This window comes from Nesoenas mayeri, assembly GCF_963082525.1.
Source record: "Nesoenas mayeri genome assembly, chromosome: 10".
NCBI lineage: Eukaryota > Metazoa > Chordata > Aves > Columbiformes > Columbidae > Nesoenas > Nesoenas mayeri.
Window position 1 is genome coordinate 6,659,733 of NC_137560.1, and position 243,639 is coordinate 6,903,371.

At 52.4% G+C, this 243,639-nt stretch overlaps 16 protein-coding genes across 33 annotated transcripts; 5 read left to right on the forward strand and 11 right to left on the reverse strand.

The window, feature by feature from the left end:
- Positions 1–8,513: 8,513 nt before the first annotated feature.
- RNF123 (ring finger protein 123) lies at positions 8,514–57,336 on the forward strand (the record flags this gene model as incomplete). Of its 2 annotated transcripts, none has more annotated exons than XM_080350608.1 (38): positions 8,514–8,595; positions 9,645–9,729; positions 12,290–12,369; positions 13,170–13,267; positions 14,388–14,442; positions 14,768–14,853; positions 15,577–15,663; positions 16,188–16,255; positions 17,122–17,258; positions 17,928–18,034; positions 18,868–18,972; positions 19,105–19,230; positions 20,397–20,489; positions 20,664–20,737; positions 21,210–21,327; positions 21,791–21,890; positions 22,339–22,403; positions 22,495–22,563; positions 23,258–23,378; positions 24,161–24,262; positions 25,464–25,570; positions 26,113–26,311; positions 26,932–27,077; positions 27,258–27,341; positions 27,955–28,062; positions 30,781–30,958; positions 31,988–32,062; positions 32,534–32,621; positions 32,879–32,966; positions 33,097–33,181; positions 41,068–41,207; positions 41,394–41,582; positions 43,128–43,203; positions 44,062–44,146; positions 56,170–56,312; positions 56,837–56,931; positions 57,045–57,130; positions 57,237–57,336. In XM_080350608.1, the coding sequence occupies 38 exons, from the start codon at positions 8,514–8,516 to the stop codon at positions 57,334–57,336; spliced, it is 3,930 nt and encodes a 1,309-aa protein (XP_080206734.1). The 2 variants fall into 2 exon arrangements, with proteins under 2 accessions (XP_080206734.1, XP_080206735.1); XM_080350609.1 differs by having other exon boundaries at positions 26,119–26,311.
- Positions 52,761–54,376, reverse strand: AMIGO3 (adhesion molecule with Ig like domain 3; the record flags this gene model as incomplete). Its single annotated transcript, XM_080350526.1, has 1 exon — positions 52,761–54,376. The coding sequence occupies exon 1, from the start codon at positions 54,285–54,287 to the stop codon at positions 52,761–52,763; it is 1,527 nt and encodes a 508-aa protein (XP_080206652.1). The 5' UTR covers positions 54,288–54,376.
- Positions 57,337–57,856: 520 nt separating the features above from the next.
- On the reverse strand, positions 57,857–59,974 carry GMPPB (GDP-mannose pyrophosphorylase B; the record flags this gene model as incomplete). The annotated part of the gene is made up of 8 exons (XM_080350635.1): positions 57,857–57,988; positions 58,151–58,333; positions 58,505–58,632; positions 58,728–58,806; positions 58,882–59,183; positions 59,574–59,622; positions 59,697–59,777; positions 59,846–59,974. The coding sequence occupies 8 exons, from the start codon at positions 59,972–59,974 to the stop codon at positions 57,857–57,859; spliced, it is 1,083 nt and encodes a 360-aa protein (XP_080206761.1).
- Positions 59,975–60,707: 733 nt separating this feature from the next.
- On the reverse strand, positions 60,708–98,417 carry IP6K1 (inositol hexakisphosphate kinase 1). Of its 14 annotated transcripts, none has more exons than XM_080350207.1 (9): positions 98,326–98,417; positions 97,805–97,859; positions 93,287–93,386; positions 72,182–72,334; positions 69,880–70,225; positions 67,266–67,476; positions 66,475–66,659; positions 64,120–64,295; positions 60,708–63,264 (listed from the first exon to the last, which is right to left on the reverse strand). In XM_080350207.1, the coding sequence occupies exons 5-9, from the start codon at positions 70,100–70,102 to the stop codon at positions 62,755–62,757; spliced, it is 1,305 nt and encodes a 434-aa protein (XP_080206333.1). In that variant the 5' UTR covers positions 70,103–70,225; positions 72,182–72,334; positions 93,287–93,386; positions 97,805–97,859; positions 98,326–98,417; the 3' UTR covers positions 60,708–62,754. The 14 variants fall into 14 exon arrangements, with proteins under 14 accessions (XP_080206333.1, XP_080206332.1, XP_080206334.1 ...); XM_080350206.1 differs by lacking the exon at positions 72,182–72,334 and adding an exon at positions 86,313–86,458; XM_080350208.1 differs by lacking the exon at positions 72,182–72,334 and adding an exon at positions 90,137–90,164.
- A 1,509-nt stretch (positions 98,418–99,926) lies between these two features.
- Positions 99,927–106,887, reverse strand: CDHR4 (cadherin related family member 4; the record flags this gene model as incomplete). The annotated part of the gene is made up of 20 exons (XM_080350574.1): positions 99,927–99,982; positions 100,128–100,158; positions 100,257–100,344; positions 101,411–101,446; positions 101,541–101,680; positions 101,768–101,970; positions 102,045–102,189; positions 102,271–102,410; positions 102,489–102,701; positions 102,926–103,028; positions 103,272–103,413; positions 103,506–103,671; positions 103,751–103,887; positions 103,960–104,063; positions 104,567–104,662; positions 104,791–104,876; positions 104,949–105,111; positions 105,183–105,379; positions 105,528–105,548; positions 106,479–106,887. 20 exons carry the CDS (start codon positions 106,885–106,887, stop codon positions 99,927–99,929), a joined length of 2,676 nt encoding a protein of 891 aa, XP_080206700.1.
- INKA1 (inka box actin regulator 1) lies at positions 106,886–109,166 on the forward strand (the record flags this gene model as incomplete). Its single annotated transcript, XM_080350429.1, has 2 exons — positions 106,886–106,936; positions 108,288–109,166. 2 exons carry the CDS (start codon positions 106,886–106,888, stop codon positions 109,164–109,166), a joined length of 930 nt encoding a protein of 309 aa, XP_080206555.1.
- Positions 109,167–109,320: 154 nt separating this feature from the next.
- UBA7 (ubiquitin like modifier activating enzyme 7) lies at positions 109,321–117,446 on the reverse strand. Its single transcript, XM_080350457.1, has 24 exons — positions 117,397–117,446; positions 117,139–117,304; positions 116,366–116,500; positions 116,191–116,297; positions 115,921–116,011; positions 115,673–115,814; positions 115,485–115,582; positions 115,226–115,372; positions 114,986–115,144; positions 114,689–114,796; positions 114,527–114,607; positions 114,283–114,438; positions 114,028–114,193; positions 113,755–113,951; positions 113,434–113,498; positions 113,092–113,275; positions 112,902–112,976; positions 112,399–112,585; positions 112,123–112,232; positions 111,923–112,009; positions 111,656–111,847; positions 109,960–110,061; positions 109,780–109,880; positions 109,321–109,494 (listed from the first exon to the last, which is right to left on the reverse strand). The coding sequence occupies exons 1-24, from the start codon at positions 117,435–117,437 to the stop codon at positions 109,368–109,370; spliced, it is 3,024 nt and encodes a 1,007-aa protein (XP_080206583.1). The 5' UTR covers positions 117,438–117,446; the 3' UTR covers positions 109,321–109,367.
- A 77-nt stretch (positions 117,447–117,523) lies between these two features.
- Positions 117,524–118,460, forward strand: TCTA (T cell leukemia translocation altered). The gene is made up of 2 exons (XM_080350483.1): positions 117,524–117,903; positions 118,365–118,460. Exons 1-2 carry the CDS (start codon positions 117,551–117,553, stop codon positions 118,405–118,407), a joined length of 396 nt encoding a protein of 131 aa, XP_080206609.1. The 5' UTR covers positions 117,524–117,550; the 3' UTR covers positions 118,408–118,460.
- A 63-nt stretch (positions 118,461–118,523) lies between these two features.
- AMT (aminomethyltransferase) lies at positions 118,524–120,582 on the reverse strand. 2 transcript variants are annotated; one of them, XM_080350506.1, is made up of 8 exons: positions 120,308–120,582; positions 120,153–120,233; positions 119,905–120,036; positions 119,661–119,739; positions 119,392–119,537; positions 119,127–119,307; positions 118,852–119,007; positions 118,524–118,746 (listed from the first exon to the last, which is right to left on the reverse strand). In XM_080350506.1, exons 1-8 carry the CDS (start codon positions 120,554–120,556, stop codon positions 118,568–118,570), a joined length of 1,203 nt encoding a protein of 400 aa, XP_080206632.1. In that variant the 5' UTR covers positions 120,557–120,582; the 3' UTR covers positions 118,524–118,567. The 2 variants fall into 2 exon arrangements, with proteins under 2 accessions (XP_080206632.1, XP_080206633.1); XM_080350507.1 differs by having other exon boundaries at positions 118,607–118,746; positions 119,123–119,307.
- A 105-nt stretch (positions 120,583–120,687) lies between these two features.
- NICN1 (nicolin 1, tubulin polyglutamylase complex subunit) lies at positions 120,688–124,692 on the reverse strand. 2 transcript variants are annotated; one of them, XM_080350528.1, is made up of 6 exons: positions 124,506–124,692; positions 123,879–124,052; positions 123,491–123,604; positions 122,960–123,031; positions 121,389–121,493; positions 120,688–121,227 (listed from the first exon to the last, which is right to left on the reverse strand). In XM_080350528.1, the coding sequence occupies exons 1-6, from the start codon at positions 124,659–124,661 to the stop codon at positions 121,186–121,188; spliced, it is 663 nt and encodes a 220-aa protein (XP_080206654.1). In that variant the 5' UTR covers positions 124,662–124,692; the 3' UTR covers positions 120,688–121,185. The 2 variants fall into 2 exon arrangements, with proteins under 2 accessions (XP_080206654.1, XP_080206653.1); XM_080350527.1 differs by having other exon boundaries at positions 123,708–124,052.
- A 1,517-nt stretch (positions 124,693–126,209) lies between these two features.
- DAG1 (dystroglycan 1) lies at positions 126,210–141,362 on the reverse strand (the record flags this gene model as incomplete). The annotated part of the gene is made up of 2 exons (XM_080350686.1): positions 126,210–128,832; positions 141,081–141,362. The coding sequence occupies 2 exons, from the start codon at positions 141,360–141,362 to the stop codon at positions 126,424–126,426; spliced, it is 2,691 nt and encodes an 896-aa protein (XP_080206812.1). The 3' UTR covers positions 126,210–126,423.
- A 34,683-nt stretch (positions 141,363–176,045) lies between these two features.
- MST1 (macrophage stimulating 1) lies at positions 176,046–180,432 on the forward strand (the record flags this gene model as incomplete). The annotated part of the gene is made up of 18 exons (XM_080350214.1): positions 176,046–176,097; positions 176,295–176,454; positions 176,600–176,712; positions 176,842–176,956; positions 177,164–177,300; positions 177,379–177,499; positions 177,600–177,718; positions 177,798–177,963; positions 178,061–178,191; positions 178,262–178,364; positions 178,454–178,590; positions 178,711–178,746; positions 178,829–178,940; positions 179,013–179,090; positions 179,156–179,302; positions 179,384–179,490; positions 180,048–180,187; positions 180,271–180,432. The coding sequence occupies 18 exons, from the start codon at positions 176,046–176,048 to the stop codon at positions 180,430–180,432; spliced, it is 2,136 nt and encodes a 711-aa protein (XP_080206340.1).
- A 135-nt stretch (positions 180,433–180,567) lies between these two features.
- Positions 180,568–186,015, reverse strand: APEH (acylaminoacyl-peptide hydrolase; the record flags this gene model as incomplete). The annotated part of the gene is given in 23 exon segments (XM_080350575.1): positions 180,568–180,686; positions 180,689–180,792; positions 180,870–180,976; positions 181,050–181,152; positions 181,222–181,412; positions 181,504–181,592; positions 181,672–181,752; positions 181,825–181,902; positions 182,032–182,173; positions 183,209–183,297; positions 183,368–183,419; positions 183,503–183,597; positions 183,694–183,760; positions 183,911–184,065; positions 184,130–184,170; positions 184,279–184,370; positions 184,444–184,581; positions 184,744–184,886; positions 185,008–185,083; positions 185,202–185,283; positions 185,394–185,517; positions 185,603–185,711; positions 185,890–186,015. Coding segments are annotated over 23 exon segments (2,403 nt in total).
- A 4,008-nt stretch (positions 186,016–190,023) lies between these two features.
- Positions 190,024–191,026, reverse strand: BRK1 (BRICK1 subunit of SCAR/WAVE actin nucleating complex). Its single transcript, XM_080350430.1, has 3 exons — positions 190,886–191,026; positions 190,724–190,806; positions 190,024–190,644 (listed from the first exon to the last, which is right to left on the reverse strand). Exons 1-3 carry the CDS (start codon positions 191,001–191,003, stop codon positions 190,618–190,620), a joined length of 228 nt encoding a protein of 75 aa, XP_080206556.1. The 5' UTR covers positions 191,004–191,026; the 3' UTR covers positions 190,024–190,617.
- Positions 191,027–191,103: 77 nt separating this feature from the next.
- FANCD2 (FA complementation group D2) lies at positions 191,104–235,633 on the reverse strand (the record flags this gene model as incomplete). The annotated part of the gene is made up of 44 exons (XM_080350458.1): positions 235,535–235,633; positions 234,993–235,082; positions 234,346–234,480; positions 233,658–233,725; positions 232,711–232,814; positions 232,035–232,098; positions 230,877–230,929; positions 228,510–228,588; positions 228,154–228,278; positions 226,261–226,381; positions 225,191–225,295; positions 223,966–224,066; positions 223,361–223,469; positions 222,593–222,628; positions 222,055–222,198; positions 220,800–220,934; positions 219,280–219,411; positions 217,187–217,294; positions 214,645–214,754; positions 213,738–213,795; positions 212,907–213,032; positions 211,353–211,426; positions 211,130–211,270; positions 209,878–209,978; positions 209,455–209,570; positions 208,129–208,237; positions 206,178–206,276; positions 204,965–205,074; positions 203,936–204,082; positions 202,705–202,821; positions 201,799–201,931; positions 201,501–201,615; positions 199,869–199,982; positions 199,195–199,322; positions 198,303–198,402; positions 197,121–197,243; positions 196,267–196,360; positions 195,657–195,728; positions 194,601–194,639; positions 193,924–193,998; positions 193,137–193,211; positions 191,842–191,988; positions 191,284–191,355; positions 191,104–191,181 (listed from the first exon to the last, which is right to left on the reverse strand). Exons 2-44 carry the CDS (start codon positions 235,057–235,059, stop codon positions 191,104–191,106), a joined length of 4,359 nt encoding a protein of 1,452 aa, XP_080206584.1. The 5' UTR covers positions 235,060–235,082; positions 235,535–235,633.
- A 62-nt stretch (positions 235,634–235,695) lies between these two features.
- On the forward strand, positions 235,696–241,223 carry EMC3 (ER membrane protein complex subunit 3). 2 transcript variants are annotated; one of them, XM_080350459.1, is made up of 8 exons: positions 235,696–235,910; positions 236,530–236,587; positions 237,389–237,482; positions 238,150–238,254; positions 238,761–238,842; positions 238,995–239,074; positions 239,693–239,775; positions 240,769–241,223. In XM_080350459.1, exons 1-8 carry the CDS (start codon positions 235,756–235,758, stop codon positions 240,895–240,897), a joined length of 786 nt encoding a protein of 261 aa, XP_080206585.1. In that variant the 5' UTR covers positions 235,696–235,755; the 3' UTR covers positions 240,898–241,223. The 2 variants fall into 2 exon arrangements, with proteins under 2 accessions (XP_080206585.1, XP_080206586.1); XM_080350460.1 differs by lacking the exon at positions 240,769–241,223 and adding an exon at positions 240,017–240,297.
- Positions 241,224–243,639: the final 2,416 nt, after the last annotated feature.

Genomic DNA, 243,639 nt, shown 5'->3' on the forward strand with positions numbered 1-243,639 from the left:
CAACTTATATTAATACATCTAACTCTATAATTTTAAAATTGGGATATTCATAAACAACTTTATCATTTTTCTGTACTTGCACGATATGATTCAACAAGCCCAAGTCCATTTATTGTTTCCGTAGTTTAACTTTCAGAGGGTCGTCTGTGGGCTCTGCAGTCCAGGCATTAGTCTTGACTGGACCTTTAACTTGGCTGGTGTGTGTCCACCCCTTTTTGGCAGTTCGGATGGCTGTTTCTGTAGTGAGTAACCACAGGGCCTGGACCTCCGGGGATGGCCCACCAAGTGCGGGAGCTCCCACCAACACTGTCTGTTGGAAAACACAAGTTTTGTCCAGTCTGTCTCTTTCCTCTTCTCATCTCCATCTTCCCTCAATGTCTTTTATTTCTGCCTTGCCGGCTTCTGTGCTTCCTTGGCCTGACATCTGACTCTCTTTGGACTCTGGTTTTACAAAGAAGCTGCGGATTTTGCCATCTAACATTCCTTGGAAAAAGCAAAGGACAAGTCTGGCAGCCAACTCGCCTATTGCTCTATTCTGCACCCCTGAGCGGGAAACACAGGCAGAAGCACACAACTCTGAATGTCATGGAGGAAGGCACCTTTTGGGACCATTTATTCCAAGGGCCTGCTCAAGAAGGTTGCCCTGGATTACGTTGCCGAGTTGGATTTTTTTTTCTCCAAGGCAGAGTGGGTGGCAGGTGCACTTGCCGCAGGAGCAGCCACCCCGGTTATGTGGGTGCCAAGGGCTCGGGCCCGTCTCGGCCCTTCACACCCCCTCTGTGAGGCGGTGGCCGTCTCAGAGTGGGTGACATGTGGCCAAGGGCGACCCCGCCCGTATTCGTGTGCAGGCAGGGCAGCGGTGCTGGTGTCACAGTGGCCACTGTGACCCACGGGCCCCAGCCCATAAAAAGGAGCGCTGGGCTCAGGCCGCGTGTCAGTGCGAACTGGCGAGGTGAGGAGAGGGCAGGGCAGGGACGGGGCTGCCGAGGCAGGAGGGGGCCCCACACCTCGGGGCTCTGGGCTGTGCTCAAGCCCACCCGCGCCTGGCTTCTCCCGCAGAGGTAGCAGAGGAGCATTTGGAGGAGACAGCTCAGCGCTGCTGGGACAGAGACTCTCCAAACACTCACTGTTGCCATAGTGGCTTATCAGCAAGGAAGAAGAAACTTCCCTGACGCGATGGAGCGGGGTGAGAGCAAAGCATCCCTCCCGCAGCCTGGCACAGGGGCTTTTGGGGCGGCCGGTGCGGGGCCGAGAGCGGTGGCAGGGGAGGCGGGAGCTCTGAGCAGACCCCTGGGGACAACCCCTCAGGGACGCTTCCCCCACCCCGCAGAGATGCCCATGCCTGTGGCATTTGCTCTCTCCCCTGCAGCCTGCCTGCTGTGTCGCCGGGCAGACGCTGACCCGGAGCTCTGTGGGCTCCTGCTGGAGGCACAAGGGCTCTGTGCCCATCAGTATTGCCTGGTGAGTTATTCTGGGGCTCCCTCCAGCCGCTCCCTCCGGACAGTCCCGGACACACTCTCCTCATCAGCCCCTCGTCTTTTCTCTTCTGCAGTTTTTTGCCAACGAGCTTTTTCAGCGTCGGCCCAACAATAATGGACTCATGGGATTTCTCCCTGAGGACGTTTTTCATATAGTGGAGCGGGCAGCGCAGAAGGTGAGGACCTGACAGGAACAGGGAGATTTGTGCCCGGAGAGGTTTGCAGGAGCCTGCCCCACACCCTGAGAAAGAAATCCCAGCCCTTCTGCCATGGAGGCACCCCAAAAAATTATTTAGATAGGTGATCAGCTCCAAACAGTCTATATTCCAACCAGAACTGTTTAGCAGAAAGCAACGAGAAACAAGGTTTACCGAAAAATATTCAGGACTCTGACAGAGTTATGCGAATCTTTCCACTCCTATGAGAGAACTGTCCAGAGAGCCCAGAAGATCCCTTGCCAGTGAGGGGTCTCAGTCCTCAAGAAATCTACCTTAGGTGGTGTCCCAGTCCAAGGAGGAGAGTCTTGTACTGCAGACCTGCTGCTCTGAGAACACCAACTGAAAGGGGGTAGCCAGGGGGTTCCCTAAGCTGAATCTGAGTTGTGGTCATTTATGGCAGAGGTCCAGAAACTTCTCTCAACCAAAGCATTTTTCCTGGGTCAAGGGGGCTGTCTCTCGATCAAAGGGTGTGTGCATGACCATAGTCATCCATCGGTCCACAAGTTCCTGGTGCTTTTCGGGAGCGGTGGGGAACCTCTGCCACACCTTCCCACCAGCTCTGGGACAAGAAGTCCCAGCAGCTCCGCAGGGGCTCCAGCACAGGAGCCACGTCTGCCAGGCAGGGCTGCGGGGTGTGACAAGCAGTGGCCACGTCCTGCGTCCTGTTGGGAGCTGCGGGGCTGGCGGTGGCGCCCTGAGGCTGCAGCTGACAGGGGCTGCTCTGCCCTTTCAGGACTGCTTCGTCTGCAGCGAGAGCGGGGCCACCATCACCTGCCAGGAGACAGGCTGCAACCGCAGCTTCCATTTCCCCTGCGCCTTGGAGGTTGGATGCGTCACCCAGTTCCTTCCTCATTACAGGTACCTCCTGTGCCCTCCTCACCAGCCCTGGGGAAGGACCCAGCACTTCTCACCTCACCCATCCTTTTCCTCCTGCCCCCAGGTCCTACTGCTGGGAGCACCGTCCCCAGCAGGAGCTTCAGGCGGCTCCGGACAACACCGTCTGCCTCATCTGCCTGGAGCCTGTGGAGGACAGAACGTCCTACGGCACCATGGTGTGCCCGGCGTGCCAGCACGCCTGGTTCCACAGGGGCTGCATCCAGGTGGGAGCCGTTCCCCAGGCCCCGGGGCACCGCAGGGCTCAGCAGCATCAGGGCCTCACTCACGCCCCTTGTGTTTCTCCTGCAGGGACAGGCCACGGGCGCTGGCATTTATTGTTTCCAGTGCCCTCTCTGTCGAGATAAGGATCAGTTTGTCTCAGCAATGCTCATCCTGGGGATCCGAGTCCCTGTCAGGTCGGTGTCCTTCTGCCTGGCTCACAGGACAGGAGGGTGCAAGCTGTGCCACGGAGGGACTGCGCCAGCAGTCCTGGCCCTCCGCTGTCCCGTGAGTCTGGCCTTCAGCCTCATGGAGGAACTGGGAACAGGACAGGGGGGAAAGAAGAGCAGGGACGTCCTGCACCTGCCATATGCCGCGGCAGCAGGAGCTCATCCATTTTCCTTTCTCCATCAGAATGCCATTGTGGGAGAACAACAATGCATATGCCGACCTCGGTAACAGGCACAGCCGCTGCGATGCCACGGAGTGCCTTTGTCCCCAAGGCAGGGAGCACAGAGAGGAACGGGGGTAAGTTGGCCAAGCTGCACCCTGGGGCTCTGCCTGGGATCTCTGTCTCCCCAAGGGCTCAAAGCAGCAGGACTGCGAACGAGAGCTCTGTCGGACAAGCCTGTGCTGCGGTCGCTTTGTCCGCAGAGCCATGAACCCCCTTGCTTCCCCAGGCCCTGGACACTGTTCCTGTGCCGCTCCTGCGCCGCCGAGGGCACCCACAGACGCTGCCTCGGCTTGAGGACCAGCGGGGCCCTCTGGGAGTGTGACAGCTGTGCTGGCCTGGGCACTGGTGAGAGGCAAAGGGTGCCCCGGGACTGGGGCCGCGCAGGGCCCGGCAGCGGGACATCGGCTGGGCTCGGCAGAGCCTCTCTGCTCCAGGAGGGCTGGGGCCCTGATCTGGCCGATCCTGCCCCAGGCCTGGGGGGCCGTGCCCTTGACCTTCCTGCTTCCCCTTACAGCCTCCAGTGCCAGCTCGGAGCTCGCTGGCCCCAGCACCGCCAGCCAGGCAGCATCAGGGCCGTCTCTTGGATCTCCAGCACCAGAGATCAGCAGCCCCAGCACCACCAGCCAGGCAGGATCGGGGCCATCCCACAGCTCCCTGGCACCAGAGACCAGGAGCCCCAGCACAGCCAGCCAGGAGGCATCGGAACCCTCCTCTGGGTCCCCAGCACTGGAGACTGGCAGCCCCAGCACAGGCAGCCAGGCAGCATCGGAGCCATCTGATGGCTCCCTGGGACTAGACACCGGCAGCCCCACCGTGGACAGTCAGGGGGCACTGGGGCAGTCTCTCGGCTCTCTGGAACCAAATACCAGCAGCCCCAGCACAGCCAACCCAGTGGCACTGGGGCCATCCTACAGCTCCCCAGTGCAGGAGGGCAGCTGCTCCAGTCACCCTGGGCCTGATCGCATGCGAAACCGCTCCAGGTTACAACGTCGGGCCCAAAATCCCTACAACCGGCCCAGAAGACACAGTGAGAGGAGCGGCACACCAGCACCAAGTGCTGAGAGCAGCACCCAGGGACAGGATGTACTGGGGCCATCGCAGCTCTCCCCAATACCTGAGTCGAGCAGCCCCAGCCCTGCCAGCCTGGAGGCATTGGAGCCATCCCACAGCTCCCTGGTAGTGGAAACCAGCAGCCCCAGCACCACCAGCCAGCTGCCATCGGGGTCTTCCGGCACCTCTCCAGAGCCTGAGAGCAGCGGACGCTCCAGCCCCCCTGGGCCTGTGCGAACACGAGGCCGCTCCCGATTGCAACGTCGGGCCCAAAATCCTTACAGCCGGCCCCGACAACGCCGTGGGACCAGCCGTGGGCCATCCCCGCGTGCTGAGAGCAGCCCCCCCAGCCAGGAGGTGCAGGGGCCATCCGTCTCCCGGCTACCTGAGACCAGCAGCCCCAGCACCGCCCGCCAGGAGGCATCAGGGCCGTCCCACCGCTCTGTGGAAGTGGAAACCAGCAGCCCCAGCACCGCCAGCCAGGAGGCATCGGGGTCTTCCAGTAGCTCCACAGAGCAGGAGAGTGGCCAACGCTCCCGGTCCCCTGGGCCTGTGCGAACACGAGGCCGCTCCCGCTTGCAGCGTCGGGCCCAAAATCCCTACAGCCGGCCCAGACGTCGCTGTGGAGCCAGCCGTGCACGGTCCCGGAGTGCTGGCCGTGATCCCCCTGCCCCGGCACAATAAAGTTGCCATTAATGTCTGTTCTTCAGGCACATCACAGCTGTTCTTCTGGAGTGTGCGTTAAGTGCCTTCCTGACAGGCCTTACTGCAGCCTGAATGTTGGTTTAGCGAAGTGGGGAGCAGCCATCCTCTCGGAGGGAGGCAGGGGAACCTGGTAGACCAGATGGGCTCTTCTGCCAGTGAAGAGGCCATAAGGAAGGAAAGGACCTATAGAGGGTCCAAAGGAGAAGTCAGTGGCAGCTCTTTGTCCTTTTGTTCTTGACTGCTGTGCCTGGGAAGACATGAGCTGTAGGTGTGGCCAGAACGGGTCATGCTCTTCATGGGGATTGCGCTGGCTGCTCCGAGGAGTCCCCGAGCAATGGAGCTCAAAGGGAGCTGGGCAAAGAGCTGTGGTCGTGCACAGCCGTGCTGTGAACTGCAGTGCTCATTCCCTGGCACCAGATCCAGTCACAACCAGGGCTGTGCTATGGCTGCCAGGCACTGGAAACCAGTAACCGCTGCCCTGCGGCACCAGGGCCGTTAAACGGCTCCCCAGCACTTCAGGGCAGCAGCCTGTCCAGCCCCCTGGAGCTGATCACTTATGAAGCTGCTCACGGCTGCAATGCCAGGGCCCAAAATCCCTACTGCCGGCCTGGACGACGCCGTGGCACGAGCCATGCACTGTCCCGGAGTGCTGGCCCTGATCCCCCCGCACAGGCACAATAAAGTTGCCGTTAATTTCTGCCCTGGGAGATTCCACGCTTGCTTGTTGGCTTCCTCCTCTTCTTCTCCCTTTCTCGAGGGGCAGCGTTAGGGGCCGGGCTGAGAGGTTTGTCCTGCCCCGGAGGGTCGGCAGCACCTTCCCCAGACCCCCCTCCTTGCGGGCTGCCCCTGGCCGGCTGCCCAGCGCCATGGCCGTGCGCTTCGGGCCTCGCTGGCCCCGCAGGCTGGTCAGTTTCCCGGGGGAAGTTCACAGCCAGCCCCAGGGCCGGGGCTCTCTGCCCCTGTCCCGGCACGGACCGTTCGCGGAGCAGGTTCCGCTGAGAGGCCCGTCCAGCGCCGCCGCCCGTCTCCCGGCAACGCGGGCCGCGCCCGCCCGCCCGGTATGGCCCTCGCGGCTCGCCGTAGCGCGGCGGCGGCGCGGCCCGGCCGGTGGTGAGTGCGGGGGCCACCGGGCCTGGGTGCTCCGCGTTCCCCTGTGTCCGGCCCCGGTGGCGCGGGTCCCCCGCTGGGCTTGGCCCCGGGCTGCCGCTGACGCCGCGGGGCTGGGGGGTCTCTGGGGTGCGGCTGGTTCGGGTGGTGTCGTCCGTTTTTCGGGTGGAGGCGCCGGACTAGGGTGCGCCCCCGCGCCCGGCCGGGGTCTCTGTGCTCCGGGGTTGTGGGCAGGTGCAGGGGCTCCCTCGAGTTTGGGGCTGTTTGTGGGCATGGAGAGGGCCGCCGGGTTTGGGGGTGTCTGTGGCTGCAGGGGGTGCTGCCCGGAGTTGGGGGTGTCTGTAGGTTCGCGGTGTCGCTGAGCTGGGGCCGCTGCCAGCCCGGGGGTGCTGCCGCTGAGCCGTGTGCCCGGCGTTCGGGGCACGTACCGGCGCTGGGTGTCTCAGCTCTGGGGGTGCCACAGGGACCCATGCTGACCGCTATCGCAGAGCAGGTGTCCGGGCAGTGCGGGGCCTGTGCCCCCCACTGTCCTCGGGGCTCCATCCCCGCTGCCCCGGGGAGCGGCCGCGCTCGGTCCGCAGCTGCCAGACAAAGCCGTGTTTGCTGGCCCGGCCCCGGCCGCCTCTGCTTGGCTCAGTCCAAGATCTGGCTTCTCCGTGTTGTTTGTTCTGCCTTTCTGCTGGAAGCTGCCTGCCGTGCCCAGGGAGGGGAGTTTAACCCGTGGCCAGGCTCAGAGCTGAGGCCAGATTTGTCAGCCGCACACGGGAGCAGCAAAGGAGCAGGCGTATGTCCCCCTGCTCTGCCCTTTCTCTGACCCGTTGAAAGCAGCATCTGCTCCAACGAAGAAAAACCCAACACTGGCACTGCAGCAATGCCAGCAGTGCAGCTCGTGCAGTGCCGCTGTGTTGGTGCTGTTCTCTCTGTTTGGGCTGTCAGGCTGTTCCAGCAGCGTGGGTACCAAGCTGGCTGCCCTTGTGAAGAGCCAGGACACTCCCCACCATCCTCAGGTGTTTTTAATTTGTCTGGACAGAGGTGAACTCATGTCTCACACATTTCAGAGTACTTTTAGGGTAGTACACGCTGTGCTGTCTGTTCTCTTTGGTTGTAAATGATGTGTTTCTGTTTATGGTTGAATTGTTTTATTCCTGGTTTTGAATCTCTGGTGCAGATTGTTCGTTGATCCAAGCTGGTTTTTGCTTTGTTCCTGCGGTTTCACTCGGCAGTACTGCAGGAGGGACACCGGGCAGGGCCGCTCCACTGCGGGATGCTGTGGTGGCCCCGAGGAAAGGGGTTTTGGGAAATCGTGTCCTGAGTCTACCTGGAGCTCAGGTGGTCTTCTGCCAGTGGAGCAGCTGTGGCACTTGCGTCACTTGGCAAGTTCACTAACTTTTCATGGGTTCACCTTAGTTTCTGCTTTGAATGAGATCACCAGCAAGCACTTAATTCCCTCAGCCTTTGCTCCTGTTGCATCTTCCTGCTGCTCCATGTGTCACTAAGTGGTTTGTCAGACAGCTGTCTAGTGAACAAGAGAGGCTTCGTTGATGGTCGGCTATCAGTGCGATCAGAAATGGGAGAGGAGTGTAACATAACATTTTGAAGCTGGATGGAACTAGTAATTTGAATTTATTCTTTTTGTCCTGATGCATGTCAGACCAGCTCTGATAGGATCCTTTGCATTCTAGTGATGCCAGGAAGGGTAATGAATCTTTAGTCTTGTGATAGGTTTTCACCTGTATACACCTCTGTGTATTTGTATCTGCATCTGCTTTTGTCCCTATAAAACTGACAGCTGATCTCTAGGTCTCTTGCTTTGCAGTCAATGATATTCTTTTGTAGTATAGTTCACCTGCATTTCTCTTTCTCCTGCTTTCTCTACTTTGGATAGCAGAATAATCTGATAACCTGTTAAACAGAAGTTTAACCGGATACATATTTCTGTCTTAAAGACTACAGTGTGGGAAAGAAGGGCAGAAGTGTCTCATACAGACATGAATGGCAGTGTGATGCGGTTGCCAGTTTTGATGGTGTTTAGTGGCAGTTGTGGCCCCGTGCTGGCTCAGACTTGGTGCAAAGGTTGCTGGTGTTTCTGGCTTTGTTCTGCCTGTGCCTTTGGTTGGAGTGGGGTCTGTGTGGTTCTCTAGAGTGAGGCTTAATGCCTTGTCTGCTTTGGGAAGATTTTGGGACAGGTGGGACTGAGAGCAGGGTTGGCAGTTAGTTGGCTTTGGGCTCTTGTATGATGTGGTTAGTGCAAGGACTCTGGCTACTTTGTGGTTTACCCCTGTTGTTCAACCCAGGTACATCAGTCTCCGAGAAAGGGAGAAGTCTAAAGGCAGCATCCTCCCCTACAAGTGTTGTTCTAGGCGTCTGTCCGTCTTATGTCCACTCTGGAAGTGGTGCCTGTGAAGAATGACGTCGAGAGGTGCTGGGACTGCTTTCTCCAGGAAGAACTACAGGTTGAGCACCGAGCCGGAGAAGTCCAAGGTCACAGGTATGGGCCTGTACGTGTAAAAGCAGGACTGCTGTGGATCGGGTGAGCACTCCTTGCCTCACTTGACATCAGCTGCCTCCCAGTTGCAGTTACCTTGCTGGTCTGAGGTGTGGTGGGGCTGAAACTGAGTAAATGACTGAGGTGAGATTTTGGAACGGACGTTCCTGTACTATGAAGGACTCCAGAAGCTCATGTCTCAGTGCCCTTTCTTTGGCACCCAGCCCTGCCTCGTGAGGATGGGGAATCTCATGTTGCCTGCCTTTGTCCCATCTGATTCAGGGAGTTCCCCTTCCAGTGTGAACAGCTCATCAAGTTCTCAGATTAATTATTTTCTGGGAAATTTTGGTGCCTCCTAGGCAGTCTGTTTTTTCTTGGACTCACCATTCCAGCAGAAGAGTGCTTTCGATACCACAGATCTGGCATTTGAGGGTACTTTTGCATCCAGAAATAAAGCATGATGCATCAATGTGACACTAGAGATTGTTTTGCACAACAAAAGCTGAAGTGAGGCATACATCATTAAAGAGGGTGCTGGGTTAGATGAGAAGAGCTGCATCTGCAAACCTTTCTGTCTCAGCATCTTCTAGCACAGTTAAGAGATGCAGGTGCTTAAAATGTCCCAGGTATGAATAGGACATCAGGAACTGCAGTAGTGATATGATTTTTATTTTTATTTTTTGGAAATGAAATTGGATTCCCACTTCCAGCTTTTGAAGTTACTTTATCTGGAAGTTAGTACAGCAGGACTCCTGAGGATGTAGTTCCGCCTGTGGGGACCAATTTGTAGTCTCCCATTCTCTATCGTAGAGCAGCTCAAATTGGAAAGAACCCTTGTTGTGGAGATGCACCCCATAATGCTGGTTTCTAGGGCTGCTAGTGAAGACAGTGAGATGATTAATGACTTCTTGAGGCTGTGTTTTCCACTGTGTTGATCTGCAAACTTGAACATCGTTTTCCCATGGTTACCAGCTTCTTGCTTGTACAGGAAAAGTGATGTTTGAGTTTGCCTCCTGACTCCCTAAGCTTATTTCCTTTCTGTTTTTCACAAGGGATCGTGAACAGCAGGCTGCTGAATGATTATCTGCATCGCGTCTTTACCAATGCTGATGGGAACCAGCCTGCTGCTGCTTACAGGTATTGGACTTCTTCTCATTCACTAGATGGCAAGCGATGCTGTGTCAGTCCCCAGATATACAGCACTGTGGTGAAAGGAAAGATCTTTTAGTGCCACACAGTGATCTTTTTTAAAAGCACAGCAGCACCGTGTTATAGAAATGAATCTCAGGTCTTAGCCTTATAACGGCTTTTTCAAATTGCAGGCCTTGCTAGGAAGGATTCTTCAGAATTCTTTGCATTAAAAACCCCATAAATGAAATCATTGGGCAATATTTCTGAAATAAAAAGGCAATAGGCATTCACCTTTTTTTATTGTTCCTTCTTGTAAGAAAGGGAAAAATGCACAGGTTTTAGCTACAGGAATGAAAGACAGGTTGTCAGTGCCTCGTAAACTAAAGACAAGGCTATTACCGATGTACAGAATACCATACATTTCTCTGGCTGTAGAGCCGTGGTAGTTTTATTACTAGGAGTCACCAAAGGAAAAGAAACACAAAATTCCTGTTTAATGTCTGTTTTCTTCTATTTCTTTTTATTTCTCCTTCACCTTGTCGCCCAGAAACTTGTAGCTTTGGATAAGAAGAATTTCCCTTGCATTTAGCTCTTTTGCCAGAGGCAAGTCAGACAGGTTCAGGACAGGTACGAGTGTGGTGGAGCGAGGCAGGCGTGTAGCTCCTGCTGGCTGGCGGTGCAGAGTGGCTGGGGTCACATTCCATGGGCTATACTTAGTCCTGCCAGCTCAAATGTGAGCTCAGAGCTGCTAAAAATAGCTCTTGGCCCTCTCTGCTCTTGGTGAGCGAGGGTTATGGCAGGGGGGAGGCAAAGTGGGTCATGTTACTTTGCCACGAGCTCTTCTGCCAGCATGCTTCGGAATATTCCATCTGCCCGAGCATTTCATGTTTCAGTATTTCTAATTTCTTTGCTTGGTGATTAATGACTTGAAAGCACAGAACTGATAGTTTGTTGGACTGGTCTTTCTGTTTTTTCCTGCCTTCCACCCTTTTGCCTGAACTTGGCTATTTGGTAGAAAGCCCAGTAGCAGTCAAATATGTCTTGAACATAACATTTGCCATATGAGAACAACTTTTATGGTATGATGTCTTGTCTTTGGAAGCCTGAATTCCTCATAGAGGAGCTCACTGCAGACATTTCTCCGGCTGTCCAGTTCTCTTCTAACCTCCTCCCAGAACTCCTCCTCCATGCTAGCTGCTGCCTAAGCTGCTTTGCTGAAGCCACCATCTCTCATGCCAAGCAAAATGGATTCTTTGACTCCACTTTTGTGCATCTTCACATCCGCCAGGCTTTCAAAGGGTCTGTTGCTGCAGTCTTAGGGAAACCCCTAGTCCTGGAGAAGTGGGAACCTGTTCCACAGATGACTTTGGAAATGGGAGGCAGCGGCAGGAGCACCTAGCGACTCTTACAGTATAAGGAATTCCTGCTGGGGTCCCTCAAAGACCTGTAACATCACCTCTGTTATTGCATACATACTTGGGAGATTTGGAAGGGAGGGAGCACGAAGTGGGAAAGTTTGTTGCTGTTACAAAGCTATTTAGAGCAAAGTAAATGTCAGGTGGCTGTGATATGGTGACCATGTAGTTAAATGGTCTGTGGAACTCAGTGAAGGGAAATGCAAAGGGATGTATTATTGAAAGGGGAACAGCTTCAACGCTCTGCATAAAATGATGGGCTCTGAGCTGATGTTTACTGTGTAGGAGTAAGGTTGGGGTGGGAATACTAAGTCTTAAGTGTGTCAGAAAAAGAAAGCAGGAAGTTAGGAAAAGGATGTAGGATAAGGAATATCATGCTACTGAATAAATTTGTGGTTTACCCTCACCTTGAGTAACATGTAGTTCTGGCCTCTCCAACTCCAAAAGAGTATTTTATTGCTTCAGAGGTTTTGAGAAAGGGTAGGAGCAAATCAGATGCCTGGAACAGCTCTTGTACGAGGAACAGCTAAGTAAACTGGCCTTGAAAAGAGAGAACTAGGGGAGGGCAGTATAAGAAAGGTTTCTAAAACAGTGTCCAGAGGGAGTGCCCGAGAGACTTCTCCTCAGTATGAAAACACAATGTTTTTGGTGGTTGTCAGAGAGGATGCCGGGCTAACGTGACCTTTGTCTGAACTGCCACAGCTGCTGGTGTGGTCTTCTCTCTTCTTTTATATTACGAAATACTTGGGGAAAAAAAAACGAATTCTGACTGATGCCATGTTTGTGTGATGCTGACTGCAGCAAAGTCGTGGTGCACAGTTGTTGGTGGTACAGCTGGTTTCTTACTGCCACTGTCCTGCAGTGCAGGTTTCTTACTGCCACAAAATACACCCGAGCAGACTGAAGACTTTAAGATCCTTTGTTAACTACTTTGCTTGTTCACACTGTATTTGGTCCTTGGTTCATTCATTGTCCCAACATGCTGGGCAGCAAATTCCTCAGATTCATGGCAAGAAACACAGATCCACAGAACTTCCTGGCTCATGTCTGACAGCGCAGGACTGTGCAGGCACGTGTGTTTGGGCTGAAACTCTTTAAAACTTGGAGACAAGAGTTTTCTGAAGAGCTGCCTGTGCATGTTTATTTCCTAGAAAGCATCTGACGTTCCAGAACCTGCAGGAGCACCTTGACCGGTTGCTAGCAGAGGAGGATGGCTCCGAAGACAGTCGAGGTAGGAGACACTGAGTGTCTGTCCAATTCGTGCTTGTGCTCATGCTGCCTGATTGGAAGGACAGGCTGTATCACGAAAGGCAGTTCCCTGAGTGTTGTTCTGCCCTCCTGTGCTCTAATTTATTGGACCTTTAAATCCTGCCTATGAGGGGCTTGTGGAGGGAGGAGGCATGTTTCCAGGTGAAAATGCCTGAAAAGCAGTTCGGGGCTAATTGTTGGAGATATTTCACTAACAATGAAATGCAGAGCCATTGCTGCGACCAGCAGCATGCAGTGCTGTCCTCAGTGAGAAATGCAGAGGTTTGTTGACAATTTTTACATGCTGATCTCCACTGTAGATATTCACTTTGGGTCTCAGGCTGTTGCCTGTACTCTTGCTAGCATCCATTTCCCTCAATGAGTTGGGACGTGGCAGGATACAACCTGGCTCCTCTCCTAAAAAGAAGAATTCTTCCTGGTGACTGCAATCAAAGTGTGATATGTTGGCCAAACGTTTGGCTCAGAGTTTAGTTTGGTCTTTGAATTTTGCCAAAGTAAAATTTTCAGGCGATGTAGAAAACTTAACACGTGACCCGAATACTGCACAGCTAAGACCTTGTGTGTTGCTGTGAAAACTTCTTTTTAAATCTCAATTGTGTCTCCTTTCCTGAGGTTCTCCTTTCCTGAGGTTACACTATTTTAGTCTTCCTCCAATGTGACAGAATCCAGCTGCTATTGTAATATAGCTGGAGGCACTCATCAGGTTTACTGTTAAATCCTGTATAGCTTTCCCTAACAGGTTTTCTGCAACTCTTGTTTCAGATCAGGTAGCAGAGGGCCGGCTTGGTCCCTCTACTGTGGTGCTGGACCACACAAGCGGTTTTGAGGGGCTGCTGCTGGTTGATGATGACTTACTTGGGGTGAGTGTGATGCTCGGTGCAGCAGAAAATGGTCTTGTGGGGCTAAAAGCACTTGGGGCTTCTTGGTTTGTTCTCTGTAATAGATCCTTGTCACTGGCTTTGTAGCATGTTGTAAATGGAATCCACCCAGAAAATTGCAGGATCCTGGAGGAAATGAGCTCTCCTGGGGAAAGGTCTGGCAGTACCCCTAAGTCTCAGCAAGCTCTGAATGGAGCTGTGAGGAAGTGGAAGGATCACCCTGGCCCAGGGCTCACTGAAGAGCTTGGCTAAGCAGAGGGAAGGCCAGCAGCCAGCGTTCCTGTCCCTCCCTCCCCCAGACTGCCTCTTCCTTCCTTCCTTCTGCTCTTCTCTAATGGTGGTGAGAGGCTGAAGATGAGGCTTTCTTTTCTCCTTGCTCACTCCTTAGCTGTTCCTCATGCAGAAAATCAACTGAAAGAATCCTTTGGAATTTAATCCTTACCTACTTCAGTAATTTCTGCGCTTCTCACTGAGAATGCACATCCTGTGCTCATTGCCTCCTTAATCTATGTGTCCTTTCTTACCTCTAGCAGAGGGGGCTGCCCCGTTCTCCCCTTTCCTGTTAACCACCCGCTGTAGCTCACCTCGGCTGTACATAGAACTTACCCCTGTATCGGATCAGACTGGCTTGCCTGTGATTTCTGATCTTCTTCATGATCTGTCCTGAGATTGAGCGAGGCAGGAGTTAACAGGGCTCAGTTTCTGGGCAGCACATTGCCTGCCAATACTGGGCAGAATTTGTTCCAAATTCTCCAGGATTCAGACATCTTTCCAATATAGTTGTCACTTTTGTGTACCTGTTACAATTCACTAGGAAGCTGCCTGCCACCACGTTGCCCTTGTGCTGCTGCCGTGCTGCATGCTTCACTGGGGTCTGTCAAGCACAGATGATTGTGAGGAGGACCTGGATGGTTCCCCAGGACCTATCAGCTCTGAGTACAGCTGCTGGGATGGGGAAGATGCCCCGTCTCTTCCCTGCACTGTGCTCGTGAATAGCTCTGCGTCTCACTTTTGGCTTGAGGGCTAGGATGGAGGGAATGGGTAGAACTGAGCAAAACTTGTCATTTTTCTATTTTAAAATGTCTTTTGTTTGTTGGTTTAGGTGATTGGCCACAGTAACTTCGGGTCCATCAGGGCCACGACGTGCGTGTATAAAGGTAAGGAGGTAAACCAGTGATGCTTTGAGAAAAGACCCTGGGAAGAGTGTCCAGCGAGTTACACAACTAGATAGCTTGGGAAATCTTGAGTATGTTCCAGATTTGAGCCCCCTGTTCCCCAGTTCATCCATTGGCTCTTCCAGGAAGTCAGAAGGATGGGGGATTGTGTGATGCTGGAGTGAAGAGATGGGAGGGGAATTTTGGAGATGTCCCAGAGGTCCTATGTGTGCCACATTTATTTCTATGGGAGTAGTGTCAGTCTCTGCTTCTCCAACAATGAGCCAGGCAGCAGGGATTTACTGTGTGGCATCTCTCTTTCTTTCAGGGAAATGGATTTATGAGGTGCTCATCTCCTCCCAGGGACTCATGCAGATTGGCTGGTGTACTCTCAACTGCAGATTTAATCAGGAGGTAGTGTAACTGCTGCACATGGTGCGGGGCTGCTCTGTGCCTCCACTACTATTTAGGTCAGTGTGGAGCATCACATTGGTGCTGCACTCCTGCCCTGCTGGTGTTTTGTACCCAGTGCACACACTAGAAATACCAGGTCTGCTACTTTAAAGATCTTTACCAGCCCCTGGTCTGTGCTCACAGAATGGTGCACGGTATGAAAGCCTCGCACACTGGGTGCGTTGCTGTGCTCTTGCTGCACATAGCCACTGATGTGTGTCGACTTTCAGCTGGTGTCTTCTCTGGAGAATATGGCCCTCAGCACCTGGTGCTATTTGGCTTTTTCGGCCAAGAGAGTCAGGCCCAGGCCAGCTCTTTTGAGGCACTGAGTGGGATGTTTGATGCTGGGAAGGAATGTCAGCTGCAGAGTTTCACTAACTTGCCATGCCGCAACACGTGAGAGGGGAGGTGATGGGCATCCTTGGGGGCTGCTTTGGCAGACGTTGGTAGTGTAGGATGGCAGTACTCTTCTTCTGACCCAAAAATGAGTAGGGGGCGGTGTATTTCTCTGAACCAAAGATCACAGGCCACTGGATTCGCTCCTAGAGCTTTTCCCAGGCAGAGCATGTGTGCTGTCAGCCACTCTCCCTGTCTGCTGGTCTCCCCCTTAAAGCCCCTCTTGCAATGGGAGGGATCCTCTGTGCTTGGTCTGGTCTGAGTCTCCTCTTTCATACTTGGGTACAGGAAGGAGTAGGAGATACACCAGATTCATATGCATATGATGGAAACAGAGTGCGCAAGTGGAACGTGACTACTACCAACTATGGCAAAGTGAGTAGCTGTCCTGGGAACGGGATGTGGAGTGAGGAGAAAAAAGCAGGCGGCTCCTTCTTGCTTCATTCTGCCAGGCCTTGTGAAATGCCCCCAAGCTGTCCTCCCTGCTTCAGTCCGCTCTTGGGGAGGCTGTGTGCCAGCAATTGTACTTTTGGGGTGGTGGATGTGCTATGTGGGTGCTTTGTTTAGCAACCCCAGCAGACTGATTCCCAGCGTGGTGCTGCTGTTGGTCTCTGGAAGACTCTGGTTGTCTATAGCACGTCAGAGGATGATGCGGTGTTGGGATGAATACGTGTTTGATCCTGTGCGTGTTCCTAGTGCTGGATGGAGGGAAAAAAGATTCCAATCAGTGGCTTATATGCAGCTTCCAGAAGTGTCTGAAAATGCTGTGTGAGCTGCTCTGAGAAGGAACTCTCTCTTCTTCAACCCTGAATTACAAGGGATTGGTTGGGTTGCAGTCTTTCTTCTGATGTGGGAATACCCTGAATATATGTTTAATCTTTTTTCTCTCTTTACTGCAGTCCTGGGCAGCAGGAGACATCGTCAGCTGTCTGATAGACCTTGATGAGGGCACCATTGCTTTCTGCTTGTAAGCATCTTTGCCCAGTTGCCTGCTTTGTTGATGTCTGTGTGTAACATAAAGGTTTCCTCACTGCTCAGGAAGTTGCTGAGCCCTATTTCTGCCCTCTCCCCTTTAAATTCCTTGGTAGTTCCAGCCCTTGTATTCTCCTTTGTGTTCAGAAACCATCTAAAGGGCCTGTTTAGTCTGCTGAGTTCAGGTGAGAGCATTTGGCAGAAAGATGTTCAAGCTACAAAGTCTGTGTCAAGTTTACTAGGATTTTGGAGGGGAGGACATCCCTTGTGATACTTAATACTACAGTGGGCTGAGCTACACTAATTGCTTGGTCAGCATAGATTCACAGGGAACTGTGGAAAGGCAGATAAACCCCCAGCCTCCCACTTCTGCACACAATGAGCAGAGGCCAGCCTGAATAAGAATTGTTCCTTAGCCCTAAACTACAGTCTGTGACAAGTCAGCTGGGATTAGAAACTGTTAAATGCTCTGTGTCATGTTTTAGAGAAAAGTCGATAGAGAGCATCATCCTATTTCCACCAGCCTCAAATGGATGAGGCCAAAAATGTCACCTGCCTTTAAAATGTCCTGCTGGTTAGTTATCTCGTGAGGATTTGAGTTGCCCTTGAAGTGAGTGCAGACTCCAGTGCCTTCCTGTGCCGTCGTATGAAAACAGGAGTGCAGCTGTGCTTCCCGTGGCTGTAACTCGGCAAAGCTGTGACATTTACATGTGTGCCAGGTTAAGAGTGACAGGAGGCATGACTGACTGATATGTCTGTGTTGGCAGGTTGCCGGGAAGGGAATGCAGCTACCCAGATTGCCCAGTTGACCTCAAAACCCTCCTACTGTGACCAAAATCTTGTGGGTTTTCCTTCTTTCAGGAACGGCATATCTCTGGGAACTGCTTTTGATAACATCACGCGAGGCGTTGGAATGGCTTACTTCCCTGCCATCAGCCTCTCCTTCAAAGAGTCCGTTGCTTTTAACTTTGGAAGCCGTCCACTCCGATATCCTTTAGGTGTGGGAAGAGGAGGAGAAGAACCTGTCCTGAAACCATCTTTGGAGGCTGTAGAATACACATACGTGACTGCAGATTGCTTTCTTTTGTTTGTGCTTGGGCGCAGAGCAGGGTCAAGGAGAGAACCACCAGGGCAGAACCACTGGGCACACAAACATCAGTGCTGGTCCCTGGGGGTTTCTGAAATGAGACGCGCTTCAGCTCTGAAGCAGCAGCTACTGCTGCAGCGGGGGCTGCCTGTTCCCAGGCACTCAGGTCCTGCAAAGATCTCACCCTCTGGTTTTGGAAACCCTAATGCTGCTGTGCTGCTCTTGGCCACTGATCTCTTCTGCCTCCCAGCCATATGGGACCTCTGACGTGGTATCAGCATTGCCCGCAGCTCGGGTCAGAGCCGTCCTGGCTGTGCCTGGTGATAGCTGGAGTAGAGTCTTCTGTCCATCCTTCTGGTGAGATAAGAAGTGTGGTGTGAAATACCTACTGCTTGCAATATTGAGGAAGTGGGAATAAGAGCTTGTGGCTTATCATCCATTTAGAAGTCACTGCGGTTTGAACTGTGACTGAGGCATGCATGAGTATAAAGCAAAATGGAGAGTCTTTTTCGTGCACAAACAAAAGAGGTCCTGAAAGGATCAGATTGCATTTTACCTTAACACTTGCCTACTTATCCAGTGGAAGGTTACCGCCCTTTGCAAGATCCTCCTGTCGCAGACCTGGTGAAGGCTCACAAGCTGTTAGGCTACCTGAAGAACGTGATCCATATTGGAATAGATGTCACGGTAGGCTAATGTCACTGCGTGGATCTGCGGGGCACTGTGCTGGGAAGTGTGGTTCCGCACTTCTCTGCAGATGCTAGCAGCTCAGATATTTTGTACACCTGAGAGTCTAAACACTTGTGTGCTTTTGCATGGGGCATGCACATCCCTGGAGCCCTTTGGCTTGCAAAATGGGATTCCTGATAGTTCCAGGACTTACGTTAAATCACACTGGGCTTTGTTATTCTCAATCCTATGAAGTTTCAGTCCCAGTATGCAAAAGGTGATGTTTGTTGGGCTCAGAACTGCTGGATTTGATTTTGCAGACTCGAAAGAAGCTTGTTCATGTCGTAAACTTTTTACAGATGTCCTGGTGCAGTGATGTGCTGAAATTCTGGCAGGTCTGCCTTGACAGCTGTTTTTGGCTGTGACACTGCTTGCTAGAATCCATTTTTTTTGTTGCTAGTGTCTGAGATGATCTGTTTATGCCCAAAGCATAGGGAATGCCATCTGCTATTGTCTTGGCTTCAGTAGAGGCCTGCTTTACTAGTTGACCTCCTCTGTAGGGATTCCCATTTACAAATTATCATGTACACTTGAACTCTTTTGGAAAAACAGGTTATCAAGGTGTGTGCATGTGGTTGATAGTATCTGACATCTGGATTGCACTGCAGCTCTCCAGGGGCAAGGGCCTGGCTGCTTTGCCATCCTTAATTCCCGTATTCAAGGTTTTTAGTGCAATCAGGCGTGGGACAGCAAACAGCGACTGCTTCAGGCCTCCGGTTCATTCGGGCGCTGGTGTCTGAGTGGACTGGGCTGAATCCAAGCTGTGTGTTTTTCTGGGTTTGTTGTTGCAGGAGGGGAAGCTGGTGGAGAAGGACATGTCCATGTGGCAGCTGCAGGGAGAGCCCACAGTGTTGATTACACTAGCCCACATCTTCAATTATTTCTCTCCTCTTATGGTGAGTTTTGCCTGCCCATTGCAAGCTTCTGTAGGTGCCTGTTATTGTGCTTTGCAAGGGGAGGTAAACCTCAGCCTTTGCTGGGAAGTGACTGTGCCTTGGAGGACTGTTGACCTGGCTCTCTGTCTGCAGTGCAAGGTGTACCTGGTGGAAGATGTGCTCATGACCTTCCTGTTGAGCATCCTTGAGCGAGGAGGGGCAGTGGAGGCCCATCCCCTTATACAGCAGCTGCTGGATCTCATGTGGCTTCTAATGGAGGTGAGTTGTCAGGGTGCTGGTTCCTCCCCAGGGATCACAGGGAGGTCTGGGAGGTGCTGAGGAGAGGAGCCTTTTATAGAAAATGCTAGCAGTGGTCAGCTTCTTTCCCTTCTGTTTTTTGTAGTAGACCACCCTCTCACATAGCTCATCTGGCTGCTGCTTCACACCCAGAGGATGAGGGTTGAATGCAGAGTAATTGGGAGTGGTGACACTGGCAAGGAGCTAACAAGGCATTACTAAGCTTCTCCTACTGCCAAAGGAACTGGTGATGTTGAATAACTTCCTGCTGCTGGGAACATCAAATTCATCAATAAGATATGAGTTGTTGGATGTTGTTAATGATTATGTGACTGTGGAGGTTTAAATGCTGCCTTGTGCTCCAAGAGATTGATCAGAGTGTGCAGGACTGGGGTGGAAATGGGCCCTGCAGTCTCACCACCTCCAGCAAGCACCACTGGGGAAGAATCTCCTCCAGCTTCCCGTGCCCCTTCCTGTCCAAGCTGGATGAGATTGCTCCTTCCTGGGACACTTGTTTGAGGCAGCATTTGTCAGCCACAGGGATCTGCTGCTGCTGGGGTGCTTACACAGAGCCAATCACTGCCAGAGATCTGCTTGGAGGCAGCAGATCCTTTGGGGTAAAAAATGACAGATATGGGCACTGGGCCAGCCAGCTGTCATGAAAAGTTTAATAGAAAAATTTCATGACCCCCTCAGGCCCATCATTTTAGAAGTAGGTAGGGCTCTGTGTTTGTGGAAGAGTTGTCACTCATCCTGTTGGTTAGCTGGGAGTTGGACTCAAAAAACCAGCTCTTCTATCACCATGTTCACACAGAAGTAACTTTTTTCCTTTCTGGGTTGGTTCTGCCAACACCATGTGTTGGATGGGTTCAGGAGGTACAGGGATGGGTGACTCGGCCCAGATAAACAGAACCTGGGACTTAGGCTTTTTGCACATGACTTTTCAGTTGGTTTTACTAGTGCAGAAGCTTGTTTCCCATAGCAAAGCAATGGCACCAACTTCTGCTCGGACTCTCTCCTGTGGAGTCAGATGGGCATACGCTGTGGATTCAGAGCACCTCCTTTTTCCTTCAAAGGCCACACTCTGGGAACTGTAGCTGTTCCTGACTCCATGCTGTTGCTGTTCAATGTATTTCTTATTTTCTCAGGAATATGAAGTACACGAGTGCCTCAAGCAGCTACTGATGTCTCTGCTGCGGGCTTACAGGTTCTCACCCATCGTCCCAGACCTGGGATTACAAGTGAGTTGCACTTCTGATTAGTCAGCTTCTGTTATGTCCCCTTGTCCAAAGGTACAGGATGTTTTGGATTTTGCAGTTGTTTGATCCAGCAATATCAGTTCTGTAACACTCTACTTATTAGAGTCATATCGTCTTCTGTAAATTGAGTCACTTTTGCTTCTCCTGTTTCGCTAGATTCACTACCTCCGGCTCACCATTGCGGTCTTGAAGCATGAGAAATCCAGGAAATATCTACTCAGCAATGTTCTGTATCCTTTGTGCCTGCTCTAGTCTCAGTTCTCCCCACCCTCAACAGTGCAGCCAAGGAGGCTGCATGGATCTGCAGGTCCTGGCAGGCAGAAGCCACCTTGGCTTTGAGAGGTCACTTCTAATTTCTCGGGTCTCCTGTCTGCCTGACACCGTTCACTACAAAGTTCTGGTTTGAGGAGGGGGAGTGGTGCCATATAGGTCACGTCCTACTAACACACAGGACTTAATTTCTGCCTGTGTGACCTCTCTAATGTCCCTAGAGCAAAAAGACTTTCAGAGCAGTCCAGCTGCCATGCTAGTCTTTGGGCAGCTGCTGTGACAACTTCATGGGGCTTCTCCCAGGAGAAGGGGGTTCTGGATCTTGCAGAGATTGGAGTGGTTGTTGGAAAGAGGTCTCTCACTGCAGCTCTGGAAACGTGCCCTGTACCATCTCCCAACATAGCTTCTGTGCTTGCTTTAACTTGGCCACAGCTTTGATGTGCTCCGTTCGGTTGTGTTCTTCTACATTAAGAGCCCGCTGCGTGTGGAGGAGGCGGGTTTGCAGGAGCTCATTCCCACCACGTGGTGGCCAAACCGCTTCACCAAGGAGGTGAGTAAGGGCACCTCTGCTATGGAGGTGTAAGAAATGTTATGACTTGCCGTCCCCATCGTATTCTGGCGGAGGAAGCTGGATGGTCCGTATTTCCAGCTGCACTAGCACTGGTGGAGCCTGCAGAGCTATGTGAGAGCTGTAGCTTCTCCATTGCCCTGTTATCTTAATTAGTCCTTAGAGGGGACGTTTGGGGTGTGTCTCTCAGGACAGGGGAGGGGGACACTTTTCTGTGGCAACAGATTTGAAAGGGAACCTCACAGTGTCTAAGGAACTACAGCTTGACTTGTGTGTCCTCAAAATATCTCCTGTCCTTACTGGTTACAAGGCCGAGGAAGGCCTATTTAGGTGTGCCGCCAGCTGCACTCATGCACATTGTTTCAGGCAGTTTCCACTCTCTATTTGGCAAGACATTTTCCCCGTGCAGTGATCTCTGACTAACCAGTGTCTGTACCCCAACCAGGGCAAGGAGAGTAAGGAGGTGAAGGAGGAGAGTGCTGAGGAGAGACTGAGGCGGCGGGCGTATGAAAGAGGCTGCCAGCGGCTCAAAAAACGAATCGAAGGTCTGTGAGGAAGGAGGGAAATTGCCAAGATCTCATAGCTTGTGCGCAGCCAGGGGGACCGACCGTTTTGCTGCTCCCAAATCCCCTTCACGACCTGAACTCTGCTGTGCTCCTGCCAGGACAGGCTGAGCAGCAGAGACGGTGGCCAGCCGTGCCATTATTTGGTGGAGTGGTATGAGTGCTGGGACCCCCACCATGGAACACGAGCAAAACAAAATTTCCCTCTAGGGGCATTGCTTGTCAGCTGTAGATAAGTTTATTGCTATGTGGTGGAGGAGAAAATTCTTATGGTGATGGGATTAGCATTCTGCGGGTACTGGTTGTCCCTGAGCCTCCCTCTGCTGAGGAGGTGGCCGTTCTCCTGGGGACAGGGTCCTGCAGTTGGGGTTAATATGAGTAGTTGCTCTCCAGTGCTTGTTTTCTGATGGCATACGTGTCACCATTTTAGTGGTTGAAGGTCTCCAAGTTCAGATTCTGAAGCTGCTGCTGAACAACAAGGACAGAGGAGGAGGGGTAAGCGCCTGTGGATCTTTTGCTGCACGATCTCCACGTCACAGGACTTAAAAGGTATAGTTTTACCACTTGCTTTTCCTCCTACCAGGTGGAAGCCTCCAGATACATCTTCTTAAACAAATTCCGCAAGTTTCTTCAGGAGAACGCGAGCAACAGAGGGGTGAGTCAGAGAGCCAGCCTTCCCTTGAGCCTCACCCGGAGAGCTTGCTGGCACCTTCAGGCTGGGAGCTCTGCCCTTTTGGTGGGGCTGCTTCCAGCAGTTGATTAACCAAGATCTAGATATGGCAGGGAGTGGGGAGGAGGGAGAAGATGTGAGGCTAGAAACCAGGCAGCTTATCCGAGTCCTATGTAGTGATTTATGGGAAGGTGGTCCTTGGGAAACTCGTCGGGTAGGAGCTGAACATCCTCCTAAAACCTCTCAGGGAGCACGGCTGTGGAGTGCTCTGCCACAACTGGCCTGCTGGCTTTGGCATCCTCTTCACTGCTTGGGTGGGAACTGTTCTTCTGGCCCTGGATCAGGCTGTTGGCCTGCAGCTTTGGAAGGTAGGCATCCACTGTTGCAGGAAACCCTTTCTTCACCTGCATCTCTTGTGTTCATGATCAGCCCCATCTCTCATGGTGGAGCACATAGTATCCATCTTTTCTGTCAGACCAGCTTGTTGTTTCAGTGCTCAGGACTTTCTAGAGGTGGAAACTCTTGCCTGCCATCAGGGGCTGGGCTCTCTCCCAGTGCTGGAACCTAGAGATGATAGCAAGGCTGAGAACACAAAGTTTTTCCCTGCCCTATGTAGCCACTGGGACAAAGATGCACTTTCACACCTGCCCTGATGGCTGAACTCTCATTCTTGCCCTAGAACTTGACTGTGTTGTGCCCGCCAGAGTACATGGTGTGCTTCCTGCACCGGCTGATCGCTGCCTTGCGCTTCTTCTGGGATGACCACAAGGCAAAGACCCCTGCTGCACTGAGCAGTGAAGGTAAGGCCTGGAGGAGAAGCTTTGAAGGCATTTCTGTGGCTGGGAGAAGGGTTACCTCTTGGCAGTGCTCTCTGGGATGCTGGAAATTTTGTGTTTCTCATGGATGCTTGAGCCTTCTGTTATCCTGTGTCTGTAGTTTTGTGGGAAATTCCTGTCCACAGATCTGTTCCAGTTAACATGCAGACATGAGACTTGTAAAGCAGCGCCTCTACTGTTTGTGAGTTCCTGCTGTATGCGCTGGAGCAGAGTCCAATATTGATGATGGATCTGTAGGAGGGCAGCTCAGGGATCCCATAGTCAAAGTTTAGGGGAAGATATTTGTTTTTGTGGTTGCCAGATTCTGGGATTCAGGGGAAACCAAGTCAGTGCCAGTTGTTTTCCCACCCTCAAACCCCACCTTGCTTCTCCTGCCATGATCTACTTGTCACTCCCCTTTCTTGCTCTAGGCTGACCTTTTCTCTGGACTCAGTAAGTGCCTTATGATTGTGACTGAGCTGGAGTAGCCAGCTGGAAAGCAGCTGAGTTTTCTGACAATCCAGTTTCCCCCAGTGACTGGGGAGGCTTGTCGATGGCTGTGGGTTGCTCCTGTATCTGCATGAATCTAATTCTTGCTTCATTGTGAAAATCACTTCTGCCTTAATGGCTTGGGCTGTTATGGCAACAAGAATTGTCACCCAGTAAAGGTCCATGCTGGTCTCTGGGGTCTGCCTGAGGAGGACTTACTTGTCTGTGTGGGTTCTGTGCATGGGACTCATGGAAAAAACAAATCTTCTCTGCTTTAGAGGCGTATGTCCCTCCTCAACTCTTCTATAATGGGAAGGTGGATTATTTTGACCTTCAGCGACTTGGAGGTCTCCTGTCTCATCTTAAGAAAACTCTGAAAGGTAAGTGCTCTCATTTCCAATACCTGCATCCAGGTCCTGACTGGAGTTCACCCAAGAGACATCCCAGGGAGGGAGCTGTGGGTAGTGAATTGTGATTAAATTTAAGGAGAGACTTGGCTTTTTATGAGATGAAAGTCACGCTGAAGAAGACGCTATCCCTTGTGGGTGGAAAATCCTTTAAGTTAACAGTTTACTCTTTATATCCCTGAATGGGGCCTGTGGTTGGTGGAGGGAAGGGGATATTTTGGGAATACCCTCTGGTGTGTTGTTCTTGCTGCATCACAGCCAAGGGCTGTCAAAGCTCTGTCAAAGCGCTGCCGATCAGCCTGGCTCTGCTGGATATGAAGGATGTCTGGGATTTACGGGCTGTACCACACCAGGAAAGCAGTAGCAGCCTTGTGCATGTATGACAGCTGTGTGTGTTTTGGCAGCACGCTGCTTAAACAAGAAACTTTTAAAACCTCCTTTTTGGAAGGGTTAGAAACCTCTTGCCATTAGGTCAGACTAGGTTTGTGTCTGGTTTCTGGCTAATGTGGCACTTCCTTTGGCTCAGATCACTCTTCTCCCCTGTGTGCTTGCAAGATTAGGACCATTTTCTCTGTCTCAAGTTGAACCCTGGCTGTTCAGAATTAGATTACTGAACTTGAGAAGCATGTAATCTTCTCTGGTCTCTTACCAAGGTCTTCCTGGCCAGCTTTAAAGACAGGGCTATGACTAGAGGACACGTTCAGGCTTTGTACAGCATAGCTGCCATCACAGCCTTCCTCTGGGCTGAGAATGATTTCTGGTCTGTGTCTCAGTTCTGGTGACTTGGGGGCATCTCATGGGACAGCATTGCAGAGCTGGAGGCTTAACAAATGGTCTCAGGCCCTGAGTTTCCTTCCCTACACTAATCCAGTTTGGCCCTGGCAGTTGTCTTGTGATTCCTTGGTTATTCTATTTGTTGCTGGTAGGAACAGGAACAGAAATGGGTCCTGGGTGAGCAGCACCCATCACTGCTTGGTCTCTGCTGTGTTAGCAAGGGCAAACCTATTTCACATAGGAAGCTGGAGGGAAGGTGAGCTTGTTCTGATGCCACATCCAGCTTTGCTGGCTGCTCCTCAGCTGCTGAGAAGCAGGAAGAAGGATGAACCTGGGGCTGCCTCGTGGGAAGCAAAGAGTGATTCCTGTGTTCACAGCAGCTTTGGTGTGCTCTGTGCAGATGACCTGGCTGCAAATGCCAATGTCCTGATCGACCCTGCGGAGCTGCAGGCAGTGACTATGGACGATCTCGATGAAGATGAGGAATCGGCAACATCAGCAGCACAGGTGAGCCATGGGCTCAGGTTCACTTGTGGGGTCCCATGTGCCAAGGCAGCAAGGGCTGAGCCTCTGTCTAGAAAAGCTTTCCTTTAGAGGAAGGCAACGTTTGGACCAGGGCTCTAACCCGTCCACGGGCAAACAGATAAACAGCTGCACTTGCATGAGGGTCACTGGAAGTCAGCAAGGTCCCAGATGCACCAAGTTTGAGCAGCAAAATTTTCTTTGCTCTACTCTCTCACTGCCCAGAGATCTGAATGTGCCCCCTGCCCTCCATGACAGCTCTTGATGCCTGCAGTTGGAGGGGTACAAGGCAACTGCAGAGAGAGCAGCTTCTTGCTGTGCAGATCTGCTGCTTGTACCTGGCATGTACTCTTGGAGGAATGAATGTCCACTTGCTCACCTGGCACTGCAGGCCCAGCTGTGATAGGAGGGGTATCTGCTCACCTTCCAGTGGCCACTGTGCATCTGTACCAACATTTTTGCAGGGGCGAGGGAGGGATAGCGGGCAGCCAAACAACTAGAACTGTTTCTCCCTTCATTTCTTTCAGTCTCAGCGTCCCTCTGCCGCCCTGGCCATCGGTGGAGCTCTTGCCAGACCCGGCTGGCTCAGCTCCCCGACCCTGGGCCGTGCCAACCGCTTTCTCAGCACGGCGGCTGTCAGCCTGATGAACCCGCGGAGGCCTCTGGGCACCCTGGAGAAGATCAAAGTGCGCACGCTCAGCGTGGAGCAGCGGACAGAGGAGGACAGTGAGTACTTCTGCTGCATGCTAGTGTGGTCCAGGTGGTCCCTGGGAGAATGGTGACTTCTAGCTCCCAGTACTCTCAAGTGGAGAACAATCCATTTATGACCAGCATTGCTACTTCCCATTCTCAGGACATGCTGACACCCACAAGTCCACATTAACTACATTGTTGTTATGAACATGACACTGGTGATGCTGTCACTCTCTGTGTAAGGAGATGCTGCCCTGGTCCCTGCAAAGGCAGTGACACATTGCAGGGAGGTAGTTCGAAGGCAGCTGTAGCCACATTTGCTCTGAACACAGGCCAGCTGAAGGATGAGGTGTGCAGTAGCAGCCCCATTGCTGTTGGTTGGGCCAGGCAGCCTCTGAAGCACATACAGGGCTTGAGGAGGTGGGATTGGCATGGCCTGGGTCTGTTTGAACGGATCTGGCAGGGCAACCTGATGCAGGCAGTGGGTTGGGGATGGTGTGTTTGTCTATCTAGTGAATCTCATGGGCTGGGAAGGAGTGCTGTATTACAGAGACACAGTAGGGCTTTGGCTTCAGAGGGGTGCAGGCAGAAGCAGAGGTGCCAAAATGCCTTGCTGAGAACTTCTCCCCTCCTGTCTGGGGGGCCCATTGCAGTTGAAGGCAGCCATGGAAATGAGGGTCTCTTACTGGGCAGACCTCCAGAGGAGCCAGACCAGCCCATCACAGAGAACTCCCTCCTGGAAGTCCTGGATGGGATAGTGATGATGTACAACCTCAGTGTCCACCAGCAGCTTGGGAAGGTAAGCAGGAATCCGTTCCCCCAACCTCCACGCTTCTACACTGACTTTCTCTTTTCTGCTTATTAAGTGACTCTGTGTGCTGTTTCCTTCTCCTCCTAACCCTGTGGGAGGTCTGGTTGCGTGCTCATATGTCTAGGGAAAAAATACCCTTGTTTATTTTTGGAGTTTGCTGTTTTTCAGATGGTTGGTGTGTCAGATGATGTAAATGAATATGCCATGGCACTGAAAGACACAGAGGAAAAAATCAGCCGCTGCCCAAAGAGGGTAAGTGTCTCTCCCAGTTTTCTCTTCTGGTAGAGCCTGAGTATCTGGCAAACAGGATGAAGCACAGTGGGTGATTTCCAGCCTTGGAGTAACCAATGTCTTGGATGGGGTAATAACCCATGCCTGGAGCTGGCAGCGGCATTTCATACTGTGCCAGCCCATTGTACCACTGCCTCAAGGAACAGAGGGACCAGCTGCATCGGCTCCTCCCAGAAAAGCCATAGCAGTTCGCAGACCTCCATGGGCTGCAGACACCTTGGACCTTGTCTCCTGGGGTGGGGACCCCCAGTGCTGGGCTGGGGACACATCTGTCCTATTCCAGCTGCCAGAGACTGAGCATATCTGATAATCCATTAAAGAAGTATCAGAAAGTAGCTGACCCTAGAGCTACTGCCCTCACTGGCCTTGTGGGCTGCAGCCGAGGCCGCTAAGTGCTCTTCATAGCACTGACTCCCACTCCCTCCCCAGAAAGGCTACTGACCCCCTTCCTTCCTGCCAGTACTCCTTAGCTATCCCCAGGGTGGTATTTTCTTTTGCATTGTTTGTCCAGCTCCGGAAAAGGATGCTATAAATGGCAGTGACATCTGCCCTCACATCTCTGCACTCTTTTCAGAGGAGGGATATCCACGAGGAGCTGCTGAAGAGCCAAAAAGTCTTCTCTGAGAAGCTCAATCACCTGAGCCGACGCCTTGCCTGGATAAATGTCACCATTTACTCAAAGGTGGGCAAGAGCATAACGTGAGCAGCTTGGAAGAGACCGAGCAAACGTGCCTCTGTGTCTGTGCTGCTCGGCTCACGTGTCACAGATGTTGTTTTTCCTGGTGTTGGAGCAATGTCCATGGTTTGTGTGGCTTGTTTTTCCTTTCTTGCACATCATACACTCCATCCTAGGCCTGGACCCTCTCCTGAGCCAGGCTTGGTCCCACAGTGTTTGTTAGGACAGAGCCTAACCCACTCTGAGCTGTGTGTGGTGCTGCAGGCTGTCCCTTGGGGCATTGTACCTCTGGAGTGCAGGCAGGAGGGTGTGGGTCAGAGGGAGATTCACTTCTCAGGGCATATCTGGAGCACAGACGCTGCTGTGAAGCATTTCCCTGAGCTGTGCTGTGTGTCACAGGGGTATCTCAGTAATGCTGCTCTTCCTGAAATCTGTAGGATCCAAGCCTATGTCTTTTTTGTTCAGGTGTTCTCCCCTTCTTCCCTTGGTTCCTACACAGAGAGGGTGCATTCTGCATTTAGTAATGCAGTGACTCTTTGCACAGGCTATCCTTTCTTCCCTGCATCCACCGTTTTCCATAATAAAGTCTCTGGTCAGTTTTCTCACGAGCAGTTTATGCTCTTACACTCTGCAGATCTTGTCCTGTTGTACCCCAAACGTTGCCTTGCCCCATCTCTGTAGTTTTTTTGTGCGGGGGAAGATGCATTTCCCTAAACCTACAGTGGCAGCAGGGTCTCTGCTGTGTCCCAGGATGTGAAGAGGAAGGGGAGGAGTGGTAGTTTCTATGATCACACCTGGCAGAACTGCGGTGGCAGATCCTGATTGAGGAGCTCTTTGTTCATCCCCTGTTTCACTCTCCGAGCGGGACCGCAGGGCACAGCGCTGCTGCAGCTCTCTGTGCATTAGTGTAGCCCATGCTTGCCAGAAAATAAACCTTTCTTCCCAGACTGCCCTGGCAAGGCTGCGGGGCATTAGCAGTGTGTGCATCGCAGGGATCGCTGCCATGGCCCATGCAGAAACACTCTTCGTGTCTCTAGATGATCTATTGTCATATTAAATGCAGGTACCGCCTCCCATTAGGAGTGCGGTGTCACCTTTCCGGATGAATCAGCAGCATCTGGTGGTGAAGGTCACAGCCTTCCCCACTTGTGCTCCCTCCATGGTCTGCGTGGCCGGCTGTGACATGTGCTCTGGACACGAGCGTAGCTGCACAAGGAGCTTGTCCACACTGCCTGGACCTTCAGGGCTCCATCTTGGCCCTGAAGGCCAGTGTGTTACTGCTGTTTCCCAACTGGGACATCCAGCCAGCAGACTGCTGCATCCCCGGGGCTTGTGTGAAATGTAGGGACACGTCTGTATGAGTTTTGGAGGCACTGCTGGTGCTGATGGAAAGAGAGTGATTCTATGTGGAGGCGAAGTCCTGCTCTGTGCTGGGGTGTCAGAGCTCGGGAGAGGCTGCTCCTTCTTCAGGGGAATTAGTCATTAGTCTATCCTGAGCTGAGGGATCAAGGTTAGATAAGAGGTAACGCTACATCTTAAAAACACTCTGAGATTTAAAGCAGATAATCCCGCCTTCAAAACATTCCTGTGGGAAGACCATTTCAGCTTATTTTATTACAATGCTGTATTTACCCATCACACTGTAGACAGTCACATCTTTGTACCCTCTTGGTGTAGGCTTTCTTCTGGATTGACAATAACTGAGATGATGTTTTGAGGTTATCAGTTCTTAATAAACCCAAATGCAGCTTTCTTCACCTTAACGTCTGCACAATTGCCTTTTATCCTGTAAGCAACAGTTGCGTTGTGTGTCAGTGTCAAGATGAAGATGTCTTTTAGTCAGTTTACTTGATGTATACTAGGTCAGTCTAATTTTCAGAACAAACCCATGTAAATCTCCCGAAGATGGTAGCTAGATACTTTAGAGAAGCCACTAAGCAAATGAAGTCACTTATCTGCACCTCTGATTTTATTTTTTTTAATTGGAAGTGTAACCCTCCTCCATCTATTTTTATGCAAATTGCTATTGCTTATGATATTTCTAGGCATTGCAGGATATGAAACAATTTTTCCTCTTTTTATGGCTTTATTGGTGCTGATTTTTATAGCTTAAAATCACGTAGATGCCCTTAAATTTCCTTGTTTTAATTTAGAACCCCCTGAGTTTTGCTTAGAGAAGCAAGAGGCTGATGTTCCTCAGAACACTAAATCTGGCTGAATGGCTGGCACAGAGTCCAAGGGCTGTGGCCGCCTATTGGTATGAGCTTTCTGCCTGTTCCCATTTAATTCCCACAAAGGACCATCTTTCTTTCCAGCAGATCTATGCCTGCCTTCCTCCAGCCAGCGTACTTGGAAAAAAACTAGCATGGCCCTTTGCAGTCAGGCGCACGTGGTCAGATGTGCCCTACCCAGGAGCAGTTCTTGCAGGGTTGTGAGGCTCAGTGAGACAAAGCCACAGCCGATCTGATGCCACATTGGTGATGGTCGTGCTCTGATCTTGATGTTGATGTAGAAATCTCAGATTGCTTCTTCCACCTGACGCTTCTGTAACTCTGTGGAAAGACCGAATGGCACAGATCTGGTTAATGAATTGAGAGCAGTGGCCTGAGGAACATCTCAGACATGGGGAAGTTTGTGAGGTCTAAGCGTGGTGCTGACTGTTGTGTTTCTCCAAAGAGGAGCTGAACAAAACTGAATGGGGATTGTTGTGTTCTCTCTGGCCAGGAGAAGATGCAGGACATATATTGGCTGCTGCGGGTTTGCATCCGCACCATTGAGCACGGCGACAGGACGGGCTCACTTTTCGCTTTCATGCCGGAGTTCTACCTCAGCGTGGCTATGAACAGCTACAGCGCACTCAAGAACTACTTCAGCCCTGTAAACAGCATGGAGGAACTTCCAGGTAAGGGGACGGGGAGGCCTTGCTAATTCTGACATGATGAGGTCTACATAAAGCCACATCCTTATGGTGAAGTAGTGGTAGCTGGGCATTGTCCCTTCTGTATCTTTTCCCGGCTGTGATGTGCTGCACTGGGATATTGTCTGTGTGCTGTGGGGCAGGTGTTGAGTGCCGTTTCTCGAGTAGATGCCACTGGTGAGCTGTGGCCATTGCTGAGCTCAGGCAGGGAGCCCAGGCCTTGCCCAGAGCTGGCACAGTGTTGGCTGCGGTGAAAATCACTGGCAGCTGTGGAGTTTGTTTCTAAGGAGGCACCAGGAATGGGCTGGGATGCTGGGAGATGTGCTTGCCCCAGCAATGCCTGCCACTGCCTGCTGATTTCTGTGTGGGAGATGTGCCACGAGTGCAGGAGCTGGGACTGCTTTTGGGTCCCCCTGGCACTGGGAAACGTTCCTGTGGAGATGACCACCCTCTTGATGCCAAGAGTCTGTGTTTAGGTGTATTCCCTCTGTGCACATTCTGTGCTATTCCTGACTAAGTGATCCCAGCAAGCTCTTAGCAAACTGTTCTGTGTTCTCCAGAGCCTGTGAAGGTAAGAAGAGCTTCTGTTCCCACCAGCAGGACATAGGACATTCACATCCTTTAAGTGGGAACTGTGCCTGCTGTTCAGGGAGCAGCAGAATTAAGCGGCAGCAGATTCCTTCAGCGCATGCAGGCTGCACAGGGCTTTTCCATGTAGATCTAGGGTGTTATTTGTGTTTCTCAGCCTCTTCTACACTAGACATCTTGTCTGACTCAGCTGCATGGTCTTATCTTTCTCCAAGTAACTGACTTAAACTCTGCAGACTGAGGTGAGCGGCTCTGTTGGAGATGAATGTGCTTTCCCAGCTGTCTGTTTTGACAACTAGATGAAACTCCAGTTAGCTGCATTAGGAATGAGTGCCATGGCCTGTGCTGTGTCCACAGGAAAGCTGGGACCAGAGGGCTGCCCATCGGGCCATTGGCATGACCCCTGCTCCCTCCTCCCCTTTGCAGGCTACGAAGAGACTCTGATGCGCCTCGCTGCCATCCTGGCCAAGCACTTTGCTGACTCGAGGATTGTGGGCACAGGTAAAACTGCTCTCCTCGCTTTGGGGTGATATATTGGTTAATGGTTAGATTCGATGATCTTAAAGGTCTTTTCCAACCAAAATGATTCTATTATTCTATTGGACTTCTGGCCAGTCCTGTTGCCAGTGTCTCACCAGACTTCGGTTGGGATGCATTTGCTGAATCCACTGAGTGCTTTACGCCTCCATGTACCAAGAGAGGCTGAGCACTGCCCTTTTCTGGTGTGTCTTGCTTGTTCCAGGGTTAGATACATGACCTAAGGTAGCCTTTTTAGAGGTGTTCCAGCTACTTGTATGTCAAATCTGGAGTTACTTCTTAGCTGCCTGGGCACAGGCACGCTCTCTGCATCAGCTGGGATGGCAAACCTCTGTGAATAAGGACCTGTCCCTCCCAGCCTCCAGCGTTCAGGTGCTCCCCAGCATGCTGCGTGTCCTCAAGCATCCGTCCCAGCCCATTCTTGTTCCTCCGCAGACATCCGGGACTCCTTGATGCAGGCCTTGGCTAGCTACGTGTGCTACCCACACTCACTGCGTGCGGTGGAGAGGATCCCAGAAGAGCAGTAAGTGCTGCGCTGCCTGTCCCGGGGGGCAGGGGCAGGGCTGGGGGGTGGCAAGGCTGGGTGGGGGAGCAGGTGGGTTGCCAAGCACTGCCAAAGGTCCAGGAGCTGCAGCAGGGTGCTGGAGTTGGTTTGAGGACCTCCCTTCACCCTTATACCAGTGGCTTTGCTCTGTCCCAGTTCTGTGGGTCCTACCATGGGTCCTATTTAATCCCCTGTCGCCAAACGCTTTGTGGCTAAGCCATGTCCTTGTCTGGCAGGCGGATCTCCATGATGAAGAACCTCCTGGCTCCCTATGAGCAGCGACCCTGGGCACAGACCAACTGGATTCTCGTCAGGCTGTGGCGGGTGAGCATCCTGCATTCCCTGCTTCTCTCACCATCTGGGGCTGGGTGGACACTGAGCATTTCAGTTTCCAGTACCACCAAAACCCAGCTGGCTTCCAGCCTCCGAGATCTTTCCTTATCTCTTTTACCAGGGCTGTGGCTTTGGGTACAGATACACACGGCTCCCACACCTGCTGAAAACCAAGCCTGAGGACGCAAGCCTGCCCAGCCTGCAGAGTGAGTGGGGCCGGGCACTGGCACTTGGGATTGTGATGGGTGGTGGGGGAGGACCAGCCTCTTCCCTAGCAGCCGTCCCTACTACGGACCAGGCCTGCTGGGCAGATGGCTGCTGAAGTAGGGGCATCCTGGCCAAATATCCAGACCTGACCATTGCAGGCAGCATTTCCTCTCCTGGACATCCCCAGTCTCTCTGCACTGGCTGGTGATATTTTGCCTGCTGAGTGCTGGATTAGATCTATCATGAGGAGGGGTTCTGCCCTTCAAAGGAAACGTGAGAGGTCCTCGACAGAACTTTACCCCAAAATGTGAGCCTGAGAGAAGACTCTCTGACATCTGCAGTGAGCAGCCGCGGTGGGGAAGTGTTGGTGAGCATACCAGCAGGTACCCTGTGAGAGGGAGTGAGTGCCCAAGGAGACAGGGCACTGGACAAATTTGCAAGCAGGGAGTCTTTTGATCAGGCATCTGAGAGCCTGGCAGAGTCTCTCCTGCCTTTGGCACGGCAATTTGATTCTCTGAGCTGTCACCAAGCTGAGGGGATTCTTGGCTCTGTTGCAGCTGAGAAGGGCACAGGGAGGAGAAGGTACGTTACCTGAGCTGAAGACCATGTCTCCAGCTTCAGCCTTGCAGGGTCTAGGCCCATTTGGTTACATTCCTGACTCCGCTCTAGAGTGGAGAAGGCTTTGTGCCAGACCTTGCTCCTGGGGAGCTGCCCGGGGTTGGGGGACAGAGGATACTGCAGCCTGACACGGGCAGGCCGCATGTGGACGTGTGTGCTGATCCCCATCAGTGGGTAGGGCTGCCTGTCTCTGTTTTAACAGCACTCTTGTTCTCTTTCTCTCTCCTGCCCATGGGTGCCCAGGAGATCTCTCTGTTGCTAGTTTCCAGAGTAAGTTTGTTGTGTGACCCCCTCTTGCCTGGTGAAGTAGCTGTAGAGAGCTCCCTCTTTCCCTTCTTCTGCCTAGACAGACCCTGCTTTGGGGGGCAGAGGGCCTCACGCTATGGTCCCTTTTCTCAGTTACATCCCTTGTTGATGCCAGAGGGACTGATGCCCATGTGGCAGCCTCTGAGGCTGCATCACGGGCCCACTCTTGCTCCTGTATTATCAGGGTTCCCTCTGGGGTCAGAGCCCTGCTGCAGGCTGTGCCAGCTTTGGGTTCCTCTTGTCCATGGAGGATGATGGGGAAGCCCTGACACACACGCCGGAGGGACCTCGTGACTGTCCTCTGACCCTGCTACCACACAAGCAAGCCCTATTGGGTGGCTGCCACTAGTCCCGTGGGGTGGTGACTGAGCTCCCCCTGCCTCAGGGAACTCTGGGGCTGGACCAAAGCTCCTCAGCTTTTGAGGCCTCTCCATCCATCTCCGGATGGCTCCGCACAGTCTGAGCCTGGAGTGGGCTGGGCTGGCTACTGGGGACTTGCTCCTGGGATTGCTATTTTAAAGCGCAACCAAATCAATAATGAATGCCGATTTAATTGAAGAGGGACATGGGACTCGGAGGTGTCCTTGAGATGCTGCCTGGGGAAGGAGGAGGAGACAACCCCCCCATCTTCCCACCCGTCATCTTCACCTTGTTGCAATTTGAGCATTGGCAGGGACAAGGGGACAAACTGCTGAGCTGAACGAAATCCCTGTTTGTCTGGATCTGCTTCTGCAGGCCAGTCTGAAGGGAGCTTGGGCAAATGCCTCTTGGTGCTCCAGCCTTGTCCTGCTTTGCGGACACTTCCTTGGAGGACTCTGCACAGGTGGCAAAGTTGTGCTGGTGCTGCCTCGCAATATGATAGGATAATAGAATGGTTTGGATTGAAGGGACCTTCAAAGCTCATCCAGCTCCCCCCCTGCCATGAGCTTCACCAGCTCAGGTTGCTCAGAGCCCCGTCCAGCCTGGCCTGGGATGTCTCCAGGGATGGTTCATCCACCACCTCTCTGGGCAGCCTGGGCCAGGCTCTCACCGCCCTCAGTGTAAATAACTTCTTCCTCATGTCTTTGCCCTCCTACAGTTTAAAACCATTACCCCTTGTCCTATTGTAACACACCCTTCTAAAAGGTCTGTTCCCATCTTTCTTATAGGCCCCTTTTAAATATAGAAAGGCCGCAATAGGGTCTCCCTGGAGCCTTCTCCAGGCTGAACAACCCCTACTCTCTGTCCTCATAGGAAGTAACTATATATAGTATATATAAGTGAAGTAACTCCACCTAGGTACTTGTGCTTGCTACTGTGTTTATTAGCAATGCTGGCTGCCTCCTTACCTCCTGCACAATGCATGCAGCCCCATTAGAGAAAGGAGAGGAAAGGCTGTCATGGCAAGGCCTGCAGTCACTGCTTTGTCTCACTACAGCCAGGTTGCGGTGGCACAGATGGCCTATCAGTGGCATAAGGGAAGGATCGATGCCTGGTTTCTGAGCAAGCATGAGTTATCCATGAAACACTCAAAGCACAGACCACCGGGCTCCTGCGCTGCCTTAGCCCATGCTCACCAATGGTGGGCAATGAGATACTGTCTGGCTTAGCCCAGTGTGGGGGAGATGCTCAGAAAGGCTGTGTGTGTCCCTGCCTGCTCCCCAGGTTGTCCCTTAGCCCCGCCAGCACCAAGCAGCTCTTGTGCAGACAAGGCTCTGCCTCCTGTTTGGCTCCCGAGAGCAGACGGGGTCTCTGTTCAGAGGCGGGGGCAGTTCTGTTTGGCGGCTGCTGTAGGAACTTGTGCTGCTCCCATCGTGGCTCGCAGGCAAGGCTGGGTGCTGCCACTGCACCCACGCAGGGAGCAGCAGCGGTGGCCCCGTGCCAGGCCCAGCCGCTCTTGTTTGCGTCGAGCTGCAGTGTGGCTTCAGGTTGCAGACAGGGCTCCTCCGCCCCAGGCCTTCTGCCTGTGCATCCATCAGGCGGTGAAGGGAAGGTGGATGGGACTGTGAGATCATGTAGCTGAGCTGTTGTGCGATGTGGCCCAGAGAATTCACCCACGTCCCCTTCCCAAGTCCAGCAAGTTGCCCAAGCTACAGAGGTCTTTTAGGAAGAAATCCTGTCTCGATCTGACAACACCAAAAGCGTCAGCTGGTGTCAGTTGGACTGTGCACACCCTTCTGGTGGTGGTTCCTCACCCTCAGAAATCAATCCATCACTTTCTCCTGATGGGAATGCGCTTAACCCCATCTTCTGTCTTGTCTTCCACTGCTTCTGCTCTGCCTTTCTCTGCTGGGCTAAACTGTGCATTACATTTCAAAAGTGCTTGTGTACCAAGGTAAACTCGCTTCTTAATCCTTTTTAATGGTGAAGAGAAAGTGCAGCCTCTGTGTTTTATTCAGGAGGGGTTTTGTTCCTCTGTGAGGCCCTATGTTCACTCTTCCCATGTTTTTAGCAGCCCCAGACCTGCCAGTGTTGTACTGGCTAGAACACCTGCCTGATCTGCTGGTCACAGAGCCAAAACTCGCATTAGCTTGTTTGCCAGTGCGTTGCTCTGGAGGCCTCTGCAAGTCCCAGGTGCTCACTGATGCATCCTGATGCCTTGCGCTCCACCTCATTGAGATCTCCTCTCTGAACACAGCTTGCTTTCCTGCTGCCTCACCCCGCAACATTCTCTGTTTTTCTCTAAACACATCTCTGGACGGGCGCAGTTCACCTGTGGGGTGGATCGCTGCATCCCCAGCTTTCCTCTTCCACTGCTCATCCACTGGTCCGACAGCCGCAGCTGCTGAGCGGTGGCTGTTTCACATTTACATCTGGATCCTTTTGAGAACTCAGATTAATGTTGGGTGGAACTGCTTTGCCTTTGAATCCGGTCCATTTTGGGTTTTCCTCCTCTGTGCTCCCAGCTCTGTTATAAATGCTGCAGCATCCAGAGCCTCCCTTGGGCTGTTGAACAAGAAGTCTCACAAATGGCCATGTTATAAATTTTCCTGGGTCATTAGCAAACTAGAAAGCACATAATTATCTTCCTGTGATGAAAGCACATGACCCTGCTTCTTTACAATTATCTAGTAGGAGCACTTATTGAAGGCTTCCACTTTGTTTGCTTTATTAATTTTTAACTCTATCTATTACTTGGCCTCTGCTATGATTAGACTCTCTCCCATTACTGCTTTTAAAAATAATTCTGCTAGAATTTTTTCCTGCAGTTGAAGAAAGTTTGCATGTAGCATGAGTAGTTGTGGATGTTTCTTTCATGTCTTCTCCTATCACCCCTTTTCTCCTTGTTTTCATCAACCACTGCCTATGTTAATGTACTCTTTACCTTCTGCATTTTAACTTATCTTATCCTGGTCTCCATGAACCTTTTAAACCAAGTGCTTGCTGTAGCGCTGGGGTTTTCTGGCTGCCTAATAATCTTCTTAAAGACCTCTGTTTTTATTCACCATTCCACCCCCACCTAGATTTTTTTTTCCCTTTGACTATTTTGCTTATATTTTTGCAAGGAAGTTTCTGTTGTGGAAACATCGCATATATCTATAACCGCTTGGGGCCACACTCTGTTGCCCACATTAGATGTATTGAGGTCATAATTTCTGGCCTTGGAAACCACCGATTTCTGTTCCAATGACTGGTCTTCATTTGTCATAATGAAGCCTAAGCCAAGATTGAGCGGCTTTTGTGTTAAGGAGTTACAAGTTCTAGAAACACTAATGACATGCTACTGCCAAAATCAAGAAAGTAACCACAAACTCTCTGTGAAATGATGTCCCTGTCTGAAACGGCACACGTAAGGGCTGTGGCGTTACCTGGAGGGCAGCGGTGACTGAGATGTACATGGAAACACCTCAGCAAAAGGTGAACTTCCTGCAGACGAAGGTGAACACAGGACCAGGGTCTAACACTGAGGCTGGGTTTCTACATACCACTAATGATTGCCCCATGGAGAACCTGATCTGGGAGCTCATCCAAGGGGTGAAGCTGCTCTTGCTGGTTCCTTACGTTGCTTTCAAAGAGAGAAGCAATCACTGTATCTTTAGCTTCAGAATCCTCTTGGGAGTGGCAAAAGCCAAAGAAGCCCACTGCTCCTTGGTGTTAGCTTAAAACCTAAAAAAAACCCTACAGAACTGTGGAGAAGTTTGACAGGAGGCATCGCTTCTTAATGCCTTTATAGACTGGCACGGTCTTTGCCAGCAGCAGGGAGAGCATTAAAGAACATAGAACTGGAGGTTTGGAGCAAATTCACACCACTTATTGGAAAAAGACCATGAGGAAATAGTCATTGGCTAAAAATCAGGATAAAGCAAGTTATTACAAGCACAGGGACATCCTTCAAAAAGCCAGAGCTGCCTTCAAACGAGAGAGGCTTTGGCTGGGCGATTCATGTTGAGATCCGTCCTGACTTGAACTGTTGGTAAAAGAGGCTTTGGCGATGGACCAGCAGGACAACCCACAGAGCTCGTCCTCAGGGAGTGGTGATCCTCGCCCAGAACTGCTTCAGTGCTCGAATGCTGGAAGGGGCTAATATGTCAGCAGTTTTAATAAAAAGCACTTTTTACACGTTGAGGGGAGGCTGGGAAATAGAAGACACAAAAAGCTTAACACTACAAAAGGACCTTCCAATTCTGAATGAGGGGAGAGAAAATGTAAGTGGAATTCAGCATCACTGGATGTAGGATGGTGAACATAACGGGAAAATGTAATTAAAAATGAGTGGGCTGCGAGCTGAGCATAACCCTTAGAGACAAGATTCCAGGGTAGGCTCCCTGGGTACTTTCTGAGAAAGAGCCACCCTATTTCAGGTGTGACCTCCCCAGGGCCAAGCAGAGCAGTGGCACCTTCCCTTGATCTGTTGAGCACATCATCCTGCCACCACCTACCTTTTAGTTTTAGCATATACCCTCACCTGTGCCCTGTTCAAGCTGGTACCCTACAAAACCCCTTTATGGGATGGTGCCCAGACCGTTGTTTCCCAGCCAGGACTGATATTTGGGGCCATTCTTCCCCAGATGCAAAATTTTCTTGCTGAATACAATCAGGTTTTTTGTCCCAGTCCTCAAGTTTCTCAGGGTGCCTCTAGCACACCAGACAAAGCCCCTTGTTTAGTGTCATCTGCAAATGTAGAATGGCCTTGCTGTTTCCCATTGTCCATCAGGGATGGAGAAGACAACAAGATGGGCTCCAGCATTGACTCCTGAGCTTCTCTACTTGCGTGTTGTGACCAGCAAGTTCCTGAGGATCTTGAACTGTAATTCTAACTAAAGGGTTATCCTTGAATTGTCTTCCTACTGTAATCTTTTGGAAAATATCAGCTCTGTACCCAAAGGAACAACTTACACAACAGCAATTATGAGGAAAGGAGAACAGAACAAAAACAAAACCACATTATGGCTTTACGCGAATCTGCCACGTGCTTGTGGTTTGGATGCTGCGTGCACTTCTGATTCCACCTCTCCTAAGAAATTCTGAGACAACCAGCAGCGCTCAGGGAGGGATGGTGAAAGGGACAAAGACCTGGCAGTTTCTGCATGAGAAACTGCACAGGCTGGGGCTGTTCTCATTCAGAAGACAATTATAAAGGTCTGAAATCATGGCTAGCTGGAGGAAGTGACTGCAGAGCAGCATCCTTCTGCCTCTCCCACCAGAAGGAGCGGGCTGCAAAGAATAAATATTATCAAATAAAGCAAGTGGGAGCCAAGCCCAAGTCTGAATTCCTCCCGCCACACATAGCTGGGCTGTGAAATGTTGCTCCAGGTCACGTTCAGTGCTGAAGGCTCACGCAGTTGCAGGGGACCCAGGGCAAGAAATCCACTGAAGATCACTTAATAAATAAAAAGGACATCTGGCTTGTAACAGTCCCTGCACCATGTGTAGCCAAGGGCTGGGACAGTGTTTGTGGGTGGGAAGAGGACATCAAAGACGTTTTTCATTATGAAATCCTGCCCGAAGATGTGCTTTTAGCCAGCATCAAAGCCAGTGTGTGCTGGCCTGCCTGGGGGGATTATGCACTGTTAGACATCACTGTGTGTCCTCGTTAACAACAGAACCTTATTGTGCTTATTAGTTGGCATATACCAAATAATTTATCCTGTTCCTGAGCTGACGATCTCCTGCCATCCCTCTCTGACTTTGCTAATCCCAGCTAGCAATCTGCCTGTAGTTACACCTCGCTTTTCCATCCCTGGGGATGTGATGGAGGTTGTCCATGATCCCCTTGCCCGTGCTGCAGAGACCTGCAGTCACAGCGTGGCTGGGCTGGGACCACCAGAGTTTCCACCTGCTCTCACTTACAAATAGCTTCTAGTAGAGAGAAAAGTAGTCGGATTTTTTATTTTTTTGTATACTTGGTAAATCTGTTGAAGTTTTTCTCCAAGCCCTGAATTTTAGTCTATGGTTTGAACTCTGATACCCTTCCTGATGAGAAGCATCCATCCCATTTGTGCTCCCCTCCTTTCCATGCCCATCCACGGGGACCCCGGTGCCCCACACATCCCAGACTCTCTGTTTCCCGGCTGCTGGGTCTGACCCTGTCTGTGCTCGTGATAGTGAAGAAGCCCAGAGGCAAGATGCCACATGCCATGGACATGAGTCTGTGCTGGAGCTCAGCCTATGTGGGGAGCATGGGCAGCCCCAGCCAGCCCCTCAGCAGTGGGGTTTGCTCGGTGCCTCGCTGCTTGGATGTGGGCAGGCACAGCCACGTGAGGCCAGGGGTAGCCGTGTTGGCTCCGGGCAGCTGCTGCCACGCTGGTATCAGGAGCGATTGATGCTGAGCTGAGTGGGAGAGGTGCTGAGCTGCAGGGCAGTGCTCCTGTGTATGTGGGCAGCAGCCAGCACACAGCACTATTCCAGGCTTAATTCAGGCTGGCATTGCAAAAAAGTGCTCGGAGGCCCGACAAGCCAGATCTCTGCTCCGAACAGTCCTTGCACCCGTGCACAGCCGCGCCGGGGCCAGGCCACCGACACTGTCACTGTCTGGTTTCAGAGCCGTGTCCCTCCACCTTGCTGCAGCGGCACATGGCAGACCTGCTCCGCAGTGACCGCGACCTGGCCCCCAGCTTCCTCAACAGCGTCCTCAACCAGCTGAACTGGGCTTTCTCCGAGTTCATCGGTATGATTCAGGAGGTGAGCGCGCTGCCCGAGGTCCAGCACTCGATGGGCGCCCGTGTCCTGCACAGAGCGAGGTTCAACACACGACTCTTGGGGAGTGCAGCAATTCCCTGGCACGTGTGGGAGCTGGGCTGGGCTGGGGGTCACAGCCCTCCTTTTGGGAAGGGGCACCTTGCTAAGCTGCTCTGCATTGCTTGGCAGATCCAGCAGGCAGCAGAGCGCTTGGAGAGGAACTTTGTGGACAGCCGCCAGCTGAAGGTGTGTGCCACCTGCTTTGACTTGTCGGTGAGCTTGCTCAGGGTGCTGGAGATGACTGTCACGCTGGCGCCGGAGATCTTTCTCGACTGGAATCGCCCATCATCTGAGCTGCTGCTTCGGAGGCTTGCCCAGGTACCATCCATTAGAGGGGTGTGAAGAAGCATCCTCTGAAGGGGCATGGGGACCCCTCTGCCCTCTCTCCAGATGTGCTGTGAAGTAGGGGCTCCTACTATAAATGTTGTAGTTAAAGCTGCTACAGCAAACCCAGCTGCTGCAGAACAAGGGGTGCTCCCTAAATTTGCTGCATGTCACCTGCTCCCCTCCTTTGCAACTAGTCTGGGCACAGCTGATTTCTACCTCTACTGGGAGGCAGGATGACAGCTTCTTAAATATACCTTCAGAGTGGCTGTGGCCTGTTTCTTACACCCAGTAAATGCTGAATGCACCTGTGACAAGTGGAGGTGTGGTACATCTGAGCAAAAATCTGTGGAGAGTACAGCTGGCTTCACATGGAACATGCCCTAGGATTTGGATGGGCATCCCAGTCCTAGACTTCCCTGCTGGGGTGACCAGAACAGCCCCATGCCAACCTGCAACACCCCTTAGGCTCCAGTAAATTAGTTTCTATTCTGAAGAATGGGTGACCCTGGAAAGCCCTGAGGACAGGCTGCCCTTGTACAGCCGGCCTGGTGGGGAACAATCTATACTTTATCTGTACCTCAGGGCTTGGGTTGCTCCAAGGGTTGAGCCTCATGGCTCTGAGCAGATGAGGCAAAGCAAGACAATGGGATCTAGTACAGCAATCTTGAGGTGAGCGCTCAACCTGGGGTCCTAGGATTTTCCCTGTGTGAGGAGGAAAGCGAAGGGCCCTTGGCAGGTGTTTTGGGCAAGCTGGGAGACAGTTAGCAGAGAGCAGGGTGCCGCAGCATCCCCCTCACGTGCTGGTGCTGCTGTGAAGCTGTGCCCCACGTTCTGCTCTTCATGCATGAGGGCAACAGGAAGAGGGATGCTGTATCAGAGGTGATGCTGAGCTCACAGCGGTTGTGTCAAGCCTGGAGCAGTCCCCTGTTCATCGCACTGCGGGTTTGGGTGAGAGTTAATGGTGGCTAATTAAGTGTCTTCACAGTGATTCCTTCTGTGCTGGTCACAGGCAGAAATCTCTGCTCTGTCAAGCAGAGAAGCAGATCACCCTCTGCCTTCATCCCGTGCTTCAGGGCTGGTAGGTCCGTCCTGCTGCCAGCTCCGAGCAGGGCAGGACCTGGACCGTGCTTCACCCTGCTGACACTGTGCCCAGCAGCAGCTGCCACCTCGCTCTTCACGGGCTGTGGCCGTCCTAGGGACTGCAGCTGCTGCTTGCCAAGAGCTTTTATCCACAGAAGTCGCTTGGCATCTGTAGGTGAGGTTCAGATTCAGGAGGAAGATGCTGTGTTTCAGGTGCTTACCTCAGACTGGCTGTTCCCTGGGAGGTTTGAATCTGCCACTGTGGTTTGGTGCCACCTCCCCCTGTGCCAGGGTCAAGCTGGGTCTCTGCTGTGAGCCTCCTTTTGTGCATCCACCAGCTTCCAGGCACTGAGCCTGAGCTGTAGGGACGTGCTGCCCCAAAGCCTGCTTTTTGGGTGCTGCTCACAGGGACGCTCATCCAGAAAACACAAACGCTCTCTGCTTTTCTCTACACAGCTCTTGAACCAGGTGCTGAACCGTGTGACAGCTGAAAGGAACTTGTTTGACAGAGTGGTCAACCTCCGTCTGCCAGGTGAGTCCATGCACTAACACTGTCCCTCTCTGTTCACAACATGCTGGGGACGTGCCCTTGGGAAGCGAGGGGTGGCTGATGCTGAAGGGCTGCAACATCCCTGGCTGGAAAGCCGGTCTGGTCCCACAGACTGCCACAGAAGCGCTGCCTTCAGAAGACGTGTAAATTGTCCGGATGGACATGAGCATTGCTGCTCTTCCTGGACCCTCAGCCTCTGTCCGCCCAACAGCTCCAGTTCCCGCCAGGATCTCTTCCACACAAGGCAGCTGATGCCTGGGTCTGGCTATCCCTGGTGGAAGTGGGAGCTGAGCTGTGCTTGGATGGGGAGATGCCTTGTTAGGCACCGACCTGACACAGGTTGGGGGGAGCTGTTTGAAAGGCTCAACGCCCTGGGCAGATTTCAGTTAAGTAGCAGGCTCGGTTGCTGTGGTCTGCATCGAGTAAAGGGTGCGCTGAGCTGCTGGGGAACCTGTTCTCACCAGCGTCAGCCCTCGCCCTTGGGGAGGTGACTGCAGGCAGCTGAGTTGGGCTGGGCAGCGGAGCCTGGCCCCACATGGGCATCTGTTATTTCCCATACAACAGCTGAATTTTCCTGCCTGTTTAGGAGGGGACAGACCTCCTTCTCCTCTTGAGGCTTGGAAGAGGCAGGGATGCTCCGTCATGAGAGCTGTGTGTGAGTCTGGGGTTTGCATTAGCAGGGAAGATTTCTCTGTTCTCAATGAAACCCTTGGTCCCACTGGAGCCCAAGTCACAATCCCCGCCTGCTGCACTGCTCCACCACCAAGTCTGGGAGTCACGGTGCAGCCCTGCTCTGCTTGTTGTGTGGTGGCAGTGACTCTTCCTCTTTTGCTTCTGCAGGGCTGGAGAGCGTGGACCATTACCCAATCCTTGTGGCTGTGACGGGGATACTGGTCCGGCTGCTTGTGGACACTGATGCTCAGGGGTGAGTGGCTTTTGACTTCCAAAGCCTGGAGTCGCTGCATGTGGCATTGCTTTGGGTGCTGCCATGTTCAGTGCCACGGGAGGTGTTGCAGGAGCTATGTGGGTGCGTCGAAACTGAATTGAGGTGAGGCAGATGTGCATGGAGCAGGCAGACGCCACAGACCTGTGTGCCCCTGCAGCAGCTGCATCCCAGTGCTACTGCTGGGTGCAAAACTCCTTCCCCTGGTGCAGGAAAGCCCTTGTGCTCATGAGAGGTAGCCATGAGGTGCTGTACCACAGCACGTGTGCAACAGGACAGCTGCCATCGGAGGCTGTGAGCGCCACACGTGGAAGAGCTGTGCTGATGTGATGATGCAAAGTGCTGCAGCACACAGCGATGGGTGGGAGTTTGTTAAAGCTCCTTTGCTCTAGACACACCTCAGGGAGGCATCAAAATGTGTGCGGAGCTCTCTGGCTGCCCAGACTTGTGGCACAAGGGTGGGAGAAATCCTGTCTGGACACTTAGGTGATGCTGATTTTCAGACGAAGCGACTCTTCTTGTCTTTATGATAACCAGCTCTTCAGAGACATGGCACGGGGGGAATGATGTGGCTGGTCAAAGCCACAGCTGACGTGGTGGTTTATGTGTGTCTGTGCCTGCTTGCACCAAGTCCTGAAAACACAGGCTTGTGCTGATCTCTGCAGCTCTGCCGTTGTGCTGTCCCAGTGTTGCTTGTAGGTGTATTGCCTGGCCACCGTGCCCTGTAGGATGCCGTGGGAGATGGGACTCTTCTGCCCGCGCTGCCCATCCTGCTTGTTTTTGCTTTTGGAGAACACGGTAGTCTCTGGCTTTGTGGAGAGCGGAGCCCCATCTGGCCGAGCAGCTCAGCCCTGCAGCCAGTCTTTCAGTTTCTTCTCTCAAGGACTCAAAGATGTACACAAATATATCTAATTATATCCTGCCTCCTGTGGTTGCTGTACCAGTGTCACAGCCCCAAGTGTGACAGTGCCAAGAGCTTAGCACAAGGTCACTGATCACTGGCCTTTCTGATCTGTGAACGGGGGTGGATTTTGCTCACCCTCAGTATCTTACTTCATGGAAAGGGCAAACATCATGAATTTGACATCACAATTAGACACTTCTTCCCAGAGGGATGCGGGGTGGTCATAAAGCAGTGCCCTGCATGCCAGGCCAGACGAGAAGTCCTTCCCTGGCTCCCTGGCCCTTGAACATCTGTCCCAGAGCAGGTCACTTTTAGAGTCAGAGAGGGGAAGGGATAAAGCTCTTTCTCTGGCCCTCAGAAGAGCGCTGGGAGAATGGTGGTGTGATGAAACGCATCCTTCCCAGCCTGCAGGCAGTTCTGGGGAGACAGAAAGCTTCCAGACCCTGTCTCCTTTACCTGAAAAGTCAGCCGTGCTTTGAGTTAGGGAAACCCGGGCAGGCAGTGTGACAGGGGCTGTAGGTGGCCACCAGCACTGACGCCTGCCTGCCAGCAGCATCCTCCATGCCTGGGGCAGCGGCCAGCTGCGCGGTCGCAAACCAGAGGTGCCGTATCCCAGGGTGTGCAGCTGGGATGTGGCAAGTCTCTGGCTGATCATCAAGGTCTTTGTGGTCACCTCCTTCTGTGCTGGAAAGCAGAAATAAATACGAAATTGGGGATTGATGCTAAAAAAGCATCATGTCCTCGTGGTGGACCTAGCCAGAGAAACACAAGGTGAAACAGAAGGAAGCCTAGGGAAATGTTGTCTATAAAACAAAATGCTTCTGTGTGATTTTGCAAAGCCCTGCAGTAAATCTGAGGTTGGATACGTCACTGATCTATAAAAGGCAGGCAAACGTTGCATGGGAACCACTGAGGTCAATCAAGACAAAGGAGCCAAGGCTGAGTGGCCTGGAGACCCCCTGCCTGCGCAGAGCTGTGTGCACCCTGATGGCAGCGATCAGCCTGGCCGCCGGCAGGGAACCTCACATTGAGGGGCACACTGAGCCTCCCGCCCTCTTTGCAGCACTCTGAACTGGGGAGCGGGGTGTGGGTGTTGTACCCTGCTTATGGGGTGGTTCTGCCTCATGCAGTCACAATCAAAAACAGCAAACAGGGACAGGGTGGAGAAAAACAGCAGGTATGAGAAGTTTTCTGTTGCCTTTGCATTCCTCAAGGGTTCAGTTCTGGTTTGATCCTGTGTGCAAGTCTCTTGGCACCAGCACCACAGGGTGCTGAGGGCTGAGAGGTGCAGCTGGGGTGAGCAGAGTCCTGCAGGGGTCTCCTCCCCATAGTCACCCCAAAACCAGGGAGATGGTATGGGTGGCCTGGAGCAGGGTGACGGGAAGAGTCTGTCTCTGAGCCAGTGAGTAAGAAGATAGTCTGTTGAATGGAAAAGGAGAATGTAAACCTTCCTTGAGTCTGTAGGCTCCCATGGGAGATGATTTCCATGGGTCATGTTGCTGCAGAAAGTAACTGAAGATGTCAAAGAACGCCATATGTAACCAGGCTCTCCAGAGCAGACCTTTTTTATATGAACTCTAGAGGAGACAACTTTCCTTTTTCCTTTTTCCCTTCCTCTCAGTGCAGTGAGCAGTTTAACAGGACGGGTTTTTTCCCTTCCTTGGAAGCACTCTGCCTGGGCAGTGCTGGGAGCAGGTAGAATTCTCTTCCAGGTCTCATTTGGTAACTTCCAGGTTACCAGAAATCATTAACAGAGCAGGATTATACAGCCCACATCTGCTTGTAGAAACTTCTCTGTGGGAATTGCCTCGGACACTTGCTGTTACCCTGACTGGTTCCCTGCAAGGAGGCTCTGCCCCAGGGTACAAGGACAGGGGACAGGACCTCGAGTGACTTTGTTGGCTTGGCTGTGGTTTTTCTGGTTGCCTCTAACCCAGCGAGCTGATGCTGTGCTGGAAGGTGCTGCAAGCTTTGCCCTGGGACAGAGAGGACAGGTTTGTCGGGAGATAGAGGAGTGAGGTCCCATTTGTACAGCCAAAGTGTTCCAGCGGGGAAGGGTGGGAGCGAGGAGAGCTGCAGCCCTGCCGGCTCATCCAGCCGCGTTATCAGGATGCAGTCGGATGCTTCGGCTGCTCCTTGCCCAGCACAGGATGCTCAGCCAGGCATCAAGTCCTCTTGCTACGGACTTCTGGCACCAAACAGGGCCATTAGGCATGGGGGAACGTTGCCCAGGCTGGGATGTGATAAGGCAGCTGATACATAATACGCTGTAGCCTCTGGATGGAGCGGGCTGTGCTGCTGAGAGAGGAGAAATGCATTTCCTCTCCGGGTCCGGCAGGACAGCTGGTCTGCTTGTGGTGAACCAAAGCCACAGAGCCCACCCCGTCCAGGTTTACTGGTCTTTGTAAAGCCTCCATAGGTCACTCACCACAACTCCAAAATGCTTGCTGGGGGCCGAAGGGTGGGGAGGAAAACCTTGTGCTGATAACTGGGGAGGCTCAGCTGCCTTGCAGGGTGCAACGAGCCTTGCAAACAGGCAAGGAGCTTTAGTGCAGGGCACAGGTGGGGAGGCTGCTGGCTCAAACTGGGGTCCCTCAGCAGAGCGTCTTCATGTTCCCAAAGAGCAGCTGTGTCTCCTGGCAGTGGCTGCCTGTCCCTCAAGGGCTTGCAGAGAGGGACGTAAACCTGGGACTGGGGGCTGGCCTGTCCCACTAACCCGCAACAGCTCCTTGGTTTGAAACCCCTTTGGCCTCTGCAGTGTTGTTTTGGGACTGCTCAGGCCTCCTGATGTGCTGCCCCCTCCCAGCCCTTGGGTCTGACAAGTATAGTTGGGCAGCACCTTTGTTGCTGGGCTAAGGAGGCAGGGATGGTGCAGGAGGCAGGGGTGGCGGAGGAGGCAGGGATGGCAGAGGAGGCAGAGGTGGCGGAGGAGGCAGGGGTGGCGGAGGAGCAGGGATGGCGGAGGAGGCAGGGATGGCAGAGGAGGCAGAGGTGGCGGAGGAGGCAGGGATGGCGGAGGAGCAGGGATGGCGGAGGAGGCAGGGATGGCGGAGGAGGCAGGGATGCCCGTGTGCTGCCTGTTTGCCAGGCCTTAATGTCTGAGCCTGGGTTTTGCGGGGAGGAAAGGGGAGGCAGGATCTGGCAGGCTGAGCCAGGAGTTGGGCTGAATTGTTGGGTCCATGCCAGAGACCCTGGCTGCCTTCAGCCGGTATCATTCCCCCGTTTGCCTGCTAAATAATTGAGCAGATTTTCTATTAAGCCTCCTTTGGAGTGCGCTAATGGAGCAGCGTTGGCCAGGGCTTGTGTAAGAATCCTGGCAAGATTGAGCAGCAGAGGAAGGATGGTGAGGCTGCTGGTTCCCTGCATGAGAGGGCACGTTGTAGTTATTACTGGGCACATCAGTTGGAACAGGCTTTGTGGAAAGCAAGTGACCATCCCAGAGCAGACATGAGCCGTGTTGTACCAAGGCTCGGCTGCCACTCTGCTCCTAGTGTCAGTCTGAAGGGTTGGGGCACATGCAAGGAGCCGGTGAACTTGTCTGTGGCACAACTTTATAAGAAAAGACCCAAGCAGCCTTCAGGGTGGGTCTCCCAGGGACTTCTGCCCGAAAGATGGAGAGGACAGAGGGAAGAGCAGTGTGGTCACCAAGAACATGGTGGTACCAACCAACAGAGCACAGGGTGGGGATCCATGCTGTGCCAGTGGGGTGCTGAGCATGAGCCATGGGACCTGCCAGGAGGAGCAGCACTGGGCTGACATGATGTTGGGGTAATTCTGGCTGGATCTCCACACTCCATTGCACAGTACAGAGGTGCAGAGGGGTGGACTGGCAGGAGGGAGGAGACAGAGGTTCCCTGGGCAGAAGCAGCACACTGGTGAGCAGGAAGGTGAGGAGGCACGAGGGCAAGTGGGGAAGGCAGGCTAAGCAGACTGTTCAATTGCTAGATGGTTTTGGGGTCACCTCCACTGGAAAAGTCACAGCAGATCCCAGTCTGCAGGTTACTGACCTCAGTCTGGCCAACTGCCTGTGTGCTCAAGCCCTGCTGGGATGCTGGGGACTTGGCTGGTCCCCCCAGACGTGGTAGTTCTCTGCAGTCCTGTAGGACACTGATTACTGATCGCTCAAACACTGATGCTCCTTCAACAGATGTTGATGAGTGAGCTGTGGTGGAAAGAGATGCAGGAATAGACATTTCATGGATCACTCAGTTTAAAGGGGTCATTGCTGCCTTGCCTTACAAACTTAGAAAATGAGTGGTACTTGAGTTTTGCAGAGATCAGCGTGAGTGTGAGCCAGAGCACAGAGGAATTACTAGCTCAGACGAAGGTTTTGCAGTTAAAAAAGGAGTCTGGCCTTACTGATCTGTTTTTACGAGCTGCCAGCTCCAAATGCTGTGTTGTGGGAAGTGGGACTGCAAGGCTGGGGCCTCTGGGCCCCTCCCAGCTGTCGGGCACACGCTGGGTGACAAGAGCGGGTGTTGTGTTGGCCAGCACCAGGCTTCGCTGCTTCGAGCTCTTGGGAAAACTGCGATCATAAGGAAAGGATCCAGGTCCAACCATGTACCTTGTGTGTCCAGCCCTGGTGGCAGGAGGACAGGGAGGGACTGGCAGTCAGCGTGTCCCGGCTGAGATGAGAAGTGCCAGGGCAGACAGGAGTCAGCGTTGGAGGCTGGTCCCCAGAGCCGGTGCTTCATTCCCGTGTGGGTCTCCCCGCGTGCCGGGGACACCGTGCTTCATGCTGAGCTGTTACTTTACCCTGCGGAGGCACGGAGCGGGAGGCTGGTTTGGCAGCAAGCAGGGGCTGTAATGGCGCGGATGGCTGCCGGGAGAGGACAGTGTATTCCTCCGGGACCATCCAGTACATTCCCCAGCTCCTGCCTGTCAGGGAGGCTGTGCTCATGGCTGTTCATCCTTACTGAGATATTTGCCTTCCAGGCTGCTCAATGAACTGCTTCAGCAGTTTGAACTGCCTCGCCTTGCTCGTTGGAGCAGCAATGTGGTGCGGGGTCCTTTCTGAGCATCAGAAAGGTGTGAAATGCAGCAGCAGGAGGATTTTCCCAGGTAAAGACAGTGAGGAGCCCTTGGGAGCAGCACTGATACAACCCTTGAGTGTGCCTTCACCTGCAGGGATAAGAGAGCTGCAGCCAAGCTGGAAGTGCTCTCCTTGTCTTCAGGCTGGTGTGTCTCTGGAAAAGCCTTTGGGAGCTTTTCTTATGCTGCAGTTGGCCTGATCTTTCGCTGAGCTTCAGTCACTAGCCTCAGCTGAAGATGCGGGTTTGCAGGAGCACTAATGCCCAGGAAGCTGGTGTTGGCGTCAGGGAAGGAAGGAGGTTGTGAGGAGCCCTACAAGGACAGTGACAGAAGAGCAGTGGGTGGGTAACATGTCACCTTTCCTCTCAGAGCAGGACGCGGTGCTGAGATGCAGCATGTGCTCCATCGTGGGCTCAGCACCACCTAGGCAGGCGTGTGCCACACTCGGGGCAGTGTCCTCACTGAGTTTGGACCTGGGCCCTCTTGGCTGGGTCTCTTTTCTTTCCCAGCTGTTCCCAGGGCAAATTCAAACCATCCTGCCTGTGAGATCCCTGCCCGGGTGCAGGGGCAGGGGATGGCATTGCCTCAGCTCCATCCTCAAGGGGCAGGGTGCTGCTCACCACCCATCCGTTCGACACCAAAGCCCCTCATCACCCCTGGCAGCACCCCAGCGTGGCTGGCTCGGCATCCTGGGCTTGTCAGGAGCTCTGTGATAACATGGGGTGACAGGGACGGCAGCGGTGGGCACGTGGGGAGCGAGGGCACAGGCTGGCGGGGCTGTCACTCCACATCCCATCGCCTTCGCCAGCCGCTGAGCAGCAGCCGCGGGGCAGCGGGACACGGATCGCATGGAGCTGCAGCAAGGTCGGTGTCAGGTCAGCACTGAGTGGCTGCATCTGGCTCAGGAGAGTGGCTCTCCCGAATTCTCTGCCCTCCTTGGATCGGTGAGGGGTTTCTGACAGGCGCTTTGGGCATGGTTGACTTCTTGCTGGGAAAAATGCTGCTTGTTCCCTAGCTGAAAAAGTTGAAGGGCGAGTGCTGGCAGTGTCCCAGAGCTGCAGGGACCTTCCCCTCCCAGCGACAGGTCTTGGGGCCGGGACACATGGCTGTGGGTCCTGGTGCCCATTTTTGGGTGGTGTCTGAGCTGTACTCCTGCCTGTGAGATGGCCCTGGCAGCTGTGTGCTCCTGCTCTGCTGTGTTGGGGGCCAGCAGATATGGGGGACACCCTTACCCCTCTGTGGGATCGGGCAGGTGTTTTGGGGGGGCAGAGCCGCCCCCTGCACCAGGGTGATGCATGGCTGGGTGCTGGGGAGAGCGGTGCAGGTGTGCGGTGAGGTGGGTGGGCTCCAGCTGCGAAGGGTGTGGGGGCTCAGCCAAAAACAGGACCAGTCCAACCCCCGTGGGTCTCCCCAGGGTGCCTCTCCCCACAGATAAATCCTGCTTGTCCCTGTCAAGGGCTGGATGTGCCCGTGTGTTGGTGGGTGCTGCTCCCTCCCCTGCTCCAGCCATCACTGGAGACCTGCCCTCCCAGGGACAAGCCACCCGTCACTCCTCTCGCACCATCCCTGGACTCCAGCTCCATCTCAGCACATTTAACCCCCTCACCAAGGCCGACCTGACACTGTTTGATGGGAACAGAGGCTGTGAGCCCAGTGCAAATCCCCTGGCTCCGTGTGCCGCGCCAGCAGGAATCTGGGGCTCCCTCAGACCCCCAAACTCCTGCTGCTGTGCTGTGGGACGCGAGGCAGCTCTGCACCACTGCCCTGCGAGGACAAGGAGACACTCAGCCCAGCGTGAGCTTAAAAAAATAGGCATTTTTATTCCAATGTAACTAAAGAATTACGACCCAAGAGAGGAGAGGATTACTCACATTTATCAATAGGCTTATTAGATTACTGCCCAAATAGCTGTGCTGTAGCAGTGCGTTTGTCCGCCTCAAGGAGAAGCAGTGGAGGAGGGTGGTGCATTCGAGACCTCATCGTCCTTGGCGGCACGGGGAGCTCTGAGCAATGCGGGCGCTGTATCACGTCACCTAATCCTGCCTTGACTATTTACAGCTTCTCGGGAGGCAAAAGCTTGTAACATTTGCTTGGCTGCGTGGCTGGTTGGGCACCGAGCTCCATCGCTCCTGCATGGCCATGTTTGGGGAGGGGGCGACAGGGTCACGATTCCCCCCCTCCCAGCTACAGTATTGGAGACCCACACAGGCTGGGAGAGGACAGTGGCACTGCCGTCCCCAGGGGCCCTGGCATGAGTGAGGACAGCGTCCCACTCACCACGGCTGTTGCCTGGCTGGGGGTCCATGGTGGTGGCACCAGGTTGGGTGTCACATGCGTGGGGCCATTTCAGACTGCCGGCCCAGGTGCCACCGTTATGGAGTTTGTCTGGCCAAAGCAGGGGCTCCTCAGGTGTGCTGGGTTCAGCCGCCTTGCCCTTGTGCTAACGAGGCCATTGCCAGTGGCTTATGCGAGGAGCTCTTGCTGGGTACCAAGAGGCCCCTGGCCCAAAACCCCGCAGGAGCTGATGGCTGAAGCAGGTATGGGTGATGCCGGTCACCCTCACGGGTTGCAGTCAAGCCTGGAGTTCGGGGTGCCTGATAATCCTGCAATAGAGGAAAACAGCTCTCAGGAGGCCCCGGCTCTCCTCCCAGCTCTGCCCCACTAGGACACGATGGGGGTGTCTGAAAAGATAGAGCTGATGGACTCCGAGTCCGACTTGAGCTGCAGGACCTTGGGGTGCTTGGCGTCAGGGAAGTCCTCGCCGAGGGCCAGGCGGATCTTGCCGTTCTGCGTCTCCCTGAGGGGCTCAAGGAAGACGACGTGCTTGTTGGCGCTGACCTTGCGGTTGGGCGCGTCGGTGGCGGGGGGAGTGGTGCTGAGGATGGAGGACTGTGCGCTGCACTCCTGCGGGGGGCTGGGCGAAGCCGGCTTCTTGCAGCAGCTCAGGCAGCGGCAAGGCGTGAGGTACAGGTACACCAGGATGAGCACCAGGCTCACGATGCACCCCAGCAGGGTCGTGAGGCCGGTGCTGAAGGTCTCCCCATCCGGCTTGGGGTAGTGGACCGTCACGTTGATCTCGCACAGCCTGCTGAAGTTGTGGGTGCTGTTGATGGCCAAGCCCACGTAGACCCCTGAGTGCCAGGGCTTGGCAGCTGCGATCTTCAGGCTGCCATTGTGGTAGAGTTCCAAGGAGCGGTTGCTGTTTCCTGGGTGTTTGATGGGCTCGTGGTGAGGGGAGATCCACATGTAGGTGGTGGCTGTGGCTGGCAGGCTGGTGTTGCAGGCGAGCAGGAGGGTCTGGCCCACCATCACAGGGTAGGGCACGGGGTGCACGTCTTCAGGGCCCGCCGAGCAGTTCTCGAACATGTGGCTGTATTTGAGGAACTTGATCAGGGACCGAGGCACATTGTCGGACAACTTGCAGGTGTGTTCCTCAAAGAAATCTTTCACAGAGCTGAAACCTTGCTGCTTCCAGCGCTGGAGCATCAGGTAGAGTGGGCAGCTGCACCTGACGGGGTTGTTGTGCAGGTACAAGCCGTTCCTGATGTTTTCGGGCAGAGCGGCCAGCTCCTCCACAGGAATGCTGCTCAGGCTGTTGGAGGAGAGGTCCAGCGTGCGGAGGCTGTAGCTGCCCAGCCCTTGCACGGAGCGGAAGGGGAAGGTGGTCAGGTTGTTCCAGCTCAGATAGACTTTCCGCAGGACACTCAGTTTGGCAAAGGCATTCTCATCCACTCGTTTGATGCGGTTGTTGTAGAGCAGCAGCTCCTCCAGGCTCACCAGCGCGTTGAAGTAGTGCGTCTCGACAGCGTGCAGGTGGTTGGAGGACATGTCCAGGTGCCGCAGGTAGGAGGCATTGTGGAAAGCCTGCGGAGAAAGATCCTTAATCTGGTTGTGGCTGATGTGGAGGGCCTCGAGGTGCGGGAGGGCGGCCAGCCAGCGGTCCTGGAGCTGGGTGAGGGCGTTGTGGCTGAGGTCCAGCGTGGCAGTGGTGGGCGGCAGCGCCGAGGGCACGTCGTGCAGCGTCAGCTGGCTGCAGCTCAGCAGGTCGGAGGTGCAGATGCAGCCACGGGGGCAGCCATGGGGCGGCGGGGAGGTGCGGGCAGCGCGGCCCTGGGCGCACAGCTGGAGCAGCACCAGCAGCTTCACCACCCGTGGCCACAGCGGGTCTGTGGGCACCCGCGGGGACATTGTGCTGCGCAGGAGCCTCTGTGCAGCCTGGTGGCACAGCCACGCTCAACCAGATGCAAGAGAAAACGTGCCACGGTCCTCCCCGCTCTCCCCCGTGCTGTCTCTTACCAAGCGCCCACAGACGCCCCTTTGCCCCTCGCGAAGGAGGATCCTGATTCCAGACGCAGGGTTTGAAAAGAGTTAAAGGGTGGCATCGCCCTGCCCGGCTCTGCTGCGCCTCACGCCAGGCTGCCGCGTCCCTGAGCTCCGGCCGGCCGCACGCTGCCCGGCGCCCGGGTGCGGGGGGGCGGCTGGGAGCCGGTGTCTGGCATCAGAGGGCTGAGACGCTCCGGTGTTTCAGCGCCGCATTTCGGGCTGGGCGAACGCCTCGCTGCCTTCCAGAGCCACACATCCCTGGAGCGCAAAGTTTCTTACAGCTTGGCGCCACCGTGGCGCATCCCTCAGGTACATCCCTTGCTCTGGCCCCCGCTGACCCTCATCTGGTGCCCGGCTCCCTCACAGCCAGCGTCTCCCGGAGAGCTGGGCTGGCTGTGGGCGCGCGGTCCCGCTCCTGCCCCTATTTACGCTCCGGGGTGTGCGGCGTGTGGGCTGGGCAGGATCCCATTGGTCCCCGTGGTGGCCGTGGCCGTGGCCCTCCCTTACCGCCCTATGAGTGGGCAGGGCGATGCGCAGCCGGTGCTGGTCCTGTGTGGTCCCTTGTCCCCAGGGATGCTCAGGGCCACTTTGCCGACCTTCCGGCCTCACGGATGTGCAGCCACCGTCCCTCCCGCTGGAGAGCGGCACGCTCGGCTGGCTGTGATCCGTAAGGCAGCTGCACTGGCTGCTCTGTGACCGCCCAGCGTCTGGGAGGATGCTGGAATAAACCCGCCCCGGCAGCAGCTCTGGGAGCCCCTCGTGTCCAGCCCTGCGCCCAGGCTGGAGCGGGAATGGCGGTCGTCCCCGGGCACCCGCTGCTCAGCGCCCAGTGGTGGGTCCTTCCCGCTGCTCTCGTCCCCACCACCCCCTGCACGAGCCAGCAGGGACTCCCCAGCAACCCCGGCCGTGGGGCGAGCAGGGCGGGATGAGCCTTGTGGGGTCCGCAGGGCAGCGGGGCTGCGGGCAGGGAGGGAGTGGCCGCAGGGTGAAGGACATGCAGGAATGTCATTACCCAGCGCCCGGGTGTGTTAGTGGGAAGCCAGGCTGGGGAATTCGTTTCCATTAGGGCAGCAAAAAGCTAATTTGGCTGCTGCGGCTGCTGCGCACCAGGGGCTGTTAACCCCCTGCGCCCCGACCCCGGCTCTGCCCGGGCTTGTCCCTCACCCTGCTCGCCTTCTGCCCAAGGGCCAGCATGGAACCAGTGCTGCTCCCTGCCGAGGGGCAGCCCGTGGCACTGGTGCCTGATGGAGACGCTCCTCACGATGCCCTTCAGCTGTCCTCGCTGTCCCTGCTGATGCTTGAAGCCAGGGAGAGCCACAGCTTCTCCCTCCTGGCTTGTGGGGGCACCCGCTTGCCCTGGGGGCACCTTGAGCCATACCCAGGGTGCAGGGGCCACAGCCCCACATGAGGCTGGTGCCCAGCACCGCTTTTGTTACCCTTGCGGTGCTGTGAAATGGGGTGCTGACTCCTTCACCCCTCAGCTCCCTGTGCTCCCATGTGCAAGGGCTGCAGCCTCAGCAAGTGCTAATGCACCATATTGATCCCCAGAGCCTGCGAGTGGGGGTGTGGAGAAGGAGGAGGAGGAGAAGGAGGAAGGTTGCTGCCCTTCGGCTGCATTTGAGCATGTTTCCCCCGCTCAGTGCTGCCAGGAGCGGAGGGGGTCACCGGCTGGGGATGCAGCCAGGTGGCGTGGTGACCACAGGGTGTGCTGTACATAGGGCTGAGGCTTGACTGTGTCCTTTCGCAGGGCTGAGCGTGCGACGGCGGTGCTGCTGGCAGACCCCTGCTTCCAGCTGCGCTCCATCCAGTACCTGCTGGGCCACGCCGAGCCCTTGGCCCTGGCGGCTGCTCCCCCAGTCACGGACAAGCGCCATTTCTCCCTGCACACCTGTAAGTGTTGGCACCGCGCTGGGAGCTGGGCTGTGCTCACCCCCTACCAGTCCCCGGCCATGGCTGGGATGGGGCTGCTGGTGTCTGCAGCCCCTGCAATGTATCCCAGCCCCTTTAGTCCTGGGGATGGAGGTCCATGTCTCCCCTGCTGTCCCCCAGTGGTGGCACTTGGGATGGGGCTGCGTCCAGTGCTTCTTTTGGCAGCTGTTTTTGTCCCAGTGCAGTACCCGATGGCGAGCTTGCCGTCCCCAGCGTGAGGATTCCTGTCCCCCAGCACCAGGCTTCCTGTCCTGCTGGTCCACGAATCTTGGACAGATTTAATAGATTACATTGCAACTAAATCTATATCAATGTTAATTTTTTTCCCAGACTCTAGGTGCTAGGCACTCTGAAATGGTGTTTCTGCCCAGCAGAATGGGTTACAAAGAGGGGATGACTTGCTGTGTAGAGGGCCAAAAGAGACTAAGCCCTCCCGAGCAGCCTTGGGGCAGCCCAAGGGTCACATTTCCCCTCTGTTCCCACAGACACAGACTACATCAGTGCCGAGGAACTGGCGAAGGTGGACAAGATGCTGAGCCACCTGAGCGAGGAGTCCAAGCAGGCGGCTGCCACCACACTGGTGAGTCCCCCAGCCTGGTCCCAGTGCTCAGCAGCAGCCCCGGCTCCTGGCACAGCTGCCCTGGGACACAGGGTCTTTGCTGCCGCCACTAACTGCCTGGTGCCCCCCCACAGCCCACCAGCGAGGAAGATCTGTGCCCCATCTGCTATGCACACCCCATCTCGGCCATCTTCCGACCCTGCTCCCACAAGTCGTGCAAGTGAGTAGCTCACGTGTACCCCTGCACCCGCCCAGGGTAGCTGCCAGCCCCTGGCCCCCCCATACTGTGCGGGGAGGAGCTCACGATCTTTCCTCCTCTGTCCCAGAGCCTGCATCAACCAGCACCTGATGAACAACAAGGACTGCTTCTTCTGCAAGGCCACCATCACAGGGGTGGACGACTTCACCAAACCAGCCAGCTCGTAGCACCCAGCCCCGCGCCACGGGCTTCCCATCTGAGCGGGTGGCCCCCCACCACACACCCCCCCAGCTCCTCTCCTCCTGCAGAGTCAGGACCCAGCATGGTGTGGGGTGGGGGCTGCAGGGAGGGGGAGGCCCAATGCCAGGCTGTGGGCACAGTGTCCCCTCGCCCAGTGCCACGGCAGCCTCTGCCCCACGGGCCTTTCTCAGGGAGGGGAGCCCGAGGCCTGGGCTCTGGGGCAGCGCTGGGGACACACGGCGGCCCCGGGGCAGGGGGACCGGGCTGGGGGTTCGGGTTGTTAACTTGCCCCTGGCTGGGGGCTGATTTCATGAAATGCAGCATTAAATTATTCTTCCTTATGTGGCCTGTGATGTGGGGAGCGGCTGCCAGGCCAGCGCTGGCGAGTGACCCAGCGCTGGCGAGTGACCCAGCGCTCAGGCTGTGCTCGGATCACACTCAGCAGTGGATGGAAATATAAATATTTAATCCAAGCAGAGCTGGGAGTGCAGCGCCCACCGGGGGCTGCTACATGATGATGCGCGGCTCCGGCACGGACTCGGCAATGGACTTGTGGGGCAGCACATTGGCCCCGTTGAGGTAGAGTTCGTCGTTGACGATGACGTCCTCGCCCAGAACCGTCACGTTCTCCATGCGCACCTGCCGCAGAGAGGCCCCGTCACACCTGCCCCGGCTTGGGGCTCAGTGCCACACTCCTGCCCGCAGGCACCAGCACGTCCCTCCACGCCTTCAGCCGCAGCCCGAGGAGGCAGGAGGGCAAGAACTGAGCCCTGATCCCCATGGAGACACCCGTGTCCTCACCCACTGCCCCACGGAGCAGCTCCAGCCCACGATGCAGGACTCCAGCCAGGAGTGGGAGCGGATGCGGGCCCCCTGCAGCACGGTGCAGCGCTTGATGCGCACCCCGTCCTCCACCACCACACCAGCCCCTATTGTCACATTGGGGCCTATGACGCAGTTTGCCCCAATCTTGGCGCTGGGATCCTGGAAGGAAGAGGGGCCGCACTGGGGCTGGGAGGGCAGCCAGAGCTCTCGGCACAGCCTGTGCCACTGGCCCAGCGTGTGACGTAGAGCACAGCTCGAGGACAGCGGTGGGAGGACAGCAAGAGCCCATGACACATGCCTGGGGCCACTGTGCTGGGGGCTGGCACTTACCACCAGCACGTTCCCCACAACACCCGGCCCCGAGTGCAGCTTCTCAGGGTGCTGAGCCCGCAGCGCCTGCAGGTACATGCACATGCCCGTGAGGAAGTCTTTCGGCTGCCCAATGTCCATCCAGAAGCCTGCAGGGACATGGCCATGGTGACAGCCCCCACTGCTGGGGCAGCAGCACAGGCGAGACCCCTCCGTGCTGCCCGCACCTTGCGCAGGGCCTTACCCTGCAGCTCCATGGCGTAGAGCTGCCCCTCCTGCGCCATGGCCGGGAAGATCTCCTTCTCGATGGAGGTGGGGCGCAGCTGCGGGGACAGGGCACAGGGCTGAGCGGGGACCCAGCTCCCCCGCCTCACTCGGCCCGGCGACCCGGCCCCTACCTGGATGCGTTTCAGGATGCCGGGGCTGAAGATGTAGAGCCCAGCATTGATCTTGTTGGACACGAAGACACGCGGCTTCTCCACAAAGCGACAGATGCGCCCGGTGTCGGGCTCGATCACCACCACACCGTACTTGGCCGGCTCCTCCACGCGGGTCACCACCAGCGAGCCCTCACCGCCGTGCTGCCGGTGGAATTGGGCCAGTGCCGCGAAGGGGAACTCGCAGATCACGTCGCTGTTGAGGACAAAGAAGGGCTCCTCGCCCTCGGCCAGCAGGTCCCGCGCCAGCGCCAGCGGCCCCGCTGCCCGGCCACGAGTGGTGCCGCAGGGATGGGGTGAGCCCAGTGCCCAGGTCTTCCTGGTGTCTCTGTCCCACCAGCCCTCCCAGGTCACCAGTGCCCCTGGATCCTCACCCACCTGTGCCATCCCTGGTCCCTCCCAGGGCTGTCCTGATGTCCTTGGTGCCCCTCCTGCTGTCCTCGGCCCTCCCAGTCCTACCCAATCCCACCCATCCTGCTGCCCACGGTGTCCCCTCCCAGTGTCCCCAGCCCTACCCATACGCGCACTGCTGTCCATGGTGTCCCCTTCCCAGCGTCCCCAGCCCTACCCGTACCCATCCCGGTGTGTCCCCCCCGCCCAGCCCGCCCTGCTGTCCCCAGGCGCCCTCGGTCCCGCCCCTGCCCGTCCCCTACCTGTGCCCAGCGGCTCCTTCTCGTGGGACAGGGAGATGCGGATGCCGAGCTGCGGGCACAGGGTGAGCGGCGTGTGCAGGGCGGGTCGTGGGGGGAGGCTGGGGGAGGTGGCGGAGCCCTTACCCGCTGCTCCTGCTCCCGCATGGCGGCCTCCAGCGTCTCCGACATGTAGCTGACCGCCAGCACCACATGGCTGACCCCGGCCTGCGGGAGCGCGGGTCAGCCGGCGGCGGGGCGGCCCCCGCGCTCCCCGCTGCCCCCGCCGCGCCCACCTGCCGCAGGGCCTCCAGCTGGTGCAGCAGCACCGCTTTGTTGCAGAACTCCACCAGCGGCTTCGGCCGGCTCAGGGTCAGCGGCCGCAGCCGCGTCCCGAAGCCGCCGACCAGGATCAGCGCCCGCATCCCCCCGCGCCGCGCCCGCACCGACACGTCAGCGCCGCGCGCGCCGTGCGCGTCACCGCCGCCAGACACGCCCCTCGCCCGCCCCGGGTCCAGCCGCCCGCCCCGGGTCCTATCGCCCGTCCCGGGTCCTATCGCCCGCCCCGGGTCCTGCCGCCCGCCCCGGGCCCTATCGCCCGCCCCGGGTCCTATCGCCCGCCCCGGGTCCTGCCGCCCGTCCCGGGTCCTATCGCCCGCCCCGGGTCCTGCCGCCCGTCCCGGGTCCTATCGCCCGCCCCGGGTCCTGCCGCCCGTCCCGGGTCCTATCGCCCGCCCTGGGTCCTGCCGCCCGCCCCGGGTCCTATCGCCCGCCCTGGGTCCTGCCGCCCGCCCCGGGTCCTATCGCCCGCCTCGGATCCTGCCGCCCGCCCCGGGTCCTAGCACCTCCCGCGCGCATTACTACCCGCCCTGGGCCCTCGCCGCCCGCCGCCATCGGCCCGAGGCCAGACGCCCAGGAAAAGCAGCAGCACCGTGGTCGGGTCAGCGCCACAGCCCGGTGGCGGCTCGGGGGCTGCAGCCTGCATGGGGCCGGTGCTCTGCCCCGCGCCGGCAACAGTAAGGAAGGGGCACGGGGCAGCGAAGTTCAAGGCACTCGCACATAGGTCCTGCCCGAGGCTCCCCAGTCCGGCTCTGCCTCCCCCCCACCCCCCCGAACGCGGGCTCGGCGGGCAGGGAAGGCAGGCACGGCACACCACGGACAAAAACAGATCCTTTAATGGTTTTTGGTTCTCTGTGAAGCACAAACAGGGTGATTATTCATGTAAAAACAAACGGGGATCGAGGCTATGTACAAGCTGTGGAGTCCCACCGCCGTGGTCCGAAGGGAGGGGAGAGGGGCAGCTCTGGCACCGCGCAGCCCGGCCGAGCCGGGCAGGGGAGCGGCGGGAGCCGGAGCTGCTCCCAGGAGGAACGGCCCCGCAGCCTGCACCTGCCCCAGCCCGCCGGGGACAAGGACACGCACAGCCCGGGCTGCTCCGGGTTCCTGGGGCAGACGCTGCCCCGCCCAGCCTCCCTCCCTCCCGCAAACCTGTTCCCTGAACATCCCGGGAGCCCGGCAGAAGCAATGAAAGTAATAACCCAGCACAGGGGAGGGGTGCAAATGAAGGTCCTCGTCCGGAGAGCGGGAGAGGAGCAGTGGCGTGGGTAAGCTTTGAAATGAGAGAGAGGCAGAGGTACGATTCGAGACCAACGCCGGCACTGTCCCTGCCCGCTGCCGCAACTACAGCCGGGCACCAACACTTCCCAACAGACCGTGCACACACAGAGTCAGCACACATGCTACATGCGAGTATTCCCCAAACAAGCTTTCCTGAAGTAAAAAACAAAACAAAACAAAAAACCAACACACCCAAAACAAAACCCACAACCCAACCCTGGCCTTGCAGGTCACCAGGCAGTTTCACAGCCAGTCAGGGTAATGGTAACACCATGGAACAAGTCAGTGACACCAGGGGGGGAGCATGTGGGGGGCCCAGCACAGAAACACAGAGGGGGTGATGCAGAGCAGCGTGGGGTTCAGTACCACCAGGCCGCAGTATCAAACATTAATGCCCTCATCAAGGGAAGCTGCAGGTAAAGCACCAGCCCAGGCAGCAGAGCATGTCCCAGCTGGCTGTTTCACCCACAAACAGATCATTTATTTTGGGAAAGACTGACTCTGTGAAGCAAAGCCAAACAGGTGATGGCAGTCACTGTTCAGCCAGGTCTCCCCATGCCCCTGAAATCCCCAGGCTGAAGAGCAGGTAGCCCTAATCCTTGGCCTCCCACCACCCCTGTGCAGGGACCTGCCCAAAGAGCAGGGGCTGCAGGGCAGAGGGCCCCATGTGGGGGCACAAGCAGCCCCACACTGCAGCCTCGAGGCCCAACAGCATCAGGGAGACACTCGCATAGAACCCTGTGGGACCAACATCACACAACAGGAAGGGTTGAAATGGTCCGAAACGCCCACTGCAGGGCTGGGGTCGCGTTAACTGCTACAGATACTATTGCTAGCCCACAATTTGAGTTCTTGCTTGGTCAGTGGTCCAAGGTAGAGTTTTACTCTCACACAGCCCCCGTGCCTGCCCGGAAGCAGGCCCCGGGCTCGAGCACAGCTCCAGGCGTGCTGCGTTCCCTCCCGGCCACAGCTCTGCCAGGGGTTGCATTTGGTCATTTTATTTCTGTGTTTGGGTTGGTTATTCACAGTGCCCAAACAGCAGAAAAAAGGCAGCATCAAAAGCAAAGCCCCATCAGTAAAACCCAGGGCAGAGCTAGTGTCAGCGAACACACAGACCAGCACCTGTGCTGCTCACCATCAGCGCCATAGACGCTGCCGATCGCCCTTTCCAAACACCCCAGGAGAATTCCGAAGGGAAGGCTCTCCTGGAGGCTCCTGAGGCAGGAGGCTCCTCACGCCACAGCTCCAGCCCCGTGAAGAGCCCCGTGCTCTCCTGCCTTCTCTTCCCTACATCCAGGTCCTCCCTCCAGAATGCACATGCGATGAGAGAAGAACCAGGACACCCAAAACCCAGCAGGCACCTAGTGAGCCTCCTCCAGAAGGCAGAGCTGGTGCAGTCAGAACCACCCGGGCAGCATGAGGAGCTCTTCCATCCTGCCTCCCCTCAGCTCTTCTATCCAAGTACATTTAAAAACAACAGAGCAATACAATTGTTTAAAACTGAAGTTGTCTGCTTTTTTTCCTGTGGTAGTAGGTGGTCTTGTCTGCTCCTGCCACCAGGACAAGAATAAGAGGCCGTAGCCCAGGGCTACTGGTTCTCCTCACGCATCTGTTCCATGATGTTGATGAGGCTTTCCAGCCCGAATACATAACCCACATCGGGTCCGTCGTGCACAGTGGGGTCATCGCGAAAGCCTTTGAACGTGCTGTGTGCAAAGTCAATCATACGCACGTCCACCTTGGGCTGGGCCGAGGAGCCGGGCTCCGTGCCGCCGCCATCCTGAAGGCTCTCGGGGAGAGAGCTCTCCACCCGTTTCAGGCGCATCTCCGGCCGGCGCTCCACAAACATCCCTGCCCTGCTGTCCTTCCCGTCGTAAATGATGAGGAGGGAGCTGGAGTAGAAGCGGTAGGAGGCCTGTCTCTCCAAAACCGCCTTCAGGCTTCGCAGTTTGGCAAGGATAGGCTCAAAGAGGTCCTTGCGCAGCTCAATGCCATTGTGGAGATACTGGTAGAGGGCATTGCGGAAGCCCTCAATGGAAAGACCACGTCCATAGTATTTATTCCTGCATAAGTAATGCCCTGTGTTCAGCTGATAGACCTAGAAAGCCAAAGGAAAAACACATCAAGTGGGAGGAGAAGGTTAAGGTCACACAGAGCCCTGAGCCACCCTGTGCTGACAGGGCAGAGGGAACTTGTGTGACCACCATGTCCCAGAAGGAGGGGTTAACAGCCCTGCCTGTTCCCTATATCCCACAGCAGCTCACAGGTACATCCCACAGGCACAGGCAAGGTACCCAGGCACTCTCCCAGGATACCCAAAGAGCAGTTTGTCAGTCTGAGCGTCCCCAAGAGGCACAACACAACAGACCCTGACACTGACACTTGAAAAAAGTCTTACAGCAACTCGGGCAGTCTGCTGGCAGCAGAAGCTGCTGGCATGTATTGCTGTTATTATATGGCATGTGATTAATGAAGGGCCCTCGTTGCTTCAGAGCTTGTGTGCAGAGATCTGGATTACAGGATCCTTCTGTGGGTGAGGAAAAGAGCAACTATTGCACAACCACAGCAGCAAATCCCTGTGTGCCAGGCCTGGCCACAAGAGAAGAGTAACTTCCTAACCCCGACACAGCACTGTCAACTGATGCTGGTACAGAGGGACAACCCCTCCCCGGCATCATGATTTTAGCTGAATACTAAGCCACAAAAATGATTAGAAAATCCTCTAATTGTCTGTAAACAAAACAGCTTTGGATAAAGCACGCCAACTTGGGGGAAGCACGTTCCTTTGTTCTATGCATAGAAATGAAGACAAAAATGCAAGTATCACGAACACTGGTGTACCTGCTGAATAGGAAGACTCTGCACCTCAGTGCTCAGCAGCAAACATCAACTGGGATGTCTAACAGGGCTGTGAAAAGGAACATGCAGCACCTGCAGCCTCAGGGATCCTTACCTGCATTCCACACACACGCACACCCAAGGTGGCGGACGTGCTCTGCTCACACTTCTTCATCTGCCGAGCAGCCTTCTCCTCAGATGCATCATCTCCGTGCTGCCTGGTCCCCATCTTCAGATCAAGTACACAGGGAAGCATGAAGTGGTGCACCACGTTCTCCAGCAAAAGGAACTCTGGGAGGCACGTCAAGGGGAGAAACACCACTTCCCCGGCAACCAGACAGTGCCGTGGGCCAGCAAGAGACAGGGTCAGGCAACAAGCAAACAGGAACCAAAGAACAGACAGAACAAACTGCTTGGTGAGGTGAAGAAAAGGACAAAACCCCCAAACATGGGGGTGTAGTTGGCCAACAGTAGCAAGGAGATCACAGGCAGGTGTGCTGGAGACTCAGCAGGGGGAACCACAGAGCAGAACACCAGTGTTAGGAAAGACAGGGCATGCCAGCAAGAATTGCTGATACAGTGAGGGAGAGCTTAAAGCCTAATCAAATCAGCAATTTAACCATATGGATAAACAATACAATCCCCATGGACCAAAAACTCAAGGCTCAAGTAATAGCAGAGAACTGTTGCTATTGGCCTGCCCAGAACAGCACCGCTGCCCGACACATGGGGGAAACCGGAGAGGCAACAAAGGCAGGAAACCCAACAGTAACGGGAACCTTCAATCATCAGCATGTACAAAGGGCACAGCACTGGGGACAAACCTGGGACAATCAGTGCAGCAGCTTGTCCCAAATGGGAAAAAAATAACCCCGAAGTTAGCCCTAAGTAGCCTCGCATGGCACAGCTGAGCATGTTACGCTGAAATGGCAGCCAGAGCACAGCTAGATTAAACCTGCAAGGAAGGAACATTCAGAAGAAACTTATATCAACTATGTTTGATTTTGAAAGAGGAACTTCATAAAAATAAGGAAATGTGGATTAAAAAAAAATAAGACAGCCATAAATAATTACTTCTCTGCAACTGATGCAGGCTATTTAAAAATAAAAGTTGAAGGTTCAAAGCACACGTTTGAGAATAGGAAAAAGACACCCACACAGTTAAATTATGAAGAATACAGCTATTAAAAGTAAGGTCGTTTTCGTGTCAGGAAAACAGAATCAAGTTCCAGCAAGTGAAACAAAAGAACACCCCATAAGCTGGCAAGTTCAAGACAATAGCATGAAGGGCCATTGGGAAGGCACAGACTATAACAAATCCATCCTCACCCACCTGAAGGCACAGCAGGGCTGCCTGCAGGGTTTAAAGTACAAATGGAGCTACAGGGGAGTGGGGTGGGATGGGGGTGTGTGAAGAGACCACTTAAAAATAGAAATAAGATTTAAAAAATTTTGCTGCTTTGTTTACTGAGGAAGAGCTGAGGGGATTCCCAAGCCAGAACTCTCTCAGTTCAGAGGATTCTCAAACTGAAATGCCAAGAGAAGAGGTTGCATGTTGAACAGAGAATAAGAGATGTGTAACTAACTCATTTAACAGGAGACTGAAGGGAGCTACCACACCGTTACTGGGGAACTACAAACCAGCCAGACTGGTCTTACAGCCAAAATCACCGGCAGAGTCTTTGTGTGGAGATCCATGTCATTCAACAAGTGATCCAGAAAAGTGGGTGAACTGCGAGATGACAAATTTGCTTGCAGTACTAAGTTACTCAGTGTTGCAAACATGAGGAACAGTTGTGAAAAACTCCACAGGGATCTTATGAGACTGACTTGCCCATTAAGTGGGCAGGCATAATTCTTTAGAGGTAACAGGCAAGATAAAAATATTTTTTTAATGCATAAAGCAGTGTGTTTTGAGACAACTATTACCAGTCAGGAGTGCAACCTTGGAGTAATGAAACGGCACTTAGAGCAAGAGCATGTTAGGAATCATGAGGGAGAGGAAAGACAACAGCATTAAACAGCAGTGGAAATCTCTGTTTTGCCTGCATCTTCCATATTTGTGTTCTATTCTGGTCATGCTCTCCAGAATAAAGTAAAACTGGAAGAAACTCAAGAAAGGTGCTAAGGGTGAACACAGCTCCCTCCCAAGGGATTACTGAATGAGGTAAACCTGCATCTGCTGCTGGGTAAAGCCCAACAAAAAACTACCGTTCAAAGCACAAGCCAATGAAGGTCCCGAAGAGAAAGAAAACATGCAACCTAGCCAGAAACATGGCTTCCCTGATCATCAGTGTCAAACCTTAGTGTCACTGTATGGGAAGCAGAATGGAAATGCAAAAAGAAACACGTCATACAGCTTTGCTTGTGTGAACGACAGGAAAGCCAAAGCAAAGAAGCTGCCTCAGGCACAAACGTGTCGGCCAGAGCAGCAGCCACCTCCTGGCACCGTTCTGCTTCCAAAGGATACTGTAGAGTTTTCGGTCCTTGGACTCTGATCGCATGCGGCTCAGCTGCTGCTTGTGACAGCGCAGGCTCCAGGGGTTATAGCTGATCTTTTCAGAGCTCAGACCGCTGTTCCCATCCAACATCTGAAATGGAACATCCGAATGGATGTGCAAGTCCACTCTGGGACTCTTCGTTTCCTGGATGCTGCTGGTATAAAGACAGAACAAACCTGCCTGTTAGAATCTACACGCTCTTCGGGTACTTACAACAGTTACACCCTCCCCTTGCACACAACTGTCTCCTGTTCCTGCTGCACACTTCACACCACACAAACCTTCTTAACAGCAAATCCTCACTAATGCCCTGGGCTGTGGACCCATGCTTGAGGATCTGGTTTAACATCTCTGCCAGATTGTTCTGTAATTGACAGAGTAAGCAGGAACATTTGCTTCTCAGGGACCTCCAGCTGGTGTGAGAAAGCAGAGACCTGTATTCAAACACCCTTGGAAGAAACCTCTGGCTTAGTAACTAACTGGAACAAAGAGCATTTGAATCTGCTCCACACACTTTGGTTCCACAACCAACAAACTGCAAGGGTTATCCTGTGTCAGAAACACTTCACAGAGATGACTTCATCCCGAATGCAAAACTCCTGACACAGTTTGCAGTGCCCCAGTGTGCTGGGCTAGCAAGTGCACGACAGCCTGGCCACTATGTGGAAGTGCAAAATGCCCTCAACAAAAAGAGCAGCACAGCTGAAAGGGGACAAGAGATTTCTTGTTCATCACGTTGCTGGGCTCTCAAAGCTTTTACCTTTCAGAGCCGTCGCTGGCCAGGCCAGGCTTCTCCTCCTTGTGCTCAGTGCCGCTGCTTGATCTGTGAAGGCTCCGACGCGAGTGCTTGCGTCGTGGCTGGTCCCTCTCTGGCATGTCATCCTGCTCCAGAGCCTCGTTCTCCACGTAGGGATAGGCCACCAGGTTAATGTAACCGTCGCTGTCTCCCTCAAAACAGACGGACACCACCCCTGTCAGAAAGAAGAGACATGTCAGTTCTGTTTTATGGGGAGGGAATACAAAACCACTAGCACCCAAATGTTCAACAGGAGAGAGGAAAACAGCTCACAGCGCAGCAGAACAAAATCCAGAGCAATGAAAGGAGGTTTAAGACTACAAGAGCCCAAATATTGTTAAAAGAGCACAGAGGAGAAATCCCCCAAATAGTGCTCTGTGTCACTACCTGAGCAAGCAGCTGGCAGCAGCTGGGGAAGCTCTGCCACCCACAGGAAACTAAGCACAAAAGGGCAGCTGGTATGCTGAGGGGGGTGATTATTTCCTTCCATTCAGTCTCGCAGCACATGTTTTCAACCTGGAGAAGGTCAAACAGTCTACCAAGATGCTGAGGGGAGCAAGGAATATGAAATATATACCTAGTTCATTTGGTTAAGTACCTGTGTCCTGCAGAATCATTCCTGCTGTTGACAAAGACACTGCTGGCCAAGGAGGAATGTGCTTTCTCTGGTAAAGGAGCTCTCTAGCACCCGAGCTATGAAGAACAGAGCTCTGAGGCTGAGGTGACACCTGCCACCCTTATCACAAGTCAGCCAGTCTCACAGAAGAGGGATGTGCAAGGTCCCAAGGCTTCCTAGTGATCAAAACAGGAGGCCCTGGAAGTAAAACTACCTCAGGTGGGGCTTTTTTAGTTTTGTTTTGTTTTTTTAGTTTGTGGGGGTTAGCTTGTTCTTAGTCAGGTGCAGGCAAGCAGGACTGTTTGTGTCCTGTCCAGTTTTACCTTCTGAAAGCTCTTGGAAAGCACCACAGTCCAAGGGAAGGTACAGATCTTTCATAGCACAGACTGAATCTATCTAGCTGGCCGGCCACAGAGCAGGACAGCTGGTACTTTCAGTCAGGGCTGACATCTTCATCTTCAGGACTCCTCCAGCTCTGAAAATGAGGCTGTCTGCCCAACTTGCACTGACAAGAATCTTTTATTACGTTGTCACCAGTATTGAATAGCTGCCAGTAGCACCAGATGCTAGATGCACTGAACAAAATCATTTGTCACAAACATGAGGAAACCTTGCACTGCTCAGCTGATGCAGCCCATCATGTTACTGTCCTTCCTTTTTCCTCATCTGCACGTGACTATGCTGACAAGGTTCAGGCAGCTCAACACAGCTTCAGAGCGGTTCAGAACTCCAGTGTGTCACTAAATGCCACCCCGAGCGCTCTGGCTGCCTGGATGTGCTCCTCAAGACATGTCTGTGAAAGGGCAACCTTACATCTGAGTGCTCAGACAGAAAATACCATCCCAAATATTCTCCTCCCCCAGGAGAGTAGGAACAATTTCTGGAACTATCAGGAAACTGCATGGAACTCTCAGATGACATAGCACACAGGGGTGGAGGTGTGTGTCCTGTGCCTTTAGGTTACCAGGAAGTATCTGACTTTGAGAAGACATGTCTCCATCTGGACTATCAGCTTCATCAGTTTTAAACACATCTCTCAAGGAAAGCCTGACACCGTATCAATTCCAGTAACCATACAGGCTTCAGCTGGGATTTCTAATGGGTCACTAGAGCACCATGTGGCCTCAGAGTGGCTTGAGGCTACACGAGGACCTGTCTGTTGGAGAGCGTATCTTTCATTCACAGCCTGCACGCAGACACAGGCAGGTAAGCCGACACTGCTCCGAGACCTTCAGGCTGCAGCCAGATCAAATGGCAAGATCCTGAACAGCTGGTGGTCCCAGCTGTCTGCAGAGCACCGTCCTCCTAGTGCCAGGTGGTGACAAAGAAGCAGGGGCAATAGGAATGCTGAGTCCCCCAGAATGCTACCTGCCACTGTTACCATCCTGAATAAAACACATGGCCAAAGGCATATGGAGCTTCTGAAAGGTACAGATGAGGTGACAACCTCCTACAATGATACAGACACTGGAAAATTCCATTCCTTCAAAGCGGCTGGGGACAAGGCTTTACCTCAGGACTGGGAAAGCAATACTTCCTGCTTCAGCAGCTTTCTGGGACAGGCCCATAAAAGAGATGGGATGAGGAAGCAATAAATTATGGGACTGGAATGTGCAAATGCTCAGTATATGACCCACCTTCATTTGCTCAAGGTCAAGGCTGTAATTGGCAATAACCTGGTAGTAAAATTATTTCAGTTAGACATTCATAACCTTAAGCTTCAGACTGCAACTGTCACACTGCAAATTCTCTGTCTAAAAGACAAGCACATTAAACTCTGCATGCAAAAAAAACCCCAAACTTCCTCCTTTCCAAGTATTCCTGTCCAATTGCTAGCCTACAAAAGAGGAAGAAATAAAAACCACAACTAACATGACACCAGAAGACATGAGCAGCTGCTGGAACATGAGAGGGTTAGCTCTTGAAGCACATAACTGCATTGTGGAATGAAACAGGCCTCACCTTTGTACTCAGGCGTGAACTCCTTCATTTCTGGGGGCAGAGACTCATAGAAGCGCTGCTCCCTGGTGATGAGGGGCTTGCAGACAGTGTGGTCGTCGTAGCGCATCATGCTGCTGTGGCCGCCCACCTGGTGAATGAAAGGCTCCAGCAGGACCCCCCGGTCTCCAGATCGAGTGGCATTCTTGCCATACTTGCCCACTTCCATGGTTTGACAAACACACATTGCGTTGGGCACCAGGTGCACTCTTGGAGCATGGGGAGAGCCACATGGGCTGGGAGGGGCAGCTCAGCAGCGGTCAGGCAGCCACAGGGGGGAAATCCTGGCAATCTGCTTCCTTACAACAATCTGTAAAAGCAAAGGAGATTCCTGTGAAGGGAGGACCGCTTGCATTCACTATTTCTTAGGAAAAGGTTTTGGTGCTTATTTATATCCATAACTGCTCCTCTTGTGTCCTCTGTTTACATCCCACTTGTTCCAGCACATGCCTCACCACCTCTTCAATCTTTGAGGTAAACACACTGAATCAGAGGCACCTAGAGCTTCTCCAGTGGGGCTGACAGGAGACAGGGAAAGGAGGAGATATTAATATTTTGAGCCTCCCTATTTCCTTCCTTTAGTTCATTTTATCAGCAAGGCAATGCAACAGTGGAGCACAAACTGCGAGCTACAGCACAATTAAAACCAAACCCACACCTGCCTGTCAGCAAGTGACAGAACTAACATAAGCAGAACAAACATTTCAAGAATCTGCATTCCACTCCTTGTGCCTCTGCATTTTTAACATCTAAACAACTAAATAATTCCTGTTCACCTCCTACCCTGACACTGTTTCCTCCTTTACCGACTCACATGTCACAGCTTGAAAAGAAGCAAGACTCTCAGAATAAGACAATTTGTTCTGTCGCTGTGTGCATGCTGTAACTGAACAGATTCCACTCTGATTCTCTCCTTTATTACTCTGAGCCCTTCAGGACAACAACTATTTCCTGATGCTTTTACAGCACCCACATGTACAACAGGCCCCTGATCTCCAGAAGTAGGCAAGAGATTGCTAAATCCAAGGGAGATTAGAAATGTTTTGGAGAAGACAGATGCTCTTTTAATGTTTGCAGAGTGCCCGGCACAGCCACAGGAAGATGGAAAAGTAAAGCCATCCAAATTCTCTCCAGATGCTTTGCCCTTTCCAGCTTAGATCATAGCTGCTCCTAAGGCTGCTGGGGAAACACAACAGGATCTCCTCACAACGATGAGTTATTTGGTCTTTGGTGCAAGAACCATATGGTGACTACAGTTTATGTATTCATCAAATCTCCAGTTTCTTCACACGGCCACAGCTGAGGGCAATAATTTAAGAACAGAGGGATCTTGGAGGCCTGAACGAGGGACATGGTTCGGGCTGTTCCTCATCTGGCCACAGGATGTCTCTGCAGCCACACGACACTGCCAGGCTGGGGAGCCTGAGTGGAGTTGGGCTCTTCTCCCTCCCCTCCCATTTCAACATGGAAGAGATGCTGCTCAAGAGATTCAAAAAGAGGGGCGATACTTCATAACATGTTTAACCCAATCTAACCCAAAAGCTCCCCACGACATGACAACATTCCCCTCTACCTGCCCACACGTTCCCACTTGCTCCCTCGCCCTGGATTTCAGCATTGTATGAGTGTATGCACATTTGGGTTGAATCATCTCACTGATCCCATGAAAAACATTTCCTTTTGTGGTTACATGACCACACAGCTACATACAGTGTAAGGGGAACAATGTGCATATTCAGCTGGCTTTTAAGGTGTGGGGCAGGGAATAGGAAGGGAAAAAAAATGCAATGAAGTCAACAAACCACCACCACAGATGGTCTCTTTCTGTAGTAACTCATACCAAAGTCTCTTGAAGGTATCCTTCCAAGTCTGTCCCCTAAACTCACTCAGAACCTAAGTCTTATCACAACAACAAAAAACACACCATGGATTTATCTCCTCCCTCTTATTTGCTTTATCACCAAGAAGAAATTTAAGCAGCAGAGGCTTGCTTACATCACATACAGTTTAGTTTGGTTTAACGGTAGTTAATGCCCAAGAACAAGCAAGATGCCAGCATCTGCAACAGATCAGCACATCACAGGTTTCAGACTAATGCTTTACGGGACTTAAATCTCCCCTTGCTGACGTAGGTTTGTCTTGGATTCGGTTTCTTTTATCTTGCCAATGGCTAATGCAGAGTTTCGAGTTATTCCAAACAACACACGAGAAGTTTAACTTCACACCTCCCTGTAGTTTAAACTTCACGGGACAAGAGAAACAAGACCTTCATCTGTGTGATAACAGTAGCTGCCATACTCAGGAGACAGGCACGTGATGCTCAAGTCTGGTACTAGTCCCAGTTTTCACTGAAAGGTGGTCACAAAGTGTCCTGGGGTCTCAGTTTTGCCAGCAACAGAAGGAAGCACTAGTACCTGTACTGCAGAGAAAGAGGATAATCAATGCAGACTCAATAGCTTCAGACACTTTGACTGTCCTACAGAAAAGAGCAATATATCCAGTATTTTCCCAGGTACAAGTGAACCCAATAAAAAATACTTTGTAGCAAGTGAGGGTCTCTTCCAACTGAAATGATTCCATGATTCTAAGCAGCATTTCAGAGACAACATTTCTAAAGAGGAAGCTGTCTGCAGGGCTTGAAAAACAAGATGCTTTATAGCTCAGATACAGCTTAGTGTTTTTCAGACTAACGGTAACAGGTCATTACTAAACATGGACACTATCCACAAATAAAGGCAGAAGAATCTCAGCAGTTTCAAGCACGTATAACAGAAAACTATTTGAAGGCCTAAATATTACTCTCACCCTTCATCTGTTCAAAAAAAGGCATGAGTTCAACTATTTTAGCTGGCTTATAAAATTCAGAGTCCTTCCAATTATCCTGTGAAATGCACAATCCACATGACAGCTTGAGGGAGACCAGTTCACCACGGCAGACCCTTTGGTACCGGCGAACGCCACCGCTATAGCTCAAACGGCAGTACGGCATTTAGGCCAGCTTAGCATCTCCCTTCCAACAGACTGATCTATAGTTAGCAAGACAGACCACCCATCAAGCCAGACCTGGGAAAGACAGGGGGTGAGGGTCAAGAGCAGTTTTTGGCAGCTACAGAAGTACATACCACATCCCACACTCCATTACCAACTCCAGTAAAAAGCTCTTGTATTGCAAGAGAATTTACTCTATATTTAAGTTTAGATGCCTGTCAGTATACCTGCTCCAAAAGTGAACTGCATACCTCACTGTTCAAACACTTATTAGCAGGATGTATGTAAAGAAGAGCAATAAGCTGCATTTTCTTGTAGTAATGCACAAAATATGTCCAAGAAAAGCCAGGAAGGCACACACGGTAACTCTGCTCTTCCCAGCCATCAAGTAGAGCAAACCCTGCCCCAAAACCAACATTACTCTCCAGAAGGGAATGTGTCCCTCCACAGGAACAGTGCTGTGCTCTGAATGATCAGTCAGAGTACCCTGGCTGAAGACTATCAATGTCTCACCAAACCACCACCAGACCCAGGCCATTCCTGCTCCTGCCAGTTCACAGGGCCAGAGAACCACCACCCACGGATGCCACCACGGGAATCGCACAGTGGGAAGAACAGGGATGTCCTCCTTGAGAATTCAGTTGACAGGGAATGTCCTCAGAGGTGGGGATGGAGAGCGGCACTGCAACAGGTGTGAGAATTACCGTGCACCGCACCACGATGCTGACGTTCCCACTCTTTATGAGCCGTCTTGTGCAGAAAAACTGCTTCACGACTCACTAGTAAAGCTATTCTCCAAAACAAAAAGAACAACATTTTAAATTGTGATGTATAACACAGCAAGAAAGCTCACTGCCTCAAGCACCTTCGCTGTAAGCAGCCTGCACGTCTGTCTTCCCAGCATCACCTTGCTGCGGCTCCTCCAGCCATGGCCAGCCCGCAGGACCTGCGGTGACGCAGACCAAGGCAGATGGTCATGGACAATTCTGGAGCTGGACCTCAGGCGAGGGATAAATACTGACCTCAAGGTCATGCTGACAAAAGTTGGACTTTGCTTCAACAACCCCAGAGCAGTCAGGAGCAAAGCACAAGAACATAGAATACCAGTATATGAGGCAAGAGGACTACAGCATCTGGCTGATGGGTGCCTGGTGACTGCTTGTTGTGACCCAGTCTTGTTGGCAAAGAGCAGAAGCAGCCAACATCCATGCTGAAAAGCATGGTGTTTTCTAGTCATGTTGGATTGGGTGTCTCACCATTTACAGAAGAAAATCCAGTCTAAGGAAAAAAAAAAACAACTAAACAAAACACCACAAAAACACACATACCGAAAAACCCACTGTGCTTATAAGATCAGCTTCCCAGTGCAAAAGCTGACCCACAAACCTGAGACATGTCTGTCTAGTCAGCAGAAAATGGAGATGAGCCCTGGGCAGAGAGCACAGCTCTGCAAGAACCTGCAGCATGTAGGACGTAACCAGAAACATTTGGCCAGCCTGGTATCCAGGAAGCTACAACCCTTCCTAGCCTGCCTGAGCACACGGCTTTGAATTCTGAGCCCTCTCCTGCACCTTGTCCAGCGCTTCAACTATTGCCCTATATGGCCCTTTTTGGACATGGTGCCCTCACCAAGGCAAGCGTGGCTCTTCAGATCGAAGCCAGAGAGTGGAATATGATCCTTATGCATCATTTTAGGGAAAGCTGCTGAAGAATGCCAGCTGGGGAGCAGAATGCCAAGAGTGAGGGTGGTGGAGGAACTACACTAAACAAAGGCCAGGGAGAGGACAACCACCACTAACTGGTGTGCTGCACCCTGTGCCAGCAGCTGAACAAAACCGTGTTTCCTTCACCAATACTCTTCCTGCCTCAACAACAGGACACAATGCACCAACTGCTGAAGTGCACACATGGGAAGAGCCTAATCTAAGACAGATCTTGACTGAGCTTACAGAAAGGAGCGCAAAATTAGGCTCGTAATATGAGTCCTTAGGCAGACCCCATGTTTCTGCCTCCTAGAGATCTGAAGGAAGATTATTTGTGCCATATATATATATGTGTGTGTGTGTATATATATGTGTGTGTGTATATATATATATATATATATCTCAATCACACTAGTCACAAAGCTTCAGCACTTCTGCCAGCAGCCTGTGAGACCAAGAATTTTCTCCTCTTCATAAGAAAGGAGCAGAAGCCAAATCTTTTCAGTTCTTTCTGCAGAAAGAGAGGCTGAGCTATGCACTTGTAACTATGGCTGGAATGCCTAAACCACTTGTTAAAACCACTACCTAGATCTGAGGTTAAAGAAGGCTTTTTTCTTAGAGGCCAGATTAGCAGGAATTACAAAAGGCCCTTCTGCTGTCACCTACCCATAAAGCACAGCGTGCTTGCATAGAGGGGTGAGGTACCTGAATTCCTTGCTCTGATCCAGACCCAGGGCACAGACAACACTGTTTCCTCATGCTGGCACACTACAGTGGTAACTTTTTTTTAATGCTAAGCCTCAGTACACAACAGTGCATAGGGAATGTCTGTCATGTTTGGCAACATGTAGGAGCAAGTGTTCTGCAATGCTTTGCGAACATCTGCCATGCAGCTGTCTGCAAGTGAGGGTTACTAAAGCCAGGGCTCAAACAGCCTCTTCCAGCTTGTATTCCCGTTCTGCCTGGTGCTGGAAAAGCCAGCACGACTGCGATAACGTCAGGCTGGGGAGCAGGAGAGGACCGCACGTAACAGGGATGATATAAGCTCATTTAATTCCCTTGCTGCTCTTCTCTCCAGGCTTCCCCTACTTCAGTGGAGAAATGCAGCGCGTTGGCAGGAGGGCACAGGCTGCCTGGGGACCTGCCAGTCCTTGTCAGCGCTATCAGTGTCACTGCAAAGGGGACACTGGAGGAAGGTCCAGCCCTGGTCAGGTCATCACCACTCTTTCCTCTCCAGTAGGCAGGAAGGATGAGCACCGAATCCTGCTGCACCTCACCGCAAACATACCCTACCTCAATAGTACTTCTCCATTCAGAAGCACTGGCTTCAGCCCAAGCCCAAGAGTTTCCATAGCAGCAAGACCTGACGGAATACGTACATGAAGAAAAGGTCACTTTATCAGTACCAGACCAGAAGATTTTCTTCCAAGCTTGTGCCCAGGAGAGCAGGGTCATCCAATATCAGCTTTGCATTTTATTGGCAAGATAAGAATAAGACACGTGTTTTCTAGAGAAGAGCTTAAGGAAGATCAGTGCTTGCGAGGCCTCATTGCTCAGCTTCCTATGTGCCAATTTTTGGCTTCTCTTCATCTTGCAAAGAAGAAAAAGGTCTCTGCTGGACACAGGTTATTTTTAACACAAATGCTGCTGTTCAGCACAGCTCTCAGATCCAACAGTCAAAGACAGAAAGGAACATACTTTCAACAGTCATGAACCATAAGGAATCAACCTAATACACCAAGAAAAGACATTTCTTGAATTCACACTAGCGAAGGGGCTCATAGCAGAAAACTCAATGGCAGAAAACAATGGTCCTTGTGTTCATTGAGGGGGAAAAGGGGAAAGAAAGAAAGAAAAAAAAAAAAAAAATCACATCAATCCCATGGAAGAGATTTGGCTCAAAGACTAACTTGGAAAGAATTTGTAACTCTACTTCTAGACTGAATTCAGTGTAGAGAACAACTTCACCTCCTGCTTCAAAAAATCCTATGTTTACAGTTTTCATTAATGCTGGTAATAAAGCGTACCTGCTCTTTAGTCACAGACCTTGGCCTTCTCCCCAGGAGCGGCTTAAATAAACCAGACACATCCCTGTAACTCCACCCAAATGCCTCCTCAGTAGAAAGACAATGGAACAACTACGCTGAGCTCAGCACGACGAGGAGTATGTTCAGAAACACTGCATTTCCATGGCAGCTGTGGGTACCAAATTCTACAACCTCAACAGCATCAGAAGGTGAGACAGATGCACCACACAAATCTGCTGACGCTGAATGAGTCAGAGCTGGTGGTGGTTGTGTGGAACCAGCACACAAACATATCACCCAGCAAGCCTCCGCTGGAAGAAAAGGAAGGTGTGATTTTGTGGTAATACGCACAGAGCTTAGCCAGATGGATGGCACTGGGGAAGACTGCAATCAGGTGAGCGGCAGTCTCAGGTTTGTGACACAACAGGGGGGAAAAGAACAACTGGCACCTCCAAAGTTCTTACCTCATCTTCTCCTGGTTAAAAATGCCCCAGAAGTCCTTGGAGGTGTCAAGGCCACAGCCAAGGAGTCAGTCTGGCCTGACCACCTCCGGAGTACCTGCTGGCCCGAGCTGGAGAGATGCTGTCATCACACACTTGTGCAAGCACTGCTGGAGCTCCCACTCACACCTCCACACAGACTCAATAAACACAAATGTTTTGCACCTCAGGCTGGTGTCCCTCAGGCTCCTGGCCAGCACAGACATCTGGAAGGCTGGTGGCAAGATGGGACAAGATCCTCCCAGCTTGAGTAAGAACAAGAGGACTGAAAGCACCAAAATCCCAGAAAAGCAAAGTACTTGTGCAGTGATAAAATCAGTTTTGAGGCTTCAGAGGGCAGTTGACAGGAATTGAAAGGAACAGTCAATGTGCTGCATTTTATACCTGCCACACACAAAGCACAGAGACCAAAGTGAGGATTCTGCAGCAGGAAAAACAGTCAACTCCCAACTCAAGGGCAAATGCACACATATACTCCACTTTCAGACCATATGTGGGCTGCCAAAGAAGGGAAAGAAGTGGAGTTTTCTGGCTCTTTGCCCTCCATCATCTTATAAGGAACCCTCAGAGGATAAGGGAAAAACCAAGACCTACCTGAAAAGAACAAAAGAAAAAGTCAAGCGATCTACCTGCACTTTGTAAATTTTCTTCTGTTTTCAGAATGTGTAAAAACATTGAATTAAAGAAAACCTGGGTGAAGAGCTCAGTCTCCAGAAGCATCATAGGGAAGCAGAGACAAATACAACCAAATACCAAAAGCTTGGTCTGCACAAGGAAAAAGTGCATGCTAATACTTTATTCATCCACCTCATTCTCTCTAGCTTGGTAAAACAGATATTTGGGGAGGAGTCAACTGGTTGCTCTTTAAAGTGATTCTCCACAATGAGCCCAACTCCATCCAAATGCCTGGCCTAAACAAATAAACAAAAAAATCTAGTATTATGTTCAAATTTCTTTTGGCACTGATCAAGCCAAATCAGTTTCTAACTCCTCCTTCAGTTATTTCTTCAGACCATGGTTACACAGGCAATCCTTTGACAGCTGCACTCGTGTGAGCAGCACCCTCCCACTCAGCCCTGCTGCACTGGTACAACTGTTTGCAGTCTCACCATGAATCAAATTGGGGAACTGATCGCAGTTAAAAATAAACCAGCACTTTGTTTTGTTTTTTTAAGGATTACTTTTCAGCCCAGGTCAGATCCCCAATCTATTGTGCAGCTGTACAAACAGTTGTATCAGCACGAAGTGCCTGAATTGCTGATGGTTATCCCTGTACCTAAAGCCAACGTTTGCATTCCCAGCTCACCTCTTATTTCACAGCTGCTGTAGAACAGGATTACTTGCTAAACTGAACACGTAGGGTACTTGATTGCTGCAGCTCGCAACCACGTGGAGGGTCTCTTTAATGAGACAAAATGAGGTCATGCTGACGAGTACCCTACAAGTAAGGCATGACTACTGAGCTCCCTTGAGCTGTTGCTTGTCCTAAATTGTATGTCATTTTTGCAGTCCGCATGCTGAAATAAATATAAAAACATGACTAACAAAGTCACTGATGCGAAAGAACAGCTTTGGGCCAAGTTCTGAAACAAAACTCTACTAGAAGTTGCATAACCATGAACTATCTTGGTGATCTTCCATTCAAAAAACCTGAAGTCTAAGATGATGTGCAGATTCACACCGATTTGAAGACTGTGACATTCAAGGAGCGATGAGTCTATCTACAGTTGTGGGAACTCTTCAATTGCAGTTGAATTTTAACATGAAAATACAAAAAGAAAGATAGAAAACCAAAATAAACACTAAGCAATGATGAAATGCTGGAACGCTTTAGAAATTACCATGAGAAACAGACCGAAGGTTCTGGCTTGAATACTATTTGAAATGAAACCAGGTGAAAATGCTTCCTATTTGACAGCTGCCCAGCAACCTACTCACCCAAAGGACCAGGTTTTCAGTTCCCTGCTTCCAGCTAGTGACAGGTACCTACATCAGCCACACACTGACGTAAGGCCTTCCCATTGAAAACAAGGCACAAAAGACTGAATAACCACTAAGATCTGACTTTAGGAACAGGGCAGGAGGCAAGTTAATGAAACAGCTTCAGGAAACGTGATTTCTACAATTTCTGTTTCGCCTGCTCTAGTGGGCAAGAATTACAGTCTCTAAGCTGTTCAGCAGCCTGGTTTTGTATATGTCAACAAATCCATGAGGACACATAAAACTAAGAAAATAGGTATTTGGCAAATTTTACCCTTCACTCCTTAACATGCATCTCAAGTTATAGTTCCATGACAGCTAAACAAATCTAAGCCAGCACTCTTCAAACCCGCTCTCTCTCCTGAGTCAGCACTGGCACTCACCTGGTCCTGCTCAGAAACCGGCTTGGCAAAAATGTACACCCGGGGATAAAGAAGTTGTTTTTGCCAATGTGGCTTCCTGAACTGGTTTAGTGCCAGGGCCTAACAAAACTAAAAGGGAAGAATCATCCAGCGGGACAAGGGCAGGCAGAAAAGTAGCAATGCCAATTTAATTCAGCTTCAGCTGTCCTGCAGCCACACCAGAGCACAGACTCACCCTGACTTGAAAGAGACATGAGTTGCTCTTCCAGCAGAGAGTTCATTCAATCTTTTTACCTCTCTCCGGATGTCTTCTGTACATCAGCACTCTTGCAGACAGTTAGATTAAGTACCTGATCTGATAGGAAACTAAAACAGCAACTTATAAAACAAAACATCCTTTATTTTCAGCTAGATCAGGTTCCTAACAGATCTGACCATGGGGTTCAACAATGCCCCTGGCATCAAAAGAAGTGAGAAGGTGAGAACCTGTGACTAAAAGCAAGGGAAGGTTAAAGCTGCACTCTTAATCAACATAGACAAAATATCACATCACTATGTAACACTCATATGAAAACACTTTTGTACAAAAGATTTAAATTGTACATGAAAAAATTAGCAGATCTAGTTCTTAATGTTTTCATTTTCTACAACATAGCATTAATATTTAAAATGTCCTATTTCCTCAAAAATACATCTTTAATTTATTTGTTAGTAGCATAATTTTCAAAGCAAGAGAGCTCCTAAAAATATATAAGGGAGAGTGATAAACAGCCTGTTGTGATTAACTAGAGCATGACAAACAGTAGCAGCATGTGCAAGCAGTACTGGGGAGCAAAGCCAGGAGGAACAGTGACAACAACATTATACAAACAACATTGATTCATGAATAAAAAAGAATTCTTAGAAACTGCTGCCTGGGTTATACCCAAGGGTCTCTTTACCTTGGTTAAACTATTAAGAAAGTCACTGCGGAAAGCTGACTGCTTCTGAACAAGTACACTTTTTTGGAAGCAAGAGCTGCTCCATCTAAAGGGCTTTATGGAGGAAACCAGTGCAGCAGTTGCTGTGAAATGAGCTGTAATCAAACCAGTTTCAGCAGCAACGCACACAGCTTCAGCGCAGGTACCACTCAGGGTAGTTGTCCATCAGTCCAGAGCTCCCCAGGTGCTGTCATACTCAAAGGTGAAAGCCTCACCAGACACGTTGCAGTGACACTAAAGATGACATGAAGCAGGAACTAGTAATTTGTCTCCTGCCTCGCCATGAGAGGGCTCTTGGGCCACCATAGCTCCAAAAGATGCACGTATGTACCCTTCACCTGCTGGAGACCCAGCACCTCACCATTCCCTGTGCTCTGCAATACCTTAATGCTGGTGATAATAGAGGGCCTTCTCAGAAGAACTCCACTTATTCATTAGATACAACTCATGACTTTAGCCTGACACCCATCTCCTCATGATCAATACATTAGTGAGCTCCTGTTGCTGCTTGTGACACCTAACTCTGGACACAGCACTGATCAAACGGGATTCCTGGAAGCCCTAGTTTTGCCTCAGAGATGCAACAAATTCAATTCCTGCTTGTTATCTTGCTGTCACTTAGAGAACAGCATGCTCAAACAGCAGTCTAGGCTACCTCCATGAACAGTTCACTCCTCCAAAATTCAGAGTTCAAGCTCTGGCCACCCCTTGAATAAGCAACAAGTTTCCAGTACTACTGTATTTGGACAATCTTGCAAAAAAAGGTCTTTTCAAAGAGAACCATGTGTTCATAAGCAAATGGTACAACATCTCTGTTGCAACAAGCCACTAGAATATCATAACTCAGAAGCAAGAAGTTTATCTCAGATTCTCAACTGCTAACAGTTACTGACACTGGAAGTATTAATCTTTAAATATCAAATACACATATTAAGGGGTTTTAAAGCATTAAGGAAATTTAGTAAAGCCATCATTTAGGACTGCATTTAGACACCTAATTTCTCACAATTCTCCAATACAAGTAAAATATAGATGTGACAAAAATAAGGCAAAGGTAAAACTGGTGAAGCTGCAGAGTGCTAAGCAGAAGCACGTGGTCCCATTGAGATCAAAGCACGTTCTCAGTGTCTCCTGAGTAATAGACCAGTACTTGTAGAGAGTAAGACATCACAACCCTGTCACATTAGATCATCAACCCATATACATACAGCTGTCTTCCGGCAGGTACTCTCTGCTTGTGCAAACCTGAGGCAGTAGGAGTTTTACAGCGGTCAAGACTCTTGCAGGATTCATCTAGATATATTTTCTGCTGCTGTGAGATGAAATATAGGAGATGAAAAAGGGAGAGCAACTGATCACAAGGAGGCAGAGCTTCAATGAAGAATTGTTTCTCACCCCACAAAAGGTGACCTCTCAAAGCCTCTTTGACTCTCCTTTCCTTTAAGAGGATTATGAATCCTACCCTTGGGAGACCTCTGCTCAGCTACTGGCTCCCCTGATATTACACATTAATACTATGTCTTGTCTCTTCATTCTTATCAGCAGAGAGATATTAAAGGAATTTATGAGGACACCGCTCAAAGATCAGGACTTTAAATGGAACCTCTAACGCAAGCAGGGAAAGCCACGGGCAGTAGCATTACTGCAATAACGCACGCATTTCAAATGGAACACCAAGGAGTAGACTGCAGCAAATTCAATTACATAAATCTTTGTTTTCCACAGACACCAGGAGCCAAGAATTTGAGGACAACTTCTCCCCCATTCTTTTGGTTTTTGCACCTTCCCACAAGACACCATTTGGGCACTTCTGAATGGAGTCTATGAAGCAAGTCCTGACTAATCCCTAGACAACAGTAATCAGGAATCATTTTCCTTGCCAGGGCACACATGTGAAGCAATCTGTGCTGCCATGCAGGTGAACATATGCACTTTCTCCTTCATAAAGTAATCAAAGTTTAAACGAATTATGAATTCCATAGTTACAAAAACTGCAAAGACTATACATGAAGAGAAACCTTAACACATAGGAATACATTGCAAGCAAGGATGCAGAATCTCTGTGGATGGATATTTAGCATGAGATTAGACACACATACAAGCTAATTCCAATAGATACAGTCAGCTCCAACTTGGAAGAAATGGTAAAATAGTTCTCAGAAGGGGGGGAAAAAAAAAGTGTGGCTAACACAACAGAAGATCTTTTCAGATTCAGCTGTAAGAACACTCCACATTTTTGGATGTTTCGGACTACATAAAGCAATAGCCAAGTGAAGCCAAGAGTTAAAAGTTTTAACCAGTAACGTACACAGAAGCTACAGGGTTAACCACAGAAGCACAGAAGCCACAAGGACCTGAACCCATGAAGAATTATTACAAAAGCTGTAAGTGCAGAGAGGAGCTCAAATTACATTCCATAAGTAATTCTGATAAAATAATGATCTACAGCTTAGCAAGAGACCACTAACTGAAAGACAAACATAAGCAGCCTGCAGTGAACTTGCATTTTTAGTATCTGTTCTCTACTTTTGAATCATGGCACTTTTAAAACAAAAAAACCCAGCTTTGATTAAAAAAAAAAAAAAAGTCAGTTGCTGCAGATAATTGATTTTCACAGAAAAAAAAATCACAACCAGGGCAAAACAGAACTTCTAATTGCTATTTTTAATTCTGCAGTTACAAAAAACCTCAAGACAAACATTATGTAAGACCATTAACCTCTTTGCTCATAACTGGCACCTTAATTTAGCACACTTCCTCACTAGACAGCTTAAACTGAATTCTTAATGCCAAAGCCACTGGCTGCAGCAAGGCAGCAATAGCAATAACAGAAAGGAAAAAATTCAAAACCAAGTATCATATACTGAATTTTGCATTTATAGTTCCTTGGGCACAGGCAGATATACCTGAGTCTGCCCAGTATTCTTTCCAGATTAGTAATCCCCAAAAGATTATCAGATGCTCTTTAGTATTTTAAGAACACTGAAGAGAAATCAAGGTACCCGGTAGACTTGGACTGGTGGAAAACCTCCAGCTCACCTTTGCTACTAGAAAGTGGGTCAAACCCAAAGAGGATGTAACCTGCTGAAAAGGAAATTACATTTTGAGTGATTGTTTTTCTTCTTTACAAACCAACCTCTCAGCATTCCACCCACATCCTCCACGGCAGGTTAAGTCAGGTATGACTAAAATCTCTAACACTGACATGTACTGTACTTAACTGTAGTTCAGTGGCTATCACATACACACATAGGACTGAAGGAAAAACAAAACAAGGCAACCTTGAAGAAGGTCACGTCAATCCCTGTCCTCCCTCCCAAGAAAAAACAGATTAATCTTCTACACTGATAACAAGCAAGCCTGATGAATTTCAACCAGCCACCCTCTTAAATACTGTCTTCCATCCATTCTTATCATATTGTGGCAAAGAATGATGTTCAGGAGGAAAACAAAGACTGATTAAGAACCTACTTTCAGAAGCCATTGTCCTGCTGTGTGGAAACAGCTCTCTGTGAATCACCAGTTCATCCTCCTCTCTTGACAGTTCTCCGATGCGCTTGAATTCATACTCCACTCACCCAGACCGCAATGTCCCAACTTGGATACAGGAGTATCGTGAGAAACAGCACCAAAACACCCAGTAAAATTAACGGCATCTAGAGCTCTTCCTCTTCCGCAAATTTTATCACAGAAGACAACAATGTGGGTCAGACACAACTTACCTTGGGTAAATCCATCCCAATTTTTCCCAATCACATTCCTACGTGCCCAGACAGGTGTACACCAAAAGGACCTGACCCACAACTGTCCCCGGGACTGAAGGGAATATGACCAGCTAGTAGGTCCCCAGATTATCCTTTAGGTCTGTTTTGAAGACAAATGCAACACGTGCCTTTGTGACGTGATCAGAGACATCACAACACCTCTGCAGCAACATTAGGACACAGCCAGCTCAGCACCTTTGGGTGCAGCCCATCAGGTCCCACAGACTCACATGGCTCAAATTCTCTCAGTCTCTCATTCTCTTTTCACTTGCTTCCGATTGCTGTTTCCTCTTTGAATACTGTCTTGAACAGAGGGGCCCAGGAGACCTCATGGCTGAAGAGTGAGGCATAAAAAAAAGCACTGAATACCTCACACAAGCCTGTGCCAACCATCACTCATTCAGCCACACCATTCAGCACAGCCTTTGTTTAGCCTTTTACTGCTGATGTGGAAATAGAAGCTACCTCATAATTATCAGGGATGTTGTAATAAGCACACTATCCTGAGAGAAAGAAGCTGTTTCCACAATTCAAAGACAGAAATGCAAACTAACATAGCTGAGTTTGTTCTGTCCGTCTTCCAGGTTGTCAAAGAAACCACAGGCCTCTTGCAGGATGTAAAACCAGCTTGCTGGAGAGTTGCGTGACCCCATTTCTAAAACATTTGGCAAAAAATCCTCCCTCTCACTGTCAGCCAGGCTGAGTGAATTTAGCAAAGGGAAGTCAGCTCTCTAAAGAGCAGACCTGGGCCTCTCCCGAAAAATCCCAAAAAAAGTTTCATGGAGAAGCTTCTTTTCAGCTTTAATTAAGAAGAAAAATCCAGATAATGGAATAAGGAGCTAAGATTTTTACCCAGTTAGATGCCAACTAGCCAGACTCCATATTCTCATGGTTTTTATATGTGTAATATCTCGGCATATCAGGTGAGGGGGCATGGCAGAAGAAAACTCAAAGAAAAAGAAGCAAAGGACAAAATGCTCAGAGCCTGTGTCATCGCTGCAGACTTCTGGCATGGAGGAGGGACCTCATTGTGCCACACTCACACTGCCAAAGCGACGGCAGTGCCTGCTGCATCCGAAAGCAAGCACAGAAGGGGAACAGAAGCAAACAAAAGTCTGTTTTATCAGACTCCAGAACTCGCAAGTCTCCCCTGCCCCCTTCTGGGAACAAGGTGGATTTGAAAACTTAAGTATTTATTTCCAATGATAAAATTGTTTACTTGGGCAAACAACCAAAAGAAAACCAGAAAGAGCTTTTGCCTCAAGCAAGAGTCCCTTCAGTAAAGACATGGATATTACTAAGTAGAGAGACAGACTCAAACTGCCTTTTTTTTACCCGTACACTGAAACCTCATGCCTGCCAGAAAATACCCTGACAATTCACTACAGCTCAGCTGTTAAGACTAAGCTGATCCATTTCTCAGGTCATGATGCACATGCACAATGCAGACTCCCTGTCCTTTACCCCAGTATCTCCAATACTTAACTCCTCAAAATAAATTATATAAAAAAACTGCAGCAGCTAGAGCAAAACTTGCATGATATGCATTAACTGCTCATAAACCTTCTCCACGAGTTCTGGAAACCACATTCTATTAAGCTGCTGACTGAGACCTGACTTAAGCAAAAATCCTTTTGCAGTGACTCGCCACCCCACATATTTACCCAGAGATCTTAAATGCAAAAGATAAACAGACCTCATTAGGGCCAGAGAAGAAAAATTCTCTCACTTGCCTCTTCCTCCCACTGCTAACAAGGAAAACATTGTGCTACTCTTGGAGCATTTTTGCATTTCGCAGCATTTAAAAAAAAAAAAAAAAACACGACAAAAAAGAGTTGCACTTTCCTCTTCACCTCCAGAGCGCAGTCCTGCAACACTCTGCTGCTCACAAAACTTCAGTAGATATTCAAACACTTTTCCTTTGTCTCTGCTTTTCCTGTGGGCCACTGAGGAGGAAAGCCAAGCAAAGAGCCCACGTACCACTCCCAGCTGTGACAGGGGAAGAGAATTTCCAAAGGAACAGAGCATGGCTACTGTTGAGCAGCCATTTAGGATCTGTGAAGCGAACTGTTTCTCATTTTAAAGAGACTGACCTTGCAGCAGAGGCCCAGGAACTCTATCCAAAGAGCACATTGTGAGCAACGTCATGTTCCACGCTCCCCCGTTCCTTTGCAGAGTCAGCTGGTGAGGAGCAGAAGCTGGCTCCAGCACTCAGGAAGCAGCACAAATGTTTTGTTTCCTAGGAATTAGGACAACATCTAGATTTAAACCTATCAAGTCTGAGAGCTATGCAAAGGCGAACACAAACTTGCCACAAAGAACCATCACAGCAAGCTAATCGCACCCTTAGAGCCTTTCAAAACCATCATTTAATTTGGTCTGCTTCAAGCTCACTGTAAAGCAACTTTACAATTATTATGATACGCTGTAGGCTGTGACACCACTCTGATCCATCTTGTCCTCAGATCTATACATTGCCCTTTTTCTGAGCTGTCCAAGAATTAATGACATGGAACAGTGTTAGATAAAGGGATTCCAAAGTAACTGGCTCCCTTAAAAGGAAATGAGGACTATAGAATTTCTGCCTTCAAGAAATCCGTAACAATGTCCATTCAGTACAACTTGTGCTGGTAGAAAGAACAAGCCCAAGATTGAAACAAGCAAACATCAGTACTACACACATCTTCTCACTTGTAGCCAGAAGCAAACGTGTGCTTAGCCATGGCGTGGGTCCTGCCTCCACCTTGTCACCACCAGACCCCATCAGAGCAGCACCCTGACCTGAGGAAGTTCTGCCCAAACTGCAGGGGCTACACAAACAGTGGTTTGCAACAAAAAAAGACTTAATACTGTGACTTTAATGCATTGTCCACACGAGCTCCACCTACCCCTCCATGTAAAACAAGCCAGTAGAAGTAACCCTCACAGTCACACGCCATCTGGAATTTCACTGCTCAAGGGGACTTTAATCTCACATATGTGGGCAGAGATACACCAGGGCACTTCAGCAGCCTGAAGTGACTTTGAGAGTGAATGGATGGGCACCTGCATTAGAATTTTCTGCTCCTCTGTCTTACTGTGAAGATAAAGCTGAACGAACATTTTGCTTTAGCTACACTTGGCTTTTTCTACATGAAGAAACTGACACCACTTACATTTGGCAGGTCCCAAATGGCATCATGTGGTTTTACCGGACAGCGCAGCTTTTGTCTGAACGCTGCTAAAACACTTAAAGCTAGAAGAAATACAGCAATTCTTACATCTCTCCACTGAAATTTAACAGGTCAGCAAAGTGCTCAGCTGGTTTGGTTAAGAGAGTATTTAGATAATCATAATCTGAGGTCATCCAAATGGAAAAGAACTAGGAATAGGCTCCTGTTTTTGGTGCTTCCACTGAACATTTCAGTGATCTTGGACAAACCATTCAGTCCTGGTGTACTTGAGCCATTGGTAAATTGGTTTTGAAAACCAATTTGCCATTTGATGATCATTTCCTTTTCCATGATCCCACTACACTCCATTCCAACCTAGTTTTACCTGATAATTAAATTCTCAAGATTTTAAGAATTTGTGTCCTCGTCTATCAACAATTGAATTGAGTTTGTCAATACAGACTTGAATTAGGGCATCCCTTGCAAGTGAATGCAGTGCTGTGTTTGGCTGAAGAACCAAACCCTTTAGCAACTTTTCTGCTCAAATGGCAGAAATAGAAAAGCACAATCTAGGAGCACATCGGTTCCAAGGAAAGACTTCAGAGCATAAAAGCAAGATTATCCAAACAAATTCACTTCACCCTGGTAAACAAATTCTTCTGCCAAAAGCACAAGGAACAGCTGTTATCTAGTGGTTTCTTCTGCTAACAGAGTTCTGAGATACTGACATTAAACAAAGTTTGGGGCTTTGTTAAGCTTCTGAAAAAGGTCAGAGAGGAAAAGAAATGTAAGGCAATTAGACATATTCTGAATTGTATCAACACTCAGGACACAATTTATTGCATGAGAAAGGTTGCCCTGCAATGCTGAATGGCCACACATTCTGAAATAAGTCTAGCAAGATTTGTAAGGATAGGTAAAAGTCTTTTACCAGGCCAACTGATAGAAGGTGCCCTCTACTGCTGCTGCAGCCCCTTCTATTTTTACACTACTGATGAAAAAAATTAATTCAGCTGGAAAAAGACACATTTTGGGGCCCTACTTTTCTACTTAATCCTTCTTTCCTTAGAAGAAGTGCCGATAGCTCACATGCTAGTCACAATGACAAAAAAAGCACTCACATCACTGTCTACCTTCTCAATACCCCAAGCAAAACAAGCTGTATTTTAAAAGTGCGGTTTTACCACTGTAACTGTATCTACATTGAGGGATTCCACTGGCAGAGCTGCAGTAGGCAAGGGTGAACATGCTGATTAACGCAGCTGTCCCAAGCATTTGTAGCAGAAATGACCTTATAAGCACGTCCACAGGGAGCTAAAGCCACATAATCACATTGCAAATCCATGTCCCCTGCTTGATATCAGTTTAATTTTCCTAAGCAGATGACCCTCAAGGGTCACAGGCAAGAAAACACGAGCTCTAACTTCCCAACTTGACACTTCTTCATTGTGATTTCTTTTCAATGAGAAAGTACCAAACAAAGGTACATTCTCATATACAGTACATTATCTTGTATGGTCAAGCCACTAAAAATTAAAAAAAAAAAAAAGAAAATTAAAAAAACACAGAGCAGAAGAGAAAAATCTGAGCTCCGTATTAGAGAAAAAAGCCTCAATGCAGGTGCTGCAATAAAGTAAACAATGACATGGAAATACAGGTATAAAGTGCAACATTTTTGTTCTGAGGTTTTGAATAAGAAACAACTTAAAGTTTCTGTCATAACAAACCTATTTTAGACACAGATAGTGCATTAAAGCTAGTACATAATTTAAGTAAAACATATGACACAGTATGTGATGGCCCCTCAAAGCTAAGGAGCAGATTTTGTTTGAAACTAGCTACAACTCTAAAGAGAATTTCATACAAGGATACTCTCACATCCTTTGTGACATTAAAAAAATCCAACAGGGCAAAACACACAGGACAAACAGCTCAGCGTCATGGAAGGGATTTTGATCTGGGCCTTTTGTTATCCTGTTACTCTTCTGGGATCAGCATAATCTGTCAGACTCTCAATCACTCATACTGAAAAATCTTAAAGCTGTTAAAATACCTCAGGGGTTGTTTTGTGGCTTGCAGCACGCTCTGGGAGGTAAAGGGCAAAGAATTAACAGGCGCCCCCAGCCACCTGAGTGAAAACGAAAGGGCATCAGAACCTGAGGCTGTCTTCTCAGAAGGCACACGAACTGGATGGCTGGTCATAGCTTTGAGCTTGGCAAGGTGCTATGCATTTTGAAGGGCAAAAAGACAAAACTCGGCATTTTAAAATGTCTGCAAGATCATTTTACCAGATCAGGAGCCAGCACTGGCATCCTCTGGTACCTTCTTCTAACAAACCTCACACTTCCAAGGGATTCAATGTAACTCTACCTTTGCAAAAAGAAATATTCAAGGAGATTGGAGCTCTGAGATGCCAAAGCTGCAGTTCCTGAACACAATTCACCCTACTATATTTCTTCAGCTCCTTCCAAAGGAAAGGGACCTTTAATACTCCAAAACTTCACTATTACTCCCCTTACACACTGACACAGGGCAGCTGGCTTCTTGGAACACTCATTCTGTTCTGAAGGTTTGAAACAAGAAACTCTTTTTCAAGTGAACAATCAGACAGACTAAGCCTATATTTAACTATTCACTGCAGCAGTTGCAAACAAGTTCTTGTAAACACTCTACAGGTCACAAATTTCCAATATCTTATCTAAATGTTAAGCTGCTGAAGTAGAGCTCAAAGCTCTTTCCAACAGGCTTTCCTGAGTGCCACTTACAACTGAGGCCGCTGGCTGAGTAACAGAGCTGTAAAGCCAAAGCAAAAAGAAAATAATGTGTTAAACCTCATTTAATGTCAAATTTGCTTGCATCTAATTATTAAGTGCAGCATCTCATTTATATATAAATAAGCTACTTTTGCCTCATATGTTAAAAAAGCACAGCACACATTCACTTGGAAGACGCACAGACTGTGGCAAGTTCGCTTTTAATAGCAGGTCTGTCTTAAGTGCATAAAAGCTACCTCGATTTTTCAGACCTTAAAATCATCTTGAGATACTGGAAAAGTGTGTTGCAGGTTCTACAAAACATCAGATTGCTAAATCAGATGAATGTTCACAGCCATCTAGGTTACAATACATGACAGGCCATATATAGCAAGGGAAAGTAAATTTACTTTTTTTCTTCTCCAGTCCAATACAGTATAGTAAGAGGTGCCAGAAGTGAACCCTCCCAGACCGAAAGACACAAACTAGCAAGCAGTAAGGGTAGAAAATAACATACAGTTCTCCTCTTTGAAGGTCATAAGAAAACTGCAAATGATAACAAACCTGAAAGAATAGAAGCTGCTTTGCGCTCACAGAGGAGTCAACCTGCCCAGCTCACTGCCACAAGACACTGACCTTACCAGAACTTTTTAAAGGTTTTGAATTTTCTTCTAGTTGTCACGTCACAATAGGATGAAATACAAAAGCCACAAAGTCTGGAAACTCTTCGCAATCTAAGTTGTAACCTTTAACTGCCAGGTTTAAGGAAGATATTTTAACTCTAGGGAATAAAGAGCTTCGTTTACATTTGGCTGGTGAATGATACAATACCCTTAACTATTTTAACTAAGAATACTTGAGTCTAGCTACATTTGCAAATCAGACTTAATTTTTAAGACAACTGGGTTTTGTTACTAGGTGGACCAACTTGTCAGTAGGTCCACTGTATTCTCAACTGCTGAAATACATATGGAACTGTCAGTCCTAAGGATGCTACATGAATCATGAATAGACCACAGGAACAGAAATACCTGTCATCTTACTTAACTAAAGCTAAAAATTGTTCAGGGGAAAACCAGAAACCCTTAGTGCTGTATGGGAAAAAGAAATATCAGAGTGCATAGCACCTGAACAAGAAAAAGTGAAAACTATTCAGATTCTGCATAGTGCAAACCAGTGGTACCAACTCAGTTTGGCTAACAGAGTTAGAGGTTTTCTCTCCGTTCTGTAAAACCAGATGATGTATAAAACATGCCTGATAATGCTTATTGGTTCAGATTTAGCTTAACTTCAAATTTTAATAATTGTATTCAGGTCAACACTTGTGGTTAAGAACTGCAGAAAATTTAAGACCTCAATTAGATGAAGAAGATTTGTACCCAGCCAAAGAAAATGGCACTTGCATAGCACAAGGAAAAAAAACAAAACCAAAAAATATTTGGTACAAATGGGAAATAAAGCAAACCATTCCAATATTTGCAAAAGTAAGGTTATCCACAATATCCATTTAATTTAAGCAAAATCCACATACTCAAGATTAACCTGATGTGGGATTTATTGTGGGAGGTGTGGAGGTGTTTCAACACAAAGTGAGCTTCAGACTGTTTTAACAATATTTTTGAGATAGATTCAAAAGACTGATATCTGTGGGGTAAGAGTCAACTCCATGATCTAACAGGTACACCTTCTTCAGATCTGCCATGTAGCTTCACACACTGACTATGGTTTGGAAAACTGAAATACACTCCACTAGGCAGCAAGTGTTCCGAGTGCCTTCCCAAGCTCCAGAATTTTACCAGTGTTACTTAATCTACAACAGTACCCAAACCAACACAAGAGCACAATTAAACCTCATCTTCCGCAACAGCGCCAACATTTTCATCTAAGTTATTCTTTGGTTTGATTCAGCTACTGACTAAGACATGGGACTACACAGCCCTTAGGCTTCTCTCCCCAATCCTTCCTGCTTTAAATAACTCACTGACATCTGCATTCACTGGTGCACTGATTTTGGTGCTCAAAGCTGCTTATCGCCTATAGTTAGCTGTAATGAGATCATGACTGTCTCCCCACACGTTCTTAAGCTGCTCAGACAGTACTGTCAAAGGACACAGAACAAACAGCCAGTCCTATCTTCTTCTGCCTTTCTAAGATTTCTAAACCCACTTTTTTAAATGCTTGGCAATACTTTTGATATCAACAGTGGACAATACTAATACCAATTAAACATTACATTATATTTCACATAAACCCCCTCTGGCAGTTTAAGAAACGGGGAAAATGCAGCTCAGCATAGAATTAAAGGGAGGGGGGGAAGAGAAATGTCAAAGCAGAATGAGCACTATACAATATTTGACCTTTAGATCAGCACTTAAGTCAGCTGTGACAAAGACATGGCAGCATCCCCTGTAGAGAAGGCACCACTCCTGGAAGGCAGCTGTGGAGCTTGGCATCTTTTGTCATTACCTGTTGCACTTCAACCAAGCAAAGACAGTCAGTCACACAGGTCAGGGGCCTTTCCACCGGAAAGTGAACTATGTGACACAGCCACTATTTAAACCCACAGTCTCTCAAAAATGATATCATTTGAGTCTGCTGGCAAACAGCTGCTTTTACCACAGGTACTACTACTGAGTCATATCTCTGTTGATAAAGAACTGGGGAAAAAAACAGGTATGCTAGACTTTCTTCCAAATTTAGAACAGCACAAAGTAATCCCCTTCAGCCCGGAAGACTGTCGAACCAGCCTGTCATGTTGCAGCTAACTCATCTCAGAAAAGAAAAAAATAAAAATCAGACGATGCTAAAGCTCCAAAATCATCATAAGACAATTCAGCTGCAATTCAGCCACCTAAATGGCCAGAGCTCCTAGAGAATAAGAGTTAGCCTCCAAATCTTGGAAGCTTAGCTCTTCTAACAAAGAAATTACACCAACTTGCTTAAAAGTTAACAAATATAAAATAGGACTAGTGAACTTACCTGGGCATGCCTGTAGTATCCTCTAAGGATGAAAGCATACCTCCCACAAACCATATCTACATATACTTACTTGAAGAGTGAAATTACAAAGCGAGAGGTAAAAAGCAAGCAGCTTCTTTCTCTCTGCGTGGTATTTAATGTGGCTGCAGCATATGTATTCTGGGCAAAGCAGAAAAAAGTTACCTTAGAGATGTCACCCAAGCTCTCTCTGTTGAGCAGTCACTGGAATATGGAGCCAACCTCTCACAATCAAGAGGGAGCAGGATGCCAGAAGCAAGTCAGCCTGGAAGATGTTGTATGGAAATGAGTTAGCAAGCGCTAAATTAGCTTCTGTTTAGATCTTTACTTGCTCATCAATTCAGAACGTTTGAGAGCACACTCTCCCTCGAGTCTGGACCAGAATTCACAGTGAGCTCCTTTCAGGATGCAAATGCTCTCACTCATTTCTCTGGACTCTGACAGATGCTCTTTACCACACATACCACTGGGGGCTGAGGGAACCTCTGTCCCCCACTGCTGCCTCCATCCCTCAGCTGAAGATGACCAAGCAGCAGGTGAAACCGAACAGGATGCGTGCCTGTTCTTCACAAGACACCGATGGGTATTAATGAAAAAGGGCTCAAGTATATTAAACTGTGGCAGCCGAACAGGCACTGCTGAAGGCCCTAATGTAATACACGGGAGGTAGCGTTTGGCAAAGAAGCAGGACAGCTGGTAGAGCAGATAATCTAACTACAAAAGCTAAATCAGAGACAGCTTATCTATTGGAGCTCTCAACCACATGTAGTAACATCTTACCAGGATAGACACATTACATCTCATAACCTTTTTTACTGCTTTTATCAGATTTGGTTGCCACAGATCTTCTACTAATATAATTATGGCAGCTACGCCCATGCTATTTATGAACAGGAACAATTGCACCAATGTTAACTACCATCGATATCGTTATACAGATAGAGAGGCACCCTGTAATAGCAAAGCTTACTCCTTCACTCCCAGAGAACGGGATAAAATCATTTGTTGCGAATGAAACTAAGCACATACTGACAAGGGTTATGCAAAATAAAAGAAACCTTAAAGAAGCTTGTTTTTTTATACACAGTTAATGCCACTCAAAATGCCTATAGACAAGCCTACAGAAATAAATGAAGGCAAATGACTTGCACCTTAGTACTATCTGCAGAGCAGAGTTCACATCGAGGGGGACTACAGAGGAAGCGCAAGCACCCCAACATGCCAATTAAGAGAACTGCATCCATCAGAAAGTACATCTACCCGAATGGCACGCTGGGAAAGCCAAAAATAACAGCTGCTGCCACATCAGAACAGCACAAGCACTGCGTACAGGCAATGCGTGCAAAACAGAAACTAAGCAGCCATGCACAAATGCTTCCTCTTCCGCCCTCACCACCCCTGCAACAGCAGCAACAAACCTGAGATTAAACACTCACCAGCATCCTGCTCTGCATTCCTGTCACATCAGGAATGTAAAAGGGGGAGACTGCTAGCTGCTTCTCCATACATCTGAAGGGTTCCTTCAGTTTGCAGCAAGTAATACAAACACTTGACACGATTCTTGCAGAGGTTTCTGTCGCATTTTCTTCTTTCCTTTCACTCCTTTTCTCTAGCTCACCCATGTCAGAGCTTACTAGGGACATCTTGTATTTTCTAGCTTTGGTTTTGATACATTCCTTCTCAAAAAACTGAGAAGTCAGAAATAAAAGCAGTTGTTCTGAGGCAAGTCACATTATATAAACAACCACAGAGCCACAGCGCTACTGACCTGCCTGCCACAGACAAACTCTGCAACTCAAGTTCAAATCTAAACCCTGCCCGGCACCAGGATTAATGGTGTGACACTGTCAAATGTAAGAGTCAACAAATCAGGCTGCAGTTTTCTCTCAATACTATCTTCTGAGACTATAAATCCCAGTGTCAACACTCAACTGTGATGCACACGTCTCAAACACGTTATAAGCTGATTCCCAGTGAGCAGACTGGGGGAACCCGACAGCAGCAAGTGAAGTGCCTGGGTTACAATGCGATGCCCCGGCAATGGCCCAAACAAGGCTTCTGACAGATTTTCTGTAGCTTCAGTATCTGCATTTCAAACACAGATGGAAGAAACATACCTCCTATCAAACACAGACTGCGAATATTCAACTTCAAACTTACCACCTACGTTTCTTATTCCAATGGAAACAAGACAGTGCCACCCCACACCCCAGTGCGCCAGTCAAAACTCACCAAATCTGTGACAGCCTTTAGACACAGAGAAATCCACTAAAAAAACTAAAAAGACAAGCGATTAAACCTTTTTACAAACATTTGGTGATCCACTGAACCAAAGACAGTGTGTCCTGTGAGCAGGTAGCCAAGAAACAGCTCTACACTTGTACAGGGCTCATCATCGTGCACAAGTCAAGCTCAACAAGGTCACATTTTCAGAGTTTGATAATTCTACCCAAAATGAATAAGCTCAATATGTGGGGGCGGAAAGGAGAAAAAAAAACACACTAGGCACCTCGGATGGGATGAGAATAGCATCCAACTGCATGATTAAGAAGAAATAATGCTTGTTCAGAAGGCTAATTAACTGATTAAGGGTGCAAGTACTATGTCAGCCTGGGCATTTTCTAGCCTCGGAGTGCTTGTGATTCTAACCTTGACTTCTCACTCTGTGCAATGTCACACAGAATAACTTGCAAGTCAGTTGACTTGCACAACCTATCAGGAGATGGGATCCCAAAGCGCATCTAATTTTGCCTTCCAGAATATTTTTACAAGAAGGACGTGCCTAGTACTGGCATCCTGATGACGAAGCACAGGATGACACTAGTCACAACAGAGGCAGGAAAGAAGCATGTGCACCACTGTTTCATTTAATTTTTAAATATATGTAAATTTTTTAAATTATATTTTTATATAACACAATAAATATATAAAAGCACATTGTTGCACTGTTTCACAGACACAGTGCAGGTCACCCTGAACAAGAAAAAGACTCCAATCCACCACCACTATGTTCCCACCATTGCCCTTGCACCAGCAAAATGCCTAAAATGGTGGGGAGATTGAAAAAATGCTGCTGGTCTTCAGTTTGATCAGTTCGTGAGTCAGGGAACTCTCATTCCCGTATGTACAAACACCCCAGTTGGCACCAGTGACAGGGTAAGAATCTCCAGCTGGTTGTAGTCTATACTTCCATGAGCTTAAAGGGACTCTGAAGCTACACATGGGAGGTGGCACAACCAAAACTCATGGTGACTGGAAGCTGATCCTAGAAACTGTCCCCTTTTCCAACAGCAAATCATCCTCACTTTCTCTTTTTCTATATAAGAAACACAAAAAACTGCTACAAGGGACCTACCAGATAACCAGATTAGAAACTAATCTAGGAATGACGTAAGTCCTGTTCGCTAGAATCCTACCAGCATATCCTACCCTTTCCAGCCCTGTGGTACATCAGCTTCCCCCTCAAGGAGCCAAGGATCACTGCCCCTGCTTTCCCAAAAGTCCTTATTAGACAGGAAACAAAAGGCCACCAGATCTGCCTGTCAGGCTCTAACCAGGATGGCACACGCTGATCATCCACACACCTGGAAGCAGTTGTGCTGAAAATGCTGGGGAGGGTCAGAAACACTCTCTAATGCTATCAGAAGAAAAATGAGCATTAGGACAATTCAAAACATCGAGAAAACAGGTTTTACACAGTTGAAACAGCAACTGGATGTAATCTTGCTACATAGAGAGTTCACACCTAATCTTTTCGAAACATACCACTTTCCTTCCAGCTCCAAAACAAAGCACTTACCTTAGGTCAGTACTAAACTAACCCAGCCACAGAAAAATATTTCTCAATCACAAGAAACTGTTACATGGAATTAGGACATCCCTAATAGGCCTATTTAGAATCACAGTGACAACATCTAAAACATTTCCAAGCTCCTGACAAACTTTCTACACAGAAGAAATCAAAGTCTTAGTTCAGTGATACGTAACGAGTATTCTTCTCCACTGAAAATCTGACCATATGCACATAGGTCAGTATATTTGCCACAGATGACAGACAGTTCAGTGCAAAGAAACTTGCACAAGACATTAAAGCATATTATTTCATGAGACAAGCTACCAACTAAGTTTACACAAACAGGCCCACTAACTATAGAAATATTACATTAACAATGAAAAGAGACCCAAGCCCACACCGTTTTGGCACCATTCACTGCTTCGTTAGCAAAGCCAGCCCTTGGAATACAGCTCTGGAATACAGCTCTGGAAGCTCTGAACACCAAGTTAAGCCAGGTGAACCTGAAGGGAGGAAAAGCAGATGAAGCAGAAACACAGGCTGAAATGAGAAAGGCAGCAGGTACTAAAGCACATCGCTGGAAGGAAAAATGGGGGCCTTGCTGATTCAGAGCTTTAAGATGGAAGGACACTTAGCCTGGCACCAGTTTCAATTCAGGGTAGCTGAAAACTGAACGGGAGCCATTACCACCTCTCTTAAACCAAGTCCTTTTTGGAACCACCAGGGAGGGTTGTTGGTGACGGTCCAGCTCTGCAGACTCATGAGCACATCTGTCCCCAGGGACCGCCAGGCATCCTCCAGCGCCCCAGCTGAGCAGCGCCCGCCCACACCCTCCTCTGCGGGGCTGGTCGGGACGCGGGAAGGGCCCCCAGCCCCACCAGCTTCCTCACCATGTCGGACTCATGGTCCCGCCGCGATTCCCGATCTCCGTCCTGCGCGCAGCCCCTGCAGAGGGAAGGGCACAAAGGGAAGGGATGCTCGATCTGCCGGGCAGAGGCCGCGGCTCCCAGCGCCCCCCTCTCGCCGGGGAAGCCCTCTCCCGCCGCAGCGGCGCCCCGCACGGCTCTGGCGCGGGAAGGCGCCAAGGCCTCACACGCACCCGCGAACACGGGGCCGCGCCGGGCGCCTCCTCACGGCCCCACGGCTGCACTCCCCGACAGGTCTGTCTCTGGCTCCCTCCCCAGGGCACGGCGTTGGGTCCCTGACTCACCCCGGCTCTTCACGGAGCTCTCCCGCTCCTCAGTCAGACCGCGCCGGGCTCTCCTCTCTCCCAACCCCCCTCACGGGGCCGCGCCCGGTTATCCCCTCACGGCAGCGCGCCCGGTTCTCGCTTCCTCCCCTCACGGCAGCGCACCTGCCACAGCCCTCCCGCCCCTCGGCCCGCCCCAGGCCCCCGCCTGCTGTGGCTCACCGGGGCCGGCCCTGCCTGCTCAGCCAGGAGCTGGCGACACCGAGCCCCAGCGCCGCCGCTCCCCGCCGTTCGAATCAACAACAAGATGGCGGAGACCGAGGGGGCGGAGCCCCGTACTGGCCGTCATAGCAACCGCGCCGTCCAAAACCCGCCCCGACGCCCCTTGCGACAATCCAAAGCCGAGCTCCGCCCTCCGGAAGCTCTCTGGAAACACTGATAGGCCAAAACAGCCGCCACTCCGGTGCAGAGCCGCCCCGCCCCTTTCCGTGAGCAGCCGTGCAGAGGCAGTCCGCGCACGTTGGGCACACGTGATGCCCTCTAGTGCCCCGCCTCCCCGCGGGCTGCGCCGTCTCATTGGCTACCCGCGGGTGAGGGGGGCGCTCAGCCAATGGGCGCGGGCCGCGGGCGCTGCCCGGCAGACGCGGAGCCGCCTGGCGGGGTGTGGGGACAGAGAGCGGGACCGGGCTCACGCCTCCGCCGCGCCGCCTGTCCCCGGGGCCTTGGGCGCCTTCGTGCAGCGGCGATGCATCGCGCCGGGCTAACCCAGCTCCCCGCGTCCTGGCTCCGAGCAGCTCCTGGCGCTTGGCTTCCCCCGCCAGCCGTGCGCGCTCACACACCGACCCGGTGCAATAAAGGTTTAACTCCCAACAGTCACAGTTCTGTGGGCTCGGGGCAAGCGGGCCCCCAAGCGCAGTCACATGGGTGACTCCTCTGTGGAATTTCACAGCCGTTTGCTGCCCTCCCGTCTGCCCTCGTAGCCACCTAATCCCAAAATCCGCCTCCATCCTCTGACCTGCCAGCACTTCGTTCCCCGGAGCTGCCGGGAGCTCTCCCTGGCGCGCTTCTTTTAAATTCAAATTACCGGTTTGCCACCTTCCCGCGCTCACTGACTTCTTCAAAGCGCTCCCGCCCGTTCGCCGGCCCCTGCTAACTCGCCCGTGCGCGCTAATTCACTTTTCCTCCTAATTAAGAAACCCATCCCCCGCGCTGAACAGCTGCTCATCCCGCCTGGTTGCACCTGGGAGCGCTCGAGCAAGGGAGAGCTTGAGAAGGACATGGGACATGGGGCAAAAGTTTCCCAAAACTGTCTATTATGAAGTTTTCTTGCCCCAGCTCAGGTCTCTGCAGAGCGCTGCCCTGGCTGGGTGACATCCAGAGGCTACGGAGACACTGCTGCGACTGGAGCAGACCCCACCAAAGCCCTCAGCACATTTTTTGCAGTGCCAACCCCAGCCCGGGGCCAATGCTGCCGTAACAACCATCCTGGTCCTAGGTTATGCCACCCACGTCCCTGACTGGAGCCGACACTAATGACAGTGACAGCAGGACAGCCACCGGCGGGACTGTCTGCCCACAGCACTCCCTGTGGCAATCACAGCAGTGGGTGCAGTCTCTGCCATCATTTATTTGGGCTGCGCTGGCCGGAGTGGTTCAGGGGGTGGCTGCACCCCGTGGGCAGTGAGTTCAGCCACAGGGGAGGGATCCCCTCCCGCTCCCAGGCCCAAGGGCTGTGCTGGGTGTCTGCCGGTGCCCGGTGCTCTGCCCGGCATGGCCCACGGGGAGCTGCAGCTCACCAGGAGTCCTTCGCTGGGTCAAGCCACTCAGATCCAGCGCCGTGACCCGGTCACGCTGTTGAAGAGATAGTCCCTTCCAGTGCCTGAGATGGGAGGCAACACTCAGCCCTTGTCCTGTGGGAGCTGCCCAGGCATTGCTGCCCTGTGCCCATTCCTCCCATCCCCCAGACCCCTCTGCCCCGAGGGACACAGCCCAAGGCTGCAGGGGCTGTGGGACAGGGCACTCACGTGGGTCCTGGGCACGGCCATCGAACTGCCCCTGTGCGGAGGAGAGATGAGTACAGGTGCTGAGTGCCCTGGGGTGCCCACCCATGTCTTGGCAGGGCACCCACCCTCTCTGTTGTGACATACACTCACCGGGCTGCTGGCCTGGGGGTGGTCCTGCTCCTCCTCACTGCCCCTCTGCGCCTCCTCACTGCCCCTCTGCTCCTCCACATCCCAGGAGCTGTGGAGGTGGCGGGGGGGAACACATTGTCAGTGAAAGCCTCCCGGCCTTGACTCCGAGTGATGCTGCCAGGAGCGGGTCACCAGCAGGGTTTTGCACTGCTGGCTGTGCCACATCAAGCCCATCACCCCAAGTGACTTCCACCTACCTGATCATCCCCTTACCCAGTCTGGGTGGCCCTGGGTGCTGAAGGGGATCGCAGTCAGGGCTGTGCTCCCCAAGCACCACTGCCTTTCAGCAATGCTCAAGAGTGGAAGCCAGTCCAACAGCACACCTGCGTGTGTCCCCACGTGCCCGTGCACACCGCTGTTGTGCTCGGAGGACAGTGTGCTGGGGGAAATGCAGCACCAGAGCCCCCCTGCTGCCAGTACTGCCCATGGTGGCTGAGCCCAAGTTTTGTCTGCTTCATGGTCACTACAGCCCTGATGCCACCAAGCAATATGTCCCCAGTCTCACCAATGAACATGGATCCAGCTGTGCATCGCCCTGAGGTGGTTACGCTGCTGCAGGCAGCTGTCATCCTGCCCACAGGCTTGCGTGCCTCCTCCTCACCATGCAGACGCCTGGCACAGGCTGGGCCATCTCCAGTGCTTCCTCAGGCTCTCCCCTCTGCTACCTCTCACCCCTGGTTCATCCTCTCCAGGGGTGTGCAGCCTGCTCACCTCCTCCCGGGGCACCTTCCCCAGCAAATCGGGGCTCCCCCTGTGAGCAACCCCCAGCCCTGGCACCAGGACCCAGCCCTGTGACAGGTGGCAGCACTCACGCTGCGCCATCCCACCCTGCCCACCGCAGAGCTCCTGCCCTAGCCTGGCCACCGACATGGCTGTCCCTCAGCCAAATCACTGTCTCTGCACCCATGGCTCCCATCAGTGCTGCACCCTCACCCTGGGGCAGAGACCATGCCGCAGTGCAGCAACCCACAGACCACAGTCAAACACAGGGTACGTTAAACACTCTCCACGTGCTGTGTCTCCCAGATGCCTGCAAGGACACCACAGGAGCCTGTGGCAACATGCATGGCTGCCCCTTGCTGCCGATATGACCATCCCAGCCATCCAGCACCCACCTCTTGCCCAGGAGCAGCTTGCCAGGGTCTCGGTTGCTGCAGGAGGAGCAGAAGGCAGCCGTGAGCCCTTGGCCTTGCTCACTGTGCCATGCCATGCCATGCCGTGCCGTGCCATGGGGCCAGGGCTCACCTGCACAGCAGGTTCCGGGCTGCGCAGCCCAGGGTGGCCAGCAGCAGTGCACCAGAGATGGTCAGCACGGCCACAAACCAGACCGGTGGGTGCCACGCCGTCTCTGTCTGTGTGATGATCAGTGGCTCCTTCCGCAACATCTGCAGAGGTGCGGCGTTGAGGAGACACGCCAGGGTCAGGGGATCTGAGGGACTGGGAGCACTGCCTGGCCAGTGGGCTCTACTCACCGTGTGCCGGGGGGTGGTGCTGGGTGGCACTGTGGTGCTCTGGGGGGTGACGTGCACCACCAGTGCCACCACAGTGCTGCACCGGGGGGCACTGGGGCCACCCCACACCTCCACCAGCAGCACGAAGGTGCGGGGCTCAGCCAGGTCACCAGGGAGGTAGAACAGGGTGTTCCCCTCCAGCCGAAAGTGCCCGTCCTCATTGCCTGGACAAGAAGGTCTGCTCAGAGCCACACAGCAGTGATGGGTTGGGCTGGGCTGTGGCTGGACCGCTGCTCACCTCCAGTGATGGCGTACGCCAGTGTGGCACCACTGGGGCTGGCCTGGCACACTATGCGGGTGACAGGTTGGTGGCCACCCAACCCAGCCGTGATCCGCAGCTCCTGCACCTCAGGGGTGCACACCGGCGCCTGGTCTGGCATAGCCTGCCGAGAGGAGGGGGAGGTGGTATGGCACCCCCGGTGCTCGCACCCACCGTGGTTCACCTGACGGGCTTGCACTTGCACCTGCAGGCGCACGGTCACATCACACAAGCAGCTCCGCCGGTTTGCCGGGTCCAGGTCGTTGTGGGTGTCCGTCAGCCGCACCGTCAGCCTGTAGCTCTTGTGCTGCTGGGAGTCCAGGGGTCCTACCACACGGATCTCACCTGTGGCGGTATGAGCTGCTGGGCACCTGTGGGTGTCACAGAGAGCAGCGGGGGCTGGGGAAGGGGCTTTGCTCTCACCATGTGTGTCAATGGAGAAGGGCTGCGCGGGGCCGGGGCCCCCCTCCAGGCTGTACTCGAGGCTGTCCCGTGGGTAGTCACGATCGGTGCCAGTCAAGCGCCCCACAGTGCTGCCGAAAGCTGCCGTCTCCATCACGGTGAAGGTGGCACCGTTTGGGCATACCGGTGTGAATTCATTGACAGGTGTCACTGTCACGAGCATGGGCACGCAGGCTGTGTGGCACACAGCGGCTCAGCTGTAGTGGCACCACACACTGGGTGGGGTGTGCTCCCCTAGACGGGCTGGGGAACATGGGGACAGTGGCAATACCCTTGGGGTGGGCATCTCAGCATCAGCAGCAATGTTTCCTTTACAACCTGCTGGTTTTGGGGTCGAGAAGGGACTTTTCCCACCTCTCCCGTGACCTGCCCTGTCACACCCCTCTGGGGACACTCACTGCTCTGTGGGGGCTGCCCTCCCGCCATCACCACAATGGTGGCTGTGAACTGGAAGCCCATGGTGTCTGCAGCCTCTGAGTCATAGTCCAGGGTGGTGTTGACCTGCAAAGCCAGGACGGGAGTTGTCAGGCAGAGCTGGGCTGTCCCACACAGTCGGGGTGTCCCACAAAGCTGTGCTGGCAGGGGAGCAGGAGGAAGCGAGGCAGAGGAACGGGCAGGCTGAGCAGGGCAGAGAGCCCCGGGGAGCCCTAGCTGAGGACCCAGTGTGACAGCACATGTCAGAGGGTCCCCACCGTCCTGCTGCCTCCCTGCTGGGTCCTGGCTGCTGCCCGCAGACCCACTCACCTGCAGCTGTGGCCCGTCCATGCGGAAGCGGGAGCGGGAGGCAGGAGGTCCCTTGAGGGCATAACGCAAGTCCCCCTCAACTCCAGTGCACCTCAGTGTCACCAGAGTGCTGCCAGGGGACATCGTCTCAGGCACCTGGGACCTGCGGTGGGGTGGCCATCTGCTCAGCTTCTGCCCCATTGTCCTGGGCACGGTGGAGCACTCCCACACCCTGCTCCCCACCCCAGACCGTACACGACGATGGCTGGGACGCAGCGGGGTGCCCGCTGGTCCGTCCCCTGTACAGTGATGTTCAGTGTGGCAGTGGCATGGTCAGTGGGGTGCAAGGCGTTGTAAGCCCGGACAATGAGGTGTGTGTGGGCCACCTCCAGCCGGCGAGTGCTGCGGATCTCGCCTGTCACTGTGGGAGATGGCACAGCTTCACACCGGGCACAGGGTGGGGACGGGGTGGCCCTGGGGACCCCCACTCCCCCACTCACTCTCATCGATGGTGAAGAGCACAGGTGCTGTGGGAGCCAGGATAGCGTAGCGGACATTGTCACCACTGGCGCGGACTTGCGTGACCAGCTCCAAGGGGCCGGTGCCCTCCGGCACTGTCACAGCCTGCTGCAGCTCACTGTGGCACAGACAGGCAGGGTGGCATGGCCTGGTGCCACCAGCACTCCCAGCCCAGCCCAGCCCCACTCACAGGAATGTGACACGGGGCCGGCGCGATGGCAGCACCTCCACTCTCACAGCCCCACTACAGTTGTGCCCACGGTGGTCCATCACCTCAATCTCCAGCCTGAACGTCTGTGAAGCAGCACCAGGGTGGCCGTGGGACAGCCCCGAGTGGCACCAGGGACAGGGTTTGGGATGGAGGTAGAGGTACGGATTGGCATCAGGATGGGGACAGGGATGAGAGAGACAGGTAGGGATGGGGAGGAGGATAATAATAGGGACAAGTACAGGAACAGGGATGGGATGGGGACAGGTGCACAGACAGGAAAGGCAATGGGGACAGGGACAAGTATGTGGCTTGGAGCAGGGACAGGGATGGAGATGGGGATGAGGACGAGCTGGAGATAGGACTGGGAATCGGAATAGAAACAGGGCTGAGGATTGAGACAGGACTCAAGATGCAGAAGGAGGTGGAGCCGGGGACAGAGACGGGGCTGGAGCGCTCCCAGGGCTGGAACAAGCCAGGAGCCGGGCAGGAGGAGCAGGATGGGAATTGCTGTGGGCAGTGCCAGTGAGGTGCTGAGCCCAGTCAGGCTGAGAGGCGGTTGTGAGAACCTGGGGATGCTGTTGCCCACCTGGATGTCCTTGCTAGGGTCAAAGCCGCTGGCAGGCGCCAGCACCAGGCCCCGGCGGGTGAGCATGAGTGGCGTGTCATGGTTTCGGAGCCTGAACTGCAGTGAGATGGGCAGTGAGAGGAGAGTGGGAACCCCTGAGCCCTCCTACACATCCAGGGACCTGCTGTCCCCAAGGCTGCTCTTGGTTGTGGGGGCTTTGGGCCACTGGGGCAGCCATCACTCACCGTCAGTCCACCAAGTGGCTGGGGCAGCACCGCGTACAGAGGTGTCCAGGGCGCCACGTCCGCCAGCACCCGTACCACATCTCCCTCTGTGGCACAGAAAAGCCATGAGAGACCAGTGCCAGCTGGCACCCGTGGCCCCGCTGCTCCCTGGCTCCTACCTACACTGGCGAAAGGGGTGTCACAGCGCAGTGCCTGGTCTGCTGTCACCCGGACAAAGAGCTGCTTTTCCACCTCCTCCTCACCGGGACAGGCAGCCCACAGAGTCAGGGCGTACTGGTTCACCTGGCGGGCATCAAGCTCTGCACCAGCACGCAGTGTAACCTGCCACAGGGACACAGAGCTCAGCGGGATGCTGGCAGGCTCCTGCCCTGCTCCCCATTCCCCAGCCGCACCTCTGCCCAAAATGTGGTGGTGGCTACAGGGTCAGCACTGATAGCGATGGGGTTGAAGGGGTGGCCAGGGTCAATGCCATGCAGGGTGACGTTGGGGCTGTTGCTCGTGTTGCTGCAGGACACGTTCACCTTGGCCACAAGGGTGCCCGGTGCCACATCCTCGCTCAGAGCCACCACACGTGGCAGGTCAGGCAGGTCTGGCAGGAGACCCCAGGGACCGGCCTCACATCCAGCTAGTGCCACTGGTGGCTTGCCTGGCTGTGCTTAGGGAGTCCTGCTCCTGCACCTCTGCAAGCACAGGTCTCCCTGCCAGGTGCAGTGGGGCCCAGGGCACCCCGCTCTTACCTGTTGCTCTGACAAAAGTCCCTGGAAAGAGAAGAGAGTCACCCCAGGCTGCCAGGTCCCAGCAATACCCTGGGGAGGCCTCAGAGATGCCCCTGTGAAGCTCCAGAGATGCTCCATTAATGCCTGGATATGCCCCTAAGATGGCCCACTAATGCCCTGGTGGTGCCCCAAGGATGCCACAGCGATGCCCTGAGGACACCAGCAATGCCCTGGCCATAACCCAGCGATGTCCCTTCCCCGCCTGAACCCAGCCAGGCAGCTGTCAGCCCCTCTGCCCACCCCAGGCTCAGCCTCAGGCACAGGAGGGCAACCGGGGGGAGCCCATCCCCTCTCCCCCTTCCTCAGTCCCCCACTCAGGGTCTGGCAAAGAGTGCCCCCGACCCTGAAGTACCTACCTGGGGCATAGAGAAGAAGGAGAAGGAGAAGGAAGAGGAGGAGAAGTAAGATGAGGCGTCTGTGCATGCCCATGGCTTGCTGGCTGTTTGGGACAAGCTGGTGCGCGTTGCCAGGGGTGCTGGGCACCACCCCGACCCAGCGTCACACCGGCCATCTGTGGCTGCCAGCCCAGCCCTAAGGCAGGGACCGGGCATGGCCCCGGTGTCCCCAGCTCCTGCACACATCCACTCACAGCCCCTCACCACCCCCTCAGTGCCAGCTCCAGCCGGTGCAGGGCAGGCGGGCAGTGATGCTCCGTGGGGTTTTGCTGCCTCACCACGCTCAGGAACCGGGAGAATTAGCTGGGAGGTAATTTTTGGCCGTGTTTTCCTTCATTTGCAAACCAGAGCCTTTTGTCCTGGAATTCCTATTAATTGCTATTAGCTCCCAATTAGTAGGCGCTGTCAGAGCGCGGCCCCTGTGGCCGGGGTCACCTTTCCCTCCTACAGCACCCAAACTCGTTTTGGCAGCGCGGTGCCCGCGGGTGCCTCCACCGGGGCCTTTTAACGGGGTTACCTCCTGCGCGCCCAGGGACCCTCGGTGTTCGCGGGTGCTGCCAACCGGGGCACCGGGTGCTGCCCTCCCCGACCGCTGCCCCGGGTCCCGCCCCGCCCGGCGGTGCCCGGTTCCGTGGTGCCCGGCGGTGCCCGTGGCCCGGCGGTGCCCGGCGCGGGGCCCCGGGGCGGCGGGGCGGGGTGGGGCGGGGCCCCGGGGCGGCGGTGCCGGTGCCGGTGCGGGCCGGGCTCACGTTACGGCGGCCCCATTGGCTGCGGCGGGGCGGGGCGGTGCCGCCCAGGCAGCGCCGGGAGGCGGCGGGCACGGCCGGGCGCTGCGCCGCGCTCCGCTGCTGCTGCTCCGCCACCGGCACCGGCACCGGCGGGACCGGGAGCGGGGTCGGGGCCGGGCGCGGGGCCGGGCCGGGCATGCACAGCGCCCGCCCGGACGCCGTCCTGGGCCAGCTCGGCGCCGAACGGGTGAGTGTCGCCGCGGGCACCGAGAGGGGACGGGGCCACCCTGCCTGCGCCCCGCCGCACCGCCCGGGCTTCGCTGTGATGTCAGGGCGCTGCCAATGACATCAGCACAGTGACATCACGCACACGGCCAAGGCGGCACGGGGGACGTGGGCGTCCGGTGGGACACGAGTGGCAGTGGGGACACGGGTGATGGTGGAGATGTGAGTGGCCATAGGACACGGGTGTCCAGCCATCAGGGTGCCAGCAGCACCACCACCCCGGAGCTGCCATCCTGCCGCCCGCCTGGACTGCCCCAAGGGGACCAGAGGTGACAGGGTGGCCCAGCCGGCTCCCCTGGCCCTGCCACACGCCTACTCAGCTCCCCGCAGCCGGGTGTGCCGGCATCCCCGGCCAGAGCCGGGACAAGGCAGCTTGGAGCCGTGGCACATCGCCAGCAGGGCTGGCTGAGAGGGTCCTGGCTGGCGGGAAGGGGGACGGAGTCTGGGATGGGGACAGGAACAGGACAGGGACAGGGTGCTGCCTGGCCAGCAGCTCTGTTGGGGCCAGCTGGAGGGGGCTGCTGTAAGAGGCCGGGGGAGCAAACCCTCCTGCTCGTTCATCTTCCCGTGGCTCCAGCACGGAAAGGAAAGCGGACGTAACTCCCTGCTTTTGGGTTCAGACAATAGGAATTCAAGAGCAAGGAGCGGCCCAGCTGTGGGAGCCAGCCGCCCCTTCCAGCGCCCGCCTGGCCGCGTTCCCTTCAGCCCCGTCTCCCCCACCCCCCTGCGCTCCCTGGTGTTTTGGGGGGCCCCCAGCCCTGGGTGCAGGCCTGGCTGCACCCTGACGTCACCTAGGGTGTCCCCAGCTGGAGGGCGCAGGGTGGGTGCAGTGGCCCTGCCAAGGCGTGGGGGGAGCGCCCCACCCCAGCACTTGTGGGTGCCCTGGGGTTGCAGCCAGCGCTGTGCCACCAAGCAGGGTCCTGCTGACAGGGTGTCCCGGCTGCCATCCCACTAGGGCAAGGGGGAAATGAGGGGCCAGCGCGGGGGGGCAGCGGGATGCCCAGCTCCTACGTGCCGTGGCCCTGTGTCATTTCCCGCAGGCACAGCCAGGGCTGGGTGCCTGCTTGCTCACCCGACATGCTGCTGCACGCCGGCCGGCTCCACGCAGGAGCCGCGGGAAAGCGGGGCCCGGGGCTGCGGGCAAGCTGGGACCTGCACCCCGCTCCCTGCACCCTGCTGCACACCCGGCCCCGTGAGCCAAGCCCCCCCAAGCCGGGACTGGGAGGTGCAGGGTGCCAGGGGGGTGGGATTGGGATCTGGTGTGCTGGCTGAGGGAGCAGGGACGGCTGCACTGACTTGTCCTTTCTCCCCAGCGGTGCCGGCAGGAGGCGGGGGCGGCACTGCGGGCGCACATGCCCGGCACGCGGCAGGCGGCACACCAGCCGGGAGGGGCTCCGGGGCCGGCCCCCCGCCCCCCGTGCCCCCCACGCCCCAGTTCAGCGGCGGACTCAGCCTGCAGCCTGGAGCCGGGGGGCGAGGAGGAGGAGAGGGGCTGCCCGGCTGCCCGCTCTCCCCCAGCCAGCGAGCGCAGTCTGGAGTTTGACTCAGGGTACTCGGAGGCATCGGGGGGCACATGGCGGGAGGAGGAGGTGCCCGTGCGGCGCCGGCACCCGCCGCCCTGCCAGCGGGCACACCGGCTCTCCGCTGGCCCCGCCGCCCCACCACCTGCACCCACCCGCCGTGCCCGCCCCAAATCCACGTCGGACGCCTGCCTGGAGCAGTGGCGGTCGCTGGAGCCGGCTGACACACAGGACTGGACTGTGGCACTGCTGTCGCAGAGCCGGAACCGGCAGCCCCTGGTGCTGGGTGACAACTGCTTCGCTGACTTGGTGGAGAACTGGATGGACCTGCCTGAGGTGGGTGCTGAACCCCGGCGCCGAACCCCCGCCGAGCCCTCCCGCCGCCTGGCCAAGCCTCCCGCCTTCCTGCTCAGCCTCTCAGGCAACGTACGCCGTAAGCTGGCCAACATGGCCCGGCCCCGGGGTGCTGAGGGTGCCCGGCCGGCGGGCCGTGAAGCCACCAAGCGTTTCTCCTGCCCGCTGGGGCTTGGGGGGCAGCCCAAGGGCGCCTGCTTCCACCAGTCCCACAGCAACATTGCCCAGCTGGCCACAGACTTCCACCGCTTCACTGCCCTCATGAACAGCCGCAGCCGCCAGCCCATCATCTGTAACGACGTTATCGGCTACATTTAGCCCTTCCCACCGCTGCCTGCACCCTCGTCCGCTGTAAATAAACCCCAGTTTTTTACGGTACGGGCAGAGCAATGGTTACTGGGGTGGTGGGATCTGCCTGCACCCTGACTCCAGGCAGGGGTTTTTTGTGATGAGAGCCAATGCACCAGAGCTCATCCTGCAGCTTTTATTACACAGGTTTGGGGGGTGCTGGCCCCCCACTCAGGGTAGGAAGCAGAGGAGAGGGGGACGGGCATCTTCAGCCTCAGCATCCTCTCCCTCACACACATAGTACAGCTCCAGCTCCCGCCGCGGTGGCTGCCCAGCATCCTCCAGGTTCTCTAATAACCTGTAGCAAGGAAAAGGGGTTTTGAAGATGCTGATTTGTCCCCCCAGCCTGGCCGGGAGCCCCGTGGGGGCCTAAGGCCCCCACGGGGCTCCCGGCCAGGCTGGGGGGACGCAGGGCTCGGCAGCAAGGGGCCGGGCAGGGGTCCCGCCACGGGAAATGCTGCCGGCAGGATGTTTATCCAGCAGCCGGCTGGGAGCTGTGCTGCAGCTGGAATGGCTCAGGATGGAGCGAAAGGGGTCTGGCAGCCCCCCAGGGCAGGATTAGGCCCCAGAGCCATGGACCTACCTCTGCGCCCGCTGTTGGGCCCGTGTCTCCTCGTCCTCCTCCCTGTCATAGAGCACGGTGTGGCCGCGCAGTAGCGTGGTCACGGTCCAGCCGTGTGTCCTCTGCAAGTGGTGGGTGTCAGGCTCTGGCCCCGCACCCCCTCAGAGTGACCCGTCTGGGTGCTGCTGGTGCTGGTCTCACCTGCAGCCAGTCCAGCACCTCCTGCACCGTCATCTCCTGCCCGTCTGTGCCGACCGCCTGCATCTCCAGCCGGTCCCAGCAGCTCCACTCCCGCCCACCATACTGCAAGGGAAGGCGTAGGGTAGCAGCCGGCACTGGCACCCCATACCCTGGCTGCCTGGCCCCATGGGGCAGGGACTGGCAAGGCACAAGGGCTGGGGTACAGCAGGGCAGGCAAAGGGACCAGCCTGGAGCAAGGGGGACTGCAAGCACAATGGGGAGCACAGCCATCCCCCCAGCACGGCAGGGGCCAGGGTTGGCGTGGGGCCGGCGCTGCCCCCAGCCCCGGGCCAGGAAGGGCACACAAAGGACCATTGAAGCGCTGCCCAGTCCCGCACAATCGCCTCTTCTCACACCGGTGGGCCCCGACCTCAGCTCCGGCCCGAGGGGGCCAGCAAGGCGCCGACCTCGGGGCTGAGTGCTGGATGCGGCCCCGCGCCGTCTGGCACGGCCGCCCGGCCATCTGCCCTCGCCGCAGGCAGCGCCAGCCCCGCGCAGGAAGGGGCATTCGCACCTGGCCACGCTCCCCTCCTGCCTTCTGCTGCCTTCTCACCTCCTGCCTCCTGCTGCCTGCACTGATCCCACTGGGTGGAAAGGGCTTAACCCCATCCTCACCGGGGCAGCTACAGAGGGAACGCCACTGCCCGTCCCAGCGCCGTGGAAAGCGCATCCCTCAGGGAGCCTGCCTTGGTGGCAGCCTCAGCCTAGCCCCCCATGGGACCACAGGTCACGCCAAGTGAGCCTGGGGGACATGTGCTCCCACCGCGGCCGAGCGGCTGGGCACGAAACATCGCACCAGGCATCCTCACCGTGGAACACAGAGGTGCCAGGCGCTGCTGCGGGGACCCGAGGGCACGGCCAGCCCCAGCAGCACCCTCCACCCAAGGATGGTGCCAACATGGGGGCACCATGGCCAGGACAGCGCAGGGCTGGGGAGCTTGTGGGGTGTGAGGGGCTGTGGGGTGGCCGGGCAGCCCGAAGCGGTGCCGGAGCCCGGCCAGGCGGTGGAGGCTCTTCCCTCCCCCTCTTCCTGCCCCTGGCCCTGGGCCCCTCAGGCCAATCTGGTTCCAATCGGCGTTTCCTGCCACGCCGGAAGGGCTGCCTCGCCTCGCACGCCATAAACCCCCAGACAAAGGGGCCTCTATCGCCCAGACAGTCCCAATCTGGACCTGCCCCCACCCGCTCTCCCTCCCCAGCAGTGCGGCTGCAGCCTGGCCCCCCGCCACTGGGACCCCCGGCCCCGCTCCCCCCAGGGCGGCCCTTCCCGGCCTGGTGCCAGCTGCTCTCCGGCTGCTGCAGCTGGTTTCCATAAGCCAGATGTGCGCGGCTGCTGCGGCCCTGTCCCGTGGCCATGGGGCTCGCTGTGGGGCCCGCCATGGGGTGGTAGGGCTGCCTCAGCCCCACAGACACCCCAGAGCACCCCAGTTGGGCCCAAAGCTGGGGCCAGTGGGACAGCGGCAGCTGCTCGGTGCCAGGGGGCGGCTGCAGGAAGGAGCCGGTTCCTGGCTGCCCGGTGGCATGCCCAGCCCACTGCAGCACACTTCCCTGCTCCTTAGTCCCCCGGACATCACCCCACAGCAGCTGCCACTGGGGGCTGGAGCACCCTGAGACCCCTGGGCACCCCCCACCTGCCCTGCCCTGGGTGAGAGCGTCCTACCCGGTAGGTGGGGGGTGGCAGGGGCTGGATGCGGAGCAGCAGGCAGTCAGACAGGCTCAAGTTGCTGTTGCGGTAGCAGCTGAGGTCCCGGCATGCCCACACCAGCTTGTAGATCTCCAGGCACGCCAGTCCTGCCACGGCCGCTGTGGTGGTGATGATGGCAGGCACGATCCGCCCGGCGATGCGCTTGCTCTGAGGACAGGAGGGATGTCACCGGCTGCCCCACATGGAGTGAGGACCCGTGACCCCCCAGGCTGCCCCTCTCACCGTCAGCCAGTCGGCGGGGGTGATGCCGTAGTTCTCTGCACGCAGGTTGGATGCTGCCATAATAAAGTTCACATGGATGTCGTTGTCCTACAGAGAAAAGTGTGGGGACATTAGTGTCGCACTGGGACATTGGTGTCCCACGTGGACTGGCAGCCACCAATCCCTGGAGCTGACTGGGCCCACCTGCCTGGCCCTGATACCTTCTCAAAGTGGATGGGCTCCATCAGGGGCACTTGCGCCTCCTCACCCCCTACCAGCTCCTGTCTCTGCTGTGCCAGGTCCTGGGTGAGCTCCGCCAGCCGCTCACAGTCTGGGGGCACAGGGATGGTACCCCTGCATTGTGGGGAGCACGGCCCCAGAGAGCACACTGCCCCCACTCTGGGTCCAGGTCCTCCTGGGTGCCGGGGCAGGACCAGCACCACAGCCCCACTGCCACCGGGCTGGACCTGGGGACCCAGGGACATGAGAAGCCTTACCTGCAGGCTCCTTCGCCTCCTCCTGCTCCTCTGCAAGGGGGATCTGGAGCCCCTCCTGGGGTGCGAAGGGTGGCAGGACCACACTGCGGAGGATGCTCTGGGCAGCTGCCAAGTCGCTGCATGGTGGCACTTTGTACACTTGGGCAAAGAGGTGGGCAGCAGCCAGGATGTACTCCAGGTGGGTGTCCTGTGGGGCAGAGCGGGGGCCATGGGGCACAGGGCCAGAAGCTCACGTGAGCAAAGGCTGCCTGTACTGACACGAGTGCGCAGAGCAGCCTGGCTTTGCCCCGAGGTGGGGACGGAGTTGCCTCTTCTCCTTCAGGCACAAGAGCACATGTGTGCTGTTCCCAGCAGTGCCCTTGTTGACCAGGGGACATGGACAGACTGGCAGCCCTAGACAGGCTGTGACGATCTAGCATCCCCTGTACCCTGGCACAGGCTCAGCTCGCCCCCTGCCTGCACTGTCCCTGCTGGGGGACTCCACAGCTCTCCTCTGCACTCACATTTTCAGGGTTAAATGTCAGTGGATGGGGACAGCTCCTGTCCCCTGCCCAGAAGGGGACACCCGGGCTGGTTTCCTGGCACAGGAAAGAGCAGAGTCAGGCACACGTATGTGTCCCCATGGCTGAGGCGGGTCAGCCACCGTAGGGGACGAGGTGCAGGGGGTACTAGCCCCATGGGTGCTGGGCTCACGTGCTCCGGGGGAAAGCTGTGCAGCAGCTGAGCGATGGCATCGTGGTAGCGGCTCTGCCAGCGCCGGCGCGCCCAGCGCACGCAGTCCCGCCAGTCCCGTGGCCGCTCCCGCAGGCTGCTCTGCACTTGCTCCAGGACCTCCAGGGCCTTCCCTGCTGGCAGCTGCTCCAGGAAAGTTGGGTCTCTGCAAAACCAGGCACTGCCGCTGCTGCTCACCTGAGCCATCCCATGGATGCCCTGGGTGGGATGCAGTGGTCTGTCCCTCTCTCCCCAGCCCGGGCAGGCAGCACCCCAACAGGGCTGGCAGCTCTTTCCCAGCGCTGCTTCCCCAAGCCCACTCACTCCATGAATCGGTTGACGTGCTCCGCTGGCAGCTGGAAGAGCCCCTCAAACTCATCCCGGGCCCACTGCAGAGAAGGAGCAGGGGTTGAGCACTGGGACCTCCCCCCCTTGTGTGCCCTGGGACCTCTAGCCCAAGCACAGGGGGAGGGAAAAGCTGTGCTGGGGCCAGGACCAGCAGCAGAGCTTGGGCTGCCAGCAGGAAGCAGCTGGGGCCATATCCTGCCCGTGGTTGACTGCCTGGACACGGCCGGAGGGGGAAATGGGAAAGGAAGACAGAGGTGCCGGGGCTTCCTCGCTGGGTGCTGGCGCAGCACAGCCTACCTGCAGTGTGTGCTGGATGGTGCGGGGGAAGTACCGCAGGGTGCAGAGGGGGAAGGTGCCACCCCTGGCGGTGCCAGCTGGCTCCAGCGGCTTGGTCAGGGGGGGCACCATGACCAGCACATTCCCCCGTGGCCCCTCTGTGCCTGAGTCCAGCAGCGGTGTGCGGCAGCGGAGGCAGCGGCTCTCCAAATAGGCACCTGCAGGGAGCCAGAGGTGCTGGGGGGCTGGGGTCACATCCTGGGGCTCGGCCCAATTCCTCTACCAAGCACTCACGGGCCTCCAGTGTGTCCAGAGCACTGGCAACTCCATCCAGGTGCTGGAAGAAGTCATCCCCGTAAAGCAGCTCGGTGGCAGGTCCCACCTGGTTCTGGTGAGCTGTCACCCTGACGTCGGGGTTCATGCGCCGCATGGCTGCAGCAGCCACTGCTGACTTCGGCTTCTGCCAGGGCAAAGGGGATGGTCAGGTCTCCCCCACCCCACAGCCCCGGGGAGCCCCCAGGACAGCCAAGGTGCCTTGCGGCATCTCACCGATATATCTGCTGAACGGTAGAGGAGCTGCCGATGGAGGTTGGAAAGGGCGACGGTGTCCATGTCGGTGATGGTGAGGTTGCCCCCCGGCCCTGCTGCCATCCCCATCATGGCAAAGTTTTTCAGCAGCTCGCAGCCGATGGCACCGGCTCCCACCTGCCCGGGCAGAGCCGCTGCAGCTCCCTGCGCGCTGGCCAGCCACTCTGCAGCCCCTCCCAGCACCACAGCACCCAGCCCAGCTCACCACTAAGTACTTCTGGTGGCCCAGCTGCTCCTGGAAGGCGGCCCCAAAGACAGCGATCTGGCCATCATAGCGAGAGCCCCTCTGCCAGGACAGAGGAACCACATAATTGTGGGTGCCCGCAGCACCCCTGGCACCCAGGAGGGGCTCGGCCCGTGCTCTCACCGGGGCGCAGTCCTCCTCCGTCACCCGCGCAGCCCCCTCCAGCGCCAGGCACTCCAGGGCGTCGAAGTACAACCACTGGTCCAGTGGCAGGAACTTCCCGGTGATGGCCTGGAGCAAACGGGATCTGTCGGCTCTGAGGCCAGCGGGGTCCCCCTGTTCTCCAGCCCAGCGCTGCTGCCCGGCCCGGCGTCCCCAGGCAGGCAGCAAGTGCCCTCTCGTGGTCACCAAACGCCACTGGACAGCCGAGCAGAGTGTGACCAGCGGGACCTCAGAGCCCGGCACTCCCATCCCGCTCACCTTCAGCACCTCCTGGGCTGCCATGGCCCCGACCACGGCGGCCACGGGGCACAGGTCCCCCGCGCTCACGCTGGCAAAGGCTCGCACGACGTCCTCGTCCAGGGGACCCTGCTGTGCCCCCAGGCTCCGCGCCAGCTCCAGCACCCGCTCAGCGTCCGCCTGTGGGCAGAGGTGTGAGGGCAGCCACGGGCAGGGTGGCAAGGGGCTGGAGGGGCCACGCAGGGCAGGATGGGGACTCACTGGTGCCCTGGGCTGGGGCAGGTGTCCTTGCTCCCTGCGGAAAGCATGCAGGGCCCGGAAGGCAGCGTGCAGGCTGCGGCTTCGCAGCAGCTCCTCAGGATTTGCCACCTGGATCTTGGGCTCTTCTAGCGCCTGGCGCAGGGGCTCCTGCCGGCACAGCGCCAGGGCTTGGGTGAGTATTCACCTGGGGCCAGGGCATGGCACAGCACAGCAGTGCCGCAGCCTGGGCAGCAGCACCGTGGGGCTATGGGGGACTTACGTAGGAGTGCATCTCAGGCAGCCGAACCTGTGAGACCAAGCCACCGCAGCGGTAGGGTGAGAAGGAGCTGGTGTCACCGATCTCCAGCCTGAAGCCATCTGGGGACGAGAGAGAGACAGATGTCACGGTCACTGCTAAGGACCCAACAAGTTCTCTGACCTTGGGCCAGGGCAGCCAGGGCAGCTCACCCAGCACACGCACGGAGATGGGGTCCTGGCCATTCAGCTCCGTCATCCCCTCCACACCAGAAAATGTCACGAGGTCACCATCACAGAAGAGGTGGGTGTGGTTGTCCTCTGTCCCCATACACGTTACCACACCTGGGTTGCCCTGAGGAGGGGAAGGGACATGAGGGCAGGGGACTGGACCTGGGTGGCATGAAGGCACCAGAGGAAAGAGCGGCATTTCAAGGAGCCTGCTGAGGCTGTTCTCCTACCTGGGAGATGTGCTGCACGGCAGCACGCTCTGGGTCCCCTTCTGCTGGGTCGTTAACGATGAAGTGCTCCCCAAAGTCACAGAACAGCTGCCTGCAGAGGACCGATGGCGGTTTCCTGGAGGAGCTGCTTCGCCAAGCTGGCAGAGCTCTGCCAGGTCCTGTCCCAGCCCCACCAGCGGGATGGGGACACGGGCTGCAGAGCAGGGCTGGGGGCTCTGGGGACAAAGTGAGCCAGAGCCACAGGAGAACCCGGCGGCAGAGACCCCTTACCCTGCTAGCCCCTTGGTGTCAGCCACAATGAAGTAGATGCCCTGGGCATGGCAGAAGTCCCCAACCTGTAGCTGCTCCTCCAGCGGGGACTCAGTCAGCACCACCACCTGCATCAGGGTTGTCAGCAAGGTACCACCATCCTGGGGGACCCTGGGGTGTGGGGGCACAGGCTCACCTGGAAGGAGGCGAGGAAAGCCTCCGACAGCTCGCCCGTGTGAGCTGCCACTGTCACACGGGGGTTCAGCTCGGCCAGGGCCCGCTGGGATGCCTCTGCACGGTTCTGGCCAACATCACTCTCTCCCAGAAGGAACTGTAGGGTGGGCACATAGCAGGGCACATTGTGGATTTGCAGTGCTGCTCACCACAGTGGGGTGCTCCACGGGGCCCTGCCTGCACTGGTGGGGGACCCTCTGCTGAGGACCATACCCATGACATAGGATACTCCATAGGCTCTATCTGGGACAATGAGGGGCATGATGGGTGACACCCATGACAGGGACCTCACATTCCACACTCACACACTTCCAGGACCCCCAAGCTGCACCCATTACTGGGAGCCCCCCACCCCGTACCCATACCTGCAACAGGGATCTCCCAGCTGCACCCACACATATTACTGTGACCTCCACTCACACCCATACCTGGTACTGGGACCCCCACCTGTACCTGTACCCATCAGTGAGTCCCCTACCTGTACCCATTATGGTGACCCCCACCCATACCTGTACCCCTTACTAGGACCACCACCCACACCTGTACCCATTAGTGGGAGCTCTGCCTGTACCCATACCCATCACCAGGACCCCTGTCTGCATCCCCACCCGTAGTTGCACCCACTACTGGCATCCTCACTCACACTTGTTACCGAGATCCTCACCTGTACCTGTTATGGGGACCCCCGCCCGCCCCCGTGCCTATAGCCAGGACCCTGCCCGCCCCCGCCGGTACCTGCTGGCCGCGGTCTGCGGTGCAGGCGACGCCACGATCGTGCAGGACGACGCGCCCGGTCCCCGCCAGTACCAGCGCCGCCGCCACCTGCGCTCCCGTCCCGCGCAGCCCCGACACCAGCACGGCCGCCCCGGCCAGCCGCCGCGCCCCGCCGCCCAGCACGTACCTGCGGGGCAGGCGCCGTCAGTGGGGTCCGCCCCACTCCGTCCCGGTCCCGGTCCCGGTATCAGCCCCGGTCCCGGCCCAGCCCCCACTCACAGCTGCCGCGAGTACAGCCCCTCCTCGCTGCTGCCCGCCATGGCGGCCCCGCCCACCGCGCAGGCCCCGCCCCCAGCCCGCACCGGGAAGCGCTCACGGCTCAGGCCCCGCCCCCGCCCGCCCTCGCCCCCGCAGGCCCCGCCGCCGGGCAGCCATGGCGACGCTAGTGGGCTGGCAGGCACCGTGGCGGGCGCTGGCCGCGCTGGGCCGGGAGCTGGCGGCCGAGTGGGCGGCGCAGGACGTGCGGGCCGCGCTGTGCCAGCTGCTGCTGCTCTGGCTGGGCCTCAGCCTGCTGGGCGTCCGCCTGGCCTGGCGCGCCTACGGCGGCGCGGTGGCCGCGCTCTGCTACCGGACGGGCCCCGCCGCCCGCCGATCCCCCGACACCGGCCTGGGCCCCGGCACCGCCTCCGGGCCCGGCCCCGCGCCCGCCCGGCCCCGCGCACACTCCCTGTCCCCCGCCGGCCCGGCCGGACGCAACGGCGCCGCCGAGCGGCACTGCCCGCCCCGGTGAGTCCCGACCGCGACCGCAACCGCCGCGGCCCCGCCTGCCCCGCTGTGGCCCCCCCGCGCCCCCCGGCTGCACCCCTGCACCGCCACACCCGGCAGATGCCGTCCCCGCTGCACCCCCAGACCGGCGCAGCCCAGAGAGCGCCCTGCCATCTGCCCCCACCCCAGAACAGCCCAGCGAAACCCTCCCAACTGCACACCCAAACCAGTGCACCCCAGTGAGTGCCCCCCTGACCAGTATGCCCCAGCGAGCATCCTCCTGGTTACACCCCCAGACCAGTACAGCCCAGTGAGTGCCCTCCCGTCCGTGCCCCCAGACCAGTACGCCCCAGTAAGTGCTGCCCCAGTGCTGCCTAGCCCACATAGGCAGGCAGGTCCCCCCCCCCCGTGTCGGGGTGCCATACCGGGGTGCCATGCCAGCATGCTGCCCCAGCACCACTTATGCTGCCCCTTTCTTGCAGGGAGGGCTCGACAGTGGAGCCGGCGAAGACGCACCGGGAGTGATAAGTGCTGGGACCCACTGGGCACTGCCTGCTCCATTAAAGCTTTGTGCCCCACCTGCTGCCCCTTGCTTTGGCGCCTGCCATCACCAGAGAGGAGGCCAAGAGAGGGGGCAGGGATGTTTATTTGGGGCGGGGTACCGTGCTCGCGGTGGGCACTGGCCTCACTTGGCCGTGTAGTACTGCGTGGGCACGAAGGGCATCTTGGTGACGAGGGCCGGGTGCTGCTTCTTCCGCACCTCGACGGTGAGCGTGGTGCCGGCCCGGCTGTGTGCCACCTCCACGTAGCCCATGGCGATGTTCTTGCCCAGGGAGGGCGAGGGGCAGCCGCTCGTCACTGTGCCTGGGAAAATGGGGAGGTGAGCGGGGGTTGGCAGCCCCAACCCCCTCCCCTGCCATGGGCACAGCTCCGAGCCATGTCTGTGCCATCCCTGCTGCCCCCACCTACCCACAGGTGTGCCCTCAGGGCCTAGGATAGCCGTGTGGGGACGGATGGGGGGTCCCTCCGATGTCAGCCCCACGCGTTTGCGCTTCGGCTTCTCTTTCACTTGCGCCATGATGACAGCTGCGCCAGGGAAGTCCATGGCCACGCGCCGGCGCTTCCCTGCGAGGCAGAGATGGACGAGGGTCAGCGATGACCTGGTTCCCTCAAACCCTTTGGGGACATGAGGCTGCTCTGCCCACCCCAAGGAGGAGGTGGGGACAGACAGGGCCCTGACCTACCCAAGGTCCACAGCAGCCCGGCCTCGACAGGCGTGATGGTCTCGTCGATGTCGTTGCCGTAGAGGCAGAGCCCAGCCTCCAGACGCAGGCTGTCCCTGGCCGCCAGCCCCGCCGGCCACACATCAGGGACACCCAGCAGCCGCTCGGCCAGCTCCACCGCCCGCCCTGCGGGCACCGAGATCTGTGTGGAGACAGGGGCAGGGTCAGGGGACACAGCATAACCCTCAGGATCGCAGCGGGGGTGCTGTTGCAGCTCCTGGGGTACCTCCACGCCATCCTCGCCGGTGTAGCCGCAGCGTGTGACCTGGCAGCCTGGCACGCCAAAGACCGTTGTGGTGATGCTGTTCATGAAGGAGAGCTTGGCCAGGTCATCTGACAGCCCTGCCTGCAGCACCCGTGCCATGGAGGGACCTGTGGAGACAGGTGGCTTTGGGGGACGGCAGTGTCCAGGGAAGGGAGGTGAAACGGGGAGGACACTGACATCCATGGGACAAGGACCTGGAGGAGGGCAGGCCCGTGTGAGGCCCCTGCTACCTTGCAGAGCCAGCAGCGCGTTGTCTGACACCTCCAGGTGGACGTCACTGCCGGTGGCCTGCAGCTCTGCCGCTCTGCCCTGCCAGGGTGACAGCGGGCTGTCGGCGTGGGGGCCGGACTGGTGCCAGGCCCCCACGTGGCTGCGGCCGCCTCACCCTGCGCAGCCACGGACGTCACCGAAGAGTGGGAGGACTCATTCCCACCGTGCGTCCCCACCTCCCGTGGGGCTCAGGCAACGCCATACCCTCATGATGGCCAAGTCCTTGTCAGCGCAGCCGGCATTGGACACCACGTAGAGGTGATCTTCTGATGTGTTGGTGACAATGAGGTCATCCACGATGCCACCCCTCTCGTTGGTGAGCAGAGTCAGGGTGCCCTGCGGATGTGACCCTTGGGAGCATGGGCAGGTTGCCTGTCCCCCCTGCCCACCTGGGGTGTCCCTGGGGACCTCTGGCCCTGCCAGATGCCTGGTTCCCCCCCAGCACCCCATACCTGTCCTGGCTTCAGCTCAGCGATGTCCCCCACCACCAGACTCTCCATGAACCTGACGCGGTCCCGGCCGTACACCCGGGTCTGGGAAGGGCCAGGGGGGCGTGAGGCACTGTGGGTGCCTCCCCATCCCCAACCCCCCATCCCATCCCGGTTACCTGCGGCATGTGGGAGACGTCGAAGAGGGAGCAGCGGCGGCGGGTGTGCAGGTGGGACTGGAGGTGGCCCTGCCCGTAGTGCAGCGGCAGGCTCCAGCCGGCGAACGGCACCATCCGCCCGCCGCGGGACCGGTGCAGCGCGTCCAGCGGCGTCCGCTTCAGCCCCGCCTCGGTCCCCCCGGCCCCGCTCAGCGGCGCCGAGCCCGGGGGCCGGCGGGGCAGCGCGGCGCGGCAGCCCGCCCGCAGCATCCTCCGTGCCCGGTACGGCCCGGCCTGGCCCCGGGGCCCCTGGGACATGGAGTCCGGCCGGCCCCCGCTCCGCCCCGCACACCGGCACCGCCTCCCCCGCCGCCGGCCCGGGGGGATGCTGGGTGCGGGTCCTGCCCGGCCACGGCCATCCCGCCCCCACCCCCGCCCCAAAACAGACAGGCAGGCACAGGCTGGACAATGTAGCAGCTTTTAGTGGTGACCGAGGCTTTTCCGCCGCCCCCCCGGCGCCTCCTCGGTCCACCGAGCATGGCGGACGCCAGGCCCAGCAGCCCCTTGTCTGCGGAGCGTCGTCCCGCAGGCAGCGCCAGTGGCCGCTCCAGCGCAGAGGCGGGGTGGGGGCTCCGGGCTCTGCCCCAGCAGCACAGGACAGGCCAGGAGCAGAGCCACAGCGGCTGGAGGCACCGGGCTGGAAGAGGGTCACGGGGACTCCGGGGCAGCAGCACTGTCGCCGCTGCCAGCCAGCGCAGGAATAGTTGGGGCAGAGGCATGGGGAGGGCCTGGAACCCCCCCCGGGCCACAGGGACAAAGGCTGATGCAGGAACAGAGGAGCCTGTTTGGTCCCTGGGAGCACAGAGGGACCAAGTTCCTCCAGCCAGTGCCGGCAGAGCTCATGTGTAGGAGAGCAGGTTGATATCGTAGCAGCCGTCCACCTGGAACAGAGAGAAGCCGTCGGTCCCTGCACAGCACCATCGCTTTGCCGGGGCACACCCCCCAAACCCCCATCCCATCTGGTCAGGAGCAGCCCCTCCAAGAGGGCTCCCCCAGCCATGCGGTGAGGCCGGAGCCCTGCAGGTGGGGCGGCAGAACTCACGTCGAAGCGCCCGATGCGGGCAGCTGCCTGGCGAGCCCGGATCACCTCTGTCAGCACCCACATCTGCTGGACCTCGGTTGACACCTTCTCTGGGTCTGGGAGCTCCTGGAAAAAATGGGGCATAGTGCTGTAGAGCAGGGATGGCCCAGATGGCTTGGTCGCCCTGTGCTCAGGCAGCGGTGTGGCTGGATGGCTGTGCTCCCCAGAGAGCTGGGCACTGTCGTGATAATGCCCACACTCACAACCTGCTGGTGGTTTCTCAACATGGGGTGAGCAGGACATCACACTAGGAACACAGGCAGCTGGGGAAACGGGTGACCCTGAGCCTTGGGGGCCGTGGCGCTGACGCAGCCCGTGTCTGCTGGCAGGTGTCCAGGGCGAGGACGGAAAGCACACCTCTGGCTAATGATTAAAAACCTAATCGCGCCGTCCAGAGTTTCTCAAAAGCCTCCCTGCGCAGCACTCCTCGGGCTTGGTGGCAGAAACCTCCCTGCAGGGGCTGGTTCCCCCGGGGACCCACAAGCTCAGCAGTAGCTCCCCAGGCTGGGGCAAGCCGCACCGAGCTGCTGGTGGGTGCCTTGTGGGGATGCTGGGAATGGCTGAGCCTGGAGCATCTCCCGGCATCTACCCTAGACCACTCCTTGCAAAGGGGGACATGATCCAAGTGGTCAGCGAGGGACTGGGTGTCCTCCCCCACCTGCCAGACAACTGGACAGGGACTAGAACCCCCGGACCTGCCGGGGTGGCAGAAGCTTTTCTACCGCCTCGGTGCAAGATCTGTAGCCCCAAAACCCGGTGCCAGAACTGTCCCGGAGGCACTGACAGTGTGGCACCACTCGCGGCACAGCCTGTTCCTACAGGCACCACTCCCGGCACTGCCTGCTCCTACAGGCACCATTCGCGGCACTGCCTGCTCCTACAGGCACCATTCCCCGCACAGCCTGCTCCTACAGGCACCACTCCCGGCACTGCCTGCTCCTACAGGCACCACTCCCGGCACTGCCTGCTCCTACAGGCAACGCCAGTGGCTGATCCCGCAGGTTTCTGTGGCCAAGCCAGCTGCACGCTCTGCCCTGCTCCTGCTGGACTTTGCTCACCAAAGGCTGCCGGCCAGACAGATGTGGCTCGCAAGCTGTGAACATGCACCATGGCTGTGAGCTCCCTCTGCCTGCACGCCGCCCTGGCTGGGCAACATGCTCCCCAGGACGTATGGTCTGCAAAGCACTGGGGACCAGCCAGGCCACCCTGTCCCCACACATCTGACCTGCCAGCCGAGCAATGCTGCGCGCCCACCGCTCCCACGGGGACACTCCTGTCCCCAGACTAGAGGCAGGTAGACTTAAGTGTCACCTCAAATCACACATCACTATGGAGACAGTTTTCTTCTCAACGCTGCAAACTACTCCCCGCCCAAGGCAGGGCATTTCAGGGATCCACAGCTGCTCCTGGTCAGGGTCTGGAGCTGACAGGGCAGGGATGGGTCCAGCAGCCTCGAAGGGACACTCACCCGCACAGCTGGCACCCCACACAGGTCCCTCCTTCCCCACAACACCTTGGCAGGGACCACTCACCCCGTGCAGGCTGGCTGGCTGCTCCGGAGGGGTCAGCTGGGAGAGCCAGGAGGGGAAATCCTTCTGGGGGCTCTGAAATAGAGGCAGGGGGTCACAGAAGCGGTGTTCCCGAGCCCACCCTCATCCCTCACACCATGGAGCATACTGCAGTTTGGAGGCCATATTTATATTGGTATAGGTACAAGTACTGCTTTACAATTATTAAAGGAAATTTTGTGTTTAGGGTGGATGTTTGCAAACCATAATTTGTTGCAGGAACATCCAGCTCCATCTCGCTGCTCAGACACACACCCACCTCCAAAATGGGCAGGGCTGGGGCTGCTCCAGCCAGCCCCAGCCCCTCACTCGAAGGGGACCCCACGTGCCCCAGTGAAGGACAAGGAGTTGGACCCACAGCCCTGTGTCCTCTAGAGGGTGCCTGAAGCCCCTAGAGCTGCAGGGAGCAATGCCAGGCGCAGGGCTGGGGATGGTGGCGTGTCCTGGAGCTGCTGGCCGCGCGTGGCAGGGAGGGCAGCACCGGCACCCGCTCACCTTCTGTCCGGGGGGAAAAATCTGCAGCTCCTCGATGGTGAAGTGGAGCCAGACTGGGGAGGGCTGCCGCAGGATGAACCGCACCGCTGTCACCTGGTCCATGTCACACAGCATCTGTCGGGACGAGGATGGGGGAAACTGTCGCTGCCAGGGGGGCCAGGCTGGTGCTACTCTGGGGCAGCTTTTGGGATTTGCTCCCAAAACAACCCAAACCCACCCTAGATGTAAGGAGCATGAGGGAAATGTCACCCTGTGGTGGCTGTTTGGGCAGAGCAGGGCACAGGCAGGACAGCATGCGGGGAATCAGCACAGGGCCCTGGGGACCGGGAACCATCCTGGGGTGCAGGCAAAGAGTGGGATCCGCGGGTGATGTCCCAGCAGTGCCAACCTGGTGGCGGTGCAAGGAGAAGTAGTCCTGGGAGCCCTCCTCGGTGTGTGGACAGGGCATGAGGCGGTGGTCCCGCAGGCAGGTCACCCAGCGGCGGGGGCCGCCGGGGCCGGGCCGCTGCACCCGCACGCTCAGGAACGCCGTGTAGAAGTTCCTGAAGACGATCTCCTGCACCTGCGGGACGGCGGCATCAGCCCCGCACCGGCACCGGCACCGACAGCCCTCCCGTACAGGGACCGGCATCTTCACCCGCACCCCGGGGCCGGCATCAGCACCCGCCCCTCCCGCACCGGCACCATCGCCCACCCCTCCCGAACAGAGACCGGCACGGGCACCACCATCCCCACCCCGGAGCTGGCAGCAACACCCCGTCCTCCCGCCCCGGCACCGGCATCCCGCCCAGCGCCGGTACAGGTGCTACCCCGGCAACACCCCGGCACCGGCATCCCCCGCCCTTACCGCTACCGGCACACACCCCGGCATCCCCTCCCAGCCAGGGTCGCTGCCGCCCCCACCGTACCGCTCCCGGACGGGCACCACCCCCGCATCCCCCGCCGGGACCACCTCCCCGTATCCCGCCCGCCCACACCGGTATCGGCACCCCCGCACGGGCCGGGCCGCACTCACGTCGGCGGCGGCACCGCGGGGGAAACGGATGTCGATGACGGCGACGCCGGGCCGCGCCGGCTCGGTCCCCCCGCCCAGCTGGAGCGGGACGGCGGGGCGGGGGGCGCAGGGCAGCGGGGAACGGCCCGGTCCCGCCGGCCCCGCCGCTCCCGACATGGCGGCGCAGCGCGGCCGCCCCTCCTGGGCGGGGCCGGGCCGGGTGCGGCGACGCCGCGCCGACCGGAAACGTGAAGGCCGGGTCCCGCCGGCAGGGGGCGCCGCGCTGCCGCCGCCCCGCCCGAGGGTGCCCGGGCCGGTCCCGCGGCGGCGGCAGAGGCAGCGCGGGGCAAAGCACACGGTTTATTGACCCGACACACGGCCCGTTACACAACGCGGCAACCGCCCCCGCGACACCGACAGCACAGCGGGCCGGGAGGAGCGAGCGCCCCCCGGTCCCACCCGCCCCCCCGCCTCCCTCCCGGCCGGCACCGAGGGGCCCGGGAGAGCCCCCGGAGACACCCCGCAAGCGGACGGGGAGCCCCCGCCCGCCCGGTGCTGGGGGCGGGCACTGCGGGGTGCGGCGGGACCCCCCGTCGCACCGGGTGATCGCTGCTCCCGAACGTGCCCCCGGGGAAACACAATAAACCCAACGGTAACGTGAGTGAGCGGAGGAGAGAAAAACAACATCTACAAAGTGAAGGAACGGGCGGGCGGGGGGCGGCCTGGGCGGGGCGGGGAGTCCCGGGAGCCGGTACCGGGCGCTTCGCTCGTACAAACTGCTGGCAGCGGCACACCGGGTTTTCAGTCCTTTTTTTTTTAATAAAACAATTTGAGGCTGTATCAAAAATTTAGTAAAAAATTAGATTTGAGAGTTCACTGATTTTTTTTTTTACTATTATCTATTCCTGTAGCTTTTTATTTATTTGTTTTTTTCTCCCCCCACCCCCCAACTTTTAAACTTTTCCAACAGCATCGGGTGCGGAGCAGCAGGAGCAGCCGTGCGGGCAGAGCCAGGGCCAGGGCCAGAGCCAGCGCGGCTGCTCGGGCACCGCTCCCACCCAGGACGAGGCAGAGCAAACAATCCCATCGCTAACACACCCGATGGGGAGGGGATTTTGCCCAAAAAAGCGCACCCCGACCCCCGCGCTCGTCAGGAAGCCGTCACAGCACAGGGCTCGGCCCCCCGAGCTGAGCCACCCCCAGCCAGCCCGACCCAACCGATGGTTATTTTGTGATGTGTGAGAAAAACAGGATTTCTTTGATTAAAAAAAAATATAGTAAAAGAATCAACCCCAGAACCAAGCAACCGATCCCCCAAGGAGGAGGGTGGCTGTCCCCGAGGGGCTCCCCGTAACCAGCCCCACATCGCCCCTGGAGCTCGCCTGCAGCACAGCACTGCCCGCCCCCTCCCCAAAACTACACACCCCTGTTTAGGTAAACAACAGATTAAATGTAAAAACTTAAAAACATCGACTTCAGAAAGTCCCTTGAATTTAATTATTTTTAGGCTACCTTTCATGTTACGTCCTGTAGCTAGACACACGTGAATAGAAAAAACAGTACAGTTAGTGTTAAAGGCAAACAGCGGAGACCCAGAGTGCTACCCCAGTGCTGCCTGCGCCTCCCGACCCCGACCCCGACCCGAACCCCCGTCCCCCCTCCCCGCCCGCCGCCTCCGCCCCGGCCAGAAGCCCCGGCCACCGGGAAGGCGTGTTTGAGCCGAGATTTTTTTTTTCTATGAATAAAATAAAACCAAAGCTTGTTAGGCAAAAATAAAACAAGTGTCCCCGCGAGTCCCGCGAGTGCTCCGGTGCGGCGGGCACAGCCGGGGAGGGCCGGCTGGGGTTTGGGGTTCCCGGCTGGCGAGGGGGCTGCCGGCCCACAGACAGCACCGGTGTGGAGCTGGAGGCCCCTTCTCCCCCCGAGAGCCTCCGGGTCGTTATGGGGGGACGTAGGGCGGTGGGGACCTGTACGGGGTCATGTTCTTCGGGCGGGAGCCTTTCCCCTCCATGGGTGCGGTGAAGGGGGGGGGAGGCTGGTAGGGCGGCGCGTTGGGGTCCTCGTCCCGCAGCGGCGTGTACTCCCCGATGGTGTCCTGGTTGAGCGGCGTGGTCTCCGGCATGCTCTGGTTGGGGTACTCTGGGGGGGGCAGCGGGGCTTTCTCCTCCTGGAGGATGAGGGGCATGCTGGAGGACGGCGGGGGCTTGGAGTCGTCCAGCTCATCGGCGAAGATGATGGGGACGCCTTTCTTTATGAAGGTGGCCTGGTCTTCGATGGTCAGCTTCCCTTTCCTCTTCTTGCGGTAGCAGATCATGGCGATAATGCCGGCCACCAGGAGGATGGCGGCCACCACCACGGCAGGGATGACCGTGTGCAGGTACACGTCATCCTCGCTGCTCTTCTCGGGGTCTTTGCCCGCTGCCACCGTCGGTGTCGCCTCCGAGATCACCCTTCCGTCCTTCGTCACGGGGATGAACTGGATGTGCCTGCAGCTGCCCGAGCCGACCACCGACACGTTCAGGGGCTTGAACTCGGGCTGCAGGACGTTGGAGAAAGCCGGGCTCGGCCCGCCAGAGTCATCTGCAATTTTTTTGCTCAAAGTCCGGATCTGCTCCCGGGGGCAGGGCTCCAGCGGCAGCGTGTTGTTTGTCCACTCCACCACAATGGAGCCTTTGGCGATGTCCTGCACCGTGATGGTGCTGCTGTTCCTGTCGCCAAAGGCCAGAGCCAGCTTCTTCACCAGCATGATCTTCTTATTGATGTCGTTCACCACCGCGTTGTGGTCCCCTTCCAGCCTGGCCTTGAACTTCACTGGAGACTTGTCCCCATGGGGGCGTTTGTGGACGTGGATTTCGAAAGCATCCACGGCGAAGAGCCCGCCCTTGTCGGTGGCGTACATGAAGTACTCATGCTTCCCGACGTGGCTGCGGTCTGGCATGCCGTACATCAGCTGGCTGGTGCTGTTGAACTGCACCCACGAATTCTCCTCCAGCATCTGCTGCTCCTTCAGCTTCAAGGTCAGCTGCAGCTTGTCAGTGGTGGTATCTTCCTTGTCGTAGAAAGTATCTGATGGGATTTTAACCTCGAAGTAGGTGCCCTCCCACGCATCAACCCTGTCGATGTGGTTTGTCAGCTTGGGCGGCTCATTTGGCTCCCAGGGCCGGGGGACCCCGCTGGCTGTGGTGCGCACGCGGGTCGGCGGGGAGGCCGTTGTCAGCTTGGAGATGGGGGATCTGGTGGTGCTGGGAGGCTTCGTGGGACGGGGTGTTTTGGGTCTTCGAGTAGGTCTTCGTGTTGTCGCTGTGGAGGAATCCGTCGTGGATGGAGTGGCTGGCTTCAGAGTGGAAACTCTGGGTTTCTTGGTGGTGGTTGTGGGCGGTGTCATCACCGCTGTGGGCTCAATGTACCCAGGCATCGTGGGGCGAATCGGCACCGAGGCCGTGCCGGTGCCTTCTGTGACCCTGGTTGGCTGGATCGGCCCCAGAGTGGGGGTCTGGACGATGGGGCCTCTCGTTCTGATGGTGACCGTGGGCTTCCTGGGCAGCGGTATGGGCTCCCGGACGGGGGGTGCTGTTGTCTCCGTGGGAGGCGCGATGGCGGGCGATGTCGGGGTGGGGACGATCCTGGCCGGTGGTTCTTGCGCGGCAGTGGTGGGCGGCCCAATGGCAGTGAGGGGCGTGGGGGTGGCGTTGATCTGCCGCCGCATCCTCTTTGGGAGGTGAGGTTTCTTGTTAGCAATGTGCCAGCCAACAACAGGGTAGCCGAGGCGAGCAGACATGGTTCCTTCCTTAGCTGGAGCCTCCACCTTGCTGATGTTGGGGACACTGTTTTGGCTCAGAGAACATCCCAGTTTCCAGGAGAGTAAGGCCCCATTTTCCACCACCTTCTTCGCATTTCCCGGTCCAGCCATGAAGGCTGACATGTCAAAAAGTCTGTTATTTACAACAGGAACCAACTTCATGTTATGAAGTTCCACCTCTGAGAAGCTTCTCATTCTGTTTAAGAGTTCAATCCTCTGCTTTGGTGTCATTTTTGTTAAGTCGGCATCCAAAATGACGGTCAGGATAGTGACCGGCTCTTCCGAGCCACACACGAATGGCGCCGCGTCACCCGTGTCTTGGACGGCCACTCGCACCGACTGAGGCTCGTTGTGGTCTTCTTGGTGGACCTCAACAGAGAAGACGTTTGCGGTCTGCGGCACGTAGCTCCCGTTGGGGAAGGGCTGCAGCGTGGTCACCGAGATGTAGTGGACGCCCTTGTCCGTGTCAAGGGGAAGCCCTTCCAGGGAGCTGCTCTCCGCGTTCCAGTGCAACCAAGAAGGCAAGGAGTCCTTCCCAGCTTCCGAGATCTACCAAGGGAGAGAGAAGATGCTTTTAGAAGTACTGCATTAGGACAGGTTCTAGCAGCAATAATACTTAATTTAAAGGATTAAAGAAAAAAACTAGACATGTGCCCATGTCTCCTCTGCACGGTGGCAAGGATGAGCTCTGCGGGGTGTGCTGGTCCCAATGGGCTAAAGGAGCCATGGGTGGTCAGCAAGTCCTGCCAAGGTCCCTCACCTGCAGCCACCAGCTCTCTAGCACTTCCTGTGCAACCACTAATCACAAGTGGTCTATTTTCTCGAGGGCAGAAGGGGAGTCCAAGTCACAGGGACAGCTATGAAGCTGAGGGTGAAGTTCAGTGATCCAACAACTGCCCTCCTCCTGCTCCCTCTTCCTCCTCGCCCACCCCTGCCATCTCGCTGCCCTCCTCACCCGATCCCACCCTGCAAGCCCACTGCTCCAGCAGCTCCACAGAACGTACATTCGCTGTTAACTCTCAGCCTCGTCCCGCTGCCCCAGCAGCCAGGATGAGCTGGAGGGGCCCGAAGCCGGCAAACCGCAGCCGAGGCCCCCACCCGGCTGCAGCACAGCAGCAAATCCCGAGTGCTGCACCACTGCCTAAAACACAGCATCCTCCTGCACGGCCAGAGGAACAGCAAGGGAGGGGAGCAAACCTGACATCCGTCACCCCAGGGCTGCAATGGGCAGTGCGGGCAGGCAGGGACGTGGCAAGGGGCTGGGGCGCTGCTGGACACCAGACGGGACAGCGTGCCAGCCTGGCTTTATGCTGAGAGTTAGCTCAAAATGACGGATTTCACTTCACATAGCAACTTGCTTCTGCAGACTAGAAACAACGGGCAGCTTTGGCCCGGACTGCAGGCTCGTCAGGACTCCAACGCACTATTTACTGCCTCAACAGCAATGCTGCTTTTTCACACAGCTTGTGGCACAGCTTGGCCAAGTGCAGTCTGAGAGCTCAAGCTTTCCCTTCAAACCGTGCAGCCCAGCCGCAGGGGAAGCCTACACAGCAATGGCGTTTCCATAGGGTACAGGGGAGCAGCAGCAACCCCAGCAGCTGCCTTTGCTTCCCAGTTTATCTGTTTGTGCTTTCTGAGCCCACCCTTCTCTTCCCACCTTGGATCCCCTCCCCACGTTCCCATGAACTGATGTCTGTCTGTCTGTCTGCGCTACAACTGCTTGCTGATCATGGGTTGAAGGAGTGACGCTGCCAGCTCGGTGGGCTGTGACATTTCCCAGGGCTTTACATACCCTGGGACAAGTAACTTGAGCTTCGCCACCTCCTTGGGCTCGGAGGCGTTTTGGAAAGTGCCTCCCCGGGAATTCACTACCAGCGCTCCCAGCACAGGGCCTGGCAGCACCGCAGCTGCAGGCAGCAGGGCCTCGTGTGCTGCCTGCCCTGGCTGGGCTTCCCAGGGCTCGCCACGAGCTATCTCCTCCCACTCAAAGCAAACAGAACTTTTTGGGGCCCACAGAGACAGAGCCTGGTCAAGGCTCTGGGCTCATTGCAGAGCTGTGCGCCTCCCGAAAGGGTGCTTGGGTTACTCTGCAATTCTGTAAAGCTCATACATGTTTCATAATTTATCCAAACGCAAAGCTGAGTGAGGAGCTTCGCAAGGCAACGTGCCGGCGCAGAGCTGGGGCTGGACTCGCCCGGTCCGGCCGTGCTGGGGAGAGCCCCTGGCATGCACAGAGCCGTGGCCAGAGCTGCACCACTGTGCAGGTGGCGAATTCGGGGCCCTCTCCCGCTCCCTGCCGCAGGTGGATCCATGCAGCACACCAAAGGGCAGGGGGCTCACAGACCCCTCGCCGCGGGTCTCAGCACACTGAAGGGTCTGGATGCGCAGCTCTGCAAGGATAACGTAGCACCTGAAAGTCTTCTGGCGAGAGCAGCAGGAGAAAGGTTTTGTGCAAGAGCTGCAGAGGGTTTCGGCCATGACCGCAGGGGCAACACCCTCATTCCTGCGCTCTGCACGGGATCAGCCCCGTGTCCCGCCAGCCTGGACAAGCTGGAGAGCACATCATGAGACACGCTGGGTACAGTTTGTAGAGCAGAGTTTAAAGCTGTTAGCACAGCTTCTAGTTAACTCCTGAGCAGCAATATCCGACAGCAGGAAATCATGGTTCCTGCTTACACCACCTGGAGAGCCGCCCCACGGGCCCCACACGCCCACGTACGCCACCTGAACCGAGGCAACGAGACATGGACACCCCTCCCCTCGGCCTGGCTGTTTACCCAGGGAGTTTTGCACACACTCGCTCCCCGCACATCAAGAACAGGAGCTGCTTTTACCCCAGCCCTTCACCTGAGACGGGCACAGGAGCCAAACCTCCCTCCTGCGGGAACAAAGGACCAAATTGTCCATCCTTGGCACCTCTGCTGCCAGGGAGAACAAAGGCAGGGGCTGCTCCTGCCCGGCCAGAACAAGGGTCGACCTGCACTTGTGTTCCTTTAAAGAAAGTGGAATTTTGTTGCACTCACTAAAACCAGAGATGCCAGGACAGCACCCAGTGCGATCCAGCATCTACATCAGGACCTGGATGGTGCTGCTTTTTGCCCCCATGTGCCAAAATCAGCCCCCGGGGAGGAGGAACGGCAGGGCTGGGTGCAGGTTAGGGACAGAACCAGGAGCTGGGACAAAGCCACAGCATGGTTGAGGCTTACACAGTCAAGAAGAATAAAAACTTAATATTGAGTGGTTAAATGCATGCTCCCTCCGCCCCGGGCACAGCGCTAACTTTAATCTCACGTCACAAGGAGGTTCTCTATTCAATCGTGTGTGCTCCTATGTTCAATTGCCAGACTCACGCAGGAAAGGTGGCCAACCCCATGTGCAAACAGGACAGTGAGGGAGGCACAGGCCAGTCTGAATACTTCTTCTTGGAAACCCATTTCTAAGCTAAAATTTACATCTGAGCTCGCGCTCTTACGGGCACATGCTAGAAAATGAAACTGCAGCTAGAAAGATTCGCATTGAAAACCAGGCTAGGCAACCACCTACTGGGACAACTTGTTCTAACAGAGATGCCAGTGCTGCAAAACAGTTATGAAGCCACTTAAACTTGATTTAAAAAGAGCTGAGCTAGTTCAGCTGTATTCAACCTGTAAGGAGATGAGAACTGCTTCTAAGGGTTCTGCAAGAGGTGATTAATAAAATCAAATTTCTGTGAATTATGCCTATGAAACCCATGAAGATGCCTGTGCCTCCCCTGGGAAATCTTCGGGACGGCAGCAAGTCCCAGGCGTTGGATGCCACGGCTCCGCGCTGAGCACAGCTGCTGCCCTGGCATCGAAACCCATCCGTGCTTGCATGAGCAAGGAAGAGCCCAGCAAGATTAGATAATCAAAGCAGTTATCAGACTGAATAAAAATCCTTGATCCTAAATGAACACGGAGCAGCGGAGCCCTCGCTGTGGGTCCGTCCTGGTCACGGTGGCTGCCGTGTTTGTGTGGTGTGAAGGGGGGAGCCCTGGACTCTGTTCTTGCAATGTTTCCTTCAAATATTGCTTCAAAGGTATGTGGTAAGGCTACACATAGTTAATCATTTGGGATCTCTAGTTTTCATGTTAAAAGTTTCCCAGTTTTCTATGTAGGCAATAAATATCAGCCTTAAGCCCTGTCATTTCCCCCTCTGGTTTCAAAATAACTCTTCCGTTGCTCAAGAAAAAGAAGGCCGCCTTTGTTTTCCCATTATTTGCGATAATTGTAAATGAACGCTTATCGGGTAAAGATTACACAAGCCCGGCAGTGTACTGAACACCATTAAAAAAATTAGCCATGTTTGAGATTTTAAATACACACAGTGGTCTGGCTGGTTTTGAAGACCTTGTTCACAAAGTCCTTTCGGATATACATGGCCTGTTATTTTTAGGCCAGCCAAGAGCAGTCAGCTCATGAAAGAAGATAGCTTGGTTTGAATTCTTTTTTTTGAACTTAGATCTGAAAGCCCTTTAGCCAACAAGACAAAAGATAAGCAAAGGAGCAGCCAGCAAAACTGCTGCCTCCGAGGGAATTCAGGCAAAAACCGCATTCCTGCCTACCAGAGTGCCCGCTAATCCTCTAAGAATTTAGTCCTCCTCCTCCCCATGAACCCTCCAAAAAGGAGGTGGTGAGTCCTTCACCAGGAGCCAGGTACCGTATGATCCTGCTACAGGTCTCCATTTAGTACACCACAATGAAGGACTCGGCTCCTTTCTCTGCCCCTCCAAATCAGCCCTAAAATAAAAAAAAATCACTGCTTTTGGGCTGTGCCAGGTCTCCCACCGCCCCCGTCCCCTCCTGCGTCCAGCTGTTGTGAGACACCGACCCCGTGCCAAGGATTTTATTTGGAGTATAATTACTGATGACAACTCACGGTGCGACAGAGTCCCCTTCTGGGTTGCTCCTTCGGCGTTACCCGAACACACACGGCCAATAATGAAAAGTACCCCGGCTGAGCCCTCCCAGCACCTGAACAGCCGGCAGCTGAACCGTGCTCCAGCACGCTGACCTAACCGCTGTTAAACCAAGTCTGCAGCCTCAGGCTCCTGCGAGCAATTAACCAGCTGGGCAGGGGAGAGAAAATGGAAACCAAGAGACAATTCAAATGCAAATACAGCTGCAGAGAAAGAGTCAAACCTAAGCTGTTTGTCTAAATCCAGCTTCATCTTAACCCCCTGCTAACGTAGCAGCACTGGGCAGTTTTGGCAGCAGAAGCAACAGATGGTGAAACCAGAGATGGTGGCAGGCAGATTTTGGGCTGACTTGTCTCACGTGTGATGGCAGAGACACGGGTTCCACATGTGCCACAGCGCTGCTGGAACCACAGGCACTGCAATGGTTCGTGGTGCTGGTACAGCCCATCTGGGGCCAAGAGAAGGGATGAGAACGTGGGGCCCCAGTCAGAGGATGAAGCCCTCGTTTTGGGAAGTAGGCTCTGTGCTCCTCTTCTTCACCAACACGAAGATAAGAGCCAGTGCCTGAAGTGCAGCCAAAGCATCTGGGTACTGCTGCTCCGTGCAGGTCCTGCAGAAGGAGATGTGGCTGCATCGGGCTGGGGAACACGACAGCTCAGGGCAGGAGGTGACAAACCTCAGATCACAATGGCCATGAGTCTGGCCCCAAGGAGCAGCCCTGACAGGGACGCTCACCTCTGTGCAACCAGATAACACAGGGAGCCTTCAATCCAACTTCCCCCCTCCTTGCCTCAAATACAGCAGAATTACAAGCTAGGGAGGACATAGATGGGTCTTGCCTAGAAACACAAAGCCCAGAAAACAGTGCTAAAAGGAGAACGGACACCTCTCGGAGTCTCCACTTGCTGGGCACAGCCTTGGTGCCAGGGCATAGTGCTGTGCCACGGGAAAGCTCAGCCTGCAGAAAGGAAAGTTGCATTTCCCTGGCACAGCGAGCGGGGTGAATCGCAGCACACGCGCTTCCCCACGGAGGGGACCGCGATCCTGCGGAGCTGTGGGGTACCCTCAGCCCACGCTGCTCTCCTGCACGCCTCGCACCAAAGTGCAGGAACTCATGGACAAAAACAAGCTGCTCCAGGACATTTCATGCAGACGCATCTGCCCCTGAAAGTCTAAAAACAGCCCATAGGCTTGACTGGTTCTCAGAAGTACGTCAGCCTTGGTGACCTGAGTCTTCACAGCCAGCAGGAGCTCATCACCTCTGTTCACAGACCAAACGCTATAAGGGAACAGCCAGTAATTGGTGCTTCCTCTGTGCACAGGGCAGGATGGTCAAACTAACCCCACATTCCAGCTGGTCCCAGTGAAAGCCCTGCAGAGCTCTTCCTGAACGCCCCTGTGCACCGAAGCTGTCGCCTTAGAAAAAAATCAAACGTTTCAGCTCCGAAAGCTGAGCTCGGGGAGAGCAAGGCTGCAGAGGCTGGATCACAGGTCCCGGCCCTCGACTTCCAGTTCAAACTTCAGTCCCCGAAGGGCCAGGTGCCAAAGCTACTTGAAGTCGCTGCTCTACTTCTACATGCTCATGAAAACCTGAACAAGAAGTTCATGTGTTTGCCGCTAATCTGCATTTTCCAGCCGTTAAACAGGCGAGCGAAGCCTCACGCACACAAAGCATCCCCTCTCCTCCGCGGAGCGCAGGGCTGTGCTGCGCGGCTACAGCCTCCCTGAAGGGCGATGCTTTGTCTCACCAACTTCTCCACCATCAGCAAAATGGCTTCGGAACAGCGCTGGCTGAGCAGCTACGCCCAGCTCATGCCGTCCTCGCATACTCCTACCATGACGGCTTCTCTCCCAGATGTGCCTCTGTGTTTGCTATAAGGGCACCATTCAGCGTCCCACTCTGCCTGGGCAAGGGAACACAACAGCTGTTTCACGGGGAGGTCACTACAAAACATTGAGTGTCCCAAGAAATCCTCCTTTCATCGGCCCATGCAAGCAGCTTGGAAGGATTTGTTTAGCCTTATTGTTGGAGCGGGAAGGAGCAGCCGCCCGCGCCAGGGCCGGGGTCAGCACGGGCTGCCCACACCCCGCTTTCCCCCTTGTTCGGGGGGCAGGAAAAGCCTCAAACGGCTTTAGAAAAAAAAGTTCAGCCAGGCTCTTCTTTCAGCACGACTTTTTATAAGCGAAAGGCCAAAGGGAAGCAAAAATACCACACAGCAGGGATGCCAAGTGCTGGGGGTTTAGCGCTGCCGCCGCGCAGCTCACCAGCCCTGGCAATTTATTCCTGCCATCAGCAGCTTGCGGGAAAGCCGGCACCGGGGAGCGCGGCGAGGGAAGGCAAGTCGGGTCCTGCCAGCTCAGCTCGGCTCTGCCGAAGGATTCTCCCCACTGTCGCATTCTTCAGTCTCCCCGCATGCTCAGGGCAAGGACCCCTAAGAGCAGGACAAAACAAGGAACTTCCCAGCCCGGGTGAAAAGCTAAGTTTATAATAAGACTGAGTCACATTTTCCACTCCTCCAAATTCAGAGCTTGTTACTAAGCGTGCACTGAAAATGCCAAATTCCCCGACACGGTCTTGCTGCAGGAAAAAGATAAGCAGCCCCCTGAACCCCCAGCCGAAATCTTATCAACCCATCTTATCAATGAGATTGCAGCATGGCAGCTGAGCAAAGCCCTGCCCGAGAAGTCCTTTGCCTGGACCTGTTCCAGGCGCTGCCATTTATCCCAGCGCGCTCCCCTCTAAACAGCCGCTGTTGCTACACCTTCTGGGTAGGCAAAGTGCAAGAAAACTGGCGACCCCAGGGACGAGGTGAAGCTCAAACGCTTCGACACAAAGAGCCTTTTAAGATACCCAGAGTGATGACACGGCTCTTCGGGAGTGCTCTTTGCTTGTCTTCCTCCTTTGAGGAATGCCACTTGAAAATTCACGTTCAGTTCAAACTCTCTGGAATAAGGATCATTGCAAGAGAAGAAAATAAACAAGTCAGTATTTCATAGTTTTGTTGCCTGAAACGGAGCATCCTGGCACTGCAGGCTGGTTGCCAATAGCCAGCCCTTCGCTTTGGGTGGGAGCAGGGCTGAGGTGTGTGGGACAGCCCCGGCAGCACGGACGAGATGTCAGGACTCCTGCAACCCAACCCTGCAGATCCTGTTTAGAAAACAAGGTCCCTGGAGTCTGATCAGAATAAAGCTGTTCAGTAAAAGCCACTTAAACAGACGGCAAATAGAACAACCACTGGAAAAATCAGGCTCCTGCTTGGAAAGCAGGACTCCTTTTTGCACAGATTAACATCCAGTGCTCGACAACCCCACAAACCCACTGCACAGGGCAAACCCACTGCACAGGACAAACCCACTGCACAGCTGCACCACATACATCAGCCGTGTGAGTTAATTCAGGTGTGCTAATCACTTGCCACCAGCTCTGTTTGCATACAGCTTCTTGGGGCCCTTGCTACGTGTTTTATCTGTCTTCCCAACAAAGCACCGCTGAGATGGTGCACTACAAAATGAAACAAAAGAACAGCCAAGAACACTAAGACTTAGCTGTGCTCACCTGAGACCTTCTCAGCATCGGTCAATGAACCTGAGCAGATTTGCTCCGTGGGATCCATCCACCCATCCCACGCCCAGGTCAGCAGCTTTATGTGCCTTCAAGGAACACACATCAAATCCCCTGCTTGTGTGGGGATGTGCCTCGGGAAGCAGTGCACACGGCGGATTTCTCTCCTTCCAGCATATCTTACAGACCCACCTTCAAACAAAAGCCATGAAATGGCACGTCTTTGTATACAGCGGACATCTACATTTAGGATATCGGATTGTGCGACGGCTCAAATGCCAGGTACTTTCTACAACAGTTTCTGCACCAAGTCCAACGCACGTCCTGTGTGCAGGATGGAGGTGATGACCAGGTCAATGTCGTTTGTGAGCTGCTTCTGTCGTGGGCCAAGGCCAGTGTCAGCGTTCCCGGTCTGTGCCAGGGTGTCCTGCAGGTGGGATGGGTGGAGACCAGCCACCATCCCCAGTGCGGACAGAGTGACACCAGTGTCACTGTCCTCACCTCCATTATTTGTGTTATCACCCAGACAGCAACGGGAGGCTTACATTTTTGTACAAGAAAAATGGGACAACCTTGGAGATGGGACTGGCAGATCTCACGGAGACCAAGATCGGCAGCGCAAATCAACGATCCCGTGCCTTGCCTCGTGTCTTCTTCTGGGACCTCAACGACTGGAAGCAGAAAAAACTACAGACCTGGATATTTCAGCTGATGGCAAGATGTCCGAGCCAAAGCAAGGCAGATATGGAAAAGCAAACAATTGTAGGATATATTAAAAAAAAAAAAAGGTTATTTATAGATGAGAAAAGGAAGTTCTGATGCCTTTATGAGAGCCTCTGGTAAAATTTCATCTGGAGTATATGTGCTCACGCAAACATAAGAAAAATAAACTCAAGCTGGAAGAGGTGCAGAAGACAGCTGCAGAGATGAGGAGAGGAAAAGAAAGCTTATTTTATGAAAAAGACTAAAGAGGCTCCTTGCTTAACCAAATAAAAATCAAGACAGGGGAATATGCCTGTCAGTTATAAATACATAAAGGAAGTAAATATTATGAAGGTAGAATTGATTTAAGCTAAAGGGCAGCACATATAAATATTTCTACCCATCTCTAAATTTAGGCTAGAAGCTGCATTTTTAATCAGAGCAGCCAGATTCTGGAGCAGCTTCCAATGGAACTGGCAGGAACGGGAAATCCAACCTAGTCTTTGGTCCCCGCATGACCTGTTCTCCAACAACAGGACACAGCTGAGAGGTGACGGGTCAGACTCGGAACAGCCGTGGGTGGAAATGGGGTAGGAGAGGGTCAGGCAGTGACGACTGACCACGGGGACCAGCCCCAGCACCTCCGTTATGCATGGCAATAGGGGTGTACGATACGGGGGGAGATCGAATGTTTTAACTCAACCCTTGTAAAAATGGCAAGGTTTTGGTGTCAAACGCAGCTGTAGCAGGGTGTTAACCCTTTTTTGGGAAGGCACAGCAAAGAGCGTTTGTGTCCAAAACACCTTCAGACACCAGGAGAGCAATCTTGCAGTGATGAGGAAGATTAGAGGACAGTGTCTGGGCTGACCTGCCCCCAAATCCAACAGCTGAAATACCTGCAAGCTGCAGCCGCCCTTCAGAGGACACGTTAATGCCTGACCCAGCTTATCACACCTGCTCAGCAACCAAGGCACAGGCAACGGGGGTTTCTAGTTGCCAGCCATGAGTTACAATGGCCACAAAGCCCTGCTGACAGCTGGCTCTGAGCAATGTGAAAACCAGACGCTGAAATTAAGACATGAGGTAGTTTTTTTTACTCATTTACTGTGTGTCCACCTTGGCACCTTGACTTGCTCCCTGAGTGCATTAGAATAAACTTGCTTTTGTACTTAACCACAAAAACCTCACCTGTTCTCGAGCAGCTTGAGGGTGGCATGGAAACGCCGGCGATGGCTCCCAGGAGCTCGTACCTGTGCCCAGAGCCCCGTGTCCATGCAGATGTGCCCGCGGCACTCCCCCGCCACGCTGCAGATGCCTGGCATTGTTTCCAGCCCACAAACCAAGTTTGCAGAGAAAAGTATTTTGTCTACGGCTGGCTGGAATCTGCTAACAAGCAGGGAGGGGATCTGAGAAGCAGCTTCAAGGCGATTCCCCCGCCACCAAACAAACTGAGCCCAGAAATAATGGGTGGGAATTATCTAGAAATGAAGCCATCACACCTTCTTCAGGCTCCAGATGGGAAGCTCCTGGGAACTTGGGGGCATCAACTGTCAGCTTTTTTTAAACTGAATTAAATAATAGCCAATTTCTTAGAAATTTAAGCGGTCTGCGTATAGGCAACCCCGTCTCATTGTAAACCCTGAGCCAGTGCTTCACCTCAGAAGGCACAGTCCTTACTCTTTCTTATTACAGTTTAAGCACAGCAGTTAGCCAGACCCAGAAGTGTCACGCTTATACTGCTCCGGCTGAGAAGTGCAAGGCAGCCTGGGAAAAAGACAAGAGTGACTTGCCCTGAAAGTTTCCAGCACAACAAAAATGCACCCCAGCACCCAACACTGCCCACGCAGTTCTCGTGAGCCAGGCATCCAGTCCCCACAGCAAAGGTCAGCCGTGCTCCGCAGCCAGCACGTTCTCAAACCAGCCCTCCCAGAGACGCTGGCTAAGTCAGCCTGCTGTACTTTTAAAAATCAATTTCAAGGTGAACAGATGCAACGTGCATCTGGGCAAACCCACTGTCAAGTGTGAAAATCGCTCCCAGCATTTGCTGAACTACACATGACCAGCAACTGTTGGGTCCTGCTCCATGCAAAGCTCTTCAGGGACCTGCTGGTGTTCCCAAACATGCCTCATGTCCAGAGCCGCAGAGGTATTGCTCAAAGCTATCAGGTGGGGTTAAAATAATCTAGCAGGATTTTCCTGCAGCTATTACAGGTGGCTTTTGTGCCCAGAAAAGGAGACAGAGGAAGCTGTGGTGGTATACAAACACTGAAAATTGTTCTTGCCATTAGACGACACCAGAACAAGCCACTACGATGCAAAATCCCAAACACACCAGACCTTGGGCTCGCTGCACCCGTCTAGAGTGCTCCAGCCCAGCACTACACAGGTGCCCGTGCTCAGGAAAGCTGCTGTGGTTAAAGCAGGGCAGGCACCGCCACCTCCCCCCGAGCCAGCCTCCTGGCCCGCAGGGACAATTAAATGTCACAGCCTTTGCTCCAAAACCAGCCCGGCCCCTTCTCCGACTGCTCCAGCCAGGGGCTCACCCACCACCTTCCTCCTCCCCATCTGACCATCTGTCGGTAACAGATGCATTCTTCAGATTTTCTGCCTACCACGGGCACGTCACGGTCCCGGCACCCGCGCTGAAGCCAGCGGGATCACATATTTGGATCGAGATAACTGCGTGACAGTACGCAGAGCTAAAACAATCCTGCCTGGGTTGAGAAGCTGAGATGTCAGACTTTCTCCCGACTTGCTCTCCATCTCCCTCTCACTCTGATCTTCTGAGACACACTAGAAGGTTGTCTTTTATATAATGTTTTCTAAAAATGGATTTTTAAAACTATTTTGCAATTTTGTTCTTTGAAAAAAAATCCCAAGATTGGAAGGTAATTCTGTTTAAGAACAGAATTTTCTGAACTCCACACGATCCAGGCAAGCAGATACTGAGAAGATAACTTCTCAGCACCCTCCCAGGAAAGGACTAAAGACGAGCAAGCGCATTTTCAGTAGCGTGCCCACCCTCCTCTGGGCTATTCTGACACTTTCTTGCCCTGAGCATGAGCTCCAAAAGTCAGATTTCAGGCATCTGCAGCACCAGCAGCATGTGTTTAAGTCGGATAAAGAGAAAGGCTCCCATCTTTCCCAAGAGGACTCGGGGACGAGGTCAGAAGAGACTGTGTCAAAGGCAGCCCAGAGCCCTGCTGGCAGAACAAGGTCTGTTTGTCCAGCAATGTTTTGTTACCACAGCGAAGCAAACTCCCCGCGCGTCAGAGCGGCAGGCGCAGGAAATCTGTGGCTCCCCGGGCCCCAAGGCAACATCTTCTTAGGACTGTGCCCATCACTGCGGAGGCAGAGTATTTCACAGTTTAAATACAGCCAACAAGCCCGATGGGTCACCCCTGAGAAGTCTCCTCTCTTCATTATTACGTAAGGAAAGAACTTTGCAGTGAAGTGAGGATTTTTTTTTTTAAACCATTCTCCCGTAGTCCTACAAAACCTTAAGTCTGCTCGTGACCCAGCCTATGAGTGGGGTGACCGGCTCAACTCCTGGGAGAACAGAATAGAAAATGAACCTCAGGGAACGGCACATCTCACCTGGACAATTTCTCCATTGGAAGCAATTAAATCCGTGGGGATGGAGACTCTGAAGAAGCGTCCCACCACGGCAGAGCTGTCCGGTATGCCCACCACGGCCGGCACGGCCTCACGGAGGTCCGAGAGCACGGAGTGCATGGAGGCCTCCAGCTGGTGTTCCCAGTCCCGAACCACGTCTGCCGGCTCGCTGGGCCAGTGGCAGTGAGCAGAGGCCGCCAGCAGCAGCACGGGGAGCCAAGTCCTCCCCAGGAACGGGGGCTGCATGGGGCACCCAACAGTCATTCTGCCCGGCGGCGACGGTGCTCTGGCCGGAACGGGGCGGCGGGGAATCTGCGGCAGCGCGGGCAGGGGATCCGCCGGTCCTTCACAGCAGCCTCATCCTAGGAGTCCTGTGAACCTGGGGAAACAACGGGAACCAAGTCAGGGCATTATCACAATATCCAAGCCAGCTGCTAACACACACACACACACACACACCCACACCCACACCTTGCAGTGGACAGAGGGCGCCCTGCCATGCTACCCTTTTAGTTTTGTTTTTTCTTTATTTTTATTTAACTGCAAGAGTTATCACCACCATTAAAGAGACCAAAAGCTTCTCAGCTCCTTTTCTGACATGCAGCTTCTCTGGGGAAACAAGATCCTCCTGCTTTTGCGTGCACGCTGCCATGTTCTTGCTGCTTGGGAGCCACAGCATCCCAAGATAGGCACAAGGAGGTAGACAGCACCTCGGCAGGTACAACTGAAGCTGAGAGCGCAGAGCAGTGACAGAGGACCTTTCCAGGCAAGCTGAAGCCAGGCTGCGGCATCAGTGGTTCTAAATGCCAGTTACCCTATCTGAAAACCCCAAGAAACCTCTTGGTACTCCATCAACAACTTGATGCACAACAGACGCTTCTACTCTTCTGACCCACGAGCCAAGCTCCCCCTCAGTTCCAGCTTTTGGCATTAGCCAGTATGTTTAGACTTCATTTTGGGGCCAGCAATATGCCCCCCAAACTCAGACTGCAGTAAGCTACACACACTGTGTCTGTCACCACTAAGGCCGTCCAGCTCACCCAGGCTCATGCTCTGCCAAGAAACACCTCCAGATCTCCCTTGCTTTGCTGTTTTCTTCCTTCATTTGCTTCCTCCCCATCCTCGCCCTCCCTCTGGTCCCCTGGGTCACAGCTCTCCTTTCTGTCCTCTCTTCCTACAGTGTGTTATTTCCTTCACCGCTCCTCCCTTGGCTGTGTGGAGTCCCGGATCTGTGTGCGCCACCCCGTTCCTCTGCCCGGCCTGTCTGCAGGACAGCCAGGGGGTTCACCGAGGAGGCCCCGGGGAAGCCACGCTCACCATTTGGGGCCCTGGGGAAGCCACGCTGCCCACTCTGGCATCTCAGCTTGCAGCCAGCACAGCTCTCTGTCGCTGATCTCAGGTAACAAGCGGGGCAGCAGGTCATGCAGGACAGGAGGACGGACACTCGTGTGTCTTGAAACTCGCCTTTGTCCAGGCTGAGAGAGGAGCGGCTCCAAATTCCTAAAGCAAACCCAGCCCAACTCCTCACCACTGGCTCCCAGTCCTCTGAGCACACTCTGATTTATTTTATCCCATTCAAGCTGCATTGTATCACACTGTCCCAAGAGACCCCGGAGCCAGAGCGGGTGGGAAGGGAAATCCCACCGCGTCCTGCCCTTGCAGAGCTCCCGGGGCAGCACGAAGAGCTGTCCTGCGGCCAGGTAAGAGTGTGTTGCTCACCATGGGCTTGCAGAAGCAGGCAGAGGGCTTGTCCGTGCTGGCAACCAAGCCAAGGTTACCACAGCAGGCTCTAGGAATGACAGAAGATAAGATTTGGTTGCTTACCCCAAAACCTGCAGTCTAGAGAAGCTGAGGCAGCACACAAGCACTAGCGCACTCTCACCCCTTGATGGGCCTTTTCACAACAAACCGCCCATGCAGAGGGGCTGGCACCTCCCACGCCAAGGTAACGGACCCAGCCAGCAGTCGCAGCTATCAAAGAGGGCTTGGGTAGTGGAAATTATGAGCTGAAGGCAATAACCACAGGCTACAGCAGATATCTGATCTGACCGCTGCCAATCACAGAAACCCTGTCTCAAGTAGAAGGCAAGAGATGGCAGAGGCAGAATAACGCTGCTGGAAACCACAAGAGATGGCTGTGATGATGCCTTGTCCCGTGAGCAGTGTCTCCTGCTGCATGTGGGACCAGAACACACCCCGCATAGCGAGAACAGGCAGGAGCAGGGACTCGCTGGGAGCAGCGGGGAAGGCGGCGGCAGCAGCAGGACCCGGCAGCCCCGTGGCTGCTGCAGGGCCCAGATGCCATCAGCATGGAAATGTGGCCACGCTGAGCTGGGGAGAAACGCCCCAGACAACCAGACAGACACCCTGGTACAGCCACACGGAGCTGTGAAGATGCCTGGAGGGGTTTGGCACCACATCTTCAGGCCAGTCCCGGCCCTGTCACAGCTGCAGTGGAGCTCCTGCACAGCGCGGCCCCGTGTTGCTCAGCCAAATGACAGGATCCAGCCTGGGGCGGTTTTTGTTGGACGGAGAGGAGTATTTGGGCAGAAAGGAGCTGGTTTTGATATCTGTGGCAAGCAGGAGAGGAAGATGAAGTCATTGCCCATTTCAGAAACAATTATCAGAGCAGGCAACAAACCCTGCCCGTCTGATACGTGTCCCTCCGCCAAGCAACTCACGCACTGGCCATGAAGGCCTTGGGGGTCACGCAAATTCAGAATTTCATTTTAGCAGATCTACAGAAGAACAGCCTCTGCATATGGAAGCAGCACACAGGAGGTATAGGAGGAATTCAGTAGCTGATAAGAAAAAAAAAAACCAACCCACAAACAGAAGATCTGAGAACAAACTTGCACCACCACCAAAAAAAAATCCTTTAACACAGCTCCACCTCACCAAACAATCGACAGAAGCTGAAACAGTGCCAGGCTCTCACAGCGTGCACAGAGAGGCAGGGTGCACAGCCCGGCAGAGAGCTGGAACAAGGCACTGCCCGCAGCGCTGAGGTCTACGTGGACCATCGCTTCAAGGCTCAACACTTTCTGTGAGGGAAGGTTCTCTGCCTAAAAGCCAGCAGTCCTGCCCAGAGAGTCCCCGGCCACCAGCACTGCAGGTCCCGATGTGGCTGCAGAACAGAGCAGATGTCACCTGCAGTGGGGCTGCACAAGCCCTGGGGACATGCACGGTGCCTCAGGTTCAAGAGCCCACACCACTCCACACGGTGCTACCATGGGTGAAACCCAGCTGGTTTCAGACATCGTGCCAGTTGTATGTGGGAAAAGTCAGTGTTCTGGATCACTGTCTGTGACCAGTGAGTGGCACAGAGCTAGAGCCCTCTGGCAGCCAAAAATCTCAGTGCTTCAGACAGTTTCCCACAAGCTCAAAACGGGGCCAAACCCCAAACACAGATGGCATTCTGCAGGTGGTCTGCTCATCTCTGGGAAGCATCAGGCCATAAGGCAAATGGACTTGGACAGCATTTCCCAGTTACAAGGGAAGGCTAGACCACCCCAGCTTCTCTGCATGGCACAGTGCTCCTTCTTCCAGCAGGATCCCTACTGCCCAGTTTCACAGAACAATCACAAAGGTTCAGGTTAGTCCTGAATTTCAGGATGTTTCGTTCTGTCTGATCTTCTGAAAGAACTGACTTTCTCTTTATCATCCTGCTTCTGAGCGCGCTCTTTTGGTCTCAACCTTGAACCTCCAGAGCATTGGATGAAACATCAAAGTGAGCAGCAACATCTGCTTCAGCGCTAGCGCTTGGTGCACGTGCCAATGTTGATGCCTGATCTCCAGTGCCAAAACCCCATCCCAGGGACAAGGAACTGGGCCTGCTGGGTGAAGTTATGTTGATATGATGCTGCACTTGATATGATGCTGACTTGTTAAGACAACGCTGGAGCTTGCTCCTTCTCCATGCAGCAACAAGGCCCACTGGCATGTTAAGGACATGCTCTACCTTCATTATTCAGGAACGCAGAATAGCGCAGACAGAAGATGGGACTGAGAGCAGGACAAAGTATCTACTCCTGGCCAAGTACCTTCCCGGGGACCTTTTCCTCTGCACAGCACAGAGTGGGGAGTATTGGGCCAGGGATGTGTCCTGACAGCAGGAGCGCGGCTGCCCTAGATATCACTCCTCCTGCAGGGCCGATCACAGCACTGCTTCAGCAAGAACCAGCGAAAGTGAAGTCTCCGTCCAGCTGCGTCTAATCCAATTGCTCAAGCACACCATCACATCACTGGGCTGCGGTAATTAATCACTGCCAGCATATTAGCGCCACTGAGCCTAGCATGCAGGAGGCTCAGGTGACTGCCGTGCAATTCTCTACTCCAGATAAGAAGGTATTTAGGAGAGTTAGGAGGAATCCCACTTACCTGATTGCTTATTTACCAATAGCCCCATTAAAGAAAGCAGTAAACATGAGGCCTCTCTCTAAGGAAGCGAACTCCAACCTGGCTAAAAAGGGCCAGTGCAACTTTCCAGCAGAGAGGTATTGTCTCTGCAGAGATCTCCTGTGCGTGTTTCCACAGGAGCATCTCTGGGCGAGTCCTGTCAGCTACCGCGCGTCTGCATGTCAAGGCAGCGAGCAGGAGGGATGATGAAATCCGGCGTCACCGGCCCGGCACACAAAGATGGCCCTCTGCCGTGCGCGCTCCCCGCTCCGCAACGCCACGGCAGGCACCGGCGGTGGGCAGAGATGCGGGTGCTCCGGGCACATCTGCGCTGTGCCCAAGGAGTCTAGGGAGGAAGGGCAGAGGGGAAAACAGCTGGGAGGCAGCACACCTGGGCAGAGCAACCCAGCACCCAACTGATGAACTAATAGAAGCAGACTCCTCAAGACAAAGAGTATGCCAGTCTGCAAGCTTGGCACATTCTATGCACAAAGAACATTCTGGAGAGTGAAATTTAGGAAACAGTAGGAGTTTCTGCATTGCTCAGCTCTGGATGTACCCCTGGAACAAAGGCAGCCTATGGTATAAGCTACAATGTGCTGCAAATGACTCGGGGGGTTATTTCCAACCTCCATGTACGCTGTCAGAGGATGGCCCGGGCTCCTGCTGCGCTGGGGATGAGATATGGAGAGGGACATGCAGGATGGGGACGGCACAGAGACGTGCTGGTCACGCAGACTGAGCGGCACCGGCGGGCACGGTGGCGGAAGGTGCTGACCAGGCACCTGCAGGGACAGCGGCTGCACACCCAGATTGGCTGTCTCTCTAAAATACAGGTTCATTCACAAGTTTTTGGCTCAACGCTGCCTTCCTATAGCCATGCGTACATCAAAAACACAGCAGCGGGCAGCTCAGCATCTGAGATGGAACTGCAAGGGAAAGCCAGCTCCGCAGTGAGCCCCCATCAGTGCTCATGGAGCCCCCAAGCTCACCATCATTAGCTGCTCATCCCAGACACCATCAGCCCAACCAAGCTGTACTCGATTCTTTGCCCTAAAATTGCATCTTAACACACTCTTCTGCAGCTATGCCCACCCTGTATTGTCACCAAGTTAAACAGCCAACAGAACTGACACCTAGCTCAAAGGACAACGCACAAAAAAGACGTTTTTTTCAGTCTCGTCCCTTCTTGTATTTCTGTATTGCTCATCTCCAGCACATCTAGTGTCAGTAACAGGAAACTCTGATGCTGAAAAATAATCTAGGGGAAAAAAAATAAACCAAACAAACCCAAAACAGCAGTGCTAAAAGTGTGTGCCAGGCAGGGAAACAAGCAGCACCCTCCTGCCGGGAGGGAACGCGGCTGCAAACTGTCACTGACATGCTGCCTCAAGTCACAGACACCACAAGCAGCTCGGTGAAGCTCATATGGGAAGTGGTCACAGCTATCGACACCTCGCAGCGGTTTTTATTCTGCTAGAGTAAGCATCAAGATATTTAACTTTCCAGTAGCTTAATGGAAGATAGTAGAAAGCTTCCTCTTGCTTTTCTTTGAAAATTACAGTTTCGTGCCACCAGGAAGGGATGAAGCCTTCCCACAGCCCTCTCGTTTGCACATCATGTTTCTCCTTGGACACCAAAACCTGCTCACAGTTCTCCCCCAGCCTGGGGCCAGAGACACCGACTGACAGACAGCAAAGTGCTGAGTGAGCAGCAATGGGGAGCTGGACCAGTCCAGAGAACATACAGGGTTTGCGTTCTTTAGCATGTGTGATCTCCAGCACTTACTGCTCCGAGATAAAATGATGCAAAATGATGGAAAAAGACGCCTCTGCCTGTCCACCCTATTGCCCTTCCCAGCTGAGACTTTGCTCCCGGGAAGACTTCTTGCCCTGGACAAGGATGTGCTGCAGTCTCTCTCCCTCCAGCCAGAGCTGTGTTGGGGAGGGAGCAGCCCCGGCAGCCCCCCCAGACCCGGGGCACCCCCCGGAGGTGTGTGCCCAGGGCAGTGTGGAGCAGCAGAGGCACGGGGGACACCAGAGCACTCCTGCCAGCCAGACATGCAGCGTGGTTCTCTCTCCCTGCAGAGCACATTTCCCCTGCAATGTGCAGCAATAAGACTTTTTCAGGAGGCAGGAGGGGGTGACTGTGGTACCCACAAGCACCTCACGACTACACACTCACACACCGACCCAACACACTTGCTGGAACACCGTGGATGTCCCTTTGCTTGTCACTGCTGCTGGCCTGTCCCCTCGCAGCCCATGGGTCCTGTGCTCCGGCTGTGCCGACCGACCCGCCACAGATTTTGGCTGGGCAAGACTTCTGACTCTTTGATGAAAGTTTCAGCAACCACAATCAATCCCTTCCTCCCACCTTGTTATTCCCAGACAGCCAACTGAGATCGTATCTTCAAGTGCATTCAGTTGAAAGGAAACTCAGATATTATCTTCCCAAGTATTTCGAAGGCCTCAGAGATCACTTTTTCCCCTCTAATTACAAACATCGCAGCCAGGTAGAACTGCCATTTTCCAGGCTGCTGGCAGCAAACAGGCAAATTAGGATATAAACATCCACCAAGCAGGGGACCCAAATAATCATCAGTGCCACCCCACAGGTTAAACACTGCCCCGTCTCGAGGGAGGGTGGACAGAGAGGGGCAATGGGGATCAAGGGTACAAAAGAGATCCGTCCTGGAGCAAAGCGGAACGTACTGGGGTATGAGGGTGATGGGGAACAAGGGTCCAGGCTCTCCACTAATAAAAGGACTCCAAACTCACCTGAACCAGGCTCAAAAGAAAATGAGGACATCCCCCCTCCAGGACCCAACTGGGTTGTAAACATGAACGTTAAAACTTCATGTGGGTTAAAAAAGAAAAAAAAGGTGGGATGGGACAGTTTTGTAGAGGGCAGAGTTACAAAGGCAGCGATTCTGGCTCAGGCAGCACTTCGTGACAGAGAGCAGGATCCCGGGACGGCATTCGGGGAAGCGATGACTCGCATTCCTCTCCAGGCATCTTCTCCCGGCTGTTATTGGAAAGGGCACACAGGCTAAATATACATCTGTAGCAGGGCAGAGCAAGGGTCTGCCTGCCTAAGGGCACACGGCTTAACCTGGCTTTGGCTCCGCTTGGGTTTCCAGCGTGCAGCCAGCCAGGGCAAGCCCTTCAAAACTCTACTTGTAACTCCTGGTTTTGCCTGGAAACAGAGCAATGGAGTGTAAAAATCCTGATATTTAATCCTGTGATTAAGAGAGTGTAAACTAAATGTAGTACTAAAATCCGCATGAAATTAAACTACAAAAGGTTAAAGCAAACAAAAAAATCAACTAAAAAAGGAGGGGGCTAAGAGCTCCTTCCATACAAATGCTGTAAAAATGCATATTTTGAAGACAAACACGACAGGCATGTATGTATACATGCATATAAATGCTTTATCAGTTTCCAAGATTTAGTAAAAAACAGAACTCAAGGCACCAAGATAAAATAGGTATTTTTTACTCTAGATTTCTCTTTTGTCAAGAAAGCATCGTATCTTGCTGAATTTGCTTGAAGTTAATTCTGAAGTGAAGGCAGCGGCATTACAGAAGCGTTTCAGCAGGAGCTGCCCTGTGGGACAGCCTGGGACAGGGGACACCCCGGCTGGTCCGACCGAGGTGAGACCAAAGCACTGCTCTGGGACAGCAGAGCACTCGTAATTCCGACCACAAGACAGTTACCTCGCTGGTTAGCGCACACAAGGCAGAGCAATCCCCATGACACCACACTCGGATTTGAAGGGCGCTAGTTGCTAGAATCATTGGAATATTTAGGACTCAAGATAAATTCCCCGTAGCTCTGCGGGCTCACCATGCCATAGCAGCTTGTGTTGGCTGCAGTCTGATTCTGGGCTCTCTAGAAACAATTTACACAGGGGTCCAACTGGTTTACATGTGAATTTGCAGGGACAAAGCTGTTTTATATAGTTTTAAAACTAATGTGGATTTTTGTACCAAAATACAAGTCCTCCAGACCGCCTCCACCTTCCCCGAGCACCCCGAGCCCAGAACGCATCTCAGCCACCCCCATCTGTGAAAGGCACAAATGACGACTTCTCAGAAAGCAAAATAACCTTTGTCTAACAAAGTTTGGGTAACGATGCAGGTAGAGGACCCGTCAGCAGCTCTAGTCAGAACGTACAGCTGAGGCACCTGAGCAGCAGCACAAAGCAAGAGACGAGACATCACTTTTCAAACGCAAGGACTGTGTGGTATCGGAGCCCACCTCACGGTCCTCAGCAGGCAGGTCGCTCCCCAGCGAGCACCGAAGGACACATGTGAGAGCAGCTGTCGTGACAGTCACCAACATGTGCCCTGTCCCCTGCCAGTACTCACCATCCACCAGCTGTTTCACATCTCATTCGCACCAGCTAACAGCCTTTGAGAGAAGTCACCCGGCTGGAAAGCAGCTTTCTGTTGAAGGTTCTGCTCCAGAAATGGTTTAAAACCAAGGCACCAACAGGTGGCTGCAGTCCTTGCTCCACGCCACGCTCCAAACGGACAAAATCATCCACAAGCCTCCAGCAGCACCTGAAATCTCAGCTGAAGCCCAGAAAAACACTTGCTCCCTAAGCTGCCCTGCTGTAATAAGTAGGAGATGTTCTCTGGAGCTGAAACCAATGAGGCTAAAAAGATTTGCATCTCTTGCTTGATTTCTTAATTGAATTAAAGGCTGAACAAAACCCCCGATGAGGCTTCAGAGAACCCACACGGATGAGAAACTATGAATATCCTAATCGGAGAGGAAGCTTCCACTGGACATTTTGTCTTACCGAGCACTAAATAGTCCACACAAAAGGAGAAAGACACGAAGGGATAAACTCTCCTGTCTGGCAAGGCAGGAAATCTCACTGAAGTTTCTGCCAGTTTGGCTTTGGGAGCACATCACACATTGCACGAATCCCACACAAGAGAGGTGAGCTTCCGTGTGACCTGTTAGCCAAAACCCTCCCACCCACCTTGCCACCTTTTTAATAAAAAAGAAGCTCTTTTTGTCAAATTAACAAGCAGAAGCTATTAAAGAGGTGACTGATTGGCAGGGCAGCCCTGCAAAGCCCCTTAGGAAACGTGATCATACTTCCAAATGCTGTTCTGAAGGAACAGGAGGCTCCGGCTCTGGCAATACACCTGGGCCTGGCCAGAGGGCTTGCAGCAGGACTCTCACCTACATTTTGGCCACTCAATGGCAGAGCAGAGTCTTTTTCTCATCACCAGAACAGCCCGATGCACCAAGAACAGCATTTGGGCCTCCCCAGGACACATGAGCAAGCAGGGGCTTTGCTAATAGTGCTGAAGCAGGCAATGTGGGCAGGTGTTCCTCCAGCCCCAGGGCTGCAGGAACCAAACCTAAGTCTGGAAATAAAATAAAATAAAAAAAAAAACCCAACAACTTGATGAGGTTTCACTTTCCAGAGTCGCCTCAAAATGCTGTTTGGCTGGACTGCGTTATGTAGAGGCGGCCACATTCCAAGGGGTTCTAATCACCTTCTGGGTATTCCACAAAATTCCTCAGATAATGAAATATTTCAAGAAGGTCACTGAAAGTGTCTAAGCAGCATAATTTCCTATGGGCTGATGTCACAGCACCAGGGCTCCAGCACTACGCACAGGGCTGGAAGGAAAGGCTTAGGATCTCTCCCCCACCTGCCGGGCACAAGATCTGCGGCTGCCACCGAAGGGACGTAAAGCACGACCAGCTGACATTAAGCGGACACACAGAACGAGGCAAGTAACACCAACAAAAAGCCACTTTGAGCACTTCGGTTACGTATGCAGCATCATTTATATTCCTCGTGGCAGCGTAACTAAGGGCAGGCACATTCTGTTTAGAAACATCCCGCCGATCCGTCAGCTTCACCGCCCCACCCTACAACTCCAAGCCAAGGCATTAAGATCCAACTTTATGGAGTTGCTCAGCCCTCATGTATTACTCAGCTAGCAGGACTGCCATAGCTCTTCATTTAAATATGTTTACCACCCAGTGATTAGTGCAGAGCAGCCAGGGCATCAGCCACCGACCTGCAACTTGCCATGTTTCTCAGGAAAACTATTCTAAACGCTTTTTGGCAGAATGAGATATAAACGTTCTAACTTTAACCATCAAGCATAAAATGGGAAAACAGCAAAATGAAGCAGCATCGCTCCCATGCCACAGAGGCAGAGAAAGCTTCTGGAGGAGGAATTAACCGCCTCAATATCAGCAGCACGTTCCCTTAAACCTGCAGAAATTCAGGAGTCACCAAAAACCATCAAGCTGACAACCTCTTCCTGCAGGTGCACATTTTTATGGGTGCCTCCTCCTCTTGCTAAAAACCAGGCAGCAAAGAGCTGGAATGCTTCAGTAAAACCATCTGCTCTTCACAATAACCTCTGGCCTGAGCTGGCCAGCCTTTCATTCACATAGTAAATCCGAAAGCACCAGCTCACCGAGGCAGCGAACAAAGTGTGGCTCCACAGGTCCGTCTGCTTCCCCACTGCTCCAGTGCAAGAGCACTGATTTAAACAAAAAAGCAAAGATGAGCACCTTAAAATACAAGACAGACAGAGTCTGCATCGCATTCCTGCAGCATTAATTTTACTGCATTATCTTTCAGCTAAATTACCTTGTTTACCTGCACTGCATAATTAAAAAATAACCTTCAGCTGGCTTTGGCCATGGCCTTAATGGCTTCAGCCAGGAGCGGGGAATCCGGCTGGAGCTGCTCATCACACCAACGCAGAGATGGCTCCAGCTTTTCTCCCCACCCTGCTCTGGTATTGAGAAATAAGAGACAAGTCGAATTATTTCGAGGCGAGACCAGACTGCTTCGCTGTAAGGAGCATCAGTGGCTTTTAAGCCTCTTTTTTTAAACACTAACTTTTCTTACACCAGGTGTATTCAGGATCTGGCCAAAAGGGTGAGAGAAACAAGCCCGACATGCACAAAACCAGCATGATTGATTAAATACATGGCAGGGTAATGTGTCCCTCTCTGCAAGCAGCACAGCACCTGCCACGGCAAAGAAGTTTCCAGCATTGCTCCAAACAACCCCCCTGCAGCAATTCCAACACAAACATCCTGCATTCCCAGCACCCAAATCCTTCAAACAAGAAAGTCCAAAGGACTTGAAAATAGGATCAAACTGCCCGCTCAGACAGACAAGTTATTTAGAACTGGGACCCAAGGACAAACTGGGTAAGGGCAAAGTGCTCACAGGAAAAGGGGGAGGCAGAGAGACAGCAAGGACAAGACAAGGAAAACTGGTAGTTTTCTTCTGTGAGCAGCCACAGAGCCCACACAGTGTAACACATTTACAACAGTTAACTAGCTGGCATGGCATCTGCTATCAGTCCTCAAAGAATGGTCCCAAGGTTTTGCCACAGCAGAAAAATCCAGTAATTTCTGCCTTCCTTACCAGTAATCTATTTTGTACAGGTCAGAGAGCTCGGAAACAAGACCTGCATGTTTTTAAAGGGAAAAACCCCCAAATTACAGTGTATTACAAATAGTATGAGCACAGGCTGCATCTCTTTATTTTGACTTGCCATTGCAGTTTCTACACGGAAGACGAAAGATGGTCCCTGTGTTCCCAGCACGCTGACACCGCGTCCCACTGCTCCCGATGTGACAGCAGCGAGGACTCACGGCTCGACACAGACACAGAAGACGCAACAGCCACGTCCTCCTGACTCAAGTGGGAAGATTAAAACATTATTTTAGGTTGTAAAGAGAAAAAAACCTGGAATAGCATGGGACAAATCCTGTACCAACTTCCTGGTGCAAAGCAGAGCACGTGATGACTGACCAGCTCCCTCTGCAAGAATCCCAGGAATGGGGCCAAGTCATCACAGCTCCAGTTGATGCCTCAGGAAAACAGAACTGGATGCCATTCTGAGTCAACAAGGAAAATTAAACCAGCACTCAGTTGGGTTTAGTACCAGTTCGAGCCTCTCTGAGCCAAGCACCGTCTCTTCCTGCTCACATGTGCTTTGGACACCTAAAACCCACTCTCTCCTTCATGCCTGCATTTCTTAGCCAAGTTAGGAGTTCGCAGATTTTGTAACCCTTTGCAACAGCCCATATTTTAATTACTTTGAGCTCTTCTCCCATAGAGTCCCTTTCTCTGCCATGGGGCACGCAGAACACAGCCCAGCCCTGGGCACAGGCTCTGCTGACCCCACAGAGAAATGAGGAGAACCCCAGTTTCCAGCCCAACAACCACCCACAGCAGTCTTGAGTGTTCCTGAGAGCTCCAACAGCAGAGAAATACATTCATCCTTAATCACTGCCAGCCTGTTCTTCTGAATACACGCCCCCAAGTCACTCCTGCTTTGATTTCTGCTCTGATCTTCATTACTAATGCAATGTCCAAATCCCGCTAATTAGTTTAGGAGGGCATCCTGTTACTAGCACCCACTGGACTTTCCTGGCTGCTCACACACATTCCTATGGCTGTTCTTAGATATAAGCAAATCTGAAACACTCCCTGGAAAACCTGACGGCTCCTTGCTACCAAACAGCACAGGAGAACACAAACGTTTTAGCGTGAGAATAAGGGCTCAAGTGCCAAAGGAAAAACGAAGCCTTGGAGGTGCAGTGAGGCTGTGAAACTCTGAAGATGTGTTCACTTTCCTTCGCTTCACGGTGCTGCTGCAGATGCAAGGAAACAAACTGCTGATGTCTCATTCAGCCTCCAGAGCGGGAGAGCGACTCCAGTCCCGGCAATTAGGTACCAAACTACCTGCACCAAAGTTTTGCTTGGCTTATGTTTTACTTTGGTGGTTATATAGTATTTCCTTGGCTTATCGTTATTAGGAGACTGCAGGTTCGGGACAACCTGCAAGGTCCCAACTGAGATCAGGTTGGTACCGCAGGACCCAGTTGCACACTGTGCCACATCTGGAGGATGCAGAGCGGTCCAGATGTGGGCAGGTGAGTTACAAGCCATTCAGCAGAGCCAGTTACACAGCCTGGCCACAATCACCGTATCCTCACCTGGAGGGGCTCAGCTTACAGTTTAAAAATAAAAAACCCCATTAGGCTGCAGCCAGGGTTAATTTCCAGCTCCACAGCAGCCCAGCTCTTCAGTGCAACTCTGGATTGGTACTTGGGCCTCTTCTGGGCTTAATAAAGGGCTGTAGGGGGAAAATGTGGTTTTAGCAGCTCAGTCCCTCCCTTATGAAGCAGAGACACTATGCCAAAAATAGCCTAGGTTACTAGTTACAGTCACCAAGCGCTCACTTAGGTCTCTGATCAGGGACCACAACGCTCTCTCTGTACCACAGCGCAGGAGAGGGTGCTCTCCCCTGCACCTCCAAGGTGTTTCACACAAAGCAGTGAGCGGTTCTTAAAGCAGCAGATAGCCAGGACTCATTCGCCAGCCTCCGCAAAGAAAGCATTCTCTTCCAGCTCAGCCAAGGTCTCCTGAGCAGCGTTTCTGCATCTTCAGCCTTTCTGCTGGATGGACTGGACTCCTCAGGCAGTTCTGTACCCAGCGCTTCCCAGAGCCATGTATGACAACAGCCACAACAGCTGGCCAGCAGCTGCAGCGAGAAGCATGCTATAACGATCAAGAATGATTCAGCTTTGGGACTTCTCAAACATAATTGTAAGTTCAGTGATGTCCTCCAAAGGCCTCCACTGTCCTATTGCAGCAAAGTCCAGAGCAAACCAAACTAGCTTACAGAACTGAAGCATCTTCCAAAAAAACCACACAAGATAAAAGCTTTCAAAGATAAGAGCAGTGCCTTCCACCACAGGGACAGACTGCCGCTCATCTATTCCTCAAGATCTTATGCCAGTTGGGAACTTTGCTCATTGCTGTAGGCTGAGCCTAAACCCTGCTCTCCTAATAACATATGATGTAGCTCTAGGTAACACACAAAAAAACCCCAAACCAAACGTAAAACAGCAAGTTTGCAAATAACGAGTTAAAAATGTCAGAATACCTGAGAACCAAGGTCGGTCACAGTGAGCATCACAGATCGCTCCTATTGCAGCTTTTGTTCTGCCTCCTGCTGAGACAGGCAGGTCGGTCACCCACCCGTGGCTGTGAGCAGGCAGAGCCCTGGAGAGGGATTCGGGTCCCTGTTCTGGGGGTGGCCCAGGGCAGCACCTCCCTCCCACCCTGCAGCCACTCAGGGCTGGAGGAGGCCCTGGGCAGGATCTTTGAAAACCTTAACTTGGCAGATCAAGTCTACAAAGCACAGGTGAACTGGGAGCCTTCCAGGCGCCTGTAACTTGATAAGATCCATGAGATATGGGGCATTTTTGCTGGGAAAGGAGATGGCACATCCTTTGTGATCAGACCTTGCGGCTGCCAACCTCCCAGCCATTGTACCAGACCAAGCACCTCTCAATGCAAGCAGTTAGGCTCTGTTTGGTTTTGCAAATACTGACAACCTAAAGCTTTTTTTTTTATCCTTTAACTCTTGGAAATGCTTGAACTGCTTTTGCTGAAAAGCTGAAACAAAGGCTGATGGAGGGATGCAGCATGGGAAATTCCAAGCGTGAGCATTAAGTTCAAGAGTTAAATGCATTTCCAGGTCAGGCCAGGTCTCTGCAGAGATGGTGTGACCAGTGACACCGAAACACTCATGGCTCTTCCACGCAGGCCTGGAGCAAAAATCACCCCAGCAGCTAAAGCAGGCAGCCCCATGCCCAGAGGTTTAGACTGAATCCACCCCAAATGGGAATTAATTTGGGAAGTCCTGCAAGAGGGAACTGCAAGGCAACTTCTGGGGAATGTGCTGAGCACTGGGACGTGTGCTCCCCGGTTACGGCCGACACTCCATGATTCCCCTGGAAGGCAGTTCCATGGGAACACCATCCAGCCCAGGGGAACACCATCCAGCCCAGGGGAACATCCCCCTGTGCTGATCCAGGGCTGCAGAGCTGGGCACAGGCAGGTGTGCCTCTGGCTGATGCTTGATCCTTGGGCAAGGTGCTCCCCAGAACGCAGCCAGGTAGCAATGCAAATGACACCCTGATTACCGTCACTGCTTGTATCGCTGCCTTTGCTCCAGAATCTGAACTACTTTAAAAGCGGCAGGAGGCATTTCCCAAATACAAGCCCTGTCTAGGAGAGATGGTGCTGTCTGAGCAGAGTTTGAAAATCACATTTTGCTGCTGTGAAAAGTTGTGTTCCCAAGGTCTTCATTCCATGCCGTAGTACTGACTGCTCCCTTCTTCCCACTGCTCCTCTTCCTTGGGAAAGCTATTTCTTTCTTACACCCCTCCTTCACAAAAAACAAGCAACAATCTGAAGAAAACCTGATAAGAGGACTCAGGGCAGATGTGCCTTCATTTTTTCTAAAGATATCAACTACCTGCATCAGCAATGTCCCTACGAAGGCAAATTACTAGAGATGGGTGCCCTGAAGCGCTGTAGACAACAGCATTAGCCAGACCAGCTGAAGTAGCCTTGCAAAACAGGGCTAACTGCATCATCTATAAGTCTATGGCTTATTCTGGGTTTTGCAAGGACCAGCACACAGAACTGGATCTGAAGCACTGTGGTGACACATATTCTGACACAAGCACATCAGCCAGAATGAAAGCTTAGAGGCTGGGAAAAACACCTAAATGTCATTTGGGACAGCAGGTTTGCTCTGCTTGTAACACACTGCTGCCAACACACAGGAAAGCTGCTTAGAGATCAACAGATAAAGGCTTCTCACCATTCAGCCTGTTATTTCATGTAAATCAGGTTGTCCTGCTACAAAAAGGCATCTCCATATGAAGTGCAAGGTGCTCAAAAAATGAGGAGCAGCCACAGAAAAAAACAAGTTTGAGAAGCACTCACACCATGGCCAAATCCTTCAGACCCCTCCACAATGACCCACTCCTGCTCCCCTTTCCACAACGGCAGCTCCGCAATCCAGAGCTGCACAGTCTTCTCGTTTGTCACTGCGGGTCATCTCAAAGCATCGCCACTTTAAAACAGGGTTTCGTCCACAGAAATAACTCCAGACTCCTGTGAGATATGAAGTCATGTTTTGAAAAGCAACAGTGCAGCAAATACAATTAATGAATCGAGTCTGCCTTCTCCCTGGGCAACATGGAAGCAGGATTTTCCAAAGCCCATCCCAAATACATTATTTATAGGTATGGTGCTGTGATCTAAAGGATCTACCTCCACCACCCCATTTTTCTGGCCTCCTGGAGCACAGGGAGTCCTGCACAGAGCAAGCATTACCCCCGGAAAAAAATGGGAAAACTACCCTGCTCTTATCTGGAGGGGGTTGGGGAGGACACTGCAAACCAAGCCGGAGGCAAACAGTAGCTCTTTGGAGGAATAAACCACTCCGTCAGCCTGCCATGATTGATAAGTACATCTGCCAGTCCCCACCTGCTGTTCACATTCCTGGCATTTCTTTCTGCTGCATTTTCTCCCCAAGAAGGGATCGGCTGCTTATCAACTGCTGCAGAGGAGATTTAAGGGAAGGGAAGGGAAACAGGCCCTAGCTTAAACAAATCAAAGTGATTTCAGGCCCCAAGCATGCCAAAAGCAGTTTTCTTGCATCAGATGAGGGAAGTGGCTGAAGGGGTTTATTCCAGGAGCCCTCACAGGTTCAGACACTTATATCGGGGGTTAAGCGCTCCCCTTTGCTCACTCCTGCCATCACACCTCTATTAAATTCCTGGTACATAAAGCAGGGGGCTCCAGAAAAGTCTCTCTACCCTCCAGCCGCTCACGCCAAAGTCATTTGCTGCACCCTTCAGTCACCCCTAGAACACAAGGGAGATAAGGGTGAAAACTTCGCCTTTCCGAAGGGCGAAGCTTCGCTGCATCCCCGCGGCAGAGGGCTGACGAGCAGGGACAGCCGGGACCGGCCAGGACAGCTGCTCTGAGACCCAACAGATATTTCTGGGAGTGCAGGAGCAGGAGTTTAGTTCTGCTTTTCAGCCCTGGACATGAACTGGAAGTTCCTCCTTTTCTTCAAGTCAGTTTTAACATAGCAAGAAGGTGAAGAAAAATAGACCCATACAAGTGCAGCGACCCCACAAAGCAGAGGGGTGGAACATCAGCCGCTTGTTGTCTGAAGAGAGAAAAGTGGCTCTGAGGAGCTCTAGTAACAGCTCAGTGCCTTTAAGATCTGACCTCCCTGTCAAACTAGATCAAAATTAGCTATTAGGATCGAATTTATGAGAGCACATACCCATGCTGAAATCCTATCAGCCTGGTTGCCGCATGGAGCCAAGGCAACACCGGGTTCCCGGAGTTCAGGTGCCCCAGCACCCTTCTCAAAGTGATTTTCTTCACTGAAAGAGGCACAAACACAACTACAAACAAGTCGATGAGTTTTTGCTGATTTGTAGTCCTTGGGGAGGGAGGGAGAAGGCAGCAGGAGATAAACGCAGCTTCCCCACGCCTGGAAGAAGGGCAAAATGCAAACACAGTTGTATTTTCAGACTTTATAAACCAGGCTTTATAAACCAGGGCAAATACAATACAAAAATCTGACTTATCCTGGGGAAAATCCCATCCCAGAAAGCTGTGGGCAGGACACCCCAAGCACCGCAATCCCCAGCCAGTCACCCCCATGCACAGAATAGCTTTCCAACCAGTTTTTCGGGGTATTTCCCAAAGCTGCCCCACTTGCTCTTCTTACCAAGCAGCCAAAAGTTAACAGCAGTGAGGGGAAGGGGAGGGCGAGCCAGGTGTGAGCAGCATTTGATTAGCTGGCTGGTGGGTGCAGCTGTCCTCCGGTTTTACGGCTCTGGGAGGAAATTTAAACAGGAACTTTCTATAAATTAACTGCCCATAAAACGAGCATGTTTTCTCAACGCACCAGAAGGTCGGGAAAGGTCTGCTCAGCCCGCTGTTCCCAGGACACAGCAAACAGCCTCCGCACTTGCAGTTTCTCCTTCCAATGCAGGAGACGGTGCGTTTAGCCCGTGCAGCAGAGAGCTGGTGAGAGCACGGTCACAAAGCAATCAAAGTCATTCTCCATTCACAGCAAACTAATAATTTATGTGCCCCCTAAAATCCCCAAGGCAATCCAGATGTCTAAGTAGCCTTTGTCCCAGAAAGCAAACTATACAACGGCCTCGGAAAGGCAGCAACGGCTCCGCTTGCCAAAGTCCTCGCAAGGCTGTTTGTTCTGCAGGAGCAGCAAACACATTGATTTCAACTCCTTCCAGGGCTGGAAGCTGCAAGTGATAGGGTGGTTATAGACACTCTCACCCAACCCTCTGGTTTCTTCTTCCCCAAGAGGATTATTTAAGAGGTAAGAGATGCCTGTTGGGGATGTTCGGCTGATAAAAATGCACCTGATGGCTTTGAGGATACCAGAAGGAGGGGAAAAGCCAGGCTGACCAGCGCAGCAAAAATGGGACATAAAACACACACCATCCCTCCTAGCCCTCTGGGGAAAAACTGCCCCAAAGATCAACAGAAATATTTGGAAGAGTCAAAAACTGAGTTTGGAAAACATACACTGACCAGCCATACAACTCTTCCAGGGATATTTTAAAGCATCATTACAGTTGCAGACCAGTCCCTGAGTATATTTTCTATAAATAAGTATTTTAAGTTGCTTTGTTTCAAAACTTCTTATATTAGTCCAGTGCAGGGCAATGCTTCAAATTTTAGACCTGGAGGGTGCCAGCCAAATTTGCTGCTGATTTTTAAAACTGTGCCATGTTACCTACGTTATAGCAAAGGATCATCTTTGGGGTTTGCTCAGGTGCTTTTCTACAAACACCTTTATTCTGTATTATAACATTAGGTCTCTACCAACACATGGAGCCCCAGTTCTGTGGGTTAACACATCTCTGTTCACAAATCAACAACACTGGTTTTATTTTCAAATCTAGGTTGTTTTTTTTCCTCCATTTTTGCAGGTCAATAAGCAAAAGAAAATACATGAGTAATTCTGCACACAAAGGAACTCTCTCTAGAACTAGGTGGTTTTGCATTGAGAAAGCCCCAGCACGTACATCTGGCAGCGATTGCTGGAGCTCCGTTTGGGCGGTGAGCGTGGCTGCCAGGACACAAGCACTGCACGTAACAAGCCAACTACACCGCGGATGTGCCAGATCTCCCCGAACACCCTTCTCCTCTAAAGACACGGCAAAGCCACGTGCGCGGGGAGAACGGATCCTCCTGCGTCCTAACCAGGGTACCCTACCCGCAAACTGGTCTGGAACCACATGCTGCTTCAGCCCGAACACAGTGATATCTAATGCTCTCGCCTGACAGGCAGAAAGGGAAGACCCAGACACAGCAGCCGTGGTTTTGGAAGATCCAAAGCATGGCAAACAGGTGGGTCCTGCAGCCCAGCTCTGCCACTCCAGCTTCCCAAGGACACGAGTTCTTGTGCACCAGAGATACCAATGAGACATGGCTGAGCCTTCAGAGCACAGATTTCCACCAAGGCTTTACAGTACACAAGTATTAATATTCACAAATAAATCCAGGCCTGCTTAATCCAAAAAACACACGGCTGTGGCCAAGCGTGTGTTTTCTTTGGAGAACAGACCAGACACCCCGAGCCCAGTTGTCTTACCTAGTTTTGAATGCCAGTTTTCAGTCAACCAGATATCGACCCAGCTGAAATACCAACCCTCACCACAAAACCTCCTGCTTTTCAAGCTCTTGGATGCAACTGAAAGGGGGAGAAAAGCCCCAAGGTCCTGCAGTCACCTCTGCCAGCGCTGCTGATGAGATGTGCCTGCCGGGGCGGGCAGCTCCCTGCCAGCTGCCTCGCCGGTTACCGGTAAACCCGGTTAGAGGAGCCTCCTGACCACTCAACAGCAAGGGACTGGGTGGCCCCTCTATCTCCTTTGCCATCCTTACAGCTCCGGCTGTAAATTCTTCAGGGGCAGCTGCGAGGAGGAGGTCCTGGGGAAACACTGCTGGCCACGGGCTAGCCCAGACCTCGGCAGGGAGCCACGGCAGCAGCCCCAGGGCAAGCATGCCGGTAAACCTAAAAACCGTGAAAAATGTTAATTTGTTACACTGGTATGCAGACTGCACCTACGATACTGCTTAATTGGACACAGGTAGAGGAGTCGAAGCTAAAGTGGAGCAAATTGTCTCAGGTGTAGGGTACCCAACGCATGTCACACGTTGTCGGGGTGCTCTGGGGTGTGGGGACTTGCAAGGCCACCTGCGCCGGGATGAGCACAGCAGCTGTGACACGCTGAGATCTCCAAGTGACAGGAATGGCAGGTTTGCGTATGGATGTAGCAGAGTTGAAAGCGATGAGCACAAAGGAATAAGAGGCTGTTGCTTGGGAGCCTGGGCAGGGAAAGGGAGGGATGAGGCAATGAAGATATGTGTCCTGAAATAGAGCAAAAATTGCGAATAAGGTGTAATGTAAAGGACAAAGGAGGGTCAGTCTTTCAGTGGTAAAGGCAGGGGCACCTGGGGACAGCCATGACCCCCCCAGGATGCTGGGGAACCCCCCTGGACAACCTGCTGGACTCTCCACCCAGTCTGTGTCCAGAAGACTGGCTGTGAGAGGGCAAACAGGACCGGACTTGCACCCTAACAGAAATGGTGTGGGAGGGAAGGGTGACAGATTTGCAATTCAGCAGCAGTGCTATTTGTCACATTCAGCAGTAATAATTACTAGCTTTAAAGCTGTAAGTGTGCAAAACGCTCTAATCGTAAATTAGTATTAGTGGTGTTTATTAGTGAATCAATTAGATAGTCAATAACTTCACCAGCTTCTCGGTAGAGTATTGCTTCATAATTAACATCACAGTTTCTCACACCAGCTACATCTCCAGCCCCACCCCAGCAGGGCTGGATCAGCCCGGGGCTCAGTCGGGATCTCCTGGCCGGAGGTCTGGGTATCTCAGTTAAACAACAGAGCCTGGTTAAGCCGGCGTGGGCAGACGCAATCTGGGCTGCTGTGTTACACGTCTCTACAATGCCCGACACGAAGAGGCTGCGACCTGCCACTGAAAATTGTGCACGCCACCACCACGGCGTGAACATCCCATTGGCCACGCTTTTAATAGCTTCTAATAATAAACCAGGATAAAGAGCTTAAAAGTTTGAAGTGCCTGTGTAAAGTAAAGCACACCTGCAATTGCAGGGACACTCCTCAACCACACCACATCAGCAAGAGCAGAGAGCCGGCCATGCGGGGCTGGGGATGGGGCCACCTCGCATCTTCCCACCCTTCAAGCAGGACTGACCTAAATCCTCCCTCCTTCAGACTCCGGTGGCAGGAGGAAAATGAGCTGGTCTCATTAATTTCACCTCCTGCTGCCTAGTGAACTTCTCCACAGAAAAAAATATTATTTAAAGCTGTGCTGGTGACCTGGCAACTCGACTTTTCTCTGGAGTTGGAGGTGGCAAAGGCATCACTCACCTGATGGCCAAGCTCTGCTCTCGCTCCCAGAGCTCTGCAAATTATTCAGCTGGGGGCTTTGTAAAAATCCAGTTAGGACACCCAGCAAGGCAACCACTTCTCTGCGGGGCAGTTTATGCAATAGAAGGGCACACAGCCCATCGTCAGCTGGTGGCTCAAAGACCGAGAGACACAGGAGACTGCGATACACAGGAGACCGCGATACACAGGAGACCGCAAGGCCGGCACGTTGCACAACAGACAATGCCACCAATTCCTCCCTGTAGCTTCCTCGCAGCCTCACCGGAGGCAAGTACATCAGGACACCCTATTTTCCTGTGATTTCCAGAGTTCAAGTTTATTTTTTAATCTGATAGTAACAGCAGAAGACTATAAAAAAAACCCCGCACTGGTCTGAGCGGCTCCGGAGTCTAAAATAAACATGCCAAGCCCTATTTGTGATGAAGTAAAAATAGCTTGTTTCTCATCCCTTCCCAGGACCTCTGCTTCGTGCATAAAAGCTTCACAGGTTAACTATAAAAATCCCAGACGTGCAAGGAATGTCTTGATTTGCGCTTTGCACTCTTTGGAGCGGCTCAGAAACCCAGCTCGGCCCCGCGGTGAAGAGACGCACCATCACAGCCCATCTCCCACCCAGGGCTAAAGGCCAGAAGGCCAGGCGCTGCTTCCCTTTCATAGAAACTATCATCCTTCTGGGGACAAAAAAAAAAAAGAAATAAACCCAAACTCTTCACGAGAATTACATCTTGTGCTCCTTCTTGGCTGGATACTTTTAAAGTGACACTTCTTCCAAAGAGCGTCAGCTGTGAAATGTAGTGCAAAGCTGTGCTGCAGCCAGGACAGGCTCCCACGAAGCAGCGTCTGCGTCAAAAGAACAAGAGAGACTGGGGCTGGTCTGACTGACCATAATAAACATTGCTTTATAGCAAATTCTGCTAAATTAACGTTTTCCCAGGGCCTAAATATATCTCACATGGCACCTGCAATGCTCAGGCCTGAATGGAACAGAAAAACAAGACCCAGGAGAGCAGCATGGCAGGAGAACCATCACAACCCTCGGTTTAATCATTACATCGTTTCTGATGACAGGTCAGCCAGACCCTCAAGCAAGCACCGATGTATTTATGACTCAGGCTTTAAAAAAGGAGCAGAGGAGAATCTGCAACACATCTGAAACCTGCTGGTATTTATACGTGCACTAAAAGGCACCCAAGGCAAAACACCAGACACACACGGCCCAAGCCCTGCGGGCAAAGCTCGCAGGAGCCAGCGGCCCCAGGAGCCTTCCCAGAAACGTCCAGCAGCCGGTGCAGAGGGCCGGGCCGGGCTGCGGCACATCTCCCTACAAGGCAGCGGGACAGCGGACACGCAGCCGTCCGTCCGTCTGTCTGTCTGTCTGCTGCCGCCTTCTCCCACTCCGCCACAGCCCCAGAGCTCACTATGGCTCTAACCACAGGCAACCTGGGGCAGACACTGTTTTGTGTCACCCCCCGAGACCAGCTCTGCCAGCACATCCCCTGCACAGCCCGCGCTCCAGCGCCGGCTCTGCTTCCACTGTTACAACTCACCTCCAGAAACCCAGGCTCAAACTGAAGCAGCATAAATTAAGCAGCGATTCGGGGCTCTGGGCGAGATGCAGTGACATCTCAGAAGAGCTCTTAGCACTGCCACACTCATTTTAAGTGACAGGGACAAGAAAAACAAATTTGCTTGCTAAATACACATTTAGTTTAGCTGGTCATATTGAAAAGCTCAACGTTTGTATTTTAGATTATGTTCTTAAAGATGCTCACACCACATTCAAGGCTAGCATATAGAGAGACCTGTTACATAGGTCCCTAAAGTTTCCCCCACTTGATTAAAGCAAATCTTGAGTCAAAGACTTCAAGAGATGGGAAAGCCATATCCTCCCCTCAGCTATTTCTTCCCATTGTTAAGCATCCCAGCAAATACATGAGAAAAAAGCGCACCTTTTCCAGGTTTTGCCTGGCTTCCTCCTCGTTATACACAGACTTTCATCATTTACGGTCAAAACTGTTTCAAAGAACAAGGAGATTGATCTGGCACTTTCCAGCTCTCAAGTCCCACCTGCCTACACACTATCCCTGAAGAGTCACTTCACCAGATGCTTCAAGGTAAAAATCACAGCTTGTCTTATTTACATTAATATTTTGTGTTAGCTGTTACACAAATACTGCTGCTCTCTCACGGCCCCTGCTCTCCTCACCTGCCATCGCTTCCCATACTTTTAGATTATTCTGAAAGGGCAGGACTCCTGAAAATAAGTTTTTTCTTTACCTGGTAGGCACTGGTGTAAGAGCCCAGCCACCAAATAACCACCAAATAACTGACATACCAATAATCTCAAACCAGGATTTCAGCTCAAAGCTCCACGGGAGTAACTTCCACCACCTAAGGTGTGGACCACAGCGACACTCGGGTCGCTGGCGCAGGGCGATGCAGTGCATCATGCTTCCTTCCTACTCCAGTGCACTTTTCCTCCTATTCAATGGCCAACAAAGATCTCAAGAGATCACGTACCACAGGACCCACAAGCAGCACGTGTTCTCCCGTGGTGGCAAGGACTTGGAAACTCAAACCTTTTGTAGAGAAAGGAATGGCTGAACCTTCTCCCTGACTCTTCCTCCCAGGGCAGACGTGCCCTGACCTGTTTGAAGACCCATAGAAGCATCACAACCAGTTTCACGGTCCTGTAAGCTGATGCTACTTCCAGAAGAAGCACTTACAGTCCCCTTGTCCCAGTCCTCTGTCCCCTCTGTGTTGGCACAAGCGTTAGAGCCACATGGAGAAGCGACTGGGGAACAGACACACATTAAAGGAACCAGTAAGAGACAAACAAGAGACCAGTTTCCATCTGGCTTGGCTTCCTGGCTGGATGTGTGGTCTGCAAGACCACTTCTCTTTTCAGCAGCAGAAGTGAAAGGCGGGACCACTTCTGCCAGCAGCACCAGCTCGAACCAACCGAGCAATCAAGCACGCCAAGTCTGGACCCTGCAAAAATCTGTCACCAAGGAAAACCCAAACAACTCCAAAAGATAAAGTGAACAAGAAACTCAACTGGTTTCAGCTGGACATCTCCCATTCATTTCCCACTATTGTCCCAAGCAGCATCTGAGCAAAACAGTGACAGCAAGGGTCACCTCCCAGACCCAGCTGTGTCCCCGTCACCGCAGTTCCCTCACAGCACACGTCTCCGACTGGATCTATTCCACATTAACAGTCCAACTGAGCACTTCTGGGCAAACTGCAGCAAACAGGCGAGTGACCTGACGCAGGTTTCTTTTCAGTCACTAAGCCACTTTAAAAGACATCTAAAAATACATTAAATGCTTTTCTCATGTGACTTTTCTATGCAAGGGCTTGCTTTAAAGCCTGCCAACAGTAAATGGAACGAGACACTGCTGCAAGAACTCTTTCCTGCACGAATGGCCTCTGCATCGTCAACTTGTTTGAGTCCAGAGACCAGCCTGAGATAAAACCCCAGAGCAATAACGCCGTCTGCTCAGCAGCTTCAGCTGCTGCTGGGGAACCGCGTTCCCCAAATGGCCGCGCTTCCATTCAGGATCACCACCCAGACGGGGAGCAGCAATGTTTTGCGTTGTTTCTGTTCCAGAAGGATCTTTAACTATTTACACCCAGAAGAGTTCAAACGCGTACTCCTCCCAACCAAACCTCAAGAAGAAAAATAACTTCCCAGCTCTGCTGACAGGTAATTTCTCTCCACTGAGGACAGGCGAGGTAAAAAGGACAGCTGTTTGCTTCTGAAAGTGCTTTGCAAATCAGCTCAGCTGGCTGCTGCCACAAAGCCCAAGCAGGACACTGGCCACTTCAGTTACTCCAGCTGACCCTGAAGACCCTTTCCTTAGAGTTGACTTATATCACCGAGTTCCCCACCAAGACTCTTCCTCCACTCGCAGTGGGGATTAGACAGCTTCTCTGCCCTGTTGAGATGTGGCCCTGTGTGCTTACAAGCTTCTGTACATGCCTGGGTCTGCTTTGACGTGGAGCAGAGCCTGACAAGCTGGGAAATTAAAGGTGTCTGCTCCTGGCTGAGTTCATGCTGCAGAGCTCAGCCATCGGCTTTACCGACACCAAGGCGGCTCTTCCTCGCTGCAAACCAGACACCTCCCCTTGTGCCCTGCAGCTCCATCTCCAGCTGACCTTTTCCAGTTGGCACAGCCCGGGGCTGCTGGTCCCAAACAGGGCTTGCAATCAGCTGCCCAGAACTCACTGAGAATCATCATCTTAAGTCACTGCTTAAAGAAGAACACCACCCCTAAACACTCGACAGCCTGAATTCCCATATATGACCAGAAAACAGGAGTTCAGCATGTGAAGCACTCTGCTCTGGGCTCACAGCTGGAGTGACCAAGCCACACGCTGCATCAGTCCAAAAGACACTCGCAGGGATGAGCTCTGCACCCAGCCTTGCTCTCTGAGCTCCCACTTGCTGGTGGGGAACTGCAGTTCCAGCAGGATCTGAGCTGACTGACCCATCACAAAACACAGGTATGTGTGGCCAAGGCACAAAGGGCAGGACAGTCCCTGTTTGCAGTACCTTGATTTCATCTTAACTTCAAGAAAAAGCAAATTCTAAATCTCACTGCCTCTTCTGTTCTCTGCTTGTCTTCACGAAGCAGGGGAGAAGCTACCTCAAATAATCTCCTCAAGCATCATATCAACGTTTTCAACCAGCACATGAACACACTAAGAAATCCATAAAAGGTGTGAAAAGTCTTACTTGAAGTCAGCAGGGATTAAGTTCACTACAAAAAGTTATGCATCTCCAGGAGAAGCTTTCGGAGCCTGCAATTCAGGGAAGAGAAAAGGTCTGGAGGCTGCGGAGCGGGTCACGCCGAGCACAGCGCACAGCAGCAGGACATGTTGGATGTCTGCAGGAAACGGCTTCTTCCCGTGACGGCAGGACAGCACCAGAGCCATGTCCCCTGGGACGCCCGCGGCCGCCTGCCAGACCCGCTGAGCTCACCACCACGTCCAGCCTGCGGATGGACAGTCAGCGAGCGACACACAGCCCTACCTGTCCCTGCAGGTCACAGCTCCAGCCACCACAGCTGGGGCAGGGGGGGCAGCCGGAGGCCATGAGCGGTTGCAGTTCCCACCTGACACAACGACTGGGACATTCTGGGGACACAGCAGGGTTTGGTGCGGCTGCACAGAACCAGTGCGGTGGCGAGAAGGAAGAGGAGAGTCAGGATTCCAGCTTCCAGGAATAATGGGCGTGCAGCGCTATGGTGCCAGCGCTGGGACACTGGTTGGAGGGCAGGGTGGTGACTGAACCACATCACAGGGCTGGAGCACTGCTTCTAGACTCCAGGAGCTCCTCCACCTCTGATCTAGGCTTTTGAGCGAACCTTCTCACGCCTCAATCAGCCATGGTAATCACGGAGTGCCTCCCTCTGCCACCTGCAGCAGACAGAACCGCTCACAACTTTATCCTGGCTTATCACCATCACCACACAGGAGCACCACCGCCTTCACAATGCTTCAAGTCCACAATACACAATTTTACATCTTTCCCAGCAGCAAATGAAGCCTTTTTTCACAATAACTTAATTTACAAAGTTTTCCTGAGGCTATAAAGCTCTGTTCTTATACTTTTGTTACAAACAGTTTACTACCAAGGGTTGGCGGGGTTTTAACGCAGCACTGTTAAAACATGTTGCTTTAGCTTCCTCTGTACCTTTCTGAAGGAAATTTGTATTTATTCTCAGCAATTGTTATTCTGAGAAGATCAAACTTCTTACCTCCCTAAAGGCTGACCCCTGATATTCAAACAAAATTTTATTCCAAGATGTGATAAAGTGTTTCCTGAAAGAGCAACCAGCACAAGGCTGCTGGCATAGGGATAAACACAAAGCTCCAGCTTCACAAACACGGCTGGGAGCACAGAATTCCCCACGGAGGGACACAAGTTTCACATGTTGGCCACACGGCTCACTATGGGGGAGCTGATCTGATACCATGCAAACACGTACAGCACCTGTATGTTATATTACATGAGACTGTTAGTCCAATCACTTCTGTATTACTGCCACCAATAAAAATTTTAGTGCCCTGACCTGGACACTAATTCAAATAATGTTTACTGCCCTATTCCTGATGCTTTATTCCACACAAGATGGACAGATGTGTGTTGTGACCACACTCCAAAACTCACGGGATCACTCAAGAGCTACCCTATGCAAAAACACCACGTGGCAGAAGCTTTACATTAACGCAGTGTGAGAACTAATTAAATCAATGATACAAGTTGTTTGTGCCTATTAAGTTCAGTTGTTGCCCGTAGTACTGAAATTACACTTTCCAACGTGTTTTAAAGCACACGCTGCTGCACAGCATGCAGGAGAAAGGAAAGATGCTGAAGATTTCGGGAGCAGATATGCAAGGGGGTTTTGAATTTTCGGAGAAACACTAGAGGAAGATGTCCCTTTGAACTGGCACAGTCCCACCCTTGTCCCCAACCAGTCTTCCCCCTGCATGTGTAAAGGCAGAAGTCTAATTTTTAAAGACAAACACACAGCTACACTGATTGTGTGTATCTTCCCAATAGGATCCTGCAAAGTTTAATTCGGATAAGGTTTTAAAATAACCACCTGCTATTCCCCAATGCAAGCCTCAGGCAGTATCATTAAAATTCCACGGGAAATATTTCCTCTGGGGTGGGAAAACACCATGCACGATCTGTCATGCAGGAATCAGCTCCTGCAGCACAGAGACCTCAGACACTCCACAGATCTCAAGACCAAACTATAAAGCCTAAGGGACACACACAGGGAATCACTGCGGCCTCAAATATCTGTATCAATACAATCCCAGTGTCAAAATCATCATGTCAGATTTTCCACTGGCATCAAACCGCATTTGTAGATGACAGCCAGACCACTTTATTAGAAGAATTCCTTACTTTGGGAAGAGCAAAGTACTTACCCTCAGAGAAAGCAGATCTAGAGGGAAGGTCTTTTCCTCAGAAGAAAAAGAGCCCCAAAGCATTCAGTATCTGCACACACTCATCTTTTTCTGCCTCCTGGCTCAAAACGCCTCTGGCTACACACCTCTAAGTCCATACCTGTGCAAGGTCTTCCTGTAGGAATCCCGAGCACCACAGCAGAAAGATAAGAAAAGATTGTGATCTGAAGTTGTGACAGTGTCACTAGGCTTTCGCATCACTTGTCATAATTCAAGACTTCAGTGGAAAACTATTCTTACCCAAGCTCATCCAAAATCAATCCCTAGCCCTTGGGACTGATACAAAATGATCAGTATCTGCTACTGGAAACTCATCAAAATTACTGAATGCTAATCCTCACCCTTAAGGAACACACTTCACAGAAGATTAAGCTTTCTGAAGTCTAAATGTACAACCTAGTTCAAAAAAAAAGACAAGACCCAGTGTGAATTCATCACCTATATGCTTTCAACACTTGCATGACCTATAACTATGCTAGAGTAAACTGAAACCTCTCCCATAATCACTTTTTCAGGCCCTGAGGAGGGAGGGGAGGAATGCCGCCCATCAGGTCCTCACTGAGGAGTATTTATTTGCAAAATCAAGTACTGCACGAAGAAGCTTCTAAAGCAATTTGTTGGAAAGCTCCAAGGAGCCACAATCCAAAATATTTCTGAAGCTGCCCATGTAACCCTTCTCAGAAAGCACAGTAGAAAATATACACCAGACCCTTATTCAAGGTTGCAACGATGGTGAATGCCATAGCTGAGTACCGTGGTGAGATCGTAACACAAGAAAAGGGAGAGAAAAAGGAGAAGTCATCAGCGGAAACCTTCATTCAAATATCTCTTTGCAGATCAGATGAGGCGAGGAGCCTGTTTTTCTAAAGAAAAACCCAAACCAAAGCCGAACGCTGTCCACCTATGGGGTTGGAACTAGTTCTACCACTGTTTCCAAGCCCCATCCTCTGCGTGTGAAGGTCTACCTGAGATTGTGTACTTTGAATCCCACCAAGGAATACTCTTCAGGTCTAGAGGATACTTGCAGGCCGGTGAAACTGGGGGACAACTTGATCCTGAAGAAGAAAATATCCATCACAGCTAAGAGCAGCGTTTTGCTGACACAGCAGCTCCCTGCCTCTGGGGATGGTCCGGCTCCTGTCCCGACCGGTTTGCTAAGCCAGTGGAAAAAGGGTCCAGCTGCAAAAAAGAACAATTTTATGCCAAATTAACAGCATCAGTTTGTCAATGCATCAGCTCAGCACCACAGCTGGCACATGGGAGGAGGCAAGAGGGCACAGCCGAAAGTGCAGAAAGAGAAGGGCCCTTTGAAGGGCACCAAGCCATGAGGTTTGTCCTGAGCTAACCCACCACCCCACAGCATGGGACCACGGCCACCTCTCCCTGCTCCTCCGGCCTGGGCCTCGGTTCCTCTCCGCCCACGCTGCCAGCTGCCGACAGGCTCCTTCCAGGGACAACTCAGGTCACTAACTTGCAGAAAATTAACACAGGAAAAAAATATATATCAGCTCAGCAAGACGACTGCAAACACCACAGCCACAACCGTGTGCCTGGAGGCCAGACCCCTCCTCTGGAACGCAGCAAGTCCCACACCAGCTCGGCCGTCCCACGCACACCACCCTCAGCTGCTCACGGCACCGCGGCCAGCACGGCCGTGGTGCCACCAGGGCTGATGTGACCTGCCAGTGACGCAGGAGGCCACACGGCAGAACACCATTTGTGTCAAGGTTTCGGTGGCTGTTGTGAGCGCATGGTGGCCCAGTAGACCCCCACTTCCAGCTCTGGGGTCCCGGCAAGCTGCCCAGGGACGTGGAAGAGCCGCAAGGCTGCACCGCTGCCATCAGCAGATATTCCGGGGAATTTACTAACGTGCATCAAGCCTGGCTCCCAGATACCAACACTGCTGGGTTGTGGTGACCTTGAGCAGGACACAGCATTTGGGAAAAGAGGGTACATGCCTTATTTCACTTGCACCCCAAATAACTCTGGCAGAACCATCATCAGGCAAGAAGCTCCAGCTTTAACTCGGGCTGTGGTTTCAAGACACATGTGTCCATTTGAGCACATCACTGCTGACAGAACGGGCCCCCGCTGCCTGCCCACACCCTGATCAAAGCCACACTGCACACCTTCCCCCATCTCATCACCAGACACCCAGAACAGCTCACGAACCACGTGCAAGTGCTAGGACCTTTCTGCTGGTCCCCAGGAGACAAGTACACGGACCCAGCAGGCACAGCAAGGGAAAGGGAGCAGGTCTGCCTGGCCATGGGCCTCAGACCATCTCCTCTGGACTGAGTTGCACCAGCAGATCAGCTCAGATGCCCACAAACACTACAGCAACAATAAAAGCAGAAACATCAAATATATACAACCATCTTTCCCACCAGCAAGCCAAACTTCTATCCTAGAAAAGCTGAGCGAGTGACAGTTTAAGCAAATGGATAAGTGAAGGGAAATACACAGACAGAAAAACACATTAGACTAGGAAGCGCACCTACTGAGTGTATTCATGCAGGTTAATATATTAACTTTCCTTTCAGCAGCACCAGTAGTTTGCTCAGACTTAAGCAATCTCACAAGCAAGCCCTAGAAGTACAGGTTCTTCAGGCTGATTCTTTTTTTTTTTTCACAGCTTAAACATGGTCACAGACCTCTTCGAATAGGGTTTAAGGTACAGAGCTCTCCAGACCACACAAACATCCTAAGAATAAACATTTCCAGCATACCAAGAGCTCAGATACACTAGGTCAATCCAACTGTGTTTATTTGTATTTCTCCCAAATCACTGCCGAAGTACTTGGCGCTGAAGGAGTGACAGGCTCCCACTGATTCCGCAAGAGACCAGAAGTAATTGGTAGACAGTCTACAAGCACCACAAAGAATGTCAGAGGCATTTATTTATGTGACCCCTGTTTGCCCGAGGAGAATTCAGAGTTTGCATTTTCCTCATTCAAACTAACCATTACTAGAATTAAATCCTCTCTACTATTCCTCAGGTAACGGGAGGAAAGGCAGAAACCATCCAAAATCATCCTCACAACAAAACTTTTCAGACAGCTGCCGTTGCCGAAAGGAGACAGACTGTTTCCCTGCTGTCAGCTGGAGTTCCTCCCCAGGCTGGCACAGCACCCTGGTCTCTCTCCAGGACAATCTCTCTTGTTATCTGTCCAAGGGACATGGAAGAGTTGAGGAGACACCATTCCCACCGTTAAGCAACACCCCTCGTGCCAGGGCAGAACAGTCACACCTTCCCTGCCAGGCTGACAACACGCTGCAGCTCACACCTGTGGCGCAGACACCAAAGCATGGAAATCCCCACAGGACCCACTGCTGCAGCCACATGGTTCCATTCTTCATCAGACCCAAGCGGGACCACCGCTCTCTAGTGCAAAGCACCGCCGAGGCTTCTCAGCCGGCAGGCTCACACTGGCCAGGACACAGCACTCCCTCCTACATTACCCCCACGCTGCCGTAGCACAGCAAGAGACACACGAGAATTCCTCCAGACCAGCTGCCCGTGGAAGACGAGTTACGGTCAGAGCTTTGAGCCAGTTCTAACCGTGCACTTCGCAGCTGAAGCTGACAAAAGGTCTCGCTCTGTCACGCATCCTCCTTCATTTCTTGTAGCAGCTGAGCCCAGCACACTGGGCAGTGAGAGACGAGAGGAGAAAGAAGGGGACAAGTAGCACTTCAACTAGCAATGAGTACCAGCTGTTCCTAGAAGCAAAGAAGTACCTGATGTTAATAAATCCCATACAAGACCTACTGGTACACAGCAAGGCACAGAACACCTTTACTGATATCAGCCCCACAGCTTTTGATAATTCTCCAGGCCTAATATCAGCAAATAAGCAGAATTTACTACCAAGTTTACACGACACTGAAAGAAATGGGTATTTCTAAGCTCATATGTGCCATCAACAACATCTTCTAGTTTTTTGGGAGCTGGCACAAATTCTCGAATAAGTGAGTGCAAACTCCTGCAGCAAGACGGCGCGACCTGGAATCAGCCAGGCTTTGCTGATTACTCCTCTGAGTAAACAGTGGTGTTCCCAGCACTTCAGCTCGCTCTCAAGCTTCTCCCGTTGGCATACTACCCTATATTTAGGATAGAAGAGTGCAATGACAAGCATCGGGAAGAATGAATAAGTGGTTTAGGATGCTCAGAATAGTGGCAGAGACTGCGTGAAGAAAACTGCACTGAATTAGAAACTCTCAAAGTGAGGAAAGGAATCTGTAAAGCTAAACATGGGAAGAGACAGCATTCTATACATAAAGTTAAACAACAAATTTTGTTAAGCACAGTATTCCCAAGGCTAGAGATGCTAGCGGTCCATCCTATAACAGCAGCAAATGGTGGAAAGAAGTCCCTGCCTGGAGGGGCTGAGAGAACACAGATGAACACTTGTTTTTTTAATATATATAAATAATAAAAAAAAAGATTTTAGTCTTGTTTCGGATGGGTGAGCAATATCAGTGCCATTTTCCCAAGCCTAAGAGCCAAAGCTCCAGGTCCAAGGGAGACACAGCCCCGCAGGGAGTGAGCACAAGCACAAGCAGCGGAGACCAAGTTAAGCTCTAAAAACACACTCCGTGAGTTTGCGACTTGCAAACCTGCGGCAAAACTTACTAAACTCATACTTGTTGACTAGACGGGCGCCAGAGTCTCGGGTGAGCCTCTCCACAGCCTGCTGCTTCTGAGGAGCCAGGGTGGCCACAAGGAATGTTCGGCATCTACACCTTTTTGTGCAGCAGAGCTATTTAATTGCATTTAGTCACCTGCACCGCTGATAAAAGTTTGGCTGTGGGTCTATTACGCCCAAACAGCCCCTACTCGCAGTGCCCAGCCCAACGTCGTTCCCCGGAGCCCCCGGGCCCCACCGAGCCCGGGCCAGGGGAGCCCGTCCGACGGCGGGGCCGGGGCCACGGGGCTGCCCGGGTCCCTGAACGGAGCACGCCCGGGCAGACACCAACTCCGCCGGGCACCTGCAAATCCACCTGCGCTCCCGCGGAGCCAGGCCGGTCCCGGGGAGAGCCGCCGGGCTCCCGCACACGCCGACGGGCCGAGCCCGGGAATCCCGCCCAAGCTCCGGCACACCCCGCCAGGACCCAGGGCACATGCGGGCCCGGCTGCCGCCACCTCCAGCACCTGGGCCGCTCCCACTGCCCCCGCCCGCGGCTGCAGTGAAGCCCCACGCCTCGTCCGGTACAGCCCAACGCGGCACAGCCGCTCGGTGCCCCGGGCTGGGCCCGCTCCGCCTGCCGCCCGCCGGCAGGGCCAGCCCCGCCGGGCACCCCTGGGCGCGGCGCCCACCCAGGCCCTGGCCGGCGCCCGAAGAGTGGCCCCGGCGGCGGGAAAACACTGCGAAGGGGGAAGCGAACGCGGCGGGGACAGCGGCACGGAGACCGGACCCCGCAGCAGCCCAGGCCGCCGCCCGCGCCCGGCCCCGGCAGGCCGCGGAGGGCGCGCCGGGGCTGAGGCGGCGCCGGGCCGCCCCTGCCGGGCCGACCTGCTGCCCGCGCACCGGGAGGCCGAGCCCGCCGCGCGTCTGCCCAGGCCGCGCCGCCGCTCCCGGCCCCGCTGCCGGCCCCAGCCCACCCGGTAGGCCAAGGGCAGGGCGGCCCGGCAGGTGCCGCCGCAGCTCCGCGCTGCCGCCGCCGGGCGGAGGCCGAGCCCCCCCGTCCCCGCGGCCCCTCACCGTGCGACGGCCGGGCCCGGAGGCCGCTCCCCGCCGGCTCTCGCCGCCAGCGGCCCCGACGCACCGAGCGGGCGGCGCGGCGCGAGCGCGACCCCGCGCGGGCACGTACCTGGGGGCGGGGCGCGCGGCGCCTAGCAACGGGCGGCATGAGCGCGCCGCGGCCAATGGGCGCCCGGCGGCCGAGTCCGCCCCGCCCCCTCCGCCCCGCCCCACCTGGCCGCTCGGGGCCCCGCCTCCCCCCGAGCGCTGCGGCCATCCCACACGGCCCCGCCCTCCCCGCGGCCCCGCCCCTCCGCCTCATCCGCTCCCTTCTGGCCCCGCTCCAAGCCCCGCCCACAGCCCGGATGACCCCGCCCCCAGCCTCGCAGGCCCCGCCCCGCGCCCCACGTGCGGCCGCGCCGCCGGGTGACCCCGGCCCCGCTGGCCCCGAGCCCGCGGGCAAATATTTGCCGGGGGCCGGCCCGGCGCGGCAGCAGCCCCGGGGACGCCGCCATGCCGCCCGTGCTGGGCGTCCTGCTCGCCCTGGCCGCGGCCCTGGGCTCAGGTAGGGCCCCGGGCTGGGCCGCCGTGGGGCTGGAGGGCGCGGGGGGAGCAGGAACCGGGGGCTGCAGGAACCGGGGGCTGCAGCGGGTGCCCTGTAGGGCAGGGACCCCTCTGCTCCACGGGACATGGGTCCCGTGCTCCGTGCGGCCGGGGTGTTCCCGCTGTGTCCCCAGGCTGAGCTCCTGCCATGCTGCCCAGGCCACCGCTCGCCCCTCAATGACTTCCAGCGCCTGCGAGCCACGGAGCTGGTGGCGGTGCCCGCAAACCCAGCGGTGCCCACGGACCCAGCGCTGCTGCCGCCGGAGCGGGGCTCTGCGGGGCAGTGTGCCCAGCGCTGTGCTGCCAGCCTCGCCTGCCGGTGAGCGGGACGTGGTGGTGCCATGGCGCGGGTGGGAGGGCAGGGGCCATGACAGCGGGGTCACGCCCTGTGCCTGGGCCCATGTGTGTGCCCACGGGTCCTGGCCCCACACGGTGCCATGCCAGGCTCCTGCTGTTCCTCACAGGGCTTTCCACTACAACTGGCAGAGCCAGCTGTGCCAGCTGCTGCCCTGGACCCAGCACTCACCCCGTGTCCAGCTGCAGAAAAACATCCACTATGACTTGTACCAGAAGAAAGGTGGGCTGGTGCCATGGGTGGGCATGAGGGCACCACAAACTGGGCATGGGCCACCCAGCACGAGGCTCCCCACTGCCCATGTGCCACAGCTCGGCCCCGGGCTCTGACACGGTGCCCGGCTCTGCCCAGACTACCTGCGGGACTGCATTGTGGCCGATGGCAGCAGCTACCGTGGCACACGGGCCACGACGGAGAAGGGTCTGCGCTGCCAGCACTGGCAAGCCACAACACCCCATGACCACAGGTGCCCCCATGTCCCCAGCTGCCCCGTGACACGTGTCAGTGGCCCTGGGCAGTGTGGGGCAGTGGGCAATGGGCTGGGGACAACGTGGGGGTAATGGGGACAGCACAGAGGCAATGGCACTGACCAGGGGTGAAACATCAGTGTGGCTGAGCTGGCCACGAGGCGAGGGGCTCCCGGCAGCCCTCCTACCCATCCTGCTGCCGGCAGGTTCCTGCCATCCCCCCGCAACGAGCTGGAGGAAAATTACTGCCGAAATCCCGACCAGGACAAGCGAGGCCCGTGGTGTTACACCGTCGACCCCAACGTCCGGCACCAGAGCTGCGGCATCAAGAAGTGTGAGGACGGTGAGTGCCACTGGCCAGGGACACCCCGTGCTTTGTGTCCCCCCCCACCGCCCACTTAGCCCCCCTGGCTGTCGGCAGCTGTCTGCATGACCTGCAACGGGGAGGACTACCGTGGCACCGTGGACCACACCGAGTCGGGGACCGAGTGCCAGCGCTGGGACCTGCAGCACCCGCACAAGCACCCCTACCACCCTGACAAGTACTGGCCCCTGGCGCTGGGCAGTGCACAGTGCCTCGGCCACGCCAGGTGCCGGGGCAGTGGTGGCACCTTCAACCACTGCTCCCTGTCTCTGGCCCAGGTACCCTGACAAGGGTCTGGATGACAACTACTGCCGCAACCCCGACAGCTCTGAGCGGCCCTGGTGCTACACCACCGACCCCAGCCGGGAGCGCGAGTACTGCCGCATCCGCGTCTGCAGTAAGTCCCCGCTGGTGGCACCGCGTGGCACAGGCCAGGTGTCCCAGGTGCCACCCTCACCCTCGCTCTGCCCCACAAGCAGAAAAACGCCCGCGGCCCCTCAACGTCACCACCAGCTGCTTCAGGGGCAAGGGTGAAGGCTACCGGGGCCGCGTGAACATCACCGTGTCGGGGATCCCCTGCCAGCGCTGGGATGCCCAGACCCCCCACCAGCACCACTTTGTGCCTGAGAAGTACCCATGCAAGTAAGGGGGTGGAGGAGGTGCACCCAGGGAGGGTGGTGGTAGGCAGCACCCATGGGTACAGGACCGGGGGGAGACATCCACACGGCCCCTGCGCCAGGGACCTGCAGGAGAACTACTGCCGCAACCCCGACGGCTCGGAGGCACCGTGGTGCTTCACTGCCCGCCCCACCATCCGCATCGCCTTCTGCTTCCACATCCGCCGCTGCTCCGATGAGCTGAGCACTCAAGGTGAGCTGCCCCCAGGCACCCGTCCCCGGGGTGCCTGCCGGGGGTGCCAGCCCTCTCTGCCTGTCCCCAGAGTGCTACCATGGCCATGGCGAGCGCTACCACGGCCGCATCAGCAAGACACGCCAGGGCATCACCTGCCAGCCGTGGGCTGCCCAGGCGCCCCACGTGCCCCAGTGAGTGTGTGAGGGAGCGTGCTGGGGGGCGTGTGGGAATGGGGACAAGGATGAGGATGGAGATAGGGATGGTGACTTCTTCCTGGCAGGATCTCGCCCGTCACCCACCCTGAGGCACACTTGGAGGAGAACTACTGCCGCAACCCCGATAACGACAGCCATGGCCCCTGGTGCTACACCATGGACCCTCGCACCCCCTTCGACTACTGTGCCATCAAGCCCTGCTGTGAGCACAAGCCAACACCCTGTGGAGCCAGGGGGGACCCCAGCCACCCCCTGGGTGGTTTTGGTCCCTGCAGGGTGGCTGGGTCCCACCCCAATGCCACCCTCTGCTTTTTCTCCACAGCTGGCAGTGCAGTGCCCTCTGTTCTGGAGAACGCAGGTGGGGGCCCGCGGGTGCCGGGTGGGTGCTGTGGGGTGGGTGCCAGTGGCATGGCCCTGGTTGATGTCTCCCCTGCCACCAGACGTGGTGGCGTTCGATCAGTGTGGCCGGCGGGATGAGAGACTGCAGCAGAAAGGGCGCATTGTTGGTGGCCAGCCCGGCAACTCGCCCTGGACCGTCAGCATCCGCAACCGGTGAGCGGGTGCCCCGCTGGCACTGCTGCACGGCCGGCATCCCCACCAGGAGCTGACCCCCCGTCCCTGCAGGGCCGGCGTGCACTTCTGCGGGGGCTCCCTGGTGCAGGAGCAGTGGGTGATCAGCACACGCCAGTGCTTCTCCTCCTGGTAAGGCCATGGCCAGGGTGGGGGGTGCTGGGAGCCCCCCACACCCACACATCCCCATCCTGCAGTGATGCCGACCTGACGGGCTACAAGGTGCAGTTGGGGACACTCTTCAAGGACCCTGGCCCTGGGGACCCTGACCAGCAAACCATCCCCATCATCCGTATTGTCTGTGGCCCCTTCGAGTCCCAGCTGGTGATGCTGAAGCTGGCAAGGTGAACGGCCACATCCTGGGCCCCATTGTGCCCCGCTGCTGGCCGGGCTGGCACCACATCCCACTGCCCCTCTCGCCGCAGGCCAGCTGTTCTGAACAGGCGTGTGGCGCTGATCTGCCTGCCACCTGAGCGCTACGTTGTGCCCGCCAGCACTGTCTGTGAGATTGCTGGCTGGGGGGAAACCAAAGGTACCTGCCATGAGCAGCCCCTGCCAGAGACTCCCTGTAATGGCATCCCCTGACCATCCCTTGACCGCAGCATCCCCCTGCCCGCAGCATTCCCCACTTCCTGGCATCCTCCTGTCCACAACATCTGCCTTTCATGACACCCCCTTCCATAGCATTTTCCTGTCCATGCCATTCCCCCACCGACAGCATCCCTCTGTCCATGGCATCCCTCTTCCATGACATCTCCCTTCCACAGCATCCTACTGCCACAACATCCTCCTCCCCATATCTTCCTGTCCATGCCATTCCCCAGCAACAGCATTCCCCTACCCCAACATCCCCTGCCTGTAGCACCTCCTGGGAGGGCACTCCTCCTCCAAGGGTGTCACCTCGCATGCTGTGTGCCCCCACCAACAGCGTCTGCCCAGCCATGACACCCCCAGCCATGACACCCCCTGCCATGCCATCCCCCTGCTCGTGGCATCCCCATCTGTGCATCCCTGCCCCGTCATCCCCTGCCCCATCATCCCCTGCCCCATCATCCCCTGCCTGCTGCCCCGTGTGCCACCTGCCCGCAGGCATGGGGGACAGCAGTGTGCTGAACGTGGCGTGGTTGCCGGTGCTGGCCCATGGTGAGTGCAACGCGGCGCTGCGCGGGCGCCTGAAGGAGAGCGAGCTGTGCACCGCCCCGCTGCGTGCCGGCGTGGGGGCCTGCGAGGTGAGCGGGGCTGGGGACCGTCACCTTGGGGAGCCCACGGGCACCAGCACCGGGGGGGTGACACTGCTCACCATGTGCCGCAGGGAGATTACGGGGGGCCGCTGGCCTGCCTCACCGCTGACTGCTGGGTGCTGGAGGGGGTGATCACCCCCTCCCGCGTCTGTGCCCGCACTGACCAGCCCGCCCTCTTCATCCGCGTCTCCCTCTATGTCGACTGGATCCACAAGGTGATGAAGATGGGCTGAAACAGCTCAGCCCCAGCCTTGGCACAGCCGCCACCATGCAATAAAAGCGTGGCCATGGATATCTGTGCTGCACAGAGTCTCAGACATTTATTTAGCTTCAAACTCCAACCCACGCCATCCTGCCCCTGGCAACGCTCACTCCATCCTGCTCTGGTACTGGTGTGGTCCCCAGGGCCAGCGGTCCCCCTGGGGCCGGCACAGCCGCAGGGCCGCAGTGGGTGCTAGGTGCTGTGCCGGCCCATCCTGTCCCGCCAGGGCTGTCCCACGTGCTGGAGAAACCAGCGGGCGCAGTTCCCAAAGACATCGGCCTCTGTCTCCACTCCAGTGAGCGCGTGGCCGCCCTCTGGGTACCACAGCAGCCTGCGGGGCGGGACAGGGGATGCTCAGCTGCTCGCGGGGGCTCCTTCCCTGCTCCCGCCCCCCTGAACCCTACTCACCGTGCCGGCACCCCCTTGGCCCGCAGCACCCGGTACAACTCCAGAGCCTGTGTGGGGCTGACTCGCCGGTCCCGGCCACCCACACACAGCAGCACCGGCGTTTGCACCTGCAGCACAGCCAGCAGTGGGTGCCCAGCACCCTGCACCAAGCACTCCGCACCCATCCTGCCCCTGCCTTACCTGGGCCACCTGGGCAATGGGCGAGCGCAGCAGCATGGTGGCCACCTCCTCGGCACGGGGCACCCGCTCAAAGGAGTACGGCAGCCCCAGGGAGACGTAGCGCCTGTGGCACAGAGGCAGCCATGGGTACTGTGGGGATGTGGCGTGGCATGGAGTAGGGGATAGCACTCACCAGTCAGGGATGTCAGAGGTGCCCAGCAGCGCGGGCAGGTTGGAGACAGGGCTACGCAGGGCACAGGCTTGGTAGCGCTTGGGCTCATGGGCGAGGAGGTGCAGGGCGATGAAGGCTCCGTGGGAACCAGCCAGCAGGGCCAGGCGGTGCGGGTCCAGGGGCTCGCTATGCAGCGCCTGCTCCACTGCCAGCTGCGCCCGTGGGGCACCCACACATCAGCACCCCAACATCAGACCCCCTCAGCAGCACCCCATCCAGCACCCCCAGCCCAGCACCCCTCACCTGGGTGTCCGCCACATCCTGCTCACCCACGCGGGAGAGCAGGGAGGTGATGCTGGCCTGGCCAAAGCCCAGGGAGCCACGGTAGTTCACTGGGGACATGGGGGCCGTGGGTGCCACATCTTCGGCAGGGCACAGGGCCCATGTGTCCCCAGGCTCCCCAACACTCACCCAGGAGCATGGCGAAGCCCAGCTGGCACAGTGCAGCCATGCTCGGACGCCAGCGGGCATCAAAGACTGCATGGGGGCCACCTGGGGATGGTGGGGACGTCACCCAGGGTGCCACCAGCGCTGCTAGGGTGTCCCCACCATCCCCTCACTCACCGTGGGGGCACACAATGAGGGGGTGTGGTGCCATGCTGTCCGGCGGGCTCAGCAACAGAGCCTCAAAAGTCTGGGTGCCTGCACCAGGGAAAGGTGCTGCTCAGCACCCACCACCCCAGGCACCCAGCACCCTGCCCTCCCCCTGCTCCTGAGGGTCCCCAGCACCCAGGCAGCACCCAGGTGCGGTGGGGGCCCCCGGGCGCTCACTGTGTGCAGTGAGGCTCTGCCCATTGCAGGGTGGCTGGACCGTCAGGGTCTTCCAGGTGACACCGGGCACTGTTGGGGCATCCTCCACCGGCACCCAGCAGAGGGGAAGCTTCTGGCCTGCTGGTGGCAGCACCGCCACCACCTGGGGACAAGCAACGGGTGGCAACAGGGCACCCCTCTCCCCTGCTGGGGGTGATCGGCTCCAATGTGCCTGCAATGCCAGTGCTCTGTGGTACCATCCCGTGCCATGCCATGTCTGGCTGTGCCGTGCTGTGCCTGTCACACCACTCTGTGCCACGCCGCGCTGTCCTTGGCTGCACCATGCTGCACTGGGTCCCGGCACGCTTGCCGAGCTCTGCTGTTCCTTGCCACGCTGTGCCATGCAGTACCGCGCTGGAGCTGGCTGTGCCTCGCACGCTGTGCTCCCCTGGGCTGTGTCATGCCAGTGGATGGAGGGGACTGTCCCGCTCTGCTCCGCGCTGGGGCGGCCTCACCTGGACCATTCACTGTGCGCAGGGCTGGGTGCCGTAGGATAAAAAAGATATTAAGCTACTGCGGAGTGTCCAGAAGAGGGCCAGGAAGTTGGTGAAGGGTTTGGAGAGGAAGATGCATGAGGAGTGGCTGAAGTCGCTTGGTTTGTTCAAGCTGGAGGAGACTGAGAGGAGACCTCAGCGCAGTTACAGCTTCCTCGCAAGGGGAGGAGGAAGGGCAGGTGCTGATCTCCAATGACAGAACCCAAGAGAACGGCAGGAACATGTGCCAGGGCAGGTTTAGGTTGGACATGAGGAAAAGGTTCTTCACCCAGAGGTGCTGGACACTGAACAGCCTCCCCAGGGAGGTGTCACGGCCCCAGGCCTGACAGTGTTCGAGAAGAGACTGGACAACGTCCTCAGACACACAGTGTGAACTGTGGGGTTGTCCTGTGCAGGGACAGGAATTGGACTCACTGATCCTTATGGGTCCCCTCCAACTCAGGATGTTCTATGATCTTGTGACTCTATGCCGTGGCTGTGCCCTGCAGTGCTGTGCTGGGTCTGGCTGTGCCGTGCTGTGCCTGGTCATGCCTAGCTGTACCATGCAGTGCCACACTGTGCCATGCTGTGCCGTGCCATGCTCTGCCTGGCTGTGCATTGCTGTGCCACATAGTTGTGCCAGACGGTGCGATGGCTCCACTCACCAGGCTGGGGGGACGGTTTGGGGCTGAGCAGGTGGCCACCAGCAGGTCCCACTGAAGGGTGAGTAGCTCCCAGCACCCTTCGGGTGACTCTGGGGACAAAGAGCACATTGGCGCTCACAGATGCTCACCGGGCACTGTGGGCAGCCCAGTGCCACGTACCTGCCGTCAGGTTGGTGACAGTGGCTGCCTCTGTGTCCACGAGCAGGAGGTCCTGCAAGGGGGCAGAGCACAGGCAGCTGTGTCACTGCAGGGCATGGGGGCCACATCCCTGACCCGCCTGTCCCCAGGGCTCACCGTGCGGCTCCGCTGTGGGGTGCTCAGCACCACTCGCCGGCTGTCGGCTGCCCAACACCGCGGTGGAAGCTCCTCTGTGTAGATCCCAGCAAAGGCTGGGAGTGGGCAGAGCGATGGTGAGCCAGGGCCTGGGCACCTGGCGTGGGGGGTCCCAGCCCCCTGGCAGCACCCAGCCCTGCCCACTGTGCCACACTCACCCTCCGTGGGTTCCTGCACCACCTCAAGCACGGTCACCGTCTGCCTTGTCTGCCAGGTGAGCTGCAGAGAGCCAGTGGTCAGGGATGGGCCCCAGCCAGGCAAACTGGGGTAGGGGGGCTTGGGGATTGATCCCACCCCCGGCCCCAGCCGGGCACAATGAGAGGCTGTGACATCCCAGGCTGGGTACCACACCATAGTGCAGGGTGGCACAGCCATGCCCAGCACGCGCAGGGCCCCGCTCACCATGCGCAGGCGCAGGCACTGCCGGTGGGGCCCCCCCACAGTCCCCTCCAGGTAGAGCAGGCGCTGGCCATCGGGGCTCAGCCGGGGGGAGCAGGCGGCACCACATTCAGCTGACAGCAGCTCTGCGGGTGACAGGGTTGAGCACCCCGGGGACCTCCAGGTAACGCCCCACATCCCAGCACTCACCGCAGCGCCCACTGGGCAGGTCCAGGTGGAAAATCCCTGACCTGGGGAGGAGGCGTGGGTCAGGCTGGAGCCCCATGGGCATGCTGGCCCCCACCGCCATGCTGACCCAGCACAGCGCAGGCATCCCGGCGTGATGCTGGGGGACCCACCTCCTGTTGGAGCAGGCTCTCAGCCCCAGGCGGAAGGGTTCGTGCCACCAGCCCACGAAGACCACACCACTGTCATCTGGGGACCACAGGGCCTGTGCAACAGCTGAGCTTGTCCCACAGCCCCAGGCTGCCCCGCCCTGGGGACTCTCCATGCCCCCGTCCTACCTGGCCAGGGGAGAGGTGCTCTGGGATGTCCTTTAGCACCGAGAGGCTGCTGCTCGCCAGGTCCAGGACACAGATGACAGGCATGCTGCGGGTGCTCAGCGCCTCCCCCCAGTCCTCATGGTACATGAACTGCTCACCCTGCAGCACAGCCCCATCAGCCCCATGGCCCCAGACACAGGGCTCTGTGCATGGTATGCTCATGGGGTGTATGGTATGCTTCTGGGGTGCACGGCATCCTTACGGGGCACACAGCACACATACAGGGTGCGTTGGCACAGTCACAGAGCACATGGCACTCACCTCCTCATCCTCGTGCTCCTCCACCAGCCTGGCTGCTCCTGGCACATCCCAGGGGCCCGGGGGCCGTGGTTTGGGGCGGCTCTTCTCAGCCACATAGAGCAGCCGTGCCTCTGAGTGGGACCAGGCCAGGCAGGCAAAGGGCCCTGGCACGGAAAGAGATGCCAGAGCCCAGGCTGGCACAGGCACAGCCGGGCACAAGGCAGGCACTGGGGCCACGGTCTGTGCTGCAGGCAGGGGGCACGGTGCAGGGGGCGGGGGCCCTACCCTCCGCATACACCTCCCCGTGCTTCCCCAGCGCTGTCAGGTCCACGCTGTGGCTGCGCCCGCTGCTGCCCCACACCTGAAGGGACGGGGGTCAGCACCAGCACACCATGGCCGCAGGGCCCACCACTCCGTGCTAGCTCTGCAGCCAGCCTGGGGAGCCACGAGGCTGCTGTGGCTGAGGCAGCCCGCGTTACCTCCAGCAGCTCGTGGCCCTGCCGCGGGCATCGGCTGAGCATGGCACGGTGCTGCCCCGAGGGCGAGTCCTGGCTGAGGAGCCTGCAGGCGGGAGGGAGGGAGGCAGGCTGCGGTGGGCACACGCTGCGGGCACCAGCCACGCGATGGGCACTGGCCACACCGCCCCGTCCCACAGCCCGTCCGAGCCATACTGGTTGTGGATCTCGGCGCTGAGCGCTGCCCGGCTGACGGCGAGGCCGCTGGCTGTACGCCGCAGGCTGTAGTGGCGGCTGAAGCGCAGGAGCCGGTGGCGGGGCACGTCGTGGCGGCTGCACTCTGCGGGACGGGACCGTCGCTGTCGCTGCCTGCCCGCACCGGGCCCGCAGGCAGAGAGCACCGAGCTGCTGTGCCCACCGCTCACCAGTGTAGAGCAGGAAGGTCTGTCCCCCCGCGACGCTGCCAAGGGCTGCACGGGTGACAGCCGGGAACCGTCTCAGCTCCCGGTAGCAGGCAGCGGGGCTGGCGGCCGCCTGGGTAGGGGCAGAGGCGTGCTGGTGGGGGGGTTGGCTCACCCCTCTGCCCACACCCACCCCCCAAACAGAGGTGGAACCCACCCACGCAGCCCCCCAGCCTCCCCTGCCCACCTCCGTGCCCCGCTCAGTTCCCGAATCCATGGGGCCTTGCTCCGCCGCGCTGGGCCGCTGGCACCGTCCACTCGGCAGCGCGGCAGGCTGCCAGGCCGTGCGCGAGCAGCCGGCGCCAGGGGCCTGCCGGCGCCAGCCCTCCAGCTGCCCGGCGCTGCCTGTCCTGCCCGCCGCCACGGGGCGGCCCCATCTTCCGCCGTGGGGCACCGCGGCCCTGGCAGCACACACGCTGACCCCTGGGGAAGAAGGGGCTGGTGGCCGTGAGCCCCAGGGGCACCAGGAGCGGAGGTGGCACTGGCACCAACACCACTATGGGAGACATCGGGGTGCTGAGCTACACTGTTTATTGGGGGGCGGCAGCAGCAAGTTAGCACTGCGGGTGCTTGAGCAGCCACAGCGCCACGTTCATGAAGGGATTTGGGGGCCTACAATAAGCAGGCAGCCCAATCACCGGAGACCAAAGGAGCCCTTGGCGTGGTGCGTCCAGCCTCAGCCTGTTCATACAGGAGACAGCACACAGCCCGGGACCTGAGAATCTCTTTTCTTCCCAGCTAATGCAAAAACAAGCAATAGGCTGGGGCTGGGAGAGGCGTGGCACAGCCCCTTGGCTTTGGCATGAGCCTTCTGGCTGAGCAGGCAACATAAACTGAAGGTGTACACCAAGGTGTGTTGCTCTCTGGAGAACTACTGACCTCCTCAGGTGCTGTTACCAGCAGCGAAGGCTAAAGAGTATTTTGAAGAACATGTGTTTCATCACATCTATAATTGTTTCATTAGTTCAATTCTGTTGTTACTAATACAAAACATTTGCCCTGCTCCCAAATGACTGGGGAGGAGCACAGGGAAGGCTTGGGGGACTTACCTGGGAAGCTGCTCCTGCTGACCCTCCTTCTTGCTACAGCCCCTTTCCTACGCACTTCTGGGCAGACAGGCAGCACAAAGGATGTCAATAGTCCACCCTCACCTTTTTACAGAGCTAGGGCAGCCAAAGCAGGTACTGCTATCCCAGTTTTATTAGGGGAAACAGCCAAGGTTAGTAAAGTCACCAGCAGCAGAGGGTAGAGAATGGCCTCTAAGAGGTAATGTAAATCCACTTCTTGCACCCATCTCTCGACACACAAGCAGTATTTTATTGCAATAGAGCCCTCCTGCAGTTCCTTTCTCTTGAGTTAAAAGCAATGTTTAACCCAGCCTCAGCCCCGACACCATCCGCGCCCTTCTCTGCCACAAGGGCCACAGGCAGCACACACTACACACACCCAGCTTTTAAGTCAGGCTAAATATCAGAGGTGTCCCTGGAGACTTCCTGGGATTGCTCTTTCTGTACCTACAGAGGCACATGGATCTCCTGTGAACACAAGTCAAGGTGAGCTGTTGGCAGGACTCCGAGTTTGATTCATCCACTGTTTCCCCAGGATATCCTTATCAAACTTTTGCTCCACAGTGTACCCAGTGAGAATCCTCCCCCCAAAAAGGGCTCTTGTCAATTACTGGCTTCACATTTCTGTGATTTGAAGTAGAAAGGCACAAGGATGTGTCAGACTGCAGGGGGCAAGAGGGAGGATGAGGGGAAAGGGAAGCTGACCCTAAAGCTTTTATGTGCACTGGGACCAAGTCCCAGGTCCTGATGCTTTGCCGAGTTCAGAGCAAGACCACTAGCAGCTTCTTGGAACCAGACGAAACTCTAAGTGAACCTGGAGACCTCCCGTACCCCCTGTGACTCTCGCAGCTCACTGACCTGGCGTGGCCAAGAGGCCACTTCTACCAAATGGAAAGTTTAAAGAAAGATGACTTGATTCAACAGTCATAGTACACACTGCACACTTGAAAGCCTCAGCCTGTCACAACCGCAGCTATTACTTAAGTTTTCTGGTCTTTTAACACATTATCTCTATGGTGCTTATTTATCTTACTGTTTCTGGGGGGAGAGACAACTACTCAAGGTGCCTTCCACTGCTGTCAGTGCCTTGGCACTAGAACACAAGCAGACTCCATCTTCTGGGAACACTAAAGAAGAGTCAGGCTTGGCAAAGCCATTAGGGACAATGAGCAGCTCTTCCTCAACCATTCACCTGTGTCCTGACGCATTCCTCTCTTGAGATCACCTCAGGTCACTGAATTACTATCAGGTTCAATCGCCTGCAACATAGAGGGGATGAAGGTACATTTGACTTCGAAGCTGTTTCCGAAAATCAAGGCCCTGCTAGCAGTAGATACCTAGAGAGCCCAAAAGTTAATTTTCTAGAGGCTAGAATTATTTGAGAAGTCTGGTCCAATCCACCCACTCATCTTAATATATGTGCTTTGGATCAGACAGGACCACCTTTATGGGGTATGCAAAGTTTGCATTCAAGCTCTACCTCCCTCTTCTGACATCAGAAAAATTGTGATGTCACCACAGTACCCCCCATCTCCTTCCCAAGGTCAAAATTCAGTCCTATCATTTATTTCCAAACCTCAGAACGGTCAACGCAATGAGGACTGCGGGACTGCTCCCATCCCCGCAGGTCTGGCAGCCTGGCGGGCAGGCAGCAAGCGCTAAACGCTGCTGTTTGCACCTTGGGAGTGCGGACCTGTCTGCAGCTACAGATGTGGCCCAGGCTCTAATGAAACTGCTTCAATCTGGCACCTTCATCAGAGGCTTGGAAGCAGCTTGTTCTCCAGTTCAGGCCCTGGGAAAAGGTCTCAGACCACCACAAGGTCTCAGCTACGAACAAGTTGTGCTCAAGGGCACCCAAGCACCCAGCTCTCTCAGGACAAGAGTAAAGCTTTGAGGGCACAAAGCACATTGTCGTCTCCTGCTATGTTAAATGTATGGTAGGGAAAACAACACCACTAACACAGTACATAAATCGATCTCCTGATTTAGAATACACAAATCCACTCCAGAAAAGTTTAATGTGGGTTCCTGGGCATCATATCCCAAAAAAAGACAGTACAAGAAAAAAAGGTGAGCAGAACTCCCCAGTCTTAAAAACAATTGAATGCTTTAAGTATATCAAAGCTTCATCTACTACAAGGCTACAGCCTTTCCAGCAGCAGCTGCTGGGAGCAGGATCAGCCCGAGGACCTGGAGACTTCTTCACCTCGCAGAGATGGCCAAACTAGAGTGTCAGGTCTTGCAGAGACTTTGGGAACTCCTGAGACTCCCTGAAAGGAAAAGAGTAGCGCTCCATTCCACAGCGAGCTGCCCAGCATCCCTGCTGGGAGACCAACCAGACAGGCTGAGCCGAGTGCTGGGAGGAGCAGAACCCTGCAGGAGACAGATCCCTGCACCAGAATGGCTTTGGTCACACCGTGTGGCAACACCTACTCCTGTGGGAAAGCCTGAGGTCAGAGGGAAAAGGGAGAACCAGGACAACAGCCTGCCAGGGGACCAGGAAGGGATCCGAGACACCACCGTACTGCTCAGGAACACACAATGGATCTCAAGCAGTCAGCCTGGCACAGCCACAGTCCCGGGGATGTCTGTGGTACCCTGTCTCGTGCTCAGACTTTGGGTGATAAACCTTCAGGTAAGTGAGGCAGATCTGGTGATCTCCAGCTTGCCCCACTCTCTCCCATACATTTGAAGCATGACTAACCTTAAAGTCAAATGAAGCTGTTCAGGACCTTGTCCAGCCAGGTATGTATTGGGTTATCTCCAAGGACAGAGACCTCAGGACTCCACTCCAGCACACCCCGAATAAGCAGTGCATGGGCCACAGGTGTACTTTGGGTGTACCTGGGCCGCAGAGCAACTGCCTTTGAGGAAAGACATCAGTGCTTTCCCTCTACCTGCTAGTCTTGTATGACAGCATCACCTCTCATCACTTGGTATCACCCCTGAGTGAAAGTGCCATGATCTGTGGTTGCTCCACTTCGAGTTCCGCGGTTGGCATGAAGCACTTGTTTCCCCTGGGACCACACACCAGAGGTAGCCAAACCTGCCAGTGAAGTGTAACTGGGTAGGTGAGCTGAGGGCAAGGCTGGGGGAGCACTTGTTCAAACAATGGAAAACACAGAACTTCCTTTGGAAAACAAAACTGTGAGCTTGGGGGAAGAGCTATGCTGAGGAGCTGATGTCAGACCTGCCAGGCTCAAAAATACAAAGAACATTAAAGTTAACCAGGTGACCAGGAAACGCTGCAGACATCACATCGCCATAATTTAAAAAAATGGCTTCCAATTGCAGAATAATATACCAAGACATCTAAAGTCTGCTGGGAAGCAAAAAGATCTTTACTCACACCAACTGCGTGGACCCAAACAAACATGAGCAGTGAGTTTGCAGCTCTAGATGCCCATTGAAAAACTAGAGATGAACAGAGTGGTGGGAAGAGAAGAGATATTTCCTTTTCCTTGCCAGTTGCCTCCGAGAATAAGCACCTGTCCCGAGGTGCCAGCAAAGGGCACTCTCCCGTGGCGTGTGCACGTGTGAGCCTGCTGTCCCCACCCAGCCCTGGCCAGGTGCGCTGAGACACCCTCCAGACCCGCAGGATCACCAGATCTGCGGCTGCGACTCCAGGTTTGAGTCGGGGGGCTCAGGTGCCTCCCAGAGCTGCCAGCAGCCCCGGGTGTGCGTCCCCTCCCGCCACAGCCCGCGGGTGCGAGCCCCGTGCGCCGGGCGGGTGGAGGGGCGGGCTCTGGACCTCCAGGACGGTGGCAGGGAGCCGGGCATCCCGCGGCCCGGCCGCAGGCAGGCAGAGAGCAGGCAGGGCAGGAGCACAGCGGTTTATTGGCAACACAAGCAGAGGCGGCGGCGGCGGGCCCGGGGCGGGGCGGTGCGGGGCTCCGGCGGGGCGGCCCGGGCCTATGTCAGCGTCTCGCCCTTGGTGACCTGCGGGAAGAGGAGCCGCCTCAGCCACGGCCGGACCGGCCAGGCCCGCCCCGGGGCCCGCCCGCGCCCCGCCGCTCACCCGGGCCTCGATGTACTCGATCCTGCGCTCCAGCGCCGTCAGCTTCTCGTTCAGGGTGGCCAGCCGGGACCGGCACGACATGTCTGCGGGGAGGCGGCGGTGAGAGAGCGCGGCGCCCGCCCCGCCGCCCCCTCCCGCCGAGCGCCGCCCCGGCCGCCTCACCGAAGGAGTTGAGGAAATCCGCGATCTTCTTGATGGAGCTGGTGATCACCTCGATGTACTCGCGGTTGGCCCAGTCCTGGTGGATCTCTCGCTGCACCGGGTCCTCCTGCACCGACATGGCCGCCGCCGCCGCACCGCGCCTGCGCGGGCCCGCCCGCTCCCGGGGCCGCCCCCGCCCGCCGCCGCCGCCCCCGCCCCGCCCGCCGCCGCCCGGTGTCTCAGGGCTGCCGGGGAGCGGGGCCCGCCCCGCCCGCCGCGTCCTCGTCGCTGCCGTCCGTGCTGCTGCCGCTCCGCTCCTGCGGGGATCGGCGCCGTCAGAGCCGGAGCTGCTCCCGCCCCGCACCCGCCCGTTCGGCGGTATAACGGGGGGTGAGCCGGGCCGGCCCGGAGCGAGTTACCTCGGCAGGACTGTCTGCGGAGTCCTCATCCGAGTCCTGCTCTTCAGACACCTGGGACTGAATTTCTTCTCCCTAGGTTAAAGGGAAAAGACCTGTACTGGGTGTATGCGCAGCCACAGATACGAGGGTGGAATAGAAGAAAGCAGCATTGTTACCATCTGAAATAAAAAGCTTTTGAGTCAAAAGCAGATTTTGTTTCAACTGTCCTGCTTCTGCAGTGAAACACGAAAAAAACGGCCTGAACTGGCTGCTGTTAAAGCCACACACAAGAGTGTGAAGAGGCGTTCAAGTGGCCTTCACCTCTGCCCTTTGCATGTGGTTCTTGCCCAGAGCAGAGGAAGGACCCCCCAGACCCACGGGTTACAACCCATTGAAACTGACCCCTTTGGTGCTGCAAGGAAGAGATGCAGGCCCTTCATCTTCAAATAAAACACTTCTTTCTGCAGCACTAGACATGACTGCAATACGGTCACGGTGAATTCAAGGGCAGAGTTACAGCTGTCCGGGCACTGTCCTTTCCCAGGTTTTAATTGCCACAGGCTGGACAGTGATTCTCACCTGAAGATCCCGGTTCTTCAGGATGCCCACCCAGAACGCCTCCTGGCAGTGGTTGAACACCAGCATTGCCTTCACGCGGTACACAAACTGTTCCAGGGACTTCTTCAGCATGGGCACGTGGTTGGTCAGTCCAATGTCTTGGTGAATCTAGATAGGAAACAGTAAAACATGACTATGATTGAGTCTTGCCTGTATTCTTCCTGTTTAAAAAGCCATCGGTCCTACAGGCGAGAGGGATGGGACATGATTCCCACAAAGCTTGCCCAGGTTATGCAACTTCTTGGCCAAATTGTTTTTTAGCTTTTGTTAAAAAATAAAACTCAGATAAGCATTTTTGTCTTGCAACAATCCAAACAACCATATCCACTCTGGATAAAAATAGAAGAAGTCTCAGCTTTTCTCATGAACCTTAGAAACAGGCTAGTAACTGCTCTACCTAAGTCAGATGAATTCTGCTGACCCTTGGAAAATTATTTTGAGAATCTCCTTCTCCGTTACTCCATCATCTCAGCAACAGACTGGTGTCACTCGCTCTGTTCTTCGAGAACAACACGCAGCTCTTCACACACAGACTTCACCTCGCTGCCAGCTTGCTCGTGGGAGCCACATCTTGCTGGCATACAGATGGGTGGACGCTGCATTGCTGCTGGAGGTGTGTGTGCAGCAACTCATAATGTTGGGGTATGTCTGACACATGTACAAGCTACTGCTGGTGAAGCAGCAGTTATCCCTGGAGGTTATCAATAGACAATCACAACGTTCCAGTCCAAAGCAAAAAGCAAGGCTACAAGTGGCTGGACCCCAAAACTACCTCCTGAGGAAGGGAGATGGCTACTTGCTGACAGCCACAAGCTGCAGACTAATGCTGCAGGGAGTTTCATGTCAGGAAATTGCTGAATTCCCAAGCACAAGGAAGAAAGAATAAGAAAGGTGTTGAATAAGCCACCACAATATTTTTTCTTGCACAGTGTCTGATGCATTTCCTTTACACTAGCTACAGGGAATGTGTGTGCACTATAAACTCCAAAGCCAGCTTGTCCAGACCAAAGAAGCGCTGTTTTTTGGAGAACTAGGACAGGAGGGAACAGATGGAGTTGCTGTAAACACAAACCAGCTGAGGAAGGGCAGCTGTGCCAGGGACTGTGTGAGATTCAGCTCTGGGTGACCACCTCTTCCTGCTAGGCCTGGATCTGCAGTCCTGCAAGTAGAACCTGCCTATGCCCTGGAAAGGCAGTGCGAAGGAAATAAATCATTCTTAGGACAGGAGTTTGTGCTGCAGTTAGAATTTATCTCACCTTAGAATGGCCACACATGTGATGAAGTTGTCTGGTACTCAGCTGCAAGGCTTTCAGCAAACTCTGCACATCATCCTGTAATAAATAAGTCAACCAGCAAATCATTCTCAAAGGATTTTTCCATAAGGGAAACAAGAATAATTAAACAGCATTAATTTTAGCAATCCTTTCAAAGGGTTATGGGATAGAGATGTGATGCATGCGTGCAGGAAACATCAGACAAACAGGATTGAGCCACAGGAGACTTGCACTGTGCATCCAAGTCAAGTAAGTGGTAATAAAAGTATGACCACATGTCATAGGGCCAAGCACTTTGAACTGAAACTGATTTTGAATCAGAGTTTGGAATAGACACATATCAATGCAAGTTGGGCAATTAAAAATCAAGATAACCTTGTAACACCTTGCCTTGAGCACAGCCTTCAAAAATAGGGGAACCAGAGGGAAAGTGTAAAAGATACTTCTGGACCGTGGTATTTCAAACTCATCCAACACAAACTCTGGATATCAGCCCTCTCTTATTGAACAAATTACATAGTGCTTTCCATTGTCCAGTGGCAGTGACTAGATATCTGTTTGATAACCCCATTCCCTCAAACATCCATGAGACCAGATCTTGCATTTGTAATGGAAAGGAGTTATCTATTGGAGATGCAAGGTGTGGAGAGTAAAGTGAAGTGTCATGAGTGTCACACCAGCATGTGAGCAGAGACAGGAATCTCCTCCTAGCAAGCACTGCTCATGCTCCCCAACTGGTTCCAGACTGTTCTGTCTCCAAAAGGCTTACCCTGTGCTTTTTAAAGCTGTAGTCCAGCAGAGGCATGGCAAGCTTCAGAAACGCTTCTACAAAGAGACGGCCGTACTATGAAAAAATGATAAATATATCAAAAGGCAAATATAAATTCCTTTTCAATGAATCATCACAAAATCAGATAAAAATAATGATACGTTCTTTCAAGCTACCCAGGAGACCATTCTCACTTAGTAAAAGACTATATTTATGTGAAGGCTGTACAGGAACATACAGGATCAGTAAAGGGTCCCAACTTTAATCACTGCAAAGAGAGCTTTGAAGGACAAGGTCTCATCATTGTACACAACCCTGGTTTTATTCATTAGTAAACTGGGAATAAAACTGAACTAAACACATTAAAATCACTGTGCATGTATTTGACTCCCAGCCAGGAAGAGCTGCAGAGAGACACATGGTCTTTCTGGGCTCCAAGGGAGACCTTCAGCTGTGATGTACCACGGGGAAAGGGCCTAAACTCAATAATGTCAACTGCAGTAAGTTCATTGTGGTCAAGCCATACAATGAGGCCTAGTGGAAGACAGTTAAAGGTATAAGAAACAGTATCTGCTTCTTCCAAAGAATTCAGTAACCACTCTGCTCCGCTGGAGGCAATGACCCAAGAAAGCTGGTGCTTAAACTGCTCTCTTCAGTTATTTTGAATTCTTGCTTACCTTCAGGCAGATGGTAAGGACAGGCCTGCTGTCAAATACCTGCAGGCGAGAGGAAAAATGACAGCCAGATCAGTCCACAAGTGTAAAGGAAACAATGTCAGCACAGCAACCAATTAAAAACAGCCCTTCAATACATACCCTTCATTAAAGCCTGAAACCTGGTCTGAGGCAACTTGGGTTCTCAAGTTTCAACAGGGAACACCACTTCAGTGGTGTGATGTAATGGCTGTCACACAAGTACCTGGCAGGATTTGGTGATCTAAGGTGCACCTTTTGCAAATGGCACAAAATTAACGAGTCTGAAGTTCTTAACACTTTGAAACCCAAGAGCCCCAAGTCTATATGATGGGCAAGTAACCACATAACAGACAAAGCAAAACAGATGTGCAAAATAATGTATTTCAGAGGAAATAACGAAGCTATTACATTAACGGTGCCAGCTGGCAAAAGACAGCAGGTGTCACTGCACAGGTCACGCACAGCTGTGGTCCAGCAGCAAACAAAGAAATGGAGCAGATGGAAGATCGTATGTTACCACAAGAGCAAGCGAAGCTGATGTCTATTGGGTAAGCACTGAACGCAGGTTACAGATACGAATCCAGGCCTCCTGTTCAGAGTATCAGCCTGCCTTCAGTACAGCAGGAGAATGTTTCCTTCTGTCAGCTGTTACTCCAGATGTACCTGAAGAGTTTCTCCCATCTGCCTCTTTGACAGCTGGCAGTGGACTCTCAGACACAAAACACTGCACTACAGAACCGGTGTGTTTGTTCAGTCTTTTTTCTGCACTTCCTTACACCAGCCTTTGTGCAGACTTCTTATCTGCATGAGTACTATGTTAGTAAGATGTGCAGGCTGTAAGAATTAAGTTGTATTGAAGTGAAAGCTAAATGGAAACCCCTGAACAGAGATTATCACTGACTTTATTTGGCACCTCCAGGTTGTTCCACTAGTCAGCCATACTTGATGTTTTTCGCTTGTGCTCATGAACCTGGGTACACTGGGCTTTGCTGGGAATCTGAAGGTAAACCCAGAAAACAAAAATCCACAGAACCTCACCTTGACCAAATTAATGAGGATATGGAAATTCCGCACAGCAATGTTCCACCGAAGCAGCTTCTCCAGTTGCACCTAATGGGATGCAAGGGGACAATAACCCAAGATGCTGTATTTCCTCTCACCTTGCTGGATGTTTTCGCAGCATTTGCTGTACCCAAAGCATTGAAGACAGAAACAGCTTCACCACAGGTAAATTTATCACAGCAAAACCACTTAATGGCAATTCCAACCCGATCATTGTTCACATGGCTTAAAATGCTTAATGTACTTCCTTGCTCTCGCAGCAGCTCTTGGTTGCAAAATAATGTTCTGCTCCCATACAGGCATGCAGACCAACTGCTTAGTATCTTGCTGATTACTACATGTTTTCTGGTTAAAGCTTTTGCTGGATTTATGGGCTTTTTGATGTAGTACAAGCCAGAAAAAAACCAAAAGGATGCTGCTTATTTGTCACCCTGTGTATCAGGTTTGGTTGATGAATGAAGCTGACTGCATTTCCTAGACGAAGTTCAGAAATAGATTTCTTTTCAATTTATCCATCTTTATTGTACTGTACAGTTTAACTCATGTCGTCTTCCCCTCAAAGAATCCAGTGCATGTATTTTCCTACCTCACTTGAGTCCGATGGTTTCCCAGCTGGGATGCTTTTCACTGAACTCTCTAGCTGAGCCATCATTACTTTGAAGAAAACCGGGAATGTCTGCCTGTGGAGAAAGTGAGAGCAAAACTACAAGCTGGCTCTGAGCATCCAGATAGGCATTGTTCCCAGAACAATGTGGAAAACTTGAAGGTTACTCAGCAGGGCATCCTTCTCAATAGGAAATGACAGGAGGTTGACCCTAGGACTCAAAAGCACGTCTAGTCTTGCCCCATCGCCCAGACAGATGGAGAATCCTGGGACGTCACTATCATTTCCCCAATATTAACCATACATAGACACCACCCACTTCTTTGTAGCTCTGGGGGTGCAGAGTGAAAGGTTTGCATCTCCCAGCATAAGATGATTCTGGTAGTTCCAAATTGCAGGATCTTTGGCCAGCCCTGCATAAACTGTGCTTCCAAATTCCTACTCTAGGAGCAGGAACGCCCTGAGCGCGCTTTTGCCAGCCCAGGATTGCCTACAGCTGCCCCAGTTGTCCAAGGCTGCCTTTTGGAGCACTTTATGCCACCACAGGAGCACAGAAAGAGGCAACATACCTGACGACAAACAGCAGTTCATTCTCCAGTTAAAATGGCTGACAAATCATTGTGTTAATGCACAAGGACATTCCATCTTGACACAAAGCTAAACATGTACTAGACTGTTGCGTACTACCAAAAAAGTGTTTACAAATGCCCAGAGTAGTCCACAGCCGTACTAAAGCGAAACCATAACAGACCACAAAATAAGAAAATTAAATATTAAAAAGCAGAAATTGCCATTATGCATCTCATGAAATTCAAAGTTTCTTTTGATCTTATTACCTGCTTAGTGTAGCATAAGTAGAAGAACATCCATCTTTGTCAGAGTTCATCAGTTCGGGAACACCAACACTGGAAATTTCTTCTATAGCTTTCAGGACGTTATCTGTGTGCTCCAGGTAGACACTAAATCCAAAACTAGCTTAGTTCATCAGTAAATATTACCCAGAATAACACTGCAAGTTCTTGAACACTGCCCTGCCTGCAACATGTTACCTAAAATTGTCAAGCTCATTCTTATGCCAAAGGCAATCAATCATATGTAGGAAATCCAGAGCAATACTGAGAACTGTCACAGTCACATCATTAAAAGTTACCATGATCTGAAACACAACCAGATTTAATATTTCCACATTCTTGTATTTAGAAGGGACAGGTCAGGATGAGGAGGAAATGGAGTTGTCCTTTATGGGAGTGAACAGCTAAAATGGAGCTCTGCCTGAGGGCAGGTGATGAGCCAACTGACAGCTTATGAGTAAGGATGAAAGAGCTCTCACTGATGTCCAGGAGAACACATCTGAGGGGAGACCTCATTGTGGTCTACAGCTTCCTCACAAGAGGAGGAGGAGGAGGGCAGGTGCTGATCTCTTCTCTCTGGCGACCAATGACAGAACCCCAGGGAATGGCAGGAACATGTGCCAGGGCAGGTTTAGGTTGGACATGAGGAAAAGGTTCTTCACCCAGAGGTGCTGGACACTGAACAGCCTCCCCAGGGAGGTGTCACAGCCCCAAGCCTGACAGTGTTCGAGAAGAGACTGGACAACGTCCTCAGACACACGGTGTGAACTGTGGGGTTGTCCTGTGCAGGGACAGGAATTGGACTTGCTGGTCCTTGTGGTTCCCTTCCAACTCAGGACATTTTGTGATTCTATGAGAAAAATCAAACCTGACACTTTGGTCTAGATCCGCACTAACATGTGTATGTATGCACACAACCATGTATAGATTTGTTGATGCATACTGACAAACTATAGCCTAGCAAACATGAGGTCCCAACATGCTTCTATGGACAATGGCTAACAGAATTCTTCCTGTCACTCACTGTCTTTCAGTGCTGTAGAAACAGCGCTTTAGGCCAAGCTCTGTAAGTATGAGGGTTGTGACTGAGGAGGCGCTCTCCTGCAGCAACAGTAATTATTAGAAAAGAGCATCCCTGCATGCTTGAGACAATGGCTGGAGCCTTACCAGAGCAGAGTGTGCAGCGCACTGTTGAACCGGCTGCCCTTCTCTCGGTCTCCACCAGGCCTCATCCATGACCGGCAGAGGAACTGCTTTGCTAGGGAAGCTGTAAAACATAAGGGATAACTTACTGAAGGAAAGAGATTTGTTTCATTTCCCATGTGTTGCAAGAATCCAAGACATTTCCTTCTTCCATATAAAGGCAGTGTGTCCCCATGGCTTTTTGAAAGATCACAATATTGCTGCCCCTCAGTGTGCCTGAACTTAGTTAGGTCAGAACACGTTTCCTCAAAAAACAGTAAGGCCACACTCTACATGTACCATGATGTTAAAATACATGCATACTTAGTGTGCTCCTGCTCTGGAATAGCTGTTCACATCAGAGCTGTGATCTATCTCCAGCCATTTTTCCCTGACAAACTTACGTTAAGCATTATTTGTTTGGTAAATCCTACAGTATGCCAACTTTTTGTTTTCAATTAGGGCAATATGCAGCTCTTAGGGCATCCATTCCTGGAGACAGAACTCTAATAACAAGTGACTTGATGTTTTGGCCACAGTGCTATAATAATACATGTGAACAGGCAAGTTTAAAGTTTACAGATTTCTTAAATCAAAACTGCTAAGAAACCTGTTTATCTCTTGCAAAAATGTTTAAAACAAGGAATCTAGTAGTTAGAATTGGTTCCCTGCCACACTCAGTGGGCAGTTATCCCAATGTGAGACTGTTTAAAATAGTAAACTGATCTCTAAGTAGGAACTTACAATTCTGAGTGGCTATGGGCATCTGAGAAGTACAAATTCTAGAGGTGCCTTAGTATGACAAGGTGTGGCTGAGAGAGATGACTTACAGGCAAAGGACAGCATGACAACGAATTAGAAGTTCTTCAGACATTACCCATTTTCTCCTTCTTCCAGCCAGCCATTGGTTTCTCAGCGATGGCAATCAGGAGCTGAGTGAGAATGAACGCACACTGGAAGCTGGGGACACTCTGATGGAAATTCAGTAGGTAGTGAAAACTCTCACTGGGGATGACAAGAAAGGGAAAAGGTAAAAACAGTGTAGATAGGGTAGTCTCCCAGAAACGCATAAATAGAAAGGAAGTATTAGACCAGCTCAGATCCAAGGTCTCCCTTGCCCAGTATTTTGTGTCTGGCAGTGCCCTTCTGAAGAAGAACAGGTAATGAACCACTAGTAGATAAAAATTCAGTCACTGAGAAACTTCTCTCAAGCCCCAGTCACTCTAAGTCTAGCAACATCTTCATACATTGCTCATACCTAGTGTTCCTGTAGGCATTTAAACCACCCAGAACATACTCATTCCTTCTGTGCATCCTACTAATCTCAAATAGCATACAAATGAATGAGATCCATAGATTAATGCATATTTTATAATCCAGCAGTTTGTTTTCATTAGGTTTGACTGCACTGCCATTCAGTTAAATATGAAGCTCTCTGAAGGTAGTATGGTCTTTGTGAGAGCTCCCAAACACCCAATTTTGTGCCCACACAAAACCAGGAAAACAGCTTGAAATTCATTCATTTCACAGCTTGGGAAACACTGATTCTACCTTATCAGCTCCTCGAGAAGAAGAAACTCTGTCTCTCCTGGCTTTAGCCGGTCTGCAAGCACCTGAAGAGCTGACCGTAGCAAGTCAGAGTTTTCATGCTGAGAAAAGCCATTCCTGAAGGAGAAGAAAAAAAGGAAAATAATCCAGTTCATCGTCAGAGTAGAAGGGAGGTATCAGATGCAAAAAGAACCCTGCAACCTGGAAGTTATAAGGGGACACAAAAATTGAAAACTGATCTGACAGCCAGCTTAGTTCATACACACTTTATCTTTCCCAGGGAATGGAAAACCTTGTGCACACACAATACTTCTCAGTTCAACTGTCTGGGAGGGGACCGGCCATTTCACATACGTGAAGGTTTATATATAGTAAAACACTGCTATTCAGACCTGAAAAAAGAAGATATCTAATGACACTTGCTGTGCAAGTACAGTGATAGTGGCTGGTCACCCCTGAACATCAGGTAGGAGACTAACGGAGAGGAAAACTGTACATCTTCATTAACTCTCTGAACTACAGGTGTCTGTGATAACATTCAGCAAGGATCTGCGTTCTGGAAAGGCTCAAATGCTTTCACGTTCTAGATCTATAGACTGAACACATGGACTTGATAATGGTAATGCTCAAGTGCACCTTTAACACACAAGTCAATTAACAGTCTGCAATATAAAAGGGCCTGATGAAATCTATGTAAAAGGAGCTGTGATTTGGTTGTTGGATTTAAGTGGTTAGACAGTTGGCCCCAAAATATGGCTACCTGACTTACTGCAAAACAGAATTATTACGCTCTATCCAAACTAAGTAGCAAAACTGATCTTAAGTTGCCTGCGGTTACAAAGTGGGTCGGGTTCTTTGGTTTACAAGATGGGTACACTCAGGAACAGCCAACATTCACACTGGATAGTGAGAAAACGACCAGGAGTGGATCAGGGTCCCTGAGGCTCCAGTAGTGGCGAATAGGAGAAGGAGACCTGAGACCTCATACGCTTTTTACACAATTAATATCGGGTTTTTTAAGTACAAAGGTGAAGCACTTTCTGCACGCAGAAATTAGGGCTCAGAAAAAGCTTTTATCATGCTATCCTGGATTATATTAGCAGATGCAGAGGTCAAACCCAGGCTGCACATACATTGTTGAGTTTGGCATTTATGAATCCTGTTCAAGTGCATTAGCAGCACAGGCTTTTTGTCAATGAAGTTCACATTCATTGTGTTGGCAAAATAAATTCTTTCATTGCTCAGGATTCAGGCAGTGACAATTTAGCAAAGGATGAGGGGAGTTACTGGGTAAGAAATTCCAAGATCCCTAGGCAGGATGGGAGTTGCAGAATTAGGTGTGCCAGTCTGCCACTTACGCTGGTCTTGGTGCAACACCACATCAAATTCCAGCCAGTTCAGTGCCTCATCGTGCATTCACTGTTAATCATCTACAGTTTTAGTTCTGCTCAGGGTCAGGCAATCAAGTTTGACATAACTACAAAGTGCTTAAAAGCCTCCAACCACTGCAGTGTGTTGCTCTGCATGGCTGGCAGGCCATTTGTTGGGCACAAACACTTTGAAGAAAAGGAACAAGAGGAAGCAATAAACAGACTGTGCTCATTTAGGCGACTATATGCTCTTGTTTAAACTCACCAAGCAAATAGGGAGCGAAAAGTTAGTAACAGCTGTTGGTAACAAGAGGACATCAGCTGATGCTCCTGGATGTTCACTCCTGGGTCATCTTCCACATCCTGATTTTGTATAACAACTGCCTTTAATACAGAAAAAAATATTCATTAAATGCTATTCCACAGGCAGATAATAGCACAATAATCCATACCCGTAAATTCCATGTTAAAAATACCTCAACAAAACCACTCTATTTTTCCCCACAAACAAAACCAAAAATGCCATTAGAGGCAACAAAACCTGAACCAAAATTGCTGCCCACTGACCTGGAAGTAGTTGTGCATGTTCTCCATGTGATTACACAACGGCTTTAGTAGGTTGACTACAAACGAAGCAACTTCCTTGGGGGATCTCTGACACAGGTGGGAAAAGCCAATATCCTTGTAGCTTCTTTCCTGCAGCAAACCCAAAAGATTAAAGTCACTTCATCAGCCTCACTTGAGAATAAGTTCATTTCGAGCCCTGCCTCTCAGACTGCTTCTGAGCTGTGCAATTCCTGCTGTCATACACTCTCTGCCAGGAATGCTCACAGAAGAAGAAAGGTGGCTTCTGCTGAACAACCCACACCAACTCAGACAAGTGGATAACACTTCATGAAAGAATAAAACCGGTGTGACATGAAACTCTTTTACAAGGAGAACGAATGCTGGATGTGATGGAGTCCATCAGGTTGTAGTGAACTTCTCATAGTTTAATGCAATGGGCCACTCATCCTTACTTTGCTCCTGAAGGCATCATCCAGGAATACAAGGAATCACTGTGCTCAGGGTGTTCTTCTAAAGACTACAGAAGCAGCAGAAACCCGGATCCAGCAGCTTGTGTTGCATCCAGCAGCTATCTGGGCTGCCTAACCAGAGCTGCTTCTTGAGCAGCAGAGCCGGTCTCCCCAGGGAGGGTTAGGAAAAGGGTGACTTGAGTTTTAAGGCTACAAGGTCTCAATTATACACCCTTTCCTGAGACATACAGAGAACCAGATGCTGCAAAGCAAAGAGGGAAGCAGTACAGAAATCAATTTGGAAAGAGCAGCTGCTGCTCTGATACACTGTTGGGCATCAGGACTTCCATTTAACTGTTAGGAGAAAATAATTTTGGAAAACATTAATCTCAGGAAAGGCCTGGAGGCCCCTGACGTGCTGTGCCTCAGCCCATCGGCCACTGCCACACTCGCCTTTAGAAAGGGCGCTCTCCTGGTGGAGCCCGGGGTCAGCACGTGTTCCAGCTTCCAGCACAGGTCGTCCAGAAGGAAGCAAAGTTCAGCAGGCCCCAGCTGCACAACTTCACGAGCCTGCAATCACAAGAACAGTCAATCCCAGGAGCCAGCATGTAATTGTAGTGCCTTGAAGCTCAAGTGCAGCCCCTCCATTTCCAGTTATGTCTCCTGGCTTAGTTAACCTCAGCCAGGGACCTGTTTGGTAGGTGCTCTGGTTTTATTTCTCCCCCAGTGCAGGTATGGGACACTGGTTCTGGTTACTTGAAGTGTGAAGCAAAGCTGGTACTCTGAACATAGCTGAGGCAATGTCAGTAACGTGTAACTACTGAGAGAGAACTAATTATAGATGTTGAAAATAAGCTTGTAAGGGTAAAAAGAGGTTTAAGTCCAAATAGTCACAAAATTCACCAATTGAGTAACAGTCAAGCAGTAATATGAAATAATGCCACATAGCCCAAGAGACTTGTCAAACAGTCTTCCAGTTGGCCTGTGACCTGCATGCACAGAGACAGCTGCCCTTGGAGCTGGCCAGGCTGCTGCGGTCTCTTCACATTCTATGACTCTATATGTAGCCTAACAAAACCAGACTCCAGATGGACTCAGCCTGCCTACAAAGAGGGTAACAAAATAAAGCACTTCTGCTTTCCACATCCATAGCAATGTGGTTTTATATAGGTTCTCAGATGATAAAACAGGACCCTGCACACTGTGGGCACATCCACAACACCAGTCCCACGTTTGTGCTGAGTTTATGATCTGCTGATGCTTTGAGACACTTGCCTTTTTGCAACATGGGCTTTACTTAAACGTCATAGGTTCTTTTTAATAGGCAAGCTGCCTCGTAGTGAATTTAACACCCTACAGCTTAGCAGTGTTCAACGTTAAAGCCTCTTTCTTTCCATTAGGTCTACACTCTATCTTTTTTCCTTTTATGCAGCATTTATATTACTTTGTTTTTAATGTTCCTACGCTGTCTGCTATTCTCAGGAAGATCCTCTTTATCTCAGTGCCTCAAAGTACTGCAGTTTCTTTGGGGACAAGTTCCCTCCTGGTGCCTAGCTCACAGCTGTGGGCCAACACATCTGAACATCCATCTCCTGTCCATTTGAATGGAGCAGACGGGGCCAAGGCCCCAGGAGAGGCAGTTACACAGAGCCTTATCGGGACAGTTTTATGCTGTTCCACTCACCTCTGTATGCATCTCCGTGTCCAAGACAGACTTGGTCAGCAGCCCGCAGTGGAGCACAGTGAACACCTCGAGGTCTAACTCTCGGAAGTACGGGCGATAGCTCTGCAGCTGTGCCAGAGGATTTCCTGCCTCTCTCTCAGCAGCAGCCTGAAAGGTAAACGGTAGAATTAAGGTTGTAGCCTGCAAGACTATAAGGCCTTCTAGCTCAAATAAAGCTATTATTTCTTTCACACAGATTTCTGGGTTTTGTGCCAGGTTGAAAAAAACAGACTGAGAAGAATTCACGATAGCTAGTAGAGACACAAGCATATAGAATCTGAAGCTTTTTAATTTTGGACTGTACAAGTCACCAAAAATTTTCTAGGATAAAAAATACATAGGAAACTGAAATAATCTTTGCCATCTCCTTTCTGTGAATCAGAGGACATTGTGAAAACCATTCTGGACTTGCACCACAAGCACCCATAAGCACCTCAAGAGATGAAAGCAAAAGTTTTTATCTTTGATAAATACCAGGATGGTAAACTATGGGATGCTCTGTTGCCTCTGGCTGACAGTCTGTGAGTTCTTAGAGATTTGCTCCTCACAACCTTGCCACAGAAGCGGATGTATGTCACATGTGGCTCACAACAGGATTTCTCTATTCTGTCATCCCAGGCAGGGCATGGGACTCGTCTGGAATCAGTACTCTAGTTGAGTAAGAAAGATTAGATACATTCATTCCCCAAATTATCTGAGACTTTGCTTATTCTCTGTAACTTAAGTGACTTCGTTACCCTATTTGTTATTATTGATAATACTGCACATTTGCACTGCCCTGAGCCACACTGCCTGCAGGAGAGTGGCTGGCCTCTGCAGCAGACAGCTTTCAAAATTCAGAAGGGAGGCAGGTGTCAGGAAGGAGAATTGAACGACTTGACTGTGATTAACTTCTGATACTAACAATCCCTCTCTCAAAGCTTTTGTTTGTGCTTCTATCTCATCTCCTCTAGTCGGTCTTTCTTGCAAGTCCCTGGAGTGTACACCTACCTTCTCCAGCTCGGAGAGCTCAGTATCAGGCTGGTTTCCCTCAGAACTGTCATCTGCTTGAGAACGATCTGCAGACCCAGCTTTGCTGCCATCAGCCTTTTTTTTCCGTCCTTAAAGAAAAAAGCAACTTCAGGAACAAAGGCTACACTGTGCTCAATTTAGCTCAGCTACCAAGAGAGACAGCACACCTAAAGGAGGAACACAGTGTCAAAACTGTATGTGCTCAAGGCTGTGACCCATGGTCACAGCACTCCCTGATTTTTTTCTAGGCATGACAAGCTAAACTCAGGAATCTCTTGCTCTGGTTTGGGCTTACTAGTCTGAGCACTTACTCCTGCTCCTTCAAAATAAAGTATCTAAAGTGATGGATCGTTGTCCTGTCTGCAGAACATTCTTGTAACTTTCCTTCTGTCTTAATTGCTCTTATGTGACAGGTCCAGTCCCTGCAGAATGGGTTTGCCAGAGGTCTGTGCCCTCCTCCAGTTGTTTTCATTGAATGGAATATGAATTTTTGTCCAGTTCAGCTTGAAGGCAAGATACATTTTCAGGAAATGGGATTTAGTTGAAGACGTGTCTGCTTATTGCAGGGGCATTGGACTAGACGACCTTAAAGGTCCCCTCCAACCCAAAGTATTCGACAATTCTATGAAATGTCAATCTAAACTAGAACTACAGACAGAAAGAACAAAGTAAAGCTACTTCAGCCTGAAAAACTGAAAGCAAGTTCTGTTTCTTCTCTGTAGGAGCTAGTAATGGGAAAGGATGAAGGAAGTGTTTCCTTGTGCAGTAGAACCATGGCAAGGTTTCTACAAGATCAGTCAGGTATAACATAAAGGTCAGCGATTTGCAAGGCAGCTCAAGCCACACGTTCAGTATTGAACAACTGCACCAACCCAAAGGCAGAACAACTGACTGCTGCAGAAAATACTTTGGCAGGTGAAAACAGTAAATGAAAGCCCTGGATTTTCACTGTTACGTGCTGGGAATCAGCTTTCCCAACAAGATATAAACTATCCAACACCTGTTTGGAGTAGGGTATTTTTAAATCTCCACTTCAGCTGCAACAGGAGCTGATCAGACAAGATTTCAAGCTAGAAAGACTTTGCCAGGAATTCTGTGCTTTATGCATACACAAGTGGAATGGCTGCAGTGCAACATGCCAGTCAACCCCCACATCATGTCTGTTTGCTTAAATGTTTTAAACTTCCTTTACCATTCCTTTTTCTCACTGGACCAACAGCATTAATGGATGGTATGGCCTCCAGGGCTTCAGAATCAAAAGTAGCTGGTGGTGGGACATAACCAGGTGTTGCTGAAAGAGCAAAAATGTAAAAATTTGGTTAGTTCAGCTCCTGAATGACAAAACACAGGCAAGATACGTATCTAAAGAAAGTCGCACACTGTTTCACCACCCTGTTCAATGTCCCTCTCCTCTTAAGTGCATTGAGCTCAAATCAGCCTTATCGTGTCTGCACTGCTCTGGAACTGCAGGTCTCTACATTCCTCCAGCCAGGGAGGATAACAAATGCTCAGCTGCCCTTGGACATCTCTCCATGTTGGTGAAGCTTTAAGGGCTGTTCTAGCATTTCTGAGCCCTTTTGGTGCTGGTCTTGTGCTCTGGGAAGAGCAGAAAAGGGTTGAGGCTGCACTTCGTTTAGGATGAAGTTGGTCTATTAGTTTACAAACACAGCTCTTGATGGATAACTTGTGTAAGGGTATGTGGAAGGTAACAGTGCATTCATAATTATGTTTCTTATCAATGACCTTTTTAATGTAGAAGGAGATTACAAGTAAAGAGGGAAGCCATAAACAAGGACAGACACAAACCTGGTAGACAAGGGATAATGGAGACAATGCCAAAGGTCAAAAGTCTCCAGTTTATAATTGATGGGCCATTACAAAACTCCGAAAGCCCAGGCATGGCTTTGGGGTGGGATACCTGGATTTTGTAACTGATAAAATGGGACGAAAAAGAAGAACTTGAGGATTTGGGATATTCTGATGGAGCGGGAGGGTAGAATAATGCAAATGAATGGAGTGTGCAGGGAAATGGGGTGGGGAGGAACAAAGAGGTGAATGGGTAGAAACAATGCAAAAGTGACTGGCCATGAGTAAAGCATTGGTAGCCAGTAGAACTCTCCAATCAGGAAGCTTGTCTGACTTAATCCTGTGCCTGATCACCACAGTCTGTCCCATCTTTTCATTAAATACCTTCTTCACTATCTTTCAGTGTAATCTCACTATCCTCTGCATGTGTATGCGTGATGTAAGGACTCTATGCCAGCTACTGGTGAGACCTGTGTGAGTAAACCCTGGGTCAGCAGCGACAGTTGGAGCACCCTGGGCCTGCGGTGCCAGGAACTGCAATGAACAAGGGTCTGTGGCAGTGGATAAAAGGTGCTTAGAGCACCTCTACTGCCCTCACAGACTTTGTGCCTGGGGCCTATGCGATGAGTGTGTGTGTTGCTGGAGAGCAGTGAGCTGGAGCAGCCGGTGAGCAGGGGAGCTGTGGAGCAGATCCCTGGGATCTGGGCAGACTACTGGGCAGATGGACAGGCTGTGCCAGTCCTGCAGGATCTGCAAATGTTTGTGTCATTTGTGTGCCTTCACTAGTGAACTTCAGTCTTAACCAGCTGAAGAGCAGGAAGGGAACTTGGCTGTCTGTACATATGTTTTATGTGAGTCCTATCCGTAGGTGCTGTCAAAGGCAGCACGTTCTCTGTGTCTGTCCATGCAGTTCGGTCCATCAGCCTGGGACAGAGACCCCGAGGTGTCCACGCTGGGCTCCAGCAGCCTGGCAGGAAGACTTCATATGTCCAGAGCAGCTGGAGGCAGCAGATGTTTATAACATCCCTTAGCAGCTTGTTACAACCTGAATATTGGAGAAACACGCTGATTCTTCAGGACAGAGGCTGGTTTACTCCAGTACCCATCATACTCGGGCAGATTCTGCCAAGTCTGACCAGGAACAGTCAAAGAGATGTCACTGAGAAGGGCAGTTTGGACTCAGACAAATTGAAAACAATAGCTGTCCATGTGTGAACTCTTAGGCCACTGTAGAAACGCACTATGTGTTACCTGTACTTCCTCCACTGATGTTTAAGCCAATCTCTTTGACTTCACAGCTAATGCAGGCCTAGAACATACAAATGTTTCATACTCACCTGCCAAGCATTTTCCCAGCACAGTCTGCAGCTCTGTAATGTTCTGTAGTCGAGTCAAAACTTTCCCCTTCATTTCAGCATCCTGTTGCTGGCAGAAGGCGTTTACAACCTAGAGATACAAACCAAATTCACTGACATAGGGAGATTTGTACCCACTTTTACTACTTTTCTAAATAACATCCTCAAGTTCTGAATAAGCACACAACATAGCACAAGAGGCCTGTGTGACCAGATCCAGACTGCACGAACAAAGCTCTTCAAACCCCCATGAGAACATGGACATAATTGGTGCAATCTACAGAAAGCAATAGAGAAACATCTACAGGTCTAATATTAACTAAGGAAGAGGAACTAGCAGACAGCACCTTGCCAGGTTTCTGTGCTGCTTGGGGCTTTGGAGACCCCTTGGTACTTCCTGGGTGTGCCAGGACAGAGGCAGCCCTGGGACAAGAGAAGGAACAGGGAGGACTGGGGATGTGGAATTGCACCAACTCTGACATAGCTCATGTAATAACTCCAGCAGGGAACATTCCCGCTGACCACTGATGTTAGCAAATACATGGTCCAAATGTATTTCACCCTTCTGTAAGCTCACAGAGGTACAGAATAAAGCACACAATCACAACCAAATTTATAAGGGACCCAGGAAATCCTCTAGTCCAACAATCTGCTCAAAGCATCTTTAACTAAAGAGGTTGCTTAGTGCCTTTTCTAGTAGGGCACTGGGCATCTCCAAGAAAGGAACCACCATGTGCTCCAGCCCCTCCAGCCTGGTGGCCTCAGCTGGACTCTCCTCAGAGTGACACAGGAGCCCCAGACTGGACACTAGTGCAGGCAGGGCCTCCCACGTCCCAAGCAGAGGGCAACAATCTGTGCCCTTGACCAGCTGGTGACAACTCTGCTCTCCAGCATAGTGAGACTAATCTTTTCCTTCTGATGCCCCCTTCGTAGTTTAGACATATAGTACCTCATAGCTTAGACATATATTTGGGGTTTACAGCATCCTCCCTGTGACAGCAAAAGCAATTTTTATACACCAAACTGTGCCAGTGTACAGACTGCACTGAGTAGCAGGTGGAAAATTCACATCACCGAGGCAGCCCTTAGAGCCTCTGGCCAAGAAAGCAGAGTTGCTGCTAGCAGCAGGATAAAGGATAAATGATAAAGAAGAGAACACTGAGAGATCACCAAGACTTTGCTGGAGAAGGTTTCCAAGAGGCAAGACTCTTCTTCAACACCAATTAGCATCCCTGAAGCCTAGGACTAGTGTTTGGAAGTGCTACTCCTCAGTGACACTCCAGAACCTGCAGACAAAGCTCTACTCACCTCACGAAACCAGTTGAGAGCATAGAATAGGAGTGAGCACAGAAATTCCCGTTCCTGCTTGGACAGAGAGTCCAGCTTCCCTTCAACCTCCAGGTCAGTCAGGTACAGGGGGCAACCTGGGACAGAGCAGGAACAGAACGCGTTGGACTGGGTTTGCTACCCATCCCTTGGCCTTCATGAGGACAAAGTCTCTTGCCAAAGCCTGTCTCAATTCCAATGGCTATCTGGAGTAAGCCCGGACAGCCACTCTATCCCCAGACAAAGCAATTGTCTCTCCTGCCTCCCTTGAACTTTGTGGGCAACAGAGCATCTTAGTCTCCTTCACAAAGTTCACAATTATTCCTACCACTGCAGGAATTCTCCACAGATCTGAGACAAGAATGAGCTGGACAGACTCACTCTGTAAAGGTCAGTTTCCCATACCTAGTAAGGCATCGATCTCCTCCAGGCTTCCATCGTTCTGCTCTGCAGTGTAGAGCCTCAGCAATCGGAAACAAGGTGACAGACATATTGGTGACACTACCCTGGGAACAACAAAAAACAAACAAACAAACAGTGGGTCTTATTAATGTTTTATAAGCCTCCAGAATTCTCATCATTTATTTTCCACTATGTCCTCTGTCCTCCCCATGCCACCTTGGCTATGCCTTTATTTTGCTTCTTGTAAGTCCCAGTGACACAGAACAGAAATGTACCATATGGTTAAAATATTCCTAAAAACTGGTGATCACCAGTTGTCTGGAAAAGTATAGAGGGACAGAAATACTGCTGCAATGGACAAAAAATGGGATCAGATTTATTTCTAGTAGAAAGCAAAGTTGAATAATTCAGAATGAACTATAAGAAATTGTGCAAGAGACAGCTGTGAGCAGAGGAGAAGCGTTCTTGAATGTTTTGTAGCATGTGTCTGCTCACATTCTGAGTGAGGAAAATCATTTGTTTTTCCATAGACACATGTAAAGTAGCTATATTTTATTTTAAAGTGATCATGTCTTTTTTTTAAGCATGACAAAATCTTATAACAATAAATTATGCAGGATATGAGGATGCCAGTTAAAAAAAAGCCTTTTATTTTTTTTTACGTTGGTGCCCTGCTGTTTAATTGGATGTTTTTATTTCTTACATCCTTCCTGTTCCATTCTCCAAAGACAAAGCCGATATTTGTCACTCAAATTACACTCGTGGCTGCATGTTTGTAGTTTTGCTCTGGAGCACAGGTCTACATTATCAAAGTAGAACTGAAAGTGAGAATGAATCGTGTACTGTTGATGCATACCAAGTCCTTGGTTACACTCTGTTTCAGAATCATCACTCAAAATACTAATCTTGCCACCTCAAAGTTGCCTATCCATCTCAATATGGCATTTAATATCACCATAACACTGGAACAAAGAGCTGCTGTTCTCATATGACAGATGGGAAACAAGGCAGATGCAGCATGACTTGCCCAAGATCACCTAAACAGCCTGAGCCTGAAAAACCTGCTGGTTCTGCACCAGCTTGTGCCTCTAGACCTACCTGAATATGTTTAACAGTGAGAGAGGAAAAGAATAAATACTGGAAACTGGTACATTCTCTGACTAGCTCCTTATCAAGCACTCTGGCAGGCAGGGTAGTGCACATGAAAACAGTTCCTTCAGCTGTGGGATGACTGCAAACCTAAGTGTCAAAGTACCTTTTACTTTGGTTACTCATTCCATCAGCGACCCTGCCAAGCTCACTCTGAGCCACCAGTGGTAAGAGGTTAATAGCAATTGCTCCCTGACTTTCATCTTCATCCAGATTATACAGGGACTTCACTGGGAACAAGAACGAACTGCAAGGAAAGACAGACAAGCTCTTGTTGACAAATTCAGTTCTCAGTGACGGAAACGTTACATCCACTGTGATTAGCATACCCATCCACTGTGGGGCTGAGATCCACCACAAAGTCACTGGGGAAGTCCTCCACCAAACTCTTCCCAAACTCTTCCTATAATGAAAGGAAAAAAAATCTGCTCAGCAAAGGTGCTCAGTGAAGAAAGCTCCAACAGCAGCAGTGGAAAATGCAGAAGATAAGGCCAAGCAAAAGTATCCTAGAACCGCCGCAGCAATGAAGCCCACTGCCTGCAAGGGGAGCCAGGGCCTGCCTTCAGAGACAAACCCAGGAAACTTTCCTACATATGCACAACCAATTTCTTCCCTGCTCGTTGGACCTGGGCTTGTCTACAAGTTCTGCAGTGCTGCAGATGGCTGCAAGAGGAAAGCAGCCAGGGGAGGTTCCTAAGAACCAATAATCAGAATGAAATGGCTATAAAGTGCTGGTAAAGTTTTATTTCACACAATGTGTCCCCCATATTTCACATGGAACAGGGAGGACTGGGGATGTGGAATTGCACCAACTCTGACATAGCTCATGTAGTAACTCCAGCAGGGAACATTCCTGCTGACTACTGATGTTAGCAAATACATGGTCCAAATGCATTTCACCCTTCTGTAAGCTCACATATTTCATATTTCACATGGTTACACCATTAGAAACAATTAAATGAGATGTAAAGTAATAGACGTGATAGAGACTGGACAAACAGATAACGAGAAGACCCCAAAAAATATGCACATAAATCATGAGAAGAACCTTGGCTTGCTTTTACATTTCAGTCTTGGAAGGAAAAAGGAGAGACCCTCCTTCCTTTGCTTTTCCTCCTTGGAGCACCCAGCTGGAGCTCAGGAGACTGGCATTTCTAACCCCAGGCACAGAGCATTTAGAGTGACTCCCAGCATTTTACAGCTCCCTGCTGACTTTCCCTTGTTCCAAGAGGCAGTTCCTCCTCTCCATTGCAGCAAGTGCAAACGGCACTGGTGTTACAATGAGTGATCAACTCCACAGCAGCCCCCAGTGCTCTCGGAGGCCTCAAGATGGCCTTCTGCCCTCCGGGAGGGCACAGCACACATGCAAGAATGGTCCCTAGCAAGGAGAAAGAGCTGTCCAGTGGCCTTCACAAACCTCTTGCTGCTAACATAAATACCATTTGTGTACTTATTACCAGAAATGACTGTGGCTCTCCCAAGCCCTTAGGCATCAGATAGCCTTAATAGTTTGGTCAGAAGCCAATTTCAATAGTAAGGTTAAAGTTCTTTCAGATTCTACTTTTATCCATGAATCTCAAAGGCAGGCTCTGAAATGTCATTCCATTTATATTAAAAGGCTTCCCTGCTGTCATGTAAAAGTTCACATAAAGGAAGCTGTTACAGCACAGTGAGGAATCCGCCACAATCAAAAAAGCTGAGAGAGGATTTTGTATCTGATCAGTCTCTTGAAGGAACCGTTGGCATGACTAGAACAAAAAAAGAGAGTTCTCAGACTGGAGTGAAATCCTCAAATTGATTATATGTCCAGCCAATGCCTGAAAAACATCATGTTTCTGAAGAATTCATTTAAATGATTAAGTACAAACTATTCTGCAACATACCAGGAGCTGCAAGTCCAAATTCCCCTTCTGCTTCTCAATCAAACTGGCAAGTTCATCATAGTACAGAGCCAAGACCTCTGGTGTTTGCTCACAGCAGAAGCCCACGAGATCCAGCAAGGCTGAAAGCTGAAACAAGAGAACCCTCTGCAGAAATGAATGAGGTAAATGAATCCAACCAAAGCTTCTACCTTGAGTCCCTCCACTTTTATACTGATTTACTTCGAGGCATATCCAAAGTTTTATCTCTATGGTAACAGCCCATGGTGACCATCCTTGCAAAGACCCAGTTTTATGAAGGAATACGTGTCTTTTAAGGTCCTGGCCCTGTTCCACTATGAAATAACACAAAAGAGTCTGCCCAGGACCACACTTACATAGTACCAGCCTAGAAGAAGGTTCTTCAACGGGAATTAAGGAAAAAGGACAAGACTAGGCCAATCCTGTACAGCAGAAGTACTTTCTCTAGATGGTCCAAAAGACACCACTGCCAAGCCGAGAGGAAGGTGAAGGCTGCCTGTGGCTCACTGAAGCAGACTGTCCTGTTCTTTTGTGTTTGAAATACTGTCTGCATAGAAGACTTTCACTAGATGGCGGCAGTACCACTTGTCCTGGACTGGCCGTAGGCAAGACCAATGGGTGCTAACTTAGTATAAACCTTTGATTTCTCCAAAACGATTTTTAATATATTCTTGGCTCTGTAGTCAATGCACGAAAATCCCAGACTCAGCAAAGCTACACGTACTGGTTCACCTAGGACTGTGTTTTCAGTCATACCTCCTTGCCAACCACATCCTCCCTCTCCCGCCCCGCTGCCCCATTCCTGGTACTCACCTGCCCATCACGCTCGCTGTTCAGCTCTGGTCTCTCCAACGAACCATCTCCTTCATTTCTGAAAGCAATCGATACCCTTGCTTTTGTTGCATAACACTTAAGTGATGGCAAAACCCATCTCACACAAAGTTCTCTCTCCATGAATTGGAGGATTATGCATGAAAAAGATGCTTTTTGGACCTGCTGCTGTTTGGGACAAGACTCAATGTATTCTTCAAAGATATGCTTTTTCTAACCTGTTGAAACCTAAAGCCCTCTGGTCTCTCCCATAACACAGTTCACTCAGGGCCTGGAGCTAAGATGAGCTTTTGTCTTCATGTAATAAACAGCAAAAGCATTTTATTAATAAGTACAAAATCAGCAAGCTACAAAATGCTTCCCAACATCAGTCAAGTCAAACTCTTATTTTCCACGTTGCTTTAATCTTTGTCACAGCTTTTGTCAGGAGTTTGCCTGGTTTATGAACGTTGTTAGTAAATTATTTACACAGTACATCAGAAATTGTCATGCCAATGCCCAGCACAAGAATAACAATCTTTCTCCTTGCTTCCCTTTTGGATTTCCCTGTATTCAAATATGGAGCGCACTAGGTTTTCACCCCTAGTGTCAGAAGCTGCTCTGCAGTCAGTCCAACACAGTGGTCAAGTGTTTTTTTTCCAAGCACTGGTGCTACTCAAGGCATCCATCACTAACAGGAAATTCAGGATGCCTTTGAGATTAGCAGCAGGTGAGCAGCACTGAACAGTTTGTGACACCAAACACTGCAGTCTGCAGCAAAGTTTTAAATTCCTGGATTTGACCAAGGTGTTAATGAGCTAGAAGGCAATGCCCTCCTTTCTTTGTCCCACTCCTGGTTTGGTCTGAACCGAAAGCACGTTAAACTCATATTTGCCGCATTCTTTCTCACCTTTTTAATGCCACGCTGCCTATCATGGTTACAGCACCAATAATGCCCATTTGTTTGTGGTTGGGAACTGTGCTGGAGAGCCATTTCCTGATCACCATGTGCATATCATCCTAAAAAGAATGATACAGACCATGTCACAACAGGGGAACTTGTGTGCATCACTCACAGTTCTGTTGGTATCTTCCCTTAATGTCATCTCCAAAGGCAGCAGGGACAGGGTTTACTGGCATTTACTGCGATTACAGCTTTCAAAAGGAATCAACATTCTGCAATTTCCTTTATTATGAGACTACTGGTTACAACTCTAGGTAATGCTGCAAACAGCATTAAAAGTGACTCACTTTGACTTGCTCTAATTGCTACACAGAACATGTAGTTGGCCCAGGTTTCATCTATAATTATTAGAAGAATATATTTTAAAAAATAGTAGCAGATGGTCTCTGAGCCCTTCACACACAAACAACAGCTGCAGAGCTGCCCTTGGAAACACTGTCAACTTCAGAAGGCTGAGGGATAGAGAAGTTTTTGGTGAAGGTCCAAAGAGAGCTGTAGGTTACAGCATATTGGACACTTGGGATTAAGATATTCCTTGTGCTTCCTTCCTTGTCCCCTGGGTGTGGGCAAACATGTCCCCCAGAATTACAAAGGCTTCTCTGCAGCAGCTCCATCAGCCCAAGGCAGGTCTTGATGTGGCATGCTCTATTTCAACACTTGTGTCAAGCAGCTGATCCGGCTGCACTTTCCCCAAATGGGTGCAGCTTTGAAGACTTGTGAAAGCCTGGACTGCTAATGATAGACTGAGAGGTCTCCTGACAGCGAGAGCTTGAAGCACGCTCAGTCATAGAAGCGTGATGCTTCAGGAAAGTTGAGAGACCAGTCTTCTGGATGAGAAGTCTTAACACTTGCTGAAGAGATGGAAAGCAAAGCACACAAGTGTGCAGCAAATCAGCTGCAGGAATCCAGGCTGCACCTGCACTGCCGGCTGAGGAACGCTAATCAAGGAAGTCGTCATCTTGAGAGATGAGGATGGAACGGCTGACAGAGGCTGAAATAGGGAAGCCACCAAGAGGTCCAGAATAGTCTCTGACAAAGGGATGTGCTCTGCCTGATCCCTTAAACTGATAAACGGTGGGTGAAAAAAGACAGACACCTTAGCTAAGCAGTCAGTCAGGGGAGGGGGCTGCCAAGTGGGTCCTGACCAAATCTAAGGGAGAGCTCATCTTCCTGTTATCTAAAAGTAGGTATGAGTAAGTAATTTATTTTGAAGCAGGGTTGAACAATGAATGGACTAAGCAGAAAACCCACGTATTTTAGCCAGTTAGCAACAGTGCTATTGCTAGCTTAAACAGCCACTACGGCAGAAAAGCAGCATCCCTGCTATGAGAAGCAGCATTCTCAGACTGCGACAGAGCACGTGTGAGAACTCAGAAGCAGCTTCATAAAAGCAAAGGTCTCACAAAGGACAGTACATAGTTATACCATCCTTCCTTGCCCTTCACTAGACAAGATGCCTCTGGAATAACCTGTGCAATGCCAGGACAAATGCCTAATCTGCCTCCAACGATTTTCGTGTCCAGTTTCTTTGGTGATCCACCCCTGGGGTCTTTAGAATCACTGAGGACAGAGTCAAACTGCCAACACTGGATCCTCACAGTCACAAACTGTCAGCTCAGAATAAATCTTGGATCTTACACTCCTCCCGTTCTTTTTGCTATTTGAGGGTGACAGTCAGAACACTTCTTCCTGATGGCTAGTACTTCTGGGCCACAAAGTCACATTGTGTGTTGCCAAGGCAATTGTCACAAGTCACTCGTAAGACAGACAGACTTGCGGGGGCAGAAATTCCTGAGCAAAGCAGTTCAGAAATGAGTTAAACCTGCCATACAACTGGAAATTTTGCTAGTGAAGAGCTCCATCTTAACAGAGTGAGTGTGAGGAAACAAGTACAGAGATGTTGTTTTCCATGCCACAGAAGAAGGAAGAGAAGAGCAGGTTTTCCTTCATTGTCTCAAGCTAGCATGTGCAAACATACGTGCAACTAGAAACTATGCAGGAACTCAAAGAAAGACAAATAGTCCTAATTTCTAGAAGAGCTTCATGAATGGGAAGATTTTAAACCCAGACATCTCCATTGTGAAATAAATGTCTGAGATATTTTTTATCGGATGCCTGCCATGCCCAAGGAGTCAGACACAGAGACAAAGGTATCTGATACCACCACTGTTACGCTGCAACTGAGTCACACAAGGTATCCAAAATAAAATGAATACGAATTTAGACAGACCAAACTTGATAGCTTCTCATGTTTAAAATGGAGGCAACAAAAGGTGTTAAGTCTAACACTCCACAGCTGAGTCCTCTATGCTGTGTTGCTCAGTTCTTCCAACATGAGAGTCTTTGTTGTCTCTGGAGTACAAACATTAAGCAGCTGAATCAAGGTGAACATCTTGGGGAAGAAGCTGAACTGTGCTTTCTGAATGCTTCCAAACGATGGAAGGACTAACATACAGCCTGAACTCCTTTCTATTGTGTCGCTGCTTACCTGAATATAGCTTCTTGCTTGCCTCTGGCTGAATGCGAGCGTGCTGAGGATGTAGAAAAGCTTCCGGATCTGGCATGGATTCAGTTTCTGTGTAGAGTCTAAAATGGTCTGTAAGAGAGAAGCCACAAACCAGCTCAGATGTTATATGTCAAGAATCCCTTTCCGTGTTCCCAATAACACACCAATTGTGAACTGCAGGGAAACCAATTAACTTTACCTTTTTGTACAGGCAGCAAAAAGTAACATTTGCATTAAATAAACATAAATGCAGAACTACTGCTCTGCCCTCAATTATTGCAGTTCGTTTTATCAGAGGCTGAATGGGAAGAACAATCTGGCTACCATAGCACTTTCGGAGCACTCCCATCTCATTAGTGACAGCTAAACGAGGTTTGGTCACAGCATTCAAAGTATTTGACAAAATGAACATTATGGCTTTTTGTTAATGTTTCCATTACAAGCCCTGTAACATCCAAGTCATTAACAATGTAGGGGTGGATTTTTTTGTGCTGGCTGGCATCCTCAGGATATTTCTTCTTACAGTGCTCCAGTAGAAACAGTCCAACAGTTTCCCAGAGCCACACTGGCTTTCCTAGCACTGAGATGGCGTTTTGTTGCCGTGATTTTCTCCTATTACTGGCTAACCTCAAGGAGGATTTGAAACTAAGTGTTGAGTTTGACAGGATTAGATAAGCGCTTTTGCATCCCTCGAGAAAATTCACCCAGCTTTAAGATTAAAAAAAATAGCTGTTTAGGGAGGTTATTTGTGCTAAGATCTGCATGTTCTTTCCATGCTGGAGAGGCTCCAGCTCAGTGTAAACGCACCAGGCACCTACAACCCCATGGATCTTTCTACAGGTAACTGGCTGGTGTCTCAGCCACCTCCAAGATGCACCAAGCACGGTCTATTGCCAGAGCCTGAAGTCTGACCAGCGCACTGATTAATGTGTTTCACATACAAGCTCTGGTAACGTATCAAAGATCAGCCCATAGAAACCATCATCTGTAAATGATTTGCCAGCACAAGAACATGCAAACAAGGTCCAGAGCAAGGTCAGCAGGTCTCAGCAGACTGCTGTGGGCAAGTACTTCCCATCGCACTTCTGACAACACATTTAACCTTGAGCAGGAGTTTTACGTTGTCTCTTTCAATGACTACTTTGAAACTGGAGTCCTTATCACATCCTCCCTCTGCCAGGAGGCAACTGAGTCCCATTTCTTCCTTTTATACCCATCGAATTGTGAGACTGCATTGCAAGTTCTTACTGTATGTCTTAATGCCTTTTTAGCATACTTTAAGCAGGTAATTTAAATTTAACAATCAACCAGCTAAACAGCAAAAAGTACACCGTTTTCCCACAGTGTGCACTTAAACTACAGAATCCACCAAGTGGGCATCAAAGAAGTCAGCAGGGTGGGGGGAATCCACACACCCACACTCTTCAAGGGCTCTTAAATTCAGGATGTCCTTAAGCTACAAATCACCGCAGATGGGGGAGTGTTCAAGAAAAGAATTGCTACATGCTTGTCCTGCTGTTTTGCTCTTCCCTCACTCTCCACTTCTGCCGCATTTGGAAACAAGCAACTGGGCAGGCCCGACCCTGCCTGTCACTCTTAGGAGTTTGGAACCCGTTTTGGTTCCCCATTGAGTACTTTCTTCTTCTAAATTTTAGGACATAAGTCTTTCCCCATCCCTGCCAGGAGTTTTGTTTTAGGATTTAAGCACTGGCTGAAGTACTGTCAGTCTTTCCATATGGTAGAGCAGGCAGGCCACAAAGGGGGCAGTTTTTTGCCAAGTAGTTGAAATAGCTGATGCTAATAAAAACACCTTTTTCCTTCTGTCATAGGTGTCATTCCACGCTTGCAATGTAAGCGTTCTCCACTTACAGGGAGGGGTAACATTTTTGTCTCGGTTTCCCCTGTCAAAAAGTCATACAGCCCTCTCTTACAGCTTCACAGCAGATGCGTTTCTCAAGACAGGCAGCCTTACAGGTACAAATTGTTCCATTGCCTCTATTTCTGAAAAGTACTGACCTATTCTGGATTTGAGGCAAAGTGGTGTAAGGGTCCTGAACTGCAGTGTGCATTCTTACCTTCACAAAGATGGCGTAGCGCATCAGAAGGGATGTGTGTAGCACCACCAAATCAGTGAGCACGTCCAGGGAAATGTCCAATTCTGTCTCATCGCCGCTGCACACGTGAGTCACCAAAGCAGTCACAACCTCCTGAGGAAAAAGCCCCCAGAGAAACCATAGTCAAATGTCAGCAGAAAAATGCCCTGTTCTGCTCCTACAGAATATGTTGATCAAGTACAGATAATCATCCTGGACTCAATCATATTATTCTAAGGCCCTTCTCAGTTTGCTCTTTAACTCCTGATGTTCACAATATTCTTTCTGCTTGAGGCTGAATTTTATTCTATTCTAAAAGATTCCACAGCTCCATAAAGCAGCTCAACACCAAATTTTTCCTGTTTGCTTGCCAACGCTGCTGCAGCTTCTGCTCTTTGCTGCACCATCACACAGCGTGATAAAAATCTACCCTATTTTCTTAGGCACGCAGAACACTGCACCTTACCCAGCAATACATTGCCTCTAACTTCAGCAGGTCCAGTGTCTTCATAATCTTTATCACCAGCAGTTCAAAAATTGACATTTTTGTTTCAAAAAATCTTTCATGGCCTTACTTCAGCTGACGTCTGGACAGGGATCTCTCTATTCCCACCCACTGTCTGTGGCTCTGGGTCTTTTCTATGTCACTAAATGCTAATACAGCCATCCTCTTTTGAAATTCTTGACATCTCGAAGTATTACTAGACTCACTAGCTTGTTGCAGATGACATCGTATGCCTTCATATCCCAGGTTTTTACTGTTGATTTTTTGTCTATTTGTAAAGTTTGCTCTAATAAGTAATACAGATACAACACTGGAAATAGTCTTAATTATAAACATACTGCGCCCAAAAAAGAGCAAATACATTCAAAAGTTTGTGCAGAGCTGTCTTCAATCCCCAAATTTTCTGATGTCAGCATGTCTATAGAAACCCAGTCAGAGCTGACAGTCTAGTATGTGGTTGTTTCAGACTCTGCAGAAGGAGTCCAAGTTGGTCAGAGCTCTGAGGGAAATATGTGTAAACTTCTCTATCACAGTACGTTATCCGTGGAAAGAGATGAAGGTTTCAATACAAACTACACAGATGGCTTTTTAAAACAGAGGATGCTCCAAGTGACTAAGTACAGGAATATGGATTTATGAACAAAACTCCTCCACGACTGCGGGGTCCATTCCCGATGACCTCAGTCAACTTGTTGGCTTTCTGAATTGCAGCAAACCCTGCACAGTCCCCTCTGCTCCATAAGTATTTTTCGTTCTGTCACTTCTGAGGCCTGCCTGTTCGCTCCCTGCTCCTCCCAGCAGTCTCTGCGCTTGAGTCACGGGCTACCAGAGTCTTGCTGTGACTGTTTCCCATCTTCTGCTTGGCCTATTCTACAGCACAGATCTCTCTTCCCAAGGCTTCCAGCTGCCTCAGACCCTCACCCTCTAAAGGATCATGACATACATTCTAGAACAAAGTGCAAACACTAATAAAACAGCTGCTGTCATCACACTGTACCTGCTGGCAGTAAGAGTCAAAGGCTGCAAAAGCTTGTTTGTACATGCAGCTGCCAAAGGAGACGATGGCTGGGTGTGCAGAGTGCAGAAACGTCTGAGCAAGTGCTAGGATGGAAGGGAAGAAGTCTCTGATAACCTGAAATACAGACATAACAAAAGAGGAGATTAATGCTGTTTGTTTTCAACACACTATTCTCTAAATACAGAATATGCTGGAGCTTATCCTGAAAGCTTTGTCTAGTAGGTGTATAGCTTAGTAGGTGTTTCCCTGCTTTCTCTGACAGCCCCTTCTCACACAGATGGGTAACAAGGGCAGATAAGACACACCAGAATCATTTTCTCCAACCTTCTCCACAGAAAGGATCTACAGATTGGTTAAGAAGCCAATCTGCAGAGCTCACAGCAGCATATCCCTCATGGGTGACACCAGGGAAGTCACGTTACAGCAACGTACCACTAAACAAAAGCCCCAGGACGGACACGCTCTTGGCCTCACTTGAACAGAAGGACTGTGCTACATCAAGATACTCAGAAAAATCTAAGTTAATTTTTCAAGTTAGCTTAATCACACAGAGCTCCTTTGAACAACAAGCTCTTACTCAGATGTAAAGTAGCCTAATTTACTTGATTATATTCTGGAAGGGAGTTAAATGAAAAACTAATTAAACCCAATTATGTTCAGAATAAAACATGCCAACTTAAGGCATTATTACAGTTCAATTAATTAATTTAAAATTGATACTTCAGTGTTTCTCATCTGCCCTCTACCTCTGACAAGCAGCACTTATAATTTTTCATTGATCTTTTCAGTTTTCTCATAGTAAATGGTAATTTACATTATATTACAAACATATGCCAAATATATATATACATATATTTAGACCTAGAAACCATTACATTTGAAAAACGGTGTATGTATGTATATGAACTTCTAAAAACATTGTGGAAGACACTAGTATTTCTGGAAAGCACAGTGGAGATCTTGGGCTAGCCCACATCTCTTAGGCTGAGAGGTTTTGCACCAAAACATAAAGCCCATCCAAATCTGAGGAAAGGTCACCCCCAAAAAACCCTATGTGTCAGTTACAACAGAGGACATGTGCCATGCTTGGGAGATTGGTCTGGGACCAAAAATATATAAAACAGGAGTGTACATAACAGGAATAGTATAAATAATGCAGCACAAGGTTAAATCGTCATCTGACAAGGTCTTTGAAAGGTTAAAGTGGGAATCCCAAAGCAGAATCAGCACTGACCACTGAATGATCTTGGAAGGCATTCTGCATCAGCTGTTCCGATAGGCAGCCCAGCCGAATTTTGCTCCTCAATACCTTCTCGGTTTGCTTCCTGTTCTTGGTGTTTGTAGAGTGGATTAGCAGCAAAACTATCAGATCCAGAACCTTGTTGAGGAAATAATCACCAATTATCATGCTCAAAAGATAAACAGTCCAGACAAAAACACACTTTGAAATGAAAACTGAGAAGAAAGTCCAGAGCTCAAAAAGCCCCAACAGCCACAACTGTAGAAAAACCCCATCTTCCCAACAGGACAGAATTAAAGCAGGATAACTTCGTCCCTTGGCATTTAGAAGGGATGAACTAGGAGTTACAAAGAAAATGGATAGCTAGTATACAAGGAACACATCAAATACCAAAAGAACCACCCATGCAACATCACTGGCAGTTTCTGCTCCAACTAGAAAAGTCTCTTCATCTACAATAATTAAGAAAGCCCTTGAAAACACCAGCAGAAGAGGACACTCCCACAGACCAGCGCCAAGGCAGAAGCATTACCTTATGGTCAGATACAGACGTGCTGTTCTCAATAGCCTAAGAGCAAAAACAAAACAAAACAAACACACAAGAAAGATGTTATGCCAGAGTATGAACTCCCGAGGGGCAGCCACTGAAAGCAGCACTGCTCGCAGATTTCTCTCCTCTACAACAGGACAGCTATCACAGCCAGAAAACTGGATCTTGCCAACAGCAAAGAATCCAGAAGGCGCATAAAACCAGCATAAAAATTCAGACTGAAGAAGGATATTCTCAAATAACATGAGGCTTGAAAAGGAACTGAGAAACAAAAGGCTGAGAACAAGAACCAGTCTCATGGTTTACACTGAAATGCAATTTAAAATTAAATTTAGCCCAATACCAGCCAATATCGATTTCTTCCTGGACATTTTCAATCACCTTAGGGCTCTACACAGCTCAGTCTCAACATTCATACTTTCTTCTTTCTTGCAGAAAGAAAAAAATCCTAAGATTCTTTTTTCCAAAACCCTTTGGTAAACATGCAGAAACAGGTTTATCCTGCATTTCAAGATTTGGGGTCTGTGCAGTGGAGCCCAGTGGCCACCTTCAAGCACTGTGAAATGCGTAACTGAGGAAGAAAACAGACTTCTGAAAAAGTATGGCTAATTTGGCACAAAGGATTAAGCCTGTATCAGCAAAACGAAGCACTAATGTTTGTCTTTTGGTACCACATTTGAGTACAAGAAAGGCTCAGGCTGAACCTATGAGTCCAATTACATAAGGAAAACAAGGACTGAAGCATCTCACCTTAATCCAAGCTTCAGAGACATCTTTCTGAAATCTCACGGCTAACTTGATCACATCAAAAAGCAGCTTCACACAATTTTGGCTGGTGGTTACTTGGCTCATGGAAGAACTGTAAATGATCAGAAAGGAGGAGACTCAGTCATTACAAATACTGTAGTAAAAGGAACAAGGCAGCCCAGCAGTTACTTAAAGCAGCCTTTCTCTAGAGGGAATGCTCTGACAAGGAGAGTGAGTTTCAGGAGAGAGTTTCAGAAAAGGGTGGAAGCAGAGGTTGCAGATCAACCAAAGACATATTGGAGGGAACTTGAAACAGATGAACTAGCAGCAACATTATTGTAATAGGAGTCTCATACCCCCATACAGACATGGATGCAGATGGCTCAAAAGGGACAACACGCACAGCAGGGGACGCCGGGTCCACAAGGATTGACAAATGTGTTATATTAGCACCAAGCGGGAAGGAATAAAGATGTCAGCACCTTTACCCGGGATAAATGAGGATCATGTATGTATAACCAGGTGTGCCAGAGAGGCCAGCTAAAGGAGAGCAAACATTCTCTTGTCCCATGTTACCCTTGGAGAATCATGTAAATCAGCTCTAGTACCTGCCCTGGACTTGGCTTTTAAGCTTCTTCTGGGAACCTGGGATCTGCAGGGGCAGGACACATGAAGACAGATCCAAGTTCTTACGAAGATCAGAAATCACCTGTAAAACACAAATCCCAGCAACACATGAGGAAAGAAAAGGCTGAGAAAAGAAAAACAATCTCACAGAACACACTTAAAACGGCAAATCAAAACCTCATGTATTTGTAAAGTCTTATAAGCTCACTTTTTTTTTTTTTAATGGTTAGAAAGTGAACCAGCCACATGCATGAAGAAAGAACAGGATTCTTAAGAGTTACTCCATGAAATTCCCACCTGTATCTGCTCTGTGTTGCTGTGAACTAGTTTTATCCTGTTTAGCAGCAGAGCAAGATATATGACAGCCACAGGAATACTGGGGCACGTGAATTTACCCATTCAATTGCTGTCAAATTGTAGTGGATCGGCACAGACTGGGCTGCATGTTGTAGACGTGCTGTTTTCACAGGGGTCCCCCTGAAAGATCTAGGCAGATCACAATCCACATCTGGCTTAAGCTGAGGCTTTCTCAAAGTATGAAAAAAAGCCTGTTCAGTGGTACAGTAATGCGGGCTTGACAAAACATATCTGGTCTATTTGAAAAATATTCTGAGTATGTTTCCTTAGATAAAGCAACTTCAGAAACTGAGGAAGCTTACATCTTAGCAAGAAAACAGTCCTCCAACAGGAGAACCACCTTTGTAGGGATGTTTCCAAAACATGATTTAGAACAGAACTCAGTGGAGAATGAAGAAGAGAATTACCGAGTCGCAGTCCCAGGTCTGTTGGATACTTCTGGAATTTAAAACCCTTAGAAGGTCTGTACAATGCAAAACTCTTAGATAAAATTCAAAGGCTTAAATTTGCCACCTAACCACAGATTTTCAGTCTAAGAGTTTAATTCAAGACAGTTTGACTGCTTTCAGTTCTTTAAGAAGTTTATACAAAAAGAAATTCTAAGAACAAATGAGAAAAATCTGCAATAGCCAGCAGAAAGGAGGTGGTTTCAATCCCTGTGCCTTAAGGCAGACCCAAATCCACGTCAAAGGACAGAGTTTCTGCATGGGCTTTGATCCTCAGCAATATTAAAAATTTTAGTTGAAAACATTAAAGGAAACATCTCTGTGTGTGAAGCAACTGCCCTCTGTTAAAACATGCACTGGATTAGACAACTTGTTGGTCTTTAGCATAGAGAATATACTGTACCTCTACTGCATCTGCTGTCTTGACATTATGGAGGATGAATTTTACTACTACAGGCAAATCTTCCAGTTTTACAGAAGGCACAATGGTCATGGCAGACTGCCGCACCTGAGAACGTAACACCGGATCAGCTGTCACACTGTGGTTCGCAGAAACGTAGTCGTGTTAGTGAGAAGGAATCTTTGGAGGTTTTACAGCCCAGCCTTCAGCTCGGAGCAGGAATATTGTCAACACTAGATCAGACTGGCCTCAGCTTTGCTGAGTCTTGAAGATAACCCAAGGATGGCTGAAACCCCCTGTCCCTGCCACCTCTCTGATAATTGATGTCGGCGCTGCAGACCCTAACTTGTTTTTTCCAAACGTTCAATCTGAACCTCCTAGGCTGCCACTTTCAGCCAGTGACCCTTAACATATCACCTGTCACTGCCAAGAAGAGCTTGGCAAGAACTGGCTTTTAAAAGGGAAAAGTATGGAGGAGGTGTACACTGTTACACAGCACAGGCCTTTGGTCACTATGTAAAATTGTACTTAATGAACCTAAATGAACCAGTTTTATTCTGTTCATAAGAAGCCTAACTGCAAGAAGTGTAACAATCCAGCACGTGCAGAAGACCCAAGGCACAACATCTCCTTTATCATTATTCTGCAGAGAAAAACTATGACCATGGGATGATTTATTCACCAGTCTGCCTTTTCCTAGAATACAGCTGCCTAGTCTGGTCACTGTACCTCAGAAAAGGAAATAGTAACAAAAAGCAGGTTTAAGATGGGCAGTAAACATTCACTGCAGCAGAACAAAATGCTTTTGCATTTACTAAGAGAGATGTGTTTGAAATCTCTGAATGCATGCTGTAACAGCCAAAAAACCTTTCTGCTCCTCACTGAACCCCTCATGCATGTATCCAAAGCTGGTTTATTTTCTCTGACTCTTTTCCAGTTTCAGCTAGCTCAGGACTTTTGAAGGCCTATAGGAGTCAGATTTAGCAAAATACTTTGAATGACCAGACATTTCTAGCTGTCACGTTGCTAAGCAGGGGCTGGGTTCTGCTCAGCTGCTCAGTAAAAGCTCTCACCTCAGCCAGAAGTTCTGCATCAAGATCCAGACGAAACAGGGTATCCAGGATGGGAACTGTTAGCCGTCTGCCCTGCTTCAGTAAGAGGCTGGTACACAAGGAAGAGAAAACAAATGATCCGCTTTAATAGAACCATGAATGGATCTTTAGTAAGTTGTATGATTCCAGTAGTTTCTGTGGTCACTGCAAAAAAAAACCTCTGAAGCTGACAACTAAACATGCCACCAGCAATACAGAAAACATTCTCTAAATTATCACTTATCTCTGACCACAATGAACTGTGGCTGCTGATTAGGAGCAGATAGGAAGAATCTACCTTTTTCAAATCTCGTGAAGACAGGAAGAATGGACAAAGACCTGGTACAAGCCTCAAGCAAGAACTTGAAAATTGAGAGGTCTGGGGTTCACCATAATAGAACAAATTAGTGAAATTGCTGGCATATGATTTAACGGCACACATCACTTGGGCCTGATACCTTCTAGCCACACTTCTGTCCTGTGAACATGCCATCAGCAAAGTGTAACTGAGACTGTCACCAAAGCCAGGGCTTGAATCCATCTTGTGTGACCTCTCCTATAGTCACAGTATTTGCTCTAAGAATTACGAACCTGTTATTAGAAGCATAATGGTGACAACTAGATACTTGTTTAATTCAGCGTCCCTTTCCCAATACTAGTCAATAGTGAACAAATAGACTAAGAATTGGAAAAGTATTTGCAAATACTTCCTTTATAAACTGGTCTGGCTTCCAGCAAGTTGTGGTTTGGCACCTTCTTGACCAAGGGGCTGCAGCTGTGTTTAACAGCCTTGTGGATTTTCCTTTCCCAAAATTCATCATTCTTGGCTGCCATCTAAGTTTCTATAACCTTTCTCTGGCAAGAAGTTCCACTTGAATTGTGTTAGTTATGATAATTCTATTGTAATTCTCTTTATGCTCCCTGATTCATTACAACACACAATGAGTAGTTTCCCACATCAGAAATGGGCAGAGGCTATTAAGAATATAGAAATAAATACGCCTTGCTGATACCAATTCTCAGCTTTGAAAAAATACAGGTAGAGAAAACAGAAGTTTGAGGAGTTTGATAAAAAAAATGTAATTGTGTGGGACTTTTTCATCTGGGAGCTGAGACAGTAAACTGAGAATGGAAGCACAGAGCTACAGCCACTTTGGATAGGGTAAAGGAATAGGATGCGCCACTCGCAGGTGTAAGCTGAAATAGCGACCACAGGTGAGAAAAGAATTAGCACGGGCATAAATGTAAGTAATCTGTGTAATGATAAGAATTACAAACAGTGATGTGTATAATTAAACATAGGCTAAGACTACTGGAAAAAATGTTTAAAATGAATACATTATAAAAAAAGATGGAAAGGCTAGCTTAAGGTAGTGCTCTCTGGGAGGATAGCTATTCGGTTTATGTCCCCTGTTCTTTGGGTCAGTAAACAAGCTTGAGAAATGTGTATAAAATAGCCAGAAAGTTCTGCTTCATGTATTGTGGGGTTTTTTTAACCAATAAAAACGTTGACTGTTATTGTAGCAGAACCCAAGCCAAATCAAAAGCTGTCTATAGTAATATCCAAGTGACTGATCACAGACTGAGCCAACAAAAATAATGAGTACTTAACTGGACTCTACTTTTGCTGTATCCAGGTAGTCAAGAGCTTAATAATTTTTTAGATAAGAGTAAGTTTGGAGCCCTAAGAGCATAACAGCTCAAGTGAAACATTGTAAGCCAGTGCCAGCTGTCCCTGTATGTTACCCATAACAGAAACAGACTGTGGTCCTACTACTTCAGTCGGTCCCAGTGCAACCTGCAGGAATGCAGCATGTCCTTTTCTGCTAAGGGAAAAAACAAAACCAACAAAAAACCCAACCAAATGATCTGTACCTGAGCTCTCTGGCAACCTCACTTTGCTGGGAATCCTCCAGGATCTCAGGTAAGCTGGTGATAATATCATGCTGGATTGCTACTGGAGAGACACTGACCATCTGCATTAACTTCTTGACGAGATCCTGCAGACAAGAGGAACAAGGAGACTTAGAGAAGAGAAGGAGAAAAATAGTAAAAGGCAATGTTCAAAATCACTGAAGGCAACCATAATAAAGCAGAAATAATTAAATCTCTCCTTCAGCATGTGAATATGGAAACAACATCAGTTCTCATTAGCACAATAATTGATCTCATCCCACCTGATAGAAGTTGACTGGAAAAAACACAAATGTGATTGCACCATCAGTACCCACCTGGCTGTCAAGAAGCCTGTCAAGCCATTTAAACTGATTGACGATGAGCCGGGGAAAATTAGTTCCAAAGGTGCCCACACTAAAACAGCAGAAAGTGAAACAGAGATTAGTCAGACCTACAGGCAGACTCAAAAGCTTTGCTGCTGGTCAGCAAGACCGTGAGATGCAATTCAAATTAATCAACTATCAAAACCATATTATGAAAATACTAACACCCCTACAGATTTTGGCACCATCTAGGAAGAACCCTACTGTAAGGCTGGCTACGCCAGCTTAGCCTACATCTCCTCCGAGCCCAGTATCCCTGTCCCCAAATGTAAGCAGTTTTAGATGCTTTTGGATAAGTTTTAGGTAACAGGGAATTCACAGAGCAATCTTTTCACAGAGTTTCCGTTCGGTCTCCAACAATAAGCAGTTTAGCAAATCTCCAAGGCAGAAGCTGGTGCCCACACAATGTCTGCATACCAGCAGTACATTTATCACAGTATCATAGTCATTTATCCCCCATTAGTTTCCCTAAACTTTTAAAACCAAACCAAAACCACCACAAACCACACCACTCACAAACACAACTGTGTGTATTTTCTAACCCTGACATTCTCCAGCGCTGCATTTGACAGGGTAATTATGCAAAATTTGAAAAGGTACTTCTGTGTTTTTTGTTTGCTGCCCTGCATAGTTAAAAGCAGCAGTTAAACCTACATCTTTCTTGCTTTGACAGACATCTATCATCTCCTTTGAAGGCAGGCAGAATTCTATCTAGAATATTTTTCCCTACTTACATAGAAACTGTTTGACTATATTTTTGTGACAGCCCAACCAGAAGTGCATGCAACATGCAAAACATGATTGTACCACGCATTTAGTGACATGATGGTTTCCATTTTGTTCCACATTCCCTCCCTAACATTCCGTTTGCTGCTTTGACTACTGCTAAGCATGGAACTGATACTAAAAATAAGAAACAAAGAGAAGTACCAATACAAGATACCTTTCCTCAGTGAGGACACTGAGTTTGTAATTGTATTTATACAATCAGGATTATTTTTACTCTGATTATTTAAGAAAACCAGGTTTATGGAGCTGTACTGTCTAAGATGCCCTCCCTACTCTGTAACATCAGGTCACGCTGGTCTGTGAGCAAATACGTATTAGTCAGGTGGCTGTTGCCAAATCACGTGGATAAACCAAGTTCTCCAGCCCTTCCTACAGTAAGTCAATAAACTGAATGTCCTCTGTCCAGGCATCAACGGGCATTAACCCTGCAGAGGTCTCATAGGTCTGTGCTTTTATGTCAGATTTGGGAGAAATTGGCTGGTCAGTAGGGGTGTGGTTACAGATTACCTGGAATGAATGTTGTTACTTGCCTCATAATTAAACAAAATTTAAAAAAAAAAATAGGTCACAATTAGTTTTAGATTAGGTCATGGAAATCATCACTATAAATTTTTACCACACATTTCATTTCCAAACATGCCGAACAACCTAGATCTCCATGGGACCATTCCAACAAGCTCCTCCTATTGCAAAATGGACCACTTAGCTCCATTTTTTGTTTCCATTTTTTAATGGTCATTAATACACAGAAAATTTTCACTCTTCTTACTGCTTGATAGATTAATGTAACACCATCCATTTCTAAGGCTTAGTAAAGGGTTCACAGCACAATCAAGAGCTTATCACTTTTACACCAAAGAACCTTTAGAATTCTTGAGTGAAAACAATTCAGCCCTTGTGATTGTGTTAAACCTTTCTCTGGCAATATTTCAGAGACAATTCCTTAGAATCAACCCCTGTACAGCATTTGTATCCTGCTTGATGCTCAGCGCTGAAACAAATACTGTATCAGCTTCTTTCTGTCCCTTGACCTGTTTCACTAACTCTGTATCAAGCATCTAGGACACTGGAAAAAGAGTTTAAGTGTTCAAGTGTTGCCAATGTTGCACCTTAAGATCCTTCACTCTGCTATGATGTTCCACATTCAAAAACATTTCTGTTGTCCTTGTTTGAACACAATCTGTATTTTTAAAAGGAGGCCTGTTTGCATCTAGCAGCCTCCTAAAACTTTGCCAGCTATTTCCATCTTTTTTTAAAATAGCGAGACACTCCATAGTCCCTCTGCTGAAACACTTCCCAAGCTTGTGCCAGTAGCTACATGTAACGAATCATGAGGCATGTTTGTGTTCCCGCTTCTATAAATTTGTCTTACACTTATGCACCCACAAGTTTAATGTCATGGTATCTCGGGGATATTTTTACACATGTACGAATTAAAAACCATCAGTGCAAGTAACGGTTAAAGTCAAACAGCTGGTGATTGTCCTTGAAATTTTATTTCAAGGTAGAGAGAAGACAGTCTATACTCACGTGTCGAAAAAGAACTCAGGGATCTTTTCCAACAACAGTGTTACAACAGCAGGCTAGAAGAAAGGCAAAAAGACGGTGTTAGGATGATGATTTACTGCTTGTGCTGTGGTATTGCCACCGAAACTGACTTTCCACAGAAGATGAAATACGTGCAGAGAATAGAAGACTCAAAAGGATAAATAAAAATATTTCCTATATAAGAAATCTCTTCCCTAATGCCAGAAAGGAGGCACCTAGCCTGCAAGCTGAAAACCACAAATGCTGAAAGTGGTATAAACTATCCACATATTCTAATAGAAGCAGAGCATACAGGTGGGATGTACAATTCCTCTGGGCCAAACTGAGCTCTCTCTCACTCTCTCAGACCCAGCTGAGTTGCTTTTCACTACAGAGGAATCTAAAGCATCAACTTCAGGTAAGTTTGAAAATAATGCCCACATTCTCTTCCCATTCCCTTTGCAGTTCTGATGCTTCCCCCCTTTAATCCCTGCCCAAATTCAATTATAAAAATGTATTTAAGACAAGAACTTAAAAAAAACCAAAACAAACCACATAATCATAAGAGTATTTAAATCCACAGCTGCTCTAAGGCTTCCTGTTCCTTAGCAAGACATCTGTCATCTTCAACTCCATATACACCTTGATGCAACTGGTGCACAACTTAACAGAATGTGTTCCTGCCAGCAGGTTGCTCAGCATCTTGCCCATTTTTAAACACTTCCAAGATTCAAACTCCTCCAATAATGGAGTTTCCATCACCTCTCTAGCCTACCTGTTCCAGCATTTAAAGAAAATATTCTCCACAGTGGAAATGGTTATATCCTATCAGAAATTCCCATCGTTGACCTGAACTATCATCTCTCACCCTGCTCCTGGTCACTTTTGCGAAGAGTCTGGCTCTGTTTTCTCTACACTGCACAACTAGATATGTGAAGACCTGAAAATCTCCCTTAACCTTCTCTTCTTAAGACTAAACAAACCCAGTTCCCTCTGTCTCTTCTTGTATGCCCTGTGCTCCACACCCTGAGCATCTTTGTGTATTATTCCATGTAGCCTCATCTGTCTCACAACCTGTTCTATTAATCCTCTACTTATATAACTAAAAGGATCCCTAAATAAACCAACATCACTGTAAAGAGCAAACCAGGGTTTCCATACCTGTAAGATCTTAATTCCAAGAAGCAGTTTAATGAGGCTTTCACAATACGAGTGCACCAGAGTGCTGCAAGATGAAAGATTCCACCACAATGGTAATAAAAACATGTTAGAACAGGTTGTAACTTTCCACTGCTGCTTTAAAAAACAAAACCAAAACCAAACAAAGATCACCCTCCCCCCCCCAAAAAAAAACCCAAAACACAAAAAAAACACCACTTAAAATGACTTATGGTAACATACAGTAACCACAGACACACATACAAGATTTTGAAACAGCACTGTAGCTCTGGACAAGCTTACTCTCTACAAGACTAGTGTGAGCTGAAAATGCAAAAGTCTCTGTGGTTAAGCTGTATTTCCTGGAAAATTTGCCAAAAACCAGTTTACCTTCACCAGCCTTGTCAATTTTTTTTTTCCCCAGTATTTGGTTCTTGCCATAAAATGCCATGGAGCCCAATATATGCAACAGGCAGCTAATAAAGCCTGTGACTTACCACTTTAAACTTACTGCTATTAAATAGCAACGTATTACACTTGCCACTTTTGCATAAGAAACAAGTGCTGTTGTGTATCAGCTGGAGCTGTGGCCTTTCTCTCTACTTTGCTCAACGTTACGTGACATTTAACTAGAGACTGGCTCTGTTTGAAGGAGAAGACAAAAACCATTTTCTCTGACCTCGACCCCTCAGTCCGTACGGGAGCACACGGCAAGAGACAGTTCTTGAACTGGTTTCTGTCCCTGATGTGAGATTCCAAGCCGCTGATAAATTGCTTCACAACCTGCAAAGCAGAGAGAAGTTACCCAGTTGCTGAAAAGATGCCCTGATCAACTCCTGTCTTTTAGGGTGCTGGTTGTGAGCAGATAACTGGGGAAGAGGCAGCCAGGGAACTGCGGGCAGACAGAAACTGTGACAGAAGGAGTGCTGGATAATAAATGAACTATAGTCTAAACCACTTCCAAAAAGAAACACTGATTATTCTAAAAAATAACTCTTAAGCAACAGTCTCACATTTTACTTTGACCTAAAAAGGCTTTGCCTTTCTTCCTTTTCAGCTGAGACAAAACACCTAATGGGACAAGATTTGCAGGATTCAAATCACTGGCCTCAGGACTTTCATGTTGGGCTTGTTGACTACAGAGGAGCACCACATGGTGGCAGTTTTAATGGTGCCAGCTCCCAGCCAACACGAAACCAAACGCAGCTTCCACCAGAAAGTTAAGCAAGTGATTTTTCTCCCTTAAGAGTCTTTGCCTATTGAATAATATTGCCAATTTATTACTTCAACAGGGCAAGGTGATGGAAGTGCAGCACTTTTGCTTGGAATTATACGAAACCAAACTTGGAGCACGTACACCGAGGCTGGTTTAACAGAGACACATGCTGGTCATCTCTGTGTCTGACTATTCAGATGTAACAGCTGAGAAGAGACAGGTACAGCAGAAGGACAACAGGACCAAACGGCTGGGACAGCAACACTGAGAATTAGAGTCTGGACAAGAGAAATCCAAGATAAGCTCCCGTGTTGCATACTTTTGTAAGGGACTTGCAGGGACAGGCATCTTTTGCTACACAGCAAACAGTGTTAAAGCTGGTTCCTGCCGAAGCACAGGCTGTTACGTACACTTGGGTAAGTAGGGTGCTTCTCCAGGGCCAGGCAGAGCTTCTTCTGGAAAGCCATTTGATCTACAGCTAGGGAGAAAGTTTAAAAAGAAAATAAAGAACTGGACATGTTTTATCCATAGGACATCATAACAACAGCTACACTAAGCACAAGCTCTCAAGCCTGTCTGCCAATACCTCTGCGTTTGCTCTACTGAAAAGTCCAGTTTGCAAAAGCCTGAGCGGTATCAGCACTTGTGCTTCTCCAGTCTGGGCTGAGAGCAGTTAACAGCACTAAAAAGGCTCAATACACAAATTCCTGAAGGCCTTGTCTGAGCTGAAAGGCAACGTGACGTGTTTGTTTTCCTCTTTCAGAGCTCCTGCCTCTGTAACTCAATACTGTAATCACAGATGCCATCTAATCTTTATTCAATATACCTCCAAAAATCTTTCAGAAATCTTTTGACTTAGCATGTATACACCCAAAAAGCTGGTGTAATGAGTTCAGGCAATGCACTGAATTCAGCACAATCTGTGCAATTCAAGAGGTATATAATAACTATGAAGCCAGATGAAGGTTTGCTTGAACTCTGGAACAAGCTGGCTCAAGCATTTTTGCCCTACAAGTAAAACGCATCTTCACTTTGTTCCTGTCATCTCTGCAGGTTTTCATCAGATACGAGCACAGAGAGCGAGTGTTAAAGCCATACCTATTTCATTCTGTCCCTCCCCAGCTTTCAGTATAATTCCTGATGTTCTAAGGAGCTCTTCAAAGACTCCCTCATTGTCCCCTCCACCGAGGGCAGAAACATTTTCCTTATCAGAAATCCGTGACTTCTTTGTTTCTGAGAAAATAAGACATACTATATGAAATATACTCAACAAGAAAAGCTGCAAGGATCCTTTATATACACAACTAATTCAAAATTAACCTTCTAGTCGGAAATGAGAGGAACACGTGTCAACATTTACTGCAAGGCGACAATAAACCGTGGCCTAATACAGATTCTCCCACCAGACCTGTCTCTTAGGAAAAAAAGCCCTATCTTTGTTCCAGCTACATAGAGAGGTTATTTCGGTTTGATTTATAGATGTCAGTTTTGATCAAATGTGATTAATTTGCAGACTCTGAAGGCAGCAAAGCTCAAGATGATAAACACTGATTGAAGGTATGAGAATACAGGGGCTGAGAAAAGATATGGCACTTCATTGCGATTTATTTTAACAACTGCTTGAAGATCTACAACGTCCCTAACAATTCGCCTTCAAAACTGGCCTTTTGCCCTTCCCCCTGCCTGGGAGCCGCTGTGTCTGCTAACGGGTCTCCATCCCCATGAGAGGGTACCCGGGCACCTACTGGACAAGTCCGCCTTGCAGCTCTCTTCAGAAGCGTCAACTTTTGACAGTTTCCTTTTCGAAACCATGGTGACAAACCCTTTGTTGCTGCCTAGAAAAATGCAGGAAAAAGACAAGTGAGCAAAGGAGACATTGTTTTAATTCAGGATTTTTTAAGCGGGTCTAGAACGTGTTGGTGAATAGTGAAGGGAAACTGAAATTCCTCAGAGAAAACCAGATTGCCTGATTAACCAGTATCACACCACATTTTTCCGCTGTACAGGTTAAGACTTTAGGCCTTGTTATATTTAAGCAGTGTAACACATCACTTTTCTAAAATTCAGTTTCTCACGAAACTCATGCTTGATGCCTGGTCAGTTTCAGGCGTTTGGCCGCTCACAGGAGTCACAGGCTCAGCGGGGGCAGCAGAACGGCCCCGGAGAAGCGGGCCGAGCCCCGGGCTGCGGTGCGGGCGGACGGGCCCCGGCAGCGGCCGCTCCTCCCCGTGTCACATCCGCCCCCCACACGGCGAATCCCGCGGCAGCCAGCCCGCCCCGCCGGTACCTCAGCGTCCCCGGGCAGGAGAGGCCTCTCCGGGGCTGCGGGGCAGCGCTGTCCCAGGGCCGGGGCCGCTCGGTCCCCGCTGGAGACGCGACGGAGCCGCCGCTCCCGCTCGAGCTTCCCGCCACCGGCGCGCGGTGACGTCCTTCCGGCGGCGGCGGAAGGGCTGGGCCCGGAAGCGGAGCCGGGGCGGCCCGGTGGCGGCCGGGGCCGGGAGCGCCAAGATGAGCGAGCCCGAGCTGCTGCTGGACTCCAACATCCGGCTGTGGGTGGTGCTGCCCATCGTCTTCATCACCTTCTTCGTGGGCATGATCCGGCACTACGTGTCCATCCTCCTGCAGAGCGACAAGCGGCTCACGCAGGAGCAGGTGTCCGACAGGTCAGGGCCCCCCCGCCCCGCAGCCCATCCATCCCCTCACCTGCTCGCAGCCCGTCCGTCCCCTCACCTGCTCGCAGCCCGTCCGTCCCCTCACCCTGCTCGCAGCCCGTCCATCCCCTCACCTGCTCGCAGCCCGTCCGTCCCCTCACCCTGCTCGCAGCCCGTCCATCCCCTCACCCCTCCAGCCCGTCCATCCCCTCACCCCTCCAGCCCGTCCGTCCCCTCACCTGCTCGCAGCCCGTCCGTCCCCTCACCCCTCCAGCCCGTCCATCCCCTCACCCCTCCAGCCCGTCCGTCCCCTCACCCCTCCAGCCCGTCCGTCCCCTCACCTGCTCGCAGCCCGTCCGTCCCCTCACCCTGCTCGCAGCCCGTCCATCCCCTCACCCCTCCAGCCCGTCCATCCCCTCACCCTGCTCGCAGCCCGTCCGTCCCCTCACCTGCTCGCAGCCCGTCCGTCCCCTCACCCTGCTCGCAGCCCGTCCATCCCCTCACCCCTCCAGCCCGTCCGTCCCCTCACATGCTCGCAGCCCGTCCATCCCCTCACCCCTCCAGCCCGTCCGTCCCCTCACCCTGCTCGCAGCCCCGGCCCCGCCGCTGACGACACTTGTCTCTTTTGCAGCCAAGTCCTCATTCGGAGCAGAGTCCTTCGGGAAAACGGAAAATACATCCCCAAGCAGGTACGGAGCTGCCCGAGCTTTGTGCCTTGCGGGGAGGGGGACCGGGCACCAGCACAAAGCGGGGCTGTACGTGGCGGCGCTCGGTGTCCGCGCAGCGCCCAGGGCGGCGTCGGGGGGCGGCCGGCGGTGGGTGCTCGGGGATCCCGGACACAGGACCCTGACGCTGGCTCCCACCGCTCCGTGTTTTAGCTGCCTACAGGATGGTGTCTGCGTCCAAACCGTCGTGTTTAATATCTGCCAATAAATACACAGCGACTTAATGAAAGCTTGGGATAGCAAGGGGGTTGTACCGTGTCAGCTGTAACACTTTCTGGACTAAAAATCATTTGCTCATATTGGCTCTGTTGCTGCCAAATGTCTATATTGTAAAATCCAGAAGTCAGCTGGGGGGGAATGAAAATGTCTGATGTACCAGAACCACAGAATGTGAAGGATTGGAAGGGACCTTGAAAGCTCATCCAGTCCAATCCCCCTGCTGGAGCAGGAACACCCAGGTGAGGTTACAGAACCAGCAAGAACTTTGCACAAACTGCTAAAAGCTCTTTAATTAACCTGGATTCTTCTTCAGCGAATTCTTAGAATTAGTTTAAGAATTTTAGAAAGCCAGAGAGCTGGTGCTCTGGATCCAGGGAAGCAGAAACGCGAGGAGCCGTAGAGCACACGGGCAGTGAAGTACCTCTCCGGGAAAGCAGGATGTTATGAAAGAGCTTGTAACGTCTCCACGTGTCTGAAAAAGCAGTAACGTTTCTGTCCTTTCATGTCTTATGGTGTTGGCATTGAGTTTTTTTTGTTTGTTTTCAGTCTTTCCTGACCCGGAAGTATTTTTTTAATAACCCAGAGGATGGATTTTTTAAGAAAACAAAAAGAAAGGTAGTGCCTCCTTCACCAATGACAGGTATGTTAAGGTACCATAAATAAAGCTGGGTAGAAAACTATAATTTTCTGCCAAGGCAGGAAGGCGAATCGGCTTTGCAAAGAGTTCAGTGAATGGGAGGGAGGGGATGGGGCTGTGGGGAGCGAGATCCCTCTCTTTGGTAGCAACACGTTGGGTCACTTCATTTTGCTTAACTTCAGCCTCCAGCTGCCTGCAGCGTCTCGCGAGGTCACGAGCACCTCGGTGTTACCAGAAGTGGGGAGTCCTGCTCTCACGGGTCTCCTTTTCCAGTTTTTTGCACCAGCTCCTTCAGCATCTTCTCTAAACTGATTTAACTTACTAACGTGGCCAAAGACCTCAGCAGCAAATTGGCCGGATAGTTCACTGTCCATTTTCTAGCTAAATCAGCGTGCAGCAGGGTCCAGCGAGTTCAGAGATCTGGAGCGAGGGACGGGATCAGACACAGCAGACAACACAAGAACCTTTCAGCGGCAGCAGCTGCGTATTTGCTGTTTTGCAAAGTATTTTACAACAGGGGAAAATAATAGATAGGGGATAGACCGTGGGACAGGACTGTTCTCTGTCTTGCAGTTTCTTGATTCAAATAGCAGATGGTGGTGGTTAAGTAATGCCTTGTTTCCCTTTATTGTGATAAGCTGCTGCTTTATGTCAAATCTATGATTTGCAGATCCTACCATGTTGACAGACATGATGAAAGGGAATGTAACCAATGTTCTGCCTATGATCCTCATCGGTGGCTGGATCAACATGACATTTTCAGGATTTGTCACAAGTAAGTGTCTGAAATGACGCAGCCCATGGGTCTGGCCGTGTTTCTGATGACGACCTCAAGGGTCTGGGCTGCATCAGAGATTTGTTCTCCTACCTGAAATCAGTTAAGTGGAAGCAGCGTGAATTTGGCTTGTGGCGCTGCTGCTGTTCACACCATGAACTGCTCTGATTTGCTTGCCCCATACCAAAGGAGGGAAAACGGTTTTCAGAGTACCAGTTATGGTCACAAATAAAATAACTCATGTATTTGGCAACAATTCTAGTGACTAAAACAATATTAAAATTTATTAAAGCTGTCTAAACTTCAAATTGATACAGTGGATTTTGCTCTGAACCTGTGCACGGAATTGGTGACTGTATAATGCAGGGTGTGTGCATCAAAAATACTATTTTTTTTCTTTCTGTTTATGTGATGACCTTTTCCTTAACAAAAGACATTCCCCTTCGCAGTCACAGTTATGTAGTGTCACTTGGTGAAACTGGGCTTTTTTTTTTTTAATCCTGCAGCAAAGGTCCCATTTCCTCTGACGCTGCGTTTTAAACCAATGCTGCAGCAGGGAATTGAACTGCTCACTTTGGATGCGTCCTGGTAAGCCTGTGTCCTCAGCAAGCAAGGTCGAATACTCACTTGGAAAATGTTGAATGTGTTAGAAAACCCTTGAGTGGTCTGTGTGTGCTTCCGAAATGAGATCACATGCCAGCTTTGAACTGAAACCAACTGTGCTTGTTCTGATTTATCAGGGTGAGCTCTGCTTCCTGGTACTTCTTGAATGTGTTTGGACTCAGAAGCATTTATACCCTTATCCTGGGCCAAGACAATGGTAAGTCACTGTCATTTCTGTGGAAGAGCTGGCTTCTCCTGCCATGCAACAACTTCTGAGGGAGGCTGGGGAAGGATTTTGAAATTTCCAGCCAAAAAAGGCTCTTGAAAGCCTCTCTCAGTCCTGTGAGGTTACTCTCCACTGGCCAGGTTTGACACCACCTGCAGCAAGTACCCAGATCTCCTGCACTAGCCACTGGCAAACTGCTCGTAAACATCCATGGTAATTAATCCATACTTTCCTTCCCATCTAATTGGTGTGCAGAAATTTTGCTCTCAGGCTTGCTTTCATTTCTAGCAAGTACCGGTTTTAAGGAAAGCTGCAAAGATTTCTTAATGCTAGATGCAGGGCAGGACAGATACCATTTCTGAGGATATGGGGAACGTAGAAGACCATATTTGCCTCAATTTGTCTGCATATTTTATGTAAATTTAGCTAAGAAGTAGGGGGGTAGGAAGAAGATGTCTCTTGAAAACACTTTCTGGCACATTATTGTTGCATTCTGGGTGTTTGCGACTTTTTAATCTATATCTGGAAACCAGCCCAGTCGCACTGTGCTCCAAAAAATGCTGTTTAAAAGTTGCACATAAAAATGAACCTCTTGCTTCTCTTTTGTAGCTGCAGATCAGTCCAGGGTGATGCAAGAACAAATGACAGGGGCAGCGATGGCCATGCCAGCAGACACTAACAAAGCGTTTAAGGTACAGTGCTCACACCTGCACTCCCCTTTGCTGTGAACTTACAGGACTGTATGTAACTCAGCCTCTGCCTTCGCCAAGCAAGGGAATTGCTTTGGATTTCTCTTCCTAAAATTAGAGCTGACAACTGACGAAGGGTATGGCAGTTGCCCTGGGTCTGGCAGAGCTCTGATACCCTGAAGCAAACCTGATTAGTTAGTCCTGATACAGAGCTGAATTCATGTGCCATCTTCTGCTTTTGCAGGGGAAGACTTTTTGTGTCCTTTGAGATCTAGTTCCAAAGCAGAAACTGGCTCCCCAAAAGTCGTGCTAATAGTAGAGCTGAGCACAAGTCCAGCAGGCACGTGGTAGAACTTGGGTAAGAAAAATCTAGTAAGCCAATTAGCTCATCTGAAAATCTGCCAGGATTTGACTGTGTCTTGCAGTCTAAGCAGTGTCACAGACACTTATCAGACTGTTTCTGCCTTTCACAGCCCTGGCTTGTGCATGAAGGGAAGGCCCTGGTTTCTGACAGCACAGATTTCCCCACACACAACCTGCTGCCTGGGAAGTCAGGCTGGTTTGCTCCTGCAGGTTCTTGTATTCGGTACCTTCCTGGTGAAACCCCCATCACCCAGCCAGAGGCACAGCCAGGGAGGAGCGCGGCTGCAGTTTGTGACAGCGACTGTTCAGTCACAAACTAACTACAAAGCACTTGATCCTCTCAGAACAGAATTAGCTGTTCCTAGAGACAGCTGTTTTTTTAGAAGAAATAGACTATTCCAGAAGGTCAGTGGGTTTTCAAAAAGCAGATAATGTAATTTCTATGATGCACTGACCAACCTTCTAATACCCAATTAAGCATAAAACACTGATTTCAGAGAACTGACAGATTGTCAGGTTTGTAATAAAACTTCATTTTGGTTGCAGTTTTAAGGTAAGCATTACTTGGTATAGTTCTTGTGTAACGCCTTTAATGCTGTGTTGCTTTCCTCTCTCTGTTTATTGTCAATGCAGACAGAATGGGAAGCTTTAGAACTGACTGATCATCAGTGGGCCTTGGAAGATGTAGAAGAAGAGCTCATGGCGAAAGACCTCCATTTTGAAGGCATGTTTAAGGAAGAACTTCAGACCTCCATCTTCTGAATTTGAGAATATGCTTTTGTCTCTTCTTGTAAAACTAATTTGAAAATAAATCTGTTACTTAAAACTATATAATGTATTTTAGCAAGGCTGAGAATAAAAGAAAAACACCATGTTCAGAACTGCAGTTACTGAACTCTGATTTGAGCCCAGGACAGAGTGTGTTGTATTTGAGCCAAAGGTTCTCAGTGTGTGTTTGTTGCTGGAGTTTCATTTCTCTTCCTGGGCAAGGTATGCTGGAGGAAAGACCTAAAAATTCTAGTTCACGAAGAGCAAGCTTGCTTGAGTTAAGGAACTTAAAACTTCATGAGACTGAAAAAGTACCAGTAGCACCTGTGTTTGTGGTTTTATCCTTTTAAAGAAACGCAGAGACCCTGGTCAGTTGTGTCCTATGCCAGGTGGGGAAAATAAATGCCTTGGATTAAGCCACCTGCCTGACCATCTTGCACTGTAGAGAGCAGCAGCAACTGTTCCCATCTTGTCCTTCTGCAGGAGCTCCTCAGATCTTCTTTGCCCTGGGTGAAGAGTCCTAACCTGGGGAAAGCACTTCTTAAACAGCAGCTCTTCTGTACTGTGCAACTGTTATTTTTATCCCCCCTCTCTATTCTAAGCTCTTTGTTACAGGGTGAAATCACACACCCTCTTCACAGCAAGAGCTGAGCCAGGGCTGAGACACAGCCTGTCTTCTGCTCTTACCAACATCTTCTCCCTTCTCACCAGCCTTAGCTCAGAGATGTTCTGCTCTGCAAAGACCTCTTTTCTGAACACCAGTAAGTGCTTCAGTGGCAGCACAACTACTTATTTTTCCCTCCTTTCTGCAATGGGAAATTTCATCTTACTTCATGCCCTCAGCGTCCTTGCACGAGCCGTTCTGTGCGCTGACGCACAAACACACACCCCAACACGTCCGCATCTGACAGCTGCCACTTCGCTTTCCCTCCCTCCCGACATGGGTTTCACGCCACACTTCAGAGACCAGCACGTCACAGCCAAGCTCACCATCTGCTGAGCTACGTCAAGGCTCTTCTAACCCCGGCTGAGGCTCCAGCCATTGCACTGCAATCACGACATGAAGTCTTCAAACCTTCTTACTGGGGCTTCACAGCCTCCCTTGACCTGCAAGATTCTAAGAGCTCCCAGATTCCCAGCACACACCGATGCTAAACGCACACACGCCTCTTGCGTTCAGCTTCCTCGGTCTTTTCCAGCCTGCTCACGCATAGGTGTTCAGGAAACCGCAGCGACTGCAGGACAACTATTTCAGTGGTACAGCCACAGGCAGCCCTCACAGCCCTGGAGAAAACAGACAGAAGGAAGGCCAGGAGCCCCCCGAGATCCACAGGGTAAGGGGGATGACAACAAGCTGTAGCTGAGGCTGCCCATTGCCACAGAAGGGCAAGGACAGGCTCTGCTACAGCAACCCATTGCCACAGGGGAGAAACGGCAACCCCGGAGCAAGCACGAACGCTCAGATGAACGGAGCTGTGCAGGTAAGAGCTGCTCTTCTCCCAGATCCCCACCGGCAGAGCAGGGGTTGGCTCCGCAGGGCTCCCCCTCCTCCAGCTGCAGGAGCTCCTGGAGCACCAGGCGTCCCCACAACCAGGTCACATAACACAAGGTGAAAATACAACAAAACCCAGTTTCAGTGCAAACCACTCTTTAATTTTCCTCTTTGTACAACAGAGCCAGTCACTTACAAAGTGCTAGTCTAAAAAACAGGTCTGGTATTACAGCACACACACACCAGCCAAAGCCCAACAGCTCAGAGGCAGAGAAAGAAAGAAGTGGGCCACTTTTTCTGCAGAACAAGAGTCTGTTCAGCATCTGAGCATCAGAGATTTAGCCCCACTGACGCGTTTGTGTCAGCACAGGTATGGAGGCGAGGAGGAGAAAAAAAGGCTATTTCAGACTGATTTTCCTTTTAATAAGGTCTCTTACTCCCCTCTCTTTCCCATTTTGGAATGCCCACCTGATTTTCTTTCAGGATAAAACTAAAAAAAGTGCTGATCAGAGTAATTCAGTGCAGTGCTACAGCTTAAAAAAATTGCTTTTTGCATGTTCCCCTCAGTAATGAGGAAAAAAAAAAAAAGCAGAAATAAGAGTTGTAAAGATCCCAAACACCCACAACACCAGAAGAGCAGAAGCAATTAAGCAATTCTGATCTCAAAATTCAAATTGCAATGCTTTAAAAGCCAAGCTCTGCAGACGCGGAGGCCAGGCCTGGTGGGGCAGCCGGGGCTTTGGCTTTGGCTGGGCTGCGGCACAGCGGAGCTGCAGCGACGGGCACACGACAACGGGCTGCAGGGATTGTCACGAGAGCTGGGAAAGGGAGCTGAGCTGACGTATCTGGAGTTAAAAGGGTGACGGTTGTTACGCTGGCCATCCCAAGAGAAGGTCACGGTCAGCAAAGAAGCCACAGGGACCGTGCATGGAGAGCACCGAGTGGCTGCAAACATGCATTTGGCAGGGAAACAACAAAAAGCAGGGCAGCAGCCTGGGTCAGCCTTCTGTTCTGCCAACGCACTTGGCTCCAAGAAGGAAAAACCCTCCTGTTTGGTTTACCGCCTTGTGCTAGATCTTTCCTGGAAAAACATAGACTAAGGCTCTCAATTTTTCACCCGAAAGACCACTTCTATAGTGAGGACTGACCTGATCTACTCTCATGGGAATCTCCAGTCAAGAAGAAATCTGGACTTGAGTGCCACAAGGAGCACAGCCAGCAGAGAACACAGGGAAGAGCATGTG

Bases quoted from the DNA above. Each gene is read 5' to 3' on its own strand.
- IP6K1 (XM_080350199.1), bottom strand. From the start codon at position 70,102: ATGTGTGTTTGTCAAACCATGGAAGTGGGCAAGTATGGCAAGAATGCC. The intron at 64,296-66,474 runs GTATCCTTTGGA...CGTGCCTCCCAG, and splicing joins CAAGGACCGAAAACTCTACA to AGTTCCTTTTGCTGGAGAAC. The intron at 63,265-64,119 runs GTAAGGATCCCT...TTGGCTTTCTAG, and splicing joins TGCGTGTGTGTGGAATGCAG to GTCTATCAGCTGAACACAGG.
- UBA7 (XM_080350457.1), bottom strand. From the start codon at position 117,437: ATGGCGGGCAGCAGCGAGGAGGGGCTGTACTCGCGGCAGCT. The intron at 116,012-116,190 runs GTAAGGGGTCTC...GGTCCTCTGCAG, and splicing joins GACACCAAGGGGCTAGCAGG to GCAGCTGTTCTGTGACTTTG. The intron at 115,583-115,672 runs GTGAGCTGCCCT...TCTCGTCCCCAG, and splicing joins CATCTCCGTGCGTGTGCTGG to ATGGCTTCAGGCTGGAGATC.
- TCTA (XM_080350483.1), top strand. From the start codon at position 117,551: ATGGCGACGCTAGTGGGCTGGCAGGCACCGTGGCGGGCGCTGGCCGCG. The intron at 117,904-118,364 runs GTGAGTCCCGAC...CCTTTCTTGCAG, and splicing joins GAGCGGCACTGCCCGCCCCG to GGAGGGCTCGACAGTGGAGC.
- AMT (XM_080350506.1), bottom strand. From the start codon at position 120,556: ATGCTGCGGGCGGGCTGCCGCGCCGCGCTGCCCCGCCGGCCCCCGGGC. The intron at 120,037-120,152 runs GTATGGGGTGCT...TCACATCCGCAG, and splicing joins CTGAGCTGAAGCCAGGACAG to GGCACCCTGACTCTGCTCAC. The intron at 119,308-119,391 runs GTACCCCAGGAG...GTCTCCACACAG, and splicing joins CCGGCGAGGATGGCGTGGAG to ATCTCGGTGCCCGCAGGGCG.
- NICN1 (XM_080350527.1), bottom strand. From the start codon at position 124,661: ATGTCGGGAGCGGCGGGGCCGGCGGGACCGGGCCGTTCCCCGCTGCCC. The intron at 123,605-123,707 runs GTGGGTTTGGGT...TCGTCCCGACAG, and splicing joins TCATGCTCCTTACATCTAGG to ATGCTGTGTGACATGGACCA. The intron at 121,494-122,959 runs GTGAGTGGTCCC...CATTTTTTCCAG, and splicing joins AGCCAGCCAGCCTGCACGGG to GAGCTCCCAGACCCAGAGAA.
- BRK1 (XM_080350430.1), bottom strand. From the start codon at position 191,003: ATGTCGGTGCAGGAGGACCCGGTGCAGCGAGAGATCCACCAGGACTGG. The intron at 190,807-190,885 runs GTGAGGCGGCCG...GCCTCCCCGCAG, and splicing joins GGATTTCCTCAACTCCTTCG to ACATGTCGTGCCGGTCCCGG. The intron at 190,645-190,723 runs GTGAGCGGCGGG...CTCTTCCCGCAG, and splicing joins TCGAGTACATCGAGGCCCGG to GTCACCAAGGGCGAGACGCT.
- EMC3 (XM_080350459.1), top strand. From the start codon at position 235,756: ATGAGCGAGCCCGAGCTGCTGCTGGACTCCAACATCCGGCTGTGGGTG. The intron at 235,911-236,529 runs GTCAGGGCCCCC...TCTCTTTTGCAG, and splicing joins CAGGAGCAGGTGTCCGACAG to CCAAGTCCTCATTCGGAGCA. The intron at 238,255-238,760 runs GTAAGTGTCTGA...TTAATCCTGCAG, and splicing joins ATTTTCAGGATTTGTCACAA to CAAAGGTCCCATTTCCTCTG.